Source organism: Bubalus bubalis, chromosome 15, assembly GCF_019923935.1.
Source record: "Bubalus bubalis isolate 160015118507 breed Murrah chromosome 15, NDDB_SH_1, whole genome shotgun sequence".
Classification (NCBI taxonomy): domain Eukaryota; kingdom Metazoa; phylum Chordata; class Mammalia; order Artiodactyla; family Bovidae; genus Bubalus; species Bubalus bubalis.
In genome coordinates this window covers 47,152,104-47,440,461 of record NC_059171.1, presented here as the reverse complement: position 1 = coordinate 47,440,461, position 288,358 = coordinate 47,152,104, and the positions used below count along the sequence as shown (strand labels likewise).

Sequence of the window (288,358 nt, the reverse complement as noted above, 5' to 3'; positions counted from 1 at the left end):
CTTCATCTGTTCATTAAATGTTTTAAATGTTTTCTCTTTGCTTCCCAGGAACTAGCGATGACATGTGTCATTTTTGTATCAGTAAACTTCTTTAAAAGAATAAGCCTACGATCGTTAGCAATTCTGCGCTGTGTAGGGTTTCAAATATTTGAGGATTTTATTATTTCTTGTTCACTGAGAGCAAGCAAAATAGCTAAATGTGTAGTATTGTTGAGCTCACTTAATTCCTATTTAGTATCGAAGTAGGAATCAGGGTGGTTATTTATATGTGAAGTCGGGTCACAAGCTTATTTCCAAGAAATTTAGTCAAGGCAATAATTTTATCCTTAACAACTTGTCAGAACAAATGAAAATTTGCTATGTGGGTTTTCTGATCCATTTGAGATATTATGGCTCTGTGGGGAAGCTGCTTCTTTCTGTGAAGATAATGAGAAAAAAAAAGTTGTCAGGAGGCAGAAAGCAAAGAGTTCAGAAGTAGGCTGGGTGGTCAGCGGAGCAATCAAACGATATATACTCATTTGTGATAAATAAGTCGCAGTGTGGAAGACGCACTGGAACCCTGGTTCTGCTAGCTGATGCTTGTCTGATTGTTTCCCCAGATGCTCCCACCAGCTGTAAATCTCAGCCACTAGTCCCCGAAGGATCTTTCCATATCAGGTCCGCTTTTGTGCCCCAGTTGAATTACCTGTTCTGTGGCTCCCCAGAGGCTCATATTCCCCAAAGAGTATAATCTTCACACAGAGCTCTCAACAGCTCTATTCTCTCTAGATGATGGTAGCCCGGAGTCTCATGAGCATCTGCCTGTGTGGTTCAGAGCCATAGAGTGACTTGCAGTGGGCTTGTTTGGGAACCTGACATGGTGTGTTTTAGAGAAGTTGCAGATTTGTGACTCATCTTCAAAAAGAGATCTACACATATCAAAATTGAATAAGGATCCAATTGATGAAAATTGGCCATTTTCACTGTCATTGGCTGAGTTCTCTGTGCAAGGATCTTTAGTTCACACACTATATACATTTTCTTATTCAGTCTTATAACCTATTTTCACTTTATGGATGAGGGAGTTGAAGCTTAGAAAGGTTGTCACTTGCCTAGGTTTCCTTAGCTGGGATGGGAAGTCGGTCCTACCCACCTGTGCAACTCTGTGCATTCTTTCTGCTGGCTATACTGTCTGTATTCCCCAAGAGACCATCCAAACCACTTTCCCATCTATGATTTCCTGCGGTTCTGTCCTTCTACAGTGTTCATCTCTCAAGACCGCAACCCTGGATTTGTCATTCTGCTTCCAAACAGGCACAACTGATCATCTGAGGGTGAGGGGAACCAAACTATAAACTATACAATTCCTTGTAAATACCTCAGCTGAGTCCTCTGCATTACCATCAGTCCTCTCAGAGATCCCTGGTTAGTTTTCACTCCCAATCCTCACGGAAGGATTCCAGACCATCACCACTCTCTTCCAACCCATCTTTTCACCTCCAAACGCAGCAAAGCCTTAAACTTTTGGGAAAAGCTGAGTCCATCAGAAAATTTCACATACTTTACTTACAAGGTAGCAAATCTTTACCTTTGTATTGCTGGTTTCAGGATATCAATTTCAGGTTAGGGTCAAACCCATTAGCTGATGATATAACTTTATACCCCTGTTGATGGATCCTGTTGATCTAACTGGACTATTACCAGTTTTATCTGATGCATTGGGGGAAAAACCCTGTTAACTGGATCAAATCTGTTACCTGGATCCTACAAAACCCCTTACCTCCTCCTGTTTCCTCTGGGACCTTATTCCATTAATCCAACTGGTTCCCTGGTGGCTCAAAGGTAAAGATTCTGCCTGCAATGCAGGAGCCACACAGGAGGCACAGGTTTGATCCCTGAGTTGGGAAGATCCCCTGGAGAAGTGGCAACCCTCTCCAGTTTTGTTGCCTAGAGAATTCCATGGACAGAGGAGCCTGGTGGGCTATAGTCCATAGGGTCGCAAAGAGTCGGACACAACTGAAGTGACTCAACACACACACAGCTCAATTCCTCTACCTTTTATTCTCTTACTCTCTTCAGACATCTTCCCCTCAGCCTAAAACAAGCACACATCTTGCCAAACAAGTTTAAAAGACCCATCCCTCCAGCTACCATCTAGTCTCTCTTTCCTTTTCATGAAACTACTCAAAGAATGTTCTATACAATTGGTTGTCAACATCTTTTCCCATTCTTTTGCCTATCAGATTTGGCTTTTGTGTTCTTACCTCTTCTTATTAATCAGGATCCGACCAGGCCAAAAAATGAACAACTTCACTGATTTGTTACCAAATATATATATAATGTGGGGAAATTGATTAGATGGGTAGTGGAGTAACTGAGAAACCAGACAGGATGGTGAGATATCTTAGGTGCCCACAGCTGGAAGCTACTTCCACACATGGAATGGAGGGATGAAGTAAAAATGGTATGATCAGACCTTGGACTGGAGATGGCGCTAGAGGCAAGACTCTTGGGTTGACTGGCTTGTCCAGAGGGAGCTGAAGCCACGGAGGGGATTCAGCCCATGTACTGTCAGACATCCATCCGCAGCAGAGAAGAGAAGCAGAAACACCCAACCTCTCTGTTCCCTTTGTCTTTTAATCTCTCACCCATATCAACCATTGGCTAAACTCCGCCCAGCTGGAGACCAGCTGACACTGGAGCCTGGCAAGTGCAGCTTGCAGGTTCAGATGTCTGGAACACAGATGAGGGGAAGGTTGAGGAGGGGATCTCCCAGCCCATAGATCCAGGACCAGCACATTATATGAGAACAACAGTTACTTTCTAGGTGCTAAGTCTAGTGGGATTTTGGTTTTTCTGGTTTTGGATCTTTCCTCATTCCACTGGTGATTACTCCCTGCTTGGAATTCTCTGCTTTTGGCATCTGAGAGATGCAGTATCCTCATTCCATTCTGTCTATTCCTATAGACCACACCCCCATAACTACCACTTAAATAATGGTATTCTCCAGGATATGGTTCTTCATTCTCAAGATGTTGACTCACATGTGGATTTGAATAATTCAAAAATATGTTTCTTGGGAGGAATTGGGAGATTGGGATTGACACATAAGCATTACTGATATTTTGTCAGTTCAGTTCCATTCAGTCACTCAGTCATGTCTGACTCTTTGTGACCCCATGGACTGCAGTACACCAGGCTTACCTGTCCATCACCAACTCCTAGAACTTCCTCAAACTCACGTTCATCGAGTCAGTGATGCCATCCAATCATCTCATTCTCTGTCATTCCCTTCTCTTCCTGCCTTCAATCTTTCCCAGCATCAGGGTCTTTTCGGATGAGTCACTTCTTTGCATCAGGTGGTCAAATTATTGGAGCTTCAGATTCAGTGATAGTCCTTCCAATGAATATTCAGGACTGATTTCCTTCAGAATGGACTAGTTGGATCTCCTTGCAGTCCAAGGGACTCTCAAGAGTCTTCTCCAACACCACAGTTCAAAAGCATCAATTCTTCAGTGCTCAGCTTTCTTTATGGTCCAACACTCACATCCATACATGACTACTGACAAAAACCATAGCTTTGACTAAACGGACCTTTGTTGGCAAAGTAATGTCTCCGCTTTTTAATATGCTGTCTAGGTTGGTCATAGCTTTTTTTCCAAGGATCAAGCATCTTTTTATTTCATGGCTGCAATCACCATCTGCAGTGATTTTGGAGCCCCCCTAAATAATCTGTCACTGTTTCTATTATTTCCCCATCTATTTGCCATGAAATGATGAAACTGGATGCCATGATCTTAGTTTTTTGAATGTTGACTTTTCATCCAGCTTTTTCACTCTCCTTTTTCACTTTTATCAAGAGGCTTTTCAGTTCCTCTTTGCTTTCTGCCATAAGGGTGGTGTCATCGGCATATCTGAGGTTATTGATGTTTCTCCCTGCGATCTTGGTTCCAGCTTGTGCTTCTTCCAGCCCAGCATTTCTCATGATGTACTCTGCATAGAAGTTACATAAGCAGGGTGACAATATACAGCCTTGACGTATTCCTTTTCCTATTTGGAACCAGTCTGTTGTTCCATGTCCAGTTCTAACTGTTGCTTCCTGACCTGCATACAGGTTTCTCAAGAGGCAGGTCAGGTGGTCTGGTATTCCCATCTCTTTGAGAATTTTCCACAGTTTATTGTGATCCACACAGTCAAAGGCTTTGGCATAGTCAATAAAGCAGAAATAGATGTTTTTCTGGAACTCTCTTGCTTTTTCCATGATCCAGCAGATGTTGGCAATTTTATCTCTGGTTCCTCTGCCTTTTCTAAAACCAGCTTGAACATCTGGAAGTTCACGGTTCACATATTGCTGAAGCCTGGCTTGGAGAATTTTGAGCATTACTTTACTAGCGTGTGAGATGAGTGCAATTGTGCGGTAGTTTGAGCATTCTTTGGCATTGCCTTTCTTTGGGATTGGAATGAAAACTGACCTTTTCCAGGCCCGTGGCCACTGCTGAGTTTTCCAAATTTGCTGGCATATTGAGTGCAGCACGTTCACAGCATCATCTTTCAGGATTTGAAATAGCTCAACTGGAATTCCATCACCTCCACCAGCTTTGTTCGTAGTGATGCTTTCTAAGGCCCACTTGACTTCACATTCCAGGATGTCTGGTTCTAGGTGAGTGATCACACCATGATGATTATCTGGGTCGTGAAGATCTTTTTTGTACAGTTCTTCTGTGTATTCTTGCCACCTCTTCTTAATATCTTCTGCTTATGTTAGGTCCATACCATTTCTGTCCTTTATCGAGCCCATCTTTGCATGAAATGTTCCCTTGGTATCTCTAATTTTCTTGAAGAGATCTCTAGTCTTTCCCATTCTGTTTTCCTCTATTTCTTTGCAGTAATCACTGAAGAAGGCTTTCTTATCTCTCCTTGCTATTCTTTGGAACTCTGCATTCAGATGCTTATATCTTTCTTTTTCTCCTTTGCTTTTCACTTCTCTTCTTTTCACAGCTATTTGTAAGGCTTCCCAGACAGCCATTTTGCTTTTTCCCATTTCTTTTCCATGGGGATGGTCTTGATCCCTGTCTCCTATACAATGTCACGAACCTCCATCCATAGTTCATCAGGCATTCTATCTATCAGATCTAGTCCCTTAAAACTATTTCTCACTTCCACTGTATAATCATAAGGGGTTTGGTTTAGGTCATACCTGAATGGTCTAGTGTTTTTCCCTACTTTCTTCCATTTAAGTCTGAATTTGGCAATAAGTTCATGATCTGAGACACAGTCAGCTCCTGGTCTTGTTTTTGCTGACTGTATAGAGCTTCTCCATCTTTGGCTGCAAAGAATATAATCAATCTGATTTCAGTGTTGACCATCCGGTGATGTCCATGTGTAGAGTTCTCTTGTGTTGTTGGAAGAGGGTGTTTGCTATGACCAGTGCATTCTCGTGGCAAAACTCTAATAGCCTTTGCCCTGCTTCATTCCATATTCTCAGAGAAGGCAATGGCACCCCACTCCAGTACTTTTGCCTGGAAAATCCCATGGACTGAGGAGCCTGGTTGGCTGCAGTCCATGGGTTCGCTAAGAGTCAGACACAATTGAGCGACTTCACTTTCACTTTTCACTTTCATGCATTGGAGAAGGAAATGGCAACCCACTCCAGTGTTCTTGCCTGGAGAATCCCAGGGACGGCAGAACCTGGTGGGCTGCCGTCTATGGGGTCGCATAGAGTCGGACACGACTGAAGTGACTTAGCAGCAGCAGCAGCATTCCGTATTCTAAGGCCAAATTTGCTGTTACCCCAGGTGTTTCTTGACTTCCTACTTTTGCATTCCAGTCCCCTATAATGAAAAGGATATCTTTTTCGGTATTAGTTCTAAAAGGTCTTGTAGGTCTTCATAGAACCATTCAACTTCAGCTTCTTCAGCGTTACTGGTTGGGGCATAGACTTGGATTACTGTGATATTGAACGGTTTGCCTTGGAAATGAACAGAGATCATTCTGTCGTTTTTGAGATTGCATCCAAGTACTGCGTTTCAGACTCTTTTGTTGACCATGATGGCTACTCCATTTCTTCTAAGGGATTCCTGCCCACAATAGTAGATATAATGGTCATCTGAGTTAAATTCACCCATTCCAGTCCATTTTAAGTTTGCTGATTCCTAGAATGTCGACGTTCACTCTTGCCATCTCCTGTTTGACTACTTCCAATTTGCCTTGATTCATGGACCTAACATTCCAGGTTCCTATGCAATATTGCTCTTTACAGCATCAGACCTTGCTTCTATCAGCAGTCATATCCACAAGTTTTTGCTTTGGCTCCATCCCTTCATTCTTTCTGGAGTTATTTCTCCACTGATGTCCAGTAGCATATTGGGCACCTACTGACCTGGGGAGTTTCTCTTTCAGTATCCTATCATTTTGCCTTTTCATACTGTTCATGGGGTTCTCAAGGCAAGAATACTGAAGTGGTTTGCCATTCCCTTCTCCAGTGGACCACATTCTGTCAGACCTCTCCACCATGACCTGCCCATCTTGGGTGGCCCCACGGGCATGGCTTAGTTTCATTGAGTTAGACAAAGGCTGTGGTCCTAGTGTGATTAGATTGACTAGTTTTCTGTGATTATGCTTTCAGTGTGTCTGCCCTCTGATGCCCTCTTGCAACATCTACTGTCTTACCTGGGTTTCTCTTACCATCTAGGTCATCATAGAACTGTTCAATTTCATCTTCTTCAGTGTTACTGGTTGGAGCATAAACTTGGAGTACTGTGATATTGAATGGTTTGTCTTGGAAATGAACAGAGATCATTCTGTCATCTTTGAGATCACACTCAACTACTGCATTTCAGACTCTTGTTGACTCTGATGGCTACTCCATTTCTTCTAAGGGCTTCTTGCCCACTGTAGTATATATAATGGTCATATGAGTTAAATTCACCCATTCCAGTCCATTATAGTTCACTGATTCCTAAAATGTCGACTGCTTACTCTGCACTCCATGGGGTTGCAAAGACTCAGACATGACTTAGCAACTAGACAACAAAATACAACAGACAACTAATGAGAACATATTGTACAGTACAGGAAACTGTACTTAATGCACTGTGGTGACCTGAATGAGAGGAAAATCCTAAAGGGAGGATATTATACATATGTGTGTGTGTGTGTGTGTGTGTGTGTGTGTGTGTGTGTGTGGCTGACTCATTTTGCTCTGCAGTAGAAGCTAGCACAACATTTTAAAGCAACTATACTCCAATAAAAATTAATTTAAAAATATGTATCTTTAGCCCAGACCTCTCATAAAATACAAATCTGTGTTGGCAGCTCCCAGACTCCACCATTTCAAGTTGAACGGCAACAAAACCAAATTCATCTTTCTCTTCAGTTTCTTCTTTCATTCTCCTCTGCTTGCTCCCTCATCAATGGATTGATTCACTACCTGTATATTAGAGACTGTATGTGGTTGGAGATTTTACCTTCCTTATAAGTGATCAACTCATCTGCCAGAGTTTCGTGGATGCTGGCAGAAGACACAAGTCTCCTAGATCAGAGACTAAGGGATTGCTTACCCAGGGCACGGCAAGCAGCTTGAGCTTCATGGGAGTGTAAGTTTCCTTTGCCCTGCAAGATGCACAGGGATGACATGGAGTGATTCCGGTGAATGCTGTGCATGGGCTAAGTCTGCGTCACTGCCACGGAACAGGATGCTTAGGGACCCCCAGCCTTTTACCACAAGCTGCAAGCAAACCCGCACAACCTGCGCTCCAGAAGGAAACATTTTCACTGTTCAGGAGACTGAACAGTGCACATCTGCTCTTGGCTCTGGAGGGAGGCTAAAAGACCAAGGAGGGGCTCTCTCTTCTGTGAGGAGACTGATACTTCTCTTTCTGTGCCTTGCTTCCGTGGTGACCTGTGTTTCCCCTGTCCTCTGGTTTCCTGTCCACCTGAAGAGCTCGTCTCATCCTTCAAGGCTCTGTCACCTGACCTGCCACCCTTCTACCTGTGTGACAGCTTTTCCTTTCTCAGTGACCCTAAGAAATCCCATATATTTATTTTTGTGTTTCCCCTGTGACCCATTGGCCCTCTTACCCAGCTGCGAGTGCCTGGAGGGCTCATGCACTGTCTGATACCTCTGTAGCCCTATGCTGTAGTAGGGTGTCTGGTGGAGCTCAGTGCCGTCTAAGGATCTTCTAGACCAGGGATCCCCAACCCCTGGGCCACAGACCAGTGCCATTAGGAACTGGGCTGCACAGCAGGAGTTCAGTGGGGAGCAGTGGGTGAAGCTTTATCTGCTGTTCCCCTGTCACTCCCCATCGCTCACATTACCACTTGAACCATCCCCCCCCACCCCCTATTGGTGGAAAAATTGTCTTCCATGAAACAGGTTCCTGATGCTAAAAGGTTGGGGTCCACTGGTCTAAACAGTTCATTGTGCTTCTTCCACAACAATTCCTCTTTTTAACTATCAAAACATTAGTGCTTGTTCCTTCTGAGATGATCTAGGACACTGAGATGACCACATCTGTATTTCTGAGATGACGCTAACATTGCAGAAGTACTAAATTGTGAGACAGTTAAGAAAATATGGTAAAGTAGCCATTATTTTGTTTTTTTGGGAGTACATATTATGTGCCCCTATGATAACACTAGGCGGAACATCTACTATACTTCTTTAAGGAGAGAAATTACCCAGCTGTTCACCTGGTTTGGTTATTTTACTTTCCTGTCAATAATGTTGAAAAATATACCCATTTTTATTATAAGGATGAGAAAGAATGAGTTTGGAGTAACCTGTCTTTAATCAAATTTGGATGACATTTCGGGAGATTTTGCAGCTGGCAAGAAGAGAACCTGGCAAGCACATATGCACCCACATTTCAAAATGGTGTCCAATCCCATTTCTTATTCCTTGAACAGAGTTCAAAGTTGGTCAGGCTTCTTTCCATTTCTGCAAATTCTGGAAATTCCAAAATCATTTTGTTCTAACCTCATTGGAAAAACCATGTAACTGTTTTCCTAATGGATTGATAACCAGTCAAATATTTTGTCATGCATTTCACATAAAAAGATAAATCCCATGCACTGGTAGATTAATGGAGGAAAAGCATAAAACCACGCTAAGTCCCAACAATGGTGACTTTTACAAAATTGCTTTCAGTTTTATAAGAATCTGGTATCTGTTATTCATAAGGCACATTACCTGTTTTTTTTTTTTTTTTAACTGATACAATCATTTGGATGATATACATTGGGCAGGGTGTTTGAGTCAGGTTCCTGGAAAACTGCTTGATTACTATTAAAGTTGATTAAATCTAAAGTTTTCTTTTTAACCAAGAAAGTAAAATAAGAAATATTTTTTTATGCTTTGTAGTCCAGAGACATGAGCTATTAAAACTATACTTTTTTAAAAGATGGTGAAGAAGCCTACTTGCAGTAGAATCGTATTTGTTAAGAATATGGATATTGTTAAGCCTTTAATGAAAGGTCATGCAAAGTTTTAGAGAAGGCAATGGCACCCCACTCCAGTACTCTTGTCTGGAAACTCCCATGGATGGAGGAGCTTGGTGGGCTGCAGTCCATGGGGTCGCTAAGAGTCGGACACAACTGAGCAACTTCATTTTCACTTTTCACTTTCATGCACTGGAGGAGGAAAGGGCAACCCACTCCAGTGTTCTTGCCTGGAAAATCCCAGGGACGGCGGGGCCTGGTGGGCTGCCGCCTATGGGGTCGCACAGAGTCAGACACGACTGATGCGACTTAGCAGCAGCAGCAGCATGCAAAGTTTAAGCCAAATTGTGAAGTCTGTCTCAAGCTGGGTCTGTATTTTATAGGTGCCAATTAATGTTGGCAGCTATAGGATAGGTTGCTTAGGTGTTTTGGGGTATCCAGTGCAACACAGTTTATGTCCATCTCTTTTTCCTGACACTAGTGAATAGATTGTATTGAGGTTTTTGCTTGATTTCCTTGTGCACAGATCAATAAGCTGTAGATGGTTTACAACATTCTAGATATATAAGCTATTTGCTTTAACTATTTGCTGCAACCAGTGTTTCTCACCCTAAGTCATCCTGTGAACTGAGTTTTAAGTTCTTTAAGGCAGTTCTGTGAGTGAATGAGAGGAAGAGGAGCCAAGAGAGAGCAGAATGAAGGAGAGGGTGGTACATGCCATAGCCAGCTGAGGGAGAGGGGTCAGACAGGACTGTTTTGCTTTACTGAGTAGTGTCTGGAGATAATGGATGCATATTGTTTTTGAACTTTCATTTGGGCATGAAAAATAATTCTTATGGTTTTTATCTTTACTTTAAAAAGCTGAATGTCCTTTTTATAGAAAATTTCATTTGTATAAGACAAAACTGAAAAAAAAATTGTAAATCTTTGTTTCCTTTAAAATAGTCCTTTTTGGGGGGCTCTGCTGTGTATTAGTTAGGGCAGGCAGGATCTAGTTCTCTGACCAGGGGTTGAACCAGGCCCCCTGAATTGGGAGCACAGATTCTTAGCCAGTGGACCACCAGGAAAGTTCCCCCTCATTTAAAATAATCTTTTAAGGAAAAGTATTTTTTGTAACCTCAAGATATGTTCCAAGGCCCTGGTTATCTCAGTTGATCATGTCCTTAGAAATAGGTGCTCATAGCTTCACTTTCCTTTTTGGGGTGGTTTGTTTTCAGGCAATGCTAAGAAGCTATTTTGAAAATGCATGGTATTATTCATGAGGGAGACTTAACTTAGAGAATCTGTAATGCTTAAAACCTAATCATTACCATTTCTTAAAGAAACAATTCAAAGATCCCTTTGATAGTGGATAAATAGTTTAATCCCAAGCTATAAAAAATGATAGTATATTATCTTCTGAGATTTGCACAGTGGACTAAGACTTTATTCCTTCTTTTATATGTCTGTCTGCAAAATTTGCTGTCACATAAAGCCAGCTCAGTGGAAGACTCTTAAATACCCCTAGACATTTTCCCTGCAATTAAGGTAGTTACCTCTATACGTAGAGTGCCCTGGGTTAGACCACACAGGCAAAAGTGCTAGGATTTCCCCAGGTGTGGCCAGATGAGGGACTGATATGAAATATTTTATAATTTATTATAATTAGAAACTCAGATACTATATAGATACAGACCAAGAATTAAAGAACCACAAATATCAAGGTACAAAACTTTTTTTGTATCTTTTTTTTCTTTCTTTCTTTTTTTTTTTCTTTTATAGCTGTGTAATTAGAGTCAGCCGTGGGTTATAGTCAGTTTCTTGCAAGGTATTTGAAGTGCTCATGCTAATTACTATTTTGTAGTTTTGCTGATGGTTGGGCTTTTTTTTTTTTTTTTTAATTCTTCTTGTTGACATCAGCTCACTAGTCTCTCTGGATCTAAGAGGACAGTTATCTATAGTAAGTGGCTTCTCCTTCTGCTTTTTTTCCCCTCTGTAAAGCTAAAAATACAGATTCTGTGTATTTCAGCCAATAATTATGTTTATTAAGGGTATGAAGAAAGTGAAAGTGATAGTTGATTAGTTGTATCCGACTCTTTTTGACTCTATGGACTATAGCCCACCAGGTTCCTCTGTCCATAGGATTTCCAAGGCAAGAATACTGGAGTGGGTTGCCATTTCCTCCTCCAGGGGATCTTCCTGACCAAGGGATTGAACCTGGGTCTCTTGCATTGCAGGCAGATTCTTTACTGCCTCAGCCACCAGGGGAGCCCATATTTAGAGTATACTTATAACTTACTCTTTCTTCTTCATCAATATTCAATTAGTGTTGAATAACTGATTCACTTAGCTCCTGAGGTTTTTTGTTTTTGAATATCCTTTCTGTTTACTAAATCTGCTTTATTTTTTAAAGAATCTATCATCCATCCACCCACCCACATACATCTCACTTTATTTCAAAAAAAATTTAAGGTGGACTCTTAAAAGGAGTACAATATTTTTAACCTTAAAATTATGAAATACATGCTGAATTTAAGTCAAATAGTAGCTTACTTCTGACAAATTAACTCCTGCCTCCAAAGTATGACATGAAATGTTTAATGATACAAAACAAGAAAGTAACATTCTTATAAATGATCTTCTAATAACAAATATGATGCTTTTTGATTCAGTAAGGAATCCAATAGGATCCAAAGGTAAAATTAGAACTTTTGTTACATAAATGACAGATTCAAACATTGTTCTTTGGTTTGAAGGAAGTAGAAATTAGGGATTTTTTAAAAAGGGTTTGAGATCAGTATGTTAAGAATGATTTAGTAGGAAAAATGGCAGCAAAATGGTAATTATTGCAAAGACAAGTGACATGTACAAAAGGAAAATTCTAGTTGTTGGAAGAAAATGAATTCAGCCTAGAGTTCTAGGAAAATCAAAAACAAGGATGTGTCAGACAATTATACCTGGCATAGAGCAAGATCATAATGTTTAATCACTTGCCATGAAAGCAAGCAAATATATCTCTCCTTGAAAAGAATATTGATTGAGTGAAGGTACATAAATCTACACATTGAGCTGAATTGCTGTTTTCTTCTCTAATCATAAGCATTGCTTAAAAGTACTCCAAGAAAGGGATGAATGTAGATTTGACAGGTTAGAATCTGTTGCTGTGCTGGGAATTATTAGAGCTATGCCTAATCAGTATGAACCAGTACATACTCATTACAACACAGTATACATAATTGTTTATCACAATCCATAATTATCTCTAGAAAAATGCATAATTTATTAATATGCATACTGTATACAATATAAAGTACACATGCATTCACATGCATGATATAAAAATATACACGGACTAGAGTACTTAGGATCTGTCAGTATTTTTATCTTCCAAAGGTAAAAATCCTTCAGGAAACTGCATTTCAGTTGTACAGTTGCTCAGTCATGTCTGACTCTTTGTGATCCCATGGACTGCAGCACGCCTGGCTTCCCTGTCCTTCACTATTTCTTGGAATTTGCTCAAAATCATGTCCATTGATTTGGTGATGCCATCCAACCATCTCATCCTCTGTCATCCCCTTCTCCTGCCTTCAATCTTTCCCAGCATCAGGGTCTTTTCCAATGAGTCAGTTCTTCACATCAGGTGGCCAAAGTATTGGAACTTCAGCTTCAGCATCAGTCCTTCCAATGAATATTCAGGGTTGATTTCCTTTAGGATTGACTGGTTTGATCTCCTTGCTGTCCAAGGGACTCTCAAGAGTCTCCTCCAGAACCACAGTTTGAAGGCATCAATTCTTTTTTATCATCCAGCTCTCATATTTCACATACATGACAGTAATTATGTTTAAAACAAAAAAAAAGTTTGCTTTTAGATATTACATTTTTATGGTTATGATCTGACACAAAGCCTTTGTCCCATCTGACCTGGCTCCATAGAGTGATTTAATCTACAGTCACAGTTTCTTTTCTTCTCACATCCAGAGGTGTGCCTTGGCTCTGTGTTTGGGGGAGGAACCCGGAGGGGAAGCTGAGGTAGCCCCAGACAATGGCTTTTCCTGTTGCCAGCTGATCCCAGATTATTTGTAGATCCAAAAGACAGCAATTGGAAGAATGGAATCCTTCCAGCTACTGAGGCTGGTGTCATTCATTATTTCCTAAAACCATTTAATACTTAGCACCCAGAAGACTGTCCATTAGATTATGACAAAAAAGTAATCCCATGCCTTCTCTTCCCAGCCCTGGATTTAGTCATTGGTACAGTTGATCAAATTGCCAACATCCGCTAGATCATTGAAAAAGCAAGAGAGTTACAGAAAAACATCTATTTCTGCTTTATTGACTATGCCAAAGCCTCTGACTGTGTGGATCACAATAAACTGTGGAAAATTCTGGAAGAGATGGGAATACAAGACCACCTGATCTGCCTCTTGAGAAACCTATATGCAGGTCAGGAAGCAACAGTTAGAACTGGACATGCAACAACAGACTGTTTCCAAATAGGAAAAGGAGTACGTCAAGGCTGTATATTGTCACCCTGCTTATTTAACTTACACGCAGAGTACATCATGAGAAACGCTGGGCTAGAAAAAGCACAAGCTGGAATCAAGATTGCCGGGAGAAATATCAATAACCTCAGATATGCAGATGACACCATCCTTATGGCAGAAAGTGAAGAGGAACTAAAGAGCCTCTTGATGAAAGTGAAAGAGGAGAGTGAAAAAGTTGGCTTAAAGCTCAACATTCAGAAAACAAAGATCATGGCATCTGGTCCCATCACTTCATGGGAAATAGATGGGGAAACAGTAGAAACAGTGTCAGACTTTATTTTTCTGGGCTCCAAAATCACTGCAGCTGGTGATTGCAGCCATGAAATTAAAAGATGCTTACTCCTTGGAAGGAAAGTTATGACCAACCTAGATAGCATATTCAAAAGCAGAGATATTACTTTGCCAACAAAGGTCCATCTAGTCAAGGCTATGGTTTTTCCAGTGGTCATGTATGGATGTGCGAGTTGGACTGTGAAGAAAGCTGAGCACTGAAGAATTGATGCTTTTGAACTGTGAGTCCCTTGAGAGTCCCTTGGACTGCAAGGAGGTCCAGCCAGTCCATTCTAAAGTAGATTAGTCCTGGGTGTTCATTGGAAGGACTGATGCTGAAGCTGAAACTCCAATACTTTGGCCACCTCATGCAAAGAGTTGACTCATTGGAAAAGACTCTAATGCTGGGAGGGATTGGGGGCAGGAGGAGAAGGGGATGACAGAGGATAAGATGGTTGGATGGCATCACCAAATCGATGGACGTGAGTCTGAGTGAACTCTGGGAGTTGGTGATGGACAGGGAGGCCTGGTGTGCTGCGATTCATGGGGTCGCAAAGAGTCGGACTCGACTGAGCAACTGAACTGACTGACAGTTGAACATAAAATCAGATAGTCTGGGGCACAAGAAAAACAACAATACATCTGTGAAGATGACGCTCCTCGTCACTTCTCGAAACGGTTGTTTCTAAAGATGATAAGGAAACCTGGATGGCAGGCTGCTCGAGGAAATGTAAAGTGACAACAATATCAGTTCACTTTTTTCCACCTTCATTTAATGTTGGTCCAACATTATGTGAGAATTAGTGGATTTAACATAAAAATATCTATAGATACAAGCTCTTCTTTGAAAGCCAGTGACTCCTGACTCTCCCTCAGATTCCATTTTTATTTCTAAGTCTTGGAGAAAGGAGGGTTTCTTAACCCTTCCAAAGTTCTAGACTCATTTTATTTGTGTGTTAATGCCAGATCATCTTCCTGTTGGCTGTTATGTCCATCATTCTTAATGTGCTTCTGTTTACTTTTGTGTGTGGATTGAAGGAAAATTTAGGATAAATTTCTGAAAGTTATCTGGTCCAAACATGTCTCCTGAGAACATGCTTTTATCAGTGGAGAAGAGAACTCCTGGCTTTAGTTTTTCATGCTGCTGCTGCTAAGTCGCTTCAGTCGTGTCTGACTCTGTGCGACCCCGTAGACGGCAGCCCACCAGGCTCCGCCATCCCTGGGATTCTCCAGGCAAGGACACTGGAGTGGGTTGCCATTTCCTTCTCCAGTGCAGGAAAGTGAAAAGTGAGAGTGAAGTCGCTCAGTCGTGTCTTACTCTTCTCAACCTCATGGACTGCAGCCCACCAGGCTCCTCTGTCCATGGGATTTTCCAGGCAAGAGTACTGGAGTGGGGTGACATTTTCATGCTAAAGGAAAGCTAATAGGCCTGAAAAGATCATTTCCTTCACCCGCTACCAGTAAGAGGAAACCAGTTGATTTGATTTAATAATTGGTAAGTGGGCTTTCCTGGTGGCTCAGATGGTAAAGAATCTGCCGGCAATGCAGGAGACTGGGGTTCCATCCCTGAGTCGGGAAGATCAGCTGGAGGAATGGCAACCCACTCCAGTACTCTTGCCTGGAGAATTCCATGGACAGAGGAGTCAGGTAGGCCACAGTCTATGGGGTCATAAAGAGTCAGACTGAGCAACTAATACAACAGCAATAGGTAAATGCATCACACATGAGTGAAACCTACAGCGATATCTAGAGCAGCATTAAAAACAATAGGTTTGTGTTTCTCTCTAAGGTTCTCCTATTCACATTATAAGGAAGTGTGAAGCACATGTGTGGGATGGGGAATAAGAAAAAATTATCCTTGATTATACATTCAAGATTTTTCAAAAAACAATGAATAGGGAAAAAACAGGAGTTGAGATTTACTTGGATTTCACAATGGTGAGCCTCAGATATTTGCTGGATATTCTACCCTCCTGGCTACAGCATTTTATTAAAGTACAAATAGCTGGGTCAGCTGGGACTGCTGCTTGTACAGTAGAACCAGGGGAGTTGCCCAAGATGCTACGCCAGTTCACGGATGTTAAAACAAGTTTGCATTTAAAATAAGAAACCATAACTAATTAACACCAGGCAGGTGGTCTTGATGGAAATTTAAAATCCAACTCGGGTCAGCAGGCAACAGGGAATACAGACTTGGCAGATGAAACTGTAACTGAAATGATCCCCCCACCACAAGACCCGCCAAGTGAGACTTGAGCCAATAGTCCTTCAAAAAAGCTTCCTGTGCCAGTCATTTCTGGGAAGATGGAGCCAAGGACAAATGACTGTAGATCTTAAAATGAGCATGATTACATTAAGATCTCAGGGCTTCCACCCCCGCATCCGTCCCCAGCCTCCCTGTACTCACTCACACAGAGTTTTCTTAAATGCCAGCATCATTTTGTGAGAGCAGAAATGGAGGCTGCTCCCCATGCATTTATATTAATAGCTGGGAGAATGATGCAGGGAGGGCTAGAGAAGCTTTCAACAGAGGAGAGGGTGTGAAGTTTTGCTGAAATAAGCTGGAATGGAGAGGAGGAAATATTTAGACCCCCGTTGAGCACTAGAGCAAAATCAGATACCAATGAGGACCGAACTCTCAGAGTAACAGCCAGAAGAGCTAAAGTGTTGGGAGTGAAAACTAAGTTTTACTGCCACATGATTGGCAAGAGAAAGAAGGCTGAGAAGGTGAAGATGAAATGGAGAAATAGAGAGAAGGGGGCTGTCTGAGGTGTGATTTCTATCACAGTGCCACGAAAAGATGACTCAGTGATGGATTCCTGCTTTGCTTGCTTTTCCTCCCCAAGGGGCACATAAAGTGGTGGGATGTCAGTGCCGGATGGGCCCTTAGAGATGATCCGGTTCACGGCCTGCGGTTTATAGCTGAAGAAGCTGTGGCGTGGAGGGGAAGTCTCGCCCAAGGCCACGGTGAATTCTTTAGCAGAGCTGTCTTGGAAACCTGAGTCTTGAGTCTTTCCGTTCTTGCTCTTTTATTCAAGAAGAGCGGATGCTTTCACTGTTGCTGGTTCATTTGCTTTATTGATTAATTTCAAAGGCAAGAACAGATTCTGAAGAAAACTGGAACTTGGGTAGCAATCAAAACAAGATGGATCATTCTTTTTTTTAATTTAAAAAAATTTTAATATGTCATTTTTTAAAATTTAAATTTATTTATTTTGATTGGAGGCTAAGTACTTTACAATATTGTATTGGTTTTGCCATACATCAGCATGAATCTGCCTTTGAAGCGATAATAATTTGAAATTGATAAGTTTTAAGTGGTCAGCATTGTTCTGAAATGAGCACAGACTCAGTGGAAAATGGCTCTCTTTCAGGAAGATTTTACTTTTTCTAATTCTGAAAAAGATTGGTACACTTATTTGAGGAACTGAAAATATAACACTGCTTCATATCAGCATCACTGAGAAATAACCACTGCTAATATTTTGCTATTTCCTTTCATTTTATAACATTATAAAATGTTACAACATTTTTTTTATAAAAATTAAGATCATAGAATTCTTTAAAAATCAACTTTATTGGATTATTTATCTTATTACTCTGTTGTGTCTAACTCTGTGCAACTCCATTCCAGGCTTCCCTCCCCTTCACTTATCTCCCGGAGCTTGCTCAAGCTCATGTCCATTGAGTTCGTGATGCAATCCAACCATCTCATCCTCTGTTGCCCGCTTCTCCTCATGCCCTCAATCTTTCCCAACATCAGGGTCTTTTCCAATGAGTTGGCTCTTCACATCAGGTGGCCAAAGTATTGGAGCTTCAGCTTCAGCATCAGTCCTTCCAAAGGAAATTCAGGGTTGATTTCCTTTAGGATTGCATGGTTTGATCTCCTTGCTGTCCAAGAGACTCTCAAGAGTCTTCTCCAGCACCACAGTTCAAAGGCATCAATTCTTTGGCCCTCAGCCTTCTTTATGGTCCAACTCTCACATCTGTACTTGACTACTGGAAAAACCACATCTTTGACCATACAGACCTTTGTTGGTAAAGTGATATTTCTGTTTTTTAATATGCTGTCTAGCTTTGTCATAACTTTGCAATGAACAAGCGTCCTTTAATTTCATGGCTGCAGTCACTGTCCCCAGTGATTTTGGAGCCCAAGAAATTAAAGTCTGTCACTATTCCAGTTTCTCCCCATCTATTTGAAGTGATGGGACCAGATGCCATGATCTTCATTTTTTTACTGTTGAGGTTTAAGCCAGCTTGTTCACTCTCCTCTTTCACCTTCATCAAGAGGCTTTTTAGTTCCTCTTTGCTTTCTGCCATTGAAGTGGTATCATCTGCATATCTGAGGTTATTGATATTTCACCTCACAATCTTGATTTCAGCTTGAGATTCATCTAGCCTGGTATTTCATATGATGTACTCTGCATATAAGTTAAATAAGCAGGGTGACAATATACAGCCTTGACGTACTCCTTTCTCGATTTGGAACCAGTCCATTGTTCCATGTCTGATTCTAACTGTTGCTTCTTGACCTGCATACAGGTTTCTCAGGAGGCAGGTCAGGTGATCTGGTATTCCCATCTCTTTCAGAATTTTCCACAGTTTGTTGTGATCCACACAGTCAAAGACTTTAGTGTAGCATGAAGTGAAGTGAAGTCACTCAGTTGTGTCCAACTCTTTGCGACCCCTTGGACTGTAGCACACCAGGCTCCTCCATCCATGGGATTTTCCAAGCAAGAATACTGGAGTGGGTTGCCATTTCCTTTTCCAGGAGATCTTCCCGACCAAGGGATTAAACCCGGGTCTCCTGCATTGTAGGAAGATGCTTTACCATCTGAGACACCAGGGAAGTCATAGTGTAACATACTGAATTATAATTTCCATAAAATAAACTAATTTTTAGAAAAGATTTTGAGGATCTTATAAGTACAGTGAAAGCCCCATAACACCTCTTTGCCTGTCTTCTTATGCACAGCTGTACCAACCCCAGGAGCCTGCATTTCTTTCCTGGCTTCTGTCTCCCTCCATCAGAGGCTCTGTATCTCTGTCTGTCTATGTCTGTCTCTTTTGCTATCTTTGGTCCTCCAGATTCTTGAAGTCTTCATAGGGGAATCATAGACATTCCCTTCTCTCCTTGATTGTAATCCAGAGGTCCTTGTGTGTGGGCTAGTTCAGAGGAATGATGGGAGAGGAAGAAAAAGCTGCACTGTTTCCAGCTAAAGATGTTATTTAGGTATTTTGCTTATCAAAAGACAGTTTTGCTCCCTAAGAGAAAGTTTGTTTCTCTGCCTGCACTATGAAAATAATTTAGATATTTTCAGTGTTTAGTTTTTTCATCCAACAAATTGGTATGTTTCACTATGATTTTATTTCTGTTGTTGGTTTTTTGGCTTTTTTTTTTTTTGCCCCAGAAACAGCCATTTCTTAATTCCCTTTCAGTCCTACATTAGACTTACTGTTGTGTTCTTCTGAGTCACAGTTTTCACCCTAAAACCATTATAGGTGCCTGTCTAGTAGTAATACTGATGATGATGATATTTAGAATACAGTGCTTATAACATATCGCATCACTGAATTCCTTGAGCAGCTTTGTGAAATAGGTCTGTCATCCTCATTTTGAAGTTGAGAATATTATTAGCTGTATTTGTCTTTTGTTGCTCAGATATTTATATACATATTAAATATTTTTGTTTTTTTCTCTTATCCCCTTATCATTTAATGTAAAAGTTATTAATAATGATGAACTTTATAGTATTTCAGTAACAGGACATCAAAGGTGAAATAGAAACATTCCCCAAGAACCTGGCCTTCTCTTGTGGGGAAGAGGTTGGTGTGTTTTCAGTTGTATGAAGGATAGCTGCATTGTGGTATGTAGAGTTATGACTTTGTTATTCCTTTTATTTGGAGATTGTGATTTTTAAGAGATGGGTGTTGGGTGCAAAGTTGACAAGGGGTGGACTTCTGTGGGCTTTTGAAGGACTCAACTTAGTTAGGCTGTCACACCATTAGTCAAATACTGATCTGGGTGTTACTGTGAAAGTGTTTTGTTCAGTTCAGTTCAGTCGCTCAGTCATGTCTGACTCTTTGTGACCCCATGAATCGCAGCACGCCAGGCCTCCCTGTCCATCACCAACTCCCGGAGTTCACTCAGACTCACGTCCATCGAGTCAGTGATGCCATCCAGCCATCTCATCCTCTGTCGTCCCCTTCTCCTCCTGCCCCCAATCCCTCCCAGCATCAGAGTCTTTTCCAAAGGTGTTTTGTAGATGTGATTAAAGTCTGTAAATCAGTTGACTTTCTTTTTTTTTATTTTATTTTATTTTAAACTTTACATAACTGTATTAGTTTTGCCAAATATCAAAATGAATCCGCCACAGGTATACATGTGTTCCCCATCCTGTTTCTTGAGGGAGATTGTCCTAGACAGTCCAGGTGGGCCTGATTCAGTCAGTTGAATCTTACGAGCACAGATGAGGCCTCTGTGAAGAAGAATTTTGCCTATGGACAGTGGTATAGCCCGTGCCCAGCACTTTCAGGTAGCCTTCCTGATGTTTTCCCCTATGGATTTCAGATTTTCCTAGCCAGGTCCCATAATCATGTAAACTAATGTCTTGTAATAGATCTCTTGATACATACTTCCTACTGGTTCTGCTTCTCTGATTGACCTGTGACTGGAACAGAGGAAAAGAAACTCAGGCACAGCCAGACAAGCCAGTTAAGTGGCACTGGTGGGACTGGCAGCCCACACCCTTGGTTCTCCGTATGGGATGGCTTAGACGCCTTCCCTGTCAGCTGCTGCTCTCCTCCCCAATCTGGCTGTCCTGGATCCTGTTTCATGTCCTCCATGACATTTACTCTCTGTAGAGTCATGACATCAAGGAGAAGATTGTTGTTTATCATGTGTTTGTATTAGATACACGTATCTTCCCAAACAGCTTAGGAGTTAGCTTGTGCCCTTTACTTTAACCAATGACTAGTCAGTGATGACTATATATATTTTTGTGAATAATTCATTGAATTAAGGAATGTGAGATTTTCAGAATCTTAACACTAAAGTTACTAGTTGTATGGAATTCATTTTTTTCCCATTCATTTCACTATAAATAACCACATGGGCTTTTCTGCCCTATGTGTCGAGATTTTCACTGGATATAGTTCCTTGAAGAGGTATTCCTCAAATTCATTAGACTGAAGGGGACTCTTGAGTTTTGAAAAAGGGGAATACGAGCGAGTACTTGCTCTCAAAAGGCTTTCTAGAAAATTGTTGAGGAAGAGGCTCTTCACTGGAAACTGTGGGGCTGAATACTTCAATGGTTAAGGAACTGATTTTCAACTTATTAGATGCAGTGCCCCCCCTCTGTAAAAGGCACAGATTTGTACATCACATTTGACATCTTGAAATGAGATTCATTGATAATATAACCAACAACACACATATTAAAAAACAATAATATATTAATAATACCCCAACTATAATGTAACTGAAACTAAAGGAAAGCAATATACAATAAAATAACACCTATTTCTGAATGTTTGGGTATAAAGTACAGTGAAAAAGTAAAAGTGTTAGTCACTTGCTCATATCTGACTCTTTGTGACCCTATGGTCTATAGCCCTCCATGGTTCTCTGTCCATGGAATTCTCCAGGCAAGAATACTGGAGTGGGTTGCCATTTCCTTCTCCAGGGGATCTTTCTGACCCAAGGATTGAACCTGGGTCTCTTGCATTGCAGACGGATTCTTCACCATCTGAGCCACCAGGGAAGTATGTGCTACTTCCCTGGTATGGGTATGGTTTTATGCTAAATGTTCCTTAAGGAGTCAGCTGTTTGCCTAGTCACGGACCCTGTCATTGGTATAGCTGTAAGTGTGAACTAGAAAGACAAATTATACCGGTGGTTTGGTTGTCCTGAAGAGTGACGCAGTTGGTGATGTGGTTTTCTGATACAGTGAACAATTCTTGGTAGACTTCAGAACAAAATTAATTACAATTTTCCCTCAATTTGCATGGCGGTTGCATTTCAGGAAACATAATGAGATCTTAAGACAGTGCAAAAGTACTTTCTGTTTTATGTAACATTGGGTTAAGTTCCAGGCTCACAGGTTTTTACAAGCTCCAGAGAGCAGAGAATTTCATCCACCCAGATCCACTGAATGAGGGGCAAGCACATGGCATGCATTTAGCTAATATTTGCATGAATGTCTGAAAGTTTATCATCTCCATGAAGTTGAGGGTGGGGGGCATTTGAAAATCACACTGGATGAGGGACGGTTTTTCTCTGTGCAGGACCACCCCACACCCACTCGATGGCCAGCATCCATTACCCTTGCTCACTAAAGATAGTGGTGCTTCTAATTATTGTGAGAACTCAAAAAGTTGCCAATTGCCCCTTTGGGTGGTGCTGCTGAGAACCACAGAATTAAGCAATGATGTGGGTACAGCATCTGTCCATCAGAAGCCGAGGTAAATCCACTCACAGAGGTGATGCCTGAGCCAGCGGTGATGGGGCAGCCCCGCTACAGGGACCTTCTGCTTTGAAGTATGTGAGCAACAGTGTGAATGTGACCCTGAGAGAAAAGTCAGGCTTTGGAAAGGGGTGTATGACTCGGGACATGGCCACCTCCAGCTCACAAGGACCTTTGTGCAAATTATAGAAAAATCCCCGCTCTGGGCCGACCAGCTTGGATAAGGCCTCAGTCTGGCCATTGATGTGAGTACATGCAATTCACATGGCCTGACAAGTGGAACCCTGCTCAGAAATCGGGTGTCTCTTCCAACCACTTGGCCTGCGCAGCCTTTTTATAGGACGCAACTTGCACATACCTTGCTGAGTTTCCACATGAGACAGAAATGAAGTGTCAAGAGCAAAAGATAAATTCATCATGATGTTAAGAAGAGAACTAAAGGGATTGAGCAATGAGCTAAAATGCATAAGTGAAAAGAAGATAGGTTTAATGGAATCTACCAACAAGTTGAGGGCATCATCCTCTCATACTTTGGGTCATAAAGCTGGGTTATACCAATGACTCAGTCTACATGGAGCTCATGGAAGTTTGGAGCATGGATCATTGGTACCCATTGATGCAATAAAGTCTTGAGGTGTTTGTCAGAATTCTGCTAGCTTAATACACTTAATACACTTAATTGAAATGTACTGGGGAATCTATTTACAGTGTTGCTTGCTTGCTTAGTCAGTTGTGTCCGACTCTTTGCGACTGGACTGTAGCCCGCCAGGCTCCTCTGTCCATGGGATTTCCAAGGCAAAAATTTTGGAGTGGGTTGCCATTTCCTTGTTCTTATTTCTTCCCTGGTGGCTCAGATGGTAAAGCACCATTTCCTTCTCTGGATTTACAGTGTTAGATGATGCTATATATTTTTGTGGGAACGATTATTCTTGTTGACCAGGAAATCAAACTTCAAGAATCAAAGCACCTTCCTGGTGAGAAGGAAACCAGAGAAGGTGTTTATTTTAAAACTAATTTTTATTGGAGTAGTTTAGTTTACTAAACTAGTTTCTGTTGTACAGCAAAGTGAATCAGTCATACATCTATCACCTCTCTTTTGTATTTCCTTCCCATTTAGGTCACCACAGAGCACTGAGTAGGGTTTCTTCTGCTATAGAGTGGGTTCTCATTGAGCTCTCATCCCCTGGAGAAGGAAATGGCAACCCACTCCAGTGTTCTTGCCTGGAGAATGCTGTGGACAGAGGAGCCTGGTAGGCTACAGTCCATGGGGTCTCAAAGAGTTGGACATGACAGACTGACTAACACTCATTATCTATTTTACACATGGCATCAATAGTGTATATATGTCAATCCCAATCTCCTAATTCATCCCACCTCCCTCTTCCCCCCATTGGTGTCCATATGTTTGTTCTCTGTGTCTGTGTCTCTATTTGTTTGTTAATAAGATCATCTATACCATTGCTTTAGATTCCACATATATGCGTTAATAAACCTTGAAGGACATTTCCTTAAGGCCACTATAGAACCCGTAAGCCTGCTCTGACTTATGCCAGAATAGCACACACACACCCCTTTTTTTGGCCCTTGACTGCTCACTCCCTCAGAATTCTCATCCAACTTGACTAGACAAGTGTAGAGAAACTTTGACAGATTCTTACCCTTTGTCTCTGATGTGTTGAGGCTCCACATGGATCACCCCCTTTGTTTGAACTCTTCATTGTCAGTTTCTTTCCTCATGACTTTGTTAGAGGGAAGACATCTCATTTCACAGGTGGCCCATGAGGAGACACCTCAGTACCACCAGGAAACATTCTCCCAAACATATGTAGGGTGGGTATATCAGTAAAAATAGGCTGAATCATGCTGTGTGAAAAATAACATTAAAAATTTCAGTGGCATAACAGAACAAACTTATTTCTCTTTCACACAAAGTCCTCTGCAGATCCAGTTCTCCAGGGAAGTAGTGGTTTGGGATTCTGGGCTACTTCCTTTTCCTGGTACCTCCATCTCCTTATGTTCTTTGATCACTGTGGCATGGAAGAGAGTTAATAGAATATCCTGACCCGGCAATGTAATGCTTTGGCCCAGAAATGTGATGTCACTTCTGCTTCCAAGTAATTGGTTAGACTTGGGGAAATTGTTCTCCTGTGCCCAGGAGAATCTGGTGTGAGTGAGCCTTAGTGGTGAAGTAATACCAGCCATGTGTATCATAGTAATGAAACACCATAGACTAGACTCATTGGAAAAGACTCTAATTGCTGGGCAAGATTGAGGGCATGAGGTGAAGGGGGTGACAGAGGATGAGATTGTTGGATGGCATCACTAAGTCAATGAATATGAGTTTGAGCAAACTCCAGGAGATAGTAAAGGACAGGGAATCCTGGTGTGCTGCAGTTCATGGGGTCACAAAAAGTCAGACATGACTTAGCGACTGAAGAACAACAATGTGGCTTAAACAACAGAAATCAACTTTTCCCACAGTTCTTGAAGATAGAAGCCCAAGATCAAGGTGTTATCAGGTTTTTTTTCTCCTGAGGTCTTCTTATGTTTTCCTAAACTGCAGAGCACAGCTCACCTTTAGGTTTGACCTCATTCCTACAAGTGGGATCCCTTCATTATGTTATTTGTTGATGGCTGGTTGGACCAAGCTATACCAAAGAAGAACCTGGATGTAGGCTCTAGCTACATCCTTAGAGACTGTGGGTGGATTTTGGCAAAGACTGAAGATGGGGGAATATTGTCTCTTCTGTCTTCGTATTTCTCCCATCAGCAACCTTTTCCAATTTTCTTGTGCCTCTCTTAGTGTTTAAAAACTGGATTCATTCTTGTTCCTCTCCCACAAAGAGGTGCATTTTTTTCCCCTCATTGCTCCCCCCTCCATCATGGAATTTTATCAGGATGGATATATTACATATCTGTTTATTTATCTTATGTATATCTGTGCTTTATTTAAAAAGATAGTAAGGTTTTATTTCACCCTCCAAGAACCAGTTTTGCCCCCTTTATTGTCCCTGTTGAAAATCCATGTTCTTGGGCCAACTGGATGAAAGAATGCTTGTCCAGGAGTTGGTCTAAGTTAGTGAAATGGTCAGTCCAGTGCTGTCTTTTGTGGACTTGAGATGCCTGCCAGGCACTACTGGCCCTACACCGGCGCACAGGTTACCCTGTAGAAGAAGGTCCACTTTTCACATATCTAATGAAACAGAGCAGGGGTTCATCGTGGTCCAGGCTACGGCGACTGTAAGAAGGGTTTGCAAAGTTCCTTCTTCTGAGATTGATTAGCTTCATGCCCCAGAGTATGGCTGCCTCCGTTCCTTCAGGAATGGTGATTTATGTGAGAGTGATACTGATGAATGGTCACAGCCATCCTGGGCTGCGTTTATGTGGGCCCATTTTTTTTTTTCTCATGGTTTTCATTAGGAAGAGCCCTCATTATGTTTAACTAGCTTAAGCAGCTATTTCAATATTAACTCCTCAGCATCAAGGGGCTCCAGAGCCCCAACTGTGGCTAGGCGAGCCTAAAACAATATGGGATTCTAACACATGGTCATCAATGTGTTTATATTTGTTTTCCTGAAGGAACTCATCCAGGAGCAAGGCTGCTTCCCTTGATCCTTTGGCCTCAGCTTGTATCTGCCTCCTTACACACTGTGAGCTTGCTCTCTGAGGTCCTCACAAGGTCCTTGACCTGTACTCTGAAGTTCCATCCACCTGGGTCATTTCACTCAGTCATCTTAGTCTGCTTAGTGTCCTCTCATGTCAGTATTCTCATTCCACCCCTTCTGATGGCATCTGGATCTCTTAAAGGAGGCAGCCCCTTTAGTGTGGTGACTGGTGGGTCAGGGACAGGAACCTTTTCTGAGATCTGGCTGGACTGGCATCCTTACCCACCGGTAAGGTGTGTGGGGACAGCACAGCATTGAGACTGCCACTGTTTGTCACAACGTATAGAACACTTGGGCTCTGGTTCAAATCCCTGTTCCATCACTTCCTGTGAGACCTTAGAAATTAATTTTTCTCAGACTCAGTTTTCTCATCTAAATATGGGGAAAGAATAGAAGCTACCTCACATGGGTTGTTATGAGGATTCAATGGGTTAACCCACAGGAAGCATTTAAACTATTGTCTGGTACCTCCTGAAGTACTTGGTAAATGCTGGCTGCTATTCCTACTACCTGCTATGATGATGCTTCTGCTACCCCTGTTGTTCTCCCCAAGCCTTGTGAGTGCTCCTTCATCTGTGCACAAGGGATGGGAGATGTGTTTTGAGTGTTTTTTCTCTCCTTTAACTCTGACTGTAGCATTATAGACCCTGGACCTCACTCATCTAAGTTCTTCAGAACAATAACTCAGAAGTATATAGGTATTTGCCCATTAAATTCTTGATGCAATTTCATTGTGTAGAGCTTTGGGACCAGTTATAACCTAATGGGTTTTGAAATTAGATTGGAAACTCCATCAGATTTGTCATTCATTGTCAAATATTATCATGTGCCACTAATCACAGTGGGGATAGAAGACTGAGTACGGTAGTTCCCCCTCCTCAAGAAACTTATGCTCAGAAGACAGAATAATGTGTGGATACAAATCACTGTAATAATAATAATTATAGACATTTGCTCCTTGTCAGACTATGCTGAGCACTTTTCCATTTGTTTTATAACTAACTCCTGAAAACAATCCCATGGCACAGGGAGGCAGAGGTCCTAGAGTTTAAGTGGTAAGTGAAAAAGTGAAGAATTAAACCTTGGGCCTTCTGACTTCTGAGCTTGTGTATGACCATTCACAACACGAGTCATGCGAGAGTCTCACAAGTCTGCTGGTGGGATCCGAGGAAGGAGAAGTCTCTTCTAGCTGATGTGTTTGTGCTGCAGGTATGCTTACAAGGAAAGGTGTGGTGACAGAGACAGCTTTTTAACAGTTCATTCCTGGGACTGGTTATTAGAATTTACATGGGAAGGAAGCATCCTGAGAAGCAGGACCAGAATAGAAGTCCCAGACAGTATTGTGAAGCTGGGCATTTCTAGGGCCCTGGGTGTAATTTGTTTGGACCAAAATAAAGAATATGGGCAGAGAAAGTTCAACTGGAGCCATCTAGGTTCAGACTCCGTAAGGCCTTGAATGCCAGGTAGAGAGTTTGCATTTTTTTCCCCACTAGGGTAGTCTAGGAGAGTAGAGAGAACCCCAGCCTTCCTACTGGATACACCTGCATGTGAATTGTAAGGTAAGTTCTTACAAGGCATTTGGGGAGGATGCCTCAAGCTCTCTGATCTTCAGTTTCCTCACTGATGACTTGAGTGAGGATTTTGTTCCTGTTTCTTTGTGGAACAGATGGAGGGATTACCTCCTGCCTAATATTATCACTGTGAGAATGACAATAACCGAGGCAATGCACAAGCCCAGCAGTCCATAAACAGCAGCTACCATTATTATATTATTAGAGATGCATTGTTGAGGTTGTTGGGTGAGAGGGTGGTGTGAGTGTGGTTTTGAGGAGCTTTCTCTAGAGCATATGTCTGTGAAGAAGAGGAAATCCTGCAAGTGGGGAGATCAGCAGGAAGCCACTGAGATGCAGCAGAGAGAGACTGAGTGCCTGAAGGGAGGGGTCTGATGTGGAGCCCTGGATGTGTCAGGGGTGGGGCCAGCGCTGTGGGCTGCCTGTGGGTGACCAAGAATCTGCCCAGGAAGCTTCTGTGTCATCATGTATCAAGGTACACTCAGATATTTTCTCAGTCCTTTTAAACCCATGAGATGTTTACAGTAAAGCAGGGTAAAGCTTCAAGGCAGAGCCTGGTTCGAGATGATTCTGACTTCCATGCATCCTATGCTTCCACCTTAGCACCCTGCCTTGCTTTCTGCTAATGAAGCTTCAGCTGTGCGCTTCTCTGGCTGTGTTCTCTAAGTCAATGGAAGCCATATCACTGTCCTGATTTGGTGTTTAGAGCCAGAGAAAGATCTTATGAATATGTCAGATCCACTAATAACCAGTAACCATGACCAAATTGATCCTCTCAAAAAGTTAACCTTAGTACTTTGTTGACTTCTATACCACCAAGCTGCTATGCAGCCTGCCCCTTCCCCCTTTCTGAGTACTGCTCATTGGGGTTGCATATTTTTGGTGAGTAATTGTTTAGATTTACTGTATAAAGGCACCTTTATGGTTCATGTGCCTTGGCCACTGCATTTCTCTTTGAGTCTGGAACTGGCTTATAACACTTGAACTGAGTTTTGTGTTTTTTTTTTCATGACTCAGTCACACGAACCTCTTTTGACAAAAACAAGAAGGGGGTTTGTGGGACAGGCTTTGTGAGCCCACCAGACAACAGGGACCCCTTTGCCAGTGAGAGGTCAGCCCTGTTTCATGATGAGGCATGAAATATCAACAGCTGGAATTTTTGTTCTTAAGCCAAGTAGGAAGGAGGTGAGGCATGTTAAGACAGGGTGTGCGGTTTTTTTTCTTCCTTTTTTTTTTTTTTTTTTTTAAAGAAGACTGAGGATACAGAAAAGCAGCAGCTTGGACAAATAAGAAGGAAGAATCATAAACATGTCCCACTAAGTTGGGGTCCTGATTTGTCCGCTGCAGCTCTGCTCTAACAGCACTGGGATTCCTGTAGCAGAAACCACTCACATGTTATCCCAGAATTTGCAAACAGCAAAGGGAGCTAAAAGATCTCCTGAGTCCACAACTGCATATTCAGTATCCCAAGCCTTTTGTTAGGTCTGTTTCTAACCATTGTTTCTATTTGTGGTTTTACCATTGTATTGTCAATACTGATGTCTGCCTTCAACACCCAACACATAGTAGGTGTTGCGTCGATTTTTATTTTAAAGTTTTTATTGGACTGTGGCTGATTTGGAATGTTGTGTTAGTTTCAGGTGTACAGCAAAGTGAGTCAGTTATATATATATATATCAACTCTTTTAGATTCTTTTCCCATATGGATCATTACCGAGTATCGAGTTCTCTGTGCTATACGGTGTGTGGGTGTGTGTTCAGTCACTTCGGTCATGTCCGACTCTTTGTGACTCCGTGGACTGTAGCCCACCAGGCTCCTCTGTCCATGGGAGTCTCCAGGCAGAGATACTGGAGTGGATTGTCATACCCTCCTCCAGGGGATCTTCCTGACCCAGGGATTGAACCCGTGTCTCTTACATCTTGTTCATTGACAGGCGAGTTCTTTCACTAGTGCCACCTGGGAAACCAACGTTTTTCAAGTAAAAGTCCTGATGCTCTTGGACTTCTCTCATATCGTATGACCAAACCTTGACCTTATATTCTGGTTAGTCCAACACTGAGTTCTCTGGCTTCTTGTTCTGGTTTTGCTTTGGATTACTTGTTGCTTCCTTATATTTACCTCTTCCTCTGGGACTCAAATCCTGCTCTCCTGATGATCTCCCTAGAGTTTGAAGTTCCTCTGCCTCTGAAACACCTCTCCTCTGACTTAACGGATTGTTTTGACACCAACTCTCCTCACCCTGCCTGCTCCCCAGAACCCTCCACACATACCCACCTGCCATGTGTAGGCCCTCCCCACCTCTTCTCCACCCCTGGGATCCTCTTCTTAGCTGTCCTAAGGTGTAAGGCTGTCTAACTTCTGACTCTGGCTTTTCCCATGCAGTGCATTCCTTCCACTATGACTTGATTCATGTCAGTGTATGGTGAAAACCACCACAATATTGTAAAATAATTACCTCCAATTAAAATAACTTAATTAATTTAAAAAAATCTGTGGAAGGCAGCTGGACCTGGGGACGTGGGTGCCCAACAAATGTCAGATTTTTTAATGAAAAAGATTTATCTGTGACTTCCAAATGAAAGAAAATTCTAAATCCTTCCTACATGACCTTTTCAGAGCATGTGCTCTGGGTCTCTGTTCTGTGCCGTGCTTTGTCGCTCAGTCATATCTGACTCTTTGTGACCCCATGGATTGTAGCCCAGAAGGCTCCTCTGTCCATAGGGATTCTCCAGGCAAGAGTACTGGGGTGGGTTGCCATACCCTTCTCTAGGGAATCTTCCTGGTCCAGGAATCAAACCGGGGTCTCCTGCATTGCAGGTAGACTCTTTACCATCTGAGCTACCTGGGAAGCCCACTCTGAGTCCCTAGTAGTGAATATATTTTGATGATCCCTAATCTTTCTTCAATAAGCTGAACAGGGGCCTAACCACGATTAGTACTGAGGGATGGAGAGAGGGAATTAAAGGAGGTCCCTATCTCTCTTTCCTCATTACTCACCCTACGCAACAGGGCATTATCTGAGGATAACTTTCCATCTCTTAGTTGAGGAAATAAATCAAAGCCTTTGGTGGAAGCATCAGAGTTTGACTTTTTCTCCCTGGTACCATCTCTAAAACTGACAAAGGATAAAGCACCATCCAGTATTCTCACTGAGCCCTGGGATGCCAAAGGAGCTGAGGAACATGGCTCTAAAGGTCTGGAGAGCTAACCCAGAGTGGCAGGGAATAGACTGTGTTTCATGCTTTGACCCAGCAATTGCACCCCTAATTGGGCACACAGTTGTACTTGCACGCCATTTAAACACTTTAAAGAACCCATACTCAAGACAGAAGGCCACTGTGTGTTTTCCTGAGGGTGCAGTGAGGGAGTAAAGAATGCAGGGGCTCTCTGAGCATAATTAGGCATTTAATTGCACATCTAGACTTCACCAATGGTTTTGCACGCACATTTGATTATGATTCACTTGAAAGCACCCCGCTGATGCTAGTCTGTCTTCCATTTCTCTACAAAGAAAATTAGGAAGGAAAATATTCAAAGCATTTAATTCTTAAGTCTTATTTCTTTCGTTTCTTTTTAGTTCTAACTTCCCTTCAAGTTTCTAGAGAGTTAAAACAACCACTACCAACAGGGAATTCCACATCTGACTCTTATAAAGCACATAAAACAGAATGTACATAACTGTGGGTAGTTTGCAATTAGAGCATAAGTATAGTACAAATGTGGTGTCTCTCATCTACTAGGAGCCCCCTTCTTGCTCTCTACCCATATTTTCAGATTGAGAAATCAAGGCATTAGGGTCAAATCTTTGACCTAAGGCACTGAGTAGCATGTATATGTCAGGAATATAAATTGCCCTTGGCATCATGTTCTTTTCTGTCATCAAGCCAAAAGACCAGTGTTACGTGTTTAACTCTGTTCTCCTATTGCAGATGTAAACAATGGCTAACCTCAGAGACTTGGGTTATACAGAAATATAGACTTGGATATTTTGATCCAATTTCTTTTTCATACCCATCTCCTTGGTTGCAGCACCAAAAAATTTCAAATAACTACTTTGGAAATGAACCGATCTCTTTTCTTCATCCTTTCTGCCTTCCTAATTTGAGTACTTTGCAGAGATTAGTGTTTGGGAATTTTTGTTTTCAGTCCAAGTGTGTGTTCCATACTTTTTAAATTGGCGTATTCCATTGACCAAAAGTCACTCACGTTGTGTTGGCTCTGCTACACGTATACCGTCGGCTGCTGCGGCTCCTAGTGCTTCATAACTTGGCATCCTCAGAGCAGTCTGTAAGGAGCCCTCTTTAACCTAGTTTTGGCTTCATCTGACTTTGGCTTACTGCAGTAGTTAAGAATATCACCCAGAGGAGCGTCACAGCTGGGGCTAGTGGTAAAGAATGGCATCCAGAGTAGACATTAACTGAATGTAAGATACTGAGGGGCAGTTAGACTATGTCTGAACCATCATCATGAATCTAGGGCTTCCCAGGTGGCTCGGTGGTAAAGAATCCACCTGCTGATGCAGGAGACACAGATTAGATCCCCGGGTCAGGAAGATCCCCTGGAGAAGGAAATGGCAACTCACTCCAGTATTGGGAAATCCTATGGACCAGAGGAGCCTGGCAGGCTACAGTCCTCAGGGCATCAAAGAGTTGAACGCGACTTAGTGACTAAACACAACACATAAGCCATTACTTAACTACATGTTCATCAGAGGTAGATTTGTATTGCACAGATAATAAATGTTTAATAGTAATATTAAATATTGATTTCTAATCCCTTCTTGCTAAGAAATTAGCAAAAATTGAGCCAGATACAGCTGGCTTGTCAAGAAGTCCCTAATAGGAGGTATGTATGAGAATCACCAATTTGGGGTGGTATGCCTCAAAATACGGAGACACAGGCCCTCTGAATCAGAAATTCCAGGGCAGGACCCAAGCCTATATTTTCAAAATGTTCCTTAGTGATTCTGATGCTTTTGCTGTGGAGAACCAGAAGGTGGGGAGGCCAGTTTCTGTTCTGGTCCTTCCTGAAATATATTTGCTCTTGCTATGGTGTTAGGTTGGGAGTCATGGAATTTGAAGACCTGAATTCAGTTGAAGACTGCACAGTTTATTAGAAGTTGTGTGAGGGACTTCCCTGGTCATCCAGTGGTTGAGTTCCTCTTAAAATGCAGGGGGTGGGGGTTTGATCCCTGCTTGGGGAGCTAAGGTTCTCCATGCCTTGAAGCCAAAACACCAAAACATAAAATAGAAACAATATTGTAACAAATTCAATGAAGACCTTAAACATGGTCCACATTAAAAAAAAAAATCTTAAAGTTGTATGAACCTGTGCCCCAATGTCCTTCCCTGTAAAAGGTGAGATAACAGGATCTGTTGGGATTAAGAGAGGTTGTATGCTTAGCCATGCGTCTGGCATCACATGGCAGCTTCAAGTCAAGCTCATCAAGTGGACTATTCCTATCATGAACTTGATACATTCATGTCCTCCACATCCTATCCATTTTCCTCTACTGGAGCAATGTCTTATATTGGGGTCCTTATATTTTGCAGAGCAGTGCCATACCTTATTCCTAATAAGCCATGTGAAAGTAATAAAGAAGCGTGTCTGTGTGTCTGTGTGTGTGTTAGTGGCTCAATCATGTCCAACTTTTTGTGACCCCATGGTTGGTAGCCTGCCAGGCTCCTATGTCCATGGAATTTCCCAAGCAAGAATACTGGAGAGGGTTGCCACTTCCTCTTCCAGGGCATCTTCTAGACCCAGGAATTGAACCTGCATCTCTTGAGTGTCCTACATTGGCAGGCGGATTCTTTACTACTGTGCCACCTGGGAAGCCCAATAAAGAGGTGGAACTTCCTTCAAATATGCCCTTTGCCCTAACTCTCTGTTTACTCTAATCCCAACATTGTTTTGCCAGTCTAGTACAGGGAGTAATTTCCTAATAGGTCTGGGCAGAAAGTAGATTCTCCCACTGGGAAGACGCATGGTTATCCAAAAACTGCCAGTGTGAGATCATTCTGCCATCATCTGTAGGATGAAGGGTCAGTGAGGATGACCACGTGATGTGAATGAACATGTCGTGCTGTGTGGGTGTGTTTGGGTCTCAGCATTTTTTTTCCCAGCTTTATTGTCAGTTCCCCAGGGACAGCCCCCCTTCCCCCCCCCCACCCCATCCAGGGCTTCACGGAGCTCTGGGAACAGGGAATGTGTGTGCCAGGCAGCCCTCTGGCAGAGGCATGGCTTGTTTATCATTCTGGTTTAAATTGCCTCTCTTATGTACTAGTATTTATATGTATAACAAATGGGGACTGGCTAATTATGTGGTTCTTAGTAGGAATTGAGTCTCTGCTGGAACCAGCCCAATCTCTGCCCACTATTTATAGCCTTCATATGTCCCAAATTTTCCAGTTCTGATTTCAAATATTCTATCCCACTGTCTCCAGAAGTACACTTTATGCTTGTCAGACCACATGTCAATTTATGGTTTGAGAAATATAGTCACAGTATTATAACTGCCACCCCAAACACCACATTTTCTGACTGTGAGATTGGAATCCTGCCTTTTCAAAACAAATTGGACATACTTCGGAAGTGTAAAAAAAGATCTTTTCTTCTCCAGATTTTCTTGGTAAGCAGTTGACTCAAGACTTCACCTAAAAACCATGCAGATCTGGGATTAAATGGCTATAATAATAAAGAGCTTGATGACAATTGTTCCTGAGACGGTACCTTTTGCAGAGAATGTGACCAATCGATAGAGTAAACAAATAGTTTGAATGGGTATATGGAGATTTTCTTTCTGTAAGTTACAGAACTCTGATCTAAATAGGTTGTGTTTCTTCCCCATCATATATGAAGGCAGAACTTTTGCTGCATGAAATGATAAAGGGGCAGATTTCTAACACTGTTTAGTCCCTTTTTTGTATTGGACAAGATGCTGGACCATTTATCTTAATCCTCTGAAGAGCACCAGGGCATGGGCAGTATAATCTTCATGTCCCAGATGGGGGAATAAAGTCTGGGAGATTAAGAAGCATTCTTGGCTCACTCAGATGGCAAGCAGTATAGTTAGAACCAGAACTCGGGGCATTCTGACTACCAAAAAAAACCCCCAACTGTTAAGTCGCTCAGTCTTGTCTGACTCTTTGCAGCCACATGGACTGTAGCCCAGCAGGCTCCTCTGTCCATGGAATTCTCCAGGCAATGGGAAAAATCCCTTCTCTAGGGGATCTTCCCTACCCAGGGATCAAACCCAGGCCTCCCGCCTTGTAGGCAGATGCTTTGCCATCTGAGCCAATAGGGAAGCCCATGTCTCTATGAATCAGGGCTTCTTACATTACTCTTCATTTTTCCCCAGGATGATAATAGATGAAATTTAACTGAAATCACATCCCATCAGCCCCAAGTTCCCCATTATTTGTTGAGATATTTGCAAATGTAACCAGCATGATAAATGCTCTGTTGCCTTTGTCACCGCTTCCTGCCGTGTGTCACAATGCTGGTGTAGATGTCTGCGTTTTGGGGGGCAGGTTGTGAGTAGGAGTGTTTGAAGGCCACATAGAGAGAGTGTCTTATCCAAACTAATGCCTTATCCATGGTGAAGCCCTCCAGTAGCTCTGCACGGCTGGACCAAATCTGGTATTTGCAACAAACAGCACATGAGTGTACTTCCATGTGTCTCAGAAACCAAGGGACAGCTTCCTTCCCCATGTCTCCCTTCCTCACAAATCCCAACAGATATCACTACTAGAATTAGTACAAGATGGTGACTGCTGGCTCTAGAAAACCCAAAGTCTTTTCACATATGGCAACCTTTATTCAGTCTATGGAAGATGATCTCAATAAAATGCATAGAAATTTAAAGATGTGGGGTATAACTTCTGTAAGAGGAATGGTTCTAGGATCTAGAACAGTGCCTCATCCAAAGTGAGTGCATTGTTGAGTAAATGAATGAGTTAAGAACTCAACGACTCTTTCCAGTTACATTCCAGAGAAGTCCACAGACTATTGTAGCATCTCATAAACTGGCAGTCATGATGCCCCAGGCAGAGAAGAGTCTTGATTAATCCTTTGCTGAGTATGGTTAGAGGTGGTTCTATTTTCAGAGGGGCTTCCCTGGTGGCTCAAGCTGTAAAGAATTCACCTGTAATATGGAGACCCAGGTTCAATCCCTGGGTCAGATAGATCCCCTGGAGAAGGGATTGGCAACCCACTCCAGTATTCTTGCCTGGAGAATCCCATAGACAGAGGAGCCTGGTGGGCTACAATCCTTGCGATCACAGAGGTCCCTAGATGCCACAGGAAGCATGCCATCTGTGGAACTGAGATATCCCAGCACCTTGTGGGGTCCTGGCATTTAATAGTCAGGTCATAGCACAATATCTGTGCCATAGCTTAGCAATGACTAAGAGAATCACAACTCTGTTCTTGATTATGGAATATCCATAAATAGAAAAACTACCTATTAAAAAATATTGCTTTAGACTTAGTTGTTGAGAGAGCCAAGACAAATAACATGTGATCTTCCTGGTTACAATGATCACTTTATTGATGTTGCTGGAAGCTTTGCTTTATGAATAATTTTCTCCCACCTCCCCGTGAGGGTGCACTGAAGTGGCTTCTTGGGAAAACACTGGTAGAATTGAATGCTTATGGCTTTTAAGCTGCTGGAACACTCTAAACAAAGTAAGTTACCGTTAGATAATCCAAAAGATTCTTAGAGAAACTGGGGCTGTATCCTGACTAAGCTGTTATATCTTTTCATTTTAAAACTAAAATTATGCCTGCCTCTGGGAAAGAAAAAGAAGAATTTGAGCATAAAATCAATAAAATGACTTCCAATTAGTCAGATACACTTGAGGTACTGTGCTGTTTATTTTAGAAGGGGGAAGAAAGCAAACAAATAGAGGGTTGTGGCCAGTTTTCTTTGCTGAACTGTAAGAGAGATTATTCAAAGAAAAAAAAAAGGATCATAAATTCTTGCCTTTTGAATATGGCTAGAAATCCATCATCGTTTTGAAACCCTTTCCACCACATGGCATCATGCTGGTAAACTTTGGAGTGAATCCCTGTCCAGAAGAGTAAGACTCCAGCCTCCACCAGTTATGGCAAAGACTGGAATTTAAAAAAAAAAAAAAAATGGAGGCAGCATTCTGTTTTTATTTGCTCTGTATTTAGTAAGACAGGATATATTTTAAAAATCACTTTGCTAGAGTGAGAAGTGAGGATTTGTGGATTAAATCCCTTTTTTTTAATTGTGGTAAAAGTCACATAATATAAAACATACTATTTTAATCGTATTTAACTGCACAGTTCAATGGCGCTAAGGACATTCACATTGTTGTGCAATTCTCCCTGACATCCATCTCACGAATTTTTTACCTCCCTAAACTGGAATTCTGCCCCAGTTAAACACTTTAGGCCTCAGTCCCCTTTCCCACCCCCCACCCCCCATCTTCCAGCTCCTGGCATCTACCAATGTACTTTCTGACTCTATGAATTCGACTATTCTAGGTACCTCATATAGGTGGAATCAAACAGTATTTGTCTGCACCTAATGTATATTGGCAGAGAAGGCGATGGCACCCCCACTCCAGTACTCTTGCCTAGAAAATCCCATGGATGGAGGAGCCTGGTAGGCTGCAGTCCGTGGGTTCGTGAAGAGCTGGACATGACTGAGTGACTTCACTTTCACTTTTCACGTTCACGCATTGGAGAAGGAAATGGCAACCCACTCCAGTGTTCTTGCCTGGAGAATCCCAGGGATGGGGAAGCCTGGTGGGCTGTCGTCTATGGGGTCACACAGAGTTGGACACGACTGAAACGACTTAGCAGCAGCAGCAGTGTATACTGGAATGCATTTTTTAAAAATTTGGAATATTATTGCTTTACAATGTTGTGCTAGTTTCTGCTGTACAGTAAAGATGGATTAACTCTTAATAGAAGTGAATTAAGCTTTTCCCTTTACCTCCCAGAGGGTGGTCCCCACCACAAGATGAAGAAGTGATCAGTTACCCAGGGATGGGCTTGACAACTGCTATATGAGTAGAGACTGGTTCTACACCCAGGGGTCTCTCATAGAGGTAGTCATGGGAGGGATTCTCTCCTGCTGGTAAACTACTATTCCATCTGGCAAGGAGGTTAGAAAGAAAGGGAAGTAGAAGATGGGCACCAAGGAAGTGGGGTGATATGTGCCAGGCTACCGTGCACACTAGCCAACGTCCCTTTTAAATGGGACTGTCAGGCTCCCTGGTTTGCACCCATCATTTCCATCATCTTCAATCCACCACAAACCCAGATTTCGAGAGTAAGAAAGATGATCAAGGAATGAAAAAAGTGAATGTTTAAAGGGAAATTTGTAGCAAAATTGGTCTGGTTCTGTAAAAGAGACTGAAAAAATGATTGAATGATTTGACTGAATTTCCTGGAAACTGATGGAGATGGAAATGGCAGCCCACTCTGGTATTCTTGCCTGGGAAATCCCATGGACAGAAGAGCCTGGTGGGCTCCATCAGGTCACAAAGAGTTGGACATGACTTAGAAACTGAGTATACACACCTGAAAATTGAATTTCCTATCGTCTAATTTTTCCCCTCACCTTGTAAAATAGTTTAAAGCTGTTGTATAGATTCACAACTTGCCTAATATTGTAGTTCTTTTTCTAAGTTTCATTCAACGATGCCAACTATTAAATGTTGTTGTTCAGTCACTTGGTCATATCTGACACTTTGCAACCCCACAGACTGCAGCACGCCAGGCTTTGCTATCCTCCACTATCTCTGGAGGTTGCTCAAGTTCATGTCCATTGAGTCAGTGATGCTGTCTAACCCTCTCATCCTCTGCCACCCTCTTCTCCTGCCCTCAATCTTTCCCAGCATCAGGGTCTTTTCCAATGAGTCGGCTCTTCGCATCAGGTGGCTAAAGTATTAGAGCTTTAGCATCAGTCCTTCCAATGAATATTCAGTCAACTCTGACTGAATATTCATTGGAAGGATTATTCCTTTATGATTGACTGGTTTGATCTCCTAAGTGTAGTTATAAGACGTGGACCTTGCTTGATGCTGCTGAACTTGAAATGTGGGCTTTCTGAGGAGGAAGGATGTTGATGATCGGATGGATTCCATTTTAAACTTTTAAACAGTTTTGTTTTCACATGTGGAAACACCAGCTGCAGATTTAGTACTCCACATGACGTTTGTAAAATCCAAAAGGAATTTGTTGGAAGATCATGAAGTTAGGTGACAACTCAGCAGAATGCCTAGGATGCAGATGGCACCCAGTCGGTGTTCGTGGGATGAGTGAGTGAGTGGCCAGGAGCACTTAGCATTCATTGAGGGGATGAACACAACAGTGCTCTTGACACAGCTATGGAACTCAATCAATGGGTGGCCTGAGGGAACATTTTACCATTACAATTTGTTATTGATACAGCTCACAGGACAGCTGCTCATTAGAAGACAGGGAATTAATGAGGCCAAGGATCTCCATTGAATGCCTCTAGGGGCCAGTTATCTTTGTTCTGTCCCAAGGCTGCATCCACCACCCATAACCTTTGCCAGCTGTCACACACCAGGGCATGCTCTTTGTCACACAGAGGCCCAGGAAGGAGACAGTGAGCAGATTAGCTCAGGCCCACTACCACTCAGGAGGAATAAAGCTACAGGCAAGCACTCTTTAGAGAGGACCATTGCAACAACGGAGTAAATGGAGAACAGTCTGTTTGGAGCCAACTGTGGCTGTCACCCCATGCTGCGGTTGCGTGTGTGCAGTGCCTAGCACAGTTGACTGGAGACACCCTAGCCATGTTTGCTGAATGTGGAGTCATTCCAAAGCCCTGACTCTAGCAAAACGCTCTGTACACAGAATTCAAAATGGACTTGGGCATATTACAACCACTTACCCCTTCCAGAAACCTCCTTTTGCTAAACCCATATATTTCAGAGGACTCCAGCATTACCTACTAACATTCCTGGAATAATGGACTAGTATATTTTCTTCCTGGCAAGCCTCACCTTGATCTGCATTATCATTTAGCCCCCATCTGAAAACACCATTCATTTAAATAAGCAATAGAGACTGAAATAAAATTCCATTCATGCTTAACTCTCCAATGTGGTTTGGAAATGCTTTCTTCTTCAGCCAGTCTTATGTTACATGCTGGATGGTCTTTTCTTTGACCACCTCATAAAAAAGGGCTCATAAATACTTTTCATGTGTTATTTAAACTAGTGGTACTCCCCGAGGCACTGCACTCCTATTTTTTTTTTTTTAATCCTTTGTGTATTTCTAAAGCATTTCTAAACCAGTAGCAGAGGTAAAAGCATATTCTAACTTTGAAAGGGCCATGTTCTATCACTATCAGGCCACAAATTTCCTTTACTGATAAAAGAATTTACTTCTCAGCGAAATGTTGCCTGACTTATATGTTTTCTTTCTAAAAATAATCTGGTGTGAACAGTAAGTGCCAGAGTTAGAATATAAGTGTCTTTTCTTAATGCTCAGAAATTGTGACTTTTCAGTACAAGGATGTTCTAGGATATTTTGCTAAACAAGAGCTTATTCTCTCACAACAGTCTTATTAACTTCTGAACAATAAGGCAGAGAAGATAGAGGGGTTGATGTTGCTCTGTATACAGGCTCATAAGGCTGTGTGTAGCATGGACTTGACTCAAACTTGAGTCAAGTTTGAGTCCATCTCCCCTTTCTAACATGGCTGGCACTTCACCATGCCCTGACTCACATGTTTCTTTTTCCCTCCAGTATCTTAGCTCTTGTATTTTCATTATGCTTGTCCTTCCCACTCTGAGATAAATTTTCATTGGCTGTACCACTGCATCCAACTACTATGTTCTTCATCTCAAGTTGACACGAATCCATCATTGCTCCCTACTCAGGTCATAGAATCATAGTATCTATTAGAGTTAGAAGGGGGTTGACAGACCATCTAGTCTTTCCCTCTAAGTATAGAGATTCTTCCTTTGATTGTCCTCATGGATACCCCTTTAGTATTTGTTTCCATCATTTTAGGAACAAGTAGTTTTCAGCTTTGCAGGTTGTACTCCTATGGCTCAAACTGAAAGAGAGCCTAAACATGGATTGCATCTTCAACCTTTTGTTGGCACTTACCTTCAAAGTTTATGAACTCAGTGGAACTTTGTACCTAATTTTGCAAGACTAAGGATTTGAAAAATGTCAACTCTGGTGGTCTAACTGCCTTATTTGCAATCATCTTTCAATCTATATGGGCTTCCCTGGGGGCTCAACAGTGAAGAATCTGCCTGCAATGGAGGAGACCTGGATATGATCCCTGGCTCAGGAAGATCCCTTCGAGAAAGGAATGGCCCTCTATATATTCCAATCCATATGAACAGATGTGACTTCTGGACAAACATGGACCCGTATTTCAAGTTGCTTTCTGGTCTTTACCTGGATTGGTTTTTCTTTAATTCATTTAGCAAATCTTTCTTTTCTCCTCCAGACATTATGCTAGGCACTGGTGGTACAGGCATGAACCAGACAACACTCCTGCTCTCGTAGAGCTTACCTCTGATGGGGTATTTAGACAACAAACATATAACATGTCCCGTAGGTTCCTCAAACAAACTGAGCTTGGAAATTAACCTGACAGCTGCCTTCCTCTTTAACTCTTCATGCCCTGAAATCCTACATCCATGCTTCTCAAATTGTGTTCCCCAGAGTAGCGGCAGATCTGAGACCTTGTTACTGGGTTGAAATGTTGAGAACTGGAGTCTAGAAATCTATGTTTTCATAAGCCCTCTAGGTGATTCTGATGCATGCTCAAGTTTGAGAGCCTCTGTCTATGTGTAATCACTATATGGCAGTCCCTTGATATCTGCAGGGTATTGGTTCCAGGACCCTTGTGGATGCTCAAGTCCCGTATATAAAGTGATTCAGTGCAGTGGGTTCTCTGCATCCACAGGTTCCACAGTTGGTTGAATCCATGGATGCAGAGCCTATGGATGTGGAGAGCAAAGTCTGCTGCTGCTGCTGCTAAGTCGTTTCAGTCGTGTCCGACTCTGTGCGACCCCAAAGATGGCAGCCCGTCAGGTTCCCCTGTCCCTGGGATTCTCCAGGCAAGAACACTGGAGTGGGTTGCCATTTCCTTCTCCAATGCATGAAAGTGAAAAGTGAAAGGGAAGTCGCTCAGTCATGTCTGACTCTTCGCCACCACATGGACTGCAGCCCACCAGGCTCCTCCGTCCATGGGATTTTCCAGGCAAGAGTACTGGAGTGGGTGCCACTGCCTTCTCCGAGCAAAGTCGAGAGCCTCTCATATTAGAGCTGTCACAGCCTCTTGATTTCTCTTTCTCTTCTCTAGTCACAAAGTCTTGTTAATCCTCCTTAGAATCCTCTTCCAGGCTTTCAATTCAGCCATTGGAATCTGCTAGGTTTTAAGTTCAGACCCTTATATCTTGCCTGGTGTAACTTCCTAATTGGCTTCTTCCCCATCATTTACTTTCTCTTCTAGTGCATCCTGCATACAGTCAACAGAGTTATCTTCCTAGGTTAAAAAAAATTTTCTTGTCCTGAAAAGCAGTAGTGATCAAACAAAAATTCCTGTTGTCTTCTGGTTACCTTCTGGATAAAATCTAAAATTAATGAGACACACAGAGGTCCTGAATTTCGAATGGAGCTGATGTCGCAGCCTTGCCTATGCACCCCTGTGCTTATTCCCTGCTTTTCCCTGACCGCTGAATACACCAGCTCTCTATTCCCTTTTGTGATTTTCTCTGCAAATAGCTCTTGGTTGTGACTACACAATCACCACATCTCCTCCTATCCCAGAGTCCTGTCCCTGTCTTTTTCAGCTGGCAAAACTTTCCTGTTTCCAAAACTAGACTGAATGTCATCTCGTCTCTGAAGCCTTCTTTGACTTCTCCTGGGGGATTTACTTGCTCCCCTGACTCCCCATAGTGCTTTGTTCATACATAAGGGAAGCACAGCTGTGTTCAGTGTCCATTTTAATCAATGAAAATGTGAGACACAGAGACTGTATGCTTTGTCCAAGGTCACACAGCCGGACAACAGCAGGGTCAAGAATGAACCAAGGTCTCCTGGCTACTAATCCAGGATAGTATCTTCTGTGTTTACAAATCCTGTTTGTTGTGTTGAGTGGTGGGAGTAGCGAGAAATTTTTCTTTTCTTTAGACACTATCAGTGAAATCCAGGAGATTGTTTCTAATCCCACTTAAAGTGGGAGCCTTTGTTTTTGCTAAATTGAGAGCCGGAGAAACTTGAGGATCATTTTATGCTGCTGGAGTCTCCTGCTGAATTCCCATACGATCAAGGTTCTCTTACAACATCTGGCCACTTTACAGGGCATTTCATGGAGCAAATCAATTAACATAAAAAAAAAAAAGGGCTGAGAGAAAGAAAATATTTGAATGGTAGTATAGCACTCTCCAAATTCCTGAATTGGGATGGCTGAATTGCGCAAAACCTTGTAACTAATCACTTCTACATGACACAACTTATTCTTAAACAAAATATAAACATTTTACTTTCTAATTTAGAATGGGATCATCAGATTCTTTGAACCATAAACAAAATATAGATATTATTTAGTACCAGTATCCTTAGCAATATTACTAGTTTATCCCTTCTCCGACAATGGGGTCTGAAACCAAGACTGTGGGTTGAGAAATTATGTTTAGCAGTTAAGACCCCAGGGGGGGTTCTTTTGAGGTGTAGTCACTGGATTCTGTCTAAATAGTGTGGAAGAATCTTGGCAATGGCTACTGAATCACTTAAACAGTGCTTGCTGAAAACACAGGAGCTATTTCCTGTTGTGACGTTGCTGCTGCTGCTGCTAAGTCACTTCAGTCGTGTCCGACTCTGTGCGACCCCATAGACAGCAGCCCACCAGCCTCCCCTGTCCCTGGGATTCTCCAGGCAAGAACACTGGAGTGGGTTGCCATTTCCTTTTCCAGTGCATGAAAGTGAGAAGTGAAAGTGAAGTCTCTCAGTCGTGTCTGACTCCTAGCGACCCCATGAACTGCAGCCCACCAGGCTCCTCCATCCATGGGATTTTCCAGGCAAGAGTGCTGGAGTGGGGTGCCATCACCTTCTCTGAGTTGTGATGTTAAGTCCTGGTAAATTCACTTCAAATCAGTTGTTTCCACAGAGACTCAGTAAGTGTGTGCACACACACAGAATTGTAAAGTCACTCATTTATCTCTGTTTTGAGCATGTAAACATCACAATGCTGATATATCTGAAGTACCCAGAATAGTGTTTGATGCATAGTAGGTGCTCTTATACATAGGTTGTCAAATTAATAAAGGAGTATGATTAAAGAGGGGCTTCCCTGGTGGCTCAGACAGTAAAGAATCTGCCTGCAGTGTGAGAGACCTGGGTTCGATCCCTGGGTCAGGAAGATTGCGCTGGAGAAGGGAATGGCAACCCACTCCAGTATTCTTGCCTGGAGAATTCCATGGACGGAGGAGCCTGGTGGGCTACAGTCTATGGGGTCGCAAAGAGTCAGACATGACTGAGCAACTGACCCTTCACTGTGATTAAATAATAGTGTTGGTGCTCTAATGGCTGATTAATCTAGTGTCACTATTTGATAAATTCTGTGATATTTTGGAAAGAACCTAATTACTTCGATTTGAAGAAATCCTCACCCGTAATAAAAGAGAAGAGCCCTTCTCTTATGGGGCTGGTGTAAGAATGAAATGACATTTATGAAGGGGCTCAATCACTAATTAGCAGTTTTATAGAAATAAATATATTTAACTTGAGTCCATTTCTTTATCTATTAAACTGGGCTTCAAATGTCTGGCTTCTGACTCTCCTAGGGTCCAAAACGTCATAAATGTGACCATACTGTGAAATAGATGACCAGTCCAAGTTCGATGCGTGAAACAGGGCACTCAAAGCCGGTGCACTGGGACAACCCAGAGGGATGGGATGGGGAGGGAGGTGGGAGGGGCGTTTGGGACCAGGGGACACATGTACACCTGTGGCTGATTCATATCAATGTATGGCAAAAACTACCACAATATTGTAAAGTAATTAGCCTCCAATTAAAGTGGATAAATTACTTTTTTTCTAAATGTGACCATACTTACTAAGCTGCCAGCGCCATAGAATGTAAGATGCTGTTGTCACACACCTCTGTTAAGAGTTGACAAGCCAGTGTCCTTCCCAGGCACCTATCTTGACCAAAGTGAGGAGCATTAATGAATATGACTTTGAGATCACAAGGTTTGTTTTGTTTTTATTCACCTCTCAAACTCAACTGAAAGTACTATTAAGTACCTTTTAAAAAATTAAAGGGTCTTCACTATCACTTAATTGATATTAACAGTGCTGAGAGTAGAGGAGAATTTTCCCAGTATTCCAGTTAATGGGAAAGGGTTTCCCTTCTTTTATCCACTCATGGAACCTCTTGGAAGGAGACTTTTTATCTAGTTATTTAACATACTCTTTCCCTAGTCCTTTCTCACTAGACATTGCCTGCTCCGGACACACACACACAGATATTGAAGTGATGCAGGCTTCACACTTTGTTTCTCTCTCTCCTTTCCCTAAGTCTTTTTTCATGCTGTGGATGGTAACGGACTATATATACTCTGTTGGAAATGAGACCATAGCAGTAATTCCAACAGAGAACTTCACTAGTTTGAAAAATTGAGCCAAGCTGCTTGACTTTCTAAACATTCCATCACATTAATACCTTGTAGGTCCATGGGGACCTTCCTCTAAATCTCTCCAAACACTTGCTCAAGTTTGGTTAATCCTCAGTGTAGCCATAGTGAGACATTCCCACATGTTGAAGGGGCTGTGAATGAAGCCCCCATCTAGGCCAGGAAGCTGCTCAGGAACCCGGGTGGGAAAAGGAAGCTTCTACCCCGAGCTCTGTTGTCCCTCAGCCCATGTGGGCACAGCCAGTGAAGCCGTGCAGCCAGACATGGGGAGAAGACAAGGAAGTTTGTTTCAAATCAAAATAAACTTTCAGATGAAACAAGAAACGTATTGCTTTATTTTCCATAGCTGAAAGATTCTGTATTTGCCAAATGATAGAATCAAAAGACTCTGTCTGTAGTCAGCTGCTCTCTGTGGCCCCTGCTTGGAATTTCCCCTATGACCAAATTCATTATTAATAATGTTATTCAACAAACATTTACTGAGCACATTCCAGGCATTTGTCCTAGGTATTAGAAAAAATAAATGTGGACCAAACAGTATCTCTTGCCCTCAAGGAACTTGCTGTGTAAGAACTGAGAGAGACAAACAAATGATTAAAATAACATGGGAGAAATTTACATGCACCACACACATGCTTGTGAATTCGTTGTTCAGTCTTAAAAAAAAAAAAACACCTTCTTTCAGGAAGCCTTTCCTGAGTGTTCTCCACCTAAAATTAGTCCTCTGACTTTCCCTAGGTGTCTATCTGTGCTTCCCTTATGGTTCTTTTGTCTTCTTAATTATGATACCTTGCATTATCATTATGTACATACATTATTTTCCTTAGTAATCTAAGTCTCTTGAGTATTCTGAGCACCTAGCACAGTAACTTGTACACAATAGCCACTTAATAAATGTGAGTTGAATGAATAAAGAATAAGTCAAAACTGGGCCAATAATGTAAGAGATGTTATACTTTAAAACATAACAATATAAACCTTTGTTCACCACTTTCTCTCTTGGTAGGAATGTAAATTGATGCAGTCACTTTAAAAAAACTAAAGATAGAACTTCCATATGATCCAGTTATCCCACTCCTGGGCATATATCCAGAAAAGATGAAAACTCTAATTCGAAAAGATACATACACCCCTATGTTCATAGCAATACTATTCACAATAAACAAGACATGGAAACAAAATGTCCATTAACAAAAAATGGATAAAGAAGATGTGGTACATACATACAATGGAATACTACTTAGCCATATAGAGAATGAAATAATGGCATTTGTAGCAACATGGATGGATCTAGAGGTTATCATACTAAGTGAAGTAAGTCAGAAAGAGAAAGACAAATGCCATATGATATCATTTATATGTAGAATCTAAAATATGATACAATGAACTTATTTGCAAAACAGAAACAGACCCACAGACATAGAAAACAAAATTAAGGTTACCAAAAAGGAAGGGGGGTGGGGAAGGGATAAATCAGAAGTTTAGAATTAGCAAATACACACTACTATATATGAAATAGATAAACAAGGATCTGCTGTACAGCACAAGGAAATATAATCAATGTCCTATAATAAACTATAATGCAAAAAAAAAAAGTCTCTCTGTGTATATACACGCACACACATATACATGCACACATACATATATATAATGTGTGTATAGCTAAATCACTCTGCTGTATACCTGAAACTAATACAGCATTGTAAATCAACTATACTTTAATTAAAAAAAACTTTGTTCAATAAATATTTCTAGTAGCTGGTCAGGTGTAGAAAGGGAAGGAAGGAGGAAGAACAGAAGGAAGGAAGGAAGTCTACATGTGTATGAGCTGAACATCTATAGGGAATTTTCAGCTATATGAGTGATAATTTTAAGGCAGTACCACTGATTTAAATGGATTTTTGTTCTTATAATTCACCTCCGTAGATAAACTGAACAACAAATGATGGGATTCCCAAATCATTCAAAGCTCAAATATCAAACTTAGGAAAGCTTATGCCCTATACTCTTTCCTGTTCAAAATTGGTATCTGGTGAATAAATTAGGACTATCTTTAATTTTCTAAGGGTAAATCTTTGGTGCCAAACCAGTCAATCTGGTCTATGTAAATGTGAGAAGAACTTGTAAATAACAAATGAAAATGTATGAGGGACAGTAGAAATCACAAAACTCTATAATATGAAGCAGAAAAGCCAAGGTGTGCATTAAAAAAAAATAGGCATAAGGAAAGATGTTAATTCTGGGAAATAACCAGCAGGATCCAGGTGTACAAATAAATGCCAGAGCCTAAGTGTATGGGTGATGACATAATATTAGCCATAATAGAATAAGCATATGAGAAAAAGTGTCAATTCATTTTTTGGAGCGCCTTAACCATCTGGAAGCATGCTTACATAGAGCTTAGTAACCAAATGTTTAATTTTCCTTAGATGGTTGCAGGACACATTTGGAACTTAGAACTGTGGCCGCCTACTCTGCTGGGTCCTTCTCGACTTACCAGGCTGGGGAGGTGGCTTTGCAGTGGGGTTTTGGCATGGTGGATGCATGGACCAGACTGGGGAGAAGAGGGGCTACGTTTTCCACCATGAAGAAGGTTGGAGGTACTTCGAATCCTACCGGGATTCCCTTTCAAGGAATACCTTGGACTCAACTGTCTTTTTCCTGATGGATCATGTTTTGGATCATCCCTTTCCAAGGATATAATCATGGCCTGTTAACATTTTTTTGGACTTTGATTTGGCTGGCAAAGATGCTGCTTTTGGAAACCTGTTTTCGCTTAATTTCATTTCCTCTTCCCTGTTAAGCACATCATTGGACCAGAAGAGCAGAACCTCTGATTTTTGAAAGTCTGTGTTCATTGCTGCTGCTCCATTCATTTTGGGGAGAAAACTGAAATACACTTCTGACTTGTGTGGTTCTCTTCACGGGTAAGCCAGAACCCACACCCCGACCTGCCTGAGGTAGTTAACATAAGCATGGAAACAATAGTCATTTAATACTATCATAACATTACATAAGTCATTTCCTTCCCTTCTAGAATGTGAAGGGATATATGAGAAGCAAAGAAAAACTCATATTTTCCACAGGCCTCCAATTACCCTTTCATCTGTCCCAGAATATGGAGGGTGATGTTAAAACCTTGTGTGAGAATCTGGCAGGGTTTTGTATGTGTGTGTTGTCTCTGGTCTGGTTTCTAAAACCAGTCTAGTGATCTGGAAGATTTGCCAGTAAGGGCCGATTGTTCCATAGGAGTCGTCAGTTTAATTCTTAGACAGTGGCTTTCCGTGCTTTTAAAGAATACAGAACATGGCATGGCAGGATTCCTGCTTACTCCCTTTTGGCAAGTGTGTTTGGCATCCATGCGACAAACAAATTAGTGGCACCTTTGGAAAATGCAGGAATTTTATGATCCGAGAGAAACATGATGAAAAGGAATGAAGAAAAGTCTGAGGGACTGAAATTTATTCTCAGACATGCAACTTCGTGAATCTAATGGGAGGCAGCTTCTCCATTGCTATCAAATAGGTAAAATGGATTGATTTCACGTATCCATTCACTTACCAGACATCTTTTGGGCTCCTACTACGTGACAGCACTTGTTCAGTTGTCAAGTCCAGTCTGACTCTGCGAGCCCATGATTACAGCACACCAGGCTCCTCTGTCCTCCACTATTTCCCCAAGTGTGCTCAAATCTGTGTCCATGGAGTCAGTGTTGCTATCTTACCATCTCATCCTCTGCAGGCCCCTTCTCCTGTTGCCTTTGATCTTTCCTAGCATCAGGGTCTTTTCCATTGGGTTGGCTTTTCACATTAGGCGGCTAAAGTATTGGACTTTTCAGCATCAGTACTTCCAATGAATATTCAGGGTTTATTTGCTTTAGGATTGACTGGTTTGATCTCTTTGCAGTCCAAGGGACTCTCAAAAGTCTTCTCCAGCACTATAATTCGAAAACATCAATTCTTCAGTGTTCAGCCTTCTTTAGTCCAACTCTCACGTCCATACATGACTACTGGAAAAACCGTAGTTTTGCTACATGGACTTTTATTGGCACTATGTGACCGTGCTGTTCTTACGCTAAGGATACACAGACAGACCTGGAGATCGTGCGCGTTTGGCTCCAGACCATTGCATTAAAGCAAATATCACAGTAAAGCAAAGCATACAAATTTCTCAGTTTCCCAATGCATGTGAAACTGTTGTATACACTTTAGTGCAGTCTGCTAAGTATGAAATAGCACTATGTCTAAAAAGTGCATAGGTTTTCATCAAAAATGCTCTACTGCTAAAAAGGCTGACCATTATCTGAGCCTTCAGCCAGCCATAATCTTTTTGCAATAGTAACATCAAAGGTCACTGGTCACAGATCACCCTAATAAATATAACCATAATGAAAAGGTTTGAAATGTTACAGGAATTACCAAAATGTGACACGGAGACACAAAGTGAGCAGATGACATTGGAAAAATAGTGCCAACAGAGCTGCTTGATGCAGGGTTGCACAAACCCTCAATGTGTAAACAACACAAACAAAAATGCAGTCCTTGTGAAGTTGAAGTAAAGCCAAGTACAGTATAGTGAGGTGTTCTTGTAAGAGTTAATAAAACTGTGCGTGTGTACTCAGTTGCATCGGATTCTTTGCGACCCTGTAGACTGTAGCCCACTAGGCTCCTCTGTCCATGGGATTCTCCAGGCCAGAATACTGGAGTGGGTTGCCATTTTCTTCTCCAGGGTATTTTCCTGACCCAGGGATCAAACCCGCTTCTCTTGTGTCTCCTTCATTGTCAGGTGGGTTCTTTACCAGCTGAGCGACCAGGGAAACTAGGGCTCTCCTGAAACTAAGTAGTGAGATCATACAGTAGTGAAGCAGTGTTTGATTTGAATAGAAAAAATGTTACCGGCACTCAACTTCCCTTTCAAAGTGAAAGTGTTGGTTGCTCAGTCGTGTCTGACTCTTTGCCATCTCCATGGACTGTAGCCGGCCAGGCTTCTCTGTCCGTGGAATTTCCCAGGCAAGAATACTGGAATGGGTTGCCATTGCCTTCTCCAAAAGTCACCATGAAAGTAATTAGAGATTGACATGGTTCTTTGAAAAAATGACAGTGATGTGATGACTGATATGCTTTTCGACTTTATAGCTGTTATCTTCCAGTGTAGCTTCTGGAAGAGGTGGAATGGATTATGATGGCACACGGTGTAAAAGAGATACGACATAAGCACAGGCTGTGCGTGTGGCAGCACTACTTCTGGGGAAGGATTTATTGGTCCAGCAAGGTGTTGGCTTCTATCCCTCAATGTGCCAACTGGAACCCTGGTACCACATCTCAGTCCCAAGCCTCTGATTCCCATCAGTGGGCTTTGCTGTTCTGACACATGTGCTCCATGCAAAAGCTTATCATTGGCCAAAAGTGGCAGGACATGGCCAAGCTCACCACCTCCCCCCGCCTGCCTTCTCCCAGGGTCCTCGCTCACCATCATGCCCCCCATAAACCCAGCATCAAGCAAACAAGAATTTGCATAATCCTCAGACTCCGGGTATCTGTAAAACAGTAACAAAGTACTAAAAACTTCTGGTGCTCACTGACAACAGGAGTGGCAGGTCTTGCCTAGAGCAGTCAAGGATCAGATCAGAGAGTAACTGGGCTTTGTAAATCGCTTCTCTCAGCATCCCCAATTCCCCACCCAATATAAGAAAAATAAAAATAAATGCACACATGCGCACAGAGATTTTTCCCTCTTTTCTCACCATCTGATAGATATTGGGATAGATTTTGTGTCCCGGGTACTTGCCAACCAGCAGTTTTAGTGCTGATGTATTTGAGAAAGATGGCTATTATAGAATGGATTTCACTTAAATACCAATAAACAATAAGCCTCCTTCCATAACATTATTCAGCAGAGATGAAAGTTAATGCCATCTTCTCCCAGCCCAATGCCCAAGTCAAATATGATCACTAATTGGAATTTTTCACTGGATCGAAACAGTCAACATCAAGCAGTAGTCCTACCATTTCTTTTTCACCAAAAAAAAAAAAAAAAAAAATAAGTGTTCTCATAAAAGGGAAGGGAAGAAATAATTAAAAGGATAAAAAACAGCCCTTAAATAGCATGTGCTCCCTTCTTTCCTATTGAGAAGAAATCGGATTCTCAGCTTGTTAATTAGCTTATAAATACAGGAGTTTCCTGGTTATTCTCTCTTTGGTGGCAGAGTGTGACTTTGAAGTCAGCTTCACTGTTGAGTGGTTGGACGTTGAGCTAATGAGATTTTACTGTTTTGAACAGCTGGTCAGATTTGGAGGTCCCTCGAGCCTAAAGGCAACTGCTGATTTACAAGGATCCTGTAATATACGCAGTCGTGGCTGATGCTTTTGTTGTTGATTTAGGCTGGAGCAAAGGTGTAGATTTTGTGATGCCATAAAAACGTCAAGTGATTGATTTGAGAATATGTAATACCTATAGGTAGCCCCCACTAGGAGCCAAGCATCTTGTGTGGCTCATATTCAAGACTGTTTTAGGAAGGTTTGGGTGTTCAATGTGCCCTGTGTTTTAGAGGAGGCCACTCTGGATGAATTGGCTGTTTACAGCTGGGTGGAGCTGCAAAGAAGCCTTTGAAAATTCAGACTCCCTCCTTCTCTCCCTTCCTTGTTGTTAAGGATGTTAAAAACAAATTCCAGAACTCATATCTTGTTACCTCTACATCTGTGTATCTCTGAAAAAAACAGACATGTTCTTCAAAAGATAAACATCATAATTCTTTGCTATCATCTAATACCTAGTCCATCTTCTTTTTGTTTTTTTGAATTGTCTTGGAAGTATCTTTTAAAACTGTTTTGTTCATCCCAGGATCCACACAAAGTTACTCATTATCATTTGGTTGTTAAATCTCTTCATCCAGAATAGTGTCCTCTGAGGTAGATACTTTTATTCCCATTTACAGACAGGAAAACTGAGGCCCAAAAGAACCCACAGGGAATGAGAGGAGACAATGGTCTCTCAGAACCCAAATCCCTTCCTATACTGCCTCCTTCCTTTTCCTGGCACATTCATTCTTCCTGTTGAGGTTGGGTTGATTTACTCTCTTCCTTTCCACCTTACTTTTTATTATTATTATTATTATTTATTTATTTTTGGCTGTGCTGGGTCTTTGTTGCTGGTGAGTTTTTCTCTAGTTGTGATGAACAGGGACTCCTCTCTAGTTGCAGTGAATGGCTTTCTCATTGCAGTGGCTTCTCTTGTTGCAGAGCATTGGCCCTAGCCTGTGGGCTTCAGTAGTCATGGCTCCTGGGCTCTAGAGCACAGGCTCAGCGGTTGTGGCGCACGGGCTCAGCACTGTGTGGCGTGTGGGATCCTCATGGATTGAACCTGTGTCTCATGCTCTGGCAGGCAGATTCCTTACCACTGAGCCACTAGGGAAGCCCTCCACCTTCCTATTTGATCCTCATTGCACCTTAGTAGAATTTCAGATCAGAGTTCAGCTTGTATTGCATTCCTGTTCCATGTGATTGGAGCTTTTTCCTGAATTATTTCAGAATAAAGAGAGGCTGAATCAAAAAAAAGTCATGCAGTTTGTTCTAGAGCTTGGAGGTACGGTGCTGCTGTTTCCCTTGGTCACTTCCAGAATCTTGCTGGGTGCTTCAGTCAGCTCCCTGGTTCTTTATGGGAGAAGTGGAAGCTGCTGCTGAGGAGATGAATAATTCCCTGGTGGCTCAGATGGTTAAGAATCCTCCTGCAACATGGGAGACCTGGGTTCAATCCCTGGGTTGGGTAGATTCCCCTGGAGGAGGGCATGGCAGCCTACTCCAGTATTCTTGCCTGGAGAATCCCCATGGACAGAGGAGTTTGGTGGGCTACAGTCCATGGGGTCACAAAGAGTCAGACATGACTGAGTGACTATGTGCACAGCACACACAAGACAAGTTTATTTCTCTATTCTTTTACAGAATTAGAGACAGGGCCTCTGTATTAAAGCCTCTAGTCTAGGTGCATATTAGAGACAGAATTTATGAATCATGTGTTCACTAATATCGGTTCAGAAAATAGAAGTTCCTTTCAGGTACCAGTGAGAGCACAGAGAGAGCCCCCCTGCTGCTCCCCTCGCCTTGGTGGGGTGGTGGGATCAAAGGAAAACACAGGAAATATTTCCCACATCCATAAAAACCTAGGCTTTACCTCTCTTCATCTGGTCCAGCATTCCATCTCTCCCAGAGGCAACCCTACCCCAGTCCCACCCTCAGCCATGCCCTTGCATCCTGTCGAGGAACTGTGGTGTGTTTGAAACCCCAGTGCTGAGGTCTGCCTTGGCTGCTGCCTCTGGGTCTCCTCCACTGATGTGCTCATTTCCCCTCTCAGCCCCCAACCCCTCGCCCTTCCCGATGCTGAGCCCTGCCTGAGGTTGCCCCCGCACTGTGGCATCGGACTTGCTGTGTGCTTTTACACTGAATGGGCCTGAGTTTAAACCACAGGTCAGCCGCTTATGCCCCATAGGATCTTGTGCCAGCCCCCTACTCCCATCATTCCAATCATGCTGTGCCTGCTTTCTGATGGCAGACCCAGGATGGGAAGATCTAGCCCGCTGGTTTAGGGCAGCTAGCTCTTTTTTAAAAATATGTTTATTTGGCTGCACTGGGTCTCTGTTGCAGCACATGACCTTCATTGTGGCATGGAATCTTTTAGCTGAAGCATGAGAACTCTTAGTAGCAGTATGTGGGATCTAGTTCCCTGACCTAGGATCAAACCCTGGCCCCACAGCCTTCACTGGCAGCATGGAATCTTAGTCACTGGACCACCATGGAAGTCCCAGCCCTATTTTTAGTCCCCATTATCTTAGAGAAACTGGTGTAATTTTTTTTCTCGTTATCTTTCCAGAGTACTAATCCTCAGACTCTAGTTAGTGATATTTCTTTGTAATAATCATGATTTTATTTGCTGCTAAGTCGCTTCAGTCGTGTCCGACTCTATGTGACCCCATAGACGGCAGCCCACCAGGCTCCCCCGTCCCTGGGATTCTCCAGGCAAGAACACTGGAGTGGGTTGCCATTTCCTTCTCCATGATTTTATTTAGGTGACATAAAATACCTATTCTTCCATGTAAAACCTGGCACTTCTTCTGTTTATTCCTAAATATCCCTCTCTTGAATTTCTAGTAAGTTTTCATTTATTTGCCCAGTAATAGAGGGTCTAGAAATCCTCTAACGACTTATAGCTAACCCGGGCGAGCTGATGGCCAAGGGCTTGGGTGCTGCTGAACTCTGCTTGAAAGTGGCTACACAGAGAGCCAAATTGTGAGGTTGGGCATAGTCCTTCAGACTGCCAAGTCTGCTGAAGACTCATGCAAGTCACTGAAAGCTATTATACTTGCAGCTGTGCTTTATTACAGGCAAAGGATACAGACTAGAATTAGTCAAAGGAAGAGGTGCGTAGGGCAGAGTCTGGGAAGGTCCAAACACAAAGCTTCCATCATCCTCAAGAACGTGTTACTCCCGGGCATCAGCATGTGACAGTCTACATGGAACACTGCCACTCAGGGAGGTTCGCCTGAACTTCAGTGTTCAGGGTTTCTATCAGGGCTTCATTACATAGGTATGATTGAGTGGTTGCCCACACGGTAGATCTCAATCTCCTGGTCAACTGCATGATCTAAAGCCTTCACTCAAAAGCACATGCTTGGTCTCTTTCAGAAAGCTGGTCACACCAGATGTTAGGGTGTGTCAGAAATATACAGTAATCTGAGGTGTGAGCTGGCCACCTTTCATCTGGTGTGGCCAGCTTTCTCCCTGAACAAAGACCCTCCTATCACAGATGACATCAATTCCCTACCAGGAACTGAGGGCAAAGGCCACACCTCTTATTGGGAAAGTCCACATTCTTTACCAGACAGTGACTTAGCAAGTCTCTTTTCTGTGCTCACTCTTCAATTTCTGGGGCTGTTTTCCTGGCAAGTCAATTAAAATAAACCAGCAAAGCTGTTATTCTCTAACACTTCCCTTTAATCCTTGGACCCAAACATCATCACTTGCCAGATTAATGTATATGGCATTGTATTAATTCACCTAGCACAGTATGTAGGACAAAGTTGGCATTCAGTAGACCAGAAGTTCTAGTCTGTAAGCCCCCTGAAATCATATGTAAAACTTTGCAAGTATGTTTACATTTGGGTTTGGGTGGGGGAATCAGGGTTCATATATTTCATCAGATTTCAAAGAGGTCTATGTTCCATAAAAGTTGGAGCCCTCCTGGCCTAGATAAAAGTGAGTTCTCTCCCCACACATCACCACTGTTGGGCTGTTTCTTCATGAGCTCTAGGAATTTTGTTTGCTAAGAGAAGGAAGCACGGAGGAGACAGTGCTTGGGCTGGCAGTGTAAAGGCAGTTTTGCTATCTTGGTTTACAAGGCTTCTTGGGTTAATTCTAGAAGCATCAAAGCAACCGTTTCTTCTGTCTTTCCTGTGCTCTGCAGGCCAAGAGTTTCTGGTGCTAAAATAAACAACTGGTAGTTTCATTAGACTCCACAGAAGGAAGGAAGAAGTTTATGTTTCATACTTTTACATTATATAACAACATTACTATGCGATCTTCAATTCTTCAATCTGTTTACTTAAACTTAAAAAACAGTACTAATGCTATAAATGGAATAAATCATGTCCAAACCTGAGCATTTATAATAAACATGCAGCCAGTAATATAGCCCCTGAAATAATAAACCACTTACCCTTGACGGTCAAGAGATATATAGAAAGAATAGATAAAGATCTCATCACCTTTAGATTTCATTAAACTACAGCTAGCTCGGGGAGGGGAGGAGAGAGGTTCTACTTATTTTAAACTATAGAAAAAAATTCCACACATTTTATTTTGCATCCTTCAAAGCTTTTATATAATCATGAAAATTACAATGTGTTTGTCCCAGTCAGGACTCAACTTTGTTTTATTTTATGGAGAAGAAGAAATCTGGCTAATTTTCAGTTTGCTCTGTTTAGTTATTAAAACATCTTGGCTCTTATCAGACAAGGAAATAAGTATTTGATGCTCAGTAATCCTGAGTCATTCAGAGGCATTAATTGAGTTCCGCCCAGCACATGATTCAGTAATATATTCTGAGGGGATACATATGAAATAATTACCCTTGAAATGCATCCAGTTTAGTGGAAAAGATTAGTGGTTCTCAACACACAGCATTTTACTATAGTTATTGATTTACATGTCTTTATTGTGGACTGTTTTAAAATCCCAATGAATTATTTTTGCATAAATAGAAAAATCTATTCTAAAATTCATATGGAATCTCAAGGGGCCTCTAAGTGAAGTATAGTGAAGTGAAGTCGCTCAGTCGTGTCTGACTCTTTGGGACCCCATGGACTATAGCCTACCAGGCTCCTCCATCCATGGGGTTTTCCAGGCAAGAGTACTGAAGTGGGTTGCCATTTCCTTCTCCAGGGGAACTTCCTGACCCAGGGATTGAACCCAGGTCTCCTACATTGTAGGCAGACGCTTTACTGTCTGAGCCACCAGGGAAGCCCCAAGGGGCCCCTAATAGCCCCCCAAAATCCTGAAAAAAAGTTGGTCTTATATTTCCAGATTTTAAAACTTAATACAAAGATAAACTAATCAAAACAGCATGGTACTGGCATAAAGACACAAGTATAGACCAATGGAATAGAATAGAGAGCCCAGAAATAAACTTTCACATATACCGTCAAATGATTTTCAATAAGGGTGCCAAGACCATTGGAGAAAGATCAGTCTTTTTAAGAAATGGGGCTGTAGAAACTGAATATCCACATGCAAAATAGTGAAGTTAGACACTTACCTCACATGACATGCAAAAATTAACTCAAAGTAGATCAGAACATTAAAGCTCAAACTATAAAACTCTTAGAAAAAAACAAAAGAGAAGCTTCATGACAATGAACATGGCAGTGAGATAGTGTTTTAAGCTCTAGTAGAGAAGAGCAGTCAAGTACAGGGCTAGAGTCAGAGACCTGGGCTCTGACCCAAGACCACCACTTTCTACCTGTGTGATCTTAAGCACATTACCTACTCTCTCTAGGTTTCAGCTTTCTCCTCTGTAAAAAGATGACAATCATGAAGCAGTAGTGGCAATTAGATAAATTAATGCAGGTAATTAATCAGTGCTAGTATCTGGCATAGAATATATGATCAATCATTCCTGTCCATCTGGGGTAAGTGGGAGGTGGCATAAAATAGTAGTTAAGTAGGTAGGCTTTGGAGTCAGATTTTCTAAGTTCATATTCTTGTTCTGTTCTTTACCAGCTCTGTGACCTTTGGCAAATACTGTACATTTCTACAACTAAGAATTTTTTTTAAAATTCTGAATACTAGAATTAACAACAGTACTCATTAAATTGTAATGATCAAATGAAAGAACCCCCTTGTCTAGCTCTTAGAAAAATAGCCCTCTCCAGTATTCTTACAGTGCTCAGCACAGCATTGGACAAAGAGTACATGCTCATAAAATGAGCCATCATGCTGCCCTAAATAATGGTTTTTAGGAAGTGCTTAATGACAAGGGTAAACAGTAATCATAAGCTGTCAGGAAAAACAGTATGTGCATACCCTAATTCAAAAATAACTTTACTGCTAAAAACATTAACCATCATCTGAGGCTTCAGCAAGTTGTAATCTTTTATGCTAGAGAAGGGTCTTGCCTCTATATTGGTGGTGTTGACTGATCGAGGTAGTGGTTGCTGAAGGTTGAGGTGGTGTGGCAGTATCTTAAAATAACAGTGAAGTTTGCCACATCGATGGACTCATCCTTTGAGGAAAGATTTCTCTGTAGCATTCAGTGATGTTTCATAGCATTTTACCCACATGAGAACTTCTTTCAAAACTGGAGTCGATTCCCTCAAGCCCTGCAGCTGTCTTATCAACTAAGTTTATGTCATATTTTACATCCCTTGTTGTCATTTCAACAGTCTTCACAGCATCTTCAGCAGGAGTAGATTTCATCTTAAGAAACTACTTGCTTTGCTTAGCCATTAGAAGCCATCCCTCATTTGTTAAAGTTCGATCATGATAATGCAGCAATTCAGTCATGGCTTCAGGCTCCACTTCTAGTTCTCTTGCTATTTCTACTACTTCTGCAGTTAATTCATCCATTGAAGTCTTGAACCCCTCAAAGTCATCCATGAGAGTGGAAATTGGCTTCTTCTAAACTTCTGTTGGTATTTTGACCTCTTCTCATGAATCCCTGCTGGTTCAGATGGTAAAGAATTGGCCTGCAATGCAGGTGACCTGGGTTCGATCCCCAGGTCTGGAAGCTCCCCTGGAGGAGGAAATGGCAAACCACTCTAGTATTCTTGCCTGAGAGATCCCATGGAGAGAGGAGTCTGGTGGACTACAGCCCATTGGGTCATAAAGAGTTAGACAAAACTGAATGACTCACACACACACATGAATCACAAATGTTCTTTATGGCATCTAGAATACAAATTCTTTCCAGGAGGTTTTCAGTTTATTTTGCACAGATCCATCATGGGAATTACTGTCTATAGAAGCTGTGTAGGTGTGTTAGTTGCTCAGTCGTGTCTAATTCTTTAAGATCCCATGGACTGTAGCCCGCTTGGCTTCTCTGTCTATGGGATTCTCCAGGCAAGAATACTGGAGCAGGTTGCCATGCTCTTCTCCAGGGGAGTCTCCCTGATGCAGGGATTGAACCTGGGTCTCTTATGTCTCCTGTTGGCAGGCAGGTTCTTTACCACTAGCGCCACCTGGGAAGCTATAACCTTACAAAATATATTTCTAGTAAGACTTGGAAGTCAAAATTACTCCTTAATCCTTGGGCTCTAAAATGGATGTTGTGTTATCAGGCATGAAAACAACATGAATCTTGTAATTTCTATTAGAGCTCTTGAGTGACCAGGTGCATTGTCAATGAGCAGTAATATTTTGAAAGGAATCTTTTCTTCTGAGCAGTAAGTCTTAATAGTGGACTTAAAATACTCAAGAACTCTGTTGTAAACAGATATGCTGTCATCCAGGCTTTGTTGTTGCATTTATAGAGCACAGGCAGAGTAGATTGAGCATAATTCTTAAGGGCCATAGGATTTTTGGAATGGTAAATGAGCATTCCCAGGTGGCTCAGTGGTAAAGAATCTGCCTACAATGCAGGAGCCATGGATTTGATCCCTGCATCAGGAAGAACCCCTGGAGAAGGAAATGGTAACCCACGCCAGTAGTCTTGCCTGGGAAATCCATGGACAGAGGAGCCTGGCAGGCTTCAGTCCATGGGGTTGTACAGAGTTGGGACACAACTTAGTGACTGAGCACGCACCCAGGCAAGTGAGCATTGGCTTCAGTTTCAAATCACTGACTGCATTAGCCCCTAACAAGACAGTCAGCCTGTCCTTGGAAGCTTTGAATTCTCCTCTGTAGCTATGAAGTCTAGATTGCATTTTCTTCCATAAAAAGGCTATTCTATGTACATCAAAAGCCTGTTGTTGCCACCTTCATGAATTATCCTAGCTAGATCATCTGGTTAACTCGCTGCAGCTTCTGTGTCAGCACTTGCTGTTTCGCTTTGTACTTTTATGTTATGGACAATGGCTTCTTTCGTTAAACCTCATGAACCAACCTCTGTTATCTTTAAACTTTTCTTTTGCAGCTTCCTCACCTCGCTCAGCTTTCACAGAATTGGACAGAATTAGGGCCTTGCTCTGGATTAGGCCTAGGCTTGAGGGAATGTTGTGGCTGGTTTGATCTTCTATCCAGACCACTAAAACTTTCTCCGTATCAACAATAGGGCTGTTTCACTTCCTTATCATTCCTGTTTTATTGGAGTAGCACTTTTAATTTCCTTCAAGAATTTTTCCTTTTCATTCACAACTTGGCTTTCTGGCACAAGAGGCCTCATTTTCAGCCTATCTTGGCTTTCGATATGCCTTCCTCACTAAAATTAATCATGTCTAGCTTTTGATTTAAAGTGAGAGATATACAATTTTTCCTTTCACTTGAACACTTAGAGGCTGTTGCACTGTTATGAATTGGCCTAATTTCAATATTGTTGTGTCTCAGGGAATAGGGAGGCTTGAGAAGACGGGGAGAGACATGGGAACAGCCAGTTGGTCGAACAGTCAGAACACACAATATTTATTAGGTTCGTTGTCTTATATGGTTGTGATTTGTGGCACCCCAAAACAATTACAATAGGAACATCAGAGATCACTGATCACAGATCACCATAATAAATATAGTAATAGCCAAAAAAAACTTGAAATACTGTGAGAATTACCAAAATGTTGTACAGAAACATGAAGTGAGCAAATGCTATTGGGAAAATGGTGCTGATAGACTTGTCTGATGCAAAGTGAAAGTCGATCAGTTGTGTTTGACTCTTTACAACCCCATCCAACTATACAGTCCATGGAATTCTCTAGGCCAGAATACTGGAGTGGGTAGCCTTTCCCTTCTCCAGGGGATCTTTCCAACCCAGAAATCGAACTGGGGTCTCCTGCATTGCAGGCAGATTCTTTACCAACTGAGCTATCAGAATGCAGGGTAGCCACAAAACTTCATTTGTAAAAAATGCAATTATCTGCAAGGTATAATAAAGTACAGTAAAATGAGGTATGTCTGTATATTAGTTCCAGGTGTAAAACATAATAATTTGATATTTGTATGTATTGCAAAGTGATCACAGCAGTAAGTCCAGTTAACATCCAACACTGCATATAGTTATAAATTTATTTTTCTTGAGAACTCTTAAGAAGCACTCACTTAGCAACTGTCAAAGTACAATATAAATAAATATAGTCACCACCTTGTACATAGTATCCCCATGACTTGTTTAGTTTATAACTGGAAATTTGTACCTTTCGATTCCTTCACCTATTTCACTTACTCCCAACCCCTCCTCTGGCAGCCAGCAGTTTGTTCTGTGTATCTATGAGTTTGGTTGTATTTTTAGGGTTTTTTTCTTTTTGGTGGGAGGGATTCAACATATAGGTGGGATCATAGTGTATTTGTCTTTTTCTTTCTGACTTATTTTACATAGCACAATGCCTTCAAGGTACATTCGTACTGTTGCAAATGGCAAGATTTTATTATTTTTTAATATTCCATTGTGTGTATTAATATATACCACATTTTCTTTATCCATTTACCCATCAATGGACATTTAGCAATTGTTTTGGCTATTGAAAATAATGCTTAATGAACATCATTTTGAATTAGTGATTTTTATTTTTCAAATAAATACCCAGAAGTTGAATGCTGGACCATGTGGTAGTTCTGTTTTTAATTTTTGAGGAACCTCTGTACTATTTTCCATAGTGGCTGTACCACTTTACATCCCTACAAACACTGTACAACCTTTCTTTTTTCTCTACACCCTCTCCAACATTTGTTATTATTTTCTTTTTGGTAATAGCCATTCTGACTTAAGGCGTCAGAATGTGTAAGGTGATAAGGTATAAGGTGATATGTCATGGTAGTTTTCATTGGCATATCCCTGATTAGTGATGTTGAGAACATTTTCATGTACTTATTGACCAACTGTGTCTTCTTTGGAAAAATGTCTATTCAGATTCTCTTCACATTTTAAAAATCAGAACTCAAACTCAGTTGAGTTCTTGGTATACTTTGGATATTAACCTTTTATTGCATGTAAGATTTATAATTATTATCTCCCACTAGTATGTTGCCTTTTCATTTTGTTGATGGTTTCCTTTTCTGTGCAGAAGCCTTTTAGTTTGTCTTGTTTACTTTTATAATTAGTCCTACTTGTTTATTTTTTATTTTACTGTCTCTGCTCTTGATGTCAAATCCAAAAATTCATTGCCAGGACTGATGTCAAGCAGTTTACCATCGATGTTTTCTTTTAGAAGTTTTATAGTTTCAGGTCCTACATTCAAGTCTTTAATCCATTTTGATGTAAATTTGGTGTATGGTGTAAAGTAGTAGTCCAACTTCATTGTTTTCCATTGGCTGTCCAGTTTTTCCAAAACCACTTGTTGAAGAAGCTGTCTTTTCCTATTGTATATTTTTGCCTCCTTTGTCATAGATTAATTACCCATATAAGTGTGGATACATTTCTGGCTTCTCTATTCTGTTTCATGGCATGGTGTTTTTAATGCCAGTACAAAACTATTTTGATTATTATAGCTTTGTGGTACAGTTTGAAATTGGGGCACATGATGCCTTTATCTTTGTTCTTCTCCCTCAAGATTGCTCTGGCTATTCAGAGTCTTTTGTGTTTCCATACAAATGTTTTGAAATTACTTGTTCTATTTCTGTGAAAAATCTCATTGGAATTTTGATGGGGATTGCACTGAACCTGTAGATTGCTTCAGGTAGTATGGACATTTTAACAATAATAATTCTTCCAATCAATGAGCATGGAATATCTTTCCATTTCTTTGTATCATCTCCATTTTCTTTCATTAATATCTTGGTTTTTAGTGTATAGGACTTTCATCTCCTTGATTAAATTTATTCTTAAATATTTTATTCTTTTTGTTGCAGTTGTAAATAGGATGATTTTCTAGTGTTGATCTGCTAGTGAGTGGGGCCAGTTCCTGACACAGCTGGCTGTGGGGTGTCCCAAAGCTGTGCTGTCCTGCTCATGAGAGTTGCGTCCCAGGGTGGCTGGCTGAGGAGTCCAGGGTATCTTGGGGTTGGTGTTGGTCTGCTAAGGGGCTGAGGACTAGATGGTCCTGGGTCTGGTACTGGCCTGCTGTCATGTTGGTGGGGTCCTGTGTTGGCCTGAGGCATCCCCATACTGGTGCAGACAGACTGGGGGGTGGGGTGGGGTCCTCCAGGTAGCAAGACAGAAGGAGGATTCAAAACAGCACCTGCCAGCACCATATCTTTGTGGTAGTGTTCTTGGGGCTTGTCTTTCTAGTGCAGGGCCACTGGGCTGGGGTGCCTAATGTGGGGCTTGGCCCCTCATTCCTTGATGAGAACCTCTGCTATTGTAATTTTTCACCTGTTTGTGGGTCTCCCATCCAGGGGTATAGATCTTGACTCTACTATATCTCCTCCCTCCTACCTGTGTTGTACCCACCCCCCTTTGATGAGTCTACCTCAAGATTTGTAAATTTTGTTTATCTTTTCAAAGAGCAAATGTTTTTATTTTTGCTCTGAGTTTTGTTACTACCTTCCTTCTACTAGCTTTGGCTGTCATTTTCCCCCTGGTGCTTTGAGTTGCAAAATTAGGTTATTTACTTGAGATTTTTCTTGCTGCTTGATGTAGGCATTTATCCCTATGACAGTTCCTCTCAGAGCAGCTTTTACTGCATCTGATATGTTTTGATATATTTTCACTTTCCTCTCTTTTTTAATTTATCTTTTGATTTCCTCTTTGACCCATTGGTTGTTCAGTAGCATGTCTCTTCTCCACATATTTATGAATTTTCCAGTTTCTTCTTGTAATTGATTTTCTAGTCTCATCCCATTGTTGTTGAAGATACTTGATATGATTTCAATTGTCTTAAGTTTGTTAAGGTTTGTTTTGTGCCTAATATATGAACCCTCCTGGAAAACAGAATGTTCCATGTGTAGTCGAGGAGAATGTGTATTCTTTTGCTTTTGAATGGAATGTTCTGTGTATAATATATATGTTAAGTCCATCTGGTGTAATATGTTGTTTCAGGTCAATGTTTCCTTATTGATTTTCTGTCTGGGTGACCTATCCATTGATGTAAGTGGGGTGTTAAAATCCCCTATTTTTGTTTTGCCATCTTTTTCTCTCTTTAGGTCTGTAAATGTTTGCTTTATATATTTAGCTCCTCTTGTGTTGAGTGCATAAATATATACAAGTGGATGTCTGTTTTCTTCCCAAGATTAGGGAAGTTTTCAGCCATTATTGATTCAAATAGATGTCTGCTTCTTTCTCTCATTCTCTCTCCTTTCTCTGGGGTCCCTATTATGTGAATGTTAGTCTGCTTGAGGCCGTCCTTTAAGTCCCTTAAATGATCTGCACTTTTTTCATTCTGTTTTCTTCCTGCTGTTTTGTGCTGCTCCTCTTGGGTGATTTCCACTGTCCTGTCTTTGAATTCACTGGTAGTTTCTTTTGATTTATTTGGACTGCTGTTGAACCCCTCTCGTGTGTTTTTCAGTATCGTCGTCTTTGGGTCTTTGATGTCTATCACTAGTACTTTCTTATATTTTCTATCTCTTTTTAAAAGTTCTCACTGTGTTCATACATTCCTCTTTCAATGTTTATGAACATTACTTTGAACTCTTTATCAGGTAAATTATTGTGCTTCATTAAGGTTTTTTTCCCCCTAAGGTTTTATCTTGTGGAACATATTCCTCTATTCCTTCACCTTGTTTGATTCTGTGTTGGTTTCTATGCCTTAGAAGAAAGAGCCACTTCTCCCAGTCTTGAAGGGTTAGCCTTGTGTAGGAGATACATCTTATCATTCAATCCTTAGCTGTCTTAGCAGGTTCTTAGCTGTCTGTCAAACCTTTGTAACTGTCTAAGAGGCCTATTTTATTTTTAGTGGCTCCCAGTAGTTAAGGGTGTTGTAAGAACTACAAGTGATCTGAAAGGAAAGATCTTAGCACTGAGATTCAGACTGACAGGAAGCCTGGACTTCAGGCAACACCTTTTAAAGAATACAAGTATATGTAGTCCTATGGGACCACAAGTGTAAGCTCCATTGGCCACCAGAGCCAAGCATTCTAGAAATGTCCCTTGGGTAACAGTTGCAAAAATTGGGGCTTCAGATGAGTGTATAAGCGCCTTTCTGGGAGATACTGGCAAGGTATACTGAGGCAGAGGAAAAGAGAAAAGAGTGTGTCCACTGGCCTGTGTTTCCTGAGAGCATCTCCATCAGGCTCTAGATGTGTACCAAACCAGAAGTCTGCCCCTCGGATTGAAGCTCTAGGACAAGCAAATAGGCTTCTTTTGCAGAAAGACTGGGTGTGTGTTTCTGTCTGCTGTCTGTGCCATGCCCTGTGGGTAGTAGCCAAGAACTGGGTTTCCAGTTGTTACAGTCCTGTGGGATCCAGGAACACAAGCCCGCCTGGCCGTCAGAGCCCGGTGATCAAGGAGTATCCTCTGGGTGGAAACTGCAAAAACCAGGGTACCAGATGTGTATAAGAGCTCCCCTCTAGGAGATACTAGTGCTCTGGAGCATAGCAGAGGGATAGCACAAAGATAGCATCCATCCTCCAAGATCTCTGGAAGGGATTTAGTCAGCCCTTAGATGTAGGTTTAATTAGAAGCTTGTCCCTCAGGCTACAGCTATAAGATAATAGGCTTCTTTCTTAGAAAGCCTGAGTCCTGGGTCTGTTGCTTATTACTGTGCTCTGGAAGGTGGGAGATGGTAGCCATTTAAAAACTCTCCATTGGCTCCAGTCCTGTGGGACACATGGCCCCACTGGTCTCCTCCAACATAGAGGTTCCTCTGATGGCAGCCACAGAAATCAGGCACCAGACAAGGATATAAGCTCCTTTCTGGATATACTAGTGAGCTGGACCGAGGTGAGCTGGAGAGTGCAGAAAGAATGTGTCCACTGGCCTGTTTACCAAGGGCACCTCCATAGGCCTCAAGATACATATGCCAAACCAGAAGGCTTCCCTTCAAGCCAAAACTTGCGAACATGCAGAAAGGTCTCTTTCACAGAGGTGTGTTTCAGTCTTCTGCCTGTACAGTACCCTGGAGATAGTAGTCTGCCAAGAGCTGTCTTGTCGATTGTTACTGTCCTGTGGGATCCAGGATCCAGAGCCAGGTGATTAAGTGGCATTCTCTGGGCAGCAGACCCCAAATTTGGGCACCAAGCCTAAAACTCAGGATACCAGATGCATATTTTCTCCAGAAGATATTTGCAGTCAGGAGCATAGCAGAGAGAGAGCACCACAATGGTGCTTACCAGCCAGCAGGCCCCTAGATGTGCATTAAATGAGATGGCTCAGGCTAAAGGCTTAAGATTCATGAATAAGCCTCTTTAACCTAGAGTCTGACTGCTTCTAACATACAGAAGGGCTGCTATTGCACTGAGCCCTGGGGTGGATGAGTCTGTATGTGAGTCCTTTAACAACTCTTTCTCAGATGGCTATAGCCTATTAGTCTCATGGACACAGGCCCCATTGGTTTTTTAGTCTTTTTTTTAAAATATTTATTTGGCTGTCCTGGGTCTTAGTTGTGGCACACAGGATCTTCGATCTTTGTTGAGGCATGCAGGATCTTCAGTTGCAGCATGTGGGATCTAGTCCCCTGACTAAGGATGGGACCTGGGCCCCTTGCATCGGGAGCGTGGAGTCTTAGCCACTGGACAACCAGGGAAGTCCCCTCCCCCATTGGCTTTCAAAGGTAGATTTGGGTCTTAGAAGCTGGGGTGCCCACTGTGGGGTTCAAATCCTTTACTCCTCAGGGAGATACTTTAGGTTTTGAATTCCCACAGTTGTGTGTTGCTGTGCCAGGAATGGGATTTATGGAGAGACTGTGTCCCAGCCTCTCCTGCCTGCTTTGATGGGGAACTTCTCTCATTCACCCAATGTGTAGCAGTTGCTTGGCTAGGTTTTAGCTTTTTTTTCAGAGGGAATTATTCCATATGTACTGCAGATCCAGGGTGTCCATGGGAGGAGATGAGTTCAGGCTCCCCTGTGTCGCCATCTTGAACCAGAACCCAAGCATTCATTTTTATGCCCTGGTCATGATTAGTCCAGCCAGGTAATTATTTTTGGTTCCCATTGCATCTCAGCTGCATTATGCCTAATACAACTTCTGTGAATAAATAAATCACTAAATAATATTCCTCTGAATATATTCCCAGAAATTGAGTTGTATAGAGATTATTTACTTAAAATCTAAGATACTAGTATATTTGATATGGAGAAGATATCAAAGAAAAATGAAATAATGGATTAGCATTTTGGGGGTAACATAAAAACATGCTTGTTGAGCTACACTACAAATTAACAGTATTTTCCACTGATATTCCTGAATATTTACCCTGTGATGGCCTGGATACTCTATTGGGATAGGAGATGAGGAATTGTTTTCACTCTAAGAGGTTTAAAATGTTGGGTAGGGGGGTTAAGAAATGTCAAGGCAACAGATAATACAGAATAAATGGCATAAAGAGTATGTTCCCAGTAATGCAGAGGAGTGCAGCTTAATCAAATTTAGCAGATATTGCCAGTTTTACAAAGAGACTATACTAATGTATACTCCCACTTGTATTATCTCTTTTTCATTTCAGCCATTCTGGTATAATGGAAAGGTATCACATTACCATTTTGCATTTCTTTGACAAAAAATGAAGTTGAGCAACTTTTTATGTATTTATCAACCAGTTGGATGTCCTCTTTTTTGAAATTTATTTTTAATTGGCGAATGGCTTTACAATATTGTGCTGGTCTCTGCCTTACATCGGCATGGGTCAGCCTTAGGTGTGTATATGTCCTCCTCTTCCTGAGCCTCCCTCCCACCTCCCACACCATCCCACCCTTCCCAGGTTGTCACAGGGCACCTGATTTGAGCTCCCTGTGTCACACAGCAAATTCCCAATGCCAGCCAGTTGGATCTCCTCTTACAAGGAATGTTCATTCAAATCTTTTACCCTTTTTTAATCTTGAGATTTATTGTTTGTTTATATTGATTTATAAGAGCTCTTTATATATTCACTTTATGAGTACTTGATCAGACATATGTATTGTAAGAATCTTTTCTCACTATAGCTTGCCCTTTCATTCTTTCAATACTGTGCTTTGAGCAGAACACCTTAAATTTAATTTAGTCCAATTTATAATTTTTGAAACGGTTAATGATTTTTTGTGTCTTATTAATAAATCTGTCTGGAATTCATAAATATATTTTATATGTATTTTTCTAATATCTGTATCAGTTTAAACTTGGACATACATCTCAAGATTTTATTTTTGTGTATGGTGAGAGGGTTGTTTCATTTTTTCCCCTAAGGGAGATAAAATTTTTTGATCAACACCATTTATTTAATCATCTTTACTGTACTGTAGTCTCCTAGTCATCAGTGACAGAATATATAGAGTTTTATTTTTTTATTCTTTTCCATTTTTCCTTGTCTGTTCTAGTGCCAATACCACACTAATTGATATAGCTTTATGACTGCTTTTGACAACTGCTAGTATAGGTCTTCTTGCTCTTATTTATTTTAGCAGTCAGCCTGTGTTCTCTCTCTCTCTCTCTATAATATTCAGTATTCTAATCTATGAACATTGCACATCCTTCCATTTATTTAGGGCTTCAACTTTTGTCAACAATATCCTTAGTTTTTAGATTTTTGTTGCAATTAGATAATACACAATTTGATGTCTACTTGTACTTTTTGAGTACAAAAGCTGGAAAATGTTAGAAATACCTGCAGAATTTTTAAATAATGTGGATTCTAGATACTACCTCAAAACTATGGCAGCAGTATCTTTGGGAGCAGGGCTCTGAGAGTCTACAGGACCTTTCAGATTTCACAATACTTTGGGTGAAAATGTAAAAAGTAGTGCAATTTTTTTGCATAATAATTTGGCAAATTTTATTGCATTAAATAGTCATACCTGTTAACCTTGCACTTATATATCTAGGAAGTTACTTTCTATGAATTATTTGTGCACATTTATAAATACCCATGGGGTTTCCCCAGTGACTCACAGGTAAAGAATCCACCTGCAGTGCAAGAGCCGCAGGAGACATGGCTTCAATCCCTGGGTCAGGAAGATCCCCTGGAGGAGGGCATGGCAACCCACTCCAGTATTCTTGCCTGGAGAATCCCATGGACAGAGGAGCCTGGCGGGCTACAGTCCATAGGGTGTCGAAGAGTTGGACATGACTGAGTGACTTAGCACGCACAAGGTCCTCCCATGTTTGCGTGCACATCTTTAGCCAAGATGGATTCTAGAGAAGAGGTCTATGGGTAGTTGCATCACTTACTATGAGGTGGTGCCCCCTCCCCTCCCCACTCTCTTTTGACCTCCAAGGAGCACATGTATAGTCAGGGTGGTTTCCTTAACTTTGAGAATGAGGAATATATGGTCTTTTATCTGGTCAATTCCAGCCTCCTCCATCATCCTGCTATTATGGAGGTTTTGTTCAGCCTGAGGCCCTTCTATCTCCTGCCTCAATCCTGTTCCTTACTGTTCAAGTCAAAATCACCCAACAGCACCTTTATCTCAGCAGCCCCCCAACCCCACCCTGGGAATTATGACCTTCTCAGGGCCAAGACTCTGTCAGCACCTTGCTCCAGGCTGGGCACACAGTGGGTCTTCAGTACATGAGGAAAGATTACATGCCAAAGGGAACTATTTTTTCAGCATCTCATTTTCTTTAAAGTCTGTTGATGTTAGGCTGTTTGGAGCAGTCTGTTGTTTTTCCTGGTTCCTGCATTTCCCTTTGTTTTTCATGGAACGCGTAGCACTGATTTCCTGTAAGGCTTTGCAAATAAATATCAAGGTCGGGCTGGGAGCGTTGCTGGAGTGATCCTGTCACCTTTTGATTGCACCGGGCCAAGAAATGCTTTCAACCCCAGAGGGCAGAAGTTTTTCAAAACAAGACTGTTCCAATAAGGGCGTGGGCTTCCTCCATCAGTGCAGACACCCGCCTGCTTGCATTTTAACAACTTGGAGAAGAATGGAAACTCTGCAAAACCCTTGGTATTTTTGAACCACTGAGTTGGTTAGGTGATGGGGCCTGTGGTGATTTCTCAGTGAGAGGTTGGTATAGACAGGAGCATGGTGGGAAGTGGTGAAAGAGGCCTCTTCAACTCAAACCTCCTCTCCCCTTCTTCCTTCACCCCAGGGGCTGTCCAGGGCTCACAGAGCCTTTGATCCCTGTGACTTGTGGGGGGTGGGGTGGGAGAGCTGTCCAGACCTGCACAGCAAAGCGAGGGCAAGTGCAGGAGGGTACTGTTCAATGGTTTAGTTCTTTTGAACGTCCTAGTTGACACAACAAACCCTCCCCTTCTCCTCCTTCACGCTCTGTCTTGGTTTTTCTTCTCTTGTCTTTTCCTCTTCTTTAGTACTTTGCCATCTGTCTGAGGTGAGCTCTATGCTTGTAAACAGGGAAATGCAAGGGACACTGTCAGAGGGGTTTTGCATTTAAGGACCTTGGTGCACCCTCTGGGTACCTGGTTCATCCCTGAGGATGCAGTGTTCCTTAAGGAGAGGTGCAAGGAGTGAGAATTTGTGGGGACCCTTGTCCTCCTGGAGATGTTACCTGAAAACTGGGTTTGCCTCTTCTTGGGTGTTGAGCCAATAGACACAATCAAACCAAAGAAGGGAAAAAGGAGGGATTTATTATTACTTGCAGCCAATAAGAAGAAGCCTGGGGATATTTCCCAAAGCAGGGCCTCCCTGCACAGCAAAACAGGGGGGTATTTTACGCTAAGGGTCCATGCATGTTAATGAATGGGTTTGGGCAGTATATGCATATTCATGAAGAGGGTTGAGCAGAGCAGAATTCAGCATAAAATTGGAGCAGACATCTACAGAGTTCAGACTTTAGTTGCCTCAGGTCAGGAGGGTCAACATCATCATTCTGTCCTTTCCCCATGGATGAGGGCGTTAGTTCCTTCAAGAATTCAGATATATTCTTCTGTATATCCCTTGAGGAGACATAGGACTCTGCTTTGTCACTGCACTTTGTTTGGCTGCCTTTTCTCTGTTCCTTCATTCCCCTAAGATCATTGATCATTGAGACCTGTTCAAGGTCAAGCATGTGGCCTGGCTTACGTCACAAAATGCTGAGACCAACATGGCCCTCTTTTGTCAAGAAAGCCATTCCTAGTTCTCTTTCTCTGGGGACCCTGTGATCCATCTGCTTACAGTATTACAAAGGTCCCATCCCCTGTCTCCCACCCAGGTTATGTTTTTAGAGGATGATAGTAAGGGTCTCCACAGAAGGGTTTAGCTTCTTTAAAAACTCCTTCAGCCAATACCCCACCCCCCATTTTGAAATGGAAAACTGCCATTTTCTCAATTACACGTAAAGGGCTTCAGCCTGATTGATGCATGTCTTGGAACCATCAGGGAAACCTGGTTGCAATTCTGGCTCCTTTAAACAAGTCAGTGCAAAACACACACGCACACACACTCACAAACAGCAAAGTCTTCCAGGTTTGGATTAGAAAATTTAGAAAGAACCAACACCTTCCACACACACACACACACACACACACACACACACACAAAACCAACACCTTAAACACACACACACACATTAGAGAGAAAATTTAGAAAGAACCAACACTTTCCCCTTAGCTATAATCCTGACTAGATTTTACACAACTTTATACCTGGCTGGATCCAACAATATCCTTTCCAGTGTTGACTGGAGGTGGGGGAGGGCGTCAGCAAGAGAACCTTGGAAGCTGGCCCTACATACTCAGACTTGCCCCGCCTCTGGGACACCTGCTGTGTGGGTTCTGAGTTTCTATCCCCAGGGCTGCCCTAGGACAGACCCTCCTTCCATCTTGCTTGGGTTATTGCAACCACCTCTTGCATGTGTCCCAGCAACAGTTATTATACATCTCTCTCTCGTTAATCTGGGGAGGACTGGAGTCTAGGTTTAGCAGCCTGAATGCTTTGTGCTAAGTCACTTCAGTTATGTCTGACTCTTTGTGACCCTGTGGACTGTAGCCTGCTAGGCTCCCCTGTCCATGGGGATTCTCCAGGCAAGAATACTGGAATGGGTTGCCATTTCCTCCTCCAGGGGATCTTCCAGACCCAAGGATTGAACCCACAGTTCTTCCGTCTCTGCATTGGTAGGTGGGTTCTTTACCACTAGTGCCACCTGGGAAGCCCTATCAGCTTCTTCTTCTCTTATTTCATCCAGGCCAGTGAAAATGTCATTCCTTTAATGACACCTGTTTCCCCAGCCAACACTCACCACTCTCGCCTCTGGGCTTCCATCGTAAATTAAAATCCTTTGCCACAGTTGCCCCCCTAGATTTCCAGTATTCTTGCAGTCCAGTGAGGCCCTCATCGTAGTCTGCATTTTCTCACATCATCTGTTTTCTCACTAGATGGCCAGCCCCCCAGGGACACCCCTGACACCAGGCAGAACTCTTCATTCGCAGAAGGAATTCCTTAGATTCTGGGATGGAATTGAGTTGGGGGTCATAAGGATTTTGGGGGCACAGGCACGGCCAACCAGGAATCAGAATGGCTTGGAGAGGAGGAGCCAGGAGCTGGGAACAGACTCTTCACACACAGCCCAGCCTTGCGGGGAGCTGCACTAGGTGGGGGCCTTTCCCTCACACCTGGTCCACAGCAGCGGCTCTCTGCCTTGGCTGCCGCTCAAGCACCAACCTAGACAAGTTCAATGAGACTCGCTAGGGAGGAAAGGGCAGGGCGGGGGTGGGGCATGAACTGGGAGATTGGGATTGACACACATATACTATGATACTATGTATAAAATAGATAGGGCTCCCCAGGTGGCTCAGTAGTGAAGACCTTGCCTGCCAATGCAGGAGACACCAATTCGATTCCTGGGTCAGGAAGATCTTCCCTAGGAAGATCTGCTGGAGGAGGAAATGGCAACCCACTCCAGTATTCTTGCCTGGAAGATCCCATGTACAGAGGAGCCTGGTAGGCTGCATCCCACGGGGTCACAAAGAGTTGGACAGGTAACGGAGCACGCATGCATGCACATAAAATAGAAAACAGATGAGGACCTACTGTATAGCACAGGGAACTCTACTTACTGCTCTGCGGTGACCTGAATGGAAAGGAAGTCCAAAAGGGAGGGGATATATGGATATGTACAGTTGATTCATTTTGATGTGCAGTAGAAACTGACGCAACATTGTAAAGCAACTATATTCCAATAAAAATTAATTTAAAAGAATTTATAGGGAGGGGCTCAGGGAGTTTTCTGAGCACCCAGGTGGTTTCAAGGGGCAGCCCTTTGAGAACCGCTGCTGCTGCTGCTGCTGCTGCTAAGTCGCTTCAGTCGTGTTCGACTCTGTGTGACCCCATACACGGCAGCCCACCAGGCTCCCCCGTCCCTGGGATTCTCCAGGCAAGAACACTGGAGTGGGTTGCCATTTCCTTCTCCAATGCATGAAAGTGTTGAGAAGCACTAGCAGAAGAAAATTAGAGCTTGTGGTTGGGTGGGGTGAGGGTGAGGCTCCAATTTTAGGGAGTTCCCAGAGGTCCCTGCAGAGTCCTGCTGAAGGGGTAGCAGACAGAGGAACAAGGTAGGGGCGAGTTGGTGGACAGCACCAGGAAATCACCCAGGCAGCTGATCGCCTTTCACACCCGCTGGGCATGCTGTCATCTGTGGACCCTGCGGCTTTATATCAAGCCATGAAAGAAGGTGGGGTAGGCCATGGAGTGCTGGGAGCAGAAGAGGGAAGTGGGGGGAATCCATCATCAGGAAGGTCAGTCTAGCTATGGTCCCAGGCAGTAAACTCACCCAGACAAGCCCACAAACCCAGAACGAAACCACGGTGTAGTGTGTAGCCGCTAATGCACTACCTCTGGGCACACTCTGTCCCTCTACCAGAAAGTTCACTCCTAAGGGCATTCCTCTGGAAGAGGATCCAGTTTTCTTCTGTTGCCAATAAAAATCCCCAGCGCTGTTCTTTCTCCTTCGCTTCCTTCTATTGCTTCTGACAGAGTTTGCCAGTTAGCTGAGGTCAGGATTTCCTTTTTACAAACAACCTGCTTTCAGTCAGTGGGGCCAAAAGGTTTCCTAAATTACAAACTCTTTCATTTCTTCTGCCACAAGTTCGCCTGTCAGTTTGGATAATTGCACAGAGCAGAGAGAAATGGAAACCTTTCTGAGAGACACTGAAAGAAGGAAGTGCTGTTGTTAGTTCTCTCCTTTCGGATTGTCAAAAATCCATCCTCAGCAGGATGGACAGGGTGACGTGAGTCAGCCGAAGATTTTGTGCCTGTGGGGACTGTTGGGGGGGGGGTCCCAGGATCTGGGAGGGAATTTCTCAGAGGTCTTAAATGAACACCCAGTGTTCATGGGCCCATCTCCACATTCTGTTAAGCAAATGCGCGTGTGCTAATTTGCTTCAGTTGTGTCCGACTCTTTGTGACCCTGTGGACTGTAGCCCGCCAGGCTCCTTTGTCCATGGGATTCTCCAGGCAAGAATACTGGAGTGGGTTACCATTCCCTTCTCCAGGGGATCTTTGCGACCCAAGGATGGAACCCTGGTCCTCCTGCGTTGCAGGCAGATTCTTTATCATCTGAGCCACCAGGGAAGCTCCTTCAGCAAATGGCCTCCTTTATATTCAGTTGAATTGGGGAACATGCAAGCCCTATTCCAGTTTTGAAAAGCAAATTTTAAAAGTTATTACAAAATGTACGTGCTTGGGACATGTGTATATGCTGATTAGGAGTCAAATCTTAAACCAATCTCTTGAAGGATAGCATAGAATTGAAGTGCTATGAGCATTCAGACCTCACTGAACAATTGTATTAACTGGACAGGATGTGAGATACTCCCTGAAAATGGAAAGGGCTGCCTAAGCCCTGGTGTGGTGTGATGGAGCCAGAGGAAAAGTCAGCTTGTACTGACCTGAGAGCCTGTGATCTTTTCATGAGTCTGTGTTGTATCCAAGAGTCGCTCAGAGCCGTGACTGCCTGATTAGGCTGTGACCTCTTAGGCAGACCATTTAACCTGAGTTTTGTAATCTGTAAAATAAAAGGGGCTCTGCTGGACACTACTTAGGTCTCTCATCTAAGTCTAGTTTAATGTTGAATCAGGGGCCCCAGTAAAGGGTCCTCCAGGCTGTGTGTGCTCATGCAGGGGGCTGAGAACCTCTGGTCCTGTCTTCTTGCTTTTCTGTCTTCCATAGAGGGGGAACAGCCAAGCTTGTGGGTAATAAAAGCAGTAAGTCTGAAGTTGTCCTTGGAGGTGAAGGACAGTTCCCATCCTCACCTTTCCCTCTCCTGGCTACTCAGACCCACACTCCCTGTGCTCCTGTAGTCCTGTGGCCTCTCTCCTGTGCTCTCCTTCTCCCCACTCTGCTCAGGCCAGCTTCAGCCTGCAGGGCTCAGCTTCGGGGCAGGGTTTCTTGCCTGCCCTGCTTGCCCTACCTTGCATGTCCACAGGACTGCTCACACAAGTCTCCTTTATCATTGTGATTCTTTTTTCCTAAAATTTATTCATTTATTAAGGGCTGCGCTGGGTCTTCATTTCCACTCAGGGGCTCTTCGTTGTTTTGAGGGGACTTTCTCTAGTTGCGGTGCATGGGCTTTTCTGCCGTGGCTTCTCCTGTTGTGGAGCAGGGCTGTAGGGCACAAGGGCTCAGTAGTTGTGGCAGGAGGGATTAGTGTGCCGCAGGATGTGGGATCTTAGTTTCCCCTGACCAGGGATTGAACTCGTGTCCCTGCATTGGCAGATGGATTCTTAACCACTGGACCACCAGAGAAGTCTTTTTTTTTTTTTCTAATTAATTTTCATTGGAGTATAATTGCTTTACAATGTTGTTAGTCTCTACTGTACAGTAAAATGAATCAGCCACACATAGACATATATACCCTTCCTTCTGGATTTCCTTTCCATTTAGGAAACAGGATGAAAAACTCGTTAATTCCTGACCTCAAGCATTGGGATGGTGGCTATTAAAAAAGAATTGCTACTCAATGGTTTTCTTTTTCATCCTGTTTCCTAGACTTAGGCCTACCTGGTGGCTCAGACTGTAAAGACTCTGCCTGTAGTGTAGGAGACCCAGGTTTGATCCCTGGGTTGGGAAAATTCCCTGGTGAAGGAAATATCAACCCACTCCAGTATTCTTGCCCAGAGAATCCCATGAACAGAGGAGACTGCTGAGCTACAGTTTGAGCTATGACTAAGTGACTAACATTGTAACTTTCACTTTCCTTGACTAGTCCAGAAAAATGTTATCCCCTTGTAAATGGTCTGTGCCATCAAAGAGCTGATTCTTTAGTTAGAAAAAAAAAAAATGTCTATGAATACTTAGCAAGCATATGAATGAACAGCATTCAATAATTTGCCAAGTGGTATCCCAAGCACTTTATTCATATGAATTTACTTGGTCTTCATTGTAATGGTCTGAAGTGATAGTCACTCAGTTGTGTCCAACTCTGCGACCCCATGGACTATAGCCTGCCAGATTCCTTTGTCTATGGAATTCTCCAGGCAAGAATACTGAAGTGGGTTGCCATTTCCTTCTCCAATGGTCTGAAGTAGGTATTATTGTTATCCCCATTTTACAGATGAGGAAACTAGGGCACAGTGACGTTAACTTGGCAAGATAAAATGGGGAAGCCAGGATTTGAACCCAGGCAACCTGCCTGCAGAGGCCAGTACACCACTGGGTGTACTATCTGACAGTGGGTGGGGAGACGCCTTACTCTGGGGGTGTCCACTTTCCTCGTGTCCCACTGCTCATCTCTTTCAACTCCTCAGCCAGTGCTGCTGTTGCTATTGCTAAAAATAAATCCAAGTGTTCTTTTTCCCATCCTAATCTGAATCTGGCTGCTGCTGGCCTGGGCCTTGCTGTTGGCCTAATGACTCATTTCCCCAGTTCTTCTCTTGCCCTTCTATAGTCCACTCTCCACCCAGCAGCCAGAGTGGTCATTTCAAAGAATGTATCAGATTGGGTCACAGCCCTGTGTAGACCTCTCGGTGGCTAGTCTTTGCAAAATCATCTCTTCTTGGACCCATGAATGTGATTCTCACTCCGAGCACACAATAAATAGAAGTCTTCTCCTCCAAGGACCTTTGTGCCTCTCTTTTCTACCCCTCATCTTCACATGCGGCCTGCTTCTTAGTAGTTGGTCTCAGTTCATCTGTCTCAGCTCTGTCTGTCCTTTCCAGGGAAGCCCTGTCACTTACATATATTCCCTGTTTTAATTTTCCACAAAGAACCTTTCCAACTGAATATATCTCATTCATTCCCTCATTCACTCATGTGTCTGTTCACGCCTACTCTGATGTAAACTCCATCCACATTGAGGAGGGTATTATGAAGTCAGTAAGACTATGGACATTGGAGGTGGGAGCAGTTCAAGAGAAGGAGCTAGCACTGTGTGCCAGGATGGGAAAGAAGGTTCTGCAAGGAAGGCTCTGGAGCTGAACATGGCTTGGGTGGCTGGAGGGTGGAGGAAGTCACTGATGGCAGTGGGCAAGCCCTGAGTAGAGGTGAGGCAAGGATTCTTAGGGGCTGTTTGGTCTATTAAAGAGCTCAGTTAACATGGACCGAAAGTTTGTTCATAATAAGAATAAGGAGAGACGATGTTGCAAAGAAAGTAGAGACTGTATCTGAAAAGTCTAGAATGGCAGGGAGAGAAATGTGGCCTCTCATCTATGGACCAAAGGGTATCATGTTAGAAGTAGCACTTTAGAAAATCCATCCTTTGAGGGTATGCTCTCCATTTGACTCTTTTTCATACTTTCTTCACCTGAGACCTAAAAGTCCCTCCACTCCCCACCCCTGCCTACAGACATTCTCCAAATGTCTCACTCTCGGGCAACCGAGCATGCACAGACACTTCATTATTCAAGCCACTTGGCCAAACCTGTGCATGTGAAAAATGAATGTCCTGGGCCTGATGAATGAGTCAGACCACTGCATGTTTGATGTTCATGTGTTCTGTATGTGTGAATGTTGTGTTTCTAAGATGAAATTCCAGGAGGAAGCAAGTTGTGCTGTTATATAGCTCTTTGTCAGTGATGAAGCTGGCCAAATCTTAGAGATGTATGTTGTGGGCGTTCTTTACAGATGAAATGGAATGGAAACTAGTTTCCATTGCTGTCCCTTGGGTATTGAAGTGGCTAAATCTATGCTCTGACATCCAAGATACCTGATGCTGAATTCGGTTCCATAGCAGATAAATCTGAGTGAAGGTCTTGTTTATATAGTTTCAGAGGAAGTAAAAGGCTTTTCCATTCATCTGTTCTTAATGGTGATCAAAGAGACAGCTGTTCTTCTTAGCTTAGTTCCTTGCAAGGGCTGATAAAGCATTACTACAGTTGCTCCATACAGCTTTCTTTTGTTGGACTATGAGTGTTCTAACACCACCAAGATCCTGCTATTTTACAGAACCAAAAGAGGAAGAAAACACTGACAGGGAGCTTACAGTACTTCACAAATCAGTTTTATTAATTTAAACACAAATTGAAGAAAAAGTCTGTACACAGTTGTGGACACAACACACCTTTATACAGTAAGGCCAAGATAAACTTCTGTCTTTTCAGTTTGCAGAGTACAAAAACATAAAATGGAAAGGCTAAAAAACTGTTGACTTCTGTTTGCTTCAAGCAAGAGAAGAAAAAACAACTGAATTCAATGATTAAACAATTTGGAGATATTCACGACTGACTAATTCTAGCAGCAACATGAAACCTTAGGAAAAGGATAGGGCAGCTCTGTAGCTACTTTGGGTCAAAGCTGGTGGGTTTTTTTCCCTCCAATATACTATTAAAGAAAATTCATCCAAAAAGTAATTTCATGACAATGGAAGGCCTTTAGATGAGAGAAACTAGTGTCTAGATAAACGGATGGATTACTTCTGGCTAAACTTTTTTGGGGGTATTACAAAGGTGACAAACTTCATTTCTCAGATTTACGCTTGTCGTATAATTAGGACGGGGGGAAAAGAGTGGCATTATTTTCTTGGTGATGATGACTGGATCATGGCCCACTGCTGGCAATGAACTTTTCTGGTGGGGGGGTGGAGGGAAAGAGAAAGAACATGAATGTAAGGAAGTAATACAAAGTTGTGCTGATTTGCAGATATGTGGTCATGGCCTTCCTTAAACAAGAAAATATATCATCTGGACACATGATAGTGTCCCTTTGCTAGTGTCCAATTCACGACCCATTTATAAAATCTATCCATCATCTACCTTCTTTCTGTGGGAAGAAGCATTTGAATAACTGTCCTTTGCCAAATAGTTACACTGCATTAATGCTAAAAATGAAAAAGTGAGGTTGTAAGAGGACTTGTCTCCCCCTCCCCCCACCCCAGTTGTTTTTAAGACACTGATGTGTTATTTACCAAGGCCCTCCTAACAGCATTAAAAAAAAAAAAAAGTACAGATTGGGGAAAAAAATTAGAAATCAAAATCCTATTGACACTTGACATCCATGCTTTTGGTCTTGACAACATGATCTAAAAAAAAAAAAAAAATCCATTATCTACATATTTATACCCAGTACTTGGAGAAGGCCCTGCGTGTCTGTGCCGGCCCTCCTCATACTTCACTATCAAGGCATTGCTACCTTTCAATATCATTTTTCTAAACAATATGTAAAAGAAATCATCCATTATTACAAATTTACACCAAAAATTCTTTCTGTACATGATTGTCTCAGTGATGTACATATTATACGTTTAAATAAGACATATTTTAAACTACTTTGCAATGTGCTAAAATTCAAAGTACTTGCTGTGTCATGAGGCCAGGGCCTTCGATCGCTTCTGTCATGCTACTGTCTCTTCAGTTATCTGATGTCAAAAGTCTGTTTGCGTGAACTGTATGGTTCTTGAATTATACCTCGATAAAGCTGTTTTTTTTTTCTTTAAAAGTCTGTTCATAAATAAGTAGAGATGTACAGAAGACCCTGGGTATGAGACACCAGAAAAAGTAAACCTTTACAAGAAAAATCCCCCCACTGGTACTCAGGAAACCCATTTCAGTCTTTGTTGTGCAATCAAGTTTGCTGTATTGGAGAAGCTGTTTTATGTCACATTGAAGATGCTAGAAACATAAAGCGTCTGCAGGTCCTTTCTTCACAGGTTCGAACCATGGTTAGTTAATGTGGCCAAGACACACTACATTGTGCTAGAACATTCTCATGGCTTATTTGCAATGGATTCACAGTACTAGGAGTCAACAGCTGTTCTGAAGAAAGGGGTGTGGTGTCCTTCATTTCCCACAGAGGTGGAGGCGAGGACCCACAGCAGCTGGGTGTTAAAATGCTGAAATGTTAATTTGGAGTCTGGCGCCCAGTTGGGACTCAGCTTGGTGGATGTGTCCCCCGGTCACAGGGCGGCTGTGCAGCTTCAAAGTGCTAGGTGACTGTTACAGGTACTCCAGTTCCAAGGCATGATGTAGGGCCATGAGGTCCGAGTGACTGGAGACCCTCCAGAAGGGCATGGCGTGCTGCGGAGGGGCAGACAATGTGGTGAGGATGGGGAACGTGCCCAGCACCAGCCCAGAAAGGCTGCTCTGTCAGTCCACTCCACTGCCCAACCCCCTTTATTCCGAACTGTGAACACTGCCCATTAAGATCTCAACATCACATCTGTTTAAAACAAAATCCAAACTTACTCCTCCCCTAAGGATGCCAGAGTGCATTTTAAAATGCAATTCGGGAGTCTGTTTTTTTTTTAAGAAGGTGATGGGTATTTCTCAAGCAGACCTACACTGCCGCTTGAATGCTTATTCCAAACTTCAAATAAAACCCAGTACCTGTGAACAAAAATGTGTCAAATATTTGCCTTTCAAAATCTGGATCCACTGGAGCTTTCATGCTGCAAGTTTAAGCGGTTTTCCTTAGTTGGTAGTATTTTACATTTTGCAAACTTTGATTTTAGTTCTAAAATCAAAATTTGATTGAAACAAATAGTTGTTTCATTTATTTCCATCAGGCATTGTTCACACTGACCTTGAAACAATATGAGAACATTTTAAATGAACATCTAAGGTAGTTTTTTCAGCTTTTTTGTAGTTGTTTAAAACATCAATCTAAAAATCTTCCTTAAATGATGGAGCTATCTTTGTAAAACATCTGAATTAACCAGAGACAAGAAAAACAGCCCCCTTCCCCGGCAAGAGCTTCATCATCCATGAAAGATAAAAACATGATTGATTATCAACTTTACAGCTCAAAAACATTATAATATGTATGAGCAAAATCTTAGATAAGAGACAGATAATCACCACCTTTCAGAGAATAAAATTCTATTAAGCCCACAGAAAAGTTTTTTTTTTTTTACACAAAAAGTGAAGGTCTGAGTATAATTTGCGATTATAGTTCTAGGGGGTTTTTAAACAATTCAGACTATTAGAATATGGCATGAAAACAAATAGAATTTTGAACTGAGGAGTTTTGGGGGGACTATCTAAGTGACAGTAGAAGCTACTGTTTTGGTATAGATCACATACCTGTTGTTATTCCGGGGATGCAAAATATTGTTACTTATTGTCAATGTCTTTGTCTCAAGTGATCTGCTAAAAACATATACCATAGTCCAATATCACATGTAGGCCTTTCTGGATTCTATACTATTTTAGGGTATCTCTATTTTCGTTATCCTTAAATAAGAGATCTTTTTTCAAATATTTATCATGTTCCACTTTAAACATATACTGTACTATTTTGCATTCATTCATTAGAGATTTTTGTGTTTGCGAGCATGGCATAGAAGACATCCCTGACCCACCCTTTCCCAGTCTGTGGTTGAGTAGCAGACATGAACGGCAATCATGCAAGTTCACCTCAAAGGAGTAGGAGGAGGTGACTCCCTTTGCCTGGGGAACAGAAGGAGACACTTGGTAAGAGGATAGGTAATAACTGAGCTAGTTATGAAAGAATGATCATTCAGAAGAGCACTGTAATGGCTGTGTGTGTGAAGGGGCAGAGGATAAAGGACCCCAAGCTCATTGTTCGAATACTAGCTGTATGAGAGAAAGACATGGCTCTGATATTATTGGCTGCAGGAGTCAAATGGTGCAAGACCTGGTTAGTCCTGTTAAAGAGGACTATCCTATTGATAGTTATTAAGAACATTTAATATTGAGTAATTATAAGAAGACTGAGTCTAGGGAAGAGAACAGGGGATTCAAACATGTGTTAACAAATAATTATATTGCAAAATAACATTTTCTCTAAGTAGGCACATACCAATGTGAAGCTTTTATGGATCAACAAGAGCTTCCCAGGCCCAGTAAGTGCAAAGTAAATAATTTTTTTTCCTGAATCAGTGTTTACCTTGGAACAAATATTTCTTATATCAAATCAGAGAGTGATGGTGGCAAACCAGGAAAAGAAAAGCAGGTTCTAGAATGAGGAGACCTGGGTTATACTCTCAACTCTGACTTTAGTAACATGACTTTGAATCATGACATCTCCTTGGAGCCCTAGTTTGTTTATTTGTAAAGTAACAGTTTAGGGGAAATGACTCAGGGTTGCTCCTAGGTTTAATAAAGTCAATAACTTTTTCATTAAAGTATTACTTGCTCAGCACTATAGCTAGAGCGGATTTATAAAATAATATACATACATAACATATCCTCCCACTGCCAAGAACCAGCAGGCAAGACATATCTGCTGAAACTTTTTTATTACAATGTAAGGCAGTGTGGGATTAAGGATCAAAATGACCTAGCCAGCACATCAAGTAAGAAAAATAAAAGCATCAGAATTGGAAAGGAAGAAGTAAAACTATTTGCAGATGACATAATTTTATGTATAGAAAATCCTAAAGACACCAACAAAAAACTGTTAGACCTAATCAATGAATTCAACAAAGTTGCAGGATACAAAATTAGCCTACAAAAATCAGCATTTCTATACACTAAGACCAAATTATCCAATAATAAAGTGATTCCATTTACAACATCAAAAACAGTAAAAGTGAAGGATTTCTACACGGAAAACTATAAGACACAGATGAAAGAAATTGACACAAATAATAAATGGAAAGGTATGTCAAGCTCATGATTAGAACAAATGTTGTGAAAATGTTCATTCTGTGTGTGCGTCCTTAGTTGCTCAGTCGTGTCTGACTGTGACTCCATGCCTGTAGCCCACCAGGCTCCTCTGTCCATGGGATTTACCAGGCAAGAGTACTGGAGTGGGTTGCCATTGCCTCCTCCAGGGGATATTCCCAACCCAGGGACAGAACCCAGATCTCCTGCATTGCAGGCAGTCTCTGTACTCTTCCGAGCCACCATCTACAGATTCAGTGCAATCTCTGTCAAAGTTCCAATAGCGATTTTTACAGAAGTAGAAAAAACAATCCTAAAATGTACATGGAGCTAAAAGACCTCAAATTGCTAAACCAATCCTGAGAAAGCACAAAGTGGGAGGCATCACACTTCCTGATTTCAGGCTGTATGATAAAGCTGTGGTAATCAAAACAGTATATAATAGAATAAAAACAGAAAATGGAACAGAATCAACAGCTCAGAACAAAGCCATGTATATATGCTTAACTCCCTTAATATAAGGGAGAAAAGAATACTCAATGGAGAAAAGATGGTCTCTTCAATAAATGTTGCTGGGAATACTGGCTATTCACATATAAAAGAAGGAAACAACCTAAAAGGGACTCAAGACTTCAATAAGACCAAGAACCGTAAAACTCCTGTAAGAAAACACTGGGGAAAAACTCCTTGACATCAGCCTTGGTAATGATCTTTTGGATATGACACCTAAAGCACAAGCAAACTAAATAAACATGAAGACTAGATCAAACTAAAAAGTTTCTGCACAGCAAAAGAAATGATTGACAAAATGAAAAGATAAATTGGGCAGAATAGACATTTTTGTAAAGAAAATATACAGATGGCCAACAAGTATGTGAAGTAGTGCTCACCATTACTAATTAGGGAAATACAAATCAAAATCACAATGAGATAATCACCTCACACCTGTTAAACAGCCTTCATCAAAAAGATAAGGGGTAACAGATGCTGATGAGGAGGTAGGGAAAAGGGAACCCTTATGCACTGTTGGTCAGAATGTAAACTGGTATTATCAGTATGGAAACGAGTCTGGCGGTTCCTTAAAAAATTAAAAACGTAACTACCACATGACTAAACAATCCCACTTCTGGGTATATACATGCCCAAAGGAAATGAAAATAATATGTTGAACAGATACCTGCATCTTCATAGCAGAACTATTACCATACTCATGATATGGAAACAACCTAAGTGTCCATCAACAGATGAATGGATAAAGACATGGTGAGATTACACCACATACATATGCAGATACTCAGATGGATGAAATGGAACTTAATGGACATGAATTTGAGCAAACTCGGGAAGACAAAGGAGCCTGGTGTGCTACAATCAATGGGGTGGCAAAGAGTCATACAGGACTTAACGAATGAACAGCAACATGGAGATACTCCATCCCATAACTAGAGCCCTGAAACCAAAACAGTTAACAATAATAGCCTAAACTGATGTGTGTGTGACTAGTTTATCGAGATTAAGCATATATTGAGAAAAATGGGCACCAAGACTTAAATTTTGGGAAGCAGCACATGTTTTGGGGTCATTGGAACCAAAATATTCCCTAATGGGAAGATAACACATCCTTTCCGTTCCTCTTGCCCACATGTGCAGTTTTCCAAATTTCCTTCTGCCACCTTTCCTGTCTGGTATTTTGTGTTTATCCCTTCTGGTTATACATAAGATCAGCAATACAAAAAGCTCGGCGTGTGAACATTCATGTGTAATTTGAATTTTGCTGAATTATTAAAAAATATTTCAAAACCATAAAAGCACATAGCCTTTGCCCTAGGCATTACACTTCTAAGAATTTATCCCACAAATGTATTGATACTTGCCCACACATGAACCACATAAGAACTGTCTGTAATAGTAAATACTGGAAACCACCAAAATGTTGAGCCCCAGGGGACTTGTTAAATTATAGCACATCAATGTAATGAAATTCTGATGTGGTCATTTATAAGCATTAGAGATACAGAGCTCCATGTGCTTCCTGATATGAAATAACTACCAGGATATATATTAAGTGAAAAAAAAAAGGTATAGAAAAAAGTATATAATTTGTATAAAAAATAAAAAACTTATCTGTGCTTTCCTATGCATATATGTAGAAAATTTGCATATGGAGATAGAAATACTTCACAAATTGTAAATAGATTATTTTGAGAATTTATGAAACTTTCGGCACAGCTTTGCTCTATGACTATTTGTATATCTGCATCCCCTCTGGACAAAGTCTGCACTTTAAAGATGAAATCCAATTTCAGATCTGGCCTATAGTTTGTGCTCATTAAGTTAAATAAGTGTAATGGCTTTAGAATAAAATTCTGTACTCAGTGTTAGTAATCCCTTTATCTAACTTAAAACTAAAAGCAAAAACTTGCATCAAAAATACTGTTTTTTTTTTTCTTTTAAAAAAAGTCCTTATTTTTCTCCCAAATAAACTCAGAATCAAGCATTATGAAGCAGATTCTCAGGTTCATCTTGGTTTTGGGCAAGGTTTGGGATGCACAATGAAAATGGACATTTTTGATGAAGCTGTTGTTATTATGCAGAATAATGGATGCTTGTCATACCCCCTTCCCTCCATGTTATTTACAAGAGATTCATTTTAGGTGGTTCTCTGAAAAGTAAATAAAGTCAAAGTTATAAAACAAGGCCATTTTGCTCCAGAAACCAAAACTGCTGTCAGTGTGCAGAAGACTATTACTTACATTTTGATTTTTAAATCATGCTTTAACTATTTTCACTGGAGGAATGTTAGGAAAACAAGAAATTTTATGGTTAAAAAAAAGCATGGCAAATTTTGACAACAAAAGACATAACATACATCAAAGGAAGATATTGACAGGGAGATAGTTTCTCTGAACAGTCTTTCTAGGAACAAAGAGGTGCTTGAAGAAAACTCTTACAAGAGATCTTTTTTAGAATTTGCTTATTTCTTCTAGGGAGAAAAACTGAAAGCATTTCCTCTAAGATCAGAAATAAGAAAAGGATGTCCATTCTTACCACTATGATTCAACATAGTTTTGGAAATCCTAGCCACATCAATCAGAGAAGAAAAAGAAAAGGGATACAAATTGGACCAGAACACTACTAGAGCTCATCAATGAATTTGGTAAAGTTACAGAATACAAAATACACAGAAATTTCTTGCGTTCCTATATATTAGCAAGAGAAATTAGAAAAAGAAAACCGTAATTCAAAAAGATACACGCACCCCAGTGTTCATTGCAGCAATATTTACAATAGCCAGGACATGGAAGCGATCTAAATGTCCATCAACAGAGGAATGGATAAAGAAAATGTGGTACACATATACAATGGAATATTAGCCATAAAAAGAATGAAATAATGCTATTTGCAACAACATGAATGGACCTTACTAAGTGAAGGAAGTCAGACACAGAAAGACAAATACCATATCACTTAAATGTGGAATTTAAAAGAACAGTATAAATGAACTTATTTATAAAACAAAGTGTTACAGATGTAGAAAACAAACTTATGGTTACCAAGGGATAAGGCAGGGGGAGAGATAAATTGGAATTGACATAAACACACTAATATATATATAAAAAACACACTTTATATAGATATAGATATATATAAAGACCTACTGTTGCAAAGAGTTGGACATGACTGAAGTGACTGAGCATGCACATATAGCCCAGGGAACTCTACTCAACACTCTTAATGACCTACATGGGGATAGAATCTAACAAAGAGTGGATATATGTATAATTGATTTACTTTGCCGTACATGTGAAACTAATACAACACTGTAAATCAACTACACTCCAATAAAAAGATTTTTAAAGATCTTTTTAGAATAATGTTTTTTAAAAAACAAAGGTATCTCTAACCTTTTCTCTTTGAAGGAATGTTTTTTAATGATACAAATTATAGAATTAGATCAAATTACTGATGAAACTCCTGGAATTGTATGGAAAAGAGAGCAACGGTGACAGAGCAGATTTTGAGCATAACAAAATAGGTAATTGGCAGAATACTTAACTAGTTTTCATTCCTGGGCTAAAAAAAAAAAAAACCACTACATCTAGCAAAAGAACATTATTTAGGGAGATGAAAGACCTCTCTACAGGTAGGAGGCAAGAGTGTTGTACTAGATTTTTAAAAGGACACAGGAAACTAAGACACAAGCTAAATGGTTAAAACTGATTTAGAAGAAAAGCAAAATGTTTTGATCTTGCAAATCATTTTAGCATCCACTCTTGCAGCACTTCACTGTTTCACTGTCAGTTTTATTTAGTGATCTGAAATGCTTGTGAACCAAATTATAAACTAGAATTAATGATTTATTTTAAAAATTTTTAATCATGAGTATAAAATGGGGAGAACACTTAATACAGTTCTATATACCTCCCAAAAGGAATAAACATTGCACACTATAACAATTTTTAAAAGCATTAAAATTATTTTTTGTAAATCAAATCATATTTAAGATATCTAAGTGAAGTTTATAATTTGAAGAAGCTTTGTGCTGAATCTCAAAGATATAACTGGCTTCATATCTTAGTTTGGTAGCCGTCAGGCAGTGTGATCTTGGCCAAAGTATTCACCTTCCTGTGACATCTGAATCACAGGTGCAATTTTTAGGAATCTGAATATTTCTGAAAAATCTGTACAATTTACAAACACACATAAAGATCTTACAACTCCAGGCTACAGTTGCATTCGAGTTTCCAAGCTGGTAGGTCTCAAAGTGCAGAGTTCCTTTGTAACAGAGTACTGCACTGATCACAAACACTTCTCCCAGGAAGCTAAAACAAAGCTGAAGCTACAACTTCTCATTCACGGTCAAACAATTTAAAGAGGATGTTCTTTGTAAGCAGTTGTCTATTTTTTTCTTTTTTGGTACAGGTGTGCATGTTTGTCCTGAATAAAAAGAATAACATGTCCAAGGGATAAACACTGGAAACAATTTTAACTGCTCATCAGAGGGAACAAATACTCTCAGTACTGTTTCTACTTTCAATTCTAACATCAAACCAGTAATTCCTTTTCCTTTTCCATGTTGTGTTCACCTACACAAATATCTAAGAAAAAAAACTTCTCATAAAGGCTTAGGAAGAAACTGGTCTACAGAATCCTTGATTGGGGACCAAAGACTTGACTTGTGTCTTTTTTTTTTTTTTTTTTCATATTAAGTCATCACTTTCATAAACATTCTTCTGTCTACCACAAGCCAGAAAGCCACATTTTGGCTTCTCTTTAAAATATTTTGCTGAATACCAGATGGAGAAGGACCAGCCTGGAGGGCACATTCACACCTTGGCCCTGGGCCATCCTGGCATGCAATTCTGTTCTTCAATTCTATGATGCTCAGAGGTGCAAAACTATTCCATGTTCCCATCGCCACTAGGAGGTCCAGTCTAGAAATGGCAGCGGATTGCAGAGGCTTTCTCAGAAAAAAGACTTGAGTCTGGATTTGCACCAAATATTCTCTTTAACTCTCCAGGGTTGAGTTTTGGGCACTTTATTTAGTCTGGGAAAGATTTCTTTTTATGAAGACAGCCCAAAGGGCTAACAGATGTACCTAATGACAATGGCCATTGGTGAAGCTGGAATGCAGAGTGAGTGCTTAGATGGCAAAAACTGCGGGTGGGTTTCCACTAGTGCTGATCACACTTGGGGAAACTGTAATCCTGGGCATATGGTGTATCTATGAATATAAGAGAAATAATCTATTATTTATAGAATTAGGGTCAGTTTCTATGCTTTGATGGGCTTTCCTGGTAGCTCAGACGGTAAAGAATCAGCCTGCAATGCAGGAGATGTGGGTTCAATCCTTGGGTCAGGAAGATCCCCTGGAGAAGGTCATAGCAACCCACTCCAATATTCTTGCCTGGAGAATTCCACAGAAGAGCCTGGCAGACTACAGTCCATGGGGTCATAAAGAGTCAGACATAACTAAGCGACTTACACTTTCTATGCTTTTACTGGAATTCAGGGTTACTGAAGGTGAATTTACCATTCTTGGACTCTATAGAGAGGCTGGCCATGTGCCATACTGCATCTATGGTGTGGTGCCATTTCTGGAATATACTGGAATATTCCAGAAGAGCTTTCCTCCTTTATGGAAATATACTGTCATTTCTATGAGTGAGGGTGTGGGCAAGAGATGAAAAAATTATCCTATTGGTTAATCTCAAAATATTTAATGCTCTTCAATTTAAGAAATATTAGAGCACGACTGTGCCAAGATTTAGGGCGTTGTGAAAAAGAAATGAAGACTGAGGGCCAAACAAAAATCAATCAAAATATAAGATTCCTACCTAACTGCTGAGTCAGGCACATACACAAATAGTTAATAATAATGGCTGCCACTTATTGCATACTTCATAGTTATCAGACCCTGTCTTATACCTTAACAACTTATTTACCAGAGACATATCAATATCTCTCTTGTTACTTGAATGTTATTGACCAGAGTGTTTCAAAATATTCACTGATGTAACAAATTACCACAGTTGCTAGTTTCTGCAAAAGTCCCACAGTCAATAATGCGTTAACTGAATCTAAACCTTAAAACAGCCCAACGAGCTAGGTGCTGCTACTGTCCCTATGTATGGATAGAGAGAGAGAAGGGTCAAGTAACCTGTTCAGAGCTGGTAAATGACAGAGCTGCAATTCAAACGCAGGGCTGTCTGGCTCAAGAATCCAAGTTATTTCCCATAGCTTCTCCAATTAAGGACTTCCCCGGTGGCTCAGATGGTATAGAGTCTTCCTGCAATGCTGGAGACTTGGATTTGATCCCTGGGTCAGGAAGATCCCCTGGAGAAGGGAATGGCTACCCACTCCAGTATTCTTGCCTGGAGAACTCCACAGACAGAGGAGCCTGGTGGGCCTACAGTCCATGGGGTTGCAAAGAGTCAGACATGACTGAGTGACTAATATTTTCACTTTTTTCGCTTTCTCCAATTATAGAATAAGTGGTGCTACTTATAACTGAGTTATTACAAACAAGAGAAACAGAAAAGGTGGTATATAAACTGGATTTTGAAAAATGAGGAAGACAGTGACATTCGGGCCCTGGGGAAAGCAGGGAGGAGGTCCTGGGCATGGCCAGAGGAAGGTAAGCAGACCAATATGTCTTATGTCTACAGCATAAGATGCAAGAATGGAGGAGACTGAAAGGTAGGTTGTTACTAGATGGTGTAGACCCTGAATGCCTGGCTAAGGAATGTGGTCCCCTCTCCTTCCCCCTTTTTAAAATGTGATGAAGGACATTCATGAGAAAGCTTTTGCTAAAGGAAATGACAGAATTATACTTGCAGGGATGCAGAAAAATAGAAATATGATGGGTAAACTGGGTCAAGGGACCTAATAGTTGGGTCTGCTTCCTTCCTCCTTTCTGCGCATCCCCAAAGGGGTAATTCACTGACCTTGTGATCAAAAGAAGGTACTCTACTCTAGGGAAGAAAAGTTTTGCATCCTAGCTCTGATCAGCTGGTAGAGTCTTTCTGAACTGATGTTTAGAAGGTTCTCTGAATTGATGTTTAGAAGGTTCATAGGCTGCATCCAGGCTTAGGTAACAAAGGTTTAATCACCTGGTGATGTCTGCCATGGGTGCAGAGAGGGGCATGCTGGCGTTAGCAGGCATGTATGCTGTCTCTATTCCAGGTGACAGATGCAGAGCTAAGCCTCCTTTTCTGTTCCCCAAGTCCACATTCTGTGAAGATGAACCATCCATGACCCCTGAGCTTGTGAATATCACTCTTCAAAAAGATTATTTCAATAATGATTTAATTCTACTCTGCCCTTGATCAGTGCTTACAGTTCTGAACACATTCACAATCTGTTTCAGAGAAATGTAATGTGTTTAAATGAACCAGCTCAGAATTTTGAGGACTAAGAAAAATTAAAGGGCACAAGAAACACCAATGCGGAACACTCACCTTTTTTGCCCCTTGTTCCTCTTCCACACCATCTCCTATGACAACATACACCACTTTTCTTCCAAACCTCTGAATTATTCTCTCAAAACAGCTTTCCTTTCCTAATGAACAAAAGCAAATTGTAAAAAAATGTAAACTTTGGGTAAGTCAGCACTCTAGGACTTAAACTTTTTATATAAAATGCTGTCTTTATACTTCTGATCCAACTCTATCATACTTGTGTGAACTAGGAAAAGCATGCTTTTACATTCCATTTGGGGAGTATGCAGAACAGCACAATACAGCAAAAACTGTAAATGAATTACCCATGTGGTATCCTGTCCCTGGGAAATGGACAGTTTTAGTACTTTTTCCTCCAAGACACATTTATTAAAAAGTAGGATCTAGTCATTTACAGTATAAATTTGGTAGAAAAAGTATTGTTTTGTAGTAGTACTTTGCCCCCTCTGAGCTGAGACTAAACAAAATCATGCCATTCTGCCAATATATTTTAACTTGATTTAAAAAATATTTCATGATCTATCAAACACTGAATCTAATATCTGATTGAAAGGCTATTGAGAAGGATGAACAAAACTGAAGGATTGGTTTTGTTACGGCAAGAGAAATCAAACACTGGACTTAGTTTATCCCTTCATTTTCAGGTTGGAATACTTCTTTGAATGAAAGACACTTCCAAGGCCAAATGTGTTGACTGAAAATATTCTTGGAAAACTGTTTCTAAAATGAATGTCATGTAATTTGGGGCCTTACCAGAGCATGCTTGCCTGACCCAGGCATCTAATGTTCAGTCAAGTACTTTCCTAGAGGAAAAGCGGGATAAAGGTAACAGGATACCTTTATCTGTCTATTATCTTTCCCATGTCAAGACTCAGTTTGGGCTCCAGTGGCAGCTACGCTGTCAGCACATCCCTGTGGTTAATGCAGTCATTGTTGCTTCGCAGAACAGGAACTGGGGTTCCAAGTCCAGGGCTGCCAATAAGGTCATTTTAATGGACAATGGGACAGTTTATAGTTTTCAGATGTGAATGGCTGAGCGGGACCTGTACCTCTTTCAAATAAGGATCAGATATACACACGAACAAATTGCTTGTTTGCTTAAACAAATGTCTGCTTTATATTTGTATTTTGCACTAAAATCTCTAGTTTGCATCTGACAGAATGAAATGGAGCCAGCCTTATTCAAAGATGTCATTTCAATGCTTCTGTAGTTGCTCACTAACCTGTGAAATATTAAATCACTTTGAGAAACAAATACAAAGGCTGGTTTTCACTGCAAAAACATATACAACCGAACACTTGGATGTCATGAAAGAGCAAAATGTTTGCATGTTTTTGTAAAGTTTCCTCTTCATGGGAAAAGGAAGGTAAACTCAATGTGACTTTAAAATAAAGCTGTGATGGACAAATTCTCACCCAAATACTATCTTTCTAATAAGGTTCATTGTGAATACACAATAAGAATTAATAAACTGAAGCTCACATTTAGAGGTTAATTTGAGGTCTTACATGGAATTTTGATTTTGATGAATCCATTTTGTCTGAAAGAACATCACAGCTCTCTGCTGAATGACAGACCAGTCCCTTTCCTTCTCTGATTTTGCCATTTTGCCTACAGGAAAACATCCCTGGTTTTTCTGCACTGATCCCCATATTACATCTCATTTGATGGCAAGATGAGCAGTAATTAACAGGAGTTTCAATCTCTATTTTTATTACTAAAAAAAAAAAAAATCACAGGAACATGATTCTACCACTGGTTTTGAGATCATTTCTACCACTGTACAGTATTTAAATTGAATTTTTATTCTATATTGAAAAAAATTCCAATATTGCAAACAATATGTCCATTAAAAATACTTTCTTGATTGTTATTATAATTTCCTATTATCCTCACGATTGTTATTATAATTTCCTATTATCCTCACATTTTCAGATTATTTGAGATTAAACTTCAACTTGCAGAACATGTAATATGCTGCTATTCCTTTCCTTCTAGGAAGTTAAGTACTATCTCTCGTATATTATATGCTTATTTGGAATATGTTCTTTCTTTCATGTGCCAATAAAACCTTATCTTGGATCCCTGTTCACAAAACATGATTTCTCTTAACTGATACAGATAAAGACCTGAGTTAATGGAAATTGATTACTAATTTATGTGAGAACATGTAAAAATTCTGGGTATATCAGGCTACTAGGAATTCTTTGTTTTTTAAGGGTCTTCTAGTTTTTTGTTCTTGGCCTTTCTCAGGAGGCAGCAGTCATTCTCAAACTCCAACTATTTCCAACTTTATAGGGTTATTTGAATATCCTACAGGTTCTTCAAAGTCACATAAGTAGGATCAAACTCTTATTTTTGTCATGAAACCTGATTTCCCCATCAGCTAATAGTGTCAATACTGATCCAGTTGCCTAAAAGAAACCCTCTATTGTCAGCCTTCTTCTGAATAAACAACCATATATTCATCCATTTCATTCAACATTGAGTACCTACTATGTGCTAGGCCCTATGGCTACAATGATGAATGATACAGACAGACACAGTTATCAAGGAGACTAGGAACAAATAACTAAACACATAATTTTTTAGTGATGGTTTAGTAAATTCTTTGAAGAGAAGAACAAATCAGAGATAGTCTGTTTTGCCCCTTTTTCTTTAGCCAGAAACAACCTTCTTCCCACTTACCAGGACACTCATCCTCTGTCCCTAGGACTCAATTATATAACATTAACCTCATCATAGCAACATATAAGGCCACTTAAAACCCAAATCTACCTTGCCAGCTACCCATGAATACTGCATATTAATCACCCAGGAAAACTCACAAGTCCCTCAGCAGGGAATACATTTTAATTTCTCTGTTGCTTTGTTCTCACTAGCCATCTGCCTATAAGAACTGCCTATAAATAAACTCTTATATACCCTTCTATACCCAGCTCAAATGTCATACCTTCCCTTTAACTTTCACTGACACTTGCCCTTCTGCCTCCTCCTGAGTGGGACTGAATGCTCCCCCAATGAAGTGCACACTTGGGCACTTACTGGTAGGATCCCTCGGCGTGTGGAATGGTCTGCTGGACCTTAGGCTCAGAGATCTACTCTAACCCTCAACTATACTAGCTATTAACTTAAACTGACTGACTTATATCTCTGAGATTTAGCTTCCTCAGTTGTAAAATGAAAAGATTGCAAAGATGGACTTTAATATGTAAAATGTTTAGTACGATTCTGGGCACCTAGTAAATACTTGATAAATGTTCATTTATATACCACTGAATACTTTGTCATACTATAGTTATTTTGTTGTCTGTTTCCTCTGTTAGTGAATTCCCTAAGAACAAGAGCCATGTCTTCTTTTAATTCCTACTTTTGTTTTGTCTTGCTTGATATTTTAAGTAAATTTCACAGTAATCTTTTCTAACTACATTTTCTTTTTGCAAGAATCTAATTTTTTGATCCCCATAACAAAAATGAGAACTTAATCATTTACACATGTTAAATTAAAGCAAAAAAAAAATAGTTCCAGTAATAATAATATATTGGAGTTGCCTAATTAAAGCTGCTATTAGTTATTTCTGCTTTGTATGTTTCCATATAACTACTTGTTTTAGCTTATAATTTTTGTTGATGCTACCTAAGAGAATAAAAATAAGATAATAATCTAAAAATGATGCTAAGTTGACTGTAGTAAAATGCATAAGTTTTAATGTCAGCCAGTGAAGTAAAAATTTCTGAGTTTAGCTACATGGATTATGCTTTCTATTTCTCTTCACATCTAAAGGCCATTTTGACAATAAAATTGGTTTAAACATTATTCTAGTTTTCTGACATTTAGAATCCTGTAAATAAAATCCTATTTATCGCCTTTTGTTTTTACTAGCCTGAAAGCAAAAGGTTGACTGTTATATAAATGATTAAAAAGTAGCTTACCTATTTTAGTTGCACTGTAAATATTTTCTATTGGAAATACAATTCCTAAACCATATAGCAAGACTTTCGCCAATGCTGGGATAAGCTGAGTAGTTGTTACTAAAATATTCACACAGTTCGTTCTATGAGATCAGAAAGAAAAAAAAGACAGTTGAAAAATAAGTCTCCACAACGAACAAGCAAAGCCTGTCTTCAGGCAGAGGCCCTACGAAGTGACCTGGGGACAACTTACCGGGAGTGAATGAGCGTGAGGGCTTTCAGAGCCAGTGTCAACCAGGAGTCTGTCAGGGCTTCAATTTCAGCCCTTAGCTGCAACCAGGCTTCCCTCTTGGCTGGACCAAGCAGACCTGTGGATTTAAAAGCAAAGGAACTACTTCCTTACCAACGAGTTTTGCCAACTTTATAAACAATAAACATTTAAAACTACTCTAATACCTCCCTCAAGCTTTACGTGTACTAAGCAATTTTTTCACATACCATTCAACAAATATTTAGTACTGTAGGGGACATCTATTGTTTCTGCATTCCCGACATCCCTTTTTCTAGTTATAGAAGTCCTCTCTTCTATTGAGGGAGCCTACTCACCCCTATTCCTCCAACTAAATAATTTGGGCAGAGACACAACACTATCCTCTGGCTCCCAGAATAGGCATATGACCTTGTCTTGGCCACTGAAAGTATCTGGAACTTTTTTGTTGAAGCTATTGGGAAAGATGTTTCTCCACCCCATGGAGGTGCTGGACTGGTTGAATAGAAGCCTGGGTCTACTGGTGGTCACTTTTGCCACCTTTCAGGAAGGACTGACCCCAAAGGAAATCACAGGCCAAGGATGACTGATTGCATCACCAGGGCATCTGAATTTAGCCAGGCTAGAAACCAACACCCACCCTTAAACTTTTCATTGTGTGTTAGTTGCTCAGTCGTGTCTGACTCTCTGCAACCCCATGGACTATAGCAGCCCGCCAGTCTCCTCTGTCCATGGAACTCTCCAGGCCAGAATACTGGAGTGGGCTGCCATTCCCGTCTCCAGGGGATGTTCCCAACCCAGGGATTGAACCCAGGTCTCTTGCATTGCAGGTAGATTCTTTATCATCTGAGCCACCAGGGAGGTCAATATATTCCTTTTCGTACCAAAGTCTTTTTGAAACACAATCAAAAGATGAACTAATACAAACATCTACCTGCGAAGGATGCTTTATGATTCATCTTAAGTCCTTTAGGCAAGAAGTCAAGAAACGTACTCCAGTAAGTTTACTAACTCACACCACTGTCCAGGACAGCTGGCTCTAAGTCTATTACTTTTCTCACTCAATCACAGCAGAATAATCACTGGTTAGATGAAACTACTCTCAGCAAAAGCTGTTCTACCCCCAAAAATGTGATGTAAATGTGTGATGCTCTGAGTATTTTATTGAGACTGTCTTAACCAACCCAGCAAGCTACTGGTGATAGTCACTTGCCTCCAACATTATTTTTGTAGGTATTGTAGATCTCTTTTACTCGTCTGTAGCGGAAGGCCAACTTTCTCATCCAGTCTACACCGCCCCGCACACCGGTTGCCAAGCATAAATTAGCACTGGTTGCTGCAGCAGGAAAGCCATCTGTTCCAAAGTTATATGTGCTATTTAGATGCAAGAAAAGCCCAAAGTTAACCAAAGAGAAAGTTCATCTTAATGAGCTGAGCAATTAAACCATAACATCCCGATCATGGGCTCACCTTAGGTCTTGTCCATTGTCATCGGAAGAGACATCGTCTATATGAACTTGGTCACATTCCTAAAACACAATTAAAATTGATACATGTTAATTTTGAAAAAGCATCTACTTTTTTGGGGGGGAAAAACCATACACAGCTATTTAAAAAAAACAACAACAACCAAACACTGAAATTGGTAGTGTTAGCCAACCACATCAATCAGTAGGTGGCAGTCTTGTTAAATTGACATTTTTACCTACTTTGGGTCCTTTTTCAATGTAAGAAAGGAGCAATGTCAATACGGACTACTGTTACTCAGGTTCAGAAAACACATTTTTGTGTTTAGAAAGGAAAGTGATTGAAAACAATTAGCATATGTGTTCCATAAACCTCAGGTACCTGAAGACATCGCACTGCTCTGAGCTGATTCAGTCAATGCCGAAGTGTAACTGAAACCAGACATTTCGGTAAATCTAACATGCTAGAAAAATTAAACCTGATGCTAACTGCCAATGAAATTATGACCTTTGATTGCTGTTGAGCCACACACCAACACAGCCTGAGGCCAGCGTGGAGCCCAGACCAGAAAATCTGTTACTAGTTTGCCATTGATTTGAGAGATGTGAGTTTTATTTTGCTTGTGCGCGCACGTGTGTGTGTGTGTGTGTGTGTGTGTGTGTGTGTAGGAAAAAAGCATGGGAGACTTCCCAATCTAAAAAAAATTACCATGATGTGTTTTTTTTTCTTTTACTGTTTTCAAAAAACTTTTTTTTTTTTTTTTTACTGTTTTTCTGTTATTACATATTCATTTTAAATAGTGGATTTATGAGTTGATTATAAAATGATTGGAACAGACCTGATTTTAAAATCCCGCACCATGCATAAACTGTTTAGAATAGGGGGTGTAATTGTGGGTTAAAGCCCAGTTGGATGGGTTCACACTGATACACCTGTTCACATGTAAGCACTCCTACATCTTACTGCTGTGCCCTGGCCTCCGGCATCTTTGTGGGAAGAGCAACACTCAATAAACATTTGCTGAACAAATGAAGGCAAACTATAATTTGGAGACAGACATGGTCTCTAGTCCAGAAACAAGTAATACGCACTTGGCATGTTTTAATATTTTAGCCATGATTCTTCTCTTGGCAGTCAGCCTCCAAATACCAGAGTGGCCTTTCTGACACTTATTTCCATTAAAAGTTTTAGTGAAAAAAATCTTATGAGAAATCGGCAGGCATGTATCTTGTATTTTAAAAGGTTCTTTGGACTAAAGCTCTAGTCATCCTTCCCATAGAGTTCACCTCATAAAATCTATCCTATCCCTCTAGTGCTTGACGTTCAATGTGTAACAAAGATGCCAGAGATAAAGCACCCTAGGAATAGAAGGTGGATTTTTATGTTGCCGGTTCCTTCTGCACAAATTCTTTCTCTCCACGGATTTGTGAGGAAAGGAGCAGGAGATAGAAGTGGAAAGAAACTCAAACCAGCTGTTGCTTAACAGAATTAAAATCCTGACCCCAACCTCTTCCTTCTAAAGCATCTATTTTCCAGGCAACCCTCTCCCAGCAAGCCGCAAGTTCCAAGGAGGAAAAGGCTTTGACCTTGTAACCCTTCCCTGCTCTCCTGAGGTCCATAACCCCAGATAAGAAAAAAAAAAAAAAAGGAATAAAAGTCTAGGAGGCCTCGCAGGCAGGACTGTGAATTTAACATTTTAAAAACAGGTCATTCCTGCAAAACACGATGGGAAATTTCTTTGAGTTATTATACATAATTCGGAGGGTGAAAGATGAATGATAGTTGTGTTTTTTCAACAACGTACTTATTCTGGGTTTAAAGAATTACTGAATCGTGACTTTCTACCATCTAGCCATTCATCTAGACAGAAATACAAAAATGCTGTTGGTACACGACTCTGCTAGGGTGTGTGGTTAGTTAAAACACAAACAAATTCGAAAAAGGGTACTCCCGCAAACAAACAGAACCCCCCAAAGCCTCAGTGCTGTTAATGCAGGGTTTTTCTCTCTGGGGAGAAAGAACAGAGAGAGGGAGGAAGTTGAGGAAATGGAAGAGGAAAAGATGTGTGTAAAAGAATTGAATTTAAGAAATCAAAGCTGACCCAAAGTTACCCGGTTAATTCTAGGGGTGGGAAGAATGCTTTGGAAAAACAGGGTGTTAAGAGGCTTTTCTTAAGCTAATGCAGTTGTAAATCTCCATTACTAACAGAGCAGCCTTATCTTCTAATGACTGTTGGTGACTCTATCACGGCTATTGTCTGCCTGAATCCTGTATTTGTTTTCTCCTGCCAGCTTTCCTTAAGGCTTTTTGTTCCCAGGCTGGGCCCTCATTTGAAGTACTGTTCAGTATCTTGGTTTACTCTAATTAAGGGTCAACTGCTCCCAGCCTTTTTACCTGCAGAAAACCAAACTCACTTCACAATGATCTGATTAAAGCAAAGTTTGGTGTGACAGCAACCACAAAACCCTGCTGTTTAGCAGGAGAATTTCTTTTTAAACTTATTCTCTATTGGAGTATAATCGATTAACAATGTTTTGATAGTCTCAGGCGGACAGCAAGAGGAATCAGCCATACATATACCTTAGCCAGAGAATTTCTGTAGAATGATTTTAATCAAATGAGATAACTAATGAGAATGTACTCAGGGAACTCTACTTCAGTGCTCTGTGGTGACCTAAATAGGAAGGAAATCCAAAAGCAGAGGAGATATACATATTCCTGATTCACTTTGCTGTACAGCAGAAACTAATACAACACTGTAAAGCAACTATACGCCAACAAAAATTAATTTTAAAATAGATTAAGAAATCAAGAGCATTTTTAAAGGGCCTAGTTGGCGCTTTTAGAAATTAAAACATCATTAAAGTGTCTATGTAAAATATGTTTTTGGAATGAGCTCTCCGTTTACTTAACAATAGACAAGTAGTCTGTTGCACAAACTTGCAATTGATAACATGACTTGGCGGCTGAACAACAATACGAAAGATGATAAGTCACTATTATGAGTTTACAAATAATGGCATAAATGTCTTGGAAAATAAGCTGTGTATTTAAAAAAATTTTTTTTAATGAGAAACCATAATACTACTATTTTGATGCTTACCCATACAAAACTAATTCCTCAAAGAATGGAGACTATTAAGATACTGAAATATCATTTCATTTCTCAGCTGAGCCCTGTAATGTGTGAACTTGTACTCAGTGTACTTACTGTTAAATTAGAAAACTGCAGTTCCCTGCATTCTGATATCCTGAAATTGTCTCCTCCATGGCGATAAGGCTTCCCTTCCTTCACCTTTCAGAAGCCATCCAGCTTTTTGCCTGTTTTCCTAAGAGCCTAATTTGAGGTTTCCATTTTTGCTTTCTGAATTTGGTTGCTTTTCATTCGCAAATCTATTCTGAACCCAGACAATTAGGTAATGAACAGAGGGACAGGAGAAGAAATGAAACCAATGAAACAGCAGCAGCAACCAAGTTTAAAGCCCCACTGCAAGAGTCTATAGACACAGAAGACGGTAATGGAAGCCTTCTATATTTTCAGGTGCCAAAGTCTATGCCTACAAACCCTAATTAGATGCTTAATATACAGAGTGCAGAATATACATAATTTCATGAGAAAATACATTTTTATTCCCAAAAGATTGAATGTGCTGAAAATGTAATTGAAATAAATTTCCAAAAAGTATGCAATAAGATTTTAAGGAATTCAAGCCATTACCGAATCCAAGTCTTGGGGTAGCATCCACATAGGGGCCTCCCATGGCCAGTTCAACCAATTTAGTGTTAATTAATTAATTGGTCATGCATTATTCTGGCCTGCTCAGGCTTGAAGATACCTAAGGGACCCCAAACACACATGGGTGTCAGGCTTGTGGTCTCATGTAGGTGTGTGCAGTAATCATTTCCTTGTCTCCTGATAGACTTTGCATTCAACATGGATCCAAATTGGCTAATGGGTGCTTTGGGTTAAAAAGGTGATCATTTATTTATTATTGTGTCTGATTATTTATCAAGGAATACCTGTTCTGGGTATTGCTGTAGATGCTAATGACACACCACTTAACACAAAAAATCCTTACCATCTTGGAACTAACATTCCAGTTGGGAGAGACATCCAAACAAGAAAACATGCAACATGTACAATCTGTACAAGTGCTAAGGAGAAGCAATACGGCAGGCAAGGGGAATATGCAACGCTGTGGGAGTGTCTAGGGAAACAGCTTTGCAGGCCAAGGAGAGAGCAAGTGTAAACGCCCTGAGGCCGAAGGGGAAGAGTTGCATGGACCAGCAGGTGACAGGGACTGTCAATGCTGGTCCTCTACTTCTGAATGGCTGTAGTATGAGGGTGGGGAAGGTGACCTTTTGGAGGCCAGCCATCCTTCTCTCTAGAAAATACCCCACAGATGCAAAGGGACTCTGGACTCTGCAACAGGTCTCAGAGGTAGGAAGGAAAGATCTTAAACAGTTTCTTTCAACCCCCAAACTACAGATATGAGAACTGATGTGGGCCTGGAAAGGGATCAAGAGATAAGCAGAGAACTATTTGTTGTTCACAGCTTTCCAAAGGGATGTCAAAATCAATGTTTTTGTATAAAGGTTTACATCATGTCATGTCAATACTACAGGAGTATATAATTAACATTTTTATTTAACCAGTTTTAACATATACCCACATCCCTCAAAGAGCTTCTAAGAGTCAAGCCAGTGCTAGGCAAAGTTGTGGTTTATCCTTACTAGGTAAATTTCATAATTATTACTGAATTAGACATTGCTAACATATTGGGCCCACTGTTCCCACACTGAGCTCAGTCCCTCCCTTTCCAAAAGTCCTAAAGCACCAGGAATACACCACCCACTGACACTGGATTACGAAGGTATCCTATCTTGACAGTCTATATCCCGTGAAGAATGGATTTTTCCTTCCCTTGAAGGGATGGCTAACAACTCCAAAAGAGCTGTTTTCTATATTTGTGTGGTGGTAAAGAACTCCACGGGTTTTGGAGGAGACATGAGAGGCGATTTTGTTCCCTGGGTTGGGAAGATTCCCTGGAGAAGGGCATGGCAACCCACTCCAGTATTCTTGCCTGGAGGATCCCATGGACAGAAGAGCCTGGCGGGCTAGTCCATAGGGTCACAAAGAGTCAGACATGACTGAAGTGACTTAGCACACCAGCAGAGGCAGGCCCATGGTTGCTCCTACTCACACAGACTCCTATTTCTTGTTGAGCTGAATTACTGATACTTACTTATGTTGAACACAAAATAGTATTTAATGTTACAGCCTATTTTACGGCTGCAAATAAATGAAGACTCAGAAAAGCTAAGTAACCTCAGTGCTGAGACACTATACAGGCCTTTGATCCCCAAGCACTATTTCTCCCGAGGATCCCTGGATTTTGCACAATTTAGACAACGGCCCACTCCACAACCTAGGCCCCTGGTGGCTTGTCAGTTGTTTAATGTTTATGGAATTCTTGCTCTAGGATGTATCCTCACCTCTGTCTGCCCCATGCCCACCTGGGGGTCCAGCATTTGTCACCACCGCCCCTCTTCTGGCCCAGAGCTCGGAGGTTCAAGTTCCATCCTGCAGTTCAAGCCCCACCCCTTCATCTCTCCACCTGGCCTCCAAATGATTGGCACTTCAGAGAGAAATTATCCCAGGAGGAAAGCCATCATGGAAACTCGGTCTTTACAAGGGTGGAGGGGACAGAGCACAAGGGTAGATGAGAGCCTAGGTATTAGCATGACTTTGTCACATGTCCTACTAGAAGGCTCGAAGCCTAGAAACAAGGACTCGGTCACAGTCACAGTAGAGTTGAATGAGGGCAGGTGGCAACGACCAGGGAAGCATGATGCTGAGTCCACAGGCACTGGCCTGCAGGCTCTGTTGTACCTGAAATGGCTCCTATGAGCAAGCATCCTTCAGATAAACACCACAAACCCAACGCCCAAAGTTCAGCCTTGTCTGGCTTCCCTTTATGTTCCATGGCTTGTGCTTCTCACAAAGCAGTAAAATCAATAAAATCGGCAAGCTTCAGTGACTCTGGGCCCTCAGCTTACAGACATCTCAGCACTTGTGGGGCTGGATTATAAAATGCTGACATACATGGCTGGGGAAAACTGCCAACCCATGAAGCAGCTGAATACCAGGTCCAGTGTTGGGAGCAGGAAGAAAGCCACAGGGGGTCCTATCTCACGGCCACGCAGCAAAGGCATGGTCTCCCTCAGAACTCTGGTTGCACTGTTATTCTGCCTTTTTGGTTCTTTCTGTCATTATTCTTGGCACTGCAACTCAAGCTGACCTTTTTCCGATCCATCATCATCTCTGGCCTTCCAGGGCTGGGCCACAGACATGTTCTTTTGGACTGAGCTCCGGGAATAACTCAGATTTTGTACAGGGGCTCATATGCAAAATATTAAGTTATGGCAGAATTTTTCTGCAAATATTTATTCTGCTTTGATACCGTAGTGGTTGGACTTTTCCCTCAAGCCTCTCACTTGTGCCATAATTATGTAAAAACACACCATGTCATTCACATTCATTTAGGAAAATTAATGAAAAGAATTAAGACAGTTACAATGGGTCTTATTCTGTGTGCCAAACACAGTGACATCACAGTCAGGATGCTGAGGCGTTTACACCCCTGAACCTGACACTAGAAACATAAACTCCAAGTAAACCTGCAGGCTTTGCATAAACAGACTTGAAGACTTGGAGGCAGTCTGCACGTTATGAAAGGGAACAATATAAAAATGTTACAAACATGTCTTGGGAGAAGTTGAGTTATATAAGCCCTGATTCTGCTGACTGAAGCGATATTTGCTCCATTTTCCAAATTTACCATGAGAAAACGAACACCATACTGCCGACTAATTGTTTCAATACCTTCCTTTATGAAGTAAAAATGGAAAGAAAAAGCATCCCCAGAGAAGGAGCTATTTTCATTGTGTCCGTGCATCAGTGAGCCTACTGAGACTTGCTGGAGTTGGCCAGGGACACGGTGGCTGGGTTCTCTGTCCCCTTCTGTCATCAAGCAGTTACATCCACTGCTCTGACCTCTCCACCAAACAATAAGATAACTAGCTTGACACCTTAGACATCTGCAAGTTACCAGAACGTTTTCCTTTTATTCCTAAATATGAAAACTGTAATATATGGAGTACAGGAGTATTTCTAGTGCTTTTAGAGACAACTCACTCAAATGGGCTTCCCAGGTGGTGCTAGTGGTAAAGAACCTGCCTGCTAATGCAGGAGACATAAGAGATGTGGGTTCAATCCCTGGGTCGGGAAGATCCCCCAGAGGAGGAAATGGCAACCCACTCCAGCATTCTTGCCTGGAGAGTTCCATGGACAGAGGAGCCTGGTGGGCTCCATGGGGTCACAGTCCAGGGGGTCACACAGAGTCGGACACAACTGAAGCAACCACCACACACGGCACACACTCACATCAGTTGTCTGGAAGGCAAGTGATCAACAGTGCTTTGAAAAATTAAAAGAAAAAACAAAAGATTCTCCCCGTGGCTCTGCTCACACTACCCTCTTTCTAATCAAAAATCCAAATTGTACAGATGGCATTACAGGGTGACCAGTATTTGAGTGACAGGTTTTTAAGGGAGTGATTTCCATGCGGCTTTTGGAAATAACTCCCAACTGCCTAGAGAGCTGCATAATTTTGTTGAAAAAATAAGGTAAGATGGGTCAACCCTAGAGATTTTCTGTGACTTGGAAGTTCTATGGAGGGGGGAGGGGTGGTCCAGAAGCAAACTAACTGATGGCAAAGATGTGAAGAGTCCTGCTCCTAATTCACTGACAATTAGATTCAGCTCCTTGAGCTCTGTGCTAAAGAAATTCTGTCTGTACGGCGTAGCACAGGGAACTGTATTCAATATCTTGCAACAACCTATAATGGAAGAGAATCTGAAAAAAATATATGTATAACTGAATCACTTTGATGTACACCTGAAACTAACACAACACTATAAATCAATGATATACTTTGCTTAAAACAGGAAAGAAAGAAATTCTGTCCGCTAGTAAATTTGCAGAAACCTGGATTTTACTGGGATATTTTGCTCTGCATAAAAGAGGCTGTTCAATTAGCGCGCTGTGTATTTAGACTCACTAAACAGTAAGTCTAAGTCATGTGCTTGTAGTGTGCTTTCTAAAGCTGTGTCCAAACCTGCACTACACTTTCAAATGGATGCAACGAAAAGTCACAGCACTGCTGTGTCCCCGTGCCTGTCACTGTGGACTGGAGGCATGCCTGTGGCACGGGCCACCTGGAAAGAAGGATGTGGGGTTTGCGGCTCTGTTCCTCTGGCTCTCAGCAGCAGGACCTGTCATGTCTGTCTGGGGTGCACCTTGTGACCTGAGGATCGCCCTGCTTTCCCACACGATGCTTCCTCGCAAAAGAAAAGGTTGCAGATTACCCATGGCTACGGCACAGGAGATGAAGAACAAAGGGAGTTTTTGAAATCTGCCTCATTCTGTTAGACAGTTTGGGGAATACAAGTTAAGGAATTAAAATACAGCTGGACAAATTTATCTTTACATTTCCACTTTAAAACTATCTACTCAGCACAGCATCAGTGCCAACACGTGTCAATAAGTCAATATTTAAATATCCAGTTCTGTTTTGATAGGAAGAGGATGACACAAATATAGAAGCCAATAGGGAAAAAAAAATAAAAACAATTTCAAATCTCAAACTAGGTAAGAGGAATTTTAACATCAATTTTTGAGATCTGTAATAAGATGCAACTTGTAGAGACCTATGCTGTTTTTAATTATTGTTTCTTACTTAGAGAAACAATATTTTAATGCATTTAAAGTTACAATATCCTGTAGGGATTATCTAAACAAAAGAGATATTTTTCTAAAATATCTCTAGTACCTGTATTTGAAACCCAAGACTTGAATTACAGCAGTTTCAGCAAAGGCAAGACATTAGCTATTTCAATCTCATTCTGTTTAGCTGAATATTCATAAAACATTTAGAGGATAAAATCTTTACTGAAAAGCATGTGAAGATGGCATGTTAAAGCAGAAGATAAAGTGCTTATGCTATGTTTTCATATATGTACAAAGTTATACTAAATATTTAAGATCACTAAATAAAAATTATAGGGCTATCAAGCTTATTAAAGAATTAAGGAGAAGATGCGAACATGTTTTCAAATTTGTAATATTTTCTTATAGTATTATTTCCTTTAAAAATGTGCTCATTAAAAGTGAGATGGCATGATAATACCACCACAGCACACTTCTCCAAGAATCTCAAAGGAATTGCATGAAGCTGGTTTCTTCTTAGCAAGTGGGACACTGTTAATAAATATGTCAGTTTCACTCTGCTTGGAGTTCCTTCTTTCTAACCATGAATACCTTCTTTACCACATGGTCATATTAAATATATTTGTCTTTATTCACACCCTCCACCTTACGGTGAGGAAAAGAAGGCTTACTAATCAAAGCCAGACAGAACTGAAAATAAGTTTTTAAAATGAAATGGGCTTATCTGAAATTATTCAACATTGTGTCTCTAAAAGTAATGGATTCATTTAATTGATAATTATGGCATGTTATTACATTTGATCAAATGATATCAACACATAATTTTCCTTTCTTTAAAAAAATACAGTAAATTTAAAAAATACAGTGAATAAAAAGCACCAAGTGAAAAGGTATATGGTGAATGCCTAATAATTTAATGCTATAAGATCCATCTTGTATTGATTATGTTTTGTGCAATAGCACAAAATACATTTCAGTGCATTCTGTACCCTTACTGCATGATACTATACACAGAAAGCTTTGGCCCAAATGTAATAGCTTCATTTATAGTTCAGCTAACATAAGAAGATATGGCATTTTACAAATCTGCAGAGAAATCAGTGAAAATGTTCAGTTCAGTTCAGTCGCTCAGTTGTGTCCGACTCTTTGCGACCCCATGAATCGCAGCACGCCAGGCCTCCCTGTCCATCACCATTTCCCGGAGTTTGCCCACATGTTATGTTATATACCTTCAAATACAAAATAGGGTAGTGCATCAATGTTTCATAATATGTCAAACTGTATTACATAGTTTTTCATTAAAATATCATATTTTTAATTGTATCATGTAATTTAAAATCAAGTAGTAAGATAAAACAGTAAAGGCTGACAATGTACAAAATAATAATTCAGAGCCTTGAAAAAAGGAAAACTCAGCACATGTCTAATATAAATGTCATTCTTTTGACTGTCAGGACTACTCTTAAGAATAAGCCTTTGATTTACTGCTGAACTGATTTCTCAGTTTTCAATGGGTTTGCCCATCATTTTGCAAACATAATTTGTCATTGGCCACAGTGTTCTTTTAATTCCTGTTGCCTTTCTTTTAGATCTATTATTCCTGCTGAGAGTATCTACCAAAGAAGAATTTTTCATAGTGACACCAACTCTAGTCTTGCTGTGAATAATCACATTCTCATAAAAATCATTCTTTTTCTTGCAAACTTGCTGCCAGAAGCACGGAAACATACTCAAACCAGGAAACCTTTTATCCTTTCCTGCAATCACTTTCTTTTAACTGTCACTGCCATTTGAAGAAAATCAATCACATACTAATTCATTCACCAAGCATTTAACTAGAAGTTTTCATTTACATGGACTATTTCTGTTTCGATCATACATAAACCAATGAACTAAAGCTGTAATATTAAACAGGTCATATTTTAAGAGAGCTCTTTTTTTTTTTTAAATCTCTGAAGCAATATTTCACTCTAAAATTCAGTGTTTGCAACAAACAGAAGTTCTGGTTTATTATCATTCCATGTCTATTGATTCATTTTCATTGACCTTCAAGCCATTTGTCTATAATCTTTAAAGGCATATCTCAATGCAACTGGTTTTTTTAAGTGACTCTTTTTTTGCAGGGGTGGGAAGTAAAATTTGAAAGTTTAAAAGAGACCAATTTGTCAATTTTAGTTAACATATACAGCGAGATGACTTTATACTGGTAAAAGAGACTCAATTTTGTATCAAAGAATGTGTAGCTCAGAATAACACCCTCAGTTCATAAGTGAATAAAAATCTTCCACACTGATTTCCTCTGCCATATATTTATTGCTGACTCCCGAGAGACAAGTTGGCAGAACCGGACGTAGGCACTTAAAAAAATAGGTTCCCCATGAGCTGAAGGAAGGTTCCATCATCACCTTCCCTCACTGTCAGCCCCTCATGTGGGGAGTGAGGACCTCTCAGGAGGCACTTTCTTACTCAAAAAGCTCTCTCTTCTAAGTATCAGGGGGTCTGAAATTCCACCCCTTGAAATCTTCCCTTTTCAATCTTCCTTTATAAGACAAAGACTTCCGGTAAGGGTAAATGACAAGCTCCATTACTTTTGTGTGAACTGTCTTATCTGGTACATTTCCTCCAGCATGGGGGTGCAGGGGGCTCTGGTGTGCCCCAAACCAATGCGTGTCAATAGCAGAGGGAAAAGGAGTTGGGGGCTAAAAACTAAGGAAAAATTTTGTTCATACTCACAGTCTCGCTTCCTATAAAACCACCCCCTTTTCCTATGATTAAACATTTCAAGCCACAAAGAATATCTTTTGGTTGTTTGTATATTATTCAGAAAAGTATTATATAGCATTAATATAGCATTAATATGGTCTATGTTATATATTACAGGACACACATTCTGTATTCTTTTTGTTATGTACTCAACTAACAATGACTGACCACCTATACCAGGCACTAAGCACACAAAAATAAATGAAATGCAGATATAGCCAGAATGGCTTCATAAACATGGGGAGGGCTGGAGAGAGAGGCTACAAGTGAGCGCTACTAGAATTTTCTCTCAGGGAAGGTACTAGAATTCTAACAAAGCTATGAGAATGGAACATGGGATTCACCATGCTTCTAGCCCTTTTCCTTTCAATCCAGCCTGTGCATCAAATCACCGTCAGATACAGTTCTCTCAGAATAGGTTTTGTCCACCCTCCTACCCCGAAATACAATTTCCACTCTGGAGGGTTAGCTTCTTGGCGGCAGGTAATACACTTCACTTCTGTTTCTGTATGTGCCTTTTAACCAGAAGGTGATCAATAGATGCTTGCATGTGTGCTGAGTGGCTTCAGTTGTGTCTGACTCTTTGTGACCCTATGGACTATAGCTCACCAGGCTCCTCTGTCCATGGGATCCTCCAGGCAACAATACTGGAGTGAGTTGCCATGCCCTCCTCCAGGAGATCTTCCCAACCCAGGGATTAAACATGTGTCTCTGAAGTCTCCTGCATTGGCAGGTGCATTCTTTACCACCAGCGCCGCCTGGGAAGCCCTAATAGATGCTTAGGAAAAATTAAATTAGAAACACTAAATATATGCCAATGCAAATGAGCATTCAAGGGCTTTTCTACTGAGCCTTAACCTTGCCCATCCAATGCCATGTCTATCTCTTCTTCACAGCCCATCTGGAGGGGTCACATGCTCCTGGCAGGCCAGTCTCAGCCTGGTCTCCACGTCCCTCTTTCACTAGATAACGCTTGTGTCTATTGCTTGCTGGAATGCCTTGTCTCGCCTCTCTCACCTGTCAAGGCAAGGTTCCTTTTCTTTGTCAGCGCTGACGTATGCTCTGGAGCTCAGTGAATAACAGAAGCAACAATCATTAAGAGCTACTATGTGTCTGGCCCCTATACTGCAAGCCTATCCCTTCTCCTGGGGATCGTCCCAACTCAGGAATTGAACCAGGGTCTCTTGCGTTCTTTACCAGCTGAGCTACCAGGGAAGCCCATGTTATTTCCAACCCTCCCTTAAACTCTACATTTGATGGATAAGGAAATGAAGGCTTACAGAGATCACTTCTGTGTATCCCAGCAGGTAGTAAATTCTTGGAAGGAAGAGAGAACTTTTTATGGGTCTTTTTCTCTCTTTTTTCTAAGTTGGACCTTATTTCTGCCTATTCCTTTTCTATGTGGACCAAGCACATGGGTGATACTTAAGGAAACCTTCCAGATTATCTGACAGAATTTAATACGAAAGAATGGGTCAACCCAACTGGAAATTAATTGCTAACATTTTTATGTTTTGTCATTGCAGTGTTAAAAAGTTAGTAGTTTTAGGAAAATACATTTATTATCTTGTTTGATTGCAAAATGATACATACTCACGTACACCATTCATGAAAAACAGAAAAATATATAAAGGAAATAAACTTCAATTCCATCCCTCAGAAGTAAGCACTGATAAATTCTTCCATCATTCTTCCTGGTCCTACTCACTCACTCACTCACTCAGCCTTCCTCATGTTTTTCATAGAGCTTAAATTTTGATAGGTGATATATAACCTCCCCCCCCTCAAAAAAAAGTGCTTCCCAGGTGGTGCTAGGGGTAAAAAATCCACCTGCCAATGCAGGAGATCCAATAGACAGACGTTTGATCCCTGGGTCAGGAAGATCCCCTGGAATACGAAATGGTAACTTTCCACTATTCTTGTCTGGAAAATTCCATGGACAGAGGAGCCTGGCAGGCTACAGTCCATGGAGTCACAAAGAGTTAGACAAGACTAAAAGACTGGAGCACAGAGCACATACCAAAAAAGCAGGTAAAACCAGGTACCTGTTTTGTAGCTACTTTCTCTTCCACTCAGCAATATGGAATAAATATCATTTTCTATCAGTTAATCATCTATATTATCTTTTAAATTGCTGAATACTATTCCACAATTATACATGTCTCATATTTCTCTTAACCAAGCAATGGCTGAGAGTTCTTCACACTGTTTTAAAATGCTGATAGCATTTTTTTAAACTGTTAATAAGTAGGGCAATGGCTGTCAATCTTCCTTACAATTCTATTTTAAGCATCTAAAAGAATAATTTATTATTAAAGATAATTAATATTTAAGCATCTTTGTGCACAAAACAGTAATCACTTGATAAATGTTTAAGTGAATGACCAGGTTGATGAACAAACTTAGATTTGTGACATTCGGTTATCTCCTTAGGCTATATTATACTTTCCTTATTTGACATTTTTCTTCACTCACGTCTCTGATCCTTGTTCTATATGCCTTCTGCTTAGAACATTCTTCTCTAAAGTTCCCTCCATGCGGCTCTGTCGATTCCTGTTAATCCTCTGCGGCAGTTTCAATGTCACCCTCATCTTTCTGAGTCCTTACTCTGAGCTTACATGATTTTAAACACTTTGAGAACACAGACGGATATCTGCATCTTGTTTACTATCACCCCTAAAAAGCTTTACAAAATTCAGTTGTTTATTAACTCTAATATAAAGTTTTACATTTTCTCTTGGATTTTGGGAAAGCTTTTGTCAATTTCCTTAAGGCCTTGACCAGTTATGGGATATGACTTCTGCTTACAACAATTTTTATGTGATTGAAAGCAGAGTGAATCTTTCATTTTTGGCATTTAGAATGCAAGTCATTTCCCCTATATTTTGAAGAAAGCAAAGATTATAATTTCTACTTTGCAAAGAGAAAGTATTATTTCGCCACACTTCTACATGTTCTTATTACAAACATGCTAAATACTACCTTTCAACTATGAATGTTCCAAGCTACTTATTTTTTGTTTAGTAGAAATTTTTTATCTGCAAAGCCAGGAGGACTACATGAATGTGTGTTTAAAACAACAATTTCCACCAATTAAAAGGGATGATATCTTGGACCTAAGATGTCCCTTTAACTTCTTGACAAAACACAATACCAGAAGATACTTCTTAGTTGATTGTTTTTCCAAGAGGCAAACAAAATCACCAGATAATGCTGATCAAAAAACAGCATCCTCTCTGTCTGCCCCGGTCCTCTACCTGCCTTACAAAGGAGTAGCACACAATTAGTAGCAAGAAGAATCTGGGATTGAAAAGCCTTTCCTTAGAAATGCTGTTAGCATACTGGACTGGCTGAGCCCAGATAGAGGCTCTATTGTAACTGCCCTGAAATGGGAGAAGACTCCAGGGACCACAACTTAAGCACATTTGGGGGAAGTTGAAGTTACAGGCTTTCTCTTGCACTCGTCAATTTAAAAAAAAAAAAAAAAAGAAGACTTCTTTTTTCTCTACTAAGAAAACTTCCTATGAAGGTAAGTGAGTAAAATCTCCCAGACTGAAGATTACTGGGCACCTGTCAAAATGAAGAATCTAAACAAAAAGTCTGTCATAGGTGACACCAACAGGTCGATTTCTCAGGATTTTTAAATAAACTGACAGCCCTCAGCCAATTACGTGAATTACCAGCCGAAGTGGCATGTCGGTTCAGCAAGCAGGAAAAGGCACTTTACATGCTGAGGCCCCCCAGGTGCCAGGCACTGACTCGGGCTCCAGATATTCTCTCCTAACGGCACTGCACCTCGGAACCATCTCTGATGCTCACCAGGGTGGATGGGTGAAGCTCATGCATTCATTGTTCAGGTGAGGCCTGAACTTGGGCCTGAATTTCAAAGAAGTGTTCACTGTTTCCTCAGACCACACTGCCTCCTAGGTGCTTCATCCATAGAATGAAGCCAGTGTTTTATTTTATTCTATTTTCCAGAAAATAAAACCAGTACTTTAAATAACGATAAATGCAATATAACCTTTAAAAGTGTGAATCAGTATGTTATATACCTGAAACTTACAATAAAAAATAATAAAAAAGAGACTTGGGTAAAACTAGGAAGACAGCTTCACAGGCAGGTCAATTACCAGTTTGTTAGAACATCCACTTTTGTTTTACATATGTTATCAATGTACGTTGAGATTCTGTGTTGCCAAACAGAAATCTCACAAAGAGACCCCTGCTCTGAGATGTTTCTTTTTCACTCAATACATTCTTCTTGGAATCCTAACCAATTTCACAAGTGATGACTTCAAACTCACTTCTCTCTGTTGAGCTTCAGACCTGCATTTACTACACTTGCTGGAGTCTGTCTGATGTCCAAAACACACTTCAAATTCAACAACTCAAAAAAAACTGTACTTAGCATCTTCCTTTTAGAGGCAGCTCACTGTCCTGGGTTTTCCATCTCTACCTTACTGTTCAAGCCTGAACTGAGATTCTGGTCTCCCAACCCAGTACATCAAAGCTACTCCCACATCCTCTCCAGACTGTTTTCTTAAGAGCTTCTCCATTTGCCCCCATACTCTGTTCCCACAAACAAGCCCTGGTGATTTCTCCTCTAGATTATTGATACCCCTGACGTCACAATGCAATTCATCTCCATAGCAAAGATAAACATTCGTTCATGATTACCCTGGGCATTCATATGATATGGCACTTTCTTAGCAGAGTTTACAAAGCCTCTTGTAATCTGGCTCCTCTCTGTCCGCTTACCTCCCAACTGCTTGGCATGCACTCTGGTGGGGGGTGGGGGAGGAGGGGGGCGGGTGTGTGTGTGTGTGTGTGTGTGTGTATGTTCGCTGCTCAGTTGTGTGCGACTCTTGGCAACCCCATGGACTGTAGCCCACCACGCACCTCTGTCCATGGAATTCTTCAGGCAAGAAGACTGGAGCAGGTTGCCATTTCCTTCTCCAGGGGATCTTCCCAACCCAGGGATTGAACCCCAGGCTCCTGAATTCCAGGCAGGATTCTTTACCATCTGAGCCAACACTTTAGATCTACTCAAACTGTTCCTAAATGCCGTGCTCTCTCACACCAAAGGTCACATACATCATGTGGAAATCATATCTCCTGCCTTTTAGTCTCGTCACTCCTCCCACAGGCTGGGTTGCTGATCTTGGTTTTGGACTCTGCTGACATCATTACAGTTTCCATCACTGTGGAGATTCACTGTGATATGACCGTTCCCTTACTTTTCTGTCTCCACCTCCCATCCTGACTCCTGAGGGCAGTGAATATATTTCATGTGTTCTCCTCAATGCCTAGCACAGTGTCCAGGATGGAGTAAGCATGAGTAAATGTATAGCACTTTTTCTCTGTCACATGTGGATGTGTGTTAGTTGCTCAGTTGTCTCCAACTCTTTGTGACCCCAAGGACTGTAGCCCGCCAGGCTCCTCTGTCCACAGGATTCTCCAGGCAAGAATACTGGAGTGGGTTGCCATTCCCTTCTCCAGGGGCTCTTCCCAACCCAGGGGTCAAACCTGGGTCTCCTGCATTGCAGGCAGATTCCTTACCCATCTGAGTCACCAGGGAAGCTGCAATGTATATAGACAGAGGCAGCTAAAATAATATTTTTGTCTATTCAACAATAGGAATTTACAAATACATCCATCTGTCTGTCATCTAACAATCAAGCAATCTATTTACCCACCTACCTCCAAACCTTATCAAAACAGATTTTAGGTTGCTTGAGCAACTACTAATAGTAGAGTACAACATATAAACAAGGCAAACAAATACTACATTAGAGAAAACACGTTCTGTTAATGGGATCTGCTATATGACAATGGCGTGTGACAGCATCAGCATGCCACTATTTCCTTTACGTTGCTGCAGAGAAATTTCCAGGTTATGGGACATGGCTAGAGAGGTTTGTGCAATGATACCGAGGTAGGAAATCCCTTTTCCCATCTTAGCTTTACTATTGCCTAATCAAGATGTGAAGAGCCGATTCATTGGAAAAGACTCTGATGCTGGGAAAGATTGAGGGCAGGAGGAGAAGCGGGCAACAGAGGATGAGATGGTTGGATGGCATTATCGACTCAATGGACATGAGTTTGAGCAAACGCCGGGAGATAGTGAAGGACGGGGAAGGCTGGCGTGCTGCAGTGCATGGGGTCGCAGAGTCAGACACGACCGAGTGACTGAACCACCACCACCACCACCAAGTGGCTTTGGGCAAAAATCACTTCATTTCAATCGCCTACAGGTGTACCCTGGAGATAAGACTGAGTTTCTGGTGCTGATAGAGGTCAAGGTCAATGCTCTGTACTGATGTGAGGAGAGTTTCCCTTTAGCCAGCTTCTCCCTCTACGTCACTCTGCACACGGCAAGGCTCTGCTCTATGACACCACTGGCAAGGTCCACAAGTCAGCCTTCAAAACATGAGGCAAGAAGAGAACAAGAAAAGGCAATCAGCACGACCCAAGAAACACATTTCTTTTGGACAAGAAGCCAGCACCCTTGTTTTCTATGAAGCGACAGCATAGGGTGAGGGGGGCCAGACACAAGAGCTATTTAACTGCCCCAAAGAAACCTTCCCTCTTGGAACTGGGGGTGGGGGAACAACGTAAAGGAGGAAAGAACAAAAGGAGTGCACTGTGATGTGCCTGGAACCATCTGCATTTGCAAACTGAACACCAGCAGAATTTCTGTTGTTTTTCCAGTGTGATTTCTGTTGGAATTCTACATGGGAATTTTGGCAGCAAATCACTTATTATTTCAAAATTTTCATTCCCTAACTATTCCCTAAGTCACCCCCTCTTCTTTCTCCATGGCCCTACTCTCCAATTTTTGCATCAAAGATACTCAGGAAAGAATAGCAGATTGGACTTCCTTAGTGCCTCCCGTGTGTCAGAGCTAGTTCTATGCACCTAACAGGTGTTTGAGGGGGACTTCCCTAGCGGTCGAGTGCTTAAGACTCTGCACTTCCACTCCACTGCAGGGGGCACGTGTTTGATCCATGGATGGGGAACTGAGACACCACATGTTGCATGGTCCGGTCAAGAAAAATAAATTTAAATAGGTATTTATGTACTGAATCTTCATACTGAAACCCTAGGATAGTATCATTGTCCAATTTTAAAGATAAGAAATTGAGGCACAAAAGGGTCCTCAGAAATGAATGAATACTTGAGTTCAACCTCCAGTACCCTAGAATCGTAAGATGTGCTGTGCACTATGCTTAGTCGCTCAGTCATGTCCAACTCTCTGCGACCCACAGACTGCAACCTGCCAGGCTCCTCTGTCCATGGGATTCTCCAGGCAAGAATACTGGAGTGGGTTGCCATGCCCTTCTTCAGGGGATCTTCCTGACCCAGGGATCGAACCCAGGTGTCCTGCATTGCAGGCAATTCTTTACCATCTGAGCCATCAGGGAAGCCCAGAGCTGTAAGATAACATGCTACATAAATGTAGGGCTTTGAGTCAAGTTGGAATAGTTGATTATAATTATTCAACAATTTTCTAATTATTAGAAATAGTAACTACAGAAAAGAAAAATATGAAAGAATTTATAGCTTAGTTTATGGTAGTGTTATGCCCACTGGTGGTAGCTTAGTTGCTAAGTTGTGCCTAACTCTTGTGAGCTCATGGACTGAAGCCTGTCAGGTTCCTCTGTACATGGAATTCTCCAGGCGAGAATACTGGAGTGGGTTGCCATTTCCTTCTCCAGGGGATCTTCCTGATCCGGGCATCAAACCCAGGTCTTCTGCATTTCAGGCAGATTCTTTACTGACTGAGCCATCAGGGAAGCCCACTATCCAGAGATAAATCCTTTATTGTAGAAATTATTTATTTTTGGTAACATTTTTAATGTGAAAAATCTTTTATCTTCTTTTGGATGTATATACATTAAAAAAAACCTTAAACTGGAACTACACTGAATATCATTTTATATCATACCTCTTGCACCTCTATTGTGTTTTGCCACATTTTGAAAATATGACTTACAAAAAGACTAATATCAAAATTTAATCTCTTGGACAATTTCAATTATTTTTAGGATTTGTGATTAGACATTTACTTTTAAAAAGTTAATGTCTGCAAATTATTAAAAGTAGTGCTCATTGTAAACTGTTACTTTCAAAATTTTGGAAAAAAATTAAAAAGACACAGGAGAGCCTTCTATCTACCAAATCAGGTGCTTAAGCTTCCAGTGGATGAGTCATGGTCCCTGCCATCAAGGGACCGATGTGGGAGGATACAAAGGGATAGACAGAAAATCACGAGATATGAGGGAGGTATTTTCACAATGAGAACAGCCTCGTCTTCTAGCATCTGTACCTGGCGACTCTTCCTTCCTTCTTACTAAAGTCCAGCTCTGTCACTGGTGTTCTGAACTATCCTCTTGCTACCCAAGGACTTGATTCTTTCCACTGCTCCCTCTCCTTTTCACATAATTTATCATTTCTATTGGATCATTCCAACTGGCACCTAAACACGTCTAAAATATCTTGTTTTAACTAACCTCCCCACACCATGATCCTATGATCCTCTCTACCAACTCTTTGCATCTTGTCATTGTGGAAACTCCAATCAATCTTTCCTGTTTTCACTTCCTCAACTCTCCTTTTATTTTCAACCCACTTCCATTGGGCTTACATGTTCTGCTTAATGAAATGGTGCTTATCACAATCATTACCAATCAACATTCTGGGCAGATCCAACACTCACTTGACACAGTAGTGAATACCCCTCATTCCTGAAATACTACTCTCCAGGTCTCTGTGATGTCTTGTACTTTTCCACCTCCCTCACTGTACACTCCTTACCACTTTCTCCTGCAAGTTCTTCTTTCTTGGTCCTATTTCTAATTGTCTGAGTGTCTAATGCCCAGTCCTACACCTTCTTACTCTTTCCCCTTTGAGATGATATATCATCTTATGCCTTTATGACTCCAACAACTACATCTTCACATTTCCTTCTCTCCTCTGAGATCCAAACCTAAATGTTCATAACCTCTTGATCTGGATGTTGAATAGGTATTTCAAACTTAATCTGCTCATTTCAGAAGAGTTGAGGACAGCTCTTTCCCCTGTCTTACTACTCCAAACCCACCCTTCCTCATCTCAGGTAAGGTGACCATCCATCTAGATACTCAGGTCAACAGCTAGTGGCCATCCTTAACTCTACTTTCTCTCTCTTCCCACATCTTGTCTATTAGCAGATCCTGCCAGGGCTTTCCCCAAATTATATGTTAGTCTTCCAACTTTTCATCATGTCCGGAACGGCTACAGTCTCAGCCCAAAGCAACTGTCTCTTAACTGATCTCAATGATTCTAGTTCCTTATATGATAAGCATACCAGTCATTTAAAAGTGTAAACACTAGTCTATCATATTCATGCTAAAAACTCTCCAATGGCTTCCCACTGCAATTAGAAATAAATCCAACTTTCTTTACTACAATCTACAAAGCCCTTTATGATACAGATCCTGTAACTTTCCCCCATTCACTCTGCTCCAACCACATGGATGACCTTGTTTATTTCTTGAAGAAGCAAAATGTATTCCCACCTCAGGGCCTTTGCACAGGGCATTCCCCTTTGAGAATGCCTTCCTGCTGTTCCAGGTGCTTCTTCCCACCTTCCTGGTTTCTTTACAAATGTCCTCTCTTCAAAGACACCTCTTCCCAAACATCTCAGCTAAAGATATCCCAGTCTGCAACATCCCTTATCCAATTACTCTTCTGATTTTCTTCCTACACATATCTCTACCTGAATCTATTTTATTTACAATAAATGTGTTTATTTTCTACTTGCCCTCCAGAGTACACGCTCCATGAGGACAGTAACCTTGATTTAATCATTGCTGCATCCTCGGCTTCTACAACTGTGCTTGATACCTAAACAATTAATAAATATATATTAGCTAGTAAATGAAGTGTCTCAGTTTTGGAGCATCACAGACAAACAGCATTTATAACCTCCCAAAAAACATCCACACTGGCAACATTTTAATGTATTTAACTCTGGTTATTGTATAATAAGTCATAAGTGCTAAAATCATAATCATACAGTATAGTCTGATTTATTTTGCTGCCTGTTTATTTTTAAACTTAAAGTTACATGCTGCTGCTCAGTCACTCAGTTGTGTCCAACTCTTTGTGACCCCATGGACTATAGCTCGCCAGGCTCCTCTGTCCACAGGATTTCCCAGGCAAGAATACTGGCATGTCTTGCCACTCCCTTCTCCAGCAGATCTTCCCAACCCAGGGATCGAGCCTGTGTCTCTTGTGTTTCATAATAGTTTTTAAAATTTCCCTCCAATTTCTTCAACATTCCATACTCTAAGAAAAATTAATAAACTTAATTTTTAAAAAAATATTAGGTTTAGAGCAAAACTGACCAGAAAATGACAGTGTCCATATACTCCTTGCTCCCACACACGCATAAGGTCCCCTACTGTTGACATCTCACACCAGAGTGGTACATTTGTTACAATCAATGAACCTATACTGACACATCTTCACCACCTGAAGTCCACAGTTTACACTAGTGTTCACTTTTGGTGCAGTACCGTCTATGGGTTTATACCCACCACTGCAGAATCATACTGAATCCTTTCACTGCCCTGAAAATCTTCTGTGCTCCGCCTAATTCATCTCTCTTTACTCCCACTCCCTGGCAACTAGCTGATCCACAGTTTTGCCTTTTCCAGAATGTCAAATAGTTGGACTCATTCAGTATGCAGCCTTTCCAGATAATCTGCCATATATTTTAAAATCAAGGCTACACTGTACTGTACAGTCTATTTTTAAAACTTGGAATTGACCATGAATATTTTCCCTATATTTAATAAGCAGTTTTAAAACAATTTTCAGTGAGGATGTATCATTAATCACTATTCATCTATTTTAGAATTTTAAAATATATTTCTATATTTTATTGGTTAAAAAAAAAACCAAACTAATATGTGAGAGATACAGCGAGGGGTTGAGTGGATTTCTAGACAGCGCTGAACCTGAGTTAGAATCTGTCACTCAGTAGCTGTGTGGCCTTAGACAAGTTTTGTTTTAGCCACTCTAAGCTTCTCTTGGATATTCTACAAAAAGGAGATAATACCAGTGCTCCTATCCTAGAAATATAAGGGTATTAAGTGGAATAATGTATGTAAATCACATAGGACAAGCGTTCAGTAAATGTTTATTATTCTATCAATTCTCTGCCTATAACTGTTTTCTTAGAAGTTAAAAGTGAAGCTACTGAGTAAAAGGATCAGTACATTAAGGTTCTGATGTGTTATCATCAAGCCACCTTTCTGAAAACTGTACTAATTTATATCCTTATCAGTAACATAAGTGTTCATCTCACTGCACTCTAGACCATATTACTGATTTTAAATCTTTGCTAATTTGGTGGGCAAGAGGCTGAACACTCACTCTGACATTTTTGATTACTTAAAGGTGAAATCCAACATTTTTCTTTTCTTTATGCGTACTGAAAATTCAAATGCTTTTCTCTTTTATCTGTTTATGTCCTTTACTAATTTCTTTAGGTTTTCCTTAGTGCACTGCAATAATACTTTTTATTAGTTAAAAATAATTTTGTCTTTTAATATTATCTATGGTTTTCAAAAATAGTGTTTGTTTTCTTCCCTAACGACAAAAGAAATAAGTATGCATTATAGAGAATTTGAAATACACACAAAAGTATAAGAAAATAATCAAACATCAAACTGCAGATAAAAATAATGTTAAAATTCTATAGAATATCTTTTAATCTATTTTTGTTCCTCCATTAATTCTAGGTGAATTATACTTTTCTATTAAAAAAATAAACTTCTAAGATAGCTTACAGCTCTTCCACTTTTAGAAGCACAAACATTAGGACAGAACACTTCACTTGAGATCAAAAGTAATTAGCAGTGGCATTCCTTCCTTTGAAAGAGGATTCTTTTCCTAGCCAAAAATCAATTTCTTAACAAGATATCAAAATAATTAACACACAATAACCTAAATTTTAAAGTTATCCAAGTTTATACTAGTTATTCTAATTTATCCTAAGGTTAAATTATAATGAAGCCAAGGGGCAAATTAATTTCTTTCCTTTATAAGAAAATGTATTGCAGCTTACTTCCTTTCAAGTGTGGCATTACTTAGAGGCTGTCCATGGTGCCCTTCCTTGGTCTTTGAGTCATCAAACCTAGGTCTATTGAGATCAGAACCTTAGTCCCAGGCCTTTTCTTAATAAAAATTATGAAAACGAGGAGCTATAAGAGTAAGTGCTTTGAAAATCAGACCTGGGACAGGAGTCCACACGTCAAAGGCCCAAGAAAGGACTGCGGCATTCACATTACAGAGCTCAACACCAAAGAGTCCTCTGGCCCGTCTCAACTACAACATACTAGGAGTGCGAGGGAGAACGCTGCAGCATAGCTCCACCGTTGACTAGGAGAACCTGGTGTGCACAGCCCCGAAGACAAGAGGTGGGGTCCTTCTGAAATGGAGCAAGACCCTACGGTCCTCACCCCCAATGTCCTCTGCCTGCCTTTTTGCCTGGGGAAAAACTAGCTAAAGAATAAACTTAATCAGAGAAGTGAGAAGGCACAAAAAATGAAGGCAAATAGTCAAAGGAGACTAAATAATAATAATGTACTCATTCAGCATAGTCAAGGACCTTTAGTTCCTTCTCAAGGGCTATAGATATCCTGTAAGTTGTCTTATGTGAGAGTTGGGCTGTGAAGAAAGCTGAGCGCCGAAGAACTGATGCTTTTGAACTGTGGTGTTGGAGAAGACTCTTGAGAGTCCCTTGGACTGCAAGGAGATACAACCAGTCCATTCTAAAGATCAGTCCTGAGTGCTCTTTGGAAGGAATGATGCTAAAGCTGAAACTCTAGTACTTTGGCCACCTCATGCAAAGAGTTGACTCACTGGAAACGACTCTGATGCTGGGAGGGATTGGGGGCAGGAGGAGAAGGGGACGACAGAGGATGAGATGGCTGGATGGCATCACTGACTAGATGGACATGAGTCTGAGTGAACTCCGGGAGTTGGTGATGGACAGGGAGGCCTGGCGTGCTGCGATTCATGGGGTCGCAAAGAGTCGGACATGACTGAGCGACTGAACTGAACTGAACTGAAGCTGTCTTAGAGATACTGACACTCCTACCAGGTGGAAGAAGTTAACCACTTGATGAGCAGACTGTAGCCAATGACATAAGCTGCCACAATTCTGAGAACCGGCCTCAAAGAAATGGAAACAAACTGACCCTGGAACTGAAGATTAACTGTATCTAAAACAATCAAGACGAAGCGCATCAGTCAACCGATGACCAGTTTCAAGAAGACTGTCAAAAGTGACTGTTTCTACATGTAGCCCCCTCCCTCAGCCTATAAAAGTTCTTGCCCCCTGATTGTCAGTGGAGAGAAGTCGGCCTATGGACACGAGTCCACCCTTCCCTCAGCTGTCAGCACTGAAATTAAAGCAAACTTTCCTTTTGACCAACCTGGCCTCTTTATTGGCTTCTGAGCAGCGAGCAGCCAGACTCCACTTTCTGTTACACTTCTGCTTCCCCACCGTGATCCCTGTAGTCTGAGAGAAAGAGTCTCAGAGGCTACCATGTTGATAAAAAATCAGTTAGGATGGCAACCATAATGTCAGTGAGATGATACTACTTAACACCAGACAGAAAGAGAAAATTTTACATAAACTTGTGCCTTATTTTTCTTTAGATTTATATCCATCTTGATCAAATACCTTCCTGTAACTGTGGAGAAATCCAGTAGGAGAACCAATAAAACGCAAGTTAAACTGAAATGTTATCATATTCAGAAGGCCCATCACCTTTCAACAAATAACCAACAGAAAGGGCTCTTTCTCCATTCAGTCAGAAAGAGACAGGCTTTACTCAAGAAGCTGGAAAAAAAAATCCTCCATTTTCATACTGTCATTCATAAAAAATGACTTTCCATAATAAGCATCATAGGATTGCACACGGAGACCTTTGGTAAAATGATACAGAGGGCATTAGACGTGGACATAGGAAAGCCAGGAGTACACGCAAGTCTAAACCCGTCTCTGGCAGGGTGGGGGGCTGGAATAGTATTTTCTTTGATAATTGTGTCTCTCTGTCACTCATGTTCTTTCACATGTCAAGTATTTTTAATGGCTCAAAAAACCAAGATTTCTCTCTTTTTTTTTCCTTAAGTGTCAACAGAATTAATTTAAATTGTGATTGCTTTTCATTAAAAATTGTCAGTAACAAGATGACAAGATTTTTAAAACTAAAAACAGGTAACTTTTTAATGTCTTAAAGTACAATGAAGATATTTGTAAATTACTTTAAAATCGTATCAAATTTCCCAATATTCTAATAAACATTTTAAGCAACTATTTTGATAACATTAAGAATTGTCACTGGACGTTCTTCACAGTGTATTTCTTTATTCAGCATCTTTTATAAGTCACAGCTGCAAACTAACCAAATTATACAGACAGGCTGGCAAAAAGTTAAAATTTTAAAAGAAAGTGAGGCTACAGTCAACAATCAGAGTTCAGAAATCACACGTCAAGCTAACCAACAGACTATTAATTTCCTTAACATTACTTGTACTCTAGATCTTCAAAAGCTAAAAACATGTAATTAAAATATATTAAAATATTAATGCCCCTTACCACAGCGCACTGCTAACTGGAGTGTGAAATCAGGCATTACCACATCATTTTTGCCTGATGAGATAATTTTGGTTTTCTAAAGAGCATTAAACCAATACATTTATTTTTGCCAGGAAATAATTTCACTCTTTAGTTTGAAAGAAACTAATATTTGCAGTGACCATTCTCAGCTTTGTTGAATTACAAAAATATAAAATGAAAGATTGAAATAAGTTTAAGAACCAATTTATTTTTTAAACATTGTGCAAATCTAGAGCAATGGCTAAGTGAATCCTTCATTTATACTTTTGCTGACACCTCTATATTATTCTCAGGTAAAATAATGTAAAGTCAACTTTGGTAAAGTTAACAAGCTTAAATAATTTTTCACTATTGATTTTTACATGTGGTTGAATTAGTCCTTTATCCTGTTTTGTACTTATAAGAAAGAGTCCTCAAGAATAAAATCTGGTATTTCAGTATCTTTATGGATCTTTAGTTCTTCTCCTTTTTTAAAATTTAGGCTTATGAAAAAACTACATCCATCACAAACCTAAACTAGGACTTTTAATATTTACTTTTATTTCAGACCTTCTCTGTATAGTTCAGCGTGAATAATGTTAGTAAACAAATAAAAATCTGACTATTACAGCCAAACTGAGTTTGGAAGCTTCTCTGTCTTATATTATACCAAGTTATTACTTTGCCTAACTTCTCACTTTTCACCACATAGTTCTGGCACTGCACAGACTAGCTTTGGCATTTTTAAGAAGGTAGAGTTTAAAAACAATAGAAAATTACTGCTAATTTCTTCTTGATGGATGCTATTAATACCTATTAACATCAGTAAGAGTAACAAGGCTGAATCCAAAACAAAATATCAATCTAGTCTGTATCATTGGAAACAAAAGGAAACTCAAGAAAGGAATTTTAATGTATTAGTAAAATACAGAATTTTTTGGTGTTCTCTTATGAAGGGAATCACAACCAAAAATCAGAAACAGCTTTTGAAAATAAGTATGATTATTAAGCTTTTCTAAAGCAATTAGGAAACTGTCACTCCCCCTTGGAATATTTCTACCTTAAAAATAGTAAGGCCTTACATATAATTTCCTTAAGGAAAGCAAGCACATTAAATGCCAAAAAAAAAAAAAATCTGCATTTTACTCTATGTGTAAAAATAAATATTTCACTAAAGGAATGGGGGGAAAAATGAAGCACATTTAAATAATTTCATTGCACTGGAAGTTGCCAATTCGTCTGTGAGTAGTTTCATTGCAGATGAAAAGAAATCAAAATACAGGGCAGATGTTGAACAAACCGCATTTAAATTCTGTCACACACTAGCATTTTAAAAATGATTTGGCTCATCTATGAAATAAGGTGCATTTTCCTTGATTTTGAAAAAGGGAAACATCAGGAAATATTTAAAGGCCAATTGCTGCCAATTAACTTTGATCAGTAAAAAGTTCTATTTGAATCTTTCAGATTCTTCTCCTGTCTGAAATAACATACATTTATAAAATCTAGCAAAACAACAACCTGATGATTAATGCCTCTTGGCAGCCCTACCACAAGCTTGGTTAATAGCAGGATTTAAATCAACAACTATCTCTATCAAGGAGAGAGTGAAAATAGGCATATTTTCTCATAGTGTAGACATGAAAACCAATATTCTTTATTCTGAAAAATGCTTCCAACCAAGATCAGCATGTTTGTCACTGCCCATAACACATTTTACTAGCCACTGTACAAAAATCTCCTCCCAAACTATAAAGGACAAATAAAACCATCAGCAGTTTGACATAAGGAATCTTGGCAACCCCAAGAGTAGAGGCTTGACTAAACTGTTATACAACCAGCTGGACTAGCCGGACAGAAAAGCACCTGACTCAATACGATAGGAGTCTGACATGGATAACATATAACACATGCAGGGATCACTAAAGGCAACTCATCTCAACAGTGATTGTTAACTGAGACATCTGTACTTCTGATAACACAGTTTAACATTAAAGATTCTTGCCATCAACTGTTAATCCATATCAATGGTTCCACAGAATCAAACTTTGAAACACAACAACCAAAGTAAAGCAAAACAAACTCCACGAAGGCAAAACACATTACCATATAATCAATAATTATGTTACCTCATCACTCCAATTATATGTTCAAAAAATAATATTCCACTGTTATTTCAGGACCAATCACCCATTTCCAAACATGCAACATGAGGAGTATATAAAAGAATCATAACTTACTTCTAAATCATTAAAAAATAGATGTGTGTCGGCCAAGTTGAAAATCATTTCTTCCATTCGCAGTCCAAGGGAAACTGAAGTAGGTGGATCCTGAAAGAAGAATTTTACAGGTCAAGACCATATCTACATTAGGGTACAGGAAATAAAGCATCTCATCAAGAGGGACTTTACATCAGGATAGGCCACAAGACCTGGGCTCCAGTCTTTGTCAGATTATGTGGCTTATTCTGTATTTGGACTTCAGTGACTCATTTCATTTGAAAAGTGCCTCTAATGTTGTTGGTACTTTGCCTAACAAAGAAAATAACTTGCTGTTTATATTAATACAAAAAAAATATAAACTCCAGGGTTACTCAGACATATAGAGTGGAGGAAATTCACCTTCACACATCTGTTTCAGGAGCAAGGAAATCAGTGACTCAGGAAGACATGATTTTTATGTTCCACTATAACTCATATTTAATACTGTGGGCAAGAATCCCTTATAAGAAATGGAGTAGTGCTCACAATCAACAAAAGAGTCTGAAATGCAGTACTTGGATGCAATCTCAAAAATGACCAAATGATCTCTGTTGGTTTCCAAGGCAAACCATTCAATATCACAGTAATCCAAGTCTATGCCTCAACCAGTACTGCTGAAGAAGCTGAAGTTGAATGGTTCTATGAAGACCTACAAGACCTTCTAGAACTAATACTCAAAAAAGATGTCCTCTTCATTATAGGGGACTGGAATGCAAAAGTGGGATGTCGAGAGATACCTGGAGTAACTGGAAAATTTGGCCTTGGAGTACAAAATGAAGCAGGGCAAAGGCTGACAGAGTTTTGCCAAGAGAACACACTGGTCAGAGCAAACAGCCTCTTCCAACAACACAAGAGAAGACTCTACACATGGACATCACCAGATGATCAATACCGAAATCAGACTGATTATATTCTTTGCAGCCTAAGATGGAGAAGCTCTATACAGTCAGCAAAAACAAGACCAGGAGCTGACTATGGCTCAGATCATGAACTCCTTATTGCCAAATTCAGGCTTAAATTGAAGAAAGTAGGGAAAACCACTCGACCATTCAGGTATGACCTAAATCAAATCCCTTACAATTTTACAGTAGAAGTGACAAATAGATTCAAGGGATTAGATCTGAAGACAGAGTGCCTGGAGAACTATAGACAGAGGTTCATGACATTGTACAGGAGGCAGTGATCAAGACCATCCCCAAGAAAAAGAAATGCAAAAAGGCAAAATGGTTGTCTGCAGAGGCCTTACAAATACCTGAGAAAAGAAGAGAAGCGAAAGGCAAAGGAGAAAGGGAAAGATATACCTATACGAATGCAGAGTTTCAAAGAATAGCAAGGAGAGATAAGAAAGCCTTCTTCAGTGATCAATGCAAAGAAATAGAGGGAAATAATAGAATAGGAAAGACTAGAGATCTCTTCAATAAAATTAGAGATACCAAGGGAACATTTCATGCAAAGATGGGCTCAATAAAGGACAGAAATGGTATGGACCTCACAGAAGCAGAAGATATTAAGAAGAGGTGGCAAGAATACACAGAAGAACTATACAAAAAAGATCTTCATGACCCAGATGACCATGATGGTGTGATCACTCACCTAGAGCCAGACTTCCTAGAATGTGAAGTCAAGTGGGCCTTAGGAAGCATCACTACGAACAAAGCTAGTGGAGGTGCTGGAATTCTGGTTGAGCTATTTCAGATCCTAAAAGATGATGCTGTAAAAGTGCTGCACTCAATATGCCAGCAAATTTGGAAAACTCAGCTGTGGCCAGAGGACTGGAAAAGGGCAGTGTTCATTCCAATCCCAAAGAAAGGCAGTGTCAAAGAATGTTCAAACTACCGCACAATTGCACTCATCTCACACACAACCAAAGTAATGCTCAAAATTCTCCAAGCCAGGCTTCAACAGTATGTGAACCATGAACTTCCTGATGTACAAGCTAAATTTAGAAAAGGTAGAGGAACCAGAGATCAAATTGCCAACATAGGTTGGATCATCAAGAAAGCAAGAGAGTTCTGGAAAAACATCTACTTCTGCTTTATTGACTATGCCAAAGCCTTTGACTGTGTGGATCATAATAAACTGTGGGAAATTCTTCAAGAGATGGGAATACCAGACTACCTGACCTGCCTCCTGAGAAATGTGTATGCAGGTCAGGAAGCAACAGTTAGAACTGGACATGGAACAACAGACTGGTTCCAAAAGGGGAAATGAGTATGTCAAGGCTGTATATTGTCACCCTGCTTATTTAACTTATATGCAGAGTACATCATGAGAAATGCTAGGCTGGATGAAGCACAAGTTGGAATCAAGATTGCCGGGAGAAGTATCAATAACCTCAGATACGCAGATGACACCTTATGGCAGAAAGTGAAGAACTAAAGAGCCTCTTGATGAAAGTCAAAGAGGAGAGTGAAAAAGTTGGCTTAAAGCTCAGCATTCAGAAAGCTAAGATCATGGCATCTGGTTCCATCACTTCATGGCAAATAGGTGGGGAAACAGTGGAAACAGTAAGAGACTTTATTTTGGGGGGGTTCCAAAATCACTGAAGATGGTGACTGAAATTAGAAGATGCTTGCTCCTTGGAAGAAAAGCTATGACCAACCTAGACAGCATATTAAAAAGCAGACATTACTTTGCCAACAAAGGTCCATCTAGTCAAAGCTTTGGTTTTTCCAGTAGTCATGTATGGATGTGAGAGTTGGACTATAAAGAAAGCTGAGCACTTAAGAATTGATGATTTTGAACTGTGGTGTTGGAGAAGATTCTTGAGAGTCCCTTGGACTACAAGGAGATCCAACCAGTGCATCCTAAAGGAAATCAGTCCTGAATATTTATTGGAAGGACCAATGCTGAAGCTGAAACTGCAATACTTTGGCCTCCTGATAAGAAATGACTCCCTGAGAAAGACCCTGATGCTGTGAAAGATTGAAGGCAGAAGGAGAAGGGGACGACAGAGGATGAGATGGTTGGATGGCATCACCGACTCAACAGACATGAGTTTGAGCAAGTTCCAGGAATTGGTGATGGACAGGGAAGCCTGCCGTGCTGCAGTCCATGAGGTCGCAAAGAGTCGGACACAACTGATGGATTAAAATGAACTGATAACCCATAATCCTGGGCTTCCCAGGTGGCGCAGTTGGTAAAGAATTCACTTGCCAATGCAGGAGATGCAAGGGAAACGGGTTTGATCCCTGGGTCAGGAAGATCCCCTGCAATAGGAAATGGCAACCCACTCCAGTATTCTTGCCTGGAGAATTCCATGGACAGAGGAAGCTGGTGGGCTACAGTCCATGGGGGTGCAAACAGTTGGACACAACTAAGCCCCACAATCAACAACATAATCCATAAAGTGTCTACAACCACTGTCATGACTACCAGAAAATAGATACACTATAGATAAGTTTCAGAAGGACAGTAAATAGCAATTTTACTCCAGATGATAACTACCATTATTTTTTATTTATTCAGCCTGCCTCCCAATTTTGAGTACACTCAAAATAGGAAGTGATGGCCACTCTGACCAGCTGGCACCATGCCAACTCAGAAGGCTGATCGTGACATTCTTGTAACACTATTTAGTCATCAAACAGCGAGTACCACCCATGGACGGGAGCACCAGCATTCTCAACAGTGGCTTCTACTCAACACTTCAAGCCTTTGACACTAGTGATAGATGGTTTGTGCCACACAACCTATATCCAGATGACGTCTGCTGGCATCGAGATGGGGAGCGTGGAGGTATTTAATGGTGTTACTATGTTCAAAATGCATCTCACCCACAAAGCAACAATGTTCACGGTGAATATCCTGACTGTGTGTGTGTAAGTCACTTAGTCATGTCAGACTCTTTGCAACCCCATGGGGTGTAGCCCGCCAGGCTCCTCTGTCCATGTGATTTTCCAGGCAAGAATACTGGAGTGGGTTACCATTTCCTTCTCTAGGGGATCTTCCTGACCCAGGGATCAAACATGGGTCTCCTGCACTACAGGCAGACTCTACCATTTGAGCTACCAGGGAAGCCTGCATAGTGATAAACAAACAAAAAATTCTGTAGAGAAAGTATTCAAGGATATAATGTGAGTTTTTTTCAAGTTTTTATTGGCATTCTAACAGCAATACCAACTTTCACCTTTATGGCATTTAAAATTTTTCCTAAGAAAAATAATTTCTGATCTACTACTTTATAATCCCAGCAAACCTTTGGATGTACAGGTATCATTTAGTGATAGAAACTATGACTAGAGAAATTACACCTTCATGTCGCCCATCCATCCGAGTCTTACAGTAGAGAACAAAAAACCCAGGGAAAGTAATAATCTTGCTTCCTAATACTGTCCAACATAAACCTTGCCCATTTTCTCTATTTGTGTCTTCTAAACACACTGTCTTCATTTTAAAGCTCAAGACTTGCCTGTGTTTTACCCCCTACCCTGCAAGTATCTGAAATGTATCAACAACCTAAAGCCCCATCTTCTCATGGGCTTTGATACATAGCAACAAGTGGTGGAAGAAGAACCTAGACCCAGGGGCCAAGCCCTACCCTTGTTTTTCTACTTTGGTGGCTTTAGCTCACTAAGCCTCAGTTTTCTCATCTAATAAATCAGATGGCTAGATAGCAAATATGGGATAGAATATTTTATCCCATAGAATTAAAAAAAACCTCCATCTTTTAATTTGTCACAATCATAGGGGCTTCCCAAGCAGCTCAGTGGTAAAAGAGTCCACCTGCAATTCAGGAGCTACAGGAGATATAGATTGATCCCTGAGTCGGGAAAATCCGCTGGAGGAGGGCATAGCAACCAACTCCAGTATTCTTGCCTGGAGAATCCCATGGACAGAGGAGTGTTACAGTCCACAGGGTCGCAAAAAGTTGGACACGACTGAAACAACTTAGGATGAATATGTGTTTATACACGTGGGAGAAAGGAGGGGCCTGGGACTCACTGGGTACAGCCATGGGCTGATCAACTGTGGCCAGAGAGGCAGAGTTAACCCCATCCCTGCAGGACCTGTCCCACTAGCTCCCGTCTACCCCACCTGCATGAGCACCTGCATGCTCTACCTTTGCAAGAGTTCCAGGGAAGGACAAGACGAGGTCTGAGGAAATACAGCAGGATGGTACTGCTAGCCTCAATTCCCCTCCCCTCTAGGCCTTCTCTGCCAGCTGACTGGCACTGGAAAGGAGGCAGAAAACACATCATTGCCAAAAATCTGGGGTGAGATTGGCAAAAGGGCAAAGCAAATACCCCAGGGCTTTTGTAAGAGGGCATACAGGAAAGAAAAATACATAGGCCAGCACAGTGTCCAAGAGCTGTGTGTGGAGGGACAAATAAAAACACTTCCCTCAAATTTCCTGTGCAATCAGATGAACCTATTTGTGAGGCAGGAATAGGGACACAGATACAGAGAATAGATATGTGTACACATTACTTTGCCAACAAAGGTCCGTCTAGTCAAGACTATGGTTTTTCCTGTGGTCATGTATGGATGTGAGAGTTGGACTGTGAAGAAGGCTGAGCACTGAAGAATTGATGCTTTTGAACTGTGGTGTTGGAGGAGACTCTTGAGAGTCCCTTGGACTGCAAGGAGATCCAACCAGTCCATTCTGAAGGAGATCAGCCCTGGGATTTCTTTGGAAGGAATGATGCTAAAGCTGAAACTCCAGTACTTTGGCCACCTCATGCGAAGAGTTGACTCACTGGAAAAGACTCTGATGCTGGGAGGGATTGGGGGCAGGAGGAGAAGGGGACGACAGAGGATGAGATGGCTGGATGGCATCACTGACTCGATGGACGTGAGTCTCAGTGAACTCCGGGAGTTGGTGTTCGACAGGGAGGCCTGGCGTGCTGCGATTCATGGGGTCGCAAAGAGTCGGACACGACTGAGCGACTGATCTGATCTGATCTGACATGGGGGAGGGGAGGGTGGGATAAATTAAGAGAGTAAGATTAACATATATACACCATCATGTGTAAAATAGATAGCCAGTGGGAAGCTGCTATATGGCGCAGGGAGCTCAGCTCAGGACTCTGTGATGATCTAGAGGGGTGGCATGGGCGTGGGAAGGAGGCTCAAGAGGGAGGGAATATATGGATACAGTTAGCTGATTCACTTTATTGCACAGTAGAAACTAACACAGCATTGTAAAGCAATTATCCTCCAGTTAAAAAAAAAAGGAAACACATTTCCTGTGCAATGATTTAGCCTTGATCAATCTTCCCCTTGAGTTACCACCTAAAATCGATGAAATTTCATAGGTTGTAGAAGAATTAAAAATAGTTTACAAGTGAGTAAAGAAAAACTCTTATTGAATCTTGGTTTTATAGGAAAATTGCTCACTCACAAGAATTCCAAGTAGCAATAAGCGTGCTAGAAAAAACAAATGCTCAAATACAGCCCAGAGCAGAATGGACCAGCAGGGAAAGTTCAAACAGTTATTTCTGAAACAAAATGACTCAGGTGTGTCCTCGTTGAGGCCAATAAAAATACACTGACTTATCTCATAACCACGTCAATGAATCTTTTTATGTGGCCAGGCGGAAGAGACACATGGCAATTATTTAATTGGCAATTCTAGAATTTATGTGCCACGGTAGCATTACTTCTGAAAAACGATTATTTCTCCTTGATATGGTTGCTTACTTATACCACCATCAAAAGAATTACTCTATTGTTTGTGAATATATAGCATACTCTAACTTTTCTTCATAAATTACAGTAATGACCTGCGAGTCAGAATACTAATAAATTTTAAAGGCTCATTCAGTCTTGTGGTCAAATACAACACAGATGTTGGCCTTATTTACCTCTTAATGCTTTTCTCTTCTGTTATTAGCTGTCATTCCTTAACAGTTTTCATACTGCCACTCCACCATACTACCAGGAAACATTACTACACCTAAAGAACAGTCTGATGATGAACTGGAATGGAGGAATTTTAGAATAGGAACGGGATCGAGTCAAAAGCAGTATTCCTCAAATATTTTAAAATAATCCACAGCAAAAAAAACACAACATTATATACTATGATCTAGTACCATCTCTCTCGTCTCTCTCTCTCTCACACTCACACACACACACACAGCTGAAATGTGTGCTTGGCAAAATGAGACTTTCCATACTGTGTGGAGCGTATTCTGCTATTTTCCATTTCATCGCCCATTAACAGGTCCAAGTCTATAGTTTGAAAAGCAGAATTCTAGAGAACATGCACTTTTGATTTCAGAGACAGGAAAACTAATTTGCAACTGTGTTACGATTTGCTTGTGATGCTGGGAAAGACTGAGGGCAGGAGGAGAAGAGGGTGACAGAGGATGAGATAGTTGGATGGCATCAGCGACTCAATGGACATGAGTTTGAGCAGACTCCACAAGGCAGTGAAGGACAGGGGAGCCTGGGGCACTGAAGTTCATGGGGTCACAGGGTTGAACATGACTGAACGACAACAAAAGAGCTGTGAGGGTGCAAAGTTGTCTCCCCCTAAGTGTTCCACCTGAAAGGCAAGGAGCTGGAAGAACAGATAACCATGGTCACAGATTTATTCCCCATTCTAGCAACTGGAGTTCTCATATCAAGGTTAGATTCGATCTTCCTATTATAATAATCTTTTACTATTTTCACATTTTCCAAACATGCCTGATACAAGTCAAATGTCACAAAAGCTAACATTGAACAGTTAATAAATGAGTCGCAGCTTGATGGCTTATTTTGGCATATTTAGAGGAAGAAAGGGGAAAAAACACATTTTTTAAGACCTAAACTGAGACATTAAAAATCACCATGTCTTTGGCTAAATCTTACTTTTCTTGTGCTTTGCAGTAACAAATTCCAGAGCTGCAGTTATGAAAGAGTGGTTTTTAAAACACCATTTTTGCTCTATCACTTTTGAAAAATTATTTAGAACCTTGCTTCCACTTCAAAGAAATATTTCATTTTAAGTAAAACTTGTTGCCAAATGTTTCCATTCTTCTCTGAATTTGACTCCTCAGTGGTATTTGCCACTCCTGTCAAATTTCTCTTAACATTTCTCCTTCTCTGATGTCTGTAATATCATGAATTGTTTTTCTGAGCATCTTCCTACAATCAGATTATCTACTCCCTATCCCTTAAGTCATGTCAGTTCCTAGGACTGTTTTCATCTGTTCCTCACTCTATTTACACTGCCTACAGAACCCACACACTCACACCTTCAACCACCACCCCCATTCCCCTCTATTAAATCTTAGGTCTCATTTGTAGGCCCATGTATCAATCACCTATTGGTCACTGATATTCTGTGTACCATGCTGTTGTTGTTCAATCACTAAGTCCTTTCCAACTCTTTGTGACCCCATGAACAGCAACACACCAGGCTTCTCTGTCCATCACTATCTCCCTGAGTTTGCTGCCCACTGAGTCAATGATACCATCCAACCATCTAGTCCTCTGTTGCCCCCGTTGTTCTCTTGCCCTCAATTTTTCCCAGCAACAGGGTCTTTTCCAATGAATCTGCTCTTCACATCAGGGGGCCAAAGTATTAAAGCTTCAGCATCAGTCCTTCCAATGTACCATACAGTACTTGAAACTCAGTGGGCTGCAATCTGGACCCATCATATTTCCCACATTAAATGAATCACAACCTTCTGCTGCTTGGACCTAGAATTCATACCTTCCTTATATTCACCACCATTTTCTTTTTCCCCAGGCCCATGTCTCTTTATAACTATCTGCAGTAGCCTCTCTCACTGGACTGGTCTACTCGGGTTATCAGTATCAAGACATCAAGGTCTCTGTTCAACCCCCATGCCCACATCCTATATCCTTGCACAGGGCTTCTCCCCCCGACCCTTCATCAGTCCACAGTTTTCCTCCCTGACTTCTCTCAGACAGGCTTGTCAGCTTCTGGGTACCACAGCTGTGTGTGCTCTTGTCTGTGGCAGTCATACCCCTGTATCTTTCTCCTCCATCCTTGGGACCATGCATAGTGCCTGGCCTAGGGCTTCCCCAAAGTTCGGTGCAGAAGTAAATGAAGGACAGCAATAAACAGCAAGTATTTCAAATAATTCTAATTAAGAAAAAAATATTAAATTTTATCTTTAGTTAGTATCCAGTATCAGTTAAAAACAAACAAACAAACAAAAAAACCCTAGGTACTTGGCTTAGGAGGAAAAATGGGTGTTTGACTCCCAAAATCATTCTATTTATCTAAATACTATTAAACACACTCATTCATAATTTGTACCTGATTAAAGAGCAGCTCATTTTTAGAAACAGCTGCTTACAAAGCCTATCTTATCTACGTGATGCACTAAATAAGACTAGCCTAAGAACAGCATACAATTATTTATTTTTTAAACTCATCAGGGGTTATGTGTTAATCATCTTGTGAAATATATTCTCATGTGCTCTGCAACTTAGTTCCCTAGTAAAAACTGAACAGTCCAGTGAAGAAGCTCAAATAGAGAAAATATAATAAAATGTTTTATCATTTTTCTGGTTTAACAAAGAAACATTGTAAACTTACTACAGTTCTTATGCCCAGGAAATTCTACTAGCCAAAACAAGACAAACAGTATTCAGAAATAAAGCTATTTGCAGCATTGTGGATGAACCCAGAGACTGTCATACTAAGTGAAGTAAGACAGAGAAAGAAAAATACCATGTGATACCACTTACAGGCAGATTCTAAAAAGTGATACAAATTAACTTATTTACAAAACAGAAATACAGACTCAGAGACATAGGAAACGTATGGTTACCAAAGGGGAAAGGAGGGTGGGAGGGAGGGATAAATCAGGAGTTTGGGATTAAGAGATACACACCAGTACATATAAAACAGATGAACAGCAAGGACCTACTGTATAGCACAGGGAACTATAGTCTATATCTTGTAATAACCTATAATGGAAAATAATCTGAAAAAGAATATATATATGAATATTTATATATACATATATATGAATCACTTTGCTGTACACCAGAAACTAATATAACATCGCAAATCAACTATACTTCAATTTTTTTTAAATGGCAAATGTCTGCTTAAAGTCATGAAAATAAGGTGAAGGAACTCATTGCAATGCTAGGCTACTCAAGGTTGCTTTGTGTAAGTCGAAGATGGTTATATCTACTGAAGAGAAAGCAATATTATACAGAAAAGTTAGGTCCAAGTCTAAAGCAATTCTTTTGCTCTCATCCTCTATCCAGTGAACCCCACAGCCTCAAGATCTTTTTCTCCTGTTTCTAGAACACAGAACTGCCCACACAGACAAAAGTTATTATCATCCTGTATTCAAATCATCAGCATCATCCCTGGCCACTGTCATTCTTTTATTGTCTGTTCCTTGATTTTTTTCAGCCTGATCACTGCCATTTACACTAGGTCTTCATGTGATGAGAATGCTTTGAAGAGAAGAAACTCTAGACAAAATCAGTGCATAGAAATGCTGAAATGCCACTAAATTCATCTTTTAGGGAGATTCATGTGTCAGTCTTGAATTAACATGTTGACAGTATATACACTATTGATACTATGCATAAAATAGACAGCTAATAAGAACTAATGTATGTATCTCAGAGAACTCTACTCAGTGCTCTGTGGTGGCCTAAATGGGAAGGAAATCCAAAAAAGGGGCTATATGTATATGTATAGATGATCCACTTTTCTGCACAGCAGAAACTAACACAACATTATAAAGCAACTATCCTCCAATAGAAATTGATTTTTAAAAGATTATATATAATGTGAATTAAATGAAAGAAAAGGATGTTTAGAAGTATATGTGACTATTAGAACATTGGAAGACAAGGATATGGGCTCGACTTGTTTTGTCTTACAGATGAGCTAGGGCATTTGATAAGAGCTTCCCTGGCAGCTCAGGGATAAAGGATCCACAGGTCAATGCAGGATACTTAAGAGATGCGGGTTTGATTCCTGGGTGGAGAAGATCCCCTGGAGAAGGTAATGACAACCCACTCCAGTATTCTTGCCTGGAGAGAAGCCTGGCAGGCTGCAGTCCATGGGGTTGCAAAGAGTCAGACACAACTTAGCCACCAGACAACAACGATGTATGACTTAAGAGACTAAACAGCAACCAAGGGCATTTGATAAGCTTCAAGCATCATTAAAAATGCACTTTTCAGGAAGCACAATCCACAGCAACTCAGAAATTTGATTTTGCCAAGACTCAGCCACCAGACAAAGACGCGGTTGTGACTGCAGGGCTGTCACTGTTTCTAAATTTCCATCTAGCAGTTCTTTTAGGATGACGAGGATTGAAACTCCTTTCATCAGAGCTTATGAGGATGCCATCCAGTTCATCTCTTGACTGAACTAGGTCTAACACTAGCCCACACGAGGCATTGGCAGGAGTACATTTTTGCTACATGTCAAGTAAATGGAAGGAGTTTTCTAAGATAACTGAGCTCCCAACCTGCAGGCATAAAGGACACCAGAAGTGTACATTCTCATGGTGGTCATACTGTGCGCTTTGCAGTCATAGCATCTAGACTGAAATTCTCACTTTACCATTTACTAGCTCTGTGGTGGGCAGTTCAGTTACTTAACCCCTGGATTTCAGGTCCCAGATCAGCAAAATAGGAATACAACAGGTTTGCTTGAGGTTTTTAATTGATGATATATTTAAAGTTCTGAACACAGTGCCTAGCAAGTATTAAGCTGCTGCTGCTACTACTCTGGGTGGTGGTGGTGGTATTTCTATCTCTATACTACAGTAATAACTGCAGATCAGTCCAAACATGGGACACCATGTTCCTATTACAGAAAGGTACATGAACATTCTGTGTTCAGATTGGATGTGAAGTTCATGCTTTTTAAAAATAAGGTCACCCCTAAATTCCTCATGCCAATATTTTTGAGGTGATTGTGTTTTTAAGAGACCCATATCAGTAGAGCTGATTTGTGTGGATGTTAAGCTGGGAACATGCAGTGTGACCACTCCCAGAAGCAATGCCACTGATTCTCCCAAAAGATGCTAACCAAGCTTCTTATCACTAAGAGCAACGACCCAATTCTAGAAAACCAGCAGAGGTGTTGTCCCATACTCTGAAGATCTAGGAATGGAGCGGAGGGCACTGTCATTTCAGACAGTATCCAAGCACTACACCAATTCCACAGAAATCCAAAAATGCTCTTTAAGGAAAAAGCAATCACCTGCACAGCCAAGCAGTGTGATCTCTGTGGGTGGGTCACTTATACCTATTAGCTTATACCCTTTAATCATTAAGGGGTTAGATTTTTGGACAGGAACTTAAGCAAAGCCCAGATCCATTGTTTACAGTCCAAATGACTTGGCAGAACAGGTCATGGCAAAATCTTGATAGGCCCAAGCTTATCAACAAATAGCTGGTAGTGACAAAGGGCAATAAACCATAATTACTGAGGTACATTCCAAATGTAGTACCTTCAATGTATAGTCCCTGAAAATGTTCAGGGTTCACAAAATGACTTGAGCATTTGAGGAATACATAATTCAGAGAGGCCTTGTTTGTGGTAGGGTCAAAGAATAAATCTTTGGGAGTACTTTAAGAATATCAACATCATATAAAATTATCTGCTACTATAACAGGAAAGAAAAGTAGGGTCTTCTAGTATCAGTTGTTCAAAAAATAGCAACTCTGATTGGAGTCATGTGACTGATGACCAGGGAAAGGTATTCCATTCCTCAGCTTCCATGAGAGCATAGCATCCTTTCCCTAATGTAAATAGTTGATTACTCCCAAGTTAAGATTACCATGTATATGCGTTATACATGAAAGTGAAAGTCCCTCAGTCCTGTCCGACTCTTTGGGACCTCACGGACTATTCAGTCCATGGAATTCTCCAGGCCAGAATATTGGAGTGGGTAGCCATTCCCTTCTCCAGGGCATCTTTTGAACCCAGAGACTGAACCCCGCTCTCTTGTACTGCAGGCAGATTCTTGACCATCTGAGCCACCAGGGAAGCCCATGGTGGCCACCATTTATATTGTACATAAAGGTCTGCTAGATATTACACAGAAAATGCCTAAGGCTAGATTTAAGCTTCAAGGAGCAGAATTGGATTTACCTTTAAAGTTAGCCACCAAGCATCAAGCACACCTACAGATTAATCATATTAGTTCACTGACTCATGAGCTGTGGCTGGTAAACTGAAATTCACTATGCTGTTGAAAAGATAATGAAGGAATGGGGCACCTACATGAGCCACTAAGGATACCCATCTGTCTTCAAGAGGTGTCCAGGAAACCTTAGCAAGGATCTGCACTAATATTGGAGAGATATTCAAGGAGAGAAGATATTTGAGAAAATCTCCAAATTTAGAAAGCAGTTAAGGCTCATCTAAAAACTGCCTCATATCAACCCTGAATATTCACTGGAAGGATTGAAGCTGAAGCTTGAATACTTTGGCCACTTGAGCCGAAGAGCCATCACTGGAAAAGACCATGATGCTAGGAAACGTTGAGGGCAAAAGGAGAAGGGAGCAGCAGAGGATAAGATGGTTAAACAGCATCAATAACACAGCAGACATGAATTTGAGCAAACTCTGGAAGATAGTGAAGGACAGGGAAGCCTGGCATGCTGCAGGCTTCATGGAGTCACAGACAGTTGGACAATGCTTAGCGACTGAACAACAACAACACTGCCTCACCAAAAGTAGCTATGGGCTAGTCATTTATAAAAAACACTGTCATTCTCTTTATTTCTAACGCGGGTCCACATATACTTGGTTCTGCTGAGTTAATGAATTTGTGGTTTAAAAACCCCTCAAACTGGAGTTTTCTCCTTCTTAATCAACTCTGAGTCAAGGGTTTATAGGATAATTGAGAACACTCTACAATGGCTTGTTAAATGAGAATTCAATCAGAATGTTGACATTAAAAAAAAAAGAGAGAGAGAGAGCAACCAGACATTGTGAAGTCACTCAGTTGTGTCCGACTATTTGTGACCCCATGGACTGTAGCCCACCAGGCTCCTCCATTCATGGAATTTTCTAAGCAAGAGTACTGGAGTGGGTTTCCATTTCCTTCTCCAGGGGATCTTCCCAACCCAGGTATCGAACCTGGGTCTCCCGCATTGCAGGCAGACGCTTTATCGTCTGAGCCACCAGGGAATTGCAACCAGACACTCAGTTCAGTTCAGTCACTCAGTCGTGTCTGACTCTTTGCGACCCCATGCATCACAGCACGCCAGACCTCCCTGTCCATCACCAACTCCCAGAGTTCACTCAGACTCACGTCCATGGAGTCAGTGATGCCATCCAGCCATCTCATCCTCTGTCGTCCCCTTCTCCTCCTGCCCCCAATCCCTCCCAGCATCAGAGTCTTTTCCAATGAGTCAACTCTTCGCATGAGGTGGACAAAGTACTGGAGTTTCAGCTTTAGCATCATTCCTTCCAAAGAAATCCCAGGGCTGATCTCCTTCACAATGGACTGGTTGGATCTCCTTGCAGTCCAAGGGACTCTCAAGAGTCTCCTCCAGCACCACAGTTCAAAAGCATCAATTCTTCAGTGCTCAGCCTTCTTCACAGTCCAACTCTCACATCCATACATGACCACAGGAAAAACCATAGCCTTCACCAGACGGACCTTTGTTGGCAAAGTAATGTCTCTGTTTTTGAATATGCATTCTAGGTTGGTCATAACTTTCCTTCCAAGGAGTAAGCGTCTTTTAATTTCATGGCTACAATCACCATTTGCAGTGATTTTGGAGCCCCCCAAAATAAAGTTTGACACTGTTTCCACTGTCTCCCCATCTATTTCCCATAAAGTGATGGGACCAGATGCCATGATCTTAGTTTTCTGAATGTTGAGCTTTAAGCCAACTTTTTCACTCTCCTCTTTCACTTTCATCAAGAGGCTTTTTAGTTCCTCTTCACTTTCTGCCATAAGAGTGGTGTCATCTGTATATCTGAGGTTATTGATATTTCTCCCAGCAATCTTGATTCCAGCTTGTGCTTCTTCTAGCCCAGCGTTTCTCATGATGTACTCTGCATAGAAGTTAAATAAGCAAGTGACAACATACAGCCTTGACGTACTCCTTTGCCTATTTGGAACCAGTCTGTTGTTCCATGTCCAGTTCTAACTGTTGCTTCCTGGCCTGCATATAGGTTTCTCAAGAGGCAGGTCAGGTGGTCTGGTACTCTCATCTCTTCCAGAATTTTCCACAGCTTATTGTGATCCACACAGTCAAAGGCTTTGGCATAGTCAATAAAGCAGAAATAGATGGTTTTCTGGAACTCTCTTGCTTTTTTGATGATCCAGTGGATGTTGGTAATTTGATCTCTGGTTCCTCTGCCTTTTCTAAAACCAGCGTGAACATCTGGAATTTCATGGTTCACATATTGCTGAAGCCTGGCTTGGAGAATTTTGAGCATGACTTTTCTAGCGTGTGAGATGAGTGCAATTGTGTGGTAGTTTGCGCATTCTTTGGCATTGCCTTTCTTTGGGATTGGAATGAAAACTGACCTTTTCCAGGCCCGTGGCCACTGCTGAGTTTTCCAAATTTGCTGGCATATTGAGTGTAGCACTTTCACAGCATCATCTTCCAGGATTTGAAATATCTCAACTGGAATTCCATCACCTCCACTAGATTTGTTCATAGTGATGCTTTCTAAGGCCCACTTGACTTCACATTCCAGGATGTCTGGTTCTAGGTGAGTGATCACACCATGGTGATTATCTGGGTCGTGAAGATCTTTTTTGTACAGTTCTTCTGTGTATTCCTGCCACCTCTTAATATCTTATGCTTCTGTTAGGTCCATACCATTTCTATCCTTTATCAAGCCCATCTTTGCATGAAACGTTCCCTTGGTATCTCTAATTTTCTTGAAGAGATCTCTAGTCTTTCCCATTCTGTTGTTTTCCTCTATTTCTTTGCATTGATCGCTGAGGAAGGCTTTCTCATCTCTTGTTGCTATTCTTTGGAACTCTGCATTCAGATGCTTATATCTTTCTTTTCCTCCTTTGCTTTTTGCTTCTCTTCTTTTCATAGCTCTTCATAAGTCTTCCCCAGACAGCCATTTTGCTTTTTTCCATTTCTTTTCCATGGGGATGGTCTTGATTCCTATCTCCTGTACAATGTCACAAACCTCCATCCATAGCTCATCAGGCACTCTATCTATCAGATCTAGTCCCTTAAAACTATTTCTCACTTCTACTGTATAATTGTAAGGGATTTGATTTAGGTCATACCTGAATGGTATAGTGGTTTTCCCTACTTTCTTCAATTTAAGTCTGAATTTGGCAATAAGGAGTTCATGATCTGAGACACAGTCAGCTCTCGGTCTTGTTTTTGCTGACTGTATAGAGCTTCTCCATCTTTGGCTGCAAAGAATATAATCAATCTGATTTCGGTGTTGACCATCTGGTGATGTCCATGTGTAGAGTGTTTTCTTGTGTTGTTGGAAGAGGGTGTTTGCTATGACCAGTGCATACTCTTGGCAAAACTCTATTAGCCTTTGCCCTACTTCATTCCGTATTCTAAGGCCAAATTTTCCTGTTACTCCAGGTGTTTCTTGACTTCCTACTTTTGCATTCCAGTCCCTTATAATGAAAAGGACATCTTTTTTGGGTGTTAGTTCTAAAAGGTCTTGTAGGTCTTCATAGAACCATTCAACTTCAGCTTCTTCAGCATTACTGGTCAGGGCATAGACTTGGATTACTGTGATATTGAATGGTTTGCCTTGGAAAGGAACAGAGATCATTCTGTCGTTTTTGAGATTGCATCCGACTACTGCATTTCGGACTCTCTTGTTGACCATGATGGCTACTCCATTTCTTCTAAGGGATTCCTGCCCACAGTAGTAGATATAATGGTCATCTGAGTTAAATTCACCCATTCCAGTCCATTTTAGTTCGCTGACTCCTAGAATGTTGACATTCACTCTTGCCATCTCTTGTTTGACTACTTCCAATTTGCCTTGATTCATGGACCTAACATTCCAGGTTCCTATGCAATATTGCTCTTTACAGCATCAGACCTTGCTTCTATCACCAGTCACATCCACAACTGGGTATTGTTTTTGCTTTGGCTCCATCCCTTCATTCTTTCTGGAGTTATTTCTCCAGTGATGTCCAGTAGCATATTGGGCACCTACTGACCTGGGGAGTTCCTCTTTCAGTATCCTATCATTTTGCCTTTTCATACTGTTGGGGTTCTCAAGGCAAGAATATTGAAGTGGTTTGCCATTCCCTTCTCCAGTGGACCACATTCTGTCAGACCTCTCCACCATGACCTGCCCACCTTGGGTGGCCCCACATGGCATGGCTTAATTCCATTGAGTTAGACAAGGCTGTGGTCCATGTGATTAGACTGGCTAGTTTAACATTACATTAATGTCTAGTGTATCGAGACACTGAAGTGAAGTGAAGTGAAGTCGCTCAGTCATGTCCGACTCTTTGCGACCCCGTGGACTGTAGCCTACAAGGCTCCTCTGTCCATGGGATTTTCCAGGCAATAGTCCTGGAGTGGGTTGCCATTTGCTTCTCCAGGGGATCTTCCCAACCCAGGGATCGAACCTGGGTCTCCCACATTGTAGACAGAGGCTTTACAGTCTGAGCCACCAGGGAAGTCCCAACTGGAGACATTACACACCTCTTATTGAAAGATTTACCCCACCCATGAAATCTTGTCCAAAACAAACAAATCAACCATCAAATCTAAATCTAACTCAGCTTCTGGATCTAGCTACTGATATGTAGGAAATACAGAGAACAAAAGACTATGTGATAAAGGAATACAATGGAGATGCAATCAAGAAAACCCACTCTAGGAATGCTACAAGAGAAATGGTCTGATTATTTTAAAAGATATACTAGAGGTTAAATAAAAAAGATTAGGTGAGAATGTACTATTAAAATACATATTAAGAGACATACAATAAACTATCAAAAAAATAAAACCATTGGGAAAACCCCTTTATAAACTAGGAACAGAAGATAGAAGGAAACTATCTCAATACTATAAAGGCCATATATGAAAAGCCCACAACAACCTCATACTCAACGTTTAAAGTCGAAATGCTTTTCCTCTATGAGCAGGAACAAGTCAAGGATGTCATTTCTATTTGACATTTTACTGGAAGTCCTAATCAGTAAAACTAGGTAAGAAATAAAAATCCAAATAGGAAAAGAAGAAGTAAAATTATCTTTATTCACAGATGACATGATCTTATATGCAGAAAATGCCAAAGAGTTTCTAAAAACTGTTAGAACTAATAAATGAATTCAGCACAGTTACTGGATAAAAAAAATCAGCACACAAAAATCAGCTGCATTTTTATATACTAACAATGAACAATCCATAAAAGAAATTAAGAACATTTCAGTTAAAATACCATTAAAAGGAATAAAATACTTAGAAATAAATGTAACAAAAAGTAGTCAAAAGACTTCTATACTGAAAACTATAAAATGTTGCTGAAAGAAATCAAAGAAGATACAATTAAAAGGAAAAACATTCTATCCTCCCAAATGGAAGGTTTAATATTAAGATACCAATACTACTCAATGTGACTTATAGATTTAATGCAATTTCTATCAAATTTTTGTGTTAGTCATTCAGCCATGTCCAGCTCTTCGTGACCCAATGGGCTATAGCCCACCAGGCTTCTCTGACCATGGAATTCTCCAGGCAAGAATACTGGAGTGAGTTGCCAATCCATCCTCCAGGGGATCGTCACAACCCAGGGATGGAACCCGGGTCTCCCACATTTCAGGCAGATTCTTGACCATCTGAGAGAAGAATATTTTTAGTGATCAAATTTTTAAGGGGATTTTTAATGGTATTTTTTTGTAAAACCAGAAAAATCCATCCTAAAATTCATATGCAATCTCAGAGGATCCAAATAGCCAAAACCATCTTGAAAAATAAAAACAAAGTTGGATTTCATACTTCTTAATTTTAAAACTTAATCACAAAGCTACAGCAGTCAAAACAGTATGGTATATAGTGACATGGATGGACCGAGAGACTGTCATATAGCATGAAATGAGTCAGAAAGAGAAAAATGTCATATATTAATACATATATGTGCAATCTAGAAAAATGGCATAGGTGATCTTATTTGCAAAACAGAAAGAGAGACACAGATGTAGAGAACAAACATGGATACCAAGGGAGAAAGGAGAAGGATGGGAACAATTGGGAGATTGGGATTAGCATACATATATAAATATATACACACACATATATCACATATACATATATATATACACTACTGACACTAGGTATGAAATAGATGACTAATGAGAACATACTATATATAGCACAGGGAACTCTACTCAACACTTTGTGGTAACCTAGATGGGAAGGAATTCAAAAGAGAGGGGATATATGTATATGTGTAGCTAATTCACTTTGCTCAACAGCAGAAACTAACACAACACTGCAAAGCAACTATACTCCATTGTAAATTAATTAAAAAACAGTCATTTATAAAGACTGGTATAATGACAAGACATATGGACTACTGGAATGCAACAGAGCTCAGAAGCAAATTCCCACACATATGGTCAAATTACTTTTAAATAGAGCGCCAAGATTATTCAATGAGGAAAACATAGCCTTTTCAACAAATAGTGTTGTGAAAACTGGATATCCACAAGCAAAAGAATCAAGTTGGATCCTTATCTTACACCATACACAAAAATGAACTCAACATGGATCAAATACCTAAACATAAGAGTGAAACTGTAAAACTCTTTGGGTAAAACACTTCAGACAATGAATCTGGCAAGTGACTTCTTGGCTATGACACAAATGCACAGGCAACAGAAGGAAAAATAGATAAATTTGACTATATCTAAGAACTTCTATGCATCAAAGGATTCAATTAACAGAATGAAAAGGTAACCTATGGAATAGTAGAAAATATCTAAACCCGTATCTGATAGGAGGTACAAAAAACACCTACAACACAGCCATTAAAAAAAAAAAAAAAAAAAAAAAAAAAAAACAGTTAAAAAATGGGCAGAGAACTTAATAGTGATCCCAGTGGTTCAGCTGGTAAAGAATCCACCTGCAATGAGGGAGGCCTGGGTTCATTCCCTGGGTTGGGAAGATTGCCTGGAGAAGGAAACACCTACCCACTCCAGTATTCTTGCCTGGACAATTCCATGGACAGAGGAGCCTGGCAGGCTCCAGTCCATGGGATCGGAAAGAGTCGGACATGACTGAGTGACTTTCACGTTCAAAGATACACAAGTGATCAGCAAGCACATGAAAAGATGCTCAACATCACTAATCATTAGGGAAATGCAAATCAAAATCACAGTGAGATATCACCTCACACTCACTAGGATGGCTACTATAAAAGAACTGGACAATAACAAGTGCTGATAAAAATGTAGAGAAATTGGAACCCTTGTGCCCTGTTGGCACAGCTGCTATGGAAAACAGTATGGCAATTCCTCAAAAAATTAAGCATAGGATCACTATATGATTCAGCAATTCTACTTCTGAAAGTCAAAGTGAAAGTTGCTCAGTTGTGTCTCACTCTTTGCGACCCCCTGGACTGTAAAGTCCATGGAATTCCCCAGGCCAGAATCCTGGAGTGGGTAGCCTTTCCCTTCTCCAGGGGATCTTCCCAACCCTAGGACTAAATCCAGGTCTCCTGCATTGCAGGTGGATTCTTTATCAGCTGAGCCACAAGGGAAGTCTAATTGTACTTCTGGCACCCAAAATAACTGACAGCAGGGTCTCCAAGAGATATCTATACAGCCACTTTCATAGCAGCCTTATTCACAACTGCTAAAAGGTAGAAACAATTCAAGTGTCCATTGACAAATGAATAGATGAAATGAGGCATTCCCATTCAATGGAGTATTCTTCAGTTCAGTTGCTCAGTTATGTCCAACTCTGCAATCGCATGGACTGGAGAATGCCAGGATTCCCCGTCCTTCATCATCTCTCAGAGCTTGCTCAAACGCACGTCCACTGAGTTGGTGATGCCATCCAACCATCTCGTCCTCTGTCGTCCCATTCTCCTCCTATCTTCTATCTTTCCCAGCATCAGGGTCTTTTCCAATGAGTCAGCTCTTCACGTCAGGTAGCCAAAGTATTGGAGCTTCAGCTTCAGCAGCAGTCCTTCCAGTGAATATTCAGGATTGAGATCCTTTAGGATTGACTGGCTGTATCTTCCTGAGGTCCAAGGGACTCTCAAGAGTCTTCTCTAGCACCACAGTTTGAAAGCATCAATTTTTAGGCATTCAGCATTCTTTATGGTCCAACTCTCACATCCTTACATGACTACTGGAAAAACCATAGCTTTGATTATACACACCTTTGTCAGCAAAGTAATGTCTCTGCTTTTTAATACGCTGTCTAGGTTTGTCATAGCTTTTCTTCCAACGAGCAAGCGTCTTTTAATTTCACAGCTGTAGTCACCATCTGCAGTGAATTTGAAGCCCACGAAAATAAAATCTGTCCCTGTTTCCATTGTTTCCCCATCTATATGCCATGAAGTGATGAGACCGGATGCCATGATCTTCATTTTTTGAATGCTGAGTTTTAAGCCAGCTTTTTCACTCTCCTATTTCAACCTTCATCAAGAGGCTCTTTAGTTCCTCTTCAGTTTCAAAAAGGAAAGGAATTCTGACACATGCATAAGGCAAGAATAAACCTTGAAGACATTATGCTAAGTGAAGTAAGCCACTTACAAAAAGACTAATACTGTGTGATTTTACTCATATGAGGTATTCAGGAGAGTCAAAATCAGATAACCATACTAAGTGCAGTAAGGGAGACAAAGACAAATGTATGATATTGCTTACATGTAGAACCTAAAAAAATGAAACAAATCAACTTATTTACAACACAGAAATAAACAGACTCACACACATAGAAAACAAACTTACAGTTACCAAAGGGGAGGGGGAGGATAAAATTAGGAGTATGGGATTAACAGATACATACCATTATATATAAAATAAATACTAAGGATTTACTGTTTAGCACAGGGAATTACATTCAGTATCTTATAATAATCTACAATAGAAAAGAATATGAAAAAATCTATGTACACACACATATGACTGTACATCTGAAGCTAACACAATATTGTAAATCAACTGTAGATCAATAAAAATAAAGAGTAATAAAAATTATAGAGACATAAAGCAAAATGGTGGTTGCCAGGTGCTGGAGGGAGGGGAAAATGGGGAGTTATTCATATAGACTTTCAGTTTTACAAGATCCAAAGAATTCTGGAGATTGGTTGTATAATAATGTGGATGTATTTAATACTACTGAACTGTATGCTTATGAACTGTTAAGAAGGTAGTTTATCTTAGGTGTTTATTTTACTACAATTTAGAATCAAAATAGAATTGGAGAACTGTAACTGTTGATTAAACATTTAATATTAAGAAATTACTAATTTTGCTAGATGGCTAAAGTCCTGAGTACTAGCTACCATTTGTATTCTAAAGATTCTTTTAATGGAGTCTTAAATACACATTGAAATACATACAAACTAAATACTACAATTATTTGAAAAATAATTCTCCAACAGAGCCAGGCAGGGAGGGATGTGGTAAGGACACAGATGCAACAAGATTAACTAGGATTTGGTAATTGTTAAAGTTGGCAGAGGTTACAGTGGGTTTCATTATATCAATACCATTTCATCTACTTTTGTAGATATTTAGAATTGTCTATACTAAATTTTTTAAAAAAATAGGCAAAAATATTCACTGAGACAAGATTGGTTGTCTTCTGGTGGTAAAACTATAGATTAAAAAAAATTTTTGAAAATGTAAAGCACATTCAAACCATACTTTTAAAATGAAAAGGTTTTTTTTTTTTTTTAAGTCAAAGTTCCAAAAGCCTTGCCAAGTTCCTCAGCATATCCTCCTTTATTGAAAAGAAGATGCTTGGACATGCTTGTTCATCTGTACTCAGAGAGATTTGGAATATACACAGGACATGTGTCTGACACTGCTTTGTATTAACACTACTAATTTTTATCAAAGGGAATGGCCTTTTCCAGGAAGCCAGAGAAACTTCTATTTAATACATTTATAATTGAAGCCATAGGAGCAGCGTGGTCACACTGCAACACTGATCAGCTGCAAAGGAGAATTCTCAGTGTAATTTAAGACTAGCAGTAACCCTAGAAGCATCTCATTTAGGACTCTGGCATTTAGTTTTTGGTTGTGTAGCTCCTGATCCTTTTTTTCTGGCTCATGATACTAGTGTTATCATTTAAAATCCTATTATTGGCCTTTTCTTACTAGTTAAGTGATTGTAGTTACCAGAGAACACTGTCATGAGTAATACAGAATACTTGTTTCCTTCCTAAGATTGTTACTCCTTTGGATATATCCTATTGTTATATCCTTTGGATATTCTGTGGTTTCCCTCTTTGCAGGTTTAGTGGTGTTGGTTTAGATCAGCCCATGAAGGACTGCTACTGAAGGTTCATTCTCATTTCCTACTGACTATCTGCTTTATTAATCTAAAAGCTCCCTGAAGCCAGGAATTCTGGCTAAGCAACTATTACACTACTATGTTGTATTCAAGAGATTATTAAGGACAGACTGTACTTTTTGAACTTTTTATTTTGTACTGGGGTATAGCCGACTAACAACGCTGTGGTAGTTTCAGGTGAACAGTGAAGGGACTCAGCCATACATGGACATGTATCCATTCTCCCCCAAACCCCCATCTCGTCCCGGCTGCCACATAACACTGAGCAGAGTTCCCTGTGCTATACAGCAGGTCCTTGTTGGTTATCCATTTAAATACAGCAGTGTGTACCTGTCCATCCTAAACTCCCTAACTATCCGTTCCCCCTGGCAATTGTAAGTTTGTTTTCTAAGAAGGAGCGATATTTTAAATGACTCATTGGTATCAAGCCAGGAGACAAATGGTGACTCAGACGGAAGATGGGAGCATGGCCAAGTGCATATCTTGGGTACTAGAGCCCATATAATATGAATGGTTTTGAATGTGCAACTAGGGAATGGTGACATTTGGTGGTACAATTTTCTGAAATACTTAATGGACGTTTTCAGTGATCATTACCCACAACAAAACTACTATAGGCCAGAAGGTTAAGGTACTGGGTATCATCTACTACTTCTGTTTTGATAACTTCTTCGGATGGGCTCTTAAATTTTGGTTAGTCCTAACATGGAGACCACATGGCATTAACATGGAATCCAGACCTGGGGGGAAGAGCAGGAGAGGGTACTTTCTGACATGACTTTTGTTTTATTTTGGTGATCAAGCTGAAGTTCAATGCTGCTCAGATTATTCTGTTGGCCATTTATGTTGAGAAATATCATAGCTATATCTGCATTGCTAATTCCAGTATTTGAACATATTTGATCTTACCTATCTGTGAAATTGCTTTGAAGGGTGGTATGCACTCATATGCACTCATAATTCTCATTTCATGGCTTTAATGGCAATTTAATCTATTTTTAATGGCAAAGATGACTGCCCCCTGTACCTACCCACCCTCCCTGCCACCCCTCTCCCCGAACTGAGACTGATTCAAAAATGCTTTTCTTAATTCATTTTCACTTACTTTCTTAAAATTCTGTTTTAGGCTCAGAGTATTCATGGTCCTTTGAGCCTCAAAATAGTTTAAGGAACACTTATTTATCTTTTCTTGGGTTTTTAGTACAGGATTCAGAATGTTTTTGAGTATAAAGATAAAATACTTTGTCCTTCCTCTAGAAAACTTAAAGCTAACCATTCATCTAGCCATAAAAATATAGCTTCCTTTTATGTAACTATTTTGAAAGCTATATCCCAAGGTTTTTAGTTTTGGTTTAATGCTCCAATTTCTCACTTCCACTGTATAATCATAAGGGATTTGATTTAGGTCATACCTGAATGGTATAGTGGTTTTTCCCTACTTTCTTCAATTTAAATCTGAATTTGGCAATTCTGAGCCACAGTCAGCTCCCAGTCTTGTTTTTGCTGACTGTATAGAGCTTCTCTATTTTTGGTTGCAAAGAATAGAATCAATCTGGTTTTGGTGTTGACCATCTGGTGATGTCCATGTGTAGAGTGTTCTCTTATGTTGTTGGAAGAGGCTGTTTGCTATGACCAGTGAGTGCATTTTCTTGGCAAAACTCTATTAGCCTTTGCCCTACTTCATTTTGTACTCCAAGGCCAAATTTACCTGTTACTCCAGATATTTCTTGACTACCTACTTTTGTATTCCAGTCCCCTATAATGAAAAGGACATCTTTTTTGGGTGTTAATTCTAGAAGGTCTTGTCTGAAGAATCAATGCTTTTGAACTGTGGTGTTGGAGGAGACTCTCGAAGAGTCCCTTGGACTGCAAGGAGATCCAACCAGCCCATCCTAAAGGAAATCAGTCCTGAATATTCATTGGAAGGACTCATGCTAAAGCTGAAACTCCAATACTTTGGTCATCTGATGTGAAGAACTGACTCATTTGAAAAGACCCTGATGCTGGGAAAGAATGAAGGCAGGAGGAGAAGGGGACGACGGAGGATGAGATGGTTGATGGCATCACCGACTCAATGGACATCAGTATGGGTAAGCTCCGGGAGTTGGTGATGGACAGGAAGGCCTAGTGTGCTGCAGTCCATGGGGTCGCAGAGTCAGACACGACTGAGTGACTGAACTGAAGTCACCTAAGTTTTACCGCAAAAACAATTAAAAATGGCACCAAATGTTAATAAGAGTTTCTCTTTATTGCTTATATATACCATATATAATTATGTCATTCTGAATATATATTATTGTGTGCTCAGTCACTTAGTTGTTCTGATTCTTTGTGACCCCATGGACTGTAGCCCACCAGGCTCCTCTGTCCATGGGATTTTCAGGCAAAAACACTGGAGTGGGTTGCCATTTCCTCCACCAGAGACCTTCCTGACTCAGGGATCGAACCTGTGTCTCTGAATTGGCTGGCAGATTTCTTACCGCTTGAGCTACTGTTAGGGGAAGCACACTGATTGAAACTGCCCGCCCTGGCCAGCCACCATAATAACCATTTGTATCAGTTGTTTTAGGACAGGAGGTCCTATTAAGGAACACGGAACTAATAAGCCTCCACCAAACTGAAGAATTTGGGAAAGGTCAAAATGAGACACCACACATCTGACCATCTCCCAGAATCCTTCTCTCTGGCATTCATCTTGGCTGAACAAGGCACCACCAGGAAGGACGCTTGAGTCAGAATGATTGGCTAAAGACAACTCGGAACCTAATCCCATCACCATAAAACCTGAGACTGCAAGCCATTGTCCTGGGTTCCCTTACCCTACTGCTCTCCACCCAGGTGCCCTTTCCCAATAAAATCTCTTGCTTTGTCAGCACATGTGTCTCCTCAGACAATTCATTTCCAAGTGTTAGACAAGAGCCCAGTTTCAGGCCCTGGAAGGGGTCCCCCTTCCTGCAACACTACCACTAGACTAGATATCTGGGCAATGTATTAAAAGAAATAACTGTTCGTATTGTTAATATAAACTCCAGTTCCTATATCCACACCTTGGCACATTTTGCCCTTTCATTCTTTTTCTTTAACCATATTTTTCTAAACTTAAAAGCAAAAAAAAAAAAAAAAAAAAACCACAGTGAAGTAAATCAGGCAAAAGTATAGGCAATATACACTTATCCAATTTAAATTCTTTAAGTTGAGACTTGTAAGAAATATTTTAATACCTAAGTTGTTGTTCTACTTTTAAGCATTCCAAGCTAGGAATTGGGTTCTACAAAGCACCAATGATGCCAGGGGTTTATTTCACTGAAAGCCAAAAAATTAGTTTTGCTTTCTAATTTTTACCTATTACTATTTCCAATTTCCAAGTACATTTTAAATACATGATAAATTTCTTTTGCATCTCTCCTATTGAATAGGTACCCCATGACATCTATGTGATCAGATCTATACAGACTCCTGGCAATTGCTATTCTATTTTGGATCAAAAAGTAGAATCTGTCATGTTTTTACAATGCTATTTAAAGAATTTATCTTAGGCTAAAAGACGGTTCAACTATTTCAGAAAGTCTGACTAGTACCTTGGGATATGGTACTTATATTTTAAATCTGTAGACTAAAAGTAAGGTTCCTAAAAATTCTATTTGCCCTGACCCTGTGTGGGCAGTTAAGCCTCCAGTGGTGAATAATTACCAGGACCGATGTGGCCCAGTGAGGTGTGATGGGAAGGTTGTGAGCAGGTTTATGAGGATTTGCTGGTCAATGTGAAAATCTTGTAAAGTCTACTCAAAGCAACAACAATATTGGCCAGTCTCAATCCAAGAAAAGGAAAAAAAAAAGCCACTCTGGACCCGTTAAGCAACTCCTTATTTTGAACGCTAGTATTACAGCCAGGGAACAGGGCCCGCATGCCATTGAAAATACATTCTCTTCATTCAGGATCCTTTGTTTTGGAGAAAAAGAAGCTGAAAAACAGGAATAGGCAGGCACTTTGAGTCCAGGGGTAGCTTATTTTCAAGGCCCCATGCTGGTTGCTCACAAGGGAAGGATTAAAGATAAGATGAGAAAATTAACTCCCTTACTGGAAAGAAGAAAAAAAAAAAATGCTAAAATGTTATTTCTTTAAAAAATACTTCTAAAAGTGTTATGATCTGTACAGACTATGAGACCCAAAGATTCCATTTTTTTCTCTAATCTGTCTCAAATTATCAATACCATCAAAGGAATATTAACTTTCGCAATTTTATACAGCCCTCTCATGTCAAGTTTTAGGAGCTGGGTGTAGTTCTGATGCCAATTAAGAAATAATCTGGATTACCAGGAGAGAAAGTACACACATTAGAAATAAATCATAGCTGAATTATTGGATGAATGACTTAAAAAAAGAAAAAAAAAAAAAAAACAACAAACAAAAACAAAAACCACAACTTACGGTGGGGCTAATCAGGTTATTTTTATTGATTAGATATGTGACACTGAACTGCTCTAATTTTCTCCTTATTTAAGAGACTCTTACAACACCATGAAAATAATACCCAAGTAGAGAATAAGAGTAAGAACTTCACCATTCCAAAGATTAACTGTGATTGTGGAAAAAACCCAATGAATCCCAAACATGAGAGAGCTGCCAAGATGTGGTACAAAGAGGGAAGAATGAGAATAAAGCCAGGACAGATCTGGCCAAGTCAGGGCCCACGCAGTGCTGGCAAAAAGCCTACACAGCTAAATCCAATCAAAAGACCTATCTAGATTTCATTTGTAACCTCTCCTATCTCTCTCTCTCCTTCCTAGTGTTACAGCCATTCTCTCAGACCTTGATTATTTCCTACCAGGAGGACTGCAATAATCTTCTCTGCTATCAGATCAATCTTCTAAATTGTACATGTCCATCATGGCTCAGACGGTAAAGCGTCTGTCTGCAATGCAGGAGACCCAGGTTCGATCCCTGGGTTGGGAAGATCCCCTGGAGAAGGAAATGGCGGTCCACTCCAGTATTCTTGCCTGGAAAGTCCCATGGATGGCAGAACCTGGTAGGCTACAGTCCTTGGGGTTGCTAGGAGTCGGACACGACTGAGCGACTTCAATTTCAGTTTTCAGTTTTCACTTTTATGCACTGGAGAAGGAAATGGCAGCCCACTCCAGTATTATTGCATGGAAAATCCCATGGACCTGGAGCCTGGTAGGCTACCGTCCATGTGGTCGACAAGAGTTGGACGCAGCTGAGCAACTTCACTTCACTTCTTCACTTCATCATGTCACTCTACTGTTTAAATACTCTTCATGGCATCCGCATGCCTACAGCACAAAACCTAAATGTTTAAAAGTTTCTGTTTCCAAGTTTTTTCTAAATATGTAGGCATGAGGGATTTTATCAGCCAAACACGTTGTTGGCCACAAGATCATGGACACATTCTTAAGCATCAGTTTTAATGTCTTAACCTTGAAGGGGCAGATGCAGAGAAGTGAGATTACTTTTCCAAACTTTTTACTGGGTGCATCCCCTTTTTGCAGGCAATGAGCCCATTAGAAGGTAGATGAAATTCCTGATGTTGTCAGTTAACAGATGAGCTTCTTTGGGGCAATCATTTAATTTTCTGAGACACAGCTTCTTCATTAGAAAAAAAGAAGGAACCAACTGGATGTTTAATAACTGTGAGATGGCAGTGTAGGTTGTAAAAGTTGAACAAAGGGACAGTGTTTTTATTACCATTTCAGAACATTTTCTGCTCCTCATCTTCTGCAAATACAATCCTCTATATATCCTTAATAGATATCCAGCCACTTTGTCGCTCATTTCCCTAAACGGTTATGCTCAGCTACCACCTCTTCCTGTCTGTTACCTGGAACAATAAAGTATTCACTATTTCCCACTCCCTCTTCTGAACTCCTCAAGGTAAGCAATAGCAGCTCGTATTTAGAAAGTGCCTACGAATATTTTTCTAGGTGCTTTATACTGTTTTCCCAAAAGCCCTGTGATTGCTCCCATTTTACAGATGGGAAGATTAAGACAGAACAAGTGAGACTGGATTATCTTCAATGGGCTATTCCAAAGGCCTTAAAGCGAGAGAGGTCCAAAGCTGGTGATGGCAGACCAGTGTGGTGGTTGGAAAACTGATGATTCATGTTTGTCCGCTGCATTTCCTTTTACATGTATGGGCATGAAAAATAGAGCTTTATTCAAAAGGTAGCAGGAACATACATTTCAGTATGTTACTGCCAGTAAGGAGGAAGAGGCTGACAGTTAAAGGGAAAGAGAACCACTGTCAGAAGAAGGGCAAAGGAAAGGGATGAAGGAGGCTCTTTTTGCTGGAAATCCCCTTAAGAGCTAAAAATACTGTGTTAGTTCATTTTGAGAGTTTAGATTCCAGGTCATTTCACAGTATTCCGAAATTATATTGACAACTCTAATTTATTTCATCATTTTTATCTAACATGGCACTGATACACAAAGTAGAGAGTAAAATCAGGGAGCGATCCTTTGGAACTAAGTGGCCACGTGGCACATCTGGCACACAGCCCTAGGGCACTGCTGTGCTGGGATGGCCAGAGCCACCACAAGGGTTTGAAACTGTGCTCTGGGTTTTACTCATTTGTCAAATATTTCTCAGCTGAGAACTGTGGCTGTCACTGCCACCCATCCACCGAAACCCACTTTCTGTGTTTTCCTGGCCACACAACTAGGTTACATCTTCTGGTCTCCCTTGCACTAGGCCAAGGAAGCAGAGGTGTGTGCCCTTCCTTCCAAGGCTGGTCCTTAAAGTGTGCCACTCACGCTCCCCCTGCTTTTTCCCTCTGTGGGCTAGAAAGCTGATGACGAGGTCCCAGAAGCCTCAGAAGCTATCCAATGAGATGGCACAATCATACCTGCACTGCCAAAGGCTGCCTAGACCATACAACCTAGATAATCCACTCAAGCCCAATCAATAGGACAGAGATGTTTCTGCTGTGTTTGAGCATGAGATTTGGGGCCTATTTGTCACTGCCAATTTGCTACCCTGACAAATTCATGTGCTGGCTTGTGCTTCACTGGGGCCCCAGATGCAGGCACACGATGCCTGCACTGACTTCACTGTCTAGTCAGCCACACTGTGACCGTCATTGACTTTGCCCTGGTGTCCTGAAGGCAGGAGTAAAATTAATCAACACAAAATTCAGAACATGATCTAGAACAAGGGCAGTCAAACATTTTCTCTAAAAGGACAGACAAAAAATACTTCAGACTTTGCTGGCCATACACAGTCTCTGAGAAGATTCTTTTATTTTAAAATAAACAAATATATATAAACTCTTTATAGGGCTTCCCTGGTGGCTCATACAGTAAAGAATCTGCCTGCAATGCAAGAGACTCAGGTTTGATCCCTGGGTCAGGAAGATCCCCCAGAGACAGGAATGGCAACCCACTCCACTATTCTTGCCTGGAGAATTCCATGGACAGAGGAGCCTGGCGGGCTATAGTCCATGAGGTTGCAAAGAGTCGGACATGACCAAGCAACTAACACTAACTAACTAATAAGCCTTCAAAAATTCAAGCAGCATTCTCAGCTTGGAAGCACTACAAAAACAGGTAATGAATCAGATTTGGCTTTGAGATACGATTTGTCAATCCCTGGTCTAAATTTTTAAAATCCAAAGGAAGGCACACATTTCATAATACGGAAAAACTGCATGAAATTCAAACTTGAGAACTATTAATATAACATTTGGTGACATGTATTCATTTACATATTGTCTGTGGCTCACTACCGGGGCAGAGCTGAGCAGTCATGACAGCATATGGCCCAAGACATTTTTATTATCTTACCCTTTACCAGAAAAGTTTGTCAACCTCTGGTCTGGAGGTTCCAAAAGACAGATCATTCTGTTTAAGTGTAACTAAACCCTCTGTAGTCCGAGGAGGACACTAGATGTCTAGCTGCTTTGATACTATGCTGAGAATCCAGCATCTACAGCCATCATGGAAGGTGGTCATCCCTCATTAGAGTCTGGAGTTTACTGTCATGCCCTGAAACAGACACAGTACTCTAAAAAGCAGCAGTCTTTACTGGCTACCTGGAATGTTCTGATGAAATGGGATAAACTGCCATCAAGTTTTTCTTCCCTCAATGTGCTGAATGATCACAGTAATACACTCACTAGGGAGGTTTAGTTGATCTAAACTTATTGTGACAACTGGGACCATCCTATAAGGCTGGCACATTACAAAACAAAAGCTTAGACAGCAGATACAAGATCAATCAGTGATATATGCTGTATTTATTATTAGGTTATTGCTATTAGTAAGACATAGTGCTGGACCCTTCAAATTCATGACACAACTTAAATCTTTTTTTTAATACCTTCTAGCTTTACTATCATTGATGCAAGTGAATTTTTAAAGCGATTACAAGCAGTCAGATTTATGAATATGGAAACCAGGCTCAGCATGGATAAATAGTTTGGCCAAGGTCAGTGAACTGAAAATCAGAGCTTGAATCTGAGTACAGCTCTATTTGAATTCAAATCTGATGCTCCTTCTATTACATCATAAGGCCTATCACATAGGCCTTATGATGTAATAAGGCCTATGTGATAAATTTTTGTATGTAAATTTTTCCTACTTCAAAAATTTAAAGACAGTATCATATATTACCTACTGGCCACTATGTCCGATTCAAGGGGTTTTTGTTGCTTTTTTTTTTCTTTTTTGACAGTCAAGGTTCAGCTACACTAAAATGCAGCTAATATGTATCTTATGCCACACATGGTACTGTTTTTCACATTTGATCTCTAACCTCTTTTGAATTTCAGTTTCCTCATCTGTAAATGGGTTTGGCAACAGCAGTTTCAGAGCACTAGAGTTGAGCTAAATGAGCCCTGGGCACAGGGGAGATTCTTAATAAGTAGGGCCTACAATTGATGCTTTCAAGCTGTGGTGATGGAGAAGACTCTTGAGAGTCCCTTGGACAGCAAGGAGAGCAAACCAGTCAATCCTAAAGGAAATCAGTCTTGAATATTCATTGTAAGGACTGGTGCTGAAGCTGAGCCACCTGACGCGAAGAGCTGACTCACTGGAAAAGACCCTGATGCTGGGAAAGATTGACGGCAGGAAGAGAAGGGGACGACAGAGGATGAGATGGTTGGATGGCATCACTGGCTCGATGGACATTAGTTTGAGCAAATTCTGGGAGATGGTGAAGGACGTGGAAGCCTGACATGCTACAGTCCATGGAGTCACAGAGAGTCAAAAAGGACATACCAGAACAACAACAACAATTAAAATGCTGAGCTTCATGCTGTCTTAAGTGTTCACATTTAGGTTTTTGTGTAAAATGAGGAGCGAGGCTCAAGATTCTGAAGACCTATTCTAGCCCAAATCTGTATGAGACACAGACGTTAAAGCAAAAATAAAAAGTATTAAAACAATCAAGATACTGGGTATCTTGAGAAGTCCTCCCCCAAGAAGGGACTCATGCCTTGGACATCAGCACAATGCTTATTTTAAATATAAATCTGGGGTCTGTGTTTGATGTCAACAACTATATTATTACCTTGTCTACTTTAAAGAGACCATTCAATGAAAAAAAGCAAGACTCATTTTCTTCAGTAAAATTGGGGAATTCGGATTTGGTTTGAAAGCAACTTTAAAAGATGCTAGGACAGATATTAGGAACAACAACCTAATTTACATTAACATCCATAGACTTCATTTTCCTTTTAATATGCTGTTTCTTTTCTCTTCCCTAAAACTTGAACTGTACGTAGTACTTTCTTTTTGTTCCCATCACCTTTGTTATAAAACAGCACTTCCTTATAACACCCAGCAGGCCTGCTTCCCACAGCTAGGATTACATGGAAGGTGAGACATTCTCAAACTTTTTTTGGTACATATTGCTGTAACATGCCCTAATTTTGCATTATATCAACCAGATCCTGTATCCCTTTACTGAATGGCCTACTCATGGAGTAGCCTAAGCTACTGTGACTAAGCTACTTCTCAAGTATCTGGTTCCCATAGAGACCGAACAGCAATCACATTGTCAGGCATTCACTGCTTTATATGCTTGCAGAGTAAGGCCCAACCACATACCCCCTTGACAAAGCCCAGTAATATCCCTGAACCTGTGCTCTAAGAGAGGTGGCTCGCCGCTGAACTGTCCTGAGACTTCTCTCCTGCATCCCGGGTAGAAAAGAGGGATCCAAGTAATGATCAAAAGCATCAATTCTTTGGCGCTCAGCTTTCTTTATAGTCCAACTCTCACATCCATATATGACTACTAGAAAAACCATAGCTTTGACTAGATGGACCTTTGTTGGCAAAGTAATATCTCTGCTTTTTAATATGCTATCTAGGTTGGTCATAGCTTTTCTTGCAAGGAGCAAGAGTCTTAATTTCAAGGCTACAGTCACCATATGCAGTGATTTTTGGAGCCCCCAAAAATGTGGTGGTGGAGAAGACTCTTGAGAGTCCCTTGGACTGCAAAGAGATCCAACCAGTCCATCCTAAAGGAAATCAGTCCTGAATATTCATTGGAAGGACTGACGCTGAAGCTGAAACACCAATACTTTGTCCACCTGATGCGAAGAACTGACTCATTGGAAAAGACCCTGGTGCTGGGAAAGATTGAAGGCAGGAGGAGAAAGGGACGACAGAGGATGAGACGGTTGGATGGCATCACTGACTCAATGGATATGAGTCTGAGTAAGCTCCGGGAGTTGGTGATGGACAGGGAGGCCTGGCGTGCTGCAGCCCACGGGGTCGCAAAGAGTTGGTTATTATTACTCTTTGGAAGCGTCCTTGCTGAACCACACATTCTTATGACACAAGTATCAGATTTTGCAGCAATTCTGCCAGATTCTAAAGTTCTCCAATAAAGAGATCATACAGCAAGCTTTCTTCCATGATTTAGGCTACAAGTCAACATCCTCAGCAAGGAGTCCTCAAAAGTCAGGGAAGGGCCATGTCCCACCAATGAGAGGACAGGGTGACTGACAGTGCCAAGCTCAAAGAAGGTGTTTGGGAAGAAACTGAGCTAAATGTGTCTGAGGACCTTCTCATCCTGAGCTGTGCACTGTTAATTCTAAATCTGACATCTGCCCCGACCACTCTCCACCATCTCCTATGGTCCCCTTCCAAGTGTCACCTTGCCTGGTCTGAGCAGATGTCTCATGGGCATTTCAAACTTGAGCAACACTGAATTTTCCATTTTTCCTCCAAATTAGTTCTTCCCCATCTCAACAAATTTATGAAAATTCTTCCAGTTGCTCAGGACAAAACCCTGTGAATGATCTGATCTCCTATTGCCTATTGCCCACTATCAGAGTCCAGTTAAATCCTAATTCTTTATCTGCAATGGAACCCATAATCCAATAATTTCTCCATCTTCACTGCCAGTGCATCTGATCACCCTGAAATCTCCTCTCTGTTCCTCATCCTCTCTCTCCCTACCACTAATTCTCCACACACAGCCAAAGGAATCTAAAACACTATATCAGATCTCATATCTCCCCTTGAAGACTTCCAGTGATTTCTTACAATGTGTGAAATGAGATCAACTCTGTTGACTGTGGCTGGGAGGTGCTTCACACCTGCCCTCATCCCGGCACCTATCTCTCTTGACTCTACGTCTTTTTCACTAAGCTTGGCAACACTGTCCTCTCTGTCTCTCAAACATTAAACCCTTTCCTGCCTCTGTGCTTGCTATTTCCTCTGCTTATAACACTCTTTCTCCTGATGGGCACATTATCCACTGGACTCTTTAGGTCATTCTGACCTCAGGCTCAAGGGATCATATTCAGGTAGATGTTCCCCAACCCAACTTTCTGAAGTTACTCTCTCTTCAACACCCATCAACTCATAAAGGATAACCTTACATTTAAATATCTCAAATCATCTGTATTTGAAAGAATACATACATTTGGCTTTGGGAAATTATAGAAGATACAAATTTTTATCACATACCCTAGTATGAAAAAACTAAATACTATGGGTTGAAGTCTTAAAATAGTGATAGTTGACACCGGTAAAAATAAAATTCATGATATTTATAACATTTGGCTTAGATATCGTCAAGAATCCAAGTGAAAAATTCTAAGCTGCTGTTGGTTTCCCTGTTAGGTATGAATTCCATGCGAAAACCAGTAATTTATGGTCAGAGAATGACACAAGGCCAGGAGGTCAGGGGATATTCACCACCTCTAAGCAGGCCCCTTTCAATGGCTCAGAGCACACAGATCAAGACAACTCTCCTTAATCAATCTGGCCTCTAGTGACAAAGCTTTTAAAGACTTGAGACTTTCTGGATGGTTTTCAAATGGTGATTTCCTAAGTGTTTCCTTTTCAACACTTTTCTGTGAGTTCCAGGGGCCAGCTCTCTTCCTCCAGGAATTAGTTGTAGGGACATTAAAATGGTTCAGTAAAGATGATCTTCAAGACTCTTCCTACTTACTATACGTTGACATTTTAGGCTTTTAAAGGAGCAGTTTTTGTAGAAATAGGGATAGTAATAATATCAATCAAAGAAATAATAAAAATCATGCAACTAATATTTACAGAATCCTTAATATGTGCTAGCCACAAAGTAAAGACTTATTTTGAATGATTGACTCTATGACTTCTGCACAGCAAAGTAAACCATAAACAAAATAAAAAGACAGCCCTCAGAATGGGAGAAAATACTTGCAAATGAAGCAACTGAAAAAGAATTAATCTTCAAAATATACAAACATTTCATGCAACTAAATATCAAAACAACAAACAATCCAGTCAAAAAATGAGATCTAAATGAGAAAATCTAAATCTAAAAAATGAGAAGATCTTCTTCTCCAAAGAAGGCAAACAGATAGCCAAGAGGCACATGAAAAGATGGTCAACATCACTGATTATTAAAGAAATGCACATCAAAATTACAATGAGGTATCACCTCACATCGGTCAGAATGGTCATCATCAAAAATATCTACAAACTATAAATGCTGGAGAGGGTGTGGAGAGAAGGGAAAATCTCTTCCACTGCTGGAAATGTAAATTGATACAACCTCTATGGAGAACACTATGGAGGTTCCTTAGAAAACAAAAAATAGCCTTATTTTAAAAATAATCTGTATTTTTATTCATTATCTTCTTCTCATAGAAAATCTGTTTAACAATAAATTGGGGGATATTGTTTTACAGATATTTCTGACAGACATTCAAATGGTGGAATATTCTAGCTCTTACAAATGTGCATTTCTCTAGCCCTCCCCTTTTTTTCGTATTCGATATATATTTAGGGTTAAGGAAAGGAAGGCTGCACTGTGACGCTCAATGAGCATCTCTCCACTTTCACCTCCAGATGCCTACATATCAAGCACTAAATATGTATTTATTGAAATATGATTTATTGAAAGGATGAATTCCTGCAAAGTCTGTAATGAGAGCATGACCATTTTATGAGTTATCAATTTTAACAGTTAATGCTGAGAAACGTCTGGAGTCACCAACACATAAGAATTAGTTCCTAAGACTTCCAACCAATACCTCCAAGGATCTAAGACTTGTAATATGATTTCTTTAATGATAAAAAAATGAAAAATATCATATTCACAGGATAATTTCACTAAAGACACTTTTAAATAACATGATTTTTGCAGGAGAAAGAGCTATGGAACCAGCAAGGAAACAAAAAGAATTTCCAAGGTTTTGGGGAACCCAAATGCAGAACACTGAAATTAAAATTATATTCATGGAAGGTGATTTGTAAAATTATTCTGTACCTACACCACCAAGATAAGTTGTTGCAACAACTAAGAATTGGATATATTTGTCCTTTGTCATTCAGAGGCCAAATTTTTACAAACTATTCACATAAATTTAGCTGCACAGCAAAGGGACTAATAAAGACATTCATAATAAGTGTTTTGAAAATAAAATACTAACACTGCTAATCATGGAAGACAATATAAAGTGAACTATCTGCTCCCCTGAATATGTTGGAAATAATGAGAATAAAAACATGTGGCAAATAAAAAAACACAACACATCTTTCTATATCATCTATATATTCTATTTCACCCTAGAATAGCATCCAATCACCTTTATTCATTGGGGTCTGAAATAAGAATGTATTTAATTGCATAAAGTTTATCTTTATGAGATATTTATCTTCTTAAGAGCCTAAAAAGAACTCCTTCTGTTAATATATGGCTTTGTCTTATATATATATTTATTTCAATAAATCAAGCACTTTAAGCCACATTCCCATTTGGATAAAAAATTCAATTCTAGGCAGATTTAAAGAAATGAGCAAATGATGCCTCTTGGTACTCACCCTCCCATATCTGTTGGCATAGGACCCAGTGAGCAAGGAATGGAAAACGATGATTGTCTCGTCCAAGTCCCAGATGAACACCCTCTACAAAGGAAGCACCAAATCAGTGTGTCTTGCCCTTGGCTGAGAAACCTGCTATTCATAACTTCAACAAGGAAAGGTAGTCTTGAAATGGGAGACAAATGAAAAATCTGAATTTACTATTTTTTAAACACAAATGTTCCAAAGTGTATATACCAGCTTTTCTCAGATAAAACCTCAGATAAGATATGAGAATAAACATATCAGCAACACTGTCAAAAATACAGGGAAGAAATAAAACTATATGTTCTTTCTACTTCTGTAGTCACTTCTCAGTCTTAGTTCTAAAGACATGGAAAATAAGCTAAAATGAGTTTGTTTATAACTTCTAAGACAGAGGAGCAATTAATGAAAAATCATTCAGTTGATCTTTTCTTTGCCTCTGATCACTGTTCATTAAGAAGTGTTAAAATAACTAATCTTATGGCTTAGTCTTAATAAACTGAGTATCTAAAAATTGTATATAAAAACTAAAACTTTACATCATCTATTCACCTTGTATTACCTACTGGGATGTTATCAAATGGATGGCATATTGTTCCTGCCTGATTTTATTGAGATTTCAGAGTTAATAACTTAAGTAGACATAACCTGCATGCTCTTGGCACACTCTTGGGATTTTTAGGATTGAATTATTGAAGGAACTCATTTCAAAAAGATCTTTGAGATATCACCAAAGGCTTTCATATTCTGCTTTTTTCTTCCCAACCCCACTCACACCAGCACATATTCATACACGCAAGTTCTGCTGGAAATCTGTCATCTTTTCGGCCAAAACAATCATGTTTTCTATCATCAGTTTCACTTGGGCAATGAAAAGAAAGTTAATATCAGTGGATTCAACGTTTTGAAATCTATCATCCTGTAAAGTTTTATTTAATCTCTCCTGCTTTGAACTCCACCAAAGCATGTCTCAAAAGGTGATGACCACTTCTGTTTAGAACACTCTGGGTTTTCTTCCCCCCAATACACACAGTGTGCCTTTAATTTCCAAGTGAGTTTTATGAAGCATATTTAGTACAACACTTAATTTAACAGCAATGACACAGAGCAGTACAAGAGAATTTTGTCAAAGCAGAATGATATAATTTATGATGTTTCACTAAAGAAGAAAAATAAATGCTTTACCACATGAAGTAGAAGAGAAAACAGAAATAAACAGCTGCTTTACCTTTAATATGAAAAAAAGAAAAAAACTGGCTTATTTATGTTGATATGGAATGTAAAGCAGTAACAAAGGCATTCGGACACCTTACTCATAGGTATACAGAATCTGCATTTTTTTTTTTTTTAACTTTACAATATTGTATTGGTTTTGCCAGTGGGATGATTTGGGAGAAAGGCATTGAAACATGTATCATATCATATACAGAATCCACATTTAGCTTCTAAATCACTTGCTATTTACTTAGGCTTTGGCAACGACATACCTCAAGATCAGAATCCGGAGGAGGAGAAGGGTTATTGTTTCTTCGGCCCCGTCCACGTGACTTCCCATCTGAACCTCGACGCAATCGATCAGAATCTGAGTCTTTAATAGGTGTTGACGGGCTGTGGATTGTACCATACTCTGTGGAAATACAGGAAGGATTCTCATCTCTTGTTGTATCACCATGGTGTCAAGATTAACCCTGTTCTAATTCACAGGGAAGTCGGAAGAGTAAAGCACATTTCATTCTGCTCAAATTCTCCATTATCTTTTACTGGCATTGGTAAATAATTTAAGAGGAAGTTGATGCCAGCCTTGCTTAGAAAAAATGTGTGATTAGAAATTCTTAAAATTTAATGGAAGATGGGAGACAACAGGTTGTATGAAGTTGGAGAGACTTCCTTTGTGGTTCTCTGCGATGAAACAATGCTCCCCCATCTCCAGGTCCACCTGCTCTCTCATCCCACAAATGGCTCCTGGCCACACTAAGAGGTCCACACAACTGCCTTACAGGGGCTCTTCCAACAACAGAAAGCCTTCTGGTTCATGGAAAGAAATGAAAGAAAAAGCCCTGGGCCAGGGAAAACAGAATCAGATGGATTTTTCTTCGAAAATTTAAATTCTCCATTTTCTCCCTCATTTTATGTGAGATCAAGGGGGTGGGCAAGATGAGGAGAGCTGACGTATGAGCAACGCCACACTCTGCATGCTATTTGTCACAGACTCGTTCTGTGTCTTAGTCTCTTTGAACCAAATATCCCAAACCAGGCAGCACATTAAAGTCACTCATCCGGGAAACTCAGAGAAACCATGGAAACAATCGCACAGAAGCCACAAAATTAAAAACAACCCCCAGCATGCTCAGAGGAAGAGCTGGACAGTGGTTGTGGGGCTGGGAGGAGACTCTTACCCTGTTTCCAGAAAAAAGACATCTACTCTTACCCCAGGTACGTTCTTTTCATAGTCCATCCAGTTCACCCATCAGACATCTCTACCCACACTAACTCCAGATGTGCTGACTCCCCCCAAACCTCTTTGCCAGATCACTCTACTAGATATGGGTTGAAATCTCTCAATCTAATATGAGAAATATTATCTTCATAGAGACAATGACACTACATCTCACCAAACAGAAAACTGTAGAGAACAGCTAGAGACCTGGTAGCCATTGTTAACTGGTACTAAGTTACTGTACCAGTTCCTCTATCAACTGAACAACAGTACAACTGTACCATTGACTCCACCAGGACCTTCCATGAGTCAAACTGCACGGTCTCAGTATAACCTCCAAGTTGAAGTGCTCCTGCAAAGCCTTAAGAGTCAGGGTAGATAGGAATGGATTTTGACAGATTAAACTTCATTTCTAAATCACAAGAGACAGCTCGATGTCTCTTGTTTCACCTTAAAACCTAAGTGGTTTCTATCGCTTTTAGATGTAGCTTCTCCATGTCCTCTGGCACAGCAAACCAGATGGCAAACTTCCTCATATAAACTAGTCATGTGATTCTTGCACCCAGAAATCACCATGAGGACTTAACAAAGCTACTAGTTAATTACAGCCAGAAAATCCAAAACAACGCCAGTCAATGCTCAATTTATGTTAATCAAGATGCATTTCTGAGCTAACTCATCTGGTAGAACTGTTAGAATACAGTGCTGCCTAGTCAACGATAAGCATTCTCTAAAATCTATATTAGATTCTTTTCCTGCAGAGGTAGATGTTTGTGGCAAATTCTCAAGATGTTCCAAACCAAGCTTCTCTCTTCCATGTTTTATAGAGAATTAGGTACTATGCACAAATTTATTTTTTATGGAGTTCATTAGATACAAAGTTGTGTTTTGAAGAAAACATCTTGATCTCTTTTTTCTTTAAATATTGTTCAATCTACATCTCCATACAGAATCTGAATAGTCACTACCCTATACAGAACACACACCAATCTCTTAATAGTTTCAAAATGGCATATTTACTTTGTCTCTGGCATAGCTGACATCTAATTTGCCCTGGATGTCAAGCAATTGTTGTAAAGTCTATCTTGAATGGTGATGAGCTCCCTAGCTGTGGAAGTTCATCTCTGTGAAGAAGCTGAAGACATCAAGTAATGTGTCTTAGTTAGTTAGTTCAGCTGCTCAGTCGTGTCCGACTCTTTGCGACCCCATGAATCGCAGCACGCCAGGCCTCCCTGTCCATCACCAACTCCAGGAGTTCACTCAGACTCACGTCCATCGAGTCGGTGATGCCATCCAGCCATCTCATCCTCTGTCGTCCCCTTCTCCTCCTGCCCCCAATCCGTCCCAGCATCAGAGTCTTTTCCAATGAGTCAACTCTTCGCATGAGGTGGCCAAAGTACTGGAGTTTCAGCTTTAGCATCATTGCTTCCAAAGAAATCCCAGGGCTGATCTCCTTCAGAATGGACTGGTTGGATCTCCTTACCACGTGTTTTACACCTTGACTTCCAGAAAGAGATCATTTTGTCCAAAAAGTAATTTATCTTACCTAGGTTTTCTGAACCCAGATGTCCTCCAATTGACTGCCTGTTCCTTTACTTCTTGGTGTTTACTTCTTTATCCTTTTTTAAAAACTCAGTTAAATCTTTAAAAATACATGTTGTCTCAATTTGAAAATAGAAAAGCTAGAATGAAATCAATTACTTACTTCTGTAAACCTCCCTCCAAAGAAAACAAACTGAAAGATCAAAGTTTACAAAAACATTTTTACATCATGTTATGTAGTTTTTCCAGGTGAAGAAAATAAACCCTAAGAGATGGACAATCTGACACTTTAAAATATTAAAACACACACACATACCCCTCCTTATAGGTCTCAACTTATTAGAAAGAATATGAAATCTGAATAATGCAAGCTTTTTCTTTTTTTTTTTTTTTTTTTAAATTCTTCCTCTTTGTTTTACAGGGTAGTATGAAATGCTTCTACTCTCCTAACCAGCTTTCCTGTCTCTTAGTTCTCCTTCCTCCTACTGGGGCAAAACAACTCAACAAATAATTTAATCTTCTAATCCACCATCTTATGTTTCATTAAAATCCTCTCTAAATTGTTCCACTTTACCCCCACTGAGATAACGGATGTGAAAACATTCAGAAGAGCATTCATTTCATTTAACCAACATTGACTGAATGTTCACACTCTTCAAGCACTATACTAGGAGCCTGAAGTATAATGATGTACCAACCAGGTATGGTTCCTGCTTTCTTGGAGCTTAACATTCAGAGGAGGGCATTGATTCATGAATAAAAATGAGAGATTACCAAATGATATGGAAAAGGTAATGAAATGGGAAAAGTAGACTGCTGGGTGACCACAGAGGAACTCCATGTAATTCAGATATGCAGGGTTACAGAAGTTTTCTGCTGATGGAAATCAAATTTGCCAATGAAGAGGGTATATAACAGCTCCAAACAGTCACAGATCATGTGTGAAGGTGCAGAAGAGAGAGCATGTTGGGACTTCCCTAGGGGTCCAGTGGTTGAGACTCTGCTTGCCAATGCAGGTGCCATGGGTTCCATCCCTGGGAAGATCCCACATGCTGCGGGGCAACTAAGTCCACGCACCACAACTGGTGAATCTGTGCTCTAGAGCCCAGGAGCCACGACTGCCAAGTTCATGTGCTAACACTAGTGAGCCCATGCGCTCTAGAGCCCGTGCTCTGCAAGAAGAGAAGCCACCTTAATGACAGGCACACACGCTGCAACTAGAGAGCAGCCCCCACTCTCCACAACTAGAGAAAAGCCTGCACAGCAATGAAGATCCAGCAGAGTCGAAAATAAAATTATTTAAAACAGAGAGAAAGAGAACATATTGAAGAACTGAAAACAATCAATGTGACCTGACTCTATAGAACACAGAGATAAGACTGGGGTGGCAGGCAAAGAATTCAACAAGGAGGTGATGTCATCAAACTTCGATTTTTTCAGATCGATGGCTCTAGCTCTAGTGTAGTGAGGGTCCTGGAGACAAAAGAAGCCTGAGAAAGGGAGAGATATCCTCACAAGAGGATAACTCAGTCATCAAGATGATGGATGCTGGTGGCCCAGATGCAGGTAGCAGGGATAAAGGAGAGTTACAGATTCAAAGAGGTATTTGGTAGTGAAATCAATTACCAATGGGATAAAAAGGGGGTGAGGATGATGCTCACACTAGTGGTTGGCAGCTTGGCAGATTCCAGTATGAGCATGGGGCTTAGGAAGAAGGGATGGAGAGAAAAATGTAGGTGATGATTCGGGTCCAGCTTTGGACATATTGAAGAGTCTGTGGCATTTGAGTAAGATGTCTGACAGGCTGATAGCTCCGAAGCTCAGAAAAGAAAGGTGGGTTGAGTTTAGATTTGGAAATTGATACCACATGTAGCGGTGCAGAGGTAAAGAATCCTCCTGCCAATGCAGAAGACGTAAGATACATAAGAGATGCTAGTTCAATCCCCAGGTAATGAAGATCCCCTCGAGGAGGGCATGGCAATCTACTCCAGTATTGTTGCCTGGAAAATCCCATGAACAGAGGAGCCTGGAGGGCTATGGTCAATATGGTCTCAAAGAGTTGGATATGACTGAAGAAACTTAGCATGCACACACAGACTGGAACAAATAGATGTCATTAAAAACATGCAGTGTGTATAGAAGAAATGGGCACAGAATGGTGGGTGGGGAGTGAAAAGGAATACCAAGGTCAGTGCATTATAGATGAAAGAATATGATAGCAAGGAAAGAGGGATCAGTAACTTCAGATCACCCAAGAGATAAGGAAAAAGGAAGACTGAATTCAAAAGTACTTTAGAGCCAAAGAGGTCTTTGGTATACATGGTGAATGTATAGGTTTGACAAGTATTTAGAAGGTAGATTGGTGGATAAAGATGAGAGAGTAGAAAGTAAAAGAGCAAGCAGGGGGCAGAGCTCCTAAAATATTACCGATGACCCTAAAATGGCCAAATCCAATAACTTTTAGTCTTCAATCTTATCTGACCTCTCTGTGGCTGTGCTGGCCACCTGCTCATTTAAACCATGAACCCATTAGAATAACTGGACTTCCCATTCTTTTGTTCATTCTACCACTCACACTGTACCTTCTGTCTCTTTGGCTACTATTTCCCTCTACTTAAAGTTTAAATGTTCTTGATGTCAATGATACTAAATGTGATCTGCAACAAAAAAAAGAAAAAGGAGTTTGCAAAATCAGGATGTTAAGCAATGCAAGGCAATGGAATGTCTTGCTAAGATTTTTTAAAGTCAGTTCAAGTAAATAGCAAGCTTATTTACATGCACCAATTACATGCTGAAGCGAATCCCATCTCTCACCATGGGCCAGTGATAAAAACTGGTACACGGCCAGCCCCTGGGTAGACTGTATTCTGAGAAACAGCGCACTCGAGTTTCCCTCCCTAGCCCTCTTATCTCACTATAGGCTCTAAGTGGTTTGTAGCATCTGTAAGAAGGATTTCAGTGATAACCCAGGCTGATGATGCTGAAGCTTTACCTCATCTCTTGATCTGACTATCCCACTGTTTGCCAGAGCTCTTGATCTGAATATTCCATGAATACCACAGCTAAAGTTGTTCTAAACTGAATCCTCCATCTCTGCTCTTCAGTCTGATGAGTGGTACATCTATCCAGTTTTCCAAGCCAGAAATTCTTTAGTAGCTCCATCAAATCAAGACTAAGTTCTGTGGCTTTTCTCTCCTAAATACTTTTGCTCCAAGATTAGGCCTTCATTATCCTTTGGTTTGATTCTTGCAAATGGCTGTTTCCAAGCTTGCTACCTGCAGCCTTTTACCTATCTTCTGCACCACCATGACAGCAAGCTTGAAAACCATTCAATGCTCCAAACCCTCCGGGAGGAAGGGGACAGGAAGATCAGTCTAGATTCTAAGACTCTGACCTGTGGACTCAACTGCCACATTTCAAATCATGACCCCACTACTTATTAGGCTTTGTTCAAGTTATTTTCCTTTTCTTGGACTCAGTTTCACCATCTGTAAAATCGAAGTCAATGGCATAAAGTAAAACTACTGTGTCAACGTATTTAGAACCATGCAAGACACTAGCAGAAGAAAGTCCCACTGAGTCACTTTCTGACAGCTTATCTCTAACTGATCTGACTTCAGACACATCTAATTATCTCAGCTCTCCACAAGTGCCATGCTGCTTCATGATTCTGCGTGCAGTTTCCTTTTCTTAGAATGCCTTTTCTCCATACTTACTCCCCTCATCAGTCTGAGAAAGTCCTAGTAACCTCTGAAGATCAAGCTCAAGAATCTTTTTTGTGATTTTCCATCTAAATCTTGGTTCTTACTTTGAATTTACATTTATCTCTATTATAGGGTTATATAATTTTTGTAATCACTTATGTTCATTATGTGCTTATGAACTGTGGTGCTAGAGAAGATTCTAGAGAGTCCCTTGGACTGTAAGGAGATCAAACCAGTCAATCCTAAAGGAAATCAACCCTGAATATTCATTAGAAGGACTGGGGCTGAAGCTGAAGCTCCAATACTTTGGCCACCTGACGTGAAGAGTTGAGACTCATTGGAAAAAAACCCAGATGCTAGGAAAGACAGAGGGCAGGAGGAGAAGGAGGTGACAGAGGATGAGATCGCTGGGTGGCATCACTGACTCAAAGAACATGAGTTGGAGCAAATTCCAGGAGCTGGTGAAGGACAGGGAAGCCTGGTGTGCTACAGTCCATGGGGCTGCAAAGAGTCAGACATGCCTTAGCAACAGAACAATAAATGTTCATTATAGAAAAACTTATTTGATTTACTTTAAGCAAATGTCCATCACTCCTGCTCCTAGAGAGCAGCCCTGGAGGTATTTGTTTTATATTCTGAAAGCACAGTAAGAATGAAGAGTACAAAGTAGACAGTTAAAAAAAAAAATCAATGACCAAAATAATGAGTGTTTCTCTAGTTTTTGCTCTATTAAATCTATAAAGATTATCTAATTATTTCTATTGGCAAGTCAAAATATTTACAAGTGGGAAAGAGCTGGAATTCTTTTTAAAGCTTATTTAAAAGTTAATGTTTACATATTCAATCATAACATATTAAAATCTACACAAGATTAATAAAATTCTACATTTGTAAATACTACCAAAGAGTTCCATAAACCCTTTAAGAGTAAAAAGAAAAACAGAAAACTGGAACTCAGAAGAGTCCATCTAGTTCATCTGAGCTCATAACTCCTACCTGAACCTTGGGGAAGGGATTTCCGTATTTTTTAGTCTTCAGTCCCCCTGGTTTGTCAAATTGAGGATACAACCTAGATTACGTAAAGTCTGATTATCTACAAATGTACAATATTTACCAAACTGGCTCAGATGGTAAAGCATCTGCCTGCAATGCAAGACATCTGTGTTCGATCCCTGGGTCAGTAAGATACCCTTGGAGAAGGGCATGGCTACCCACTCCAGTATTCCTGCCTGGAGAATCCCACGGACAGAGGAGCCTGGCAGGCTACTGTCCATGGGGTCACAAAGAGTTGGATATGACTAAGCAATTAACACACACACACACACACACACACACACACACATATCCCAGCCGTTAGTCTTATTTCTCCCTCCACACACACACAAGGTCACAGGCTATAGTCCATGGGTTCACAAAGAGCTGGACATGACTGAGTGACTCACACACAGACACCCCGGCTAATTTTGTTTCTCCCTGCACACATAACCACCCAGCTTAGTTTTCGTTTCTCCCTCTCACTCACCCTCAGAATAATGGGTCTAAAACACTTCAAGCAACTCCAGCTCTCAGAACCAGCAGGGTTTACTGCCTACAGAATCGAGTCCAAACTCCTTACCCAGTTTTATTTCTCATGCCTCCCTCGACATCTTACCCACTTTCTCACATAGAGTGCCAAACAGTTTTTAAAAGGATTTTGTCCACTTAAACTGTGCCAGTTTGACCACAGCCTTATAAGCACTGGCTATTGCTGTTTTAAAGATGTCCTTACCATTTTATTAGGTGCAGAAAATAGTGCTCTAATTGGGAAATATTGGAGATGCTTATATACACGTGCTTTAAAAGTAATTTCCCTCCATGAACTGTCCAAATTCTTTGTCAATTTTAAAATATTCATTTACTGATTTATATAAAGTTTTAACACCTTTTTTCATATTTGCAGACATTCTTCCAAGCGTGAGAACTCCTCCAATTATGTTGATATTTCAAATTATGTTTTTCTTCAGAGAAGCTTTTGATTTTGATGGAGTCCTGCTCCACAGCCTAAGAGCTTGATTGGCTCCTTGAAGATATAGGGATAAGAGTTAATACTTAATCTAAGGTTGCTGGGAAGTTCTGATCTAACGTTATACTCCTGGAATATATGGAATATACTCCTGGAATATATGGAATATACGGAATATACTCCTGGAATATATATGCCAGTGGAGTTGTAAGGAAAGTAGGGTACAGGGCTCCTCCCGTTCCCTTCTCTGTGCTTTGGGATGATGGAGGCCCTCCTTGCTCAGTCCTAAGTCTAATCAATGGGAAAGACTACTCCCCGAAAAAGAAGTAAGTAACCAAGCTCCCTGCCGAGTGGGAGCTCTTGCCACGTGCATATGACACTGCATTCAGGCCAGGAGAGCCACTATCTCTGGAGCCTGAATCTACGTTAAAATGACACGGAAGTGCAGAGCTTTGGGGGAAATGCTTTTTAAGATTATTTAAATTTAGTAAACATGAGACCTAGTGATCAATTTTTATATAGTTGACCCTTGAACAACTTGAGATTAATCTGCCTATAATGGATAGTCAGCCGTCTGTATCCATGCTTCCTCCATTCACATCATCAACCAATCTCAGATCATAGTCCTGTATGTGGTATTTACTAGTGAAAAGTATCCCTGTATCAATGCACCTGCACAGTTCAAACTCATGTTGTTCAAGGGTGAACTGTATTCTATTTGCTGCTAGGGAGGACTCAGATAAAAGGAAAAGAGTATATTACTTCCTTAAAAGCAGATATCGCCACGCTCAAGACTCAAGTATTCAAGGATATGGGGTGAGTAGGAAGAAGATGCCAGTCAACACTGAGGCACCCTGAACTTTGAGACTCTCAAGGTCAACCTAGATACACACACAAATTATCTTAAAAGGTGGTCTATCAAGACAAAAATCATGAAGACTGAAAGAAAGATGAATGAAGAATGAGAGAGGTTGATTCTGATTCAGTGAGGACAGGTTATCATGGCTCTCTGGAGGCAGATGCATCAAGTTTGATGCTACTAGCCACAGGAACCATATACCTCCATTGGGTATGTTTCTGGTAATAATTTTTATAATTGGTTTTCCTAGGTAGGGGAAAGCTGCTGGGTAAGGCTGAGTCCGATTACAGTAACCAAGGGGGATTGTATCTTACTCTAGATATAGGTTCTGGGATCAACACAAGGTGAAAACCACCTATAATCAAAATTACCCCCAAATTCTCTCAACCAGATACACTGAGTAGCAAAGGGTGGAACAGTGGAGTACAGATCACACAGGCCCTGGTGAGGCATGGAATCGACCTGCCCACACTATTTTACTTCAATTCTCCATTTTTAGAGTGGCAGGTGTCTGTACATTCTAATACAGAGGTCAGTAAGGTTTTTGTTTTTTTTTGGTAAAGAGTCAGCAAATGGTTTCGTGGACCATATGGTCTCTGTGACAATGACTCAATTCTGCTGACACAGGCCAAAGGTAACCCCAGACAGGATGCTGGTGAAGGAGTACAGGGGTGTTTCAATAAAACTTTATTTACAAAACAGATAACCCTGTGTGATTATGAGATTCAGGCAAGTGACTGTCACCTGACTTTTCTGGGTATTATCACTTCTTCAAAAGTGTTAACCAATGGTGAATGGTAAAACTGTGCGGTAAAGACAGTAAGTGAAACATGTTGTTGAAATAATTGGAAAGCAAGGTCCAAAACAAGGTGTTAATTTTGGGGGAGTTGATAACAAGTAGAAAAGGAATTTAATATATACTTTTGAAAAGGCACTATCCCAGGTGTTAAGAGAGCTTAGCCATCATGTCAAGCCATCACCCCTACCTTGAATATGCAAACAAGGTAGAGGAGGATAGGATTTTGTTTTTCTCATGAACACAGTAACTTGACATGCAAAACAGATTACAGATTCTCCTTGGGTTGATATGGGCACCAGACACCTCCATCCTGGGAGGGATTCTGGGTTCTCATCTCCAACAGAACAGGTCTCCGTGCAGGCACCACGCCTGATGAAGCTGCTTTAAGGTGGGCACTGCTCCAGGTGTGCAACCTTGAGGACACTTGTCTCCTGGGCTCTCTGTAGCTGACTAAATTCTGTCACAAATGACCGGAGCAGGCAAGCTCCAGTGACCCTGGATGATAAGCCAAGCTTGTTTCTGAGGAAAGAAAAATTCAAAGGCCCTGCCTGCCATGGTCAAGTCATACTGTTCACAACACAGTCAGCCCTCTGTATCCTCAAGTTTAGCATCCATAGATGAAAAATGTTTTTTTAAAAATCCAGAAAGCTCCAAAAAACAAAATTTGGATTTGATGCTTTTGAACTGTGGTGCTGGAGAAGAATCTTGAGAGTCCCTTGGACTGCAAGGAGATCAAACCAGTCAATCCTAAAGGAAATCAGTCCTGAATATTCATTGGAAGGACTGATGCTGAAGCTGAAGCTCCAACGCTTTGGCCACCTTATGCAAAGGACCAACTCATTGGAAAAGACTCTGATGCTGGGAAAGATTGAGGGCAGGAGGAAAAGGGGACGACAAAGGATGAGACAGTTGGATAGCATCACCAATTCAATGGACATAAGTTTGAGAAAACTCTGGGAGATGATGAAGGACAGGGAAGCCTGGTGTGCTGCAGTCCATGGGGTCACAAAAAGTTGGACACAACTTAGTGACTGAACAACAAGGAACAATTCACATAGCATTTCCATCATATTAGGTATTCTAAGTAATCTAGAGATGATTTAAAGTATACAGGAGGATGTGCATAGGTTATATGCAAACATTATGACATTTTATAAGGGACTTGACGATCTGTGAATTTTGTATGGGGTGGAGGGCCCACAGGAACCAAACCCCCAGGATACTGAGGGATGATGGGACAGGAAAATTAGGAAGTTTAGGTGAAAGGGCAAATGGAAAGGGGGCATGGATATGTCCATGTTGTTTTCAAATGTTCTTTTCACAATGAACACTCAGATTTTCTTTGACTTCCAGTGACCTCTGACAACTGTATCTGACAACCATTCCTTCCCAGGCCTACTCCCTTAACTCCAGTCCCCCAACAACACTGTAGAATGGATTCTCCTCTTCTGGAACCAACCTCTCTACTCAGAGATCCTAAGACTTAAAAAGTGCAATTTCTACTATTCTCAGAACTCTACAGAAGTTCCCTTGGTGGCCTAACCTTCATGCTTGCATTATCTGGTGACAGAGTCATTACCATGGAAGACAACTGCTCACAGCAGAGCACAGGTGTATATATACATTTCATTCAGTTAATTTGATTTTTTCCCTCCAGTAAAAGGGGAACAATGCTGGAAAACGTCTTCAAAAAGGTCTTTTAGATACTGCTTTTGGAAAGCAATCTTTGAAACAAGTCAATTTTAAAGCAGCTACAAAATCAGTCACCTTATGGGTGTGTGATGTTAGTCACTCAGCTGTGTCAGACTTTTTGTGACCCCATGGACTGTAGCCCACCAGGCTCCTCTGTCCATGGGATTTCCCAGGCAAGAATACTGGAATGGGTTGCCATTTCCTTCACCAGGAGATCTTCCTGACCCAGGGATTGAACCCGGGTCTCCTGCATTGCAAGCAGATTCTTTATCATCTGAGCCACCAGGGAAGCCCCCACCTTACTCATGCCTTGGATCTAAACTTCCATTCACACTGTCCTTCTCTGCTGGAGTTTGAGAAACGAATGGGGAGGATTTTCTTATGTCTTTTCTTTTTTAATCAGTCATCAATGCCACATCTATAATGACAATGAACCATAACCTCTGATATTGACTAGTTTCACTTTTCCCACCTTCCCTTTCCCACTATTGTGATTTGGGGAATTCTGATTAGGGAGACACCCCTAGGGCATGTTTTCAGTGATGAAAGTTTCTAAATAGCACTGATGCATCTGCTCACTTTCTTAGAACACTGCTATACCCTCATCTCTGTCCATCTGTGATGATGGCAGCTTCGCTTTCAGATTTGACCTTTCTTTCTTAAACCTTTAAAAGAAATGTAAACATGTAATGCTATCTTCTCCTGAAGTCCTAGCTCCGGCCAGGGCCCCTGGGTCTACAGCCCACAGGTGTGTTTGATCAGATTCGGCCGGTAGCCGTGTACCAGGCCAGCTCCACAGCCATGTGGCCTGTGTACTCACATGGCGCCCCAGGCTCAGAAAGGCTCTGCACGTGGTTTAATGCCCTGCTGTGCTGTTTCTTTCTTTTTTAGAGTCTAGTGTTTATTTTATGTTATGGCAGATGCACTTGAATTTCAAAAATTTAAGGCATATAAAAAGTGATTAGGGACTAACATTTGTATCAATGATCGATAAAGGTCTAAGATTGTTTATTATACAGCAAGGTATAATGGTAGTGCTAATGCTAACAGGGCACCATGGAAATGAGTCTAAAAATTATCATTTAGGTTTTATACAAACAAAGCATTTGCTGCTGTTTTAGAATTTGGGGACATAGTCTGCTGTGCTGTTTTGAAAGTCCTAATCTATGAACAAAGGGCATGCATCTTGTGCCCTTTGGTTCACAAACCCTTTAGCCTTCCTGCCTGTGGCTGTCACAAACAAATCCCCGAGCCAATGGAGCAGCTCCACCTTGGGATTATGTGCTTAGAGCACCTGCTTTGTGCCAGGCAAGATGCTAAGTGCAACAAGACAATGGTTCCCGCCCTGACAGAACCTCAGAGCTGCTGTGTTCACTGCATATCAAGGCATCACATGGGACAGCTTGCCACTCAGGACCAAGTCTCCTTCTAGCCTCAAGCAGGAAACCTGTCTCCCTGACCACTGAAAAAATAAAAGCATCCACTCTCCACGCTTTCCACGCCTGGGTAAAACCCCCGCCAGTACTTTTCAGGCACTGTCTCCTCCCCTCTTGTTAGGATGGACAAATTTCTGTGCTCCTAAAACCAACCTCTCATTTGGGCATGAGATCCCAGCCCCTGTCAACTACTTCAGCCAGTGTTCCTCTGGATCACTTACATATGCATACAGACTGGATCTATTTCCTGTTTCTGCACCATTTTTCTATTACCTTGTAATGGACAGCAGAAATAAGTGAAAGAATTGGGTTTGCTGCATAAATTTCTTCTCCTCCCATTCTCTTTTACATCCATTCCAATCATGCTGCTTTCTCCAGCGTGTCGCCAACACTCCCCTGTCAGTATCCCCAGTGATGGCTTTCCCTGGTGGTCCAGAGATTAAGAATCCACCTGCGAATGCAGGGGACATGGGTTCAATTCCTGGTCCGGGAAGATCCCACATGACTCGGGGTAACTAAGCCCATGTGCCACAACTGCTGAGGCCTGCACGCCCTAGAGTCCATGCTCCACAAGAGAAGCCACCACAGTGAGAAGCCCGTGCACTGCAACTGGAGAGCAGCCCCCTCGCTCACTGCAACTAGAGAAAGCCTGTGAGCAGCAACGAAGACCCAGCACAGCCAAAAATAAAGAAAGAAAGAAAGAAATAGAAGCAATGCTTAAAGAAAGAAGAAAAGATCCCCAGGGATTCCTACTCTGTCAACTCCAATGGTCAAGTCTCAGGTTGCATGTTTTCAAGCCTTCACTGGCATTACACCTGGCGGATCACACCTCACTCCCGTGTAACACTTACTTCCCACAGCCTCGCGCTCCCTCTGGCTCTCTCCCCTGCTGTAATCACACTCAGTGTCCTGCTCAACTCATCCAGATACATCAGCTCTAAATGGCATCTCTGTTGACAAGTTTAGACTCTAAATGTTCCTGTGAACATCAGACTTACTTATCCAACAACTTCCTTGCCATCCCCTCTCTGGATTTCTCAGAGGCATCTCAAACTCACATGAGCCAAACTGGAAACCCTGATGTCCCCAATGCCACCTTCTCTCCCTGCCATTTTCCCATATTAGTCAATGGCAAATGTGCTTTTCTAGCTGTTTGTACCCCAACCCACGATGTCACCCATGACTCCTCTCTTACTCTTCACATTCTTTCCACAGACATAATCCCGGTAGCCACACTCTTTAAGCTCTCTCAGGTCTGACAGCCATCAGTGCCTCCAGCCCAAGCCCGGCCCCCACTACATCTCACCTGGACCACTGGAAGCATTTCCTACATGATAGCCCCCAATCCCCATCTTGCCTTGCCCCAGCTCACTCTCTGCTCAACAACCAGACAGATTCCTTTTAAATGTCATGACATCTCGCTACTTCTCTGCTGTTAAACACTTCTCAGCATGCTCAAAACAAAACCCAAAGTCCACCCCATGCCCACACACGTGCTGTGATGTGGGCTCTGTACCTCCCACCCACATTCTCCTCTGCCAATGCACTCCAACCACACTGGCCTTCCTACCGCTCCCCAAATCCACCAAGCACAGTCCAAGCCTTGGTAATTCTGTTTCCTCTCCCAGAACAGTCTTCCCCTAAATATACAAGGTCTCTCCTCATCCCCTTTTGAGTGTCTGCTAAAATGTCCCCTTGCCGGACCGCAGTTCAGAAATAGTTCACCTGCTCTAACTCTTCTTTTTATGCATCATGTCATCCTTCCAGGTACTTCTGACTACTAAATGCATTTCAATATTTACTTATTGTCTGTGTTCCCTGGTAAAATGTAAACTCCCAAAGGGCAGAGACTTTATTTTGTTCACTGCTAAGTCCCCTGTGTCTAGAACAGAGCCTGGAACATTCCAGAGGCCAATAAAGTTTGTTGTTGGATGAACTAACAATCTGGCACATGGAGCATCCCTGGTTCACAAAATGCACATGATCGATTGATATTCCCTGACGTAAAATTTAAAAACTCTCTTATAGGATCTCCCTGGCCAGTCCAGTGTTGGAGAATACCATCAAATCTTCATTCACAAGTGGCAGAGAAAACCGTGCTTCCTGCCTTTCTTTCACCTAGAGAACAGTGTAACAAAATTTAATGGCAAGATGGAGCAATACCTCTCAAGAGAACTGTACTTCCTCTATAACCTTTATCAACATCACAGCTGAGTCAAGGGAGGTAATTAGATGAACAAATGTACTGAAACGGACACATTAGGGAGAAAACTAAATGGGAAACTGGAAAGGAAAGAGATCCCTCAGAAAGAAAGTGCTTAGAATGCTCAGAACATTTAAAATGTCCTCAGGGATGGAAAAGAAAAGAAACTGCAGAAGTCAAAAATGATGTCAGTGGTCGAGAAAATGAATCCTTACATTTGGGAAGCATAGCACAATTGGCAACATGCTTTTTATATAAATTACCTGAATTGAATACAAGCCTATGACCTAGACAAGGAGGAATGAGAGAAAGGAAAAGATGGAGACATGCTGTTGGGAGGCTATTATTAGGAGAATCTTGAAGGGGTTTTAGCCAAAATGGTGGCACTTAAAAGATGGTCGTAATGTAATTTGCAATACAGGAGTTTTCTCAGCATGAGTAGTTGTGGTAAATCTTTTCTCTGGCCTTTATTCTTATCAAACACAACATTTAAATTCTTCATCTTATTTTCTGAGTAATTCATATCCTACATTCACCAAAAAGGGTTTAAGATACCCATCAAATATATACACAATAACTATGCAGCAATCTTTTGAGACAATGAATGAGTATATTAGAAGAAACACTGAGTTGGGGAATGTAAATAAAATGAAGCTGGGGGAGAGTGGTCAGTGCAGGTCTGCAGTCAACAAAAATATCAAGTTGGCCATAAAGTCCATTCAGCTGTTTCCATAAGATGGTATGGAAAACCCAAAAGAACTTTTTCGGTAACCCAATGATTCATGGGGATATAAAGTAAGACAAAACAATTTCTCTACAGTTTTTGTAAAGAAACGAGACAGAAATACCTCACAGGATTGCTCATTGAGAGGGTGTATGTGATACCAGGAACATGCCTTCCTAGTAAATAAAACAGCACGTTTCATGAGACTCTTAACTCCTAAGGCTGACTGCACTGGATTCCATATGGCTGACTTGGTGGTTCAGAGCACAGAACACTGACTTTGGGCATTTTCCTTATTTTAAGGATGAAAGTGAAGGTATCTAGAAGAACAGGGCCATTATATACCTTTCTGACAGCTGCCAGAAGCAAGTTTCCACTTGAGTTTTAGATGGCAACAAGGGAGGAGGTTACACTGATGGGTAAGTTGGAGGAGAGCAATACTTGGCTGCTGAGTTGACAGAAGACTCACAAGCTTCGTTACTAAGTTAGCTACACTGAGAACAGAAATAACATTCTCTTATGAAAATTAAGAAGCCTTACCAGGAGAGATTCCCAGGTGGAAGGCCACAGACCTGAGGGAAGGCCAATGATATTCCTCAAAAAGCTACTGAGGACTCATAGAGACCTATGAAGTAACAGGCCAACAAGCCTCCAAAGTGACCTGCCAATTTTATACTGGAAGATTTTTTAAGTGGGAGTTATCTCTCTTGGCAACAAATAAACAAACAACCTCATAAAATCCTTGAATAAATTACATTACACTATATAAGACTCTCAGTGACTATTACCTCACCAAAGGAAGTGCTCAGTTGTGTCAGACTTTTTGACCCCATGGACTGTAGCCAGCCAGGCTCCTCTGTCCATGGGATTTCCCAGGCAAGAATACTAGAGTGGGTTGCCATTTCCTACTCCAGAAGACTTCACAACCCAGGGGGATCAAACCCACATCTCCTGCATTGCAGGCAGGTTTGGGTTTTTTTTTTTTTTTTTTTTTTTACCGCTGGGCCCCTGGAGAAGCCCCTATCAAACGATAAGACAAGACTTAAAGAAACTGATAACCTCAAGTTACCAGTCACAGAAAAACATGTGTAAAATAAGCCAAGGTAAGTACGCTTGATGACTAGTCTTATAGAAGTAATCAGAAGTCAGAGACCAACAGGTATTAACGAACTTTCAGTTCAGTTCAGTTGCTCAGTCATGTCCAGCTCTTTGCGACCCTATGGACTGCAATATGCCAGGCATCCCTGTCCATCACCAACTCCTGGAGCTTGCTCAAACTCAAGTCCATCAAGTTTGTAATGCCATCCAACAACTTCACCCTCTGTCAGCCCCCTTTTCCTCCCGCCTTCAATCTTTCCCAGCATCAGGGTCTTTTCTAAGGAGTCAGTTCTTTGCATCAGGTGGCCAAAGTATTAGGGCTTCAGCTTCAGCATCAGTCATTCAAATGAATATTCAGGACTGAGTTCCTTTAGGATTGACTGGTCTGATCTCCTTGCAGTCTTATAGAAGTAATATATAAGAAGTCTTAAAGAAGTAATCAGAAGTCTGAGACCAATAGGTATTATTTAACTTTAGGGAACTGTTTTGATTTCTGTCTTGCATGACCATTGGTTCTCTTTCACAAATCACTAATTGAGGTCTCCCAGGTAAATCAGATCCTCAGTCAAGGTCCATTAACTAAGTTAAGAGAATTTTATCATCCCTGGAGTCAGACCACCATCCACTCTCCAGTGCTTTATGGATGACCTCAGAGAAACGTCTGTCATCCTTTTCACTTGCTTCAACCTCTGACTTAAACCCTCATTCTATGGGAAAGAAATAGATGCGCACACTTTCGAGGCTTTACCTCTGAAACAACCACAACACACAACTCACCCCAGTTATCCTCTTCAAGAGGGGAGAACTCATTGGCTCCTGAGGCCAGGGACCTTGCCCTTCTTGCCACCTCTATGTCCCCAGTACACAGCAAGCAGTTACGCATATCTGTTGAATGCATAACTGAAAAAAACAAATATCTGAAGGCCTAGATCTGCAGTCACTTTGTTAACCACCACATAATTTTATTCTCTCATTCATCTCATACACAAGAGTGGTAGTATCCTCATTTCATAGAAAATTGATACACTACAGAACTAAGTGACGTGCCCAGAGTAAACAACAGAACCAGTATTCCGAGCCAGGTTAACTGCATTCTGAATCCCAAGTCACCACTCCAGTTTCTCTCAATTATATTCCAAGAAGTGTGATGCCCAAGAGAAGTTCACAGATATGCCTTGTGGGGGGTGAGGGTTGGGGGAGAGTGGTACCCAGGCAGGTGTGATTAGGAACCACTGTGCATTATATTCAATTCTCAATGAATATCACTGTATCAAAGGGTCACCAAAGACTTAAAGGAACCCCGCTAGCTTTAAACCTGAAGACTCATGACCCTGACTGATCCCACCTTGGGAACTCATTAAAGGACATCCATCCCAACCTTCTGGAGACAGCAGTGCTTCCCGGGGCACTGTGGGAAGTCTGTACCATGTCACGACATCTATCAAGGCTGCCACTCCAACTTGCATTCAAGAGATGCCGCTGATAGCAGGCCACACCACTCTGGAAAAACTTCAACTTTCTGGACTCCTTATTCATAATCAGTAGAGAGAGTGTCTTAGGCAAAAGAATCTGTAAGGTCACTCCTAACTTTAAAATTCAAAATTGTCCCTAGGGTTTAACTGCTCCAGGCTAAAGTTCCTTAAGTGGATTTGTACCTTGAAGAGAGTGTCAGTTTTCAAATCAGCTATGTTCTAAATATTTTTGCATCAGTTGTTTGAAACTCATAATCTGTTTTCTCACAGACACATAGTAGCCATGAGTTCCAAACCAAACCATGACCATCAAGTCTAATCAACAGTCCCGGTGAAAACCGCACACACACAACATAAAACATCAGAAAACTGTACCCAGATATCGGCAGTTATGTTAAAGTGAAAAATACAAAAATTTGTTTTAAATAATGGCTCTAAAGAAAATGCAATTTTAATTTTATAGAGTTTCTGAAGGGGCAAAAGAAATAGTTTCAAATGTGCTGGAAGGTGATTGTACTGGATTAAGATTGCCTGCTCTTCTTTTTTCCATTCACTTTAAAATGCAGAGCTTCCCTTGAGACAAGAGTATTACCATCCCTATACTTAGTGCTCATCAACCATGACCTGTGAGTGGACCAAAAAAAACAAAAAGAGTTGGTAAGGTAGAGAGTGAAGTCATTTGCAGGGAAAGGGTTAAGGGATGTTGTGAAAACTGTTTCCTAAGCAGGTCCACGGCAGTAATTATTAAACAGGATAAACAGGGAGTGGGAGAGAGAGCAGATTTAGGGAAGTGGAAGGTAAGAGAGAAAGTGTACATTTGGTTGTGGATCATTTAAGAGCCTAGAAATTCAGGAAACACAGTACAACATCCCCTTTGATATACTGTATACCACTGCCCCTATGATTTCAGACAGACCTATGTGATTTTATCAGCACATAGAGTTCATTCAAACGGTGAACATATATTTAAACTGAATACCTTCTAATAGATGCTTTTGTTGAGTGATTATGCTCATACAGGCTATGACTGATTAAAGAAAATGAACGCCATATAGCTACTACCTTTTATGATTCTGTTTACATTTATTTGCATTTTTCTGCTTGCTTGAAATCTCAGACTCAGTGGTTTCAAGAAGCAGCATGCTTTCCTGATTAAGGACACAAGTTTGAAGCCAAACTTTTTTTTTTTTTTTTTTTTTAAACTTTACATAATTGTATTAGTTTTGCCAAACATCAAAATGAATCTGCCACAGGTATACATGTGTTCCCCATCCTGAACCCTCCTCCCTCCTCCCTCCCCATAAAGTTAAATTCAGTGCTGCAGCTGACCTCTCCTTAGCTTCCCTGTCAATACAATGTGGGTGATGATGCCACTGCCTACTCCCCTGGGCCTGATGGAAATGAACTAAGTTCATACACGAACAGTGCTTGGAATGACGCTTGGTACATGGTAAGTGCTCAAAATGCACGTGCCATTGTTACGGGTGTGTTTTAAGTCACTTCAGTCGTGTCCGACTCCCTGCGACCCTATGGACTATAGAGCACCAGACTCCTCTGTCCATGGGATTCTCCAGGCAAGAATACTGGAGTGGGTTGCTGTGCTCTCCTCCAGGGGATCTTCCTGACCCAGGGATCGAACCTGTGTCTCTTATGTGTCCGGCATTGGCAGGTGGGTTCTTTACCACTAGCGCCACTTGGGGCCATCATTATACTGGCGTATGAAATATAAAAATCAGCAAAGCTATATATTGAATATTTCTCTGCATATTACTAAAATAAAAATGTAGGGCACAGAATATCTTTAAGGAAAAAGAAAACTAATGAAAAGTATACATACTTGAATAAGAAAAAAGAAGTGCTCAGGGTACGTGCTATGTCTACATTTATAGAAACAAAGTGTATCGCTAGGAGACACAAGAAGCTCTGCTGGAAGAAACTAAGGGTAGGGAAGATGAAGGCGGTTTTATTCTTTTCTGTAAACCCTTGTGGACCTTTGTAATTTTGTCCACGCTCATTTATTATTATTCAGTACATTTTAAAGATATTCATTAAAGTTAAATTTATTTTGACTATGAAGCTAGAAATAAAATTGATAGCCATTAATCATCAATATCACCTCTGCTGCTACTGCTAAGTCGCTTCAGTCGTGTCTGACTCTGTGCGACCCCATAGACAGCAGCCCACCAGGTTCCCCCGTCCCTGGGATTCTCCAGGCAAGAACACTGGAGTGGGTTGCCATTTCCTTCTCCAATGCATGAAAGTGAAAAGTGAAAGTGAAGTCGCTCAGTCGTGTCCGACCCTCAGCGACCCCATGGACTGCAGCCCACCAGGCTCCTCCATCCATGGGATTTTCCAGGAAAGAGTACTGGAGTGGGGTGCCATTGCCTTCTCTAATATCACCTCTATTCAAAAGTTAATCCCAAACTCATCCATTAAGCCATCCAATCCCAATTAAATGAAGTGGAGAGATGGGAAACACATACAACTTTCTATGTCCTTTCCTCAACCATCTCCAATTTAAAAATTTAATCTATATGAAAGGATAAAGAAGTTGTGTACATATATACAGTGGAATATTAGCCATAAAAAAGAATGAATTTGAGTCAGTTCTAGTGAGGTGGATGAACCTAGAGCCTGTTATACACAGTGAAGTAAAAAAGAGAAACACTAATATAGCACATTAACACATATATATGGAATCTAGAAAAATGGTACTGATGAACCTGTTGGCAGGATAGTAATAGAGAAAAGCAGAGATAGAGAATAGAGTTGTACACACAGCAGGGGGAATGAGAAGGTGAAAAGGATTCAGAGTAGCATTGAAACAGGTACATTATCATATATAAAATAGCTAGCTAGTGGGAATTTGGTGTATGATGCAGGGAGCTCAACCCAGTGCTCTGTGACAACCTGGAGGGGTGGGATGGGCTGGGAGGTGTGAGGGAGGTTCAAGAAGGAGGGCACATATGTATACCTATGGCTGATTCATGGTGATGTATGGCAGAAACCAACACAACATTGCAAGGCAATTATCCTCCAATTAAAAACAAAACTAGAAATAAAATTAAAAAAATTTTTAATCTGTAAATGCTGATGTCCTTCAACTTAAACAAGGGAACTTATTATATTGATCTGTGTTGGTCACAAAGGATACTTAAGACTTTACAGAAATAATGACTCACTTAGCTACAAAAGAAGATGACATGATAAATGCCTGGGAGATATGTAAACTAATTAGCTCAATAATATATGCTTTCTGATCTTTATTATTTTTGTACCAATTATCCATTATGTATAAATATAAGAAAGAATGACATATTGGAATCCAGGTGTACTAAAACTGACTCTAAGGCATCCTGATTTCATGCAGCTAACTGAAAAAATTAGTCAAACTAGTTATGAGGACATGGGTGAATGTGGAAACACTGGATTTTTCACTTCCTAGAAACAAGTCTAAAATTCAAAGGTACGGCCACTGACAACATTCCTGGCAAGATTTTTTTAAAAAGTGAATTTTATAATCTCAATAAGGTTAACACCACACATTCCTGGGGTCGGGGGCAGGGGGGTGGTAGATGACAAATAAATGCCATCAAGACAACCAAGCACAGGAGCCCCAAACATCTGTTTTGTTTCCTCACATCTTAATAGCCTGGCTATTTTAGATACAAATATTTGTTTTGCTGACAATGTTTCCAAAATGCTAGTTCAAATTTTGTTGAAATAGTTGCTTTTTGAGCTGAACAAACTGCAAACCCTTCCGAAGTCCAGGAGGCATCTGTGGAAAGGAGCAAATATGGCCTCAAGTTTTGCAAAACAGTTCATGCAGCAAAATATAGGTAATGTAGATGTGGCATTCATAGCGTTCCCTGCATTCACTGGGAACACGGCCGGCAGTTTAGGTTCTCATCCCATCTCACCGAACTCCTGTTAGAGTTCAGAGCTCTCCTGCCACTTTGCACAAGAATGTCCCCCTGTTTTTCATGAGCTTTGCTCTACTTTCTAGGCCTTGGCAAGGATCAAAGAAGCAGAGGGAACAAATCGTTTCCCATGCATATTGAATTCCCTCTTATACTGATTTTTCCTCTGTCACTTGAAATTCAATATTGGCAAGATTCCTGTACATCACCTTAACCAGTAAATTGTCTGCATGCACTCAAAGCATGAAAAGGTAGATATCAAAATTAAGGTTTTTGTAAGAAATTCAAATGAACAAATCCTTTGAAAAAGGAACTTCTCTATGTGATCCATGCTAAAATTCATAAATACATAATTAGCTTTTATTTCCATTTGACCTAAAATGATTATTTATCATTTAGTTTTATCTCTCTCTGATTGCTTTGTACTACCCTAAAAATACAATGTTACAGGTGAACAGCCCTTTCATAAGAACTTGGCTTCAAAATTCCTGATCAACTTCAGTATTCAAGAGTTACATGCCCATTTTCCTCACCTGTAAAATGGAAACAAATAGTACTGACTTCATGGGTATGTTTATAAGACTACAAGTAATACGTTGTAAAGCTCTAAACACAGTAATTATACTTTTACTATGTATTATTATTATACTCACCATCATAATAATTGTGAGATGTTCTAAGACTTTATGGACAAGAATAATGTTTTCAAGCCAATTTAATTAACTAATAGCACAGTAATTAGATTACAAATGAGTACTCATATTTATACATATATGAGTCATATAATAAAAACATTTTTTAAAGAATGGCTTTTCTTTTTAGAAAAGTCAATTTCAAAAGTCTCTTCGTGAATGACTCTCAAAGTGGTTAAATTATCTTTATCTCATTTTTTAAAAAATGTATTCAGTTATGTTGGTAACAATATGACTTAAGATTTCAGGGTTCAGTTCAAGGAAAGAAAATATTCTTTTTATTTCAGTGGCTAAGAGATGATAGTATGAGAGCGTAGATGTTAGTATGAAAGGAAAACATCCTAAAATGTCCTTTTCTTTTTTCTTACTCTGTATGTTTTTAAACACAGAAGAAAAATCATTAATTTTGCAAAGAAAAATTGTTTTAAAAATAAAAACATGTTCTTTTAACATTTTAAAAGGTATTTAAAATGAAAGCCATGATTTAAGAAATAAAGTAATATTGGATTTAATTTTGATGTTATTTTACAGTATTATATTTGAGCAGAGTTCACTCTGACCAAAATTTTCTTATAGTAGATAATAGAATGTCAATGTATTATGTAATACCCTTCTCTCAGAAACAAAACACATTCTCTATCTAATTGGGAAGATGTGAATAACTGGATGGCTGTAATAAATGATATATACTGTGCACTATCAAATTTCTAAGATTTTTCTCCAGTAAAGTGTATATAAAATATATGTCTCTTTAGAAGGTAAGGTTTGATAGTGAAAATAAAAATATTCTGAACTAAATGAAAATAGAAAAAACCTATCAAATATTGTGGGATGCAACAAAAGCAGTATTTAAAGGGAACTTCACAGTATTAAATGTGTATGTTAGGAAAGAAGAAAGATTTAAAATCAATTATCTAAACTTCAAGCCTTAGAAAAGTAGAAAGAGGGGCAAATTAAATCAAAAGCAGAAGAAATCCTAAAAATCCTAGAAGTCAGTAAAACTGAAAATAGGAAAACAATAGAGAAAAATCAATAAAACTAAAAGCTGGCGAGAGGAGGAGAAGGGGATGACACAGGATGAGATGGTTGGATGGCATCGCTGATTTGATGGACATGAGTTTGAGCAAGCTCCAGGAATTGGTGATGGACAGGGAAGCCTGGCATGCTGCAGTCCATGGGGTTGCAAAGAATCGGACACACCTGAGCAACTGAACTGAACTGAAAAGTTGGCTCTTTGAAAAAACCAAAAAATTAATAAATTTCTAGTTGGGTCAACCGAGACAAAAAAGAGAGAAGACACAAATTTCTAATACCAGAAATAAAAGAGGGGTCCATCACTAGCAATTCTATGGACATTAAAAGGATAATAAAAGAATATTCTGAACAACTCCATGCCCACAAACTTTATAGATCATAACATAAGAGAAAACCTAGAGTTTGGCAATGAGTCTTCAGATACTAAACCAAATGATGTTCCATGAAAGGAAAAAAAAAAACAAATTAAAAACCTCTGCTCTGCAAAAGATAATGCTAAGAATAAAAAGACAATATATAGACCAGGAGAAAGTATTTGCAAAAGTACATGTTACAAAGGACATATCTGAAATATACAAATAACTTTTAAAACTCAATAACAAAACGACCTGATTAAAAAGTGGGCAAAAGATCTGAACAGATACCTCATCAAAGAAGATACACAGAAGGCAAATGATTATACGAAAAGATATACTCAACATCATATTTCATTAGGAAAGTGCAAATTAAAACAATTAGATAGCAGAACACACCTATCAGAATGGCCCAAAGCTGAAAGCTGACAAACCAAATGCTAGTAAAGATGTGGAGCGAAAAGAACTCTCATTTGTGCTGGTAGAAATGCAAAATGGTACAGCCACTTTGAAAGACATTTTGGCAGCTTCTTATAAAACTAAACATACTCTTAACCATACAATCTAGCCATCAGACTCAGGAATTTTCCGAGACGAGTTGAAAACTTATGTCCATATAAAAACCTACATGAATGCTTATAGTAGTTTTATTTATAATTGCCAAAATTGGAAGCAACCAAGATATCTTTCAGTTGGGAGTGGGAAGGCTGGCATTGCTAGTTGAAGAGTAGGCACAATTTTTATGAATTCAGTAAGTTAATTAAAATTGTGTTGAATGATCAATTTCACTATACTTCTCAAGGTACATGGATTCTTACCTATCTCCAAATTATATAAATTTTTTTAAGACTGTCAATGAATGACTAACAAATTCCTCTTTTTAAAATGAATGCAAAGGTACTGGTTTTAGTTTTTAAAACTTGAAATTATGCTTTCACATTCAAATTATGTTATTTTTAATGTATGACATATGTCTACTTAAAGGAGGATACAGCTTTCAATATTTAACTACAAACATATTAAATAACTTATGAGCTTAAGATTCATAAGGAAGTACATATTTGTAACAAATACTGCATAATATCATAGACTTGAAAGATTACTATCGTGCATATACATTTTAAAATGTAGAATTAAAAATAAATGAGTCCTGCGAATTCCCTGGCTGTCCAGTGGTTAGGACTCCATGCTTCCATTTACAGTTTCAATCCATGATTGGGGAACTAAGATCCCATAAGTCATGAGGCATAGCCAAAAAAAACAATAAAAATATAAACTCCTCAACTGAAAAAATGAGTCCTTACCTATTCATATTGAAAAAAGCCCTTACAAGGTCATCTTATTTGTCCATTATGATACAACAATTCTATGAACAATAAAGAACGGATATCATAAAGTATGGAAGAACTCATGGATTGTGGATTCATCTGTTCTGTGTAATTCCATGAAACTGAAAGGCAGAAACTTAGTTATACATGAGATAATGACTAAAATTTAACTTTCCAGTATTGCAAAATACTGACTTTAAACCAAATAGACTATTAATAGGAAAAAAAACACCTGAAATAATTTCAACAAAAATAAACATGTTATTTTAACTACTGTTTCAATCTCAAAACAAAAATGTTACGGTATATGTAATAAATCATTCTTATAATTCTTTAGCTTAATGATTTTTATAGACTTTATCATCAACACTCTCTTGTCATACATAATGTTCTATATGACTAGTAAGAAAGTAAAGTGAATGCCAAACAACTTAGGCTGAATTCACAGTCTTACTACAGATGTTTAAAAAAAAGATGAAAATTTCCTTGAATTCTTAAAGTAATCCACATTTCTTTTTCAATGTGTAAACTCACTGAACTCACTATGTAACACAATAAAGGTTGATCCACTACACACACATTTTTAGTGGGAACTGCTGAATATTAAAAAAATCTGAAAAATATTTTTCTCCACTTCAATTCATTCCTATTCTATAGCAACAAAGATACTGAAATTGAAATAAGTACCTAGAACACTAAGCATACATTCAAATAAAACCTAAAATAAATCATTTAATCTTAAAATAAAATTATATATACTTTTCAAAAATTATAATTTCACACTTTTTCCCATCTGGTGTGGCTTGGTGCCCACTAATCCCCACTCTTTCACATGGAATCCCTTTTATAAACAAAATTCACTTAGAACAATGTTAAGTTTCAGACATCAAGTTTTATGATATGTCCAAATGGCCTTCTTATAAAGCTCTAATCAAACTTAATTTAAGAAACATTATTAAGTCTTCAGTTTGTTTTATACTGTGCTCTTCACAACCAAAATGTCATTAATTAAGTAAAATTATTCAGCTGTCTCCTTTTCTCAGTATCTTATTCCACAGACCCTAAAGAGTTTTTCTGTTTCACATTCACATATCTGTCCTCATTTCAAAGTTCCTTTTGGTCCTCAAGAACCTCTCATGACCCAGAAGATTTATGTAAAAACACAAGTTATTTCTAAATTTCAACAAACCATTATCTCTCCTCTTGATACCTACATGAAGTCAATGTGACAAGGAGAGACAGGAAAGTTCTACAGTAACTTCTACCAGACATTCAATTCCTTTTATAACAAAGTTTACTTAAGTGTGGTTATATAGATGTGAAATCTAATTAAAATGCAGAAAAATACATATATGAGGTTCTATGAATACTGTTTTTATATATGTGAACTCAGTGAATATTATATCAAGCTACTTTTTAAAACTGAAGTATAGTCCATTGACAATATAATGTTAGTTGCAGGTGTACAGCACAGTGATTCAGTAGTAGATTATATACACACACACATATATGTATATATTTAGCACAGTGATTCCATCTTATTTATATATGTCTTATATATTTTATATATATATATATATATTCTTCTTCAGATTCTCTTCCCTTATAAGTTATTACAAAATATTGAGTATAGTTTTCTGTGCTTTGCAATAAATCGGTCCTTATTAATTATCTACTATATATAGTGTTAATCCCAGCCTCCTAATTTCTTACTTCTCCAACCTCCACTTCACGCTCTGGTAACCATAAGTTTCTTTTCTATGTCTGTGAGTCTCTTTCTGATCTGGAAATAAGTTCATCTGGATTTTTTTCTTAAGTTTCCACATATAAGCCATGTCATAAGATAAAAACTCATTTTTTTCTTAAATAAAGGTAACTGGAATATGATAATCAAGATAAACATGTCTAGAGTTGAGATATACAGCAGAAACTGTATTTATAGTTAGCTGGAATACAAGATTAAGAATGATTTAACTTCCTACTCTTGAACAAAACAGTGTCTACACCCATTTAAGAGAAAAAGTAGAATGATTAAACACTTAAAGGAGTTTTAAGGAGGATCATCTGCTAAGATTTACAAGGTAAACCTACAGTCAAAATTTAAATCAGCATCTATCACATAAAAGTTTTTTCTCCCCATAGATTTGGGATAACCACTGAGAATTAACACTCTGATCACGTCATAGAAGTGAGTTACGATGTAAGACCATTTTAATATGACTGACTGGGCTCTGGCTTTAGGAGTAAAAGGCAAAGGGAAAAAACTCACGGCTTCTTTAAGGATAATAGTTCACTTCTAATCTATGAAAGAAAAGATTATATTTTTAAAAAGTTAAGGATGCAGGACTTCAGTGGTGGTAGAGTGGTTAAGACTCTGCACTCCCAATGCAGGGAGCCTGGGTTCAATTCCTGGTCAGGGAACTGGATCTCACATGCTGCAACCAAAAGTTGACACGCACAACTAAAAGATCCGGTGTGCTGCAACTAAGATCTGGTACAGCCAGCCAGTCAGACAGACATTTTAAAAAGTTAAGAATGCAAGAAGTACAAGAGGATATGTAAGAAACCCAGGTGGAGGCCAACTCAGAAAATTAAGCATACACTGTTCAGAGTTCCAGAAAAAAATTAATGGAGGGGAAGAAGTATTAAAGACATAGTAGACAGACTCCTGGAGATAGAGTTTCATTTAAAAGGGCCCATCAAATGTACACTTGCTCCTTAAGAAAAGCTATGACAAGCCTAGATAGCATATTAAAAAACAGAAACATCACTTTGCTTTCAAAGGTCCATCTAGTCAAAGTTATGGTTTTTCTAGTAGTCATGTACAGATGTGAGAGGTGGACCATAAAGAAGGCGGAGTGCCAAAGAAATTGATGCTTTTAAACTGTGGTGCTAAAATAGAGAGCACAGAGATATATCCACGCACCTATGGACACCTTATCTTTGACAAAAGAGGCAAGAATATACAATGTAAAAAAGACAATCTCTTTAACAAGTGGTGCTGGGGAAACTGGTCAACCACTTGTAAAAGAATGAAACTAGAACACTTTCTAACACCATACAGAAAAATAAACTCAAAATGGATTAAAGATCTAAACGTAAGACCAGAAACTATAAAACACCTAGAGGAAAACAGGCAAAACACTCTGATATAAATCACAGCAGGATCCTCTATGACCCACCTCCCAGAGTAATGGAAGTAAAAGCAAAAATAAACAAATGGGACCTAATTAAACTTAAAAGCTTTTGCACAATGAAGGAAACTATAAGCAAGGTGAAAAGACAGCCTTCAGAATGGCAGAAAATAATAGCAAACGAAACAACTGACAATTAATCTCAAAAATATACAAGCAACTCCTACAGCTCAATTCCAGAAAAATAAATGACCCAATCAAAAAATGGGCCAAAGAACTAAATAGACATTTCTCCAAAGAAGACATACAGATGGCTAACAAACACATGAAATGATGCTCAACATCACTCATTATCAGAGAAATGCAAATCAAAACCACATGAGGTACCATCTCACGCCAGTCAGAATGGCTGCTATCCAAAAGTCTACAAACAATAAATGCTGGAGAGGGTGTGGAGAAAAGGGAACCCTCTTACACTGTTGGTGGGAATGCAAACTAGTACAGCCACTATGGAGAACAGTGTGGAGATTCCTTAAAAAACTGGAAATACAACTGCCATATGACCCAGCAATCTCACTGCTGGGCATACACACCGAGGAAACCAGAATTGAAAGAGACATGTGTAACCCAGTGTTCATCACAGCACTGTTTATAATAGCCAGGACATGGAAGCAACCTAGATGCCCACTGGCAGACGAATGGATAAGAAATTTGTGGTACATATACACAGTGGAATATTACTTAGCCATTAAAAAGAATACATCTGAATCATTTCTAATGAGGTGGATGAAACTGGAGCCTATTATACAGAGTGAAGTAAGAATGAAAAACACCAATACAGTATACTAAAGCATATATATGGAATTTAGAAAGATGGTAACGATGACCCTATATGCGAGACAACGAAAGAGACACAGATGTATAGAACAGTCTTTTGGACTCTGTGGGAGAAGGTGAGGGTGGGATGATTTGAGAGAATAGCACTGAAACATGTATATTATCATATGTGAAACAGATCACCAGTCCAGGTTCGATGTATGAGACAAGGTGCTCAGGGCTGGTGCACTGGGATGACCCTAAGGGATGGGATGGGCAGGGATGTGGGAGGGGGTTCAGGATGGGGAACACATGTACACCCATGGCTGATTCATGTCCATGTATGGCAAAACCCACTACAACACTGTAAAGTTATTAGCCTCCAATTAAAGTAAATTTAAAAAAAATAAAATAAACTGTGGTGCTGGAGAAGACTCTTGAGACTCCCTGGGACAGCAAGGAGATCAAACCAGTCAATCCTAAAGGAAATCAACCCTGAATATTGATTGGAAGGACTGATGCTGAAGTTCCAGTATTTTGGGCACCTGAAGCAGAGAGCCAACTCATTGGAAAAGACTTTGATGCTGGGAAAGATTGGGGGCAGGAGAAGGGGATAACACAGGATGAGATGGTTAAATGGCATCACTGACTCAATGGACATGAGTTTGAGCAAACTCTGGGAGACAGTGAAGGACAGGGAAGCCTAGCATGCGGCAGTCCATGGGGTTGCAAAGAGTGGGACACGACTTAGTGATTGAACAACAACCAAATATTGTGAAGTACAAAAAATGCCCACTCTCAGAAACATTGTTATAAAATTCACAGTAGGTCATGAGTGGGAAAGGGTAGGCCAAAAGAATCACTATCTTCCATGATTGATCCTTAGAGGCTATTTGATTTTTTGAAAAACATTAACTAGTTCATGATGATAAACATTAAATTCAAGATGATGTCATTTATATTCATATGTCAACACTTTAGTTAAAGTTATAGTTAAGCATCCTAGCTAAATATTTATAATTATACATCCAAAAAGCTACATATATACCCTGAAAATGGAGTACATGTACAACTAAATCTCATGTATTTTTACATGAGATCATATCTCATCTTATTTCATGCAATTTTCAAGTTTATAACTTCATATGAAAGCTTTTAAGCAAATAAGTAAAAATAAAATTAATGTCACAATCATGCTGCTTGACTAAAGGCCTTGCTAAAACTTGCCAAAAGTGTGCAACCATTATCATGAATATATGACTGTAGAAAAATGCATTTAAACCATCAGAAATACAGCCTGCAGGACTAATAAAGGCAAGTAATTACCTGCTGCGGGATCTGTGACTGCTTGGCTGGTAATGCCGGATGGTGGCTCCTGAAGCTGGTAAGTGGCATTTGTGGATGGCGTTGCTGGGCTGCTGTTGCTACTCGTCATGTAATGTGCTGGATACGGTGAGCTGTTATAATACTGTGCATACTGACCCTGGCCGAAACTGGGATAAGATGGATAGTCCTACCAAATTAAACCACACAAGAACAACCAGTCAGAACACAGCTGCTGCCTTCTTACATTTCAGAGTATAACCGTAAATACGTTTGCATCTCTGTCTTCTCTGAATTCACAAAGGAACACACAAGCACACACTGACTGAAATGCGCAGACATGCAAACCAATTTTAGGTAAGATTGGATTCCCTCTTTGTATTTCTTCTGTTTCAGGTTGCATTATTAGGTAAAATTTAACCAATTTGAAAACCAAATGACTCACCATATAGGACTGCTAAAGACATTTTTTCAAGAGCAAAAAAATCTATCAGAACGCTTAAGAAAGCTCTCAATTTTCTTCATATAAGAAAATCATCTACTGCACTTTTTTTTTAATTTCAGAAGTCAACCTGGCTTTTAAAATTACCTGCTGTGAGCTGTTAAATCCAGAGGAATTTGTGAGTGAATTATTTCCTGTATATAATCCTGATGATGTTGTAAAACTGCTACCTAAAACAAAATGAAAAGAAACATGGGTGACTAAGTCATGTCGAGTAATATGTCTATAGGAAATTATTATTTAGATAAAGCAGAGCTGGGGTTCATAGAAATGAATTTGGTTTATCTTGAAACCAGAATAAATTGAAATAGCTAAAATTCTGGTTTCATAAAACGGCTGACAATTTTAGTATCACTATACAACTGAGAATTCATAAGTAAAGAGGTTTAAATTTCTAAGGACATGAGAAACTCAAACTATGGATGAAATTATGTATTTGTGTAAAAATATCAGATACTTAGCTTTCCATTTCAATTGGTAAAATGCATAGAATTTTCACATCTTTACATTAAATATGCTTATTGTAAAGTAGTGGGATCAGATCAGATGATCTTTAAAATTCCTGCTAGCTCAAAAACTATGATGCTGCTTCCAAAAGTTCAAGATGCTTTCCAACTGGTACTTGTTATCTGAATGGCCCATGGAAAAAGCTGATTATTTTATTTCACAGAAGAGTAAATGGAAGCACTTAGAGTATTTGATAAAACAAAGATCAGAGAGGAACTCGTGCTGTGTAGGTAATATTCTATTTGTCGAATGTCTCTGTACTAAAAAACAAACAGCAGAGTTGTGCAGGATTCAAACCAAAAAGCAAATCTTAGTTTTCTCCTTCAACAGATTTACCATCTTTTTGTTTAATCATGTAAAGCAACAATATACTGTGTTTTTTTTATTGAAGTATAATTTATTTACAATGTTGGGTTAATTTTTGCTGCACAGCAAAGTGACTCAGTTTTATATATATACATACCTTCTTTATATTCTTTTCTATTATGGTTTATCTCAGGATATTGAATATAGTTCCCTGTGCTATACAGTCGGACCTTGTTGTTCACTCATTCTATATAAACAGTTTCCATGTGCTAATCCCAAACTCTCAATCGATAGCTCGCTCACCCCACATTCCCCTTGGCAACCGCAAGTCTGCTCTATGTCTGTGAGTCTGTTCCTGTTTCGTAGGTAGGTTCATTTGTGTCATATTTTAGATTCCACATATAAATCATATGATTGTCTTTCTCTTTCTGACTTACATCCCTTAGTATAATCTCTATGTCTGTCCATGTTGCTGCAAATGGCATTATTTCACTCTATTTTATGGTTAAGTAGTATTCCATTATACGTACGTGTGTGTGTGTGTGTGTGTGTGTGTGTGTGTGTGTGTGTGTGTATTCAGTTCAGTTGCTCAGTTGTATCCAACTCTTTGTGACCTCATGGACTGTAGCATGCCAGGTTTCCCTGTCCATCACCATCTCTCTATATACATACATACATATATATGTATGTATGTATGTATACACACACACACACACAGCCCATCTTCTTTATCCATTCATCTGTCAATGGACATTTAGGTTGTTTCCATGTCTTGAATATTGTGAACTGCTGCTACGAACATAGGGGTGGCATGTATCTTTAATAATATACTATTTTTGACTATCATTTTAGTGAAGATTTTTAAAAGGCCAGGGATTAGCAAACGTGTAAAAAAAATGGCATTTGAACACAAAACAAATTAAATAAGATAAGCTACTGGGCTACTTGGTCATAGTCAAGAATTTTATATACCGTTTTAACCCAGTAATTATATTGCTGGGCTTTTACTCTAAAAAAAAATATGATCTATACTACGAGGTAGTTAGCAAAGATGTTCTTCAGTGTTGTTTCTAATAACCGAACACAGAAAGTGACCCCGAGTCCTTAATAGACATTATTCAGAAAATTTAATATTATGAAGCTGTTGAAATAGTATAATGACATTTAACAACATGGGAAATAGTTGCATACTAATTTTTTAAAACAAAAACTTAAGCAATGAAGATGTTCTTTGTAATCTCATTTGAAACATTTGAACAGCATAGAGTATTTCCGAAAAGCACAGAAGTCTATGGAGGAGTGCTATCTATGGTCACAGAATATTCGTGGAGCCAATGATCATTTTAAAATTTTCTACTCAAAACCTGTGTTACTTTTATAAATAGAAAAACCATTTTTTAAAATAAAACTTGCAGCAAATGAGCAGTCTAGGCAGTAAATGTGTTGGTGGTTTAAGGAGGACGTCTTCAGTGTGAACCACCTATTCACAGATGCCTTCAGGTACGACGTGCTAGTTAACATACATTAATTATGTACTTGCTTACTGAACATTTAAGTACTGGCCAAAGAGTCAGAAAACCGTCGAGGTTCCAGTTCATTACTTATGAGCTGTTTGGACTCTGGACAAATCACCTAACTGGTCTAAGATATAATTTCCCTAGCTGCAAAAACTCTATTTCATAGGCTTCTTAAACAGACCAAATGAAGTTTTGGAAAATATAATGAACAAGCCATAGTAACACACAAATGTTCAGAGCCGTTATTGTTTATTTCAGTAAAACTTTCTAAAATTCTCTACTGTATTTATGTATCTTCTCCCTCTTTTGACTTTCCCAAACTAGAGAAGTATGGCAATATCTTGCATATCTAAAATTCTTTTCCTATTTACTTATCAAGTATCTATACACTTTGAAAAACCAGCCAAGGACTTGCTATTTTTATTAAGAAAAGAAAATATTTCCTAAGGTAGTTTTAAATGTTATCACAGAATCATGTTTGAGGTTTCCTCATTTGTAAATTTTAGGAAAACCAGTTGTTCAAAGTTCCCAGAACACCTATTATAGAAAAGCAGAAAGTTCTCACACAACTAATACTTATTCCACCATTCAAAAGTAGGAGTATCACTAGGTAAGTTTTTCATACTGTTCATCTGCATGTGGCAACCACACAGTCATTAAAAAAGTATTGAATACTGGGCTCATGGTGATAAATACATGAGGAAAGAAGAATGATTAAGATACAGGCATGGACCTCTGCTGCTGCTAAGTCGCTTCAGTCATGTCCAACTCTGTGCGACCCCAGAGATGACAGCCCACCAGGCTCCCCCGTCCCTGGGCTTCTCCAGGCAAGAACACTGGAGTGGGTTGCCATTTCCTTCTCCAATGCATGCAAGTGAAAAGTGAAAGTGAAGTCGCTCAGTCGTGTCTGACTCTTAGTGACCCCATGGACTGCAGCCTACCAGGCTCCTCCGTCCATGGGATTTTCCAGGCAAGAGTACTGGAGTGGGGTGCCATTGCCTTCTCCAATGGACCTCTAGGGCTTACCAGGTTAACATTACCTTTTTTTTTTCTTTTTAAACAATGGACTTCCTGGGCATATGTATTCCTTCTATATATCTATATATCAGGGAAAATTAATATTAAATCTATATATCTATATAAATATATGACAAACTTATAAGGAACATTTTAAAAATTCCTTGTTAAAAACTCAAGTTTATTGTGGATAAGAGTGTGACTATCAATACTTTTCAAACTTTATTACACACATTTGCTAGAAAAAATTACTCTGAGTTATGACTTGTGACTTTCGTTTCAACTACACATTTTTGGGTTATGACTTGCTACTTTTATTTATACTACAAATTTTTGAACAGTAAATACTGACCTCAATAATCCCCATCCACTGAGAAAATGAATAAGATATAGAAAATATATTTTAAAAATGGATGTTTTTGTTCCATAACTTATTCCCTGGAACAGAGTAGAAAAGACCATGGAAGCTATATTGGCACATATAGGCCACTAGGGTCTGACCATGTAAATCACAGCTCAGTACTCTTAATGGTACCCAAGTGACTTCCCAGACTTCATGCTACTTTGACGACTGTACATTAGCTGGAATTCACCATAAGTTACACTCATTTACTGGCTGACTGCAGGCTGAGATTCCATTCCGTTTCATATGCAGGAGCAGGAGTTTAACGGCACTCCAGTGGCCTACGAGACTTAATGCAACTTCCACAAGGATCTATGTCAGGCAAAGGTAGACAAGCTGGGGAGAATCAGGCTCAGGCAATATTAATTTTTAACCCCCAGAATCAGACCAGTAGGGCCTCCCCACCCATCTCCATGTGTGACAGAGAGCTGCTAAACTTTTAGTCCAGGCCACCAGCACTGGATGTCTTCAAGAACCTCCTTTCCTAGCTTCCTGCCCAGCGTCTGGCTCCCTCTAGCTCATTCTCCACACCAGCAGTAGAATCTTTCTCTAAGGTACATATTTCATCTTCTTACTCCCCTGTTCAAAAAGTAACGCCCCCTAATACCCTCAGGATCAAATTCAAACTTATCAGGGCTTATTTATTAGGCCCTTCCTGAGCTTCCCTGGTGGCTCAGATGGTAAAGAATCTGCCTGCAAGGCAGGAGACCTGGGTTCAATCTCTGGGTTGAAAGATCTGAAGGCGGGCATGGCAACCCACTCTAGTATTTTTGCCTGGAGAATCCCCACGGACAGAGGAGCCTGGTGACTACAGTCTATGGGGTCGCAAAGAGTCGGACATGACTGACGACTTACGCACAGAACAGCACATGGTGTGAATTCAGTCTCTTAGATTTCTCGTCTCTTCCTAGGAATGCTGACCACACACCCACACAGATACACACTGCAGCCTCACACATACTTTCTTATACTAAGAAAGGAATCACACTCATCAGGCATTTACAGAATGCAAGTTTCTCAGAGACTGTTGTGGGTATCGTGGCCCTTGAGCTGGGCTAAACAAAGCTCATAGGGAACAAACAAAGTGAAATAAAAGTCCCTCAGTCATGTCTAACTCTTTAGGATCCCATGGACCATAGTTCACCAGGCTCCTCTGTCCATGGAATTCTCCAGGCAAGAATACTGGAGTGGGTTGCCATTCCCTTCTCCAGGGGATCTTCCTGACCCAGGGATCAAACCTGGGTCTCCAGCATTGCAGGCTGTTTCTTTACCATCTGAGCCACCAGAGAAGCCCCAGGGAACAAAGTGTCCCACTCTAATAGCTGATCTGATTCAGACTGGGTACCAGTACTACCAGATGAATTTTACCAAAGCTTAGAACACCAAAAAGCAAAGGCAAAACAGCAAGAACAATACTCCCAAAAAAGCTTCCGTGTGTATAGCTACTAAACCCACTTCCTACTCTACACAGGCCCGGGAGACAAGACACAATTGTGCAGAAGGCTGCCATGTACCAGACTTAAGTATGGATTGGTACAGGGGAGAAAGGGCGAGACATGACCAGGAAAAACAGACTCCCTTCTTCCATTAGGATCCATTCTCTAAGACAGCAGACCTCAACCATTTTGGCACCAGGGACTGGTTCCATGGAAGATAATTTTTCCACAGACCTGGGGTGGGGGGTGGATTATTTCAGGATGATTCAAGTGCATTACATGTATCTTGCACTTTATTTCTATTATTATTACATCAGCCCCACTTCAGATCATCAGACGTTAGATCCCGGAGGTTGAGGACCCCTGCTTTAAGATAGTTTCTGTCCGATTCATAAGTCTTCGCTTACAATGTTAGATCACAGAATTAGGCTTAGTATTGAGAATTCATTTATCAAAATAAAATACAGAAGTATTTTCCTTTCTAGACACAAATGATTTTACATGAAAAGTCATCTCCAGATAAAAAGAGAACAGAAATATTCTATGATAAATTGTTTGACATTTTATGTAACATTATATCATTAAAATTCCCCAAAGTAGAAAGAGTTCCCATTTAGAACCCATTATTTCTCACTCAAGGAGTTTGACAGAGTTTGGTTCAAATGGAGCTCCAATAATGCTCAATATTATTCTTGGTAGAGTTGGGAATTAAGTTACCTTCCGAGCAGGGTGGCAGTGGGACACTTTCTTTCCCATTAGTGAAAAGGAAAATCTTACCTGTTTAAATAGTTTATTATTGTAAAAAAAAAAAAAATCATAGCCATTATTCTTTTCTGGCAGGGAGAGGAGAAATTCCTTTCCTGACTAGAACACTGGAAAAATCTTTCCTTTCAGAACATCTCTAAGACAAAATTAATATTCATTCCATTGTTGTGTTTTTTTTTTTTCTCTTTTGTGGCTGAACTGCACAGCATGTGGGATCTTAGTTCCCAAACCAGGGATTGAACTCATGCCTCCATTCATTGAGAGTGTACAGTCTTAACCACTGGAGCACCAGGGAAGTCCCTCCATTGCCTTCTTTTTAAGTTAAGAACTTTTATATTCTGAATGGAAAGATTATATATATTATGGAAATAAAAACTTTTCAAATTAGTTCAGTCCACAGCATGTATGGGCACATTTAATTACGGGCACAGTTACTATCCTAAAGGGTACTGTGGACCCAAAGAAGCCAATGTCATGAGTCTATCTCTTGAGGAAAGTTTAAAAACACACAATCTCATGAAAACACCACCATGAAATACCAGCTTGTGTTACCTACGTAGGCACCGTTAAGTTCTGACAGGGAGCTGCTCAGTCAATGAAATGAAAACATCTAGTTTGACTCGGAAGGACAATACACAGAAAATACACAAAGAATGTCAAGAAGGGTACTCTTGGCTCAGGGTGAGGATAAACTATCCAGAGGAGAAGATCCAAGAGTGAGAGGTTTATAGCCCAGGAGAAAGAGAGACTCAAGGAGGGTGACAGAAGTTTCCTGATCATTTAAGAAAAGAATAACAGTTTAGGAAAAGAAATTACATCCTTTATCAGAAAAACCCAGGGATCTGAATGTTGATCATACTATATTAGGACATAGGAAATGTTGTGATTTCTGATTCTCCTTTTAAGGATTGCAGGAGGTGGGGGAAGCTGTTATAAATGCAAAGATACAACTGGAGCTGGAAAAGGGGAGTTGGGGTTGGAGGTGCCCAGGGGAGGAATATGCTGATCAAGCTACTTCCTAAGGCTTGCCTGTCCTCAGCTCACTACATGAATTCAGGATGTTATCCTGAAAACTCATTCACTGTTGCTCCTCTTACTTAATGCTTCCCTCTATCAGTCCCCATTTCCCATCTTTATGATCTGGCTAAAGTCCTGTCTTCCCAATCAGCTTTCCCAGACAGTTCTTCTCTGCATTGACTTGACCTCTGGGAACGTGAGCTCAAAAATAATCGATACCACTGTTCTTGTACTAAACAAGCCTTCATTGGTCTTGTTTTCATAATGACAAGTTCCTTAAGTACATGTGTTATATTTATTCACCTGGCTCACATGGAGAAGAGGGCTTCCCAGGTGGTATAGAATTTGTCTACCAGGCAGGAGATGTGGGTTTGATCCCTGGGTCAGGAAGATTCCCTAGAGAAGGAAATGGCAACCCACTGCAGTATTTTTGCCTGGAAAATTTCAGCGGACAGAGGAGCCGGCAGGCTCCAGTCCAGGGTATTGCAAAAGAGTTGGCACAACTTAGTAACTAAACAACAATAACATGTGGAGAAGAAGAAACTGTGTTCATTTCATGCCTTTGAAGAGCTTCATGGAGGCTCCAGCAGGAGACAGAACTAGTTATTTGAGAGTTCCAATTCAAGATGGTAATGACAACAGCAGCCAGAGACGACACAACCCTCATAATTAGGTACAGGAAGAATGGAAACCTTGCCCTAATTTTTTTTTAATATGGTGAAGGTAGAAGGCCATTTAGAAGGGGGATCTGAAGGCCCAACAGACACGAGGAAAGAAAACATCTCTCAAGTTCCTTATTTATTCAGCAACAAAAACAACAGTGGGGAAAGGAAAAAATAACCATATAGCAATTGTCTATTTCTCAGGTTTTTATCAAGAGGACACACACTTTGCTTATTTCTTTTAAACTAGATGGTGGTGTGTAAAGGCTTATCTTTAAAAAGTAGATTATAATGACTACTTCAGATACAAATTATATGAAGAATATTAGATGCAGGGCCTATAAGCACCTTCTGGAAGGATTTACAATGTCTGAGTTTCCAGAAAGAAAATCCCAGAGAGTTTTAAATCCAATAAAATCTTAAATTAACTAAAGCATCATGAATTTTGAACAGCTCATAAAATCTCACTGATCTAGCTCAGATATTGATGTATCATCAGTGCATACGTGCTAAGTCACTTCAATCATGTCCGACTCTTTGAGACCCTATGGACTGGTATCATGGGTATATGAATGAAAAGAAGGGACTCGGTTGCAAATGAAAAATTTCAAATTCAGAATGCAGTAACATTCTATGTGTTTACCACCCATTTATACTTCAGGATTTCCATATCCATTGTCTCAGGTTATTTCCCACATCAGTATGTGAGATAATAATTATTATTATAGGCCAACTGTTGCTTTCTAAAAAGCAGAGATAATGGTGATTTCCTGGCCCAAGAACCCTGAATTAGGGAGTGGCCATTAACTCCACTTTCAGGCCAGTGTTCACCATTCTACCACACCAAATCCACCCTTTACGTGCTCTGACTCAGTAATGCTGAAGTGAGTTATAATATTGTGAAAAGTGGTATTTTTATTTTAGTTTTTAGTACTGAAGTAGAGTTGACTTACCATGTTGTATTAGTTTCTGATGTACAGCAAAGTGAGTCACTTATATGTATATTAATACATATTCTTATTCATATTTTTTCCATTATGTTCTTGTAAGATATTAGTTTCCTGTGCTATCCAGTAGGTCCTTGTTTATCTGTTTTGTATATAGTAGCTTGTATCTGCTAATCACTTATATGTGGAATCTAAAATATGATACAAATGAACTTGCTTACAAAACAGAAACAGACTCACAGAGGTAAGAAAACAAAATTAGGGTTCCCAAAAGGAGAAGGAATAAGGGGGGGAGGTTGAAAAGTGGTATTAATTTTTGGCTACACAAACATCACTGATACACAAAGCAAGAGACAAGGGCATCTGAGAAATTTTTCATAAATGAATCTGGAAACAAACGATCTCATTTCTAAAAGACTTCTTCATTATAACTCTTTTGAAGCTGGTAAATAATTTTAAAAGTAAATTATACAGTCACCCAAAAGATAGTGTATCAGAAAGACTGGCTTTCTTCTTGTCACCATGAGGGGTTCCTACAGGGAAAGGGTGGTGGTCTCGTCAACCGTAACAAACAAGAAACAGTCCTGCTAGGAGACCCTGTGTGGCCACCCGGTTCTATAGGTGCTAAGCAATTATAGTTTAAAACTAAACTGATCCTTCCAAATCTTTATTAATAAATCCTAAGTATTTTTTCATAGTTAAGAACCTAGTCTATGTTGATTTATAACATGATTTAAAATGATAAATCAACATTGTGTGTGTCATTTAAGCTACAGAACACTGCCCAGCTATAACTTCAAAAAAGTTCCAAAAAAAAAAAAAGGTAACATATAGGTCAAAGGTCTACTTCACAGAGAACAAGGACTCGCATTAAAAACCAGAATCCCAGCCAACATAAGAATGCTGGAACCTGCAGGGGCCTGTCTGTACTTACCATGTTTTAGAGCATTTTCTAGCACTTACTCAGCAAGCAGGATGCTATTTGTCCCCCGTGTATTTTCACAAAAGTCCATTTGCTTTTCTTCCCTGGCCTCTTTGCCATGGGCTATGTCCATCATCAGGCACGATCTATGTGGCAGAAGTCAGCGCAGCTCCCTGGGGAAAGGCCTCTGAAGGCCAGATGGGCTACTTTTTAAAACCAAAGTTTTCTCCTTTTCTTATAAGAAGGATTTTAAAGGACCAAGTCAAGGACTATTCTTTTATATCTCAGTAATAATTTTTCTACATCAAAGATAATTTTTAACTAATGTCATTAAGGTGGCAAAGCCTTAATATTTACCTTTATTGATCTATTTCTCTATATTTTAATAAAAACCAGTTCATACAGACAAGAATGTGGATACTGATAACTAATTACTGCTATTACTGACTTCAAAAGATTCCCCTACAATTTCCAACATTTGTCACTTGAAATAACATAAGACGCCAAAATAAGTAAAACCAAATATTACTGCTAAAAAATCAACTTAAGCAAGAAAAAAAAAATCTGCAATGCAAAAATTTCCACAAACTTAAATATAAATGTGAGCAGACTGGCAAAGCTATTAAGAGAAATTGTGAACAATTAGGGCGAGCTGAAATGGCAATTCTCCAATTATAACTTTCTTCTGTCACTTTATGCCAGAAAGTGCAAACTTCAAATGCTTTATCAGAGCAGATTATTAAAAAGGTTTAGTAAATATTTCCTTAAAACTGTATATTTGCAAGCTAGGAAAAATATCATTTCTATAGGTAATGGAAAAACTTTAATAGTATATTTTGCTAAGCCATTTTGAAGTTCTAAAAGCCTAATAAACTGAAAGACTTCAGCTATATATTCGAAAAACTACAGACAGGCAGACCAAAGAAAATCAGGGTGGTTGCCCTTATTAGATTATTATTGGATGGTTCCTACTTGATAACAAGCCCTAGAGCAAGTAAGCTTCAGAGAACTATGGAACTGTCACCCTTCCACGTCCCATTAACAAACCTCTGTCCTTATTTATGGCCCTTCCTCACTGGGTGGGCCTCCAATCTCTTTAACAGAACAAACAACATTATACACTGAATACAAAGAGGGAGTTAGAATTTGCCGTTATTTTCTCCTCTAAGAGAGAGCAATAAAGCCTAAAAGAAAATAAACAAAGTAGGGTTTCATGCATGTACATCTGTGTAGTCCCTCTCATTTACCTAGGCAAATCCTGACACCTTCTTGCTACAGAATGACAGAATGTCCCCCACCTCATTGCTATTCTGGGGCAATAAAGCACTCAGAAAGGCGTTCTACACAACCACCGCAATTCTCCAACACCTCCATCCACTCCACCTACGACTGTGAACACAAGGCAGGACTGCTTTGAACACACCATGATAATAAACTAATCAAGGATTTTACGATAGGTAAATTCCAAATTCATTTCCCCAAACGAACAGAACTGGAGTCATTATGAATCTTAACTTCTAAGTGCCATTGTGACAGAGGCCTTTCCATGCCCAGCAAAACATTTGTGTATTTCAGACATCAGTTCAGTTCAGTTTAGTCGCTCAGTCATGTCCTACTCTTTGCGACCCCATGAATTGCAGCACGCCAGGCCTCCCTGTCCATCACGAACTCCCAGAGTTCACTCAGACTCACGTCCATCGAGTCAGTGATGCCATCCAGCCATCTCATCCTCTGTCGTCCCCTTCTCCTCCTGCCCCCAATCCCTCCCAGCATCAGAGTCTTTTCCAATGAGTCAACTCTTCACATGAGGTGGCCAAAGTACTGGAGTTTCAGCTTTAGCATCATTCCCTCCAAAGAAATCCCAGGGCTGATCTCCTTCAGAATGGACTGGTTGGATCTCCTTGCAGTCCAAGGGACTCTCAAGAGTCTTATCCAACAACAGTTTCAGACATACTACCAGATAAAACAAAACCACGAGCTGGTCAACCTGCAAATGGTGATCAATAGAACTAAGTTATCATGGCAAGCTGGGTTTGCCTCAAAGCTGAAGATTAACTGGTTAAGAGGCCAGACTTAGTTTGAATTACTTTTAGTGTGAAAATTGTTTGCATTTTCCTTACTTCAAACAGATTTCTAAACAAAATGTCATTTTCTTCCTATGACTCAACCTCAAAATTATTATTTTTGGCTGTGTCGTGTGGTATGTGGGATCTTAGTTCCCTGACCAGGGATTGAACCTGTGCCCCTTGCAGTGGAAGCACAGAATCAACCACCGGACCACCAGGGAAGTCCCTCGGCCTCAAAATTCTGAACACTCTCTTGTCTTTGGTGGCTGATGGTACTCTTTAAGTCTATAGTGTATAGGATGTGGGGGAAAGTGAATCAACAGGAATGACAGCAATGTGTGCAGAACCTGTGGTTTTTAAAATACTATAACTAAAAGATTGATTTCAAATCAGATGCCTCTTTTATACAAAAGGAGAATAAAGTTTGCTTTTGACAAACTGGGCAGATATTCTGTGAAACAGGTCAGTGAATCAAAGGCTAAAGTTGTTTCTCCTAAATGGTTTCTCTGCTCTTAGCACATGTGAGCATGTGTGTGTGTACACACCGCCCCCCAGACATAAACACAAACTTGCACCCTCCTCTTCATTCTTGCTGTCAGTGTCCTCTGATTGGCAGCATTGAAAACACTGTGTACAGGATCTGCACAGTTGACCCAGGGTTCTCCAGGCACCCTGTGTCAGTCTACACTCCCTCATTCAGTTCGCTCATTTGCATGTTTGTCAATGGCGTGTGAAGAAAAATCTCATACCATCCAAATCTTCTCCCAGAAACAGAGACTGACCCTGGGGAGCAGGAAGATATCAAAAAGTAACAGTAAGGATTTCACCTCCTGGAGCGAACTCTGCAGTTCTCGATGAACAGAAACACTTTGTCCTTCTCTGTTAAACTGAAATTTCTAATCTTTCACTGGATGCGCAAAAGAGATCCAATGAAAGCAGAGATAGAATTTTCCAGAATCTTGCAGCAAAGGTAAAAGCAATCAGATTTTCCAGTCCCTGAGGTTTTACTCCATGGGCTTTTACTGTTAGTGCATATAAAGCAAAAATCCAAGCCATTTTGGCTTAAAACAGCATGTACTGGATTCACAGAAGCCTGCCACAGACAGAAGTGTTGAGTATTGGAGCTGGAAGGATTCAGAAGGTTTACCTGGACTAAATGAGGGCACCAAGGCTAGTCTAGTTCACAGGGCCAGGCAGTGCCAAAATGCCCACAGATTCCCAAATAGATCCTTTCCTTAAGTTCCATTAAAAAAAAAAAAAAAAGTGCTCAGAAATGAACTGTCTAAAAATTTTTTTTCTAGAGCTTTGTGAGCTGGTATTTTTGACTAATTACATAGTGGGCTATGTGAGGCAGTGTGTCTCAGCTATAAAAAGAGCAAATCTACCCTTCAGAAAATAAATACTACAGGCAACTACATTTCTTTTTCTTTTTTGGGTAGTTTTCTATCAGTGCCTCCCCTATAGGTGCTGTCATGCAATTGAATAGAAACATGGCAGGGTCTGACAATTCTAAGCCATTCTCCATTTTGATGTATTCATCAGCATTTTCAGGTTCTTATGCTTTACCACTGGAGAAGGGAATGGCAAACCACTTCAGTATTCTTGCCTTGAGAACCCCATGAACAGTATGAAAAGGCAAAATGATTGGATACTGAAAGAGGAACTCCCCAGGTCAGTAGGTGCCCAATATGCTACCGGAGATCAGTGGAGAAATAGCTCCAGAAAGAATGAAGGGATGGAGCCAAAGCAAAAACAATACCCAGCTGTGGATGTGACCGGTGATAGAAGCAAGGTCCGATGCTGTAAAGAGCAATATTGCATAGGAACCTGGAATGTCAGGTCCATGAATCAAGGCAAACTGGAAGTGGTCAAACAAGAGATGGCAAGAGTGAATGTCGACATTCTAGGAATCAGCGAACTAAAATGGACTGGAATGGGTGAATTTAACTCAGATGACCATTATATCTACTACTGTGGGCAGGAATCCCTCAGAAGAAATGGAGTAGCCATCATGGTCAACAAGAGAGTTCAAAATGCAGTATTTGGATGCAATCTCAAAAACGACAGAATGATCTCTGTTCGTTTCCAAGGCAAACCATTCAATATCACAGTAATCCAAGTCTATGCCCCAACCAGTAATGCTGAAGAAGCTGAAGTTGAACAAGAAGACCTACAAGACCTTTTAGAACTAACACCCAAAAAAGATGTCCTTTTCATTATAGGGGACTGGAATTCAAAAGTAGGAAGTCAAGAAACACCTGGAGTAACAGGCAAATTTGGCCTTGGAATACGGAATGAAGCAGGGCAAAGATAATAGAGTTTTGCCAAGAAAATGCACTGGTCATAGCAAACACCCTCTTCCAACAACAACAAGAGAAGACTCTACACATGGACATCACCAGATGGTCAACACCGAAATCAGATTGATTATATTCTTTGCAGCCAAAAATGGAGAAGCTCTGTGCAGTCAACAAAAACAAGACCGGGAGCTGACTGTGGCTCAGATCATGAACTCCTTATTACCAAATTCAGACTTAAATTGAAGAAAGTAGGGAAAACCACTAGACCATTCAGGTATGACCTAAATCAAATCCATATGAGTATACAGTGGAAGTGAGAAATAGATTTAAGGGCCTAGATCTGATAGATAGAGTACCTGATGAACTATGGAATGAGGTTCATGACACTGTACAGGAGACAGGGATCAAGACCATCCCCATAGAAAAGAAATGCAAAAAAGCAAAACGGCTGTCTGGGGAGGCCTTACAAAGCTGTGAAAAGAAGAGAAACGAAACACAAAGAAGTGATAGATAGAGTACCTGATGAACTATGGAATGAGGTTCATGACACTGTACAGGAGATAGGGATCAAGACCATCCCCATAGAAAAGAAATGCAAAAAAGCAAAATGGCTGTCTGGGGAGGCCTTACAAAGCTGTGAAAAGAAGAGAAACGAAACACACAGAAGAAAAGGAAAGACAGAAGCATCTGAATGCAGAGTTCCAAAGAATAGCAAGAAGAGATAAGAAAGCCTTCTTCAGTGATCAATGCAAAGAAATAGAAGAAAACAACAGAATGGGAAAGACTAGAGATCTCTTCTAGAAAATTAGAGATACCAAGGGAACATTTCATGCAAAGATGGGCTCGATAAAGGACAGAAATGATATGGACCTCACAGAATCAGAAGATATTAAGAAGAGGTGGCAAGAATACACAGAAGAACTGTACAAAAAAGATCTTCATGACCCAGATAATCACGATGGTGTGATCACTCATCTAGAGCCAGACATCCTGGAATGTGAAGTCAAGTGGGCCTTAGAAAGCATCACTATGAACAAAGCTAGTGGAGGTGATGGAATTCCAGTTGAGATATTTCAAATCCTGGAAGATGATGCTGTGAAAGTGCTGCACTCAATATGCCAGCAAATCTGGAAAACTCAGCAGTGGCCATAGGACTGGAAAAGGTCAGTTTTCATTCCAATCGCAAAGAAAGGCAATGCCAAAGAATGCTCAAACTACCGCACAATTGCACTCATCTCACACGCTAGTAAAGTAATGCTCAAAATTCTCCAAGCCAGGCTTCAGCAATATGTGAACCATGAAATTCCAGATGTTCACTCTGGTTTTAGAAAAGGCAGAGGAACCAGAGATCAAATTGCCAACATCCGCTGGATCATGGAAAAAGCAAGAGAGTTCCAGAAAAACATCTATTTCTGCTTTATTTACTATGCCAAAACCTTTGACTGTGTGGATCACAATAAGCTGTGGAAAATTCTGGAAGAGATGAGAGTACCAGACCACCTGACCTGCCTCTTAAGAAACCTATATGCAGGTCAGGAAGCAACAATTAGAACTGGACATGGAACAACAGACTGGTTCCAAATAGGAAAAGGAGTACGTCAAGGCTGTATATTGTCACCCTGCTTATTTAACTTATATGCAGAGTACATCATGAGAAACGCTGGACTAGAAGAAACACAATCTGGAATCAAGATTGCCGGGAGAAATATCAATAACCTCAGATATGCAGATGACACCACCCTTATGGCAGAAAGTGAAGAGGAACTCAAAAGCCTCTTGATGAAGGTGAAAGTGGAGAGTGAAAAAGTTGGCTTAAAGCTCAACATTCAGAAAACGAAGATCATGGCATCTGGTCCCATCACTTCATGGGAAATAGATGGGGAAACAGTGTCAGACTTTATTTTGGGGGGCTCCAAAATCACTGCAGATGGTGACTGCAGCCATGAAATTAAAAGACGCTTACTCCTTGGAAGGAAAGTTATGACCAACCTAGATAGCATATTCAAAAGCAGAGACATTACTTTGCCAACAAAGGTCCGTCTAGTCAAGGCTATGGTTTTTCCTGTGGCCATGTATGGATGTGCGAGTTGGACTGTGAAGAAGGCTGAGCACCGAAGAATTGATGCTTTTGAACTGTGGTGTTGGAGAAGACTCTTGAGAGTCCCTTGGACTGCAAGGAGATCCAGCCAGTCCATTGTGAAGATCAGCCCTAGGATTTCTTTGGAAGGACTGATGCTAAAGCTGAAACTCCAGTACTTTGGCCACCTCATGCAAAGAGTTGACTCATTGGAAAAGACTCTGATGTTGGGAGGGATTGGGGGCAGGAGGAGAAGGAGACGACAGAGGATGAGATGGCTGGATGGCATCACTGACTCGACGGACGTGAGTCTGAGTGAACTCCGGGAGTTCGTGATGGACAGGGAGGCCTGGCGTGCTGCAATTCATGGGGTCGCAAAGAGTCGGACACAACTGAGGGATTGAACTGAACTGAACTGTTGCTTTAAAGCCATTGTTCAAGGTTACTGTAAGGATTAAATGAGACAACATATGTAAAATAATTAGAAAAGTCTTGGGCCTATGATAGGTGCACAATCAACAGTAGCTGTTATTTTGTGTTACGGACAAGAGTTTTCTACCTTGATAGAGCATAGCTTGTCGTGTTCCCATTGTCCTCCCTAATCGTGGCTTCCGACCTAAATTTTGTGTTTAAAATGGCTTTCACCTCCATTTTCCCCATCAGATCGTCTCAAAGTTGCCCTGTGACTGCAGGGATTTCTGGGGCATAAGGACTCAGTTTCTACTTCTTTCCTTCCCACCCCTGTGTGCTAAGTCACTCATCGTATCTGACTCTGCAATCCTATGGACTGTAGCCTTCCAGGCTCCTCTGTCATGGGATTTCCCAAGCAAAAACACTGGAGTGGGTTGTTATTTCTTTCTCCAGGGGATCTTCCCGACCCAGGGATCAAACCTGGGTCTCTTACATCCCCTGCATTGGCAGGCAAGTTCTTTACTACTGGCACCACCTGGGAAGCTCAGTTCATTTCTTTGTCCAGGACCCTTCTGTGTTACCCATGGCTCCTGCTTTCCAGCACCCACCCCCACTGTTGCCAACAGAGCCTTTCCTCTCTTCTGATTTTCTTCATGTTCTTGGCTGCTTTCTCTTGTTTCTTCTACATTTTTGTATCATGTACACAAAGCCTGACCTTTGCTGACAGTGATTTTCCTTCCTTGCCAGCATATTAGTTAGATCTGGCTCTTTTCTAGCCATGATTATTTGATTACTGCGTTCTTGGAACAATCCGTGCTGGTTATATATATAATATACATATATCAAATTTTTATATTTATTTCATATATATATATATATATATTTTTTTTTTTTTTTTTCCTCCTGGGAAATGCAAGAGCAGGAGAATTTGGCAGTGCTTCCTAATCTGGAACTATTACATGATGATGATGATAATGATAATAATAATAATCACCACCACATCACTATCAAAATGAACACAGTTAAATGAAACTAAGCATTTAAATGCTTACCAGTGCTAGATGTTGGTCAGAGTGATAAGTCATGTCTGACTCTCACAATCCCATAGCCCATTAGGCTCCTCTGTCCTTGGTATTTCCCAGGCAAGAATACTGGAGTGGGTTGCCATTTCCTTCTTCAGGGAATCTCCCGAATCCAAGGATCAAACCAGCATCTCCTGGCTTGCAGGTGGGTTCTTTACCACTGAGCCACCATAGAAGCCCATAAATGGATAATCTCAGTGAATTCTCACCATACTACAGTGGGTATGTGTATGCACTCAGTTGCTCAGTCGTGTCCAACTCTGCCAGGTTCCTCCATGGGATTCTCCAGGCAAGAATACTGCAGTGAGTTTCCATTTCCTCTTCCAGGGTATTTTCCTGACCCAAGGACTGAACCTGCATCTCCTGAATTGGCAGGCAGATTCTTTACCATTGAACCACCTGGGAAGCCCACTACTGTGGGAACAGACAATATTCAAGACAAAGAAATGGAGACATGAAGTTGAACCCCATGCTGAAGTCCCACCAATAGCAAGGGCAGGGTGTTCAACAGGCAGCTTGACTCCAGTACCTACACTGTTTGCCAGAAAGCAAGATTATATCTTTAGTCCAACCTTCTAAATCTGACAGAACCAAAGAGGTGATCATCATAAATTCTCCTGAAGTTAATCAGCACAACACCCTAAAGCATATATCCCACCACTGAGTTAGTTCGAGTCATCTTGGTTACTAAAGTACTTCTTCTAATATTGTGAAATCCTAATATAAAATCTTAGCAACTAAATCTCTGAATAACTCATCATATTTTATATTTTAAAGGTCAAAAGATCTTGGAGAAAAAGCTAAGTAAAATATCAATACTCCCAAATCACTAAAATATGTATACTGTCATCCAGGATTCTAAGAATTTTCAACAGCTATAAGAGTGATATGAACAAAAATCACTGTTATCCATTAAGGATAATAGAATTTAGAGAATTTTAAAAATAATTTTATACATTATAGAAAGTTTTATATTGAAAAACAGTATTGAACGACAAAGGTCAACAGATATCCCATGACTGGACATATAATATCATTTCATCCATTTCATTTTTTTTTACAATGCACTTAATGTTTAAGAAATTCATATTAATCAGAGTTTAGTTATTTATCCATATGTGACTATAAGTAGTCTACAGAATATCATGTATCATTATCCATCATCATTTTGGCAAGTTTCAAGTTAACAACATGGTATTCTCTGGCTTGATGTGTGAAAATCATATTTTCAGATTACTCTAAAAATGAGCAAAGTGTCATTATACAAACATTCATATGAAATAAAATTTTAGTGAATATGGGTTCTAAAATCCCACTGGAAAGACCATTCAACCAGAGTATGCCTAAAAACACAAAAAGTTTTAATGCAACATCCCAGATGCAATGAAATCTATGACTAGAGAGCAATGCTACATTTAGTTCTACAAATGTCCTCATTTCTGCTTTAAAATGAAGACTCTTTTCCTCCTCCAAGTTAACTTTCTTTTCTTCTTCATTTCCATTCTTCTTTATACTCTTAAGCTATACTTACATCTGATAGCTAGCTAGTTCTCTTAAGAATTTTCTGCCACATAAGCTTTTGATCTGAGAGAAAAGGAGGGAGGGGACATATATATACACATACCTGTGGCTAATTCATATTGATGTATGGCAGAAACCATCACAATATTGTAAAATAACTATCCTCTAATTTTAAAAGATCTTTAATTTCTTCAATATGGCCAGTTGATAATACAGTTATTAAAGTAAACTTGAATAAATGAAAAATTATGAACTGTATCTCTAATATTAGGACATATGCCAAAACTAGAAAGCAAAAGATTACAACTGCCTTAAAAAAGAACTCTCAAGTGCCACCCTTCTTGAATTCCCCAAGATACAACCCTGTTTTTACTTCTAATCTTTCTCAGACTGACAACTTAGCAAAATATAATAGTTACATATGACTAAAAGAATGAGGTGAAAAAAGAAAAGACACAGAGTCCATGTCTGATTTCTTAATATTAGTGTTTCATTTCACCAACATAATAAGTTTACTATGACATACCATAAACATTTCTAAACACTTACTCGCAATTTCTATACTCAACGCATTGTGGATAGTAGCCAAGGGGCTGGCTGCACGTGGGCTCAAGCCCAGGAATCACACATGTAGGTAACCTCTCTTCTCTGGAGGGCACTTCCTCTATTTCATTTGGACTCTTAGGATCCACTTCTCCTTTAAGAAACCTGTATGCCCAGGGTAGAATGGGACTCACCACAGCACCCAACTTTTTCCCCTAACTTTCCCAAGACTCCGCAATTGCATAGTTCCTTTATCTGTTTGTCTACTTTCTCTCTACTTCACACAAATGAACTTTACAGACTTTACTCACCTTATGAACCATTTCACTATTAAAGCCTAAGATGGTTCAATCCTTCAATGAAGTCTCATCACTTCCTGTTCTTTTTATCCCTTTACTCAACTGACATTTAGCATGTATATAACCATAGTTCTTTTCCCAAGGCAGCTTTCAAGTTTTGGAATCAGGCACAAAAGTAATATCCTTCTAACAATAAACATCATCCATTGTAAGACAGTTTTAACTTTGTAGCCATCAAGTATTTCAAAACTTTATAATTCAGCCCTTTTTATACCAAAGGCAAAACAAATATGAAAGGATTAATGGATCTGGTCCCATAAAATTTTACCTTCCCCATGCAGGGAAAAAAGCTCTTTAAAATGATAAACTAGAAATGTATCTATAAAACATTATACATAATGTTTTATAGAAAACATTATAAAATATAAAAAATATTTTATAGAAAAATATCTATAAAGCATTACCAAAGTTTAAGAAGTGTAGTATAAGAAATAATAAGAAAAGATGAACATCACCATGTTAGAAAAGAAAAATGGTTTATCAGCTCAATTTTCTAAAAATGCACATGAAAATAATAAAATCTCAGACCTTCCAAAATGACAAATTTTTAAAAGTTAAATATTTAATGTGTTCACTCTAATTCACAGCCCTTCTTTGTGTAAAAACATTACAAATCCTTAAAAGAGTTTAAAACAGTTTACCTAGCCACACTTAAATTTACTCAAAGGGAATAATTAAGGATGCACGTAAGACATTCGTAGAATCACTCTAGATGTCTGATAATGGATTAAATAAGATATATCTATGAAACCATACAGCCATTAAAATAATGCTACAGAATTTATTGATATGAAAAGATGTTTATATCTGTTATTAAAAAGAGCAGGTTGCTAAGTGTCTTCAAACAGATGAATGGATAAAGATGTGGTGTGTATGTACATGTATACACGCACACAGTGGAATACTACTCAGCCATAAAAAAGAATGAAATTTTGCTACTTGTAGCAACATGGATGGACTTGAAGGGCATTATGACAAGTGAAATAAGTCAGACAGAGGAGGACAAATACTGTATGATATCAATTATGTGCTAAGCCACCTCAATATCAATTACATGTGGACTCTAATAAATAAAACTAGTGAATATAACAAAAAAGAAACAGACTCACAGACATAGAGAACAAACTAGTGCTTACCAGTGGGGAGAGGAAAGCGGGCCTACCCTATCTTGTCCGCTCCCCTTTTTCTCTCCCCACTGGTAACCACTAGTTTCTTCTCTTTATCTGTGACAGAGGAGCCTGGCAGGCTACAGTCCATAGGGTCACAGACAGTCGGACTCAACAGAAGCAACTTAGCACACACACACGCACATGTATGTACACAGAGTACATGTACAACACAGGGAATACAGCCAGCATTTTGTAGCAACTATAAATGAAATATAACCTTTAAAAAGGTTAATCACTATGTTGTACACCTATAATGTATGTAATATTATATATCAACTACACTTCAATAAAGAAAAGCAAATAACATTTTAAAACATAGATATTTAATTCTACTATAGTGTGAATTACAAGTAGAATTCGCTCAATCGCTCAGTCATGTCTGGCTCTTTGCAACCCCATGGACTGTAGCCCACTAGTCTCCTCTGTTCAAGGGACTTCCCAGGCAAGAATCCTGGAGTAAGTTGCTATTTTCTCCTCCAGGGAATCTTCCTGACCCAGTGATTGAACTTGTATCTCCAGCACTGGCAGACAGATTCTTCACCACTGTGCCACCTGGGAAGCAATTTGACTATAGTTTGGCACTATTGAAAGGATATGATTTATTGTGTGTGTGTGTGTGTGTGTGTGTGTGTATATATATATTAGAATGTTTAAATTATGCAAGAACAGATTTCAAGTACTTTACAGACACATTTGCATGACAATAATCTGCCAATTACAGTAATGCCTACTCTTGAATGAGTTTGACAATACAAACTTTCAGCTGTCATCCTTATGATATGACATGTACTTAACATTATGTTTTGTCTACAGTTTCAAAATCAGAACCCAGGAATGGGTCCTTGGAAGCAAAATCTTGAAGATGCATTGAGTGGCTGTCAATTTGATCTCCTGGTCTTTGACAGATCATTTAGCCAACACGTATCACGGTTCCATTTCCAGAAATGTGATAATGAAGAAAACACAGCCCCTTGAAAAAAGCTGAATGGCCACAAGTGTCAGTTTTTAGGACAGTCCACATTAGGATATTACATCATTGACTCCTACTTTTTTCCATTCCTTTTTTCACTGATAGAAGCAAGGGCAGAAAACGTCAACATCACAAAAAATTTTAGAGCTTTTTGAAAAAGAACGTTAGTGATCATCCTGTCTAAGCCCTGGATGTTAATAACAAATAAGGAAATTTAGGCTCGGAGAATAGGTGTGTAAAGAGCCAAATGAGAACCAGGCATCTTGCCTCCAAGCCCAGTCCACTTACCATCATCCACAACTTATACAGAATAGCAGGGTCCACTTTAGAATCTAATTATCCTGTAGGGTTAATGAAAGGAGCAATGTCAGTATGTATACAGACCTTGCATCTGGTAGCTGTACGGTGCCTGTCCAGGTTGAGGGGTCCCAAAGCTTGTGCCATAGCTGAGAAATCCTGTCTGCCCAGGTGACTGAGATTGTGACAATCCGCCTTCAGTCTTGATGCCTGCCCACAATGCACCTAAATCAGTTAGTGATAGCTTATCTATCTGTTCATTTCCAACAGCTGGTGAGTATACAAAAACACTCCCACAGCTAGCCAGTCACAAACTTTTCCCAGTATTATCTCAATAGCCAAGGCCAAACATGCTTAGAGTGAAATACCCTTAACTCTACCTTCAATTAAAACAACAAAAAAAACAGGATTATGAAAGATTTGAATGCCTGTCTCCACTGTCCTTTTTTTTTGTTTTCCTGAATTCTATTTTTTATAAAATTTAACTCCAGTGATTAGTTGTTACAAAATTTAGCTTCTGTAATTAATTGTGCTGTTTTACACGAGTTTAAGATCACCTTTATAGTCCAGAAATAGTCATAATTAAAATGAACTATATTTTTCTAAACACTGTTACATTAATGTCAAAATCAAAACATTTTTTCCTAAAAAGTGATTAAAAGTCTCTAACCTCATAGCATTTAAAAAGTTTTTTCTTTACTCTTTCTACCACAATGCTGATTTTAGTACATAATTTATTTTGAGGTCAGAGGTAGCAATACTGGACATAGAATTAAGCAACACAGGAGGAAATCTTTTCCCAGGTATCCACAAAGTAAACACAAGGAAGGCAGAATAGTAAAAAATTCAGTCCTACAGAACAGCATGAAGGAAACCAATGGTTCCCTTTTTGCCCCTTGCAGTTTCAAGTATTTATTCAAATATAATTTTTAAGTGTAACCTAAAGTACACCTTTTTATGTATTTTTAAAAGTATGCTTTTTAAAAATCACATAATATAAAAATAAAGTATTTGTGCCCCCAAATACATCCCAAAGTACCAGGCTGACATCCTAATTTCAGGACTTGGGTTTGGCAGTATCGTTGCACAAGGCTCAGCCTTGGATCATAATTAAAGACAGTCATGAAAGTTAACAACTGTCTTTAATTCCCACAGAGGGAGGGGAGTAAAATGTCTGCCAAGGGAATTCACATTTTGGAATAATTTTACTTTGCACTTAAGATAAATAATATCTTTGGGATCTAGAATACACAGTAGTCTCACTGTTTATTTCCATTTTAGGGGAATTTCATCAGTAGAATGAATTTAGGTAACTTTCCTAAGGCAGTGGAAGAATCTGACTCTTGGCTGAGAGAGCTTACTCTAATTTCTAAAGTATCTCTAAACAACCTCATAATGGCCTTGCATCGCAGTCTTAACACAACCTTAGCATTTAAAAAAATGTCACTTTCCCTGCAAAGGCAATCCCAAACCAATGAATAAGCCACACTTATAAATGGTCCCTGGAAAAACAGCTGCCCAATACAGGTGGTTTGATGGCTCCAGAAACTCACTGCCTTTTCATAGGGTCACAATAGGGATTTTCTCCTTCTCTCTCTCTCTGATGCTATACTGTTGTACATTCAGTCTTCACCTGTGCCAGCTCTGTTTTCAGCCTGGAGGCTCAGAATGGGAATCTTTGTGGTAAGAACAGGTAAAGAAAAGCAGGAAGAGGTAGAAAATGCCCATAGCCACACCCATCTCCATGGCTTCTAGCCAGGAGCTGGCAAACTCATCCCACTGGTTGACTCCATGCAGATCCAGTGAAGAATGGCATGACCCCTTCTTCCCCATGGACCCACTGCCCTTACTGGGAAAACATTTGCCTATCTTTTCTCACTGGGTCTAATTAAAAAGTCAGGGGACACACGTCCCCAGAGGTAGTCAGAATTCTAAGACCATCAGAATCTTAACTATCAGTTTAGGGTTAAAACCCATAAATTTAAATTATGTGCTTTTCTTCCCAGAGCAAACAATGAAAAGAAAGCTGCCATATTTTTCCATGCACTGGCCCAAGAAAAATAGAATGGCAGGCCAGAAGCACTAGGGCATCTCCTTGCCCTCAAGGCACAAAAAGAGAAGAAGGAGGGTGGATCAGGAAAGTGCTCAGGACTGAGAATTATTTATTCCCAGATTCATAAGCACGGAAGGCTCTGGGATCAAGTCCTTCACACTAAGCCTTACTCTCACCACTTTCCCAATCCCCTCCTACCATATGAAAATCCCCATTCTCACTTTACTAGTTGGGAGTATAACCTTAGAACGTCTGCTCATCTCACCCTACTGGACGAACTATTTCAAACAACAGAGATATCTGTTGATGGTTTAAAACTAGAGGAGTCCTTACCCAGAAATCGGCAAAGGGCCCAACCATGACTGAATGGGGAGGAGCAAAACAAAAAAACCAAGAGAGTTGTGTGAGTAGCAGCCAAAGCAGTACCAGGAAAGGTACCTTCTCCTGGCAGCATTAATACATCTATATACTTGAATATTGTTTGCCCTAGAATATACATTTATATTTCAAATCATCAGCTTGCAAATAAATTTTGAGAATATAAATTGGGGGACTGCCTTAATTCACATTATAGAATTTGAAGTCACACAATTCAAATCATGGAACCTTTTTCCTCTTTCAGCACAAGAACAGTTTAAAAGTAAATTACAGATAATTTGATCTATATTTAACATCATTTTGAGAAACTCAGCAAAGTCATGGAAATGAAAGATAATTCTAGGAAGTCCATTTGATGGCTGTTTTTAAGTCTAGTTGAAAAACACTTCACTGGATCACATTCAGTTGTGATCTTTTTAAAATAAAACTATAAAAGCTGAAGTAATACATAATTTAGATTTTCATTTCTGTAAAATGTGTATATGGGAAATTTGCCTGGGGTAAAGACAAGACAAAAAAACTAAAGATAAGTTACCTTCTAATGATCAATGAAATACCTGAAGAAGAACATTATTTGTTTCAACATACTGAAAAGATTATGAAACAACAATAGCAGCAGAAGGAAAATTAGAATATTGATCACAAAATAATCCACTAGTTTTTTCTTTCAGTCATTGCTTCCAAAATTTCATGTATTTTTTTTCTGGATCACCAGGTTTTATTTATTTTGTAATAAAATGCCAATAATTCGTATTTTTATATTCCAACAAGTTGCAATTTGTTTAAGATTACAGCTACCATTCCATGGAAAAGAAGGTATTTTTGGAATCCTAAGATTTTTAAGAATTAAACTCTGAAGTTTGGCTGGCTTTATTTTTAATTTACAGGTATTGACCCTGTTAACAATTGAGTTAAATTACACCAAGATAAAAATAATCTCCAGGTGAGAGGGAACAAATAAGGATGTGAGCTTTCAATGTTTTCCTGATTGGGCTCTTTCAAGTACAGCCCAAGCCATGATATAGATCACTTTTCCTAGTGGTTGATAACGCTGACATATGAGACGACTACTCCCATCAAGTTTAGAGCCAGGGTTTGTTGAATGTGGCTTGTACTTCTCTAATCATAGCTCAGCACCTGATAAATAGGAAATGAATCTTCACCCCCAAAAGACTTCATTCACAGAAGTTTTATCAGAAATATGCACCAGAATACTTTGGATTCCCAAACCAAGTGTTCAAATGGCAAATTAAGAACCGAGATATAAATGGGGGAAAAAAAACAAAGAGCAAGAAAGCATATGAACCATGCTATCCATCTGCCACTTCTGACCTCAAGATAAGCAGCCACCCCTTCTTACAATGTTCATTAGAAACAATCATATTAAGAATTCAGACACAAAAGGTGACAGCCCTTTCTCAAGTGACCAAGAGCCCCATCTCTATATACCACTCCCGTGACACTTTCACATGCACGGGTGTGCCCACTAGGCAACACCACTGCTAAAGCAACGGGATTACTCACCATAGGAGGAGATTCCATAGGGCTGTCCCGGCTGTGGGTACGTGGCGTAGGCTGTAGCTTGTTGCATTCCTGTAGTAAACTGTGTTTGCCCATATGCAGCCATAGTTTGTGAGGAAGGGGTAGGAAGAATATGTGGGTATGGTCTGCTATTTGTCAGAAATGACAGAAAATAGAAAGCCCATGCATTAGATGGAAACATGCAAGGTAACTGATTAACAACCAAATCACAAATTCTAGTTAAAGATTGTTTCTTCATGTATAATCTTCAACTATCATAGACAAAGTACTGAAATATTTCAGTGTCCCTCCTAGGTGATGCTCCAAATAAATTTACATGAGTACACTTAAGTCTCTATGAAACACACTTTAGTTTAACTTAAGATGTAACATGTGGGCACCAGACCTGACTTGAAATAAGGTAAAAGACTACTCAGAAAAGTTATTTATTGATTAAGAGAAAATACATCTTACTTGGAAGGATAAATCTGTGGTGGGGAGAACTGATGAGTTGGTCTTGGGCTGAAGCTGCTGCTCCCAATGGCTGGAAAAGAAAAATAATGCACAATCATGAAAGAAAAACACAAAATATGTGTTTGATAACATTGATATAGTTTCAGCTCTGGGTAGACCACATGACATCACAGACCTTTCTGACCTGCAGAAATAGCAGTTTCCTAAGTCGACATAATAGAAGGTTAGACTATACTAAGGAACCTACAGACACTGATTAAGTGATTCTGATTCGACATCAACTCTTAGAAAATACACTCACAATCTTCTTAAATACCAGTCAGTGATGACTTTTACAGTGGCAATACTTTAAGAGCACAGGGAGTCCTTACTGTTCAGAACAATGCACTGAAAGGCGGGGGATGAACAGGGCTAGGCAGGACCGGAAAGTCCTCTGGTCTATTGTTTGGACTTAAGGGGAAACACATCCCTGAGACCATGGTACCAAGAAACACAGTCTAGTCTCTCAAGGGAGTAGAAATAGGACAGATTCTCATTTTCCTGCACTGATTCAGCAATTTTTTAAAATAAAAATGCATTCCTATATGAAATTTCTCAAGTTGCAAACGCAGCCTGTTATGTTCTTGCTTGGAGGTGGATGTTCCTGTGCCTTTCAGAGATATGTGCTCCACTTCAGTTTCCAAGTCACAAAGTTGTGTTTTGTTTTTAAAGAGTATTTAAGCATTCAAGCAGAATTTCATTTCTTTTTAATCACACAGATTTGACTCAGTAAGTCTCAGAAATGCACTAAACTCTCTTAGCAAATATTCTACACTCATTCTGAACTAAAGAAGCAAAAAGACATACTTTTTGCTAACACAAGACCTTAAAATGTTAATTCTTGGTTTCTATTTATGTACATAACTATCTACATGCATTTACCTATACACTCATTTACATACACACATTTACATGTATGTACATGTTTATATACGTATTGCCCCCTTTACCCTCAAATTCTTCCTGTTCTTTTCCTGGCTAAGGTGCATATATGCTTTGGGTACAATTATTATACGATGTAATATGTTTGTTTTCTTTTTCTACTAATAATCACTGCAGAGGCTCTTATTTATTATATTCTACATTAAGACTCTTTGTAAACTTCCACACACCCCAAGTTTTATATATTTTCACAACATCACATCAATACAGTTATGCTTTTCAAAATGTAATTTTCTAGCTTGTGTTCGGGAGAATAGTGGTGGATTTGCATTAGAATCTCAAAATCTATGAGTAATCCTTTCCTGGTAAAAGACTGGCCTAATCCAGTGACGAGAATAGCCGGAGGTCAGTCTTACTCTTCCGAGTTGCTAGATTTCAACCCTCTGGCTGTTGGCAAGAGACGGAGGCCATATGAACGAGAGAGAGCCGGCTAGCCCAGCTGGTGTCCCCTCCCTCGTCTCTTGGCACATGTTGGGTTACCACTCTGTTCCAGGCATTGAGCTCCATGCTGCGGGCACAAACATGCAAAGACAAGTCCTGGGTGTCACACGTGGGGAGGCCAACACAAATAGCCATGGGAGGACAAGTTTAATATTGCAATTTATAGAAGGGAGAGGTTAGTGAAAGAATGCTTGGACCACAAGTGCTGCCACTGCCTGGGTCACCTGTGACTACAGTCTTTCTACTCCCCTCTTCTAGGCCTGGAAAGAGACCAAGGGCAAAGTAGATTTACCCAGTGAGTTGCTGGAGGGGCATTATTATACAGGGTAAGGTAGGTTTGGAAAGGCTTTGATTTAGATTATATGCATCCTCTGTGTGTGTACAAATGAGGAGAGATTTAGGAGGCTATGGAGTGTGGTAACACAAGCACAGGTTCTGGAATCAGAATTTAATTTCAGCTCAGATTCAATATCCGACTCTTCTGTGTGGTCTTAGTCAAGTTGTTTGTTCCCTCTAAGCCTCAACAGGACTTCACAGGCGACTCAGTGGTAAGGAATCTCTCTCCCAAAGCAGAAGACTTGGGTTCGATTCCTGGGTTGGGAAGATCCCCTAGAGGAGGGCATGGCAACCCACTCCAGTATCCTTGCCTGGAGAATCCCATGCATGAGGAGCCTGGCGGGCTACAGTCCATGGGGTCGAGAAAGAGTCAGATACAACTTAGCAACTAAACAACAACAAACAAAGCCTTGACACGTTTTCCTGTAAAATGATGGCAATAATACTACCCACACCAATAGGCTGGCTATGAGGACTAAATGAAATAATGACAAAAAGTGAATAATACAAAGCTTGTGTAAGAAATGCTTACCATCTCAGATTCCTAAATTCCCACTCTCTTTGCCCTATATCTGTCCCTCCTTTTGTATTTTTAAGTCCACTCAAAGGACAGCATCACCATCTACAATATTCAGTAAAATGCTTAAAAACAGGATTCTTTGTCCCCATTTTATATATGGGGCTAGAAATTAAATAACACATCCAAATAAGAAGGTTGGTATTTGAACTCATATATGCCCATTCTTTCCACCCAAACATGCAATGTCCTCAACCCCTTCTTAGAAATCAGAAACCTCAGAATCATCCTAGCTCCCTCCCCACATTATATAACTCTCAAGTCAACCACCCCAATCTAGAAGAGACTGCTGAGCTGTTCTGCATTCTCCATTCCTACCCTCCAGTCCTGGGGTGGGCTCTCAGTAAGTCTCCCCTGGCCTGGATCAATAGCCACTGAGCTGCTCTCCCGTATTCTACCCTCACCCTTTGACTCACTACCGCCACCGTATTGATCTTCCCCACATGGCAACTTCATGTCCATTCTCCAGCTTACAATGTCTCAACTCCACTTACATTATCCATAGAAAAGAAAAAAAAGATCCTTGGTGGAATGTATCAAGATATTGAAGCATCCACCCACCCGTGGGTTTAGAGTTACACAGCATCCCTGGACTTGAGAACTCCCGTGCATGCCATGTATTTTCCCATCTGCCTTGGTGTTCTTCATGTCAGACCCTACTGCCTCTTCTTTCCTCTGCCTGTCAAACACTTACTCCTCTACTGGGACTAAAACATCATTTTCTCTTTAGGACAATGTCTTCCTCCCCTGTACTTTTTAGAATGTTGTCAACACTGGCAATGTGACGCTTACCACACTAACAAACACTGGCATGATGGTTAGTGTATGTCATGTATAGATGTTAGTTTCCTCTGCTAACCACGAGCTTCTGGGGTCAAGGACCTCCTATTCTCCTTTGTTTCCTGGACCTGATAGGGCCCAGCATGTGGTAGTAGTAGTAGTAGGGGTGTGTGCAGCATGTGGTAATAGTGTGTGTGTGTGTGTGTGTGTGTGTGTATGTGTGTGTGTGTGTGTGTGTTAGTCGCTCAGTCGTTCAAACTCTTTGCGACCCCATGGGACTGTACCCCACCAGTCTCCTCTGTCCTGGTTTCTCCAGCAAGATTACTGGAGTGGGTAACCATTCCCTTCTCCAGGAGTTCTTCTCAACCCAGGGATCAAACCTGGGTCTATTGCATGCGGGTAGATTCTTTACCATCTGAGCCACCAGGGAAGCCCTCAGCATGTGGTTAAGTTATCAATAAACAATGTGTGTTTAATAAGACTGTGAAGTTTAGGTCAAAGGCAAAGTAGAATTTTTAAAATCATAATGACATGAAACTTGTTATTTTAAGTTATTTACAGACATAACATATGATATAAATGGGAATCAGTTTTTCTTATTAAATAGATGCAAATAAGAACCTATAATGCTGCCCAAGTGTCCTGCTATTTCTCTGTGTGCACTTAAAACTATTGACCATGTAATGCCATATAAACAGCCACATCCTTGGGGCTTTCTCATTCAAACCCCTATGATCTCTATGTAGCCTAAGGTCAAGAATCTTCTGCCTTCTACCTACAGTACTTTTTCTTTTAGTTGCCTAAAACACTTTTAACTTTTTTAAAAATAATAGTCAAAGAATTCAGGTTAATTGCAATTTCTTGAGACCAGAATAGCCTAAGGCAAAAAGAATGCTCCCAGGCCATTTATCAAGATAAGTAAAATGGCCCTCACACCATAGGTAAACTCCACAGGATGCAGGCCAAAGCCCTGGGACAGAGGGACAATGGCTCCTTCTCTGTTTTAGCACATTAGTTTCCTATCACTTCACACTTTCTCCTACCTCTCATGTGTAAATTAAAGAAGCTCTCCAAATACTACGGCAGGAAGGGAGAGGAGAAGGACCTGAGGCAAGCAAAATCCACAAGCTGGAGAATCCTTTGACAAGGTTGATAGAAATCTCAAAATTAGCAAGTCCTCAGTTCACCTCCCCTGGGCTCCCTCTGGTTCATTCAAAATCATTCAGCTGGACAATCAGCTCAAAAGCCTAAAAGCAAGTTCTGATTCTCCTCTTTCCCTCATATCCTTTTATCTTAAGTCCAGCCAGCTCTCCCTCCAAAATATAAGCTAAAAGTGACAACTTATTTTCTCTCATCTGCCACTCTATTCTAATCACCAATGTTGGCTGTGACCAGCGGAGAGGACAGCCAGGAACCTCCCCTTCCCTCCTTTTCCCTCCACTCCTCTCCCCTAATAGGATCCTGGCACAATATATTCTGCCTTGGTGACTCCTCCAGGAGGCATGTGAGCTAACATGTTCTTCCAACATCATCTCCTGAACTAGGAAACACCAGTCTCCCTGTTTCTCCTTACCTTCTCCTCACTCTTCTCCTAAAGAGAATGTTCTATATGACAAACAGTGACCTCTTAAAAACATTAATTAGCTCATCATGTCACAACCCCCACTTGCCCTCAACTCCAAGCCCTGTTATCCTCCCATTTCACTTTGATTAACTCAAACTTATTCCCTCACTTCCCTAAGAGCTCTGCTCTGACACCCTCTCCTCAGAGGAAGCCTCCCTCTAGAAGAAACCCCTACCCCCACTCTTCACTATAGACTTTGATCTGCTTTTGTTTTCTTCCGAGTACTTTTTGCTGCCTATTTATTTACGCTGCTACTTATCTACTGATCATCTGTCTCTCCCACAAGAATGAAAGCTCCATGAAAATAGAGACCAGCTTACTTTTTCACCACTATGTTGGCCCACAGCCTACCACACTGCCTGGCACATAGTAGGTGCTCAATACATAACTGTTGAATGAATGAATCAGATCCCCAAAGGTAGATCTTTCTGTGAACAATTACAAAGAAATCATACTTTGTCACACAAGATGTGTTTTCTCCTCCAGAAATTTCCAATTTTCAAATACGTCAGACATCAACTTTATATGATCAATATCAACTGGCATGATGAAAACAAATGAATAACAAATTTGGGCTTTGTGGAAGTGGAAGCAGCAGCAGGTAAAGATTATTTTGCAATCCCTCCAAGCACATTATTTTCAACCGCAATTGTTCTCAACATTTAAATCATTAAAGTATTGCTTTTCATTGGTCATTTTCATGACTGTATTTTAAAAACATAATAAACATTTAAATCATCAAAGTATTGCTTTTCATTGATTATTCTCATCACTGTATTTTAAAAACATAATAAACAACCTTGCATTTTTCAATTCAGCCACATGCATTGGAAAATCAACCTCTCTCCTCTCAGTCTCCCCACACCAGGATACCTGGAGATTTCCCTGGAAAAGAATGACCCTCACTGCCTCCTTAAAGATTTAAGATGCTAGAGCTCACTGAAGGACACAGGTGGAAATAACTATTACCAATGTCAGGGTGACTCTTCATTATTTTTGACATCCATTTCCTTAAGATACCCTGAATATTTGAGATGTGAATTTTTAAGCTATCATGGAGAAGGAAGGAGGCATAGTGACCACAGAGATAAAGACCATCTTGGAGTTAATGCTTGGAGATTCCTTTCTCCAGCCTCCTCTTCCCTTAGAAACCCTAAGTCCTATTCATAGTCACTCTAGCATGCCATGGTTTTTGCATCTTTACTCATGAAAGAGAGGGAGGGAGAGAGTAGGGGAAGGAGGATAGGAGGAGGAGGAAGAGGAAGAGAGAGGGGAAGAGAAAAACTAAAAGACAATAGAAAATGAAGGTCCATCCCCATGTTGTTCTATATCTGCTATGCTTTGACCCAATTCCCCAGCTCACGTGATCCTTTCCTCTGTGTCCAACAATCAATCTATGGCAAACAAGATCCTCCACAGCTTCAGTCCTTCACCAAACAATCTCTCCACCTTCTACTAAGCCCGCCTTCAAGGCTCTAACTTTTTTTGCATATCTTTTCCCAGTAGAGAAAAAATATCCTTTTTTGCATATCCTTCTCCCAGATTCCAGAATCATAAAGACCTGAAAATACATCCTCCTTGTTTCTCGCAAACCATTGTTTTTCTGCTGTCCCAGGCAATCCTCCCTTCTCTGAAGTTCATGACAACTCTTTAACACTTCCATGAATGACCCATCACCTAAGAACTGCCTCAAGTTTATCAAAAACTAGTATCTGACTGCGTCCTGACATATCCCAACATTATCTTGGGTCATGCATCCAGTGCTTTCTCATTCAGTCTTGGCCTCAACTCTGGTCAACCATCAGGCTCAAGACCACATCATGGACTTCCTTCTCCATTCCAGTCTTAAACCACAACAGCACCAACTGATTTATTTGTTTATTTACAAACATGTACTGACCACTGCCCATGGACTCCAATCCATGATGGCCACTGGGACGGTAAGTGTGAACAAGACAAAAGAATCTCTACTCTCACAGGGCCATGGTTTAGTGGAGGAAGTGAAGTAAGTGAAAGTTGATCAGTCATGTCCAACTCTTTGTGACCCCATGGGCTGTATAATTCATGGAATTCTCCAGCTCAGAATACTGGAGTGGGTAGCCATTCCCTTCTCCAGGGGATCTTCCCAACCAACCCAGGGACTGAACCCAGCTCTCCCACATTGCAGGCCGCTTCTTTGCCATCTGAGCCACCAGGGAAGCCTGGTGGAGGAAAGATAATGCAAAATAATTTTTAAAGGGCTGATAAAGGCTGAGGAAGGGAAGTACAAAGAACCAACTCCAGAAGCGTGAGGTGGGAACCTGAGTTTTGAGATTAAAGAAGAAACATCCTCTTTTCACAGAATTTTCATTCCTTATTCCCATCTTTTCTGTTCTCCAAGCCATCAAGAGAGGCAGGACCCCTGACATGTTATATTCTCTCAATTTATTATCCCCTTCCTTCACTCTTTTCTACCTACTCTAGGTAGGCAAACAGTTATTTGAAACTAGTCTTTCACTGATGTCCTCAGTTCTCTTCTCATATGGAGTCACTTCAGAAAAAAAAGTAGAAGCCATCATTCATTCATGTATTCAAAATTTATCTAGTAATATCTGAGTGCCTGTGTTGTTAAAGTGTTAGTCACTCAGTCATGTTGACACTTTTGTGACCCCATGATCTATAGACCACTAGCGAAATCCATGGGATTTCCCAGGCAAGAATATTGGAGTGGGCTGCCATTCCCTTCCCCAGGGCATCTTCCTGACCCAGGGATCGAATTCAGGTCTCCTTCAATGCAAGAAGATTCTTTACTGTCTGACTACCTAACAAATGCCAGGTACTTTTTCAGGTGTCAGGGATACAAATGAATAAAAGAAGACTGAATCCCTGCCATCTCAAGCTTACATTCTGACGGGATTGAGAGACCAACAATAAACCTAATACACAACTGAATGCTATTGTTTGTCAACGGTTCTGTGTGTCATTTGGTGGACAGGAGATTCAGCATTTAGCGAGATTAGAAGTCTAGAGTGAGAGTTCTGTAACACTGAGTAGGGGGGTCAGAGTGGGTATCATCAAAAAGGTGGGATGTGAAGGTCAGGCAGGGATGGAGACAGGCAGGTACCTAAGGAGGTACTTGGCAGCGGACTGCCGTTGCAGAAACCCTGAGTAGAGGAAGAGCAGGAGGCAAGGGAGGCAGGCAATAGGATCTGCTGGGCTTGCAAGCTCATTGTAAGGATTCATCTTTCATTCAAAGATGAATGGGAGCTGCTGGAGGGTTTGAACAGAGGAATCAGGCAGGAATTCCCTCACTATCTTGCCGCCTCCTCTTCCTCTTCAAACTCATCTGCATTATTTCCCATTCATCTTTCCTGAGGTTTCTGTGGAAAAGCTCTTCTTTTTCTAGGCTGACTCACTCCTGTTTTGAATGTAAGCCATTGCTATCTCATCAGGATTGCCTCTACCTTTCACCCCTGCCTCTATAAAGTTCATACTGGCATCCCAGACCACCCCGACCTTCTAAATGTCATCATCAACCCTTCAACCCTCTTTCTAATGGACCATCATCTCTTCTTCTTTTGCTACCTATGGACGTGAAAGACATTTTTCTCTTCCCTGTCTCCACTTTCTCATTCATTAAGTCATTCATTCATTCAGTAAACTTTATGAGAACAAACTACCTGCAAGGAACTATGCTGAAGACACAGAGGCAGGGCACATGGGCCAGTGGGCACAAGGGGAAATGAAGCTCGCTTATCCACTTTGTCCACTAAAGCTGCTAAATCCATCCATTCTTCTCATTTTTTAACTTTCCTATTTTGAAATCATTTGACAATTGCAGAAAAGTTGCAAGAATAGTAGAAAAACTTCCCAGATATCTTTCACCCAAACTTCCCAAATGGTAACATTTTCTGAGATTAGCTTTTATTCTCTCTCTCTCTCTATATATATATGTGTGTGTGTGTGTGTGTGTGTGTGTGCATGTATGCACCTGTATAGCTCACATTTTTTGGAGCTGTGGATATGATACCTCTTTACACATAAATATTTAGTGCATATTTCTCAAAAACAAATTTCTTCACCACACGACTGTGATAAAAATCAGGAAAAACACTGATGCAATGCAATACCATTATTCATAGATACTTTGGGATTCATAAATACTTTGGGATTATTCATATATAAACTTTGAGAAAACATGGTAATCATGTCTTTGCAGTATGTGATTCTTGTACTTTAAAATGATGCCTTTTTAAAAGTATGACTTTTATACATATGCTGTGCAAAAAAATCATGAAAAAGGCAGAATGAATAAAATTTCTTGTTCATCAGCAACTCCCAGAACTTGCTCAAACTTGTGTCCATCGAGTCAGTGATGCTATCTAACCATCTCATCCTCTGTCGTCTCCTCCTCCTCCTGCCTTCAATCTTTCCCAGCATCAGGGTCTTTTCTAATGAGTCAGGGTCTATTCTAATGAGTCAGTTCTTTGCATCAGATGGCCAAAGTATTGGAGCTTCAGCATCAGTCCTTCCAATGAATACTGCCAGCACCCTATTTCATGTCTTCACTATTTCTTGTCCAGATGAAAGAAAACAAAACCCTAACTGTTCTCTACCCTTCTGTTCCCCAGCCTTCCTTTCATCCTGCCCAAGTCATTCCATAAGGGAATATGATCATGCAATGCTCTTCCTCTGGGGCCACCCATGGCACTCAGGATAAAACACACACACCATATGGAACACACCTGCCTGTTTCGATTCTGGCCCCTGTCTCCCCATGCAGCACCCCCTCCCACCACCACTCACACCAGACACACCAAGCATGTTGATCCATCAGTGGCTCCTCCAAGTTCCACGCCTCTTTGCCTTGGTCTCCTCCCATGGAATGTGCCATCCATCCAGCTTCCTCATCCTCAATTCTATGTGTGCTTTATTACTACTCATTCTTAAAGGCTGAGCATAGGCATCTCCTCCAGAAAACCTTCCCTGACCAGCCCACTCCAACTCGGTTTCTTCCTGGGTGTTCTCAGGGGTTCCCAGGCTTCCCTCTGGCATTATCGAGCTGAACTGTGATGGCCCGGTGATTAGGTTGCCCTATTAAGCCACAAGCCAGGACCGTTCTCATACATCTTTGAATCCATAATAGCACTAAGCACACTGCTTGACATGAGTCAAATTCCAGGAAATGCTTTATTAAAGAACTATAGGTATAACATTTTATTTCCTATTGCCTCTAGCTGGTACCATTAGCATAAAAGTTGTGCATCTGCATTTTGTTTTATATCTACATATAACTCTTTTAGTTGTGTTATATGTGAAATGATCCTGAGAGCTGGATGAACTCAATCACAAATTTACAAAAGTAGAGCATTTCCAATGGAGAGCTTTTATAAACATAGCAGACAACCCGAAGAGGGTTAAAAATTGAAGAATTACATCTGATAAGAATGATTTTTTAATGGAAAGAGTCCAAGCTGGGTAATTTGACAAAGATAAACTCAAATCTTCACAGTGAATTTATTATCAGTCACTTTTTTAATCAGGAAATGTCAATATAATGGAGGTGAAACACAGATATTTTGTTTGTTGGAGGCAGACTTTATCGATGTGAAAGAGATGAAAAACCAACTTAAAAATCTAAAGCTACTTTACAAAGTCTAATCTCTAGTAGATATGACAGTTACTTAGGAGGATGACTTGGCAAGTCAGTTTAGTGGGTATCAGAAGCCAGTATTTTGCTTGATTAGAAAAATCACACAGGGACTTCCCTGGTGGTCCAATAGCAAAGATCCATGCTCCCAGTGCAGGCAGCCCAGGTTTGATCCCTGGCCAGGTTCCCTTGTGGCTCAGCTGGTAAAGAATCCACCTGCAATGCGGGAGACCTGGGTTCAATCCCTGTGTTGGGAAGAGCCCCTGGAGAAGGGAAAGGCTACCCACTCCAGTATTCTGACCTAGAGAATTCCACGGACTGTATCGTCTATGGGGTCACAAAGAGTCGGACATGACTGAGTGACTTTCACCTTCAGGGAACTAGAGTCCACGTGCTGCAACGAAGAGTTTGCATGCTTCAACTAAAGATCCCACATGCCATACAACAAAGACCAGAGAGCCTGCGTGCCGCAACCAAGACCCAGCACAGGCAAATAAATAAATAAATAGTTTTTAAAAGAAAAATCACACAGATGAGAGACAAAAGGAGTCATTAACATAATGAAGATAATTTAGAGATGAGAACAGCAACTTTTGATTTTTTTTCTCCAAAATTTTCAGCATCACAATAAAAACATCAGAACTGCAAACATGTGACTCTGAGAAAAACTATACAGTAGTACATAGAGAATCTACACATACATATGCATCTACATACATATATTTGTACATATATAAACCACAAAAAATAATGTTTCGTATTAATGTGAAAATCTAATATTTATTCCTTACCTGAACCTGAGAAATTGTCTAAAGACCCGTCTGCTGTTGTTGAAACTATTTCACTGCTGCTCATTGGCTCTGTTTTAACTACAAAAATAAACAACATATGTCATGTATCCAATTAATAGTTATTTGTAAAGACACAGTAGAGAAGATATAACATTCAAAAAGTTTTAACAAAATAATCTAAAAATCAACTCTTTCATATTAGTATATAAATCAGATTGATATTCCTAATAGAGTCTTTTTTAAAGAAATTCACCTTAAGTTTTTATAAGGAACCTACTGCGACAAGTAACTTTTAAAAGAAACACTTTAAACTAAAATTTGCTTTCTCAGTTATCCAGCATGGCTGAAACAGAGTGCTCACTTTAATGGATTATTATTACCATCCTGCCACACCAAGCCACCAATTCATCAATGTCTAATGTACACTTAGTACCAAAAGCACACTAAATATAAATGCAGCATAAATAAAATTTTCCATTTAAAAATAATGATGATAGCAGACAGTTTGTGGAAAACATAACCTTTGGTAAAGTCCCTTGGGTCTATAAACTAAAGACATTTATATTTATGCTATTGGTTTTCCAAAGCGAATCCACTCTACTGTTATAGTGATGGGATTATTACAGATAAGCCAGACCACCTATGGACCCTTTTTCTCCTAGTTTTATGTTTTTTAAAATAAAAAGGTAGAACGATTATTTTCCCTAGAATTTACTAGCAAAGTGCTATCATTGGAATTTTCCCAGCCTACTTTGTGGAAGTTATACATCCCTATTAACAGGTTTTCAAAAAGAGTATAATAATATTTTAGAGGTTACCTAAAAATCAGTAACATGTATCCCAAAATGAAGGCCACAACAAGAGAATATTTGGGGAGGCTTCTCTCACCATGTAAATACATTCTGGAATGGGGAAAGATGATGGAGAAAATGCAGCTTTTCCTTCTTTTAACATTGCCAATGCCATATAAACATAAGGCAAAGGACAAATTTACCCTCTTGGGCCTTCAAATCTTTCACTCATGCATAATGAGTAGTTTAAAATACACATTATGAATAGTTGCAGCAGATAGTTACTTTCAAAACATTAATTATGTAGACTGTCCCTAAACCAAGTTGAGTCCAAAGGAAATCACTTCAACTGACTGTTCTAATGTAGAACAAACAATAGTGTGATTGAAGTTTGCACTTTCCCACTTCTTTTAGATCAGAAGTCTTAGTTGATGCTAATAAATTCTGATATAAACCTGTATTTCCCTCTTCTCTTCACGCCTCCACGAAACTTAACAGTATTGCTCTTCATACTCACTACAGTGCCGCAGATTCAAGAAGCCAGGGAAACCTGTGCTGGTGCAGTTTCCTGCTCTCTTACCCACATCCTTATCTTACTGCTTTAAAAAGAACTCATGCAATGCCCTGTACATACAAAGCAATAGTTCTAGATCAACTCTGTACTTGACAGATTACCACTGGGATCTGAACTTAGTATCAAATATCACATGACCAGAAAAAGACCAGAGCTATGCCCAAGAGGATTAGGTCCTACAAAGCACCTACGAGTCTTTATAGACATTCTAATTAATCCCTTTAAATAATTCTACAAGTAGATCTCAGAAGACAACGCGCAAACTCTAGTTTCACATGCAAAGACTGAAAGCAGAGATATAAGGAAATTGCCCAAGTGGCTGAAATGGGATTTCATGTTAGCTATTTTTTATTCCAAGGCTGAAAACACTGGCAGTTAAGTGGCACATCCCAATAGTAAGAGCTACCTGACACACAGTACAGCAATGGAGGCACTGCCACACTCTAGACTAACAGGAAGCAAAACCCCTACAGTCCTTGGATTCCTAGAGTGTTGATGCTTCCAGGCTAGAGAGCTCACTGGCAGATCTCAAGTGGAAGGTCCACACTCACCTGGCTGCCCAGGAAAGATGGTGAGGAAGAAATTTACAGCGTGAGATGTTAGCCCAGGCGACTCCTAAGTCTTTGCCAAATCTGAGATCCTTGATTCTGTAGATTGGACTGTAAAATTCATGAAAGCTTGACTCTGCCTAACTACTGCTTCCTTTGTACCCCTACGACCCACCCCAGCTACTCTCCATATTTGGCTTAATCAAATAGTTTTCACTCCCAAGAGGCATATTCAATTGTCCTTGAGATGCCATTAAAAATATGCAAAAAGAATAGGAAGGAAAAGAAGGGGATACTTAACCTTTTAGGCCTCAAGCGCATTGTTTTTTGCCATTGTTCAAATACACTCATCCATAGACTAAAGACTCCCTTTTCCTGGTGAATCCATTTTTTTTTTTTTTTTTTTTTAAGGTTCACTCACTGTTAAAAGAGAAGAGCCAGTACATAAAGTAACTACCAGAATATTCGTGATCTTATCAGGTACTGTAGGTCAACCTGCCATCACCAGCCACCTGATGCTACAGAGACTCGTGACTTACTGTGATTGAAAATAGTTTCTGAATGAAAGCCAAATAAACAGAGACCACTGCTGGCTTTGGGCATGCCAAGCATACACCCACCAGATTAAAAAAGACAAGATAATAATCCTGTGGCCACCAAAGCTTTACATATCCTTACTAGTGCCATGACATTTATAAATATGTCATAAGCGACATAATAAAGCACCTTACCAAAGCTCTGAATTTAAAAACACAACATACTGGATTTTTTAAAGTTTGATCATTTTAAGGTGGAGTTATGTCCAACAATAAGGATCCCCTCCTCACTACCTATCTGAAAAGAAAAAAAATCTATGAATAACCTGTTTTCCTTTAAATAATAGTAGGATTCTTCTATCTCCACCACACTTTTTCCTTTGCTATATGATTTCATTCTGTCAGAAAGCAGGAACTTTTATTCTCTTTTGCCCCCACTCAAGAATCTGTCTTTTCTCTACCACTCTGAATTTTCAATCTCCTATCTGATATTTAAGGACTCATCCTTTAAAACATACTCAGAAATTCTTCTTTCCCACTTTAATCTCCCTGACCCTTTCAACAGCTTCTCCTAACCACGCACTTTAGGCTTGAGCTATACTGGGCAACCTGCTATATCCTCCAGAGGTACCACACACTTCCATCCATCAGTGCCTCTGAGCTTTTGTTTTGAAGGCAAAAAATTCAAATACCCACCATAAGACTTTGTGAAGTTATTCCATCTCTTCAACACTGGTTATCTCATCTACAAAATTTAAGAAGTGATATCTACAGTGGCATTTACATACAGAATACACTTAACCATAAAAAAAAGAAGAAAATCTTTCCATTTGTGATCGCATGAGTGGATCTTGAGAGTATTAGTGAAACGCGTCAAAAGAGAAAGAAACACTGTATGATTTCACTTCTTTGTGGAATCTACAAAGCAAAACTCACAAAGAGAACAGATGCTCACAGATACAAAGTGGTTGCCAAAGGGGGTTTAGGGGGTGGGTGAAATGGACGCAGGGGGTCAAGAGATACAAACTTCCAGCTGTAAGATAAATAAGCCATGGAGAAGGTGACTATAGTCAATAATATTATACTGCATATTTGAAAGTTGCTAGGTTCCTGTCACAAGAAAAAAAAAATGTTATCTACATCCTAGGAATGCAGTACAGATTCATAAAATGTATGTAAAGTACCTAGCATACAGAGGAACTAAAACTATATTTATCATCATCATTAGTAGCAGTATTATATAACTACTATACTGAATGCCTTCCTCCTAGGGAACAGTACAGGGAGCAACAGGGAATAGAGTTAAAACACGTAATAAGTAAGTGAATGAATGAATAAAGGAAAGAATAGAGTTAAAAGCACCAGCTTTGGAATTATCAGTTGAAGTTCAATCTAGACTTGCTATTAACAGTATGAACCTGGAAAAGCAACTCAACTTCTGTGTGCTTCTGCTTCCTCATCAGTAACTGGAGACAATACACTCATGAGAATATTTTAAAAAGATAAATGCTTATAAATCATTGAACACTGAGCTAGGTCCAGATGCCATGCTTTTATAGTTACTCTGTCATTAGAGTGTCTTATTAAAATGACGATGAGAAATCAAAGTGGTTTCTTCTGGGACAGAATCTGTTACAAACTTCACATTAAAGTGAAGCTTACCCTTTGAAAAGTAAATGAGAAGAATCTGAAGCTAAATGGCTTGTCTATGATCAACCACGAAGCCACTGCCTCAGGACAGCCAAAATCAAATCAAGGTAATTTGGATATAACAAGAAGGCAGGACTAAATCATGATTATATTAATAAAACATACACCTCTGTCATTACAATCAGTGTATACTCTTTCTGAAGAAACAGACTAGAGGAAGAATGCTGACCACGGCAATCATGATAGAAGATTCCAGGAGAAAATGTGGGCATCTCTCTCCAGCACTATTCAGGGTGAATATACTATTATGTTAGAGCTTCCCAGGTGATGTTAGTGGTAAAGAACCCGGCTACAATTCAGGAAACATAAGAGACACAGGTTCAATCTCTGAGTCGGGAAGATCCCCTGGAAATGGAAATGGCAACCCATTCCAGTATTCTTGCTGGGAAAATTCCAAGGACAGAGGAGCCTGGTGGGCTACAGTCCATGAGGTCACAAAGAGTCAGACATGACTGAAACGACGGAGCATGCACGATACTGTATATGGCCCATGAAAAAGAGAACCCTCTTTTGATTCACCATAAATTTAAGCGGAGATAGATGTATCAGATCACTCTCAAGATCAACCAACTAACCCATCATACCATGATTCCATGCTCATCAATCACCTTTATTACTGATGCAACATCCATATCTTCTTTGCAACAATACCCCACTATTTGGTCATTTGGTCTCAACAAATTCAATCATTTCATCCCAAGGGACTATTTCCCTTCTGCCTCACCTAATTTTAAAAACAAACAGCAGAACTATTTACAATAGCCAGGACATGGAAGCAACCTAAATGTCCATCGATACAGGAATGGATAAAGAAGATGTGGTATGTATATACAATGGAATATTCAGTTCAGTTGCTCAGTCACGTCCGACTCTTTGAGACTCCATGAACCGCAGCACACCAGGCCTCCCTGTCCATCACCAACTCCCGGAGTTTACCCAAACTCATGTCCATTGAGTGGGTGATGCCATCCAACCATCTCATCCTCTGTCATCCCTTTCTCCTCCCGCCTTCAAACTTTCCCAGAATCAAGGTCCTTTCAAATGAGTCAGTTCTTCACATCAGGTGGCCAAAGTATTGGAGTTTCAGCTTCAGTATCAGTCCTTCCAATGAATATTCCAATGGAATATTACTCAGCCATATAAAAGAATGAACTAATGCCACTTGCAGCAACATTGATTGTCATACTGAGTGAAGTCAGTCAAGATAAAGACAAATATTGTATGATACCAATTATATGTAGAATCTTAAAAAATGGTACAAATGAACTTATTTATAAAACAGATCTAGAGTCACAGATGTATAAAAACTTATGGTTACAGGAGGTAAAGTGGAAGAAGGGATAAATTGAGAGACTGAGATAGATATACACATGCTATATATAAAGTAAATAATAAGGTTAATTAAACCAATATAGGGACTTCCCAGGTGGTGCCAGTGGTAAAGAATCCACCTGCCAGTGAAGGAGATGCAAGAGATGTGGGTTCAATCCCTGGGCCAGGAAGACCCCCTGGAGAAGGAAGTGGCAAACCACCCCAGTATTCTTGCTTGGAAAATTCCATAGACAGAGGAGCCTGGTGGGTTACAGTTCATGGGGTTGCAGAGAGTCAGACATGACTGAGAACATATAAACACATCATCACATATGCATATGACTGTTAGGGTTATTGATGAAAAATTCTAGTTTGCTTCCCAGGTGGCACTAGTGGTAAAGAACCCACATGCCAATGCAGGAGGCATAAGAGACACAGGTTCAATCCCTGGGTTGGGAAGATCCCCTGGAGAAGGGCATGGCAATCCACTCCAGTATTCTTGCCTGGAGAATCCCATGGACAGAGGAGCCTGGCAGGCTATAGTCCATAGGGTCTTAAAGTGTTGGACATGACAGAAGCAACTTAGCAAGCACTCACAAACCAATATAAAATAGATAACTAATACTGTACAGAACAGGGAACTCTACTTAATACTCTTAAGGGCCTATATTGAAAAACAATCTACAAACAAGTGGATAAAAGTATCTATATAACTGATTCATCTTGCTGTACACCTGAAACTAACACAACTTGTAAATTTATACTTTAATAAAATTTTTTAATAAAAGAAAAACCAAAATCTAAATAAATAAGCAAACAGGCAGGTCTCTCCTAATTAAAAAAAAAAAAAAAAATATATATATATATATATATTTCTCAACCATTATCTATTTCTCTCCCTTCTTTCATCACTAAGTTTTCTAAAAATCTGCCTTCAAACTTAGTATCTACTCTCTCTTTGCTGCTGCTGCTGCTAAGTAGCTTCAGTCATGTCTGACTCTGTGCAACCCCATAGACGGCAGCCCACCAGGCCTCCCCGTCCCTGGGATTCTCAAGGCAAGAACACTGGAATGGGTTGCCATTTCCTTCTCCATCTTTAGTCCTCTGAAATATCCCTATATAGCTACTATTTTACTAAAAGGATTTTAATTGCCTAATTCAAACTCTTCTCCATCCTGATTTCCCTTAATTTTTCTGTAGAATGGGCCTTCCTCTGACATTTTTCTCATCATTGATCAAACCACACAGCAATGTTTCCCTGTTCTCCTTGTGTTTTTTCTTCTGGACTGTTCTCCTCTGCTTACTCTATCGTTCGATAATTGTACTTCCTCCTTATCCATCTAAATTTTCCTTCACAATCAAGTCTTTCCTTGCAATTGTTTAAAAAAATCTTCTCCATGTAGACAACTCTCAAATCTTTATCCACATGCACAACTTTTTCATGGGGACCAATCCTCATATTCCAATTGTGCAATGCCCTTGTCTGGATCAAGGGCAAATCAAATGCTCAAATGCAATCTCCTCATCCTATCCTTTTCTAGCGGTCACACCATCTAGACTGAGCATTTCACCCTGATTCCCCCCAGCAACTCTTTCCTCACACTCCACTGTCAATCTATCATCTCTACCATTCTAATCTTTCACAACCACTTTTTCCCCTAATTTCACACTCACAAGCCTAATTACTGTATACCTCTTCTCTCTGAAAAGCCAATCAATTGGCCTTTCAGTCTCTCTTTATTTTGAACAGAGATATTTATCTTTCTATAGACTAGATTGGAGCAAGTCACTCTGCTGCTGAGGTCTTCAACAGGCTTTTCATTTTCTTCTGAAGTAAGTTATCATAACTTTATCACTGGAAAAGACCCTGATGCTGGGAAAGACTGAAGGCAAAAGGAGAAGGGGGAGGCAGAGGATCAGATGGTTAGATAGCATCACCGACTCAAAGGTCATGAATTTGAGCAAACTCTGGGAGATAGTAAAGGACAGGGGAGCCTGAAGTGCTGCAAGCCATGGGGTCACAAAGAGTCAGACATGAATTAGCAAGTGAACACCACCAACAACAACTTTATCATAATCTTAAGGCCCTGTATGAGACCAAGCTTTTTTCTTTTTTTGCTTTCCATGCCACTTCCTTTACACACACTTTGTATTTGTATAACAACTAGTAACTTACAAGAATACGAGAGCACTACAAAATAGTCGCATTTAATTATCCTAACTTTGCTATCTGACACTTATCTCCATTTTATAGACAAAGAATCACACGCCCAAACAAACCAACCAACACTGGCCTACCAAACTGGCCCACCAAATGTTTAATACTTCCTCAATTCCACAGTATTGCTAGTGCCTTTCCTTCTGACGTTAAATGTTCTACAATTTCCACTGATCTGAATCCTTCATGGTTCAATCGAAGTCCCACTTGCTTTGTGAAGATTTGCCTGATCTACTACTCAGGGGTTATGCTTCTTTTCCTTGAACCACTAAATCTGAGTTTGTACATCATTTAGAACACGTATCTTATTCAACCTTGCTTTACATTCCATAGTCTTATCCAAATATGTTATAGATTTCTTCATAGTTGGAACTCCAACTTTTTATATCCCTATAGAACATAGCCCAGTGCTTCACACATAATTGGAACTCAATATTCACTGAAGAAATGGATGAAGGTAAAAATGTACAACTGACTTTGAAAAGCAGATTATAACTGACTTCATACCACTGGGCACATTGTATAGGGCAATTAAACACACTGTATATGATTAAACTGAAAATTACATTTTATTCCTCCGAAATTATCACTCTGTCAACTTCTACGCAGGTTCTTATAAAACCTCTCACTCATAAGACACATTTCCCTCATATTATTTCGAAAAAAGTACTCTTTGGAGAAGATATACTCACATAAAGGAATATCAATCATTGGATTTTTTGGTATATTTAGAGAGAATCCTTCCTGATCTTTAAAAAGAGAGATAAGTCACATATATTTAATAATAATTTGTGGGAATGATCAGTCCAAGGCAAAATATTAGATATTACTATAAGCAAACCTTTACACAGAACTTTAAAGAGCTACACCACACATGATTATGCTGTACAGATAATAAATAACCTATAAGACAAAAGCATAACCACTGTAATGTTAAGTTATAGTTTGGACTCAATGATAGTATCACTCACAGATTTAATGAATGCCCTATCTCAAGTTATGAGGCAGAAGTAGAAACGTACATTTAAAAAAATGTGTCAAATGACTCAGAAAGTGGCATCAAGGGATACCAAAGGCATATAGAAAAATGGATAAAATTACATGAAATGTGAAAGTAGAAGACAGCAATATTCCTACATTTATGTATTTTATTTTAGACATAAGTAAATAAGTAAAAGATTATAAGCAGCCATTCAACTATTTCTCCTTTATTGAAAAGAATATATATCCATGAATCAAATGATTTTTCTTTGGTTAATACCCATTTGGAAAACAAGGTATCCCTTTATGTTCAGATTGGTTTTACAGTCTGGAATATGATTATGACTACTCTAAAATTTAAATTCATCTTCTTTTTCTTAAAAGGGGCTTCCCTGGTGGCTCATATGGTAAAGAATAATCTGCCTGCAATGAGGGAGACCTGGGTTCAATTCCTGGGTCTGGAAGATCCCCTGGAGAAGGGAAAGGCTACCAACTCCAGTATTCTTGCCTGGAGAATTCCAGGGAGAGAGGAGCCTGGTGGGCTACAGTCCATGGGGTTGCAAAGAGTAAGAGTAACTCTTCAAAACAGCAATACTATCTTTTGAAAACCAAATCAACACACATAGACTAAACTTGAACTTAAGGGTGTACACAGCCAACAAGGAATGTTGGTCAATCAAAACTCGTTATTCACAGGAAGTATAGCATATTGGAAGGACACTGCACAACGACTTATGTAGAGGTCTAGACTAATTGACTTTTTGGTAAAAGAAATGATACTTGGTAAATGATAACTGTTCCTTTGAGATATCCCTTTGAATGTCTGACTCAGTGGCTTCTAACCTTCTTGAGAATGAAGTCCTGTTTCTAACATCAAAATATTTCAGAATCCAGATGATAGCCTATTTTTAATCTGTTGATTGAGAAAGCGCCCGATGACAAAAACCCACTGTGAATTTTCAGACAAGAAAATTTGTTGTGTTTTCATGAACATAACAGAACATCCATATATGAAAAAGAATTAAACATGTATGCAGCCTGGACAGGATTCCAGTTTTGTTGTTGTTCAGGTTCCTAACACACAGAATCCAGGCAGATCTCATGAGCCTCCATTTTGCTGTACTTGTCTCCCTCAACCCAATCTACCCTTGAAATTGCTGCCAGATTCATACCTAAAACACTTGCACCATATCAACCCTCATTCAAAATATTCAATGGCTTCTCTACTGGCTCCAGGATAAAGTCCAAATTCCTTAGCCTAGTATTCAGGGTCCTCCACAGTTTGGCTTCAGATGATCCTTCGAACCTTATCTACTATCAATTCCTTTTTCAGCTCCACTAGTCTCCTCCCTGTCTCCCACACTATCCTACCTTTGTTCATATTGGTCCCTCATTTAGAATGCATTCCATCCCTTCTCAATCTATTCAGGTTCTACCCATTTCCCAAACACTCAGCTCAGATTCCATCTCCTCCTTGAAGCCTGGCCAGACCTCAGCAAGCTGAAGAGCTCTTTTCTCTAAACTCTGAGAGCACTTTTGTTTGACTCAGTGGCTTCTAACCTTCTGGAGAATGAAGCCCTCTTTCTAACATCAAAATATTTCAGAACCCAGATGATAGCCTATTTTTAATCTGTTGATTGAGAAAGTGCCTGATGTCAAAAACCCACTGTGAATTTTCAGACAAGAAAATTTGTTGTGATTTCATAAACATAACAGAACATCCATATATGAAAAAGAATTAAGCATGTATGTGGCCTGTTAATCTTAAATGTGCCATTTGATGACTTTTAACAAATACCTACATTTAGATGCTAGTGTGTTATAAGAACACAAGCATAGTACAACGGCCTGAAAAGACTGCTCCAATTTTAAGAATTAAGGTAGCAATAGAACAGTCTCAATTTATGGCACAGGCAATGTTTATGTAGAATTTTCACCTGGAAGAGTAATCATTTTAAAAATAGCTTATGTTTCTTGAGCATTTACTACATGTCAGGCATTGTGCTAAGCACCTTACAAGTAATCGCTTATTTGCTTCTTGTGGCAATTTCATGAGATATTTACTATAACTGTCACATTTGAAAGATGAGAAAACCACAGCCTAAAGATGTTTAAAAACTAGCCTAAGGTCACACAATTAGGTTTCAAATATCTTTGATTACCATACCTTTTATGAAACCACTGAAAAGTCAAATGTTATTCAATGAGGGTTTTATCATCCTTAATCACGTCTCTGATGGAGAGCCTAACAATCATTGAAGGGCACAGCAACAGAAACGTCCCAGAAGATCAGGGCATTAAATAAAAGTGTATCAGTGCATGCTGCAATTCGGTGAATGGTAAAACAAACTAGTGTATGAAGACCGGAAGCAGATGGGCTGGCTCAGGTTCAGAACCTCAATCATATCAATCTGGAAAAACGGTATACTTGCCTAAAATGTAATCAACCTACCAAATTTACATCTCAGATAATACCCCTTTCCCATGCTTCACCAAACCACAGGAGCACCCAGACCTAAATCCTACCTACATTGGGTATTAACTGAGCAAGCACTTATGGAGTACTCCAGGTACTCAGAGGACCTGCAAAGGCTATCAGGAGAAGTGAGGATCTCCAGGGGAAGTAAATCTCTCTTTCCATGGAAACACTGCAGTAGCCATTCCCAGTAGATATATTTGCTTAAAAAAAAAAAAAAAAAGTCACCTGTATTATTCTTTACTAATAGTTGCTCTTCTTTGAGTAGGTTTGAACCTTTGAGTAGATGACAGGGACTGGAGTTAGTATATTAAGTCTATAGCTGAAGAGAAGGTATAATCTGTTGTAGGACATGTATTAAGTGAACCTTAAACATGCCTTCCTATATATATTAGGTGGAGACAAATACTATTTTATTCTACTTATACAAGTCACCCAGAATAGTCAAACACCTACAGTCAGAAAGTACACTGGTAGATGCCAGGGGCTGGGGGCTGGAGGCGTGCAGTGGGGGGATGGGGACTTAGTGTTTAATGGGGACAGAGTTTCAGTTTAGGAAGGTGAAAAATTTGGTAGATGGATGATGGTTAGAGTGCCCAACAATGTGAATGTACTTAGTGCCAATGAACTGTACAGTTAAATATGGTTAAAATAGTATATTTTATGTGACTTTCACCACAATAAAAAAAATTTTTAAAAAGAACCTTGAGCCTCCACTAGGTGGAATAGATCCAATGATAACCCCCATTTTACAGTGGGGAGGGCAGAGGCTCAGGGATCTTAGTCGCTCAGTCATGTCCAACTTATGACCCCATGGACTGTGGCCCATCAGGCTCCTCTGTCTATGGAGTTCTCCAGGCAAGAATACTGGAGTGGGTTGCCATTTCCTTCTCTAGGGGATCTTCCCAACCCAGGGATTGAACCCACGTCTCTTATGTCTCCTGCATTGCCAGGTGAGTTCTTTACCACTAGCGCCACCTGGGAAGCCCCAAACTAGGAGATAACTTGGGGTTGTCTGGGATCAGAGATCTTACATGATAATAACAAAACAGCCAATGGATATTAAATATTTCTTAGAAGTCAGTGTGTTCTAAGTGCTTTACCAACTCATTTAACTATCCTCACACCCCGAGAGGTAGACACTTTCATTTTACAGACAAGGAAGCAGAGATAGAAACAGTTCAGTAATTATTCAGCATCACACTCAGTCTCCAGCAAGTGGCAGGGCTCGTATCCTCGTTTCAGAGCCTTCCCCCAGTCCTCTGCTCTCTTTCAAAACCCGTATGTCAGTTACAGAATTACGACACTGAGATTTTAAGCCCAGGTTAGTCTGATTGCAAAATCCATCCTTACTATCATGCAATACTGCTTTGCTACATATATATATATATATTTTTTTTATTATCCATTCTCTGCTTTCCTTAAGGCAAGTATCAGCAATTTGTGCTGAAATGGTAATACATAAATAAGTACATGATTTCAGATAAAAATGCCCCTCATAACTCCTTACCTGCAGTCTTTTCTCCCTACCTATCACCCACTGGAAAAGACCCTGATGCAGGGAAAGGCTGAAGATAGGAGAAGGGGATGACAGAGGATGAGATGATTGGATGGCATCACTGACTCAATGGAAATGAATCTGAGCAAATCCCAAGAGAGTGAATGACAGGGAGGCCTGGTGTGCTGCAGCCCATGGGGTTGCAGAGTCACATATGACTGAGAAACTGAATAACAACAACAAAGCATCTGTTGAATCAAAGTTTCAAAATACTACCTAAGTGTATTTCTCAGACACAGACTCAATCACATTACTCTCCTGTTTGCAAGCCTTCGGGTCATCCAACTCTTTCAGGATTGAATTCAAACTCCTGAACTTGGTACATAAGGTTGTAGGTTGTTCATCATCTGCTTGGGTGACTGTCTTAGTCCCATCTCTGTGCACTCTACCCATGTCTCACCTCCCCTGCCACACACAGTCCCTGGGATTAGGAATGGCTTTGCTCCTTCCTGGCACAGCATCCAGTGTTTCTCTACCTCTCCTTCAAGATTCAGTTTAAGCATTACCAGTGTGCAGACACTATCCTCAGTCTCCACAGTCATGGCTGGGTATCCCTTATCCTCTGGAGAATACAGTCCTGATCATCAAGTATGGTGGTCATCTGACTGCTGCTGCTGCTGCTAAGTCGCTTCAGTTGTGTCCGACTCTGTGCGATCCCATGGACGGCAGCCTACCAGGCTCCACCGTCCCTGGGATTCTCCAGGCAAGAACACTGGAGTGGGTTGCCATTTCCTTCTCCAATGCATGAAAGTGAAAAGCGAAAGTGAAGTTGCTCAGTCGTGTCCGACTCTTAGCGACCCCATGGACTGCAGCCTACCAGGCTCCTCCGTCCATGGGATTTCCCAGGCAAGAGTACTGGAGTGGGTTGCCGTTGCCTTCTCTGACTACAGGACTGCAAATCACAGGAGACTATGAACTGCTCCTTGCTAGAGTGCTATGTGGTAAATTTCTAGACATAATCAGTTAATAACTATTTCTTGAATTAACAAGGAAATGGTGGATATACAGTAGGAGATATATTCTTATATAATATGCATATTCTTTTCACTGCAGTATGTATATATCTTTGCCCCTCTAATTTTTTCACCTTAAAAATGACCTCTAATCATAACTCCTTACCATGTATGTAAAGATATTAAACATAAGTGTACAAACTGCTTGATCTTTTTATCATTCAGCTGTTTCTTAGACTATGTGAAAGTTGATTCATCATTGATAAATACTACTAAGTTGAAGTTTCCATTTATGAAACAATTAGGTCATATCAAGTGCAAGTCAGTTGAGTTCAGCCACTCAGTCATGTATAACTCTTTGAGACCCCATGGACTGCAGCACACCAGGCTTCCCTATCCATCACCAACTCCTGGAGCTTGCTCAAACTCATGTCCATCGAGTTGGTGAGGCCATCCAACCATCTCATCCTCTGTCATCCTCTTCCTCCTCCTGCCTTCAATCTTTCCCAGCATCAGGGTCTTTTCCAAGGAGTCAATTCTTCGCATCAGGTGGCAACGAAGTATTGGAGTTTCAGCTTCAGCATCAGTCCTTCCTATGAATATTCAGGACTGATTTCCTTTAGCATTGACTGGTTTGATCTCCTTGTAGTCCAAGGGGCTCAAGTCAGTTATGATGGTGCAAATTCAAACTCAGCAACAATGTTGACTGAGGATGTTCTCTGCATAAACAGCCTATGGCTACTGCAGGAATTGGTCTGCGAAATGATCACTTTCAAAAATCTGAAAATTGGGCTTGAGCTAATTATGGAACCTGTTAATGCTTTGTAAATAAAATTAGTGAGTCTACTAAAGAGCCTCTTGATGAGAGTAAAAGAGGAGAGTGAAAAAGCTGGCTTAAAATTCAACATTCAAAAAACTAAGATCAAGGCATCCAGGCCCATCACTTCATGGCAAATAGATGGGGAAACAATGGAAACAGTGACAGATTTTATTTTCTCGGGCTCCAAAAACACTGCAGACGGTGACTACAGCCATGAAATTAAAAAAGACGCTTGCTCCTTGGAAGAAAAGCTATGACAAACCTAGATGGAGTAAAAAGCAGAGACACTGCCGACAAAGGTCCATACAGTCAAAGCTATGGTTTCTCCAGTAGTCACGTATGGATGTGAGAGTTTGATTGGATGGCATCACCAACTCAATGGAAATTAATTTGAGCAAACTCTGGGAGATGGTGAAGGACAGGGAAGCCTGGTGTGCTACAGTTTCATGGGGTCACAACGAGTCAGACACGATTTAGCAACTGAACAACAAATGATTATAATCATTCACTTGCATTAGTATGCAATAACAAATATATGTTGACTGTTTATTCACTACTAAGCTTTCTGCCAGCTGCAGAGAACACAATAGTAAACACGCCTATCCCTGCCTTTGAAGACCCATGAGCCTCTAATAGGTGAACTACATATAATAAATGGAAGCTGTAGTTCCTTTATTGGGTAATAATCTTAGATAAGGTAACAAAAAATCTTAAGGCAGATTTAAGTATTTCAGTAAGCACTAAGCTTTTAGGCTACTGGGGAGTCTGTGTTTTTTGAGTATAAAGGATGTAGGCTTTAAAATTAGCCTGACATGCTGTTCAATCTCTTTTCCAACACAGATACTATGCTGTATAGACTAATCACAAACTCTTTAAGATGAGGTGCAAAGAAGTTCTCCTAATCTTTTTGAGGGTAAAACAAAAAAGGTAGGTGGAAGAAATGAAAGATGTGCTCAGTTTGTGCTCAAACAGCTAGTAAGAACTTAGTCTATTCAGCCCATCAGTCCAGTTCAGTCGGTCAGTCGTGTCCGACTCTCTGCGACCCCATGAATCGCAGCACTCCAGGCCTCCCTGTCCATCACCAACTCCCGGAGTTCACTCAGACTCACTTCCATCGAGTCAGTGATGCCATCCAGCCATCTCATCCTCTGTCGTCCCCTTCTCCTCCTGCCCCCAATCCCTCCCAGCATCAGAGTCTTTTCCAATGAGTCAGCTCTTCACATGAGGTGGCCAAAGTACTGGAGTTTCAGCTTCAACATCATTCCTTCCAAAGAAATCCCAGGGCTGATCTCCTTCAGAATGGACTGGTTGGATCTCCTTGCAGTCCAAGGGACTCTCAAGAGTCTTCTCCAACACCACAGTTCAAAAGCATCAATTCTTTAGTGCTCAGCCTTCTTCACAGTCCAACTCTCACATCCATACATGACCACTGGAAAAACCATAGCCTTGACTAGACGAACTTTGTTGGCAAAGTAATGTCCTTATTTTGCTAAAATAGTATTCTTCCCACACAAAAGTCCCCTTAGAGTAACAGACACAGTGATAAGATAGGGAAGTATTTTAGATTTTGATTTAGATTAATTTTATGAAAAAAAAATCTCTGATTTGTATTATAGGGAATACTTTAAATACATCCTTGAAATGTGTATAGTAGAGTTTGCCCACCTTTTTTCAGAGTAACAGGATACCAGAAGCATGAAATAGAACTGAAAAATCTGCAAAACCAGCAAACTACTTTGTATTAGGTTGGCCAACATGTTTCAAACACACTTTTTGGCCATCCAAATACATAATCATAGTAAGAGTTTAGTTATAAACTACTTGGGGTTCTGAAACTTAACATAAACCCTTGATTAGCTTCTCAAAATTTATGCTCTCTTTTAATAAAGGCAATATTTAGCAGTCTTTGAGGATAGCTATGTAACAGATGACTTTTTCCTACCCAGAGTGAAAATGGAAAAATAGAAAATCTGCAATTATGTGCATAATTTTCTATTATATTACATGTTCGGAGGCAAAAGGAGGAAAATATATTACTCTTAGACCTTACCCTAAGTAAGCAAGATGAGAATAACCATGTGTGTGTATGTGTGTTCTAAGTCACTTCAGTCACGTCCGACTCTGCAATCCTATGGACGGTAGCCCATCAGATTTCCCTGTCCATGGGATTCTCTAGGCAAGAATACGGGAGTGGGTTGCCATGCCCTCCTCCAGGAGATCTTCCTGACCCAGGGATCGAACCTGTGTCTCTTATGTTTCCTACCATTAGCTCCACCTTGGAGGCCCAAGAATAAGCACACACATACACAAAACCACACCACTTTTATCTATATACTGCTCATCCCACAACGTCTTCAGGCACCCTCAGAAATTAGTAATTACTTAAAGCAGAGAATCCATGATCAAAGGGATAAGAATTAGGCTAAATAACTAGCATTCACTAAAGATTTGCGTATCTCTCTGGGGGAAACCATAAGTTTCTCCCAGAGACAGGATGGCCTTAGGGAGACACATCTTTCTGGTCCTACGAAAGTTTCAGCCCAGCTAGGGAAGAGGTGAGCCAGAACTATTAGGTACTGGGAATAGATGAAAACTGTATATATTCAGGTCATTAGTTTATCAAGAAGCCTGGCCTCCTAGAAACTCTGAGCCTTTTCCAGGCAGTATTGGAGTCCCCATATATTAAAGATACAATTAGTGATATACAATCAACCAGGGTACGTTTGCTAACCTGTAAGCCCCACACATGACACCCCCCTTTATTCTTCCCACTTGATCTCCTCTACTCCCTGTCATTCTCTCTCCTGTTCTTAGAACGTGGCATGCACATCCCATCTCCTGGCGTTGGTCACTGCCCTTCCTATGGAGCCCCCAACAAATGCCATTTAAGCTGCTTCTTTGAGTGTTGCTTGGCTACCATAAGCTAGTTCTCAAAATCAAGAGACATATGACCAGTGTATTATCTACTTCCAAATATCTGCTGCTGCTAAGTCACTTCAGTCGTGTCCGACTCTTTATGATCCCATGGACTGCAGCCCGCTAGGCTCCTCTGTCCATGTGATTCTCCAGGCAAGAATACTGGAGTGGGCTGCCATTTCCTTCTCCAGGTCCAAATATCTTCCAAGGCACAACAGACTTCTGAGGCACAAAAGACTTCTGAGCAGTAGTAAAACTGTAACCACTTTTTAAATTTCACAGTAATACTGTTTCATTCCAAATGTGCATATAATGACTATGATAATGAAAAGCAGAGATGACTTCCCATCTCTGTTTGATCCCAGGGAGGCTTAAAAGAGACAGACGGCTGGTGGAATTATAATTAAGTTTAAAGCTTTGAAAGCTAGTAAGAGACAATCCCCTAGAAGTGAACCTATTGATGCAATATGCTATATGAGCCCAACAGAAGGAAGGAGTCTCACACACTCATGCACAAAAGAACTTAAAAACCAGAGTAGGACTACCCTGGGGTGTTGTCCTTAAAATGAAGTCCTTTTGTCATCAAAGCCTTTGCCATTGATCCTTTTATAGGTCTGTTGTTTGCTAGAGAATGTCTCCAGTCATGAAGACAGTGGGAGTACCGATATTTGGTATGAAGGTATTAGAAAAGGTACTGGCGGATGGTGGGAACTGTGGTGCTGGAGAAGACTCCTGAGAGTCCCTTGGACTGCAAGACCAAAGCAGTCAATCCTAAAGAAAATCAATCCTGAATATTCATTGGAAGGACTTATGCTGAAGCTAAAGCTCCAATACTCTGGTTACCTGAGGCAAAGAGCTGACACATTGAAAATACCCTGATGCTGGGAAAGATTGAAGGCAGGAGGAAAAGAGGGCAACAGAGGATGAGATGACTGGATAGCATCACCAACTCGACAGACATGAGCTTGAGCAAATGTCAGGAGATAGTGAAGGACAGGGAAGCGACGTGCTGCAGTCCATGGGGTTGCAAAGAGTCAGACACAACCTAGCAACTGAACAACATTGGCAGATGGTGGGAATAACATATTCTCTCCCATAAGTGATATACTGATTTGAAAACCTAGAGTCTGGACTCAAACAGAACTTGATTCAAATACCAGTGGTACCAATTACAAACCATGTGTCTTTCAACTTGGCATCTAACTTTTAAGACTCAGTTTTCTTACATTGGGTTGGCCAAAAAGTTCATTCGACTTTAAGTAAAAAATGGAAGACATCTGTCATTTTCACCAATTACTTTATTGAACAACATATTCACTAACCAAGCAAAGGTACTGGTGAACTCAACACATGAGACAGTAACGGTACTCTATTTAGTTGTTTAAATTGTATCCAACTCTTTTGCAACCCCATGGACTGTAGCCCTCCAGGCTTCTCTGTCCATGGGATTTCCCAGGCAAGAATACTGAAGTATGTTGCCATTTCCTTCTCCAGGGGATCTTCCTGACCCAGGGATCAAACCCATGTCTTCTAGAAGGGGTTATTATTTACATGTGGTCTAGAAATTCGAAGAGCACTTAGTAAGTCACTGCTGCTGCTAAGTTGCTTCAGTCATGTCCAACTCTGTGCAACCCCAGAGACCACAGCCCACCAGGCTCCCCCATCCCTGGGATTCTCCAGGCAAGAACACTGAAGTGGGTTGCCATTTCCTTCTCCAATGCATGAGAGTGAAAAGTGAAAGTGAAGTCGCTCAGTCATGTCCAACTCTTAGCGACCCCATGTACTGCAGCCTACCAGGCTCCTCCATCCATGGGATTTTCCAGGCAAGAGTACTGGAGTGGGTTGTCATTGCCTTCTCCGAGTAAGTCACTAGTGTGTTACAAGTTTTACTTATCATCCTCACAGCAAGTAAGACCTGCTATTATCCCCATTATACAGATGAGGAGACTGAAACACACAGAAGCAAACACACCTGAGCTCACACAGCCAGCAAATGGAGCTGGGATTCAAACCCAGTGTCCTACCCATCATGCTGGTGATCAAAAGATCCTCTGAAGATAAATGAAATGAATCATAGAATGGTCAGCTTAGTGACTAATAAGTTATTTATAAAAATTACCCATTATTTTTATTAAGTATCAATCAGTATGTGAGAATTATTCCCATAACTATATATGCAAATATTAAATCTTAAATTATTTTTTTCATCCTTTCATGGCTTTTGCTAAAGAACAATTTAAAAGAGGCCAATTTTGTGACTACAAACTCTAAAAATGTCACTTAGAAGCTCCTTTACTCACAGAGTCCCTTCATCTTCCAGAAACTAAATCATGTGCAGAATGTAAACAATAGTAAAATTAGATTACCATTTTTCTATTGACAACAGAATATTTGACCACAAATATACAAATATAGTTTTTTTAATGTAGCCTCAAACCATAATTTTATACACATTTACTCTAGTTTCCTTATTTTTCATAAATAAGATTTCTTAAAAATACTCTGGTAGGATATAACTGTACTTTACGAAATTAAAATTACAGTGAGGAAAACAAATTCAAGATAATTTGCATTCTAAGCTTTGTAGGAATGATAAATCAACTTTATACTCCTGATAATACAAATTTGTAAAACTGAATTAACCTATCATCCTAAAATATGCAATACACAATTAAATCAATCTTAAAATGCAGAAAATTTAGCCACCTAATTTGAGATTGTATCTCTTATCATCTTGGAAATCTGATATACCAATTCAAAATTACTATTCAAATTACCATCAGAATTCCTGAAACCCTATTTGCAGTAAAGATTCCAACTGCATCTGGTTTTATGTCACTTCAAGGCAAATTCCTCTGCTTTAAGACAAGTTTAGCCTCTTCTTGAGTTTGTATCTAAATTTACAATCGAGAAAACTCAGGTTGAGAGCTTTTAGTTCCGCCTGCTCACACCTCCGTTTTGCCCTTCCCCACTCCTCACCCCCAGACAACCAAAAATAAACACTCACACTAGCAATACATGAACTGACCAATCTTAGGCTCCCATGGTCTTAAGACAGCCAGAAAAAACAAAGATGGAAGAATCACTGCTTTGCAAACAAGGCCTTAATTAGGTATGTAAATAAAAATCCCTTTACTGTTAGATCCCCAAGTCCTTCTGAAGAAACATTTCCCAACTACTTCTCACATTTACACAACACAAACATCAACATGCAGCTTCTACCAAAGAGAGACCTGAACATATACCTGTACGTTAGAAATCCTCTCAGATCAGATGCTCGTATTTAACTGACGGAAGCATCATCACCCAAGAGTCCAGGTCTTAAAAATTATTCTTTAATAATCTAATAACAAATATCTTTCCCATTCTGTCCCGGAAGACCAAAAGACTAGGAAAAAATCAGTTAAAAGAAAAGCCACCATAACCATTCCATCGGTCTAAGTCAAGATTTAATTGTACAACAGTAATCTAAAATATTGACTAATTCCTTTGGAAACAAATTACCCCAACAGTGCTTTTCTGAATGCAAGTCAAGCATCCATTTATGCTATGTTATATTTTTGCCTCTTTATGCTTTCTATTTCAAAGACTTATAAACTGGGTGAAACCCACAGTTCACTGCAACAAAAACGATTCACAGAGAGGTTGGAATTTACAAACATGCAGGCTTGAAACTTTTGAAACCTGAAATACTCAAGCAAGAAATCTCACTAAAGAACATTTCAAGTAGGAAGTAAAAAAGCACAATGTTTGAGGCTGTAGCTCAGTGTCTTTATCCCTTAGATGAACCATGAAAATAGGCACTAGCCTGCGAGGACAGAACCTACACTGAGTCTTATGATAATTTGGCAGCAGACTTAAGAAGAAACTTAATATTCTCTGCCTTGCCACTCCATTCCCTTCTTATTTGTTCTTCAGATGAAGTTATGGTTTTTGAGACAGGAGATTTTCATGTTTTCTTAGCCTCATAATAGGAACAAGTGGTTGCAGGAAATTAAAAAAAAAAAAAAAAAAAAAGGCTCTGGAGAAAGAAGACAACCTATCCAAGTGGAGCTAGGGTCAACAACTATGTAAACCCAATGGAAGTTTTGTCAACCTAACTAAGGAGATGCATTGCAACCAGACTACCATAAAATCACTTTAGAGAGCCTGAAATACCTATTCTGGACTTACAGGAGGTGATTGATATTTTAAACACTCTTTGAAAAGTTAAGGAATTTCTTGTGGGTTTTTTTTTTTTTTCCATTCCACTAATTCATTGGTGAATATTGCTAGTTTCGAAATAAATAAGATTTCAAAAAAGGGATAGGAAAATCTATAAAGATTCTATTCCAGGAAAGCCTGCAGACACTGAATTCACTGATTTTAAGCTTAACTCCTCTAGTGGTGACTGAAGGGAAAGACACACATGCCTTATGGAATATGTAAGTGGCATGATAAATTGATTCACAAACTTAATAATAACCCAGAACTTTCTGATGCTGTTTGTATCCAAACAGGCCTGTCACACAGATGGTGGGGAAAGTTTGGGTTCATGTTTTCAAACTGTGCACTAAAAGTGAATACCCCAGCCAATGGACTAAAACTTCATGTATTCTCTGGGTAATTTATACCGATACCTCTCACCTCACTTTCTAACTACCATAACCCTTGCAAAGTATCCCAGTGAAGAATGCCTGAAAACAAAAGAGGTAAATGTACAGGTATGATAAAAACAGCAACAAGAAAAGAATGCCCGAAAAAGAATGCCCAGTCAGATGAGTAACCGGGTACTTGTTTGAAATATGACTTAGAAATGGTTTTTTTTAGGCCTAAGATAAATTAAGAGTTTCTTTCTGGATAAGAAATAATTTCTAAGTATCTCTCAGGCTGATGGTTTGGCAGGTTACATAGCTATCTAAGATGTTTTCTCATTTTTGATTTATTATAGCTATGTAAAACTTTGATGAAGTACATATTGCTGAATATGAACATGATATCAAGCTATTAAATGTAAATATTCAGAAATATGATCATTTCACATGCCCTTAAAAAACCAACCACACATCATTCACATGAAGCCATCCAAGAGGCAGTTTCCAACACATACTCTGTTTTAATATTGTCTGATTCTTCTTCTGTAGATGATTTGCCAGTAAAATGATGACAAAATGAAAACATTTTACCCCTAATTCTTCATATATGAGAAAATTAACTCTCATCATTTCACAATTATTCCTACCAATATGTATTGGTCTATTCCCTTAAGCAAAACAATTTAACATACTTAAAGCTTTGTTCTTTAAGTTACTTTAGATGATTGTCTTAATGGCAACCCACTCCAGTGTTCTTGCCTGGAGAATCCCAGGGACGGGGGAGCCTCGTGGGCTGCCGTCTCTATGGGGTTGCACAGAGTCAGACATGACTGAAGCGACTTAGCAGCAGCAGCAGCAGCAGCAGCAGTGATGAGAATGACTGGTAAAGGTTTCCATCCCTGGTCCCCTGATGCTGCGCTCAGTGGTCGCCCTGCCCGCCGACACTGGCCTGGGGTGGCCAGTCCAGGCCCTGCAGTGGTCTGGACTGCAGTCCAATCTGCAACAGCTGCCATGCTCACACGTGAAGCCAAATTCCAGGAGAGAAAGGAAGGACTGCTGGCTTTTTATCGTATTTGCTCTATAACATCTACTTAAACACTAGAATGACTTTCCTATACATAACTGAGATTTCTTTTTGATTGCCTATTGATATGGACAGAGAAGAGTTTCACATACAAATGAACCTTTTTCAGAGATTTTTTCTTTTTGGCTAGGTCAGCAAAGTTTCTTCTTTTAACACAGACCATTTTCCATAGTGTGAAGGTATTTACTCAAAAAGGAAAATACAGACTACTTACATGTAAAAACAATCACTGTCGCTATGAAAGTTACCAGTTAACTCCTATCAGAAACAATTGATTTTGGTATTGTATCTCTTACCAGAAATTTCGTATTATTATCAGTTTTAAAAGGCTTTCCTCACACATACTGGAATACTGCACCAAACAAACAATTTTATGACATGGTGTTTTTTGTTTGTTTTTTAAGAACTGTGATTAAAGATCATCATGGTGATTGAGAAATGATGATTAGGGTTTGGTTCATGCATGGAATTCTAAGATCGATAATCTATCGAACTTCTAATGAAACTTATGCTCTAAGGTCCTAAAGCTTGATAAGGAATAAATACACAAAAATATCACCTTCGAAGAAGAAAATTTTCAGCAGAATAAAGTAAAAATAAATATAATACAAAACATACCCTTCTATGAAGCTTTAAAAATATAGTACTTAAATAAACATGCACACCAGCTAATGATACACACAAATAGCTTTACCTATATGTTTAGACTTAGGTATACATGCATTTAAGTAGGTATTTCTACTTACATAAAATTTAAATAAATATTCATATGTATTATACAGAAATCATTGAACAGTACTATGTTTGAAATATATACTTAATCTTTACAAAGTAAATGAATTTCATATTATCTTCCAAATAAGGTTGTATATTTATAAACAGTAAGTATCTTTTACTTCTTTATATTTTAATGGTGAAAGTCACACGAATATTAGGCACACAAATTATTTTATTGATATTTAGCAACACTCCAGGCCAATGCTGCATTGAAGCAAATTTGGTTATATTTAATAACAAAGGGAAAGTAAAATAAAGGAAATAATTTCAAATGTTCATGGCTCATAGAGCAAAATAATTCCAGTTGCTCCTGTGCTGTGAAGAAAAATCAAAAAGGAAAAATACACTCAAAGCATAAATATGTCATGCACACATACACATGTCTACTGTGCATATACATATGCATCTCTCTGAAATAACACCAGTCTATGCATGGTATAATAACCTAGCAACATCAGCCCCTCAGTGGGGGTGAATGCTGATTCATAAGTCAAATTAACCTAAACAAGAACTAGAAGAGTAGTTTCAAGGATTTGACAACCGAAATCATAACCACCTAGAAACACCGGGTACAGTGATGAAGAAACAAGGTGGAAAGTAAACAGTGAGAAGGCAGCCACTCACCTTCGGTGCCATTGGGAGTCATGGAATTACTATTTATATGAGAGTTATCGAGTTTGGGGGATTCACTACTACCACTCAGACGGCTATGCGGGCTGGTTAGATCCTGCATTTCCATAGACCTAAAGACAAGAAGCCTTCCGTTTGACAGATGTACCAAATTCATAACCCCACTATTTAATGCGCTAACGACTTGACACCTCCTTTGAAACACATTCGCACAAAAGTCCTATTGTATCTATTTTCTTCAACTCCAAATAGGTCCCTCTTATATTTTCACTTCAGCCATCCTTTCAAAATGTGGACTATTAAAAGCTGTCACTGACCATACCTATCCAGCCAAATATCGTATGGAGTTTTTTGGGTTTTTTTTAAAAATTTCTTTTTCTCTCCTTCAATAGTTCATCAAGTGCCAAGATCTAATGAGATGTTTCCATCTGTTTTTATTATCAAAGAAAACAGACCGTCCTACTTTTCTCTTTAGACTGGGGGAGAAAAAACCCTAAGGTGTTATTTTTCTAAAACACGAAAGTGTAAAATTGAAAAAAAAAAAAAATTCACTTTTGTATGGAATCTCTTTCATCTAATAAATTAGCACTAGGAACTCCCTTATAATTTACCGCCCAATTGTAATTTAATGGGTCTCCAAACCAAATAAAACACTTGAAGCCTATAGTCCAATGACAGGGAGTGAGATAGCCCTGATGCATGTGTTTACTCTGGCAAACTGCTTAATTGTTCCTCTGTTTCCCTTGAAACAAATGCAGCATTAAAACATTCTGATGTCGGCTCACTTGTTTGCTTTGTGGATTACATACAGCCAGCCCAAGTGAGGAGGGATCAGGCCGGCATACAGTGAGTGCCCAGGAACATGAGCACTCAGGATACCTCAGCTGTCACCTACTTGGGGAAATCAGAACAATGCCACTGCCCTGCTCATATTGGGCATTTTTACAACACAAAACAGCGAAATCCTCCCGGAAAGTTCTTTGGCTCCGCAGTTACTCTATAGGGGATAGAAGCTCCTATTCATGTTCACAATTGCAGAACCATCCATTTCTATTTCACCTTTTCTTAATGGAGAGAGGAGACCATTTCTTTAAAGTGACTAAAAACACATCTAGATACCATTCTGTTCTCTGCCAGCCAAGTGTTTGGAAGTCTAAGGCCTATTCACTTTATGTTAAACATTATGTTTTTCTTTAAAAAAAAAAAGGAGGGGGGATTAATATTACATGTATGAAGCTAAGACTGTTTGCTCCTCACCCCCACCGGGTCAACAAAAGCTAGTCAATTTGGAAGCTGCACTTAGACTGCAAATGTCAGCTTTTATAACGAAGAACGTGAACTGTTTTACTTCTAAAGTGAGTTCTGACTTCCCCAAGTCTTTGGGATTCAAATGAGAAATGGCTTAAAATCCAACTTTTCTCCCCTAATTCTCAACACACATTCAGAGTTTTCCTAACCCCAGAAAGTACAGCCCCTAATCATTTTCAAATCCAGGCTCCTCTTCCCTTTCTACATATTTAACTTTTTTTTTCCTTTTACACACACACACACACACACACACACACAGTTAAGTAATTTCCAACCAAGCTATTAATAGAAATAATTAAATACTAGACAAAAATAGATAGGGGGTCACAGAGAGGTAATCTCCCCAAATGTCAAATATCAACAGTATCCTTACCTGCAACTTGAGGAAACAGCAACATCTGAACTGGTTTGAGATGTTTGCACCTGTGATCAGGGGTAAAAAATTAGAAGCTGTTGTTACTCTGCTTCAGTGTCAGCTCTTAATTATACAGAGCACATGGCTCAGGACGACAATGCTCTCTTTTAACCAAAAGAGAAAAAGGAGGATTCTGCAGCGGTGAAAGGCATATTGTCTTTAAGTTGAGGTCTCCACTGTTGTTTCCTCCTCCAGGTCTACCCTCCTCCTCCCCTTGTAAGGGGGGGTGGGAGGGGGGAGGCAGCCAAATGACGGGATAGTGATTCATCACTGGCCTATGACAGCTGCAAACGGGATTACCCCTCCCCCAATCAACATGCAAAGCGGCCTTACCCAGGCAGCTTGGAAAAGGTACTTGAAAAAAAGATAGCTATTAGCAAAATGAGCATGTTTCACAGCAGCAGTTCAAGCATTAACCCTCCAGCATCCTCAGATCTTTCATCTTCTGCTATCGCCAGCTGAAATAGAGTTCCTGCCCATGAGTTTGACTCCAGACAGTGTTTCTCCTCATGGTGATGGTTTTGTCCTGTATTTACTATTTGTCATTGAACAGTTTACTCCAAACGGCTTCTGGGCAACTTGCAGGCAATGCCAGACTCAACGAGAAATGGCCCAAGGCAAGTTCTTAATCATCATGGAGCCCTGCACTCATTCACCCAAGCAAACCGAAAATTCAGTGAATGTTTAAGTTCAAGGGAAATCCATGCCTGCCTGGTGAAATAGTCAGAGCAGTTCGCTTTCTGTTTAATTTTCCATCTTTTAAATCAGGAGAGAGAACGGAGAGTTGAATAATCAGTTCAGTATCTCAGCTGGCCAGAGTTCTGGTCTCTTTTGTCCCCAGAGGAATCTGTATTTGGGTTTTCACTGAACAACTAACTTAGCCTGCAGGCTTTACTAGTCACTGTTCTTCCTCCAGAGGCAGCAAGGTGATAAACTCAGGTGAGGGTGGGCTGCTGGCTCACCAGCTCAGGCAAATGCCTGACTCTGAGGTAAAAAACATTCTGCATAACGTCTTTTAAACTCAGAAATCCAGATCTTTGATGTGCATTTTCATTCAACCAGAACAGACATCAATTAGGGTTACAGAGCAAAGATGAAAAAACTGAAGTATCTCAAATGGCATAAAAGTTATCCAACCAAGTATCTTCTATTGAGTCCTGTTATTTTTTAATTATGATTTATGACATTAAGTAGTACTACCTTTTGGCAGGAATAAAAGCATCATTAAAGTCTAAATATCTTGGTCTAATATTACATGAAATTCCTAGGTCTACTTTTCGAGAATATGTGCAGGATGCAAAATAATTTGAAAGAGATGCCTGCGTATTCAATGAAAAGTATTTGAATGCCTGCAAGGTAGGTCATTTGATGCTAACAGCCTTCTGCAATTTTTTGTTAAATTTTCTCACACAAGAGTAAATGTTTCCATTTAGAAACTACAGTGATATACCTCAAGGATAAATTTCCTCCCCCCCCCATTTCCATTTTTATACACCTGGAATAAATTATAGGTGAGAACTAACTTAGTTTTAAGAACTCTCGGCTTAATTATGTGAAAGAGTATGTAAAACATCCTTTCTGTTACACGTTAAAATACATTCCTATTTTAACACTGGCTAGATACTATAATTTTAGAAACGTAATGTTAGTTTCCTTGTATACTTTCAAAGTTTGATATTTTTATTTGAGGTTTAACCTATTCTATTTAAATTTCAAAGTCAAACCTGTTAATAAAAAATGAGCTTCAAAATAGGAATTACTCTAACACGTTTTCTCACTGAAAACAAATGCGTTTTCACAACATACTTTTTTTGTGTGCTGGCTAGACTTTACTGTACTTTGTACAACTTCTGATTCCACATCCATGATCTTCATTTCATTAAGTATACTTCAGATATTCTTTTGTGTCTCAAGGATTATTTAAACCATGTGTTGTGTGTTACTGTTTTTAAAAATGACTCTTTAATCAAAATAACTTTAAAACAACTAATCCTCACTTAGGTTGGTCAGCTGAATCCACATCGTGGTCCAGGAAAAATAAATCTACTCTCAAGAATGCGAATGCAGACAACAATTAGACACAGATGTGAGCAAAATTAGTTACAGTTTACAAAATGCTACACTTCACATGCTTTTAGTTTTTTATGTGTAGTACAAGATTACAGCACAGTAAGGAAACATGGTCTTGTAATGACTTATCTAAAAAGAACACCTATTTCTGATTGGCGCTGATTTTCTCTTATGTTTGCCAAAATCTCTGGAAGGTTCTGGGTTTTCAAGGTCTCAAAACATAATGTGCTGCAAAAATAATTAATTAGGCACCTTTCCATTCAAAAGAGAAAAAAAATATTTCATGGTTTTTAGAAAAATGCTGTTAGGCATTGAGTAAGCTCATGTTCTCTGCTTTATATCCATAAACCTAATATGTTCCTCGTCTCCTCCTAATCTGGTATTTTTTAATTCAAATGCTCCTAGGAGTGTAAAAATATTTCCCATAACATTATAAATGGTCATCTTAGATTACAATGAAGTCATTTCACTTTAATGCTTTTTAAAACTCTTTGTAGAGAATACCCAAGTAGCGTACTGACAGAGTTGTGAAAATACAGAGAGGAAACAAAAAAGAGAACTTTTTAGAATTTCAATTCAAGAATCCTCAACTAGTAACTTTGACTTCTGATTAGTTAATGAGGTCTTTTAAGTTTGCCTTTTTTCTAATTAAATTTCTAATTCTTCACAGATGTAACTTTTGTTGATGTTCAATTTGTCTCTCTCATTTTGTTAAACCTCACATAGTACTTCGCCAATCCATTGAATAGCCACATTAAATCTGTTAATACCATGCTCTTCAACCCCAGAAATTATTTCCAGAAGGCAAACTTGCTTTGAGAGATCATCAAACAAGACTTAAGGTACACATTTTATCACATTTTTCCCTACCACAGAGCTCAGGATGCAGAGCAAAATTCATGACTTTTGCACTGTTTATTATACTTTGCTAAATTACAAATCAAAAGCATCTGACAGAAGATCATGTATGAAGCCAAAAAGTTAATAATGTTCTGTGAAAAGTAAACTGTAAATGGAAAGGGATTCTAAATCTCAACAGCAGAGAGCAAATAAAATGTAGGTACTTGTCTCAATTATGGGTTTTCCATTGGCTCTTTTGCTTGCTAGAAGCAATTTTTATAAGATGACTATAATTTTAAACTTTTTTAACTCAAAAGAAATTTTCAAAGTGAAAGTACTGAACTTATCTAAATAAATAGAGTTGGCAGGCAAGCTAGTTTTGCCCAACCACAGATCAACGTGAGTACTCCCAAATTTGAAAGACAATGGCAATTTTCTAATCAGAATGTATTTTATAGAGGGGGAAAAAAGGTGCCTTAGGCAGAAACCTGCTTTTAAATCAGAATATATTCTTGCTACAATGTTCCTCAATCAATATTTCCTACCATGGTGTCAATGATGTAATAAAAGTCTAAACCTAAAATTGAAATGAACTTTCAGAAAAGGCAGATAGATAGATGCAGAAAAGGCATCTATCTCCTTCTTTATCAAAGACTCCATAAAATGAATGCTTTAAAACTCCTGATTTCTAGTGATATATACTGTATCACTTTTTAAAGTATCTTGTTTAAAGAAAAGGACAAAACAGAGTTCCTAGGACAACAAAAACAAGTACATATTTAAAAGACTGATTCTACCTATAGTCTTCAAGGACTGTTTTTAAAATTACATTTAAGATGTTGAATGTATCAATAATACTTTGATGACTGATTAAATGGAAGAAGGGGTTTATTCTCATGGCAAGTGAGTTTTTTTTGGAAGATATTCTTTACAAAATAAATTTCCAAATACAAGAGGAAACTTTGAGAAAATCATTTATTATATCTATCCAACACCCAGAGCAGTTGACTTCCCTTTACCATTCTAAAACTGAACAGTTGTTCTAAAACTGAACACTGGCTCCATCAGGCTGCTCTGTCACCGCAAAGAATTTTCAGGCTTGAAAATCCATGGCTGTTTGCTCACTTACTGAACACTTTGGGCCTTAGGAGAACTCAAGCTGCGAGAAAGTCAAATATCAAATATTTGATAATGGAGAAAAACATGACTTTTCTTGTGTGCATATCTTCAAATCCCAAACAGTGGGCAAAAAAACTCACACACGCCTAAAATAAAACCTCCTCTGAAAAGACACATTAAAAAAACAATCCCCAGACTATAAAACTACACTGTGTCCTTAACTAGAGACTTTTTGTACCCTTGTCATTTTAAGAAATGAAACTTAAAAATGCTTGCCTACAGTGGCAGCTCTGAGTTTATGGAATTCCTGCAAAAGCTGTGCTTAAATGTTTCAAAAACTCCTCCCAAGAAATATAAGCCATGAGTCATTAGCAACTCATACACTCATTTTGAATGACAAATATTTTAAGTGGTAATTCAAAAGCTGAAGAACCTTGTTTTTAATTTCCAGGTCCATTCAAGTCCTATTAAGTGTCAATAAGTGAGAAATATCTTAATTTGGCAAATGTTTATTATTTCACCTTTTGAAGATGAGCCCGTTTAATATAATGTTTGGGAAATTTGTGTATTGAAACAAAAGGATTTCCTTCCTTAAAAGGGGGTGTCCATTTATTTTTGTTATCTGTTGTCCTTCGAAAATGTTCATTCCTTCCTTCTTTTCTCCAATCCAACCAAAATGTGTAGGAAAAGCTATCTCTGTGTTAAAATGGATATAGACAGATACCGCTTTCATCTCTATCACATAGTAATAGTTGAGGTTTGTGCAGAAGATAGATATGAAGTGATCCCTTTACAAGAGTATAGTCCTGCAAGAAACTTTTTTTTACATATAAGGCAACAAGTCATTGTTAACAATTAATTTCTAATTACCTCTTAATGATTCTAATCGCTCAGTTAAATTGGGGGTTAAGAACTTATACTTTTATGATGGAGCCCAGTGGCCCATAAAGCACTGGGCACAAAGTGTCATAATCTTCCCCACTCCCTAATGTTTTTCTTTTAAAACAAATCAAAACAATAACTCAAAGCGCTCTTGTTATCTTGGGCTTTGCCCACAGGACAGCTGGTGTCACGCAGTACAATTTTTCAAACAGTCAGCTTGTACTTACAGCGCTTTACATCTGCTGCATCCACCAGTTTCCTGGGCTCCTTCGAATTTTCTGGTTTAGCAAACCTCCATTCCAGACATAGTTTTTGCTCCTGGAGGAGGACAAGAGAGGGTCTTAAGGGCTCCCGGCGGAGCCCGGCGCTGTTGGAAGCGGAGCGCGTCCGCTGGGGGAAGCCGGGCCGCGGGGACCGCCGCCTGGGCGCTGCTGCAGGCTCGGGCTGCCGAGCGACTGAGCGCACACGCTGGCCCCGGCGAGAAAACCGCCACACCGGACGGCAACAGGAAGGCTCCGAGTCGGAAGTGGCACTGGAGAGTTTCTACCTCGCCCCAAACTCGGAGCCATCAGCTCCCACCGGTCTGTTTAGCCAGCGCCTTGAGCCCCGCGCTCTTTCGTTCTCTAAACGGCAGCAGCTGATAGCATCTGAGAAGCCCAGACAAAGAAACAGCACCATCTCATCTCTCGGTTTGTTTGCGCAGCCTTGTAGGTCTGCCCGTGGAGCCTCGGGGCTTTTTTTTTTTGTTTTTGCAACGCAAACCACAGCTATTCTCTTGTCCTAACCTTATTGGTTTAAATGCAACAATTGAGAGGAGCCCTGCTCTCTCTGACTCAACCTTGCTGCTCCCAAAAAATTTATTATGTAAATGAACGCGCCCCCATGCTATCTGAATAAACAGCTGTGTGAGAATCAGGGGACACTGTCAACACACGTCTCTTGCTACAGCAGCTACCAATTACGAGCTTTGGGGAGTCGTTTCACGTTATCTTTCATAGTTTCCCAAAACTTGTTTTCAAGCCCTGAAACTTAGGGAATCGATACTTTAAAAAAATTTTTTTTTCCCTGAATGTAACAACCAACAGGTCTGGGGGAAAATGAAAACTAGCATGGCTATTTCCATTTTAAATAAGTAAAGGGAGAGAAAAAGCAAACGTGTAAGCCATCAATATCAGCTTAACAATGAAAGCCTGGATGTTAGCTCTGCAGTGATTTCTATAATGGCAAGTTTTACGGGAGCAATTTTTTTTTTTTTTTTTTTGGATATGAACCAGATACTATTTCAGTGTTGATATTTTAAAATGATTTGGGGGGAAAAGATTTATTTTATCTAGAACTCTTACAGTCTGTTCTTTTTAAGAAGAATTCTAACTAAATTCAATCTATGCATGCTAGTCTATAATGCTTACCTGGGTAGCTGAGCTATTCAGATTACAACTAAATTAAAGATTAAAATATTTACTTACTATCATGTTTTAGGCAAATAAATGACTTCAGTTATTAGATCAATGACTTAACCATTACATTGATTTCAAATATTTAAAGAAGGCATCACTTACATGGCTAATTATTATATTTGCCAGCCCTGTATCATAATTAAAATATAAATGTTTATTTTTGATACTAGTCACTCACCATAACCAATTTGGTACTTTAAAATGGAATCTTTATACCCTTTGGATTTTCCTTCAAAGTATCTGACAGTAATACTATTCTATGGGGTTAGTCTTTTTATTATTAATAATAAGCATCTTCTTCATTAAGGCTCCTGCCTTGGTATGAAAATCACAGTAACTTCTTAAATGATTTTATAATACGTTTCAGATCATCAACTCGTAAAACAAATAGACACAATTTTACCTTACCTTTACTTTGCTAATTTGTAAATGAAAGCACCGTTCTGATGCAAACAAAACAAAAAGCTTCTAATGACCAAAATTCAATATAGACTTTCCCCCCATCTCCCCCGCAAAAGGGTGCCAATGTAAATTCCTCAGAAAAGAACATTCTGTTAAACCTAACAGACAGCTTAAACTGCAAATTCACCTAGGATTTCCTTGCTGGTATGGTACCAGCAAGGAAACCTGGGCTAACCATCTTCCATATTTGGGAAACCAGGTCAAAAATCAGTTGATTGCTATTGGATCTGTTCATGCAGCTAAATAGAATTATGTTACCACCTACAGAACTTTCTTAGAACAGAAGTATTGGTTATTCAATATACTAAAGTATGTGTGCAGAAAAGAAAATACAGCCTGTAATGGAGGTCTCTAGCGCCGTGAGATAAAATACAATGATACGTCAATTCAATCTATGGGAGCGAACACCCGCACAATAACTGCTTTTGCTATTATATTTATTTCTAAGCTCCATAAAATACAAAATTTGAGGTGCTGGTTGGAGAATTCAACTGTGTTTGAAACTTTACATTAAGCTATTGTGCCCATGCTTCCCATAGTTTAAAATTTATTTTAGCTATAAAAAGATAAAATATTATTTTTCTGATCATGAAAGATTATACTGGCAAATCCAGAAGACCAACTATGAAGTCATCAGGAATATCATGTAAAGTATCTGACTTTTATACACAATTGCCTACATAGTAGTCAAATTTATCATATCACATTAGTTTTTATATTGAAATTCAATTATTTTTATTTGTATAACCAAATGAATCATTTTAAAATGATACATGTCATTATGAAGAAGACGATGAAAAGCATGACGACTGTAATGTGAGCACTAATTGATATGATATTGGTCATGCTGCGTAGTTATATAACAAAGAACTTAGTAATTGGCTACAAAAAATATGGATGTATACGATTTATTTTTTTTTTTTACCTTTCAAAAGTGTATGCCACTTTTAAATGCTTTCCTTTTCCTAAAGCAAAATCAGATGGCCTAAAAACAATTACATGCTTATCCATAAATTTTGTCTGGTTACTACTTCTGAATATCAAATATATAATAAATACCATATAACTCACACCGAAATAAGTTATCCTCTGATAAATAGCCAAAATGTTAGTCATTACTAAGAAGATCTAGTTGGTAATATACTGTTAACTTCCTATTTCTAAATTTTCACAACTATAATTTCATGACTTAACCATATACTTTAAGGACCAATGTGTTCACTAAACAAAGTCATACCCCTTACAACAGAACTTAGGAAAATTTGCTGAAAACCCACTATTAGTAAAAACAGATAGATAACAGTAGAAAACCTACTATCTGACATTTCCTAGAAAAATGTCAACACATAAACATTATGAATAGGAGTAAAAAAATTTCTAATATGACTTTACCCCACTAAAAAATAAATTTCATCTGGAAAAGGAAAACATTTGGAAAAGCCAGTTGTAACAAAATGTTTGAATATCCTCATAAGGATGATACCTTTCATAAATCTCCAAACAAGCTTTATCATATTGATATAGAGCAAACTATTTTCTGGTTATATAGATATTTGCTTGGTTATATAGAAGTCTGAAATGTTGACAGAAGTTGTTAGCTCTGTTCAATGAACAGAGAATATTAAATAAAAGCATGATTACAAGAATAAGCAAATATGCCTAATTTAAAAAGAAAAAATACAAGGGTCCATTAGAACAATTGAAAAGGTAAATTGGAACTTTTCTAAAACTACATGAATATAACAGTTGATTAATCCAATTAAATATAACAAACAGTGAGAAAGCAAAAAAGCTAAAAACATCTTCCCTTCCCTTTTTCCATTCCAGTAATGATAATAAAGTTCTTCAGTAGTTCTGCAGTTTTCAGCACAAGATAAACTCAGAAATTTTTTCTTCTATTTGTGTTTACTTTTAAATCAGTTTAGAATTAACCATGCATGTGATTTCCAAGTCTGATGCCAAGCATCTTTTACCTCTCTGTTTCTACCATTCTTTTACTTTATGAAGATTCTTATTCAACAATAATGGTACAGAAAGTTACATAATAGAATTAGCACTTAAAGATCAATGCTTTTTCTTCAAGAGTGTTGTCCTAGTTATTATTTCTTCCACATTCTTAAAATCAATAATACCTGGAAACAGTCAACATTTTGTGATTGAAACTGTTCAAAGTAGAACAGCAAATATTCCAAAATATTTGGTACTTCCAGAGCTTCTGCTTCCAGATAACTCTTTTTCTCATGGTCCATGCCATGGCTCCACATTTCTGGCTTTTAACAGAACCTTTGGAACACTGTCTGGATGGCTGACATTACCATCCTTGCTGGCATGCGGAGTGGTCACTTCCATGACCTACTCTTTCCCTGCTGGCACGAGACCTGCAATGAGGGCCCTGCTCCCAGTAGCCTTCTGCTGAAACACAACCAAGTAAAACATCCTCTATTTATTTTAAGAATGATATTAAATCTGCCAAACTGAATGTCTACCAGTATTTTGCTAAATGTTTCCCATTCAAACTCCAATATGAATAGCTTTTAACAGTGAATTTAAGGAGGCAATTACTAACTAATCACTGCACCATGGAAAATTATCGTAATAAAAATGAGAGTCTTTATACCAACACAATATGGAAATATAACCTATTTCCTGGCCCCCTAATAAGTACATTGGTTATTACATAAGAATAATAACCATTTATTTATGTAGGGTGAGAAACTTGCTATCTTATGTAGTAATGACTGCCTAGAGGATGTTTTTTTAAAAAATTATTATTCTTAATTAGAAAGTTTGAGCAGCACTTCTTGAAACTAATAATGATAACAGGGCAGCATTAGGTTTTTAAGATGAGAGAACAGGATGCTAGAGGTACTTCATCTAAAAGGAAAAAAAGACATACTGGGTTTTCTATTTTAAAATCAACTGATTTCCCAAAATGGCAGAGTTACTTCTTCTTCCTTCTGCCAAAAATATGTAAATAATTGGTCTTGGAAGCATATGCTTAATCTGAGCAATAACTCTTTTGCTTTCTCACATTATAAAATGGATTTCTGTTGACATGAAGCAACCTGGAAAACCCAGGTTGTCTCTTCCACTTTTTTTTTCTCTAAGCCATGGGCAAAACCAATCTTGTCAGCACCTCCCAATACCTTTAAGAGGATCTGGAAATTTGCTCTGTGTTTTCCAGGTTTCATGACAGCTGAGTTCACAGTTTTTAAATTCTTTGGAAATGATGACTGTCTCACAGAAGAAGGATGGGAATTGGTGCTTATTGAGTGCTACTACATGCCAGGCAGCAAGCTAGGCATTTTACATACATTCTCCATTCATTTTAACACATAGCTTAACAGCTGATCTGTATGAATCCTGTTTTGTTTTGTTTTTTTTAAATATGTTCCCCACCCCCCTCCCTGGCCTGGTCTCCCACTATTTGTTTTGGAATCTGCCTCCTTTCTCCAGCACCATCAAAGTTACCACTAAACAGCAGATGGAGCACTGGAACATCATTGTGTCCTAGCTGTATCATCAATTTTGGAGCAAGGTGACATCTAGTAAAGTTAATAAATCTAGAAAGGTGTGTGATATATTGGAATGGTATATTTAGTATAGAATAGACATCATCACTATACAATATCTGATAATATACAAACACATACTGCAAGTTAGTGTGCTGGTTCAAAAATTAAGTATATACATTAAATGGGCTTCCCAGGTGGGGCTAGGGATAAAGAACCAACCTGCCAATGCAGGAGATATAAAAGATGCAGGTTCAATCCCTGGGTCAGGAAGATCCCTAGAGAAGGGCATGGCAACCCACTCCAGTGTTCTTGTCTGGAGAATCCCATGGACAGAGGAGCCTGGTGGGCTACAGTCCTTGGGGTTGCAGAGACAGACAGGACGGAAACAACTCAGCACGCACGCACGCACATACATTAAATAGTCAATAGAGGCAAAAATGTGATGAATCCTTAAACGTGAAATTGCCAAATCAGGAGAGAGATTTTTTTCTCATTATTTATCAAAAAATGTGAATTATCTTCCTAAAGCAGGATTATAAATATTCCCAACTTTTTCTTTATAATAAAAAGAGCAGCTAAGGGTCTGATCTTAGTATGGGCCATTCTATCAATTTCTTCCTTTTTGTATTCCTTAATTTCATTTATCCAATGTTACAGTGCTTTGATCTTAATAACTATCATAAACATTTGATTTATTCATCAGGGAAATAATTACATTCAAAATGCACTCCAATTCTCCTTATGTATTTTGAGGTGTGGTTTAAGCGCTCAGAATCAAGAGACTTTCTTATTGTTACAAAGGATTTGCCAGAAAGGGACAAATAAAAAACCCCAAATCTAATAACTTATAGAAAAATTTTTCTTCCTTCAAACAGCATTAACTTTCCCCCCTCTCTAGTCTCCCAAATCGGAAAAGAAAAAAAAAAGAATAACCTCTAAAGCTGTTTTAGACAGAAGGTCAGAATTCAAAGGATCGGTAACTCAATCCACAGGGTGCTGCAATCACATTGCTATTGGAAACACAACCAGAAGCAGCATTCTTCTACATGTTTTTATTAAGCCATGTCAATAGGTATACAATCTGGAGGTTTCTCTCTACTGTAAAGATTCATACTTGCAGCCGATCAAGTTGCCTTGGCTTTTTTAATCTTACTTGAGAATGCTATAGATTAAGGAAAAACTAGTCTCTGCCTTACATGCTAAGGAAAACAATGGCTTTGGTTTGTTTGAATAGTGAGAGTACCTTGCTGTGGCCAAAAGGTGTAATAAAGCTTCAAGTATTTTAGTCTTTAGATGCTCATAATTAATAAGAATTCTTATTTCAGATGGCCTAATGTTGGGACTATTAGAGTGATTCTTTACATGTGTAGTTCATATTCTTTTAAAAAACAGAAGTCTGAAAACCTCGGCCGCTCCTCTCAGGGCTTCGTTTTAATATCACCAATGATTGGTTTACCTGAATTACAAAGTAAAACCAAATCCAGAGTCAGGGTTTTTTCCTGAAATCATATATTTTAAATGTGTATGATTCGTAAAAAACAATGCCCCAATTGATAGGGAATTACAGGCTAGTGTCTTGTTTTTTTAATCAATACGAGGAAAAACAAATAGTTAACCAAGAGGTCAGAGAGCCAGTAGAGGAGCTCTCAACCGCGTGGTTAGCATCGACAGCCCCTGCTGAAAGATCCGCAAAACCCCCATTAGCTCTGGCCTCCTGGGAGAACTGTTCACTTTTCTTCCTGTCCTTGCCTGAGAGGACTGCTCATCCCCACCAACGCCACGTGGCTGGAGAGGGCTACGGAGGAGGTGCAGGAGGACCAGGGCACAAAGCGGAAAACAAGAAAGAAGTTATTCGAGACAATAATTAGAAAGTCAGCTCTACCTTAGGCCTTTTGAAAAGAATGAGGGTCCATGACTTTGACATTCTAAAGAAGAAAAAAGGATACCATTTTTAGATGTGCAAATTTCATATGTTTTAAATTTACAGTACACTTACTTGTATGCTCATCTCTTTTGGGAGGCATGGCATTTGATCAATTTAAAAATTAAAAAAAAGAATGCCTTATCTCTCCACAAATACATCCGGTTCGGTTCAGTGCAGTCACTCAGTCCTGTCCCACTCTTTGTGACCCCATGAACCACAGCACGCCAGGCCCCCCTGTCCATCACCAACTCCCGGAGTCCATCCAAACCCATGTCCATCGAGTTGGTGATGCCATCCAACCATCTCATCCTCTGTCATCCCCTTCTCCTCCTGCTTTCAATCTTTCCCAGCATCAGGATCTTTTCAAATGAGTCAGCTCTTCGCATTAGGTGGCCAAAGTATTGGAGTTTCAGCTTCAACATCAGTCCTTCCAATGAACACCCAGGGCTGATCTCCTTCAGAATGGACTGGTTGGATCTCCTTGCAGTCCAAGGGACTCTCAAGGGTCTTCTCCAGCACCACAGTTCAAAATCATCAATTCTTTGGCGCTCAACTTTCTTCATAGTCCAACTCTCACATCCATACATAACCATTGGAAAAACCATAGCCTTGAATAGACGGACCTTTGTTGACAAAGTAATGTCTCTGCTTTTTAATATGCTGTCTAGGTTGGTCATAACTTTCCTTCCAAGGAGTAAGCATCTTTTAATTTCATAGCTGCAATCACCATCTGCAGTGATTTTGGAGCCCAGAAAAATACAGAAAAACAAATACATTAATTCATGATTAATTGTACTCCAATGCCGAATTTGCCTGTTATTCCAGGTATCTCTTGACTTCCTACTTTTGTATTCCAGTCCACTATAATGAAAAGGATATCTTTTTTGGGTGTTAGTTCTAGAAGGCTTTGTAGGTCTTCATAGAACCCTTCAACCTCAGCTTCTTCAGCATTACTGGTCGGAGCATAGACTTGGATTACATTCAGAAAACTAAGATCATGACATCTGGTCCCATCACTTCATGGCAAATAGATGGGGAAATAATGGAAACAGTGAGAGACTTTACTTTGGGGGGCTCCAAAATCACTAGATGGTGACTGCAGCCATGAAATTAAAAGATGCTCCTTGGAAGAAGAGCTATGGCCAACCTAGATAGCATATTAAAAAGCAGAGACATTACTTGGCCAACAAAGGTCTGTCTAGTCAAAGCTATGGTTTTTCTAGTAGTCACGTATGGATGTGAGAGTTGGACTATAAAGGAAGCTGAGCACTGAAGAATTGATGTTTTTGAACTGTGGCGTTGGAGAAGACTCTTGAGAGTCCCTTGGACTGCAAGGAGATCCAACCAGTCAATCCTAAAGGAAATCAGTCCTGAATGTTCATTGGAAGGACTAATGCTGAAGCTGAAACTCCAATTCTTTGGTCACCTAATGTGAAGAACTGACTCATTGGAAAAGACTCATTGGGAAAGACTGAAGGCAGGAGAAGAAGGGGACCACAGAGGATGAAATGGATGGCATCACGGACTCAATGAACATGAGTTTGAGTAAGCTCTGGGAGTTGGTTATGGACAGGGAGGCCTGGTGTGCTGTAATCCATGGGGTCGCAAAAAGTCGGACATGACTGAACCGACTGATGATTAATGCTGAAGACTATGTAAAAGAAGGAATCTACATCTCTAAGCTTTCTATTTACAGTTTGCCAAAATCATACCTATTACTAACCAATGAATGATCTGGATTTGAAAATAGATGTTTTAAATGAGTTATTTCACTTGAAGACCTTTGGGAAGGAACATATGATAACCTTGATTTCCTTCCCCTATCTTTCTGTCTTTTTGGATTTTATGTCTATTACTGCTCAAGGTTTAAATGCTTTTTTCCTTAAATGTGTAGAATTATTAAAATCTGTCTACAGTCAAGAGGGTACCACTCATTGCTGCTGCTGCTAAATCGCTTCAGTCGTGTCTGACTCTGTGCGACCCCACAGACGGCAGCTCACCAGGCTCCCCCGTTCCTGGGATTCTCCAGGCAAGAACACTGGAGTGGGTTGCCATTTCCTAGACTGAAACAAATACACAACAGATTCAAGTTTTAATTCTAGCTGTAGCACAGGTTTTTGTTTTGTTTTGTTTTGTTTTCTGTGCCCTTTGTATTATGCATACTCTCCATTTATAATCTGTAAATAGGCTAAACAAAAAAAAAGATGCAGAAAGGTTTCACACCTTTCCAAAATGGCATGGGGATAAAAGTGTTTATAGCTATGGAAAAGCTCTCATGGATAGTAAAATAGCAATAGAAGACTAAATTTTAGGGACTTCCCTTGTTGTCCAGTGGTTAAGACTTCTTGCTTCCAATGCAGAGGACATGGGTTTGATCCCTAGTCAAGGAATTAAAAACTTTCCAGGTTACTCACTGGTAAAGAATCTGCCTGCCAAGGCAGGAAACACAGGAGATGTGGGTTTGATCCCTGAGTTGAGAAGATCCCCTGGAGAAGGAAATGGCAACCCCCTCCGGTATTCTTGCCTGAAAATTCCATGGACAGAGGAAGCTGGCAGCTACAGTCCACAAGGTCTCAAAGAGTCAGACACAACTGAGCACACACACACACACACACACCCCACAGCCAGAAAATAAATAAAATTTCAAAATAATTAAATTACTTTTAAAAACTGAATTTCAAATCAGTTTAATTAAACAAGTATAGAAGGAGTGCCTGGACAGGGCATGGTTGTTTCCAGTTTTAGCACAGCTTGGTACACATAATCTGTACTCAGTAACTGTTACTCTAATTAATACAGGCATACTTGACTACTTGAGAGATTATGGCCGGGGGTTCGTGAGAGAAAAATAATTTCCCTAGCTTCTACGTTTTCCTTTATTTTCCTTGTTGTTGTTCTTTAGTCACTAAGTTGTGTCCAACTCTTTGCGAGCCCATGGACTGTAGCCCACCAGGCTTCTCTATCCATGCATGGATTTCCCAGGCAAGAATATTGGAGTGGGTTGTTATTTCCTTCTCCAGGGGATCTTCCTAATCCCAGGATTGGACCCACGTCTCCTGCATTGGCAACCAGATTCTTTGCCACCCAGTCACCAGCTGCTGCTAAGTCGTGTCCAACGTGGTGCGACCCCATAGACGGCAGCCCACCAGATTCCCCCGTCCCTGGGATTCTCCAGACAAGAACACTGGAGTGGGTTGCCATTCTCTTCTCCAATGTATGAAAGTGAAAGTGAAGTTGCTTAGTCGTGTCTGACTCTTAGCAACCCCATGGACTGCAGCCTACCAGGCTCCTTCATCCATGGGATTGTCCAGGCAAGAGTACCAGAGTGGGGTGCCATTGCATTCTCCGGAGAGCCCCTTTATTTTCCTTACATATTGTTATATTTGCCCTCACTGGCAACTCTAAAGTTGGACTGGGTGGGGATTATCATCTTAAGGGAGTTAATTTCATTCTCCTGTTTAAAACATACTTAAAATATTTTGTGGAACAAAATTCAGTCATGGAAAATGTGCTAGCAATTTGCCATCCTAATATTGTGGAATAACCAAACTGTATGAGTCTGAGTGAATTCCGGGAGTTGGTGATAGACAGGGAGACCTGGCGTGCTGCGATTCATGGGGTCGCAGAGTCGGACACGACTGAGCGACTGAACTGAACTGAAAGAAACTAGAAAATTAGAAGAGACCTGAAATCACTATATTCACCTGGTGTATATGTTTATGTGGGACAGGAAAATGGCATAAAAAGTTCAGGTTCAGTTTTTCAAAAGCTATCATACATTGATTTAAGTTACACCCATCATATTCCTCCTGAAATGCTCTGTTACTCTAACATCAGTTTATATTTCCCTTTTAATTTCTTAACCAGACTTCCCTACAGCCCAGTGGTTACAACTCTGAGCTTCCACTGCAAGGGGGCACGAGTTTGGTCCCTGGTTGGGGGAACTAAGATCCCAAACACCTCAAGGCATGGCCAGAAAATGAAGAAAAACATTTTTTTTCCAAAAATTTCTTAACCAAGAAAGACAAAAAAATAATTTTTAAAAAGTTTAAAGATATACATCTTTAAGCCTGTATCTTCTGCTTTTCAGAGATACCTCATTGTAGATGTATCCATAATGCTGTCATTTAAAAGATTTTCAGCTTTTAGGTTAGTTAGAAGTCTAATTAATGAAGCTAGTTTAAGCCATTCAGCAAATATTTTTCATGCATTTAGTATCTGCCAGGAACTGTGGGCACTGGGAAATGAAGCAAGTAAACAAGACAGACAGAATTCCCACTTATCATGGATGCCTAAAAGAGACTAAATAAATTAAAAGGTGACCAAATGAACATAAGCATTTATTTTTTGCCTTTCTCTATGAACCCCACTAGAGCAACAGTAAATAGATTTTTTTTTAAAGCATAAATCCCAAAGAACAAAGAGAGCAGGTAGTAAGAAGACAGTAACAAATGTCATGAGCAAAAAAACAGGCAGAACACTACTGACTGCTAACTGACTTAGCAGATCTGAGAAAGCTGAACCCGTGCTGGCCGTGCCTAAACACTAAGTGAGAGTGCAAGTCTCTCGTTCGAGTCCAAGTCTTTGCCACCCACAGACTACACAGTCCATGGAATTCTCCAGGCCAGAATACTGGAGTGGGTAGCGTCTTCCTTCTCCAGGGGATCTTCCCAACCCAGGGATCGAACCCAGGTCTCCCGCATAGCAGGCAGATTCCTTACCAGCTGAGCCACAAGGGAAGCCCAAGAACACTGGAGTGGGTAGCCTATCCCTTCTCAGCTATCAGGGAAGCCCAGTGAAGAGCAACCCAACTTACACTATCACTTTGGATTATCTATGTCTGATGAAATGTAGAAACCAAATGAACAGGAAAGCATGAGAGTGATGAGGCAAAAGCAAGCAAAACCAAAACAAACTCTCACTAAACTAAAATTCCCCTGAGAAATAAGATACTTCTACCATAAAACAAAATATGAAAATAATAATAATGATTTTTTTTAAAAAAAGGAACATCCAACAACGAAAAGATCCTTTAGAAATAAAACGTAGGATAACAGAAGTGTGTAATTCAATGACGTTTGAAAATAAAATTGAGAAAGTTTCCCAGAGAATACAGTACAAGACAGAAAATAGGAGAGAACAGAAAACATAATAAAATGAGGAGCTGTAAGAAGACCTAGTGGTCCAACATCCAAGGGTAAAATTTAAATAAATAATTCTAAAATATTCCCAGGGACATCAGTTTTCAGAGTTCAATGTATACCAAACAAAACAACTGAGAAAAACACACACCAACAGAAATTATTGAAAACTTTCAAAACACTAAGAAAGAGGGTATCCCCTAAAATCTTCTAGAGAGAAAAAATAGATCAAATGCAAAGCATGGGTCATGAATTCACATTTCTTAATTGGAACATGTATTTCTAGAAGGTAATAGAGAACTATTTCAAATCCCTTAAGGAAAAGTAACTCTCAACCTAGACTTTTATATCCTAACAAATTTTATATCAATAGGAAAATTGAAAACATTTAAGCTAAGTTAAGAATATTTGCTGATATGTCAAGTCTCAAAACTTTCTTTTCCAAATATTCTTTCTCAGGAAGCTAATAGAGGGTATGTTGCACTGAAATTTGGGAGCAAAGTTCTTTATGAAATAAGTAAGTGAAATAGGAGCGAGAAGTCTCTGGTCCCTAGTATTGATGAAAAGGAGAATTTCTAGGAGGATAGCTAGGAAACGTGAGTTCGATCCTCATGGATTGGTAAGATCCGCTAGAGAAGGCAATGGCAATGCACTCCAGTATTCTTGCCTGGGAAATCCCATGGACAGAGGAGCCTGGTGGGCTACAGTCCATGGGATTGCGAAGAGTTGGACATGACTTAGCAACTGAACATGCACACACATACAATTTTGATTAAAATAAAAAATGCTGCAGAAACATAGATATTTTCCTGCCCCTGTGTGTGCGTGTGTGTGTGTGTGCATGCATGCATGTGTGCATGAGTGCATATTGATTATTGACAAGAAGAAAAAAGTTCAGGTAAAATTTAGTAAAGAAGGACATGGGGGAAGTGGTGGGTGCTATGTTAGCCAGTCAAGGAAAGCCTCTTTGAGGAGGAGTCACTTGAGTTAAGACACAAATGATAAAAATGTGATAGACATGTACAGCCTTGGGGTAGGTGGGGAGGGGAGAGAAATATGGTCCACACAGAAGAAACAGCAAGTTCAAAGCAAACAGCTTGGCATATAAAAAGAGAAAAAGAAAGAACTGGAGGATAGAGAACATGAAGGAAAGAACAGGAGGAGAGCTGCTATGGAATACGGGGCATTGTAAGGTAGGTAAGAAGTTGGGATTTTATTCTAGGTATGATAGAAAGCTACTAGAGGAGTTTTTTGTTTTTTGTTTTTTGGTTTGCTTGCATCTACTTTGTTTTTGAGCAGAAAAGTGGCATGATCTGATTTTTATGTAAGAAAGGCCACGGTGGACAACAAGAGAGAGACAGAGGCAGGGAGGCATATGAGTCCAGGTGAGAAGTGGTGGTAATCTAGGCCAGGGTTTTATCAGGAGGTGAGATATAGTCAGATTTAGGGCATATTTTGGAACTAGAGCCAACAGAACTTGTAGAATGGATGTGGGTTTGAGAAATTAAGGATGACTCCAGTCTCCCCGCACAAACAGTAAACACCACTGATTTGACTTTCATCTCGATTCATTTCTTCTTTCTGCTTTCTTGCTCACACAATAACATGATCTAAACACAAAGAGCATGAATAATTAGAATCTAAATAGTTGAAAGTTAACTGAAAGTTTTTTCATGACTATCTAGTTGAGCTAGCCTACAAATCTCCCCCCGCCCCCCACCAGCCTCTTTTCCGTCACCCACACCCCAGGCTCACTCCTGTGTCTGTGTGTGTTTATGTTTCCCCACACTCACCAGCCTGATATTAGTGTCTTTATCCCTCTTTTCTACTTAGTCTATCTCTTATCCACTGCTGGCTTCTGTCATCATGGTAGCCTATTAATTTTACACCCCTATTCAACGTGCATGTTAAGTCACTTCAGTCATGACCAATTCTTTGGAAACTTATGGACTGCAGCCCGCCAGGGTCTTCTGTCCATGGGATTCTCCAGGCAAGAATACTGGAGTGGGTTGCCATGCCTTCCTCCAGGGGATCTTCCCAACCCAGATATCGAACCCACATCTCCTGCATCTCCTGCATTGGCAGGCAGGTTCTTTACCACCAACGCCAGCTGGGAAGCGCCCCCTAATTCAACACATATCTCCAAAAAAAACTAATTCTGGGCTTGGCAAATGGGGCACTAACAAGGACGATGCAAGCAGAGTCTTGAATTCAGCTTGCACCTTGGAGCTTATCCTCTGAGAATGGTTACTCTTTGAATCTAGTCATCATGTAAAAATCCCAAGCCAGCCATGTGGTAGAAGAGGAATCTTGGTCTACCAACCATCTCACCAAGGTTCTGGACATGAGGTTTGAATCCCTTTAGAACATGGAACGAGGTCGTTCCCTTAACCAAAATCATTAAATGGTCTTAGTCATAAAAAAGAATGAAATAATGCCATTTGCAGTAACATAGATGGACCTAGAGATGATCATACTAAGTGAAATAGGTTACCCAGAGAAAGACAATTATATGATGTCTCTTATATGTGGAATCTAAAAAAATGACACAAATTAACCTATTAGAAAACAAAAACAGACATAGAAAACGAACGTGGTTACCAAAGGGGAAGATGGAAGGAAGGGATAAATCAGGAGTTTAGGATTAACAGACACAAATTATATATAAAATGGACAAACAATAATGATCTACTGAATAGTGCTCAGTCCCTCAGTCGTGTCCAACTCTTTGTGGCCCTATGGACTGTAGCTTGCCAGGCTCCTCTGTCCATGGAATTTTCCAGGCAAAAATACTGGAGGGGGTTGTATAGTACAGGGAACTGTGTTTAATCTCTTATAATAATTTATAACGGAAAAGAATCTGAAAAAATATATATGTAAAAAAGAATATATATATATATATATATAAATCATTGAATGGTCAATAATCAAGAACTAGTAACCTTACCTGGTATTCTCTTGGGATTTGGTAAGATCATATAACTCCAGGAATATACAGAAATATATTTAGTAAGGAAATATATGGGTTATATTTTATAATAAAAATGTAAAATGTGAAGATATGAATGAAGAAATCAGAGGCTTTTACTGTTAACATTTAAAGTTTGAGGACCAATGAAGTAATGTATCTTATAATCATTGGGTTGTTCTGCATATGCTTCATCAATTTTTTAGAGATATTGAAAACCTTTACTATATCTTGAAATCACAGACTTATAATCACAATTTAAAATGACTAAAGGAATTTCATTAACTGAATGGAGTTAATGTTTAAAGAAGATTCAATTGATTAAACAAATAAGTGAAAGTAATTTTTTTTTTTATTTGGGAAAAATAACCAGATTTAAAGGTAAAAGAAGTTCTATAAATTGACTTTTTAAGCTTTGGCCTAAACAACTACTTAAGAAAACAGAAGTGAATATGTGAATTCCTTTCTATATATAAAAGTCTTCTTCAAGCATGAAAACTCATCCCAGTATGGAAAAGAGAAGGCAGCAAAGAATTCCTGGGTCTTCAGTGGGGACACAAAAGTTTCGAGAATCTTGATCAACTAGGTAAGGGCCTTTTGTGAAAATGAGGAAGACACAAGTGGGTCACTTGAGCCTGGAGAGCAGTGTAGAGACCAAGGACTTGAAGAATAAGGACAAGCATGGTACTGGACTGGACCAGATAGGACCAGCCAAACATGTGCCAGCTACCAGGCCGGGTGCACAGCAACCCAAGAAGGTGAGGACACATCCATGTGAGCCATAGACAACACCTGGCATAGCACGTATACCAGAGGTGAAACAGCTACACCTACCCCCAGAGATTAAAACTGAACCCATAGAACAGCTTGCAAGGCTCTGCATAATCTAGACACTGCCCACCTTTCCAATGTGGTGCCAGGATGACTCGCTTGCCTTTTCTGCTCTAGCCTTAGCCTGTCATACACACTTCTCCTCAAGGTGCATGCCTTTACTCATATTGTTCCCATCATTTGAAATGTCCATGGAATCTCCAGTTAGATACTAATTAAAAACAAGCAAATTAGGTCCATAATAGCCGCAAAGAGTCGGACATGACTGAGTGAGTGAACAACAGACCTCCAAGTAAGTTTCAGTGAGAACAAAAACAGAAGAGAGCCTTTAGCACTTCCTGTCTCTGCATTTCTTAGCACTTTCCTAATTTCACTTTGTACCTAGTCTAACAGGCAAGCTCAAGTCTTCTCCATGCCAACAATGATGTAAAACTGCCCTTAACTTCTTTGCACTCATCTGGAAACTGGGTCCATGAGAAGGTTGGGAAACTGGAAGAAAGAGGAAAGAATGGACTATAATCAGGGGCTAGGTTGAAACCTGGGACAAGGCACACACAAGCACTTTGTATACACAATACGAGCAATGACTTAGAAACAAGTGGTTTGGTAAAGTTTTGGGGTTTTTTAAGACAGTGAAAAGTTAGAATTTACTTTTACCAAGGCTAAGGTAACCATCTTTTTAAAAATATATCCTATGGTATTATCTTTAAAGCCAGAGTTCTATAGATGCGAGTGCCAATCCTGTAAACATGCCTTAGTGCTTTGCTTCTAAAATTGCTTTGAAGATTTCCTCCCTTCTGTTTCTCTTAGAGGAGTCTAACGATACTTCAACATACTCTCCGCCTCAAACACTTCCTCCCATGTACAAGCTCACGCATACCTAAACACACACATGCACTGCCCCCTTTTCCCCCCACTACCCCCCTGCCATCACATGCACTCTGGTGAGCAGACACCGTTTATAATTGTCCTCCCTCTGTGTGTCATTTGGGATTTACTGGTATTTTCGTTAACAGGTTGATTCTAGGCTCTTGTAATATAAAAAGCACTTTGTATACACAACATGGGCACAGATCCAGAGTAATGTCTTTAAAGCCTGGGGCACTTTAAAATTTGTTTTACATCAAGCTAATCATGTTATGAATCTGCATTTTCATTATACATCATAACCATCCTTATTTTTCCTAATGACATACAAGATGAGAAGAAACAGAACGCATATGTTAAGGCTACCGTCTGATCTCCCATTTGTTAGAGTAAAACTAGACATTTTAGTAGAACCGCAGATGAATTACATAATATTTATGAAGGGATCTTATAATAAAAGTGAAGAAATCAAAACCAGATGAAAGCAGATAAAAGCTTTATTTTCGTAATTAAAATTATATTATACTGAATTGAACAAGTACTTACACAGTGGTAACGAATTACTGTGTAGAATATCATGTTACTTTGCATGACAAGTTGCTAAAATATACACAAATTTGTGACATAAAAAATATCTCAAGGTTTCCTACCTTCACAGACAGAAATTAAATTAAAACGATCAAGTATCCCAACTGTTGGCCAAATGGTTAAAGTTATATTAGAGGTAAAGTATCCACCTTAAATAGTTAAGTATATTAAATTTAATTTTATATTCACTGCACATGTATTTCAGCACACAATATTATTTTATACTACAAAGATTTCCTTCTAATTTTTTAAAGTTGCAATTTGTCTCCTTAAAAGGTATGCATTAATAGGAAACAGATAAGCCATGTTTATGTTTTAAAGGGCCTGGCCTTTTCTCATTGACTAATAAAGGATATATACGCTTGTTTCTTAAATTACTACCCAAAATAAAGCAGAGATGGTGATAAACTAGGAATCTACATAGCATAGACAGTCAGACTAGATATAGACAAGACGATGTATCCACAAGTTCACCTCAGAGGATTCTATGACTGAGTGGCTCACACTATCTAATTCAGCAATTCTGTGCTTCAATCTCTGTGCTAGGTCACAGCGTAGAATAAACCAACAGCTCATAGAAAGCATGTACATTTCTAGGCTCTTAATAAAATTCTATAATGAAGGAATAACTTAAGTTTTAGGATCATAGCAGTATAAAATTTGCATCAGTCCACATTTTACAAGAATGGCAGAACAAAATGGATGTGGCATGTCAGACCAATGTGAATAAGAAATCATAATCTTAAAAAAATTGAGGGGCTTTCCTGGAAGTCCAGTGGTTAAAAACCTGCCTGCCAATGCAGGGGACATGGTATCGATCCTGGTTTGGGAGGATCCCACATGCTGTGGAGCAACAAAGCCTGTGCACCACAACCACTGAAGCCCATGCTTAGAGCCTGTGCTTCGCAACGAGAAGCCACCTCAGCAAGAAGCCCACACACCACAACTAGAGAAAGCCCAAGCACAGCAACAAAGACTCAGCGCAGTCAAAAAAATAAATGAAAAAAAGAATTTCTAATGTCCTAATTTTGCAGGGAGGTGCACCTTGGCTTAAGGAACTTTTTTCCCCATTGGTCAGTTAAATGAATACATGATATCCGTGTGCGTGTTAGTCACTTAGTCGTGTCCAACTCTTTGTGACCCCATGGACTGTAGCCTGCCAGGCTCCTCTCTCCATGGGATTCTCCAGGCAAGAATACTGGAGTGGAAGATCCAGGGGATCTTCCTGACCCAGGGATCGAAGCCGGGTCTCCTGCATTATAGGAAGATTCTTTACCATCTGAGCTATAGGGAAGTCCATATGATAGTCATGCTGCTGCTGCTAAGTCACTTCAGTCGTGTCCGACTCTGTGCAACCCCACAGACAGCAGCCTACCAGGTTCCCCTGTCCCTGGGATTCTCCAGGCAAGAACACTGGAGTGGGTTGCCATTTCCTTCTCCAGTGCATGAAAGTGAAAAGTGAAAGTGAAGTAGCTCAGTCGTGTCCGACTCTTAGCGACCCCATGGACTGCAGCCCACCAGGCTCCTCTGTCCATGGGATTTTCCAGGCAAGAGTACTGGAGTGGGGTGCCATTGCCTTCTCCGTATGATATTCATAGTTACACTGTTTTCTAAGATTACCATTTAAAAAAATATATAATTGGAGAATAATTGCTTTATAATGTGTTGGTTTCTGCCATACAACAATGTGAAGCAGCCATAAGTACACATATATCCCCTCCCTCTTGAACCTCCCACCCACCCCCCACCTCATCCCATCCCCCCACCCCATTCCATCCTTCTAGGTTGTTACAGAGCACCAAGCTGCACTCCCACTGTTTTAGATTACCTTTTTTAATACCAATTTTAAAATATTATATCATTTAAGAAAATGCAAATTAAAATGACATAACATTTTATTCTCAGCTCAACTATAATTAAAAATTTTGACAACTCTAAATGTTGGTGACGTTGAAGCAACAGGAATTCTTATCCACTACTTTTAGGAGTTCAGTTCAGTTTAGTCACTCAGTTGTGTCCGACTCTTTGCAACCCCATGGACTGCAGCATGCCAGGCTTCCCTGTCCATCACCAACTCTCAAACCTTGCTCAAATTCATGTCCATAGAGTCAGTGATGCCATCCAACCATCACATCCTCTGTCATCCCCTTTTCCTCCCACCTTCAATCTTTCCCACCATCAGGGTCTTTTCCAATGAGTCAGTTCTTCGCATCAGGCAGTCAAAGTATTGGAGCTTCAGCTTCAACATCAGTCCTTTCAATGAACCTTCATTCAGGACTGATCTCCTTTAGGATGGACTGGTTAGATCTCCTTGTAGTCCAAGGGACTCTCAACAGTCTTCTCTAACACCACAGTTCAAAAGCATCAATTCTTCGGTGCTCAGCTTTCTTTATGGTCCAGCTCTCACATCCATACAAGATTACTGAAAAAACCATAGCTTTGACTAGACAGACCTTTGTTGGTAAAGTAATGTCTCTGCTTTTTAATATGCTGTCTAGGTTGGTCACAGTTTTTCTTCCAAGGAGCAGCGTCTTTTAATTTCATGGCTGCAGTCACCATCTGCAGTGATTTTGAAGCCCCCAAAAATAAAGTCTGTCACTGTTCCCCATTGTTTCCCCCTCTATTTGCCATGAAGTGATGGGACATGATGCCATGATCTTAGTTTTCTGAATGGTGAGTTTTAAGCCAACTTTTTTTCATCAAGAGGTTCTTTAGTTCTTCTTCGCTTTCTGCCATAAGGGTGGGGTCATCTACATATCTGAGGTTATTGATATTTCTCTTGGCAATCTTGATTCCAGCTTGTGCTTCATCCAGCCTGGCATTTCTCATGATGTACTCGGCATGTAAGTTAAATAAGCAGGGTGACTATACAGCTTTGATGTACTCCTTTCCCTATTTGGAACCAGTCTGTTGTTCCACGTCCAGATCTAACTGTTGCTTCTTGACCTGCATACAGATTTCTCAGGAGGCAGGTCAGGTGGTCTGGTAGTCCCATCTCTTGAAGAATTTTCCACAGTTTGTTGTGATCCACACAATGAAAGGCTTTGGCGTAGTCAATAAAGCAGTAGAAGATGTTTTTCTGGAACTCTTGCTTTTTTGATGATCCAATGGATGTTGGCAATTTGATCTCTGGAAAAGTATATCAATTTTGCAAAAGAAAAAAAATACCCTCACAACTAGCAATTTCATTTCTAGGTATATTTCCTAGAGAAACTCCTATACATGAGCACTAAGAAAAATACACCAAAATATCTACTACAACATTGTTTCATATAGTGAAATACTTAAAAAATATGTATTCCTGCTTACCTGGTGGCTCAGATGATACAGACTCTGCCTGCAGTGTGGGAGACCCGGGTTTGATCCATGGGTTGGGAAGATCCCTTGGAGTATGGAATGGCTACCTATTCTAGTATACTTGCCCGGAGAATCCCTTGGACAGAGAAGCCTAGTGGGGCTACAGTCTATGGGGTCACAAAGAATCAGACACAACTGAATGACTAACACACACATACACTTAAAACAGTAAATCAAGTTTAAGGATGATAATAGACTACTTTTTTTTTTTAAGTTTTAAAACTGGCAATAACAAAAATTGCCTATAGATACACATTTGCAGTAAAACTATAAGGACATGAGTGGGAATGATGAACACCAAATTCAGAATAGTAATCACCTCTGGGAAGAAAGGTAGGAGATAGAAAATGAAGAAAATGAACCAGAGCATTCATTGCCTTCTTTAATGTTTCATATCTTAAAAAAGAGTAATGACATTTGAACAAGACAATACAAAAATATTTCATTTTGGCCATCTGGGTAGATGTACACAGGTATTAATTATATTATTATTTCTAATTTTCTGTATTTATAAATATTTCCAAGTTTAAGAACAAAACAATGACCTCTCCATCCTAATAAACATGACTAGATCATTTGTTGGGCTTCCCAGGTGGCTCAGATGGTAAAGAATTTGCCTGTAATGCAGAAGACTGGGGTTTGATCTCTGGGTCAGGCAGATCCCCTGGAGAAGGAAATGGCAACCCACTCCAGCATTCTTGCCTGGAGCATCCTGTGGACAGAGGAGACTGACAGGCTACAGTCCATAGGGTCACAAAGAACCAGACACGACTGAAGTGACTTCGTGCACAGACCATTTGTTACTATGCGCATTCACTTTATAAAGTCCCTGTATCTCAGAGATAGCAACTATAATTTTAAGTATTTTCCACTTCATAATCTCCTCTAGATCTTTAGGAGGGCATCGAACTTCCCAACCTCACTAAGAGACAAGTTTAGACCTCTGATGATACATTATCTAGTAAGGTAATTGGTTGTTTTCAAGTTTTCATTATCAGCCTGCACATATTTTAAGTTGGTGTGTCTATTCCATATTGAACATTTTTAGGAAAGTGTATTTGAAGAGCTTAACTTCTCCATACAGATTTCTTCTTTTCTATGCACTGTAAGATTCAGTGGGGCTAACTTATCCCTTAGCAGGTCCCACTGTTCATTCACAGTGGGACTTTTCATCCTTAGGACCTGCCTCAGGCGGTGTCTACCCTGGGTTGCCTTCTCTGACTAACTGAGGCCAGGTAGGGCTTCCTTCCTGGAATTTCCTTTGTTCCCACAATTATCTGGATTGGGAGATTTTTCACCCTGCTGTCTGGTAGATAATTCTACCTCCTCTCCTGAAAAACAGGCTTCCACAAAAGCCGCAAAATAAATTCTGCTTTTACCTTTTCAAGATCTTCTTGCAGTCCTATATTTACATGATAAGTATCTCCTGAAAGAATAAATGAACAAAAGAAGCTGTGAAAACACCAGTATCTATCTGTCTCTACTAGTATTATTCTTTAGCCAGTACTTTTGTGTCTTAAAAAGGTGAAAGGCAAAATCAACTTTGAATCCATCTCTTAGGAAATGTCAGTGCTCCCTGGAGGGAAAAATACAACTTATTCTTGAATCCAAGTTTTGAGTCTGAGGGCATATAGTTTTCAGTGTTTTGACCTGATAATGAATAGTTCTCAGAACAGCACTATTTTAAAGTGACATAGCAATTTTTAAGTAAATATTAACTACTCCTGTACCAAATTGGGATGAGTAGATCCTCAAAGATATAGAATATTAAAATATGATCTGAAAGATGTTTCTAACTTACTGTTAATAATTGAAGAATGAAGCTAATGGCTTTCTGGGCATAATGTTAGCCTGTATTTTCTAATAAAGACATAAATTTTGAATTACTATTTAATTAAAATGAATGACTAGAAACATTCTGGAGGAGTCAGACCAGTCATCAAGCAGATGAGCCCAGGATTCAATATAACAGAACACCCTCTAACCCTAAGAGAATGCAGGTCAATCTCAAAAGGTTAGGCATCATAAGACAGGAATTGATAGAAATGTAGGTACAGAGGGAGAAAAGTTAAGAAAAGATCCTCAAAAATATCTTATGGGGGGTTGGGGAGAGAAGGGATAAATTGGGAGATTGGGATTTACATATACATACTGCTATATATAAAGCAGATAACTAATAAGGACCTACTGTATAGCACAGGGAACTCTTCTCAATATTCTTTAATGATCTATATGAAAAAAGACTCTAAGAAAGAGTG

At 40.0% G+C, this 288,358-nt stretch overlaps 1 protein-coding gene and 1 non-coding gene across 14 annotated transcripts; one reads left to right on the top strand and one right to left on the bottom strand.

The window, feature by feature from the left end:
• The first annotated feature begins 1,613 nt into the window (after positions 1-1,613).
• Positions 1,614-1,702, top strand: LOC112579284. The gene has a single exon (XR_003103779.1). It is a non-coding gene; the product is annotated as a small nucleolar SNORD12/SNORD106 (small nucleolar RNA).
• Positions 1,703-78,572: 76,870 nt separating this feature from the next.
• Positions 78,573-266,062, bottom strand: EYA1 (EYA transcriptional coactivator and phosphatase 1). 13 transcript variants are annotated; one of them, XR_006544957.2, is made up of 20 exons: positions 265,218-266,062; positions 260,038-260,087; positions 258,351-258,469; positions 233,900-233,977; positions 222,741-222,810; positions 222,270-222,415; positions 218,402-218,524; positions 196,108-196,190; positions 195,522-195,708; positions 164,437-164,576; positions 162,926-163,009; positions 125,218-125,307; positions 96,768-96,826; positions 96,511-96,671; positions 95,283-95,397; positions 95,051-95,172; positions 91,117-91,217; positions 90,769-90,890; positions 89,817-90,065; positions 88,475-88,880 (listed from the first exon to the last, which is right to left on the bottom strand). XR_006544957.2 is itself a non-coding variant. In XM_044928691.2 (19 exons), the coding sequence occupies exons 3-19, from the start codon at positions 258,463-258,465 to the stop codon at positions 80,506-80,508; spliced, it is 1,911 nt and encodes a 636-aa protein (XP_044784626.2). In that variant the 5' UTR covers positions 258,466-258,469; positions 260,038-260,087; positions 265,218-266,060; the 3' UTR covers positions 78,573-80,505. The 13 variants fall into 13 exon arrangements, 10 of the variants coding, with proteins under 10 accessions (XP_044784626.2, XP_044784630.2, XP_044784633.2 ...); XR_006544955.2 differs by having other exon boundaries at positions 218,402-218,539; positions 265,218-266,061; XR_006544956.2 differs by having other exon boundaries at positions 218,402-218,539; positions 222,270-222,412; positions 265,218-266,060.
• Between the last annotated feature and the right edge of the window lie 22,296 nt (positions 266,063-288,358).

Bases quoted from the DNA above. Each gene is read 5' to 3' on its own strand.
- EYA1 (XM_044928690.2), bottom strand. From the start codon at position 258,465: ATGGAAATGCAGGATCTAACCAGCCCGCATAGCCGTCTGAGTGGTAGT. The intron at 125,308-162,925 runs GTGAGTACCAAG...TTCTTCTTTCAG, and splicing joins ATGCCAACAGATATGGGAGG to GATCCACCTACTTCAGTTTC. The intron at 90,066-90,768 runs GTGATTAAACCT...CATGGACTGTAG, and splicing joins CCCATGGCAGACATCACCAG to GCCCACCAGGCTCCTCTGTC.